General features: G+C 33.1%; 4 protein-coding genes and 1 long non-coding RNA gene across 7 annotated transcripts; 4 read left to right on the top strand and 1 right to left on the bottom strand.

Moving 5' to 3' along the window:
- Positions 1–42922: 42922 nt before the first annotated feature.
- On the top strand, positions 42923–62619 carry LOC143084135 (ectin-like). Its single transcript, XM_076260543.1, has 5 exons — positions 42923–43157; positions 47005–47238; positions 52926–53063; positions 61900–62070; positions 62441–62619. The coding sequence occupies exons 3-5, from the start codon at positions 53042–53044 to the stop codon at positions 62617–62619; spliced, it is 372 nt and encodes a 123-aa protein (XP_076116658.1). The 5' UTR covers positions 42923–43157; positions 47005–47238; positions 52926–53041.
- Positions 62620–63271: 652 nt separating this feature from the next.
- Positions 63272–87253, top strand: LOC143082375 (uncharacterized). Its single transcript, XM_076258022.1, has 12 exons — positions 63272–63438; positions 73118–73288; positions 74114–74210; positions 76518–76573; positions 77399–77490; positions 78179–78286; positions 81812–81887; positions 82655–82692; positions 84613–84864; positions 85305–85435; positions 86088–86229; positions 86985–87253. The coding sequence occupies exons 4-12, from the start codon at positions 76564–76566 to the stop codon at positions 87057–87059; spliced, it is 924 nt and encodes a 307-aa protein (XP_076114137.1). The 5' UTR covers positions 63272–63438; positions 73118–73288; positions 74114–74210; positions 76518–76563; the 3' UTR covers positions 87060–87253.
- Positions 87254–105907: 18654 nt separating this feature from the next.
- LOC143082374 (uncharacterized) lies at positions 105908–107964 on the bottom strand. Its single transcript, XR_012980370.1, has 2 exons — positions 107868–107964; positions 105908–106123 (listed from the first exon to the last, which is right to left on the bottom strand). It is a non-coding gene; the product is annotated as an uncharacterized LOC143082374 (long non-coding RNA).
- A 22229-nt stretch (positions 107965–130193) lies between these two features.
- Positions 130194–250636, top strand: LOC143082373 (receptor-type tyrosine-protein phosphatase alpha-like). Its single transcript, XM_076258021.1, has 26 exons — positions 130194–130240; positions 156517–156756; positions 189153–189386; positions 191052–191189; positions 205869–206039; positions 207621–207791; positions 208277–208447; positions 208706–208873; positions 221997–222099; positions 223694–223779; positions 225517–225746; positions 225936–226023; positions 226638–226714; positions 227130–227166; positions 229026–229123; positions 230798–230926; positions 232331–232479; positions 234136–234271; positions 236739–236888; positions 239551–239650; positions 241190–241263; positions 242689–242817; positions 244569–244691; positions 245348–245484; positions 246518–246653; positions 249549–250636. Exons 2-26 carry the CDS (start codon positions 156612–156614, stop codon positions 249618–249620), a joined length of 3252 nt encoding a protein of 1083 aa, XP_076114136.1. The 5' UTR covers positions 130194–130240; positions 156517–156611; the 3' UTR covers positions 249621–250636.
- Positions 250637–259090: 8454 nt separating this feature from the next.
- LOC143082371 (uncharacterized) lies at positions 259091–287844 on the top strand. 3 transcript variants are annotated; one of them, XM_076258019.1, is made up of 14 exons: positions 259094–260386; positions 265146–265457; positions 266511–266876; positions 267227–267532; positions 268115–268168; positions 269590–269889; positions 270418–270744; positions 273778–274122; positions 275617–275870; positions 279427–279493; positions 280639–280713; positions 282183–282392; positions 284645–284935; positions 287461–287844. In XM_076258019.1, exons 1-14 carry the CDS (start codon positions 259333–259335, stop codon positions 287805–287807), a joined length of 4308 nt encoding a protein of 1435 aa, XP_076114134.1. In that variant the 5' UTR covers positions 259094–259332; the 3' UTR covers positions 287808–287844. The 3 variants fall into 3 exon arrangements, 2 of the variants coding, with proteins under 2 accessions (XP_076114135.1, XP_076114134.1); XM_076258020.1 differs by lacking the exon at positions 266511–266876 and having other exon boundaries at positions 259091–260386; XR_012980369.1 differs by lacking the exons at positions 282183–282392; positions 284645–284935; positions 287461–287844 and adding an exon at positions 276970–277065 and having other exon boundaries at positions 259091–260386; positions 280639–280654.
- The last annotated feature ends 514 nt before the right edge of the window (positions 287845–288358 follow it).

The following is a 288358-nucleotide window of genomic DNA, read 5'->3' as shown; positions in this document are numbered from 1 at the left end:
TCTCCCTGTTGCATTTATTGCTAATTTGTTCCGGAACATTCATGAAATATTTGTCACTGGCAACAAAAAAATCGATAATTTAGAATAGGTTGTTTACATACAAATTACGAAGAAACGTAGGATTCAATTCCCTTGGACAAAGTAGCCCTTATAGATGGATTTTGATATGTTTTAACTTCACTTTGGCCAAACACCTCTTCAATTGTTTCGGTTCTTATTTTTCTTGACTTTCAAATTTCAGTTCAGCGTTCCGTAGGTGAATTCTTTACTTAAAATTCAGCGTTTTACATTGTACTGGTTTTTCGAGAGCAACATTGGTGTACTGTCAAAAATGGAAAAATCCATCATGCAGCTGACAGTGTGGCTTCTCTTTACACGCCCCATTCTGACTGGATGTACATGTGTTCTTTTAGTTTGCTTAAAGTCGATTGTCGTACGATAACTTAAAAATGCTCAAATAACAATATGCAAATACGGAACAATAATATCCCTTAATACAAAAAAATCCCTTTCCTTTTATTTACTATTTAAAAACAGTGGTTGATTTAGGACCCATAATGGAGCTACGTATATGATAACCAGTCCAAACGTTGTCTATAAGGGAGCAACCATTTAACTTTAAAACTGGGGTGTGATTGTTTTGTCGAAGCGCTAACAATTTTATTAAGTTTTACATCGCTATTAATCAACTTGTTCAAAATTTAACACCATAAGGCATGGAGAAAATTTTGATTCAGAATTTTTCTTTTGTCCTCTGCTGCCACAGCGGAATATTATTTTTTCATCAAATTGGGGATCAGAATATCTTAATGTACCATTATCGAAGCCCCTCGTGGTAGTATCAAAGTAAAAAAAAAAGTGACTATCTATATATTGGATTCCTCAAAAGATTACCATTTATCGCTGATATAAACTTTTGAACAGAATTTTCAATTTTCAAAATGCCGACACCTACAAATGGATAGATGGGCGCTTAATGTAGTACAGCGGCAACTATTACATAAATATGAATGCTCGTGAAAATAATGTTTATGATATACGTTTATATATGATATGAAAGGTTTTAACTTTTACAAAACCAGAGCTATAAGTACCAAAAAAATATTAACTAAAATCATTGATACAACTCAATATAATTATGATCGTCATACAACCGATAAAAATGAAAACAAAACGTTAAAAGTTACGACCGAAGCGCTTTTCTTGATCGACCTTCTTAGGGAACGCTCAAAGCTGAATATTTAGGGCCAACAACTTACAAAGAACAGATTAAAACGTTAAAGATGATCGTTCATAATGTACATGAAATGATATTCGTTAGCCAACATGATTGCAGAAAGTAAGAAGTCGTAGAGCAAAACAGAAAAATTTGAAATCAAAAGAGATAATACACCGTGTATTGAGCCTTTTTATTGCTTAGAGATCAGTAGAAAATATATATACATGCTCAACCTAATCATACTATTTGACCTACTGCGATTTGTTCAGTTTTTACTGTTACTCCTGTTTCTCCTAAAATATGGGTGCTAGAAAAATCAGCAAGTAAAATGGCCAATATCAGAGCCGTACGTCTGGTTTTGAAATGAATTCTCTTCTTTTGAGAAATATTTATTTTGTCATCCAATTTTTCACCGCTTACAACTGTCTGTCTGTGGTTTTATTTCATACATAAACTTTTAAGTATCAGTATGTTTTCAATTCATATTGTTTCGTTTCGTTCCGCTTTTATTTCGTTTCGCTTTTTACAGGTACCCCTCTTTTTGTCCCTTTTCTATTTTTGATATTTTAATCAAAAATTTAAAAAATCAAACTTTCAAAAAGTGAAATAATCAAAATTGCACGTAAGGTTTAGTATTTTAAAAGTTTGATCAAATTCCTAAACTATTAAATTTAAAAACGATATTTGAAATTTTAATATTTTAATAATTTGGTTAAAATTTGAAATTTCAAAACTTTTACACAATTTGAAATTTTGATATTTTAAAACTTTGATCAAAATTCCAAAAATCTAAAATTTCAAAACTTTTTAAAACTTGGAATTGATAAGTGTTACACGGACCACAAACACCCTATAAATAATATTCAGGAAGGATCGATGAGTTTCAATGACTGCAAAGAGTAAATATAAGCACTTCTTAACAATTTTACTTACAAATATGTAATTATTATGAATTAATTTTGTATTCAGTACTTTAAGTTAACTATGCATACTGTAAACTGTGAATTTATGCTAGTCATCATATCTAAGGCCCAGGATTCAATCAATCTTCATGAAATATTTATAAAACTTCATATTTGAGTTAATGTCTTTAAAATCTGTGAGATAAAGCAAATTTGGTTAAATTCTGAATGTTCTCTTTATCACCCTATATACAAACAGTTATTCAAATAGAAAACTCTCTAAAATCAGTTTTTCTCACATTTATTACTCATTTACCAGAATTATAGCCTAAAAAAATCACTGTGTATACTCTAAGGTTTTTTTTACTGAACATTTTATATTCCTCCCCTGTTTCAATTTTTAAAAGAATTTAAAAACAAGACTTTAATTATTGCCAGCTTATCCTATTTGCATATTTTCTGATATAAAATGCCTAAACCTGTTTAAAACTGTTTTGATAAGATAGTGAAAGCATATCAGAATTGTATAAATGTTATGTTTAGCAGTCAATCATTACAAAATTTAAGATTATAAAAATGAAGCATTGGCTCACAACGAATAGCAAGCTTTAAAGGACTAAAAACTTAGTTGTGTAAAATCATTCAAACGGGAAAACCAACGGTATCATCAATATAGAAAAAAGAGAAACGAGAAACACATATGAACCACATCAACAAAGGACAACTACAAATGTATAATCGTCTGTCCTTTTTTCGCAAAATAAATGTTTAGTAGACTTAGAATGTAAAATAGCGACGAAAGATACCAGATGGACAGTCAACGTAGCAATACTATGCATATTTAAGTGAAACGTGTGACTGACGTTGTTCTCACTTGGAATCACAAGAAAAATATGAGAGCCAATAGTCGGGACAGCAGAAAAAGAGTCGGATAACAAAAATATTTTGCAACTGAATTTCTTGCGGAACGCATTTTATTCGAATTTCATACCATTTGATGGATATTCACGAATTTGAAATCATTCAAAGTAATAAAAATGCTTTGATATTCTGTTCTAGTTATTGACGACTGATTTAACAGATGATCCCAATCCATTGAATAGTCAGTACGAAATCATAGTCCCTGGAATAAATCATTTCATAAACACAGAATAACAAACATCAAAGTTTAATCAATTTCAATAAACTTTTATAAATCTGTCTTTGAACCACTGGGTTCTATGTTTGCTACAATTCGTCAACATAAGAAATGTATGTACTACTTGGTATTGTGGTATCTATAATGAGGTTATTTACACGAAACATCATGTAGAAAGTGTTAAGTTGAAAAGGGTTTATGTTTCGAAGTTTCAATAACATTATAAAAGTAGTTTCCAGAAATAAGCTACATTTTTACATTTGTACAAATATAGAAAACTGTTACAGTTGTACTGCCTCCGTGTGTCTTATTTGAACATTTTGATCATAAACAATAGTGCCACATGCACGAAGAGTTGTGTCATTGCAATCTTACCACATCTCTATTATAAAACACTTCTAGTTAAGTTGGAATGGATGTACTACTGGTTATATAAAACAATCGTAATATCTGCTTTGTTGGCTAAACATTGATTTATATTCTTTTATATATGTAAAATTACAAATACTTAAAACTTGCAGATGTGAATCAGCTTCATTCAGACAGTTCAACACTTCATGTAAGTGAAAAATTTACTTTATGACTTTTTGTCCAATTCGTTCACCACTATATTCTTTCTTAAACTGTTAGATTATAAAATATAAAAATCGACACCTCAGCGGCCGTAAAGAAAAACCCTTAAATTACACCTATTCTAAAACTTAAATCAAAACACAATAAGGTACAGATTATGTACAAAGATAATAAATTCATATTTCTATAATAATAAACATAAAATATCTCACCTTTTGATAATAATCCAAAAGCGAAAAGATTAACACGTGAAGTATATTATCCCTCAATCACGTCAAGTTACGATTATCTGATCACATTAAGACATCTGCACGATTTTTCTAAACGAGCAATATGTGTCAGGTAGATTGATTCAATAATGAGGATGTTAAAGTAAGGGTCAAATACGGTACAAAATTACGTAATTATAAATGTGAATGATTTGCAATTATATATGCCTATATTGTATTTTTTTTCTATTTGTAATTGACTAACAATCAGTCAGATTATATTATAATTAAAAATGTATGTTTCAAACACAAATTAAACTAACAAATACTAACAAAATTTATTATATACTGCTAACGGTTAACGAGGCCGGGATAAGGTACCGGTATTTGATGTATCAACTAACAAATGTGAAAAACTATCAATAAAACATGAGAACTGTTAAAAAAAAAAAAAAAAAAAAAAAAAAAATATTCTTTCTTCAATTATTTGACCCATTTACCTACATATGTATGACCATGGAAATGTTAATATTTTAATGATATTTTGGTATTAAATTTGTTCGTGTCGACAATATTGTTTTATAATTAAAACTTACCACATGCAATACATTAACCCTGACCTTGACTATATCTATTTGAGTTTAAAATGATGTTTACCAAATTATTAATATAAAATAGCGCATTTCACGAATATTTCTATTTGAAAAAAAACACAGACATTTTAGAGAAAATAAAAAATAATAAAATAAAATGGGCCAAGATTAAAAAAAAAAAATTGCAATCAACATTTGCTCGTTGACCTATTTCATTATAAATGAAAAGCAAGTAGATAAGACATTCATCTCTTTTAATATATACACCTGAAAAAAAGTATTGCAACACTTCAATTGAAAACAATGTAAAATGACATGATTGTAGATAGAATGTGTAGAGTTTGGGTTTTACCAAATTCTTTTAATCCGTTTATGGTTTAAAGTTAGATTTGTGTAATTAATTAACTTACAATTCAAGCAAAATAAAGGTTAGTGAGAGGAATCATTAGAGATGTACTTAAAAAGTATTCAAGCTTTGTTTTGTCTTCTATACCAACATTTTATAAAAAAAAAAAAAAGAAGAAAATTCAGCAAACTAAACATCTGAACCAGAAAATGTGTGTTAAACTAATATAAGCATTTCAAACAGTTCTGAATGAATTTAATGCATAACAAATGTGTATTATTTGCAGAACTAGTGTTGTGGAAAAATGAGTCCTGCAAAAATTACTTTATTATTTTAAAACGCAAAAAACTGACTCCGTCCGTGAAACTGTTATGTCCTATCCATGAGGCATTAATATCACGGTGGGTATGGTTGTCCTGCGAGAGAACGTTCTGTGCTGGTGATTCCGTCCTGACGGGTGCTGGTCATCAATGGAAAAATGTAAACAAAGACGAAAATGATGATTTTTGACGTTTTCACTCATAAAAAATGGAAGAAAACAGTTGAGATTTTTAAATTTTGTTTCTTATGGGTTCATATGTAAACCATTAAAAAGTTGACCCTCTAAACTGTTGCAGTAAGCGTAACACAAAAATGCTTATGTTCAGAAAATCTAGAGCTGAAAAAATAAAACAAAAATGCTCATAGAGTCCGCTTTCTTTACCGCAATCCACACGACAAAACTATTTTGTGAAAAAAACATTGCAATTTATTAAAATTTAGCATTTTCTCAATTTATTCATGTCCTGATACTGTGCTGGTGGGTCCTGTCATTGTGCTGGTGGGTCCTGATATGGTGCTGGTGGGTCCTGATACGGTGCTGGTAATTTTGGATAAGAAGTTGGTCATATTTGAAACAAATGTTACAAAATCAATAAAATTGGGCAGATAATTGTTGTCAATAGGATCTATGACTCCTATTTTAGCTCTTGTGCATCCATTTGGCTGTTTAATATGTGTTTTCAAATGATCGTAACTTGTATTACATGATTACATAAAAGGGCAACATCTTTCGTCCATTATCAGATAACAGTATATAGTATCTAAAATAAGAATAGTTTTATTAAGATATTAAATGCCCCTTACATTGATGCTTCAACAATGATCAAATCCCATGCCGCATAGACATGTTTGTTAGTGCTCCGCATACCCTCCCCACTTCCACCATACTAACCCTCCTCATTTCCTCCTTTATTGTTACAGTGGTGTACCAACACAACAATTTATCACATAAAATAATAACACAAAGACACACATTATTGAACAACGAATGCTCGCAGGTACTGAAAGCTAGTTCAAAGCCGCATTTTAGATAAACCATGTTCTCATATACAGAAATCCTAATCGTGTCGATTAAAAAAGTCTCAAAACTTAAGTTCACATTTTAATGTTTGGTGAAGCAGAACTTTAAAAGTGTGCAGTGAATCTTGTGCTCACAACAGTTATTGTCATAATTATGATTACATAAGACTGATAAAGGAATTCAGAAGGTACCAAGAAATATTTCACAGTTCATTTTAATGATCATGAATGGAAGGAAATGGTACGGAAGTTTACACAGGACAAAAAGAAATTTATAGTATTTTTTGGCGAAAGACTTAAACGCTTCTTTGGATTATATAGTACAGCTCTTTTATAAAAGCATGCAAAAAAAAAAAAACTTTGATTGACTTGCTTGCTATGTTTGCTTGGATGTTTTCAAACAATAGGTAGGCGGAGTTTCAATATATTGTGGGATTTGATTGGACAAATACAAACTGACAGGAATTGAATATAATGTTTATTGTCCAAACAAATTCTAGTATATAGTAAACAGTCTACTTACCTGTCGTTTACAAACATCCAATCAATCATGGCAAGCAATTTATTTGATCAATGGTTTGCTTTGCATATATTTATAGAAGAGCTGTAAATTCTAAAAAAAAAAGTAATCTTGTTGTCGTAGATGGTTAAATCCTCAACAAAATCTCAATAACTTTGTTGGAACGAATAAACGTTTTAAATCAAATGTTCGTGGACTTTTTAGGTTCCACCTTGACGAGGCATGTTAGCTGTTCGTATGCTGTTGCACCTGACACACGGAAACTTTCACATTTCCATCTTCTTTTCTGAAATAATTTACCCATCTCATACTTGACAGGATTGTTATCCTAGTAAAAGGTGTAACCAATGAATTGAACACAAGTTAAAAATTCCACAATACTATATAATTCATTTTATGTGTCAATTTGTTCGAAAAAAGTCGAAAAGAAGAGAGTTTTTTTAATGTCATGATTATCTGTCGCTTTCTAGATCTATGCTTAGCATTTATTTCAGATGACATGGACTCCTCACCCTGGTGACCCTGCTGCCTTTCATAACTTTATACGTTTACATATATTAATAGATAAACAAAAGGCTGCAACTGGCATTTTTGTATTTAAAATGATTCGTTGTACATAACGAGAATATTTGTGGTGAATGGAAACTGTGAGGGTCAAAATCTTAAATTGCTTACATATGTTGTTGGACCCAGTTTCGTTATCTGATCTGAATTTTCTGAAATGTGCAAGGTAGATAGACATTGGCCTTTTGATTTTTTTTACTCGGTAATTTTTATCCTAATTGCTTGAACTTTTGCAATATTAAAGCCGATTTCAATGAGTGTGTAGACAAAGGGAAATCTTTGGTTATCTTGCTTGCTGAACAGAAAAGTCATTGTTAGGTTATGTTAGAAACTACCATACTTTAAGAGTAGACTAGTCCGACAAATGACACATCTTTCTGTCTGTACGACCAGGCTACTTCGAAAGGAGGGTAGTATACCTTACCTAACAATGACTTCACGGTTTAGCTAACAAGCAAGCTAACCAAAGATATTACCTTTGCCTACATACTCAATGGAATCGGCTGTAACTAAAAACTCGAATACATTTTAACAGACAGTGGTCATGTTTGTTGATAAGTATCGTTTTTTTTTCTAGATTCACTTTTGAAAAATCATTTGGTAACATTTGGTCAAGTAATTTCAGAAAAGATCTTTTTCTAATTGCGGACGCCAAGACAATACATGAACCTCACACGACCCCTCGACACAGGTGAGCTTATATATAATCTTATAGCGATTCGGGTTGATAACCAGTTGAAATTAAGCCAGTTTTGTGTGTGTGTAGATATGTATTGTTTTAAACTGTTATGACCTTTTAAAGTTAAATGTAGGTGTTTAATCTAAGAATTTCTTTTTTAAACTTATATGCTTATTTTATACTCAAATGGTAGTATGAAGCTACGAGATATTTTAATTTTTGAAATTGAAGGCACAATTAACAAAGCAAACGGTAGTTTCAAATACTTTTAAATAGATTTTTAAGGATAATGTACCCTTGTGTTGATCCCATGCTAAACATAACAAAAATTTCTGTACAAAGGTCTGTGAATATTCTACAAAAATAGTGATTTTATTTTCACCAAATTCTCGTTTTCTACTAAATACAATAATGAACTATAAATATTAATGCTTTGCAAGAAGTTTCCCCTTGATATATGTACAAAATTATATCTCTATTATTCATTGTCTGTGCTGTTTTGATACTATTGCAGTTTGCACATTTCGTAATTGACATGCCACAGAAGGGGGTCATAAACCATACACGAAAAGATATAATATTGATCTAATTACTTAATTTGCATCTCTGAACCCCCACCCGCGGCTTTTTTTTTTTAGGAGGGTGTCTAAAAATGGTCGATTACAGACAGCCCAGTACGCATTTTACTTTCAAGGCGTGTTTACGTTGATTGTTAAAGTCCTGAAAACGGATAGATGGAAACAAAAATGTTTGATATATCTGGCTTTAGATTCAGTTTTTTTAAATATAAATTAAGGCTACACTTTAATATAATAATACTAAGAATTCACAATATCAAAAAATTCAGAAAAAAAATGAAGTGAAATATCTTAGTAAGGAGTATTACTACAGAGATGGTGTGTTTGACACACAAAACTTAAAAGCTTAGTGATATTACCAATATTAAAATAAAAGTGTATTTTAGTTAGGTATTTTTTCCATCTACTCATTTTCAATTATAATTAAAGAACTTAAAAAAACTTTCACTGTAACTTCGCTCTAACTTATCCCCCATCCCCCCTCCAAAAAAAACCAAACAAACAAACCCGCAATACTATTGCCATTCTTATAGTCAGTACTAAATTGTTCACAAACAAATGCGTTTAAGCTGCTAAAGACATATGATTCAAACGCTCATTAAGTCCTTTGTTCTATATTTTTGCTCTCCATTTTTATGCAAAACCTTTTACATTTTTATTTTATGGGTTATTGTTGAAGGTCGTACGATGACGTATGGTTGTTTACACATACTTCCTTTGGTTTCTTATGGAAATTTGTCCATTAACAACAAACATATCACATCATCTACTTTATATAAGTATTGTATAAATTACAACGTATTTTGGTGATCTTGCAAAATGATCGTAATCCCGAAAATCGTAAACATATTTTCTTATCTTAAAAGGGGGCAAGAAGAGTTACATTAACAGGCCAATAAATAAGATTACAGTTAATTTTAAAAAAATATAAAAAAAATAGGGGTATTTTTTCTCTCATAATAACAGTAAACAGATTCACAACAATGTCAATTTCAAGAAAGCAGACAACAGTTAATTAGTCAATAACAGTACAGCAACAATGATCTTGAATATATGCCACTTTTAACTAAAATATAAAGGCACAGAACCAGGACATAGGAGCACATAACCAGGACCGTTTTTCTTATCACCAGCACAGCGTCAGGACAATTCCGTTTAACGAACTTGCACGACTTTTGCAATATAATATATAAAGTAAAACTTCTTCAAAACTTGTAAAAATGTATAGTTCGGCGTCCGCAAAAAAGAAGCCAACGAAAGTGTTTATCTCTTCTTCACAAATACGTATTTCATTGAATCTCGATATTTATCATGTTTATAATTTTTCTAACAATGACGTTCTACCTCTATAAGCCTGCAAATGTCATGGCGGGTCACATATACTTTGCATGGTACTTATGACGCATCGGAGAAAAATTAAGCAACAAAACAGTCGTTTTATTGCCGTTCTGATACAATGTAAACAAACCCACCAGCACAGAATCAGGACCCACCAGCACCTGACAGGACCAAATCACCAGCACAGAACGTTCTCTCGCAGGACAACCATACCCACCGTGAATATTGGATGAAAAGTTAGTTAATACCATGAATTCAAATTTTAAAACATAAATGGACTTAAAAAAAATAATACCTAAGTTATACACATTCTACAATCCTGTCATTTTACATTCTTTTCAATGGAAGTGTTGCAATACTTTTTCCAGGTGTATATAAAATAGGACAGATTGCAAATTAGGAGAACATTTATAAAGAAAGCACAAAAAATCGACGATAGATGTGTTTCTTTAATTTATCTTAAACCTTCAAATTGCAACTTTCGAATTCGCAGATAATTATGCATACATACTTTATTTCGTTTTTACATAGATATAGGAAGATGTGGTACATTATCGTTTAAATGTAAAACAATAATCCATGAACATGATAAACAATCAAAATGTATCATGAATAATGGGCAATTTTCTAAAAATAAGTAACACCAAAGGTCGATGATCAAATGATTTTATAGTTGCAATTTTATTTGTAAAATTAACTGTAAACATAGTTGTATAATAATAGTTTTTGGTGGGGTTCGTATTGTTTATTCTTTAGTTTTCTATGTTGTGTCATGTGTACTATTGTTTGTCTGTATGCTTTTTTCATTTTTTGCCATGGCGTTATCAATTTATTTCGATTTATGAGTTTGACTGTCCCTTTGGTATCTTTCGTCCCTCTTTTATTTCATTATTTTGTTTCTTTTATAATCGGGTTTTAATATAATATCTTCCATCCACTTTTGTTACCAGTATACCTTCCTGCTTATATGGCAATGTTCAAAATACCACTAGAATGACAAAATTACGTGACAGGAATACAAGACAAATGCAAAACATTCAGGACAGAGAAATACATTAATAAATAATATGCTAGTGCATTTCTACATGTAAACCACTTAACGTTTGTGTGTATTGCTGCGTCCGAAAAACGCTTTCGGTGAAAAAGAATGCTAGAAGACAATAATTGAATATCAGTATATTTCCTCTAGACTTGGATAAAAACGAATTATTCCGCATAAATAAAACTTTAGTAGGTTTTTCTATATGAATGGGATTTTTAATAAATAAGCATAATACACCTGCGGAAAAAGTATATTCACCGCGCCAAACGTCGCGTGATTTAACGTGCATTATTTTGGTAAAAACGTTTTATGTACAATTGGTTTTGGTATATAATTGCCATTGCGTACATATCTCTCGGAATATGGAATAAAACAATTACTATCAATGATACTACATATTTAGCTCTTCAAAGGACAGTAGTTTTATCATATTTATCCTGAATACAAATATATACTAACAATCAATTCCACCTGGTATAACGAAGGATTGTGACATATATAGTATAAACGCATTCCCACAATGACTTATGTGTTTTAGTACTGTCAATATTTACATACTGAAAAAATAATAGTAAACTTTTATCATTAGGAACTTTATACTAACAACGTATCCACACTGTTAGAACCACCACAAAAGGATCTGGCAGAACAATTCTGGACCATAGTTGATAATCAGTGTGTTGAAAATATTATTCTCTTGGCAAAGGGAAGCGAAAAGATATCAGAGTTGTATCCAATGTTAGACGATATATTGATAATCAATACCTTTGATAATATATTTGGATTCTGCCGAGAGGATGAATAAAAACATCATGTTGTTAACATTCAATTTACAGAACAAGGTAATTGTTGGATCAAAATTATTATAGGTATTATTTGTTAATTATAAATTATAAATCTGTTATATTTGGTGTCACGCAATAATTGTTTCTTAACATTTTCAAAGACTACTACAGGGTATCAAATACTACGGTCGTGACCTGTAAAACAGATTATTACACAAATATGGAAGTCACCAATTTAACAAAACAAACAATACTACAAGGGTCATATGAACAATATTTATTTTGTCATATTAAAACTGCTCATGTGTACAATGCATATTTAACATGACAAATACAATTCAAAAACGGCAGAATATTTCCGTTTCTCAGAACGAGACCTACTGAACAAGACTAATATCTGGTCTGAATTGACGAGAACTACACGACGGGAGCCTCATATGGACTAAGATCTGCCTAACTAGATCAAGTAAGATCACACCCGGTTTATTTTAGGGTTAGTGTTGCCCAATCGTTAGTTTTATATGTTTTGAATGAAATTTGTCCTCAAACTGATAAAAATCAGAAAAAGTTTCATGCAACTTCATTCGATAGTTTGAGTCAAAACCAATATGAAATGGACAATGTTTTGTCAAAGTAAGGCTTCTTTAACACATGTTCTAAATTCGAGAGGATGATTTGGTACGGTGACGCAACACCTAAATGAGCAACCAACCGTTTCGCAAAACAAAAGAACGGACTGACACCTTTAAATTGCTAATTTCGAGATTAAAGGTTACACGACATCAGAGTCGTGTATAATATAATTTTAAACTGGCATTACAAAACAAGATACATGTAGTACTATACTAAGATTTTAGTTTTAAATTGCAGACAACACAGTCGATTCGCAAGATTAAAATGTTTAAAACAAATGTTTCCGAATATCCGACTGTCCAAACACTGTGTTTTGTTGTGGATAAAGCAAGTGAAACCAGAGGTGCAGCAGTTCTGATAATTAACAGGTAAGGGAAAATAGAGGAGGGGGTATGGGAGGGGTTGCGGTGATGACGTTTAGAACATCACCATCTTCGGTAGGGATCGTGGTTTTTTTCCTGTTTTATTCTATTTTGTTATATTTATATTATCATATCATATTTATCCTATTTTGTAGATCTGTTTTCCTTTCTGTTATTCGTAAAATGTTCTTGTCAAATAAGATTTAAACTTGTGAGGTTATGATTAAATATCACACTGTTAACTTCACTAGACATGAAACCCTAACAACAAAGGTATGATAAACACTTATTTCATGGAAAAGGACCTAAATACAAATATTTTTTTAAAGCTTTTTTTAATTTGAGACCGGAAGTGAATTTCACAAAACCGACAGTACTTAATATCTACCATATTACAGGCAAAAGTGTATAGAAACCCCCATATAGTTTTGGAATCAGTGGGAATAAAGTTATCATGTGAGACTAGAAGTGACATTTTGTTGTTAACCTGGAGTTCACAGTTCAATTTAATTATTGAATCAGTATGAAGAAACTTATGCTTGAACACGAAAAGTAACTTTGAGTAAACCAAAAGCAGCTTCTTATCAATAGGTTATAAAACTGATGTGAAAAGACCTTCAATTGTTATTTTTTTTTTATATTAGTCTAATTTGTTTTAGTAATTTACACAATTTACTTCCACAGTAAGATAGAGGATTTGTCTATTTGTGGAGTATTGACAGTCTGTCTGAATGCTATCTATGCAATAAAAAATGGAAGTCAGTTCAGTGTTCTGGAAAATGCAACGATGGCGAATAAAAATAGTAACAGTTTCTTCAAAAATTTTGTGAGTTGTTAATAAACGTGTATTACATTTTACAAAGTTGAATATCTTGTCTGTGTTAATGAAGATGATTTAAAGATATTGGAAATTTGTAAGGTTATTCGTTTATAAAGTATTTACCCTAAATTATATTTATAAAGCAACAGTAGTATACCACTGTTTGATCGTCATACATGAAGGAAAACCTAACAACTATAAGAGGGAAATAACAGAAACATTGAAGTGCAACACAAAAAATGCAACTAACACAGAAACGAACTCTAAGATAACAACAGCCATATTCCCTACCTGGTACAGGACATTGAGAACAATAATGCGTCCCCAGTACACGGATGCCCAATCAGCACTATCATTTTCTATGTGAAAATAGGGTACAATCTTTAATTTGGCATTACAATTCGAAAGATCATATCATAGGGAACATGTGTACTAAGTTTCAAGTTGATAGGACTTCAACTTTATAAAAAACTACCTCGACTAAAAACTTTAAGCTAAAGCGGGACCAACGGTCGGACGAACGGACGACCGGACGCACAGACCAGACATCATAATGCCAACAAATGGGGCATACAAAATGGTGGGTTGAACCTGCTTTTGTGGCTAGCAAAACTTCGCGTTTTTTATGGCAATATTAGATATAGCACAAAAATGACTACATTACATGACAGGAACACAGTAAATATATCATAAATTCATTATTCTGCAAAAATGATACAATATCTTCTTTTATAGCATATACGTTCTATTAGATCAGTCTGATGAAGTTAAAACGTTTAAACACATGTGTACGTACACTTATGAAAGTAAACGACCATTATGTATCTCACGCTTGTATTGTTGTTTATGACAATATTTAAACAGATGACACCTTTAATGGATTACCTTTTGAGTATAATTGAACTATTTCTACGCCATCAAACACATGAAATTACCGTAAAAGAACTTGTCAGCATTACATGTAGAATTTCAAATTATATAAAATGTATATAACACCTAATTATTTTTTCAGGATGTCTATGAATTATGTTACGAAGTGCTGGAACACTATTTAGAAGCAGTTCATACATGTGATTTAATTGAATAAAATTACTGTTTTCATTTCATTTTAGACATGGTAATATATAAAAAGAAAACTGTGCAATATACTACATGATATTATAGCATGAATACATATTTCTAAAAAGGAGTGAATGGTTGTTATAATTCTACAGTATTTAGTAAATCATCTCCTTTTCTTCTAAATGATCGTTATGTTCTATTATAAGAAAAATAGCTAACAATAAAGAAATTGTCATCTATTTACTGATATCAAACGGAACCAACACAATGCAGAGTGCTACGTAAATATTTGTCGCTCACCTTGGTATATGTGCATATTAAACAAAGGGTACAGATGAATTCATGACAAAATTGTGTTTTGGTGATGGTGATGTTTGTAGATCTTACTTTACTGAACATTCTTGCTGCTTTCAATGATCTCTATCTATAATAAACTTTGCCTAGTAGTTACAGTTACTAATATCGGATATGTTCTTTATGTCGAAACTACCATCCACTTCCGTTTTCACGAATGTGACGTACTGAATTATACTATTTACCGGCTTTGTAATAACATAAGCAACACGACAGGTGCCACATGTAGAACAGGTTCTGCTTACCGTTACCAAACACCTAAAATCCACCCAATTGTTGTTGTTTCCCTATGTGTGACATTTTGTGCACGTATCGTTGTCAATATAACGGACTTTGATGCGACTGTCGTACAAGTGATCATGAGAGCTCCATTTGACTTATTCGTAGGTCTTACTTTGCTGTAAATGTTTGCTGTTTATCTCTATCTATGATATTATTGGAGATATAAACAAAAGGCTGTAAAATATTTGTATAATTACCAATTCAGGGGTAGCAACCCAGAAACGGGTTGCCTGATTGGTCTGAAAGGCAGATATATCTTGGCCTAATAGACAATTTTATCCTTTCAGATTTGCCTTAAATGCTTTGGTTTGGCGTACTAAATTATAATCCTGGTACCTTTGATAATTATTAATAAGAGATCTGAGTAAAAAACTGCATTTTACCCTATTTACTATTTTTGGCCATGTCGGCCATCTTGGTTATATATATATAATTAGCGGGCGAGGTCATCGGACAATTTTTAAAAACTAGATACCCTTATGATGATTCTAGACAAGTTTAGTTAAATTTGTCTCAGTAGTTTCAGAGGAGGGGGATTTGTAAAAGAATACAAAAATTTGCGAAAAATTGTTAAAAATTGACTATAAAGGGCAAAATCTACTGAAAGGATGAACTGACCATTTTGGTGATGTGAATAAACTCGCCATAGATACCAGGATTAAAATTTTATATTTACGCCAGACGCACGTTTCGTCTACAAAAGACTCATCAGTGACGCTCGGGACTTATTTGTAGATCTTGCTGAGCTGAACATAATAGCTATTTACAGTTTTATCTCTATCTATAATAATATACCAGATAATAACCAAAAACGCCACCCCAAAAAAGGGTTGTCAGATTCATTCGAAAATTTCAGAGCAGATATATCTTAGATATAGGAAGATGTGGTGTGAGTGCAAATTAGAACTCTCCATCCAAATAACAATTTAAAAAAAAACAATATAAATGGCTCTATTTGTTTCCTTATTGTTACCTGATAAACAATGTTATTCATTTCAGATTTGCCCTATATGGTTTTGGTTTCAGAGATATAAGACAAGATCTACATTAACCCTTTGTTCTATTTTTAGCCATGACAGCCATCTTGATTGGTTAGCCGGGTCACCGGATACACTTTTAAAATTGATACCAAAATGTTGATTGTGGCCAAGTTTGGTTGGCATAATAGTTTCAGAGAAGAAGATTTTTATAAAATTAAACGACGAAAGACGCCAAGTAATTAGACAAGCTCACTTGGTTCTTTGGGCCAGGCGAGCTAACAATAATAATTCATGATAGTTTACTGTTATGGAACATTTGCGTAAAAATTCTATGACTACCAATATTTATCACGATCTATTTCCTTTTCGTACATGTATCAATTGTGACATTACCTAAAAACTAGCAGATTTGAATTTGGTTGACAAACATGACAAGTGCTGTACTTTTAGCTTAAACTGTTTGCCCTTCCAAAACACACGTGTTCACCTCCAGTTTCTGCTGGTTCCGTTATGCTTTCTCTTTGATTTTTTATGTAGCGTTTTTCTATTGTTTATGTAATTTCCTTGTTATTATTTGTAGCCATGATAAGTTCTGTTTTATTGGAACTATGGTTCACGAAAAACACAACTAGCGAACGGACAGACCAGACCATTTTACTAAAAGATCTTATTCTGTGACAAATTGCCTTTTTACGAGTATAGACTAAAACACATTGTATCGATATACAAATTTTGCGATGAGTGGATTGAACCTTTTCTATTAACTTTCTGAAGCAGTTTTTGATACAGACTCACATTAGTGTCACGATTCGAAGTCCGTTGGATGTAAACATAACAAGTGGGTCGGAAATCACATCTTAAATTTTTTGCAGTGATTGGTTTATGAATCCTTAATTTTTAATACTACCAGTGCTACTTTATTTATCCTTTTGATACATTCATTCTAAACGGAATTATTTCAACACTATTCAGATATTTGAATATTGTTACGACTGCAGTCGACAATTACATAATGGCATTGAAAAAGTCCATATTTTTTCTCTGAATGTTTATGACGTCTCAACACCAAATTAATTGGATGTTAACTGTTTGGTATGTTAGTGTTAAGATATAAATTAGCTTTCATTAACAGCGAGTACTGTCAGATCGGTACTTTGTGTCTTTTGTCTTTTTTGCTATTTGTTTAGTCTGTTTTTTGTCGATATCATTAACAAATCTTTCTTTAATGTCTTTCATAATTGATTACCCTTCTATCCCAGGTTACGAGGGAATTGTGTGCGTGGCATCATGTTAAATACCGCTACATTTTGTTTGATCCTATCCCAAGTCAGCAGTATCAATTTAGTGATTGTTGTCTGTGGCTGTTTGTTATACAAGTGTGTCATGTTTGGTTTTAGATTATAGTTTTGTACATAAATAATAGTTTCTCGTTTGAAATTGTTTTATTTGCCATATCCTTTGATCGCTAACCATACAACATAGACTTGTCCATTGTTCAGTCTCGTACTTTGGTGTTTTGTTTGATGATATTACATCGTCGTATGCATATACTACATGTAGTAACTTTACTAAATAAAATAATATTAATCAACAGCATCTTAGCTTCGAAAACAGTCAGCATTGTAAAAGTAGTAGAATTGTGTATAACTTGTCTTTAAATGAAATAGACAAATATATTTATTCCGGAAGATTCTGGAACATAAAAAAAACAAAAAAAAAAACATTTAAAAAACAAGAAATATCATAGATCTTCTATGTACTCGTGAAAGTATTCTAGTACAATAAGGAAACAAATAGAGCCATTTATATTGTTCAAAACAGTTTAATGTGTTTCCGTTTTAAACTTTAAACTTCCATAGAAGGCTCATATGTTAACAGATATGGTGTAAATATGTCATTGAGACAACAACCCAACTATATACAATGTAATTACCTAAAAGACATTAAAAGAGCAGCTTATAATTTACAACAATTACTAGATAACTATGCATAACAGGAATGATTGTATATAGTTCATGGAATATAAGAAAACAGAGAAAGTTACTAATAATTTTTAATTAATATCAGCCAAATAATTTAAGAACAATTTACAAAGAAATTAGCACTAGTACTGTAAATATTCAAGAATGGCGAAATGAAACATAAAGACAGTTCTAAAAAGTAGGATTGATAAACGTGTCAACTTGCAGATTGAAAGGTATGTTTGTTTCCTATATTTTAAGTAGGGTTGCAAGTACAGATTAAACGCAAACTTCGTTGTCTGACGTCATAAGAAATAAGACCGACATGAGCAGTATAGGCAACTACGGCCAGTTTGGCTGTTTAGCGATTATGTCTAATACAAATTGAGTTAAATATGAATGCAACTATTAGCATAACCAACCATCTTTACAACCCATGATCACTAAGTCTAAAGAGAAAATATTCAGTATACACACAACAATATAAAGAACGAAAGAAAATTTCCAAGGTTTTTAACTGTACCACTTAACATTTTTTTGGGGGGTCTTGTTTTATAGATAACTTGAATCAGCTTCGAATTACAAGACATTTTATGTTCCGTTTTCCAAATTTAAACAATTTAGAAAATTAACAGTCAAATTATTTTTCAACCAATATTCATTATTGATGTATCAATACTGAGCACACATAAATTATTACCCACAAGTTTCTACTCCATAATATTTACGGTTCTATAAAACTGTTAAGACTCAGTATTTCGTGACAGCTGATCCTTCTATTTCAAGTCCGTTAGTTTGGTTCTTAATCTACTCTTCTTTCGTTTCGGTTCAATTTTGGACCCTTTTTCCTGAGAGTGTCTAGATTTTCCTTGGCAACCTGCCTCGTCCTCCCCAAAAGCCCATACTATTGCATAAGAAAAGTCAGTACAAAGATTAGTTAGTTTCATTCTCTGGAATGACAGGCACTAGAACAAGAGGAAAGCCAAGAACAAAAGCTGACTACAGCTGTCGACGAATTTCATAGATGAATTATACCATAAAGGGTATTGTCATTGATGTCTGTTGGTAAAGTATTTGTAGTCGTAGTATGTGGTTAATAATGATATTCTGAAATAAAATCTTAGGAGTAAGGGTAGGGAATTTGTTAGGAATCGATTCCGTAAAGTCGGGCCTCCATCCTCCTCACTAAGGTTAGCTGCTGATACTGATGATATCAGCCGGGCAGAATGTACTAAGTTGAAGATAGTTTTGTTCGGAAAAATCACAGACGACGACGCTAACTATTTAAGAGAATTCACAGAAGCTGAGGTTTACAGTTTGGTAGGTTTTATTGAGGGCGAAAGTCACTGATAGATAGACGTTACTGAAGCTCAAGGTAACTAATAAGTAGACTTGACTGAAGGTGAAGGTTACTGCTCGGCAGAATTTGAGTTATGTGTAGTATATGTTCCTAGTGATTCAAAAGAAACAAGTAACTCTACTATGTTTTTGTATATGAACAAATCAGGGTCAATAAACCCTTTGTTATCCTTTGTTTTTACAATTCGCGGACTTTAGTAATGTTTTATCGGACATGTAAATTTGGCGTATCTTGATATTATGCTTTCGACGACTTGAACCCTGACAATCGACTACAGATCAATCACATCTGACACATTGCTTTTTGTGTTTTTCTTATCAACGTCTTTTGAACTTTGTTCTGTTTTCAAATGACTTTGCTTCACAATTGAGTCTCCACCGGAAATTGCATTAGTCCGCCCGGTTAATAGAAAAATTCTAGTCATTGTTAGTTTCTGTCTTATTTGTTTCCTTTTTTTCTTCGTTATATTCTAAGATATCCGGATTTTTTCAAGAATTGTCGCGGATCTAGACATTGGGATGTGTATAATATAAGATTATGTTGTATGTATACCAATGTGGTACATATATGTATCCTTCGAGACACCTTCCGCCTTAGACCAAATGACATATTCATAGAAATTAAACTCCTTGCAACTCAAATCCAATACTAATCTATACTAATCTAAACTGATCGTAATTGATGGAATAAGGGAACATAAATGATCAATGTACATAGTCATAGAAGTATATGAACGTCTTTTCTCTGATACAGTATGCACCTCTTGGCATCTGTTTATTTGTTTAGGGTTTTAGGGTCGTTATCTCATTGAAATACATCTCAGATAAATATCGTTGATAATAATCATATACATATTACAGAACTTTTATTAAAATTGTTTCCACTTATGATTGTAACATGTTGGTTTTTTTTTTTTTTTTTGGTGTTTTTTTGTTTTTTTAGAAGAGTATTGATCATGTTGATTGACGACATACACAACTCCTAACTTATTATTACATTTTTAATTAACCGATGACTTAAAATACATTATAAATTGGTCATTTAATACAGTTTACTTGTCTAAGAAGTGGTCGTTAATACATGTCTAATACAATAACATCAGTTAAAACAGATTGTTTGATCAAATACAGGATTCAACTTTCGAATATTTGTTTCAAAAGGCGTCAGAAAATAGGGGCATATATATAGACTCCGTGTTGAAGGCCGTACATTGACATATAATGGTTTACTTTTTTAAATTGTTATTTGGTTGGAGAGTTGTCTCATTTGCACTCACACCATATCTTCCTGTATCTATGTACAGTAAAAGCCTGAACATCCATAAATTTTTATTGTGGAATATAACTGCTATGATAGTGCAGTGTCAAAATGTGGTGCCCTTCAGCAATAACTACATATGTCTGTGTACCCAAATTTCCGTTTAGTCTCGTTTGTATCTACATATTCACTAACTGTCTGCTTAATATTAGGCAGACTGAAAGATCTGGGGGCTCTCACCATTGCCCTTTGCCCTTTGTCCTGAAATTTGACAATTTTTAGCTGAAAAGTGACAATTTAAGCCCTCCGTAGATATCGAATGTGACATTATTCTCGGAAATCCTTTTGATACAACCTTCATATATACAGAGTCTATGAATGTGTCCAGTTTTATGTACATTGAAAAAACATGGGGTCTAGCCGTCATTTAAGCGGTCTCACGTAGGTTTCCACTATATATTTTGAATATCCAACTGGCACTTTGGGCCCTCCGTAAACATAGAAAACAGGAAGTGTACCAAAATTCCTTTTGGACATGTTTGTATCTACATACCATTTCCCTGTGCCCTTTGTCCTAAAATTTTGACAATTTTTAGCTGAAAAGTGACAATCTAAGCCCTCCATAGATATCGAAGATGACATTATTCCGGTAAATCCTATTACAACCTTTATATATACCGTAGTCTTTGATTTACTTGAATTTTATGGACATTGAAAGACCAGGGGGTCTGGCTGTCATTTAAGCGGTCTCAGGTAGGTTTTCACTATATATTTCTCTTTTGGGCTTTCCATAAATATTTCTATTTATATATTTTTATGTTTCTAGAGTTATATTGGGTTTTCTTCTTGTGTTAAGAAATATCATACATAAAAGTTAATCTTCGAAGTAGTTTTATTGTTAAGAATCTATATTACATAAGCTTGAAGAGGTCATTAAACGATTTCCTGGTGAATTCAATGCAAATGTTTTAATGGTTTTTTTTTTATTTTTGTGGATCTCATTTTATGTTTGTATGTGGTGAGACTTTAATAAAATATTGAATCTAAAAATTATTTATTAACTTTACTAAATCTATACTTGACTCAGAAAATTAAAACCAGCAGTGTCAGAATTAGTTGTTTAAGCTGACATTTTTTTTACCCTGAGGCTCAGAGGCATTTAATACCATTGATATAAAACAGCACTAAACGCAATATACATGTACATACATTTTGAGCATCTAATCAGTCTTTTTCCCTATGTTGAACTATGCTAGATCATAATTCTTCGCTTATTTGGCAAATTCATTTTCTACTAAGATATTTGAATTCATTTGAGTTTTGATAAATAACATTACAAATAACATATTTGTCTCAGTTTCTGATGGTCACATGATGAACGTGTGGGTATTCCATTGAGAAAATGCAATATACAAGGTTGTCGGGTAAAAGTGGATTGCGAATTAAGATGTAAGATGTCAAACTTGAATGACAAGCTGAGGCGAATTTAGCACGAATATGTTTTATCTCTTCAAAAGTTATTGTATTCTCTGTTCCTTATTTTCATTTAAACAGACTCGGACTTCTCTTGAACTGAATTTTAAATGTGCGTATTGTTCTGCAATTACTTTTCTACATTGGCTAGAGGTATTAGGGGGGGGTCGAGATCTCATAAACATGTTTAACGCCGCCGCTTTTTTGCGCCTGTCCCAAGTCAGGAGCCTCTGGCCTTTGTTAGTCTTATATTATTTTAATTTTAGTTTCTTGTGTACAATTTGGAAATTAGTATGGCGTTCATTATCACTGAACTAGTATATATTTGTTTAGGGGCCGAAGGACGCCCCCGGGTGCGAGAATTTCTCGCTACCTTGAAGACCTGTCGGTGATCTTCTGCAGTTGTTTTTTCTATGGTCGGGTTGCTGTCTCTTTGACACATTCCCCATTTCCATTCAATTTTAATTAAGTTTTCTGGCAAATTAAATAAAGATAGACATTATATGTTAACCTTCTAGGATTATTTTAAAAGAATGACGGATTATTTTTTACCATGGGGGTATTTTTTGTTTCGTTACTGAGGATATTTTTTTGCCCTTTATAAATCCATATGATAAATTTGACTCCAATAAGGGATACATTTTGTCTCATAGAAAAATCGGTAGTTTTTATCCGATAGATTTTGTTTTACATTTTTATCGGATATAATAGTTATTTTGAAAAATACAAACAGTAATAATAATTGAAGTTTCGTATTTATCTATCAAGATCCAGCAACGTTTGTCTAGTATAAATTTTAAGGATTGCCTTTGTTTTAAAGCTCAAATGGGTATTATTTGCTGTGCTTAACATTGGTTGAATAATACAATGTATGTTTCAGAAATGTACGAAACTTTAATTTCCGCTTTGACTCCCGGGGGTAATGTCGTTAACAGTAAAAGACGAAAATCTTCACATGTACATCCATAAAAATAGAAGATGTGGTATGATTGCTAATGTTCATAATTATATCATAAAAGATATATTGTTCTCACCCTAATGATGAATCTATAATATATGCCGCTGGACGTTAAACGATCAATTAATAATTCATCCATCTTATCCTTTTAGATTTGTGATATTTTTCATATTAAATACATGAAAAATCTGCAGATTTGCACAAAAGTCAAAAGGCCGAAAGTATTGCACATATATAACATTCATTCACATCCTTACTTTTTGATTCCCTCACAAAACAACACTTTATAAATTTCATGCATCGTAACGCTTTTCTGACTTTACTTTCACAAGGAACGCTCAATACTGTAATATTTGAAAGCCAAATAATGTATAAAAAAGATAGAAGTGGAGCTGTAAGGACCTGCACATTCACAACATTATATATATGTTTGTCCAAAGTCAAAGCACGTAGTTCAGTGGTTTTCGTAACATCAATTATGCTATATCTTTGGGTTTTTTTAATGGCAAGGTTGCTATGTTATGAAGAGGGGCGTTAGTTTGCTCCATTGAGTTGCTTCAATTTTTTTTTCATGTCGATACGGGGTCTTTAATAACCGACTTTACGGTTTTTGAGGTTTTCACCGTTTTAACTGAATATTTTTTAAGTTATTGCATTTTCCATTCCCTGCGTTAATGGCTTCTCGTTTGAAGAAAATAATGGCAGGATCTTAAACCAGTGCATCAACGTCCATCCTAAAAGTTGTTAATGCACAGTCTGGCACCGCATCCTTGGGGTTTACTAGTAATTAATGAAATATTAAAACAAAATGATATAGAAACGACTATTATACGGAAGCGTATTAGCGCCACACATTTTTTTTTTTTATTTTTCTTCCTATGTTTGCATTATAACGCAAACCTTTGCGTTAAAACGCAAACCTTTGCGATATAACGCAAACCTTTGCGTTATAATACAAACCTTTGCGTTGTAACGCAAACCTTTGCGTTATAACGCAAACCTTTGTTTTATCTTATTTCTTATTTAAGATTCAAAGGAAACAGTAGTTTTTAATGGAGGAGGCTGGATATAATAAAATTGATCACCTTTGTAGTAATTGCAAAGTAAACTGCTTGAATAATTAGATCATATCAATGAATAATAATGAGCAGAATAATATAAGAAGATGTGGTATGAGTGCCAATAAGAAAACTCTCCATCTAAGTCACTATTCGTAAAAGTAAACCATCATAGGCCGAATTACGGTCTTCAACACGGAGCATTGACTCACACTATACAACAAACTATAAAGGTCCCCAAAAACGATATCCAAGTTACTACTAGTATATATATATTACAAAGAAAATTGAGTAAATTGAGGTTATACCTAAGAAAAAAATCAACTCTGCTAATATAGCTATAACCGAATATAAATATACTTCCAAAGTAAGCTCTCGTTTGAGAACTGTGTAAAGTAGGTTACATTCAAACAAGCTACCCTTTGGCAATAAATGTATAGAATGAAGATGTTTTATTAATAAAATTATGTTCTCTCTATTCAAATTGCTACACAAGCATCTTAAAAATACTTCATTATATTGAAATGAAAATTCAATGACTTTCTATCAAAGAATCTTGATCATATTCTGAGATTTAAAAAAAAATGTTTCCTTATTAATAATTCATTTTAAAGCAGAAAGATCATTTTGTCTATTTGACTTGGAGGTTTCACAATTGTATGACATTATTTTTGATCTTTCAATTTTAATATGACTAAATACTAAACTATATCTATTTTATTGTTAAATTATATACTTTTCTGATGCACAAATCAGTCTTAATTTATGTATAATTGCACTTCAATTATTCCATTATTCCTATGCATATTTATTATAATGATTTGGCCTTGTATGTATGTTTCTTTTTTTATCTACTAGTAAATCACATCCGAAATGAATGACAGACGGACATATATACAAAACTTAAACAATAATTGAAGTAAAGATGTTAGCGTTATAACACAAAGGTTTGCGTTGTACATAACGCAAAGGTTTGCGTTATAACGCAAACATAGGAAGAAAAATTAAAAAAAAAATGTGTGGCGCTAATACGCTTCCGTACAAAACTTAATGAATAATTGAAATAAAGATGTTTGCGTTATAACGCAAAGGTTTGCGTTATATCGCAAAGGTTTGCGTTATAACGCAAAAGGTTTGCGTTATATCGCATAGGTTTGCGTTATATCGCATAGGTTTGCGTTATATCGCAAAGGTTTGCGTTATATCGCAAAGGTTTGCGTAACAACGCAAAGGTTTGCGTTACAACGCAAAGGTTTGCGTTTAACGCAAACATAAGAAGAAAAATTAAAAAAAAATGTGTGGCGCTAATACGCTTCCGTAATTTTCTGTATTTAATAAAGGTCTATTTCCGTTTATTGATTATGCTTCAAACATTTGTCTCTGGACCTGACACAAATTCCACACAAAACCATCACCCTAACCTGGTACAGTGTTATACATTTAACAGTATAACATAAGAACGAACTATAAAAATCAGTTGAAAAAGGCTAAAATTCCAATGGATTTCGTGTAAGGCGCCATAAACAGTAAATGGAAAAATGACCTTGTGCAATGCCAAGGTAGTCTGTTTAGTTTATCTCTATAATTTTTTGCTAAAAACAGGGTATTTACTCCAGAACAGGTGAACCGTTCAAATCCTTCCAATAGCATTTTAACCTTATGTTCTTATTTTATTCATGTCGGTCATGTTGGTTAGCAAATGAGGTCATCGGACAATTTTTTAATTTAACACACTACAGGGAGATAACTCTGTAAAGTCAGCTAAACGTTTTAATTACGTTGAAGTATGGGGTTATGAAAATAATGACATTATTGAGTCTTTGCATTTAGAATTTTGCAAGTATATATTAAAGGTTAAAAAATATACGCCAAACTATATTGTATATGGCGAACTTGGTAGAACACCCATGTCTATATGTATTAAAGCTAGAATGGTTGGTTTTTGGCAGCGAATTTTAAATGGCAAAAAAGAGAAAATATCTCGAACATTGTATGATATGTTGCATAAACTGAATGAAGGTGATGTGTACCATTCTAAATGGTTATTATATATAAAAGATATTTTAATTGAATGTGGTTATGGAATTATTGGTATGACCAATCTGTATTAAGAAATATAAGCCTGTCTAAAAATGTGAAGCAAGTTCTTAATGAAAAATTTGTAGAAGGTTGGAAATTACAAGTATATGACTCACCGAAGTGTATTAATTACCGTATTTATAAATCTGATTTTAACTTTGAGAATTACCTCACTGTACTTCCACCTGACTTGATGTAAAATCTTATTAAATTTAGATGCGGTAGCCATAAATTTCCAGTTGAAGCTGGTAGATTTTTTAGTATCAATAGAGCTGAAAGAATTTGCGATCTTTGTAATAAGCAAGAACTGGGTGATGAATTTCATTATATATTTAATTGTAACTTTTTTTCTCAAGAAAGACTCAAGTTTATACCTGATCATATATATATAAACAAAAATAATGCAAGCCTGTCATATAGTCAAGATAAGTATGTACTTGTTGGGTTGTCAAAATTTTGCAAAATTGTTATGTCTGTATTTAAATGATAATATATGGATATTTTTCTTTCATCTGCATACACCTACTTCATATATATATATATATGTTAGTTCATGCATTACTATTGTTTGTTAAATTTATTGTACTATTTTGCCTCATGTGAGGACTTTAGTGAAATAAAAAATTTCAAAGTTTCAAAGTTTCAAAGTTTCAAAGTTGTGTTGAAATAGAAATATTAAGCTTCTCAATGATCAAAATTGGTGGTTCTCAAGTTGCTATATAACCAGTGTAATTTTTCTCACAAAACGGTTGGTTCAAAAATTTTTATATTTTTATATTTTTGTTAGTGTCAAAGTTTGACAAAATTTTATGAAAATTAAACGAGCCAAATTAATTTTAGTGAAAGTGTTGGGTACCACCTTAATACTCCCAAAATAAGTAGGCCCTATATTGGTTAACAACGACGACGGAAGACAACAATGAGAACAATAAACAAATATGTATGACAATAGATCAACTATCAACCAGACATTTGTAAAGCATTTATATGTCACCTAACAGCTGAAATGATTGCAAAACATATACAGTCTTATCTGGGACGCGTTCAAAATCGTAGCTGCTACGTAGTGCTACGTATATTTTGACTATTGAACGTGTAGCTATAGACTATCTGCTACATAGATATTTATAGCCGCTACGATATTGAACTCAACCCTGCATGACTTTCACGATCAAAATAACGCGTTGTCCGATCTATTTTACTGATCTGACACACAAACGATTTCGTTACAAATCATGATTTTTTTTTAAATTTGACCATAGGAGATTCAAAACGAGTTTTTTTTCCTAGAATGGTTTTCACATATGTTTACCCTTTTTGAGTTTTCTTAAATGAAATGGATTTTTTTTTAATTGCTTTAATGCACAGTGTTATTAAGGAAGTTGAACCATTTGCATATAAAAAGAGAAGATGTGGTATGATTTTCAATGAGACAACTGTCCGCAAGAGACCAAAATGACACAGACATTAACAATTATAGGTCACCTTACGGCCTTCAATAATGAGCTAATCCCATACCGCATAGTCAGCTATAAAAGGCCCCTATAAGACAATGTAAAACAATTCAAACAAGAGAACTAACGGCCTTATTTATATAAAAAAAAAATGAACCAAAAACATAATATATGTAACACATAAACAAACGACAACCACTGAATTACAGGCTCCGGACTTTGGACACGCACATACATATAGAATCTTGCGGGGTTAGACATGTTAGCGGGATCCCAACCCCCCCCCCCCCCTAACCTGGGACAGTGGTATAACAGTACAACATAAGAACGAACTATACAAATCAGTTGAAAAAGGCTAAACTCATCAGATGGACAAAAATACATGTACAAGTTGACGTGGCCGGGTACTTGTACATCCCGACAAAAAAAAGACACAAGGAACAGATCAGAGAGTGCTCGCAGTTATCTGACTACTAGTTCAAAGCAACTAACAACTAATAAAAAAATCATGCATCTAAGACTATACTATCAATCCGCACACATCCAACATTCAATGGATGAAGTGTAAAAGACATCATAAACAGCCAGAGAAAAACATGACCTTGTGCAATGCCAAGTTACAGGTATCGACAGATTGTAGATTCATGAATGTGTATATGTATATGACATTATTATTATTAGAAACAGATAAAACACCCCAGCACCTACATATACAGATGATTAAATGAGCAACAATTGGCTATAATGTTTACAAAAATTAAAGAAATATAAGGGAGAGGGTTATGTATAGCACCGATGTATTTTGCAAACAATTGCAAACAAAAAAAGGCATGAGAAACCAAAGGGCGTTTAACACTTATAAATTAAGACAAGCTGACAACAGCATGGCAAAAACACGAAAACAAAAAGAACATATGCAAATAGAAAATTATTACAAAACCTAGTATTACTTTCTACGTTCTATGGTCACCTGTAGTATAATCCCACCAACCACGTGATGGTCAGAGACCATATGGCAGGGGTTGGGTGTTTTTTTTGTATTTTGTTTTACATAGCTTTCCCCACTAGATAGATTATTACTTTATTTCCCAAGATTTCAAAATTGAGTAGATGTTTTATTTATTGTTTAGAACATATTATGGACTGCTTAATTTTCATTCGATAGCTAACAATGATTCATAAGGTACAAGCAGAAAACGAAATCTTATACATCGTCGTCTTCGTCGTCATCAATGTTTCTAACTGCAATCAGACGAGTATTTACATTTTGACATAAAAAAAAATGTCATTTGCCTGACATGGACATAAATCTGTACATGATAGATTTTGTTCGAAGCAAATGCAACCCTTTGAAAGCACAGATCCCTTACAATACAAACTAAATCTTGCAGAAATTCATTAATAGTTATCCCACAAGGACGCGGTGTGTCAGTGTAAGATCGCCCCGATGGCCGGAGGCCAGAGTGTGATCTAATAATGACACACCAAGTCCAATTGGGATAACTATTTTACATCCCAGCTGTTTTAGATTAGACGAAAATCAATTTACAATTCATAAAATCTAGTTTAGAACGCCACACAACCATTATGATATACTTTATATATTACTATATGGTGTATACCCTTTATGACCCCCAAACACGATGAGTGAAATCAAACAATGTCAAATCGCCCCACTGTTGTTTACCGACTCGCCCCACTTTTGAAAAAGTGTAAAATCAAATTGAACAATCAGTCTGACAACTCACTTATTAACGAAAAAGGTTTAAACCCCACTGGATAATGGTCTGCCAACTCGCCCCACTTATAAACAGATCTTGCTTCCTTCAAGTATGTTTAATTACTGTTACTTCGTATCTAGTCGTCCTGGTGTAGTGGTATGTGTCGTGGCTTGATATGCGAAAGGTCTTGAGTTCGAGTCCAAGCATATACACTGGATTTTTTCTACGTGCATTTTGATAGATAGTCTTTTCCGTATAATTAATTATAAGTTTTATAGTGGATTTGACATTCCCGCCAAAATGTTACAGAACAAAGGAAAGCATGCATAACAAAGAAACTCAAACTGGGGTGATCTGGTAGGGGTGATCCGGCTCAGATCGGCCCTGTTAGAACAAAGGAGCTGGGGTGTAATATGACATCTGACCTTCGAGATAGACAGGAACAAGTCTTTTTTTCATTTTCCATCCGAACTGATGAGGATAATTAATGTTAGGGTAGTTTTTCTACATGGGAAGACATCAAATGTATGTCTGGAGTGAAGCTGTTATTACATTTTGTTTAAAAGTAGATTCACAAGGAGGAAGTTTGACAAGGGAGACATTTTGAATTGTAGCCAATTTTTAGGTCACAACGATCTATAATTGATAGGGTGCCCAGTTTCGAAAAAAGACGAGTTCAAGTTAACGGATAACACACGGCTATATATAGATGCAAACTATTAAATTTTCCAATCATGAATGTCGTCGTAAGCTACCGTTGTTGATTTTTATAACTTTAATTGTTTTTTGGAATTGATAGTTTTGTTATAGTTGTAATAAACAAATCAAATCATTCGGTCACGTTTAAGACCCGGAATATGGCACACATTAACAGTCATGTTAAACTATGCCCATCAAGCCCTAAACCAAGTAGGAATGAAATACATGCGTGTTATATCTCAGGGTTCTTCTACTGAATTGCTTATTAATATTCGAGGAATTAGAACAAAAAAGCTTTATCGAGGCTATGGAAGTATGGAAAGATCATGTATATTTTAGTTTATTGCATGATGCTTCAGACCTAGACCATCTTCGTACCGATGATTACAAAATATTGTACCACCCTTCTTGCTATAAATCTTACACTGGCAGACACACCTGCAGTTATTTTAAAGTTGAATCAAATTTTTGTTCGTCTGTGAAAGTGTTTCAGGTCATATATAGAAGGTCGTCAAATTCCTGACTGGGGAAATTTTCTTTGAGTCAGTGAGAACCAGCAGGCCTTAATCAGATTTCTTGGCGAATCGGTTGTTCAGCATCATGGTAGATCAACAGTTACTATGCTACATGAGGAATGTATTTATCTAGCTAGCACTAGTACTTCCAAGAACCCTAAATCTGCTCAGAAGGATTTTGTATGCCAGATGAAGTAGATACGCAAATGATTGTACATGCTATTCATGTCGACAAAGAGTTCGATGTGAACGGAATTAAGGGTAGGATAATAATAAAGTCACAAGATACAGATGTTATGATCGTATGCGTTAATTACTCCCCCTCCATGCAGCAAACGCTTAAGCTATGGTTTCAAACAAGCACTTTAACTTTCACACAAGATTGCGCCGCTATATACCGATCATTTTACTTAGAAATTGAAGACAAGCTGACAACAGCATGGCGAATTTTTTTTTTAAATATCTTTCCTCACTAAATAGATTATTTACAATATATTTCCCACGATTTCAAAATTCAGTAGATGTTTTATTTATTGTTAAGAAAATGTTATGTACTGCTTAATTTGCATTCGATTGCTAACAATGATATATAAGGTATCAACAGAAAAAAGAAATCTTATACATCGTCATCTTCGTCGTCATCAATTTTTCTAAACGCAACCAGACGAGTATCTATATTTTGACAAATGTCATTTGCCTAACATGGGCATACATCTGTAGATAATAGGTTTTGTTCGCAGGAAATGCAAACCTTTGAAAACACAGATTTCCCCTTACAAGTACAAACTAAATCTTGCAGACATTCATATGACAAAAAATATCTTTAGATCTTACTTGTAATAAATTAAATACAAAATGTTTAAATTTAGAAATTGAAATAGGTCAAGGTTACTGTTATTTAACAGCTGTTTTGAATTTTCAAATGTGCACCCTATATGCAAAAAAGGTAATTTAAAGTAATGTTTGGCGATAAAACTATAAAATAAGTTTTAGACATAGATACAAAAGATATTTTTCTATAAAATTAGTTCTTTTTATTTAATTCCAAACACATATTATGTAGGAGAACATTTTATCTAAATGTGACTTTGCATTTTTCTGGAATTTTTGCTTTGACCTTTGATCTGTGACCCAGATTTAAAAAGAACGTGACCACGGTAGACAACGACAATAACTATATTTCGATGAGGCTTGTTTTCCTTTTTCCAATGATATAGACTATAGCCGTGTGTTATTGCGTTAAGGCAAATCGTTCAAATACAATGATTGAGCACCCTACTAATATCAGAATCACAAGAACAGAATAATATACAAAATGTAGGACACAGACATTATCACTACATTCACACTAAAGTTGTAGTATCGATCGAAGGCAGTATATTTTATGTTGAGTGTTAATTTTTAAGAGATATTATTATAAATATAATTATGTTGACTAAAATATTGGCGTATAAATACAAATGTAACTACAATTCCCGGCTTTCTTTGCTGACTGACAAAAAATATACGAAAAGATATCACGTATTATATCCTATAACAAGACAATAGATTTAGTGGATTGACCAAGCCACCTATTTTTTACCTTTAATGGACCACCCTACCTGCAGGCTAAATTATGTCTTGTTGGAAAGAGAAATGTTTATTATTTAATTTTTGCCTGATTGTTGACTTGAAATAGGGTGTATGTTTTTTAAGATAAGGTCAAAGGTTAGTGATTGAGTTTTTCACTTTGTTAGTCTTGTATGATTTTTAATTTTAGTTTCTTGTGTATAATTCGGAGTTTAGTATGACGTCCATTATCACTGTACTAGTATACATATTTTTAGGGACCAGCTGAAGGACACCTACGGGTGCGGGAATTCTCGCTACATTGAAGACCAATTGGTGGCCTTCGACTGTTGTCTGCTCTATGGTAGGGTTGTTGTCGCTTTGACACATTCGCCATTTCCTTTCTCAATTTTATTTATCAGAATTACAGCTCTAAAGAAATCACTGTGTATACTGTAAGTTTTTTTACTGTACATTTTATACCCCCTCCCCTGTTTCAATTTTTAAAAGAATTTGAAAACAAGACTAATTAGTGCCACCTTTTCTGTTATAAAATGCCTAGAACCTGTTTAAAGGTGTTTTGATAACATATTGAAAGCATATCAGAATACAAAACATGTACCATTAATGCAATTTTTTGCGGTCATTCATTACAACATTCAAGATAATATAAAGTATCCAATCCTGTCTCCAGTCCACATCTTACTGTATGTCTATTTGTCAATCAAAGTTCACATTTTCTGCCTCAATGGTCAATTTAGAATTCGTGTCACAACAGTATAATCTGTAACCATATATCTGACACAATTTAGCTAATTAATATACTAGAAGTGTTCAGACAAAGCCATTTTTGCAATATTTGTATGTATACAGATACCAGTCTGAGATATAAATTTACTTAAAACTTTATAGAGATGACTGCTAACATCTGACTTTTGCATAGATATTGTTTTCTGTATCAAGAACTTTAAAATCATAAAATCATAGTATTTACAAGTTAAATTATTTGTTTTATGACCCAGGGGTAAGCAATTTTCTATGGCCTCAAATTACCTAAACTATACTGCTGTTTCTAGCAATTTGGACTATTTAGTACATATTCAGGATAGAAAACACTATTGTTAGTTTTGTTGAGATATTTTTGCACTTCTAGCTTATATTTTTTATGCCCAACTGACAAAAAAAGCAGATTTATGTGTTACGGCTTACTTTTGGGTTATTGACAGGACACAAACACCCTATATATAATATTCAGGAAGGATCGATGAGTTTCAATGACTGCGAAGAGTAAGTATAAGAACTTCTCAACAATTTAACTTATAGTACGGCGGCTTTGTGAAAAATTGTGCACATCCTGCTACAAGCATGAAATTTGACATAGACCTTCCTCAACTATTTCTCTTTCATTTCAGATAGGAAGGCATTTGAAAAAAATGTCTCACTTCCGGTAAAATCCAAAATGGCGGACATCATACTTAAATTAGCCCTATATCGAAGGCTAGTATGTGAAAAGGTGTTATTAACATGTTACTATCATAATATTTAGTACACACCTTTGTTTTGTACTACTTTTGGATATATGATATAGATAAGATGTCTTCAAAAACCCTACTTCCGGTAAAATCCAACATGGCGGATATAGTACTAGAATAAGCTTATTTTTAGGGAGGGTAATTGAAATGTGTTTTAAAGTATTGCTACTATCATTATATTGTGCAGGAACCTTTATTTGGTGCGTCTCATGGATACAATGTATAAGACATGTGTCTTTAAAACTCTTACCTCCGGTGATATCAAATATGGTGGACATAGAAATATTGATAATTTTTCATTTTCATTTTTTTTTTAATCATTTTTCAAAATGTAAATAAAATGGGTTTTTTTAGCTGGTCATTAAACTTTTGGCTTTACGTCATCCTCAAAACCACTAATTCTATTCAGCTATATATGTTTAAATACAAAATTAACACTTCCGGTAAAAAACCAATATGGTGTAAATTACAAAAATGAGTCCTCAATCCATATCTTCGATGTAGAGTTTTGTATAGATTGATTAAAACAAAATAAAATCACTAAAGTTCTTAAACATCTTTAGAATGACTTATTTATGGCCGTAAATACATGTTTATTCAAAATGGGAGAGCTCATTTTCCAAATTTACAAAGATCGTGGTATTATTTCTTACATCTATAATGTACAAGCTCCTGATAAAATGAAGAGGCCTCACAAAGAGCTGTCCAAAAGGCTTCCCATGGATCATATTTTCCCCTTCGCCATTCATAAGCGATGGACTAGTTAGCGTAGGAACCAATACCAAGCTTTTTACTCATTCGTACCCGCCATGGTATATTGCACGTTTTACTTGCTGAAAAAAACTAGACCGAGTCGTGGGAATAGCCTCAATAAGTATTTCCTCTTCCAAAAACACATTTTTTCTTGCTTCGTTAACCCCATCTGATAAGTTTGTTCGATCTTACAACAAAACCACGTATCGTTCTATCAATGACATTGTCAAATCCATATCTGGTGATGTTGGCTGATCAATCATCGTTCTAAATGATAGAGTCACATCTTTAAACACCATCCATTCACTAACGCAGTTCCTTTACCAGCAAACGTGTAATCTCTCAATGCCTAGTGTATTTGGAAGGTCATGGATAGATATATATCTGAAGATTTTCCCACTTTTAAATGCAAGCCAAAGTTTGTCTGCCCCTATGTCACTGAAAAGCGAAACAGCAATGACAGCAACATCAGTATCGACTGTTCGAGTCATGACTCAGTTAAGTCTGTTTCACTGCATCAGACACATGTATCTTAATTCAAGTGTCAGCCTCTTCATGTGAACATGATGCTAAGCTTGAAACATCACCATGTGGTGGATAACACAGAACATCCTGAGCAATTGTTGATACAACTACCCTTTCCTCAAAATCTATTGAGCAAGCTGTTCCGAATGAAAACTTTAAAGTTCTTTCTTATTGTCGTAATCTTGTTTTGCCTCTGGATTCGTCTGTGTATTCCCTTTTCTCCTAAATGTAGCTCTTGCTCTTATAACAAATGCTCAAGATATTCTATCTTATCTACCTCGAGGTGTATTTCAAGTTTATCACCATGTTCACATTAAGGGGCTGACAATAGAATCATGGTGCATGTGTCTGATGCAATGAAACACGAACTAAAACGAGTCATGATTTGAATAGTCGTTACTGTTTCGCTATTCCTTAACATGTGGTGGACGAACTATGGATTCTGTTTGGGAGGGCAAAAAGCTTTGGATAAATATATATCAATGACCTTTCAAATTCACCTGGCAATGAGTGATTACACATACTTATTGTGATCCATGTCTTTACTAGTTGTGATATGATTCTCTGATTGCTTGAAAAGGAAAAAGACTGCGTGGTAGATATTGGTGGCATTTGAAGATGTGATTTTGACATAAAGAATGATGATTGATCAGCCTAAATCACCGAGGTTTAACTGCAAGATCACACAAACTTATCAGATGGGGTTAACATGATTAGCGAATCAAGAAAAAAAACTATTTGCGCAAAAGGGAAGACTAATTGAGGGTATTCTTTCAACTTGGTCTAGTTTTTTCCAGCATGTAAAACGTGCAATATACTAAGGCAGGTTTTAAGGGGGACGAGCTAGGAATTGACTCGTATGCTACCCAGATAAGGCTCTAATGGATGGCGAAGGGACAAAGAGGATAACTTTTAAATTACTCTTTCTAAGGCCTCGTAATTTTGTCAGAAGCTTGTAAATTGTGGATGTACTGGGGAATGCGGTTCAATGCCAAAAAATGCTACATCCTAAGCATCAGAAAAAAAAAGCCATAAATTCTACAGTTTAAATGGACACATACTACAACAAGTCAAATATAACCCGTACATAGGCCTACAAATGTCGGAAGACCTCAAATGGACCACCCACATATTAATCGTGGCAAAGAAAGCAAATTCAATACTAGGCTTTCAAAGAAGAAACTTGAAATACTGCCCACAAGATTTAAAAAACAGCTTACATCTCGCTCGTTGATCAACGATGGAATATGGATCCATAGTATGGGACCCCTACACGGTAACAAACATAAATAAGCTAGAAAGGATACAACGGCAAGCGGCAAGATTTATCACCATAGATTACAAGTCAAGAGAGGACGGGTGTGTCTTCAATATGCTAGCCCGACTGGAACTAACATACCTCCAGACAATTACAAGACGAACAAGCTAGAAGTTGATATTTATGTACAAAGTGGTTTAGGGGCTAATTCCCGCTATTGAACCAGACAAATTTCTCAAAAAGGACGTCCTATGAGAAACATAACTGCCAAGATGTTCGAAGAATACCACGCAACAAATATTGTGGAAAAGCAAGTAAAGAATCACTCTAAGTGTTTTGATATTTCACTCAGCAAAACACCACAATACTCAAACTCATTCTTTGTAAAGACAGAAATCGCGTCGAATCAGCTAGATGACACTGTATTGCGTGCATGAAGCGTAGAGAACGTCAAATCTGCTCTAACGCCTCGTCAATAAATCGGCGGCGCTCTCTCAAACCGTTATATTAAAGCCAGAATTGGTATTGACAACGTCTGCATACATATACAGATACAGAGGATGTCACGGTCGTTGTTAATGTGGAAAATCGGGTCTCCTTTGCACTGCTGTGTTTGCATGTGGTGGTGACTGTGAATAAACATATTTTTAGCCAAATAGTAGTAATTTGAAAAATGTTTTAGTACTTCAGTAATTTCATTTTGTTTTAACCAATCTATCTAAGACTCATTTTTGAAATTTACACCATATTGGTTTTTTTTACCGGAAGTGTGATTTAAAAATTTACAATAAAATAAAATTAGGAATTTCTGAAGATAACTAAAAACCAATAGTTTAATGACAAGCAAAAAAAAACCCAAAAAAAACATTTTCTTTACATTTTGAAAAAAGTTGAATATTAAAATAGAAAATTGATATGTCTATCCCGCCATTCTGGATATTACCGGAAATGAGGTTTTTAAAGAGATGTCTTATACATTGTATCCATGAGAAGCATAAAAGAATGGTTCCTGTCCAATGTAATGATAGTAGCAATACATTAAAACACATTTCAATTACCCTCCCTAAAAATAAGCTTATTCTAGTACTATATCCGCCATGTTGGATTTTACCGGAAGTAGGGTTTTTGAAGACATCTTATCTATATTATATATCCAACAGTAGTATATAACAAAGGTTGGTACCAAATATTATGTTAGTAGCATGATAATAACACCTTTTCACATACTAGCCTTCGATATAGGGCTGAATTAAGTATGGTGTCCGCCATTTTGGATTTTACCGGAAGTGGGACATTTTTTTCAAATGCCTCCCTATCTGAAATAAAAGAGTAATAGTTGCAGAAGGTCTATGCCAAATTTCATGCTTGTAGCAGGATGTGCACAATTTGTCTGAAATATGCTTGTAGCCGCCGGATTATTACATATATGCAAATATTATTAATTAATTTTGTATTCAGGACTTTGAGTAAACTATGCATACTGTAAACTGTGAAATTATGCAGAGTCATCATTTTTAAGGCCCATGATTCTATCAATCTTCATGAAATATTTATAAAACTTCATATTTGAGTTAATTTCTTTAAAATCTGTGAGATAAAGCTTATTTGGTTAAATTCTGAATGTTCGCTTTTTTCACCCTATATAGAGTGGTTGTATGGGGTATTGTAACACACAAAGGGCATGACAACTTTCGAAAACCTGACATCAGTCATCGTTTTAATCGTTGTCTTCTTCCTATATTACTCGGGGATTTAAATAATTTCTACAACCATCAGAACCTTCACATGAACAAATATTGGTACGCGTATACATGTTGGTTGCATACACAACTTTTTTGCAAGCTGTTTTTCCTTGTCCGTATACGTAGTTCGTTCTTATGTTGTACTGTTATACCACTGTCCCAGATTAGGGAGATGGTTGGGATCCCGCTAACACGTTTAACCCCGCCACATTATGTTTGTATGTGTCTGTCCCAAGTCGGGATCCTGTAATTCAGAGGTTGTCGTTTGTTAGTGTGTTACATATTTGTTTTTTGTTATTTTTTTTATATATAAATAAGGCCGTTAGCATTCTCGTTTGAATTTCTTTATATTTTTATTTCGGGGCCTTTTATATCTGACTATGCAGTATAAGCTTTGCTCATTGTTGAAGACCATACGTATACCTATATTTGTTAATTTCTGTGTCATTTTGGTCTCTTGTGTAGAGTTGTCTCATTGGCTATCATACCACATCTTCTTTTTTATACTTGAAGGAAACCTGCAAATATAGGTCCCTTAAAGAAAACCGAAAGCAAACCTTTCTTAAATGGCTAAGGATGCAATGTTAATGGATCGGTCATATTCAAATGCATATAGCCTATCAAATCAGAGACATTCTTTTTGTCTCGTGTCATTGCCATTGGCTTGTTTTCTTCGTGTTCAATTTCTGCATCTGTGTCTAATCCGATATTGGTCTCATTTCAGAACTAAATGCGAAAGGATATGTCTTGCAAGCATCCATCGAAGTACAGCGGTTTTTCTTTGTCAGTCCTATGGTGCCTGTACAATCTTAAAATTCTTTAACAATAGTTTTCTCTGTAGCCATATCACTCCAGATACTATTCAAGGCTTCATGTTTATGTCTGATTGAAAACTCGCCTGACATAAAGACAGATTTTACCGTTTCAGACAGACTCAACACATCCAATATGTAAGATGGTGTCCACCTAGCATAGTTCGTCCGATTGGTAATAAAAAAGCATCGCATCATTGCAGCTTCCATGTTCAAATGTAAAAGCCACTAGTCATTTTGTTCAGCCCTAATAATCTGTTACAATACCTCAACTGCACGAAGGAGCATATCCAAAAATGCGAAAGTTGGTCATAGTATACAAGAATGTGTTCGGAATTCTTCAAACAATGGTATAATATGTTCTTTAAAATTAGAAAAAAAATCTGTGCAATACATGCAGCCACTGTGACATACATTTGGTTCAATATTAAATAACAACGATTTTCGTCTTAAAACCAATTGAAGAATGCTTTTAAATTAAACAAAAATCATGAGAGCTAGCCTTATGTACCAAAGTTCATCCACGAACACGTCTGGAATACACCATTTCACATTTCGGCAACAGCACACAATTAATTGTCAAATGTTCGCACAGCATATTTTGACCAGCACGTTTTGACAATATCTAAACATTCTTTCATATTTGTAAATACTATTGCTATGTAGAGGCTTGGCATCTATAACCGGACCGTAGGCTACGGACGAAATTTCACATTTAGCCTTTTGTAAGGACCGGTCCAAAATGAAACAATTTGTTCAGTGCGTTCTGCTGAAAATGGAATAGAATCTAAGTTTTGTCTCGAAAGAAGTTGCAAAAATACCAAAGACGAGACTGATATATCTCTGTTTTCGATGAAACAAGACACAATCTTCCCACAAACATTAGAATAACGAGAAGGTCCATACCCTTCTGTTGGCTTGTCGAAAGGTAAACATGCCATAAAATTGGTATTCGAATCAGTCAGCGTCAAAGATCTTTCTAGTCCCCGCTTAATCTTTGTTTCAGCTTTTAAGTCAATATTTTATGCTCCCTCCTGTATAATATAACAACCTTTTCTAAATACAGCAATACCATTAGGCACATGGGACATGTCTTGGATTCTGTCTATTTCCAAATTTGCTAAACTAGTTCGATATCTACGTACTTCAGAATAGGATACACACAACAATGAGAGTTTGAATTTTCAATAAAAATTGAAGAGCCAAACTGAAGGTGTAAATATTATGTCAACAAAGGAAGATTGGGTTGACAGCTTTATGTTTAAAGCAAATATGCATTCTGCTATTGCCAGGACTTGTCGACAAGAAGTTCAGAAACATTACTATAATCTTTCAATGAGCATCAGAATAGCGAGGAGGTCCATATCATATTCATTGTACTATAATGTTAAGTTAAAAATCCTCAGTAAAGTAAATTTATAAGAAATATTGACTTGGAATGACTTTACAATAGGAAGTTTAAAACATTTTAATTCGGAAAATCATGAAATTATCAATATAATCTAAATTTTCAAATTTTGAAACCACTTCCTTAAAATAAAACAGAGTGTGCTTTTCGCCAAACTGAGTGCAAATGGACAAAATTTAGAAAAAAAAATAAAGAATTCTATTTTACATTATGAATAAACAATTAAACTCTGATAAATAGCAAAATCATATGTCAAGAGACCGAAAAAAAAGTAACAAAATTCCATTTTTTTCCCATCTTGAAATTAGAAAAAAAAATCCAAATTTCTTTTTTCTTTCCATCTATAAGAAAACTGCACCGCATGAAATTTCAACAACCGGGCAGAAAAGTAAGCTTAAGTCTTGGCTTTGCGATTCCTTAAAGTCGTAAAATAAATACTTTGTTCTTGATCTGCTAAGAATGTGCATCTAGGTAGTGTAGAAATTTAAATATAAGTAAAGTAACACTATAGAGTAGAAGTTGAACACACCTTTGGAGAATTGAAGAAGAAAACAACTAATGGGAACTTTGTAGCGACATCCAAGACAGTGATTCTGTTACCAGATTAGCTAGATTTGTGTGCAGTCGAAACGACTTATTTATACCATTAACTAAATCATCTAGTAGTTATAATACAATGCAACTCTGTTGGTTTTTTGGTTTTTTGGGATAGTTTCCGCGAAAGTTAAGAAGCATCAAATTTATTAAGAACTTATATAATCAATTTTACGGAAATTTTTGCATATGTAAAAGTTTGGTATCTCTCAAATATAAAATAAAATATAAAATTGTACAGCTTATGTTATTGACTTGCACCAAAACTATTGGAATAAATGTAATTACATTTAATATGTGTTTCAAGAACAATATTTTCAAACAGTGATATTGACTGTTCTGAATAAAACAATCATGAAATAACAGTTTTAATATCAGATTTAATATCGTCACTCGTGTCTCGGCTTTTTGGCTGTTATCATGACAGAGGACTAAATATATATCTGATACGAAAATTATGATGTTATATTATCATACCTCCTACATATTGTGTTAGGAATATGATTAGTTAAAAGCAACCGCGTGAATACCGTGTATATTCCATATTAGGTTAGTAGGCGGGGCTTATTTCAATACACGGTTAGTAGTTATGTTATGTCCCTTTATACAAACTACACGAAGTTGAGGGAAAATCTAACAAGGGTTCAAAAGACGATGAAATTGACATGAACGATTGAAATTCATTCATAAAACACATTTAAGGCTATCAAGCTGTTCATGTTGGTATATGTTTTTGTAAAGCACAATGGAGTAGGTTCCTAATATTGACAGTATTGGAAACTTGATCACTTTTGTATGCCACTAGTCTAAATACCTCATGTTAAGATAGTCGGTAGGATAAAATATTTGCATAGTGTGCTAGTGACCTAATACGATATATATGGGGTCAGCAAATCCATATGGAGTTCAGGTTTCAAGACTCACTCTCATCTAATTTGGACAATACTTACCCGATATATTTATATTAGATCATTAGAATACTGTGTAAGTTATACTTTTGGTCCAAATTTAATATAGACTTAACCTGAAACAAACCTGATAAAGGAATTGTTACGTGATCTTTTTTTATAAAGGTACATGTACATGTATTTTAAAAATACGCAAGTAATTTTCAGACAATGAAAAGCGTATTCAGAGACCAGATACTCATGCGTTCTCAGTGTGTCAGTAAATGGACCACGCTTAACCTATTTATATTTACCTGATGATTGAAGTGTTCCATTTTAAAGTGACAGACAGATATTATTTAATACAAAGCTGTAAACGAAAAGTTAAAATGATGCAATCTTCGAATCTTAAATTTTTCGTAAATGATTACATTACTTTTTCTTAATTTTGTGATATTTTCACATTTCTTGATCTGTGTGAGAAAAATTTCTTCACTAGTAAAATATCTGTTCTCGGCAAAGGATTGGTCGAAATTTCATTGTGACGTCAAATTTCCTTGCGTTCTCTTCAATTTTCCTATTGTGACGTCATGAAAAAAGGCGACCATGTCTTATGACGTCACATAATAAGTATACAAGTTATTTCTAATCGACAAACATCGTGCTTTTAATATATATGAAAATATAACTGTCTAGAGTGGAGAAATATCGTTACACACTTGCTGTAGTGGTGGAATCTATATTTACGTGTTTTCGTAAATTAACTCGTCATCGATACCAGGATTGAAACCTTTAAAATAGTTTAAAGACCAAATAAAGCATTAAGTTAGAGAGCATAAAGGACCCAATATTCCTAAAAGTTATAAATAACCACAAATTATCATCTATCGTATAACTAGTGAAAACAAAACGTAAGTGTTTTTTGGAGCGATTATGCTCAAACAGAATTGGTTTATTATTTCCTTAATATATGTACCTCATGTTAAATATACTTTGTTTTCAGAAAATGTAATAGTTAATTCAAGTAAACAGCTTGTCTGTCAATTTCCAAATGGTAACCGTTGGCAGAAATTCAGTTATGTTTCAACATTTTGGGAAACAATACATAATAATGGTAGATACTCTGGTGCATATTCAAGTATCCTAACAATAACGAACTTTCAAATAGAAGATGCGGGAAATTATAGATGCAAAGCAAATAGCACTGGTACAACTGGTGCTAGCATAGAGCTTAGTCCTGAAGGTGAGTTATTTCAAAAAGTATAAAACAATAATTCCGAATGCATTTTTAGATTTAGTTGATACATACTTATCAATTTTTCATTGCAAACAAAATCTCTGTATAAGTATTTTGCTTATTGATTTATTTTAAAATTGTAATATAAACAATAATTTAATATAGTCAGTGTAGAAAAGAGGCAAAATATACCATAGGGCCATTCAAACTCATAAGTCAAAATTAAATTTATATCGTCATAACTAAAACAGGAAAAGACACAACAGACTTACAGACAAACAACAATACATAAAACAAAATAGAAAACTAAAGAATGCGAAGCAAGGACCTCACCAAAAGCTGTAAGGGGGAGTATAAATGTTTATAATCTATCAATGACTTAATGTTGTTTTTTTTTAATTGTGAAAGAGTTATGTAGTTAAAAACTGTCAATGTGACATCTAGCTTCGAAATAAATAGATTGCTTACTTAATTTCATTTAGTAATGCCAATTTAACTGTTATATTTATTATATACAATGAATTTTTGAGGTTACATACAAAGATTGTATCAAAACTTTATTTTTCCTTTTAAGAAAATAGTGTAAATTTGAACTACAAAAAAATATAAAAAATCTACAGTAATAGTAAATTGGCACACTAAAAATATATAAAATAAATAAAAACGTTGCAATTCCTTTGAAACTTGTATTTCAAAATATAACTGGAAAGTGCTTTGGAATGCGACTGCTATTGGTATTTATTTTAAATTTGTTGAATAAGTGTTTATCAAAAACATTTCATAGACAATTTATAAAAATATTGATAAATATAACCACTTATTTCTTTTTAATCAAACTTAGCATTTTCAAGTTTTTCCAAATTTCTGTCGACAAATTAAAAAAAATGAAAGAGAAAAAAAAAACATTCTCAAATTTTTTATTTGTATTCGTAAATCATTTTGATATGTTACATTTGTATATCGTGGAAATTTGTTTTATTACTTCGAAGTTTGCTAAAACAAATGCTTTTTTTAGCAGTTTGAATAAATGCAAAATCAGCACTTTTCATATGAAATTTAAATTTCAAAATGTATTCAAGATAGATTCTGTTTACTTTATTGTAATATTCAAACACTCAGTTTACGCAGGATAAAGGTTAACATTATAATAGCAAAAACGAAATGGCTAAAACAATAGCTCAACCACTTCCAACGAAACAACTGTCATATACCTGACTTAGAACAGGCATTAACTAATGTAGAAAATGGTGGATTTAATCCAGCCTTATACTATCTAAACCTCTCACAGTCGCATAATATTCCATTATATTGACAACTGTGTGTGAACAAAACGAACAAACATAATAGGTAAAAATGTCAAATTAAGGGTACAGCAGTCAACATTGAGTTATAATATTAATCACTGAAAAACAAACAAATATATAACATAGAAAAACACAAAGCATATCAACAAGAATACAAACAAAAATTAAAGACAAGAATTCAAACATTTACACAGTTATAAAATGACGAGTTTTATAAGTACCGAGCCAAGTCAAATGTATATCACCAAAATACACTAAACGGGAAAGGTAATATTTAAACACTATAACACATTATAAAGATGACAAACAACGTCAATACCCAGAAACTATACTTCCAAGACAATCGTGTATTATTTGTGCAGTAGATACGGAATATTTATCAACAAGGTCTTGTTACCTTCCGATGAACATTTTACGAAAAAAATCGAGATGTTGTGTGATATATCCCCTGGTTCATCAATTTTCTGCTCAGACACTGGTAACATTTTACAAAGTCCCAGTAACAGCTGCGAGCTCTAGAAAACCGATTAAGTTAGGAAATGTATATCCAGGTGTAGCTGGTATATTGCTATTTAGATGAGGAAATTGATATTTTCAAAATTAAAATTTTCTTATTTGCCATAGAGTCTGGTACTAAAATGACCGTGTGTGTCAAATTCGAAGTATTCGTTTAAAAGTGAGACAGAGGAAGCCGTGTCTTGATCTGTTGTTTTTTAATTTCTAGTTCTGTGGGATATATTAATAGAATCCAAATAGAAAAGTTTGGATCGTTAAATGAAAGAAAATCATCGAAATATCTGTATGTGAAATTAATAATCTAGCTTCTTTTAACTTAAAGAATATGTTGGCAAGGAGAGGCGCACAGTTTCAGTCATGGGCATGCCGATAATTATTTTCAAAAGTCTACCTCCAAATTCAACGAATATGTTGTCAATAACAAACTCCAGCATACTGATCACTCTGTGTAACACGTTGTACCTTTTTGTTTATTATTACAAAATATGCCATGTGGAATCCCAATGTAATAAATTTATGGCGTGTGCTACCATTTTATGCTGAAAAGCTTTGTAGATAAATCCTTTCACACGATTTTTCTACTTTACATGGGGAATGGTGGTATACAAGGTTAAACACAGTTTTGATAGAACTAATTTCAGGAAAAAGATGGAGATTAAAAATTATCTAGAAGGGGGTTTACAGTTTTAAAATTCACATATTATCAATACCACAATGCGAGTAAGCAGTTTCATGATATTTCTGAAAACCCTCTTGTACTGCAAACATAATTGTTGTCAATGGAATGAATTCTTTAGTCGAAAATGCCAATGATCCGCCATGTACCTTTGTTTGACCAATAACTGATGAGCTTAGGTATCCAATATAAACAAGTTAAGTCCATTGAATGTTGTTAAATGTAATGTTCTTTGCCTTGAAAGACTTATGATTCTCCTAAATCTAATCATTGACTATTGGTTTTTTTTATGTGGATAACCTGAGTCCTCACTAATTTCAAATTCTTTTACAAGACTCTTGTAGTAGTACTATTTACATACAAAGACAATATTATTGGAGGCTTTGTCCGCCAGAACAACAACATACGTATCTTGAAGAGTCGATAGATATTTCATAGCTGCCTCTTTGAATCTCAAATTGGACTCTCGTATACGTAACTCATTCACACGGTTTTTCAACTTAAGAATGCGTTTTTTATCTGAGACCTGATTGTTTGGACCCATTATGACAAAGTTGAAAGTTCAACTTATTCTCGTAAAGCCCATGTTCTGGCGTAGTTACCAATATTATCCATAGTTATTTTGAAATATTAGGTTCCAGTTGATGTATTTGGGTTCTCTAATCTTAGAGAATGCTATGTTGCAACATTCCTGCAGCGTCTGCATATGAAGAATGTATATTCGAATCAACACAATATTTAAGAACATCACAGATGACGACGGACATATTTTCCAAATGTGTAGCCATAATTTAGTTCACTGGTCCTCGAATGTGACCTACTGAATGGGAATTATTATCGAATTATTTATAACGCGACTAACACGGCAGGTGGCACGTGTAGAATAGGATCTGTCAATCTTTCCGGATCACTTAATATTACTCCCGGTTGTTATGGTGTTCGGGTTGCTTATATTTGAGTTTTCTATTTTGAGTTTTGCACTGATGTTAGTCATGTTCTCACTTTTAGTTTTGTCCATGTTATTGACAGTTTGTTTTGACTAACGCTCCTTTAAACGTGTCAAGGTCTACATGGTGTAGACGTCTTTACTTTTGTATATTTTAAGGGGACCTATCAATGCTCAAAAATTTAAATAACTTAATTCTAAATGGTTGAAAATGTTTGCCATATTGACACTTTCGTTAGCATCTGCTTTTATATCCATATTATTTTTAAACATGTTTCTGCTATGGTTAGAAATTCAAATTAAATTGCAAGCTGTTGTTGTTGGTTGTTTGTTTCTTGATTCACTTAGAGTACGATTTCTATGAATCATTTGATACTCATACGTAATTTAAATACTTGAGCTATATTACAGTTCAAGCACACATTGGTTCCGTAGTCACACTAACATGCACCGTATTAGGAACACCAGTATATTGGTATACAATCGGCATCAACGGTCAGCGAACGCTAACAGACGACGTAAACTACGAAGGCTCATCGACTAAATATTTGAAGATAAAATCTCTGACAACAAATACTGCTGCTGTTTACCACTGTTTACTGCGAGATGGACCGAAAGGTCTAGACATTACAGTATCTATCGCAGGTTGGTGATCTATTTAAATATATACAATTTCTTTTGTTTTAAGAGCTTTTTGCATGTTTTCATAATGTGCAAGCTGATAGTCTGTCAAAACACTTGTCCATTTATCAATTGCAATTAACACTTCACTTCTATGAGGGGGCTGATGGGTTATTTCCGTTCTTCGTGATCGGCGCATTTTCGCTATCGTGATCCGTTTTTCTACAGATTTATTTTTCGTGATTCGTGATGAAACCATTGTTCGTGAATCGTTTTCATTGGAATTTTATGTTCGTTCTTCGTGATTGAGACATATTGTTCGTTCTCGTGATTTTTTTTTTCATTACGGAAATAAAGAGTTCCATTGAGTTGTCTTTCTTGGCTTAAAAAGTTGAAGTGGCGCGATAGTTATAAAAGTGTAATTAGGTCATTTATTAGTGCAAGCTATGGCAGCCCCCATGGCTGAGAGCCACAGCAATAACATTGTCGAGGTTGTGATATTTTATGTAGATCCAACCTGTTTTGGACAGGAAAATAAATTTATTGGAGGAAAAGAGAGAAAGAGGGTCAGTGTTAAAAAAACGGGAGTGAACGTTTTCAGAACTTTTTGTTCAATTTTAAAAGAACAGACCGGACTTGTGGAGGAAGCTCTCCAAAGAGGTTTGGGCAAAGAAGTGGAAGTGAAAATCAGTAGATTGGAGAAGACCAAAGAAGGTGTCAAAACATACGGCATTTCCACGCAGGCGACATGGGAGTTGGAGCTTCCCGAAATAGAAAAAGGGTGTAGTTTAGAAGGTATTAAAAATTGTCACTGCTATAATAATGTATGTATTTATTTATAAGGTCGATTCAGCCCTTAGTCCATCCGCCGGCCCCAGTTGATCCGACCCCACTGTTTATCTGACCCTGCCACATCTATGAATATCTATATTAAATATATAAATATATGTTATATGCCATATATGTTGTTATATGGGAGTGAAATATGGGGATCTTCAATAATAAATAAACTAAATAAAAATGAACATAATCTTTTTAAACTATGAAAGGACATGAAACAAGAAAGTATTCATGTCAAATTCTGTAAATTTTCTTTGGGTTTAGGTAAAAAATCTACAAATATAGCTGTATTGGGTGAAATGGGAAGATATCCCTTATTTCTTGAAGTAATTTTAAATATGTTTAGATATTATAAATATATATTAAAGTCTGATGATATCCTTCTCTCTGAAGCCCTGAATGTCTCTAGATCACTAAATAGTTTAAACAAAAATAGTTGGTATAGTTGTATTGCTATTCTTATGAAATATCTTGATATAGATCTTAAACTTGTTAAAAATTCAAAGATGGATTTAAAATCACTAATTTACCGGAAATTAAAACAGAAATATTCTTGTATCTGGAAATCTGAATTTTACAATGATAGACAAAATAAACAGCATGGAAATAAACTAAGAACTTACAGATTATTTAAAGAAAATATTTATATGGAAAAGTACTTATTAATTTTAAATGAGGATGAAAGGCGACTGCTCACTAAGTTCAGAGTCAGTGCACATAAATTAGAAATTGAAAGAGGCAGATATGTAGGGCTTCGAGTGGAGGATAGAATATGTAAATTATGTAACACTGAAGTTGAGGATGAAATTCATTTTCTTCTTCAGTGTCCTGTTTTAGAAAATAAAAGATCTGAATATATAGATTACTTAAATAAGGTTAACAAAAACTTTAAAAGCCTCCCAAATAAATCAAAATTAATATGGTTAATGTCATCTGAGGATAATGTTATAATTAAAAAAGTAAGTTTATTATTGTGTACTTTATTCAAAGAGAGAAAATTAATTCTAGATACAGTTTAGTCACCGGTAGTTTGTCCATCTATATTATATTGCAAAACTATATATATATATATCTTTTCTGCAGAATTTATTTGGTTGAAAAAGACTTGACTTTGTTTAATTGTTAAATAATCAATGTAATCAATATGTAATCACTTGTATGAAATTGAACTTAATTGTACTGCTCAAATTATTGGGCGTCATAATTGACAATAAAAAACTTTGTATTTGTTGTTGTATTTGTATATATATCCCGGGGGGGGGGGGCTACTTCCTATAATTTTAGTGGTATGAGTGTGCCGCAAAACGGGGTCCCTTTTTCATGACCTGCTGGTTAGAACCAGGTCTGTTTTTTAACATAACAGTCCAGAACAGGTTCACATATTCCTGACACGTATTTTAGCTAGTTAGAAAAGGCACAGGAATCTGAAATTTTATCCCTTAAACGTGAAAAATGGGTGTGAGAATTTTTCAATAAAATTTCAAGATTCCTGTGGAAAAATTCATTATCTGAGCCTGTGTAGAACAGGTTATACATTTTTACTGAGGGGGTCTAGAACAGGGTATACATTTTCTGAGCATGTCTAGAACAGGGTAACTTTTTTCTGTTAGAACAGGGTATAATTTTGCAAGTGCTTTCGGCACAGTTATACCCAAAATGATTGTCAGTACCCCCCTCCCCCCCCGGGATATATATATATATACTCAGTCTGCACGGTTAGCCACTAGTCCGATGCTCCAGACTAGTAAAATTTCTTTCAGACTAGTAAGTTTTTGCAAAACTTTGTTTGGACCAATAAGAAAAATGTCAGAATATTGGTCTTCGGACTAGTAGTTGAAAAAGTTTTTGGTGCAGACTGTATACTTGAGTCATGCTCGTAAACGGCCCTTTCTGAGATTAAAACAAAAATCCTATTTTTGTGTGTGTTGAAACCCAGTTACCACTGGCACAACAAAGTGCACACTCTAGAGATTAAGATATGGTACAATGGGCGTGTGAACTATAATTATATTTTGGACATTTTTTTTTAATATATTGTTTCATTGAAAATTTTGATATTACGATTTTGTAGCACAATGAGAAGGAATTTAGTTTTTTTTTAATGAACATTATACAATTTCTTGTGTTTGAAATACGTGAAGTTGGTCGTTAAAAGTAATTGTATTTTTTTAATCTCCCCAAATAATTTTAAGCCGCCCGTTTCTCGATTAATTGATAATATTTATGTTAACTACACAGACAGACAACTTAATGGGCCAGATGGAACCATATCATCGAAAACTTTGAAGTCCGTAGACATGATCCATAGTGAACTGAGTTATTTGCAAAGTCAAATAACGTCAATTAATTCGTCAATTCCCATTAACATGTTGTCTTGTCTCACTGTATGCGTTGAAAACTTACATGCTCTTGGACATTTCAAATGCCAATTACCAACTATGTTAGAACATGCCCGGAACTTAAGCAATACGGTGTATGAGGGAATAAAAAGGAGTGTCCTGTGGGCTGCCTACTACTTTACGCATCCCTCCTCTTATTACCCGATTCCTGAAAATGACATGCCATTGTCGTCCCTGAGTGCTATGGAGCACTTGAAACCAAAAGCCCTGCTATCAAAGGACCAGGAACGAGAAATGCGTGAGTGGGCCCAGGACTTCGGAAAGTGTGTTCGGCAAAGATCAGTACGACAGCAAACGACAATGTACAACACTGGCACATTACCACTTAATATGTACAAAAATGCAACTTACAGTACCACAAGTGAAAAAATCACATTTCCTTCAATAGCTGAAGAAGGTAACACGGACTATGATCAAGTTTCTGAATATGATTCAGAATCAGATGTGGACTACACTGAAGAAACGGACAATGTTATTGACACCCCAGAATGTCTTAGTTTTCTTCAAGGGACAACCAGCAGGAGTGGGAGAACAATCAGGCTCAGCAGTAAATTTTATTGACAAAATAAATATATATACTTTATAATCTCAAAGTTTAGCCTCAAGATAAAACACAGATGTGGTTCCGTGGTATTTACGCCAGTAAAACATTTCTATGAAATATTATTATTATACAATAAAAGAAGTCAGAATGTGACTGTTTTTAACGATTTAATTTAGAACCTGGGAGAATTCAACATGTAAACAAGTAATGAGCAAGTAATGTATTTGATTGTAGCTTAATTGCACCAAACAACCAGCTTCTGAATCTCTATTATCGAGATTGATTGGTGATACTCTTTTTATATTTTCGTGATCCGTGATCATGGAAATTTATTTTCTGTGACTCGTGATTGACAAAAAAATCAACTCGTGAATCGTGATGAAACCCCCCCCCCCCCCCCCCCCATCAGGCCCCTCTTCTATTACGTTTTATTTGTGAGAATGGTTAATGGCATTAGACCCAAGTTTTGACAAGGTTAAATTTAAGACGACATACTTTAAAAACTGGCAATCAGTACAGTTTCATAGATTTTTAGAAGATCGATTCTTTCTTACTTTTGTAATTTTATGTGTTGATTTTATGAATAATATCAATGCATATCGAATTCAAGTCATTTCATTTAGTATTCATAGTACATGATCAAATGTTTAAATGCTTTGAAGCTGAAAAAAATTGTTTTAATAGTTTAACGCTTTGACGTATTTGGCGAAACCTTTTCAACTTTTGATCTTCAGTGTTGTACAACTTTGTACTTTTTTCACTTTCGATCTTTTATATCTGGGCGTCACTTGTAAGTCTTGTGAGGACAAGGCGCATTTTTGGCGTATTGAATTTTAAACCTGATGCTTTTTGTTATCTATTAATCATGTTTTTCTTTGTCTAATATGTTCTATTAATTTGTATTGTAGTCCTGTAATATTATGTTGTCATTTCAATGTTATATTTAACTTTGCTATTAAAGTGCGAGGTTTGGCATGCCTCAAAACCAGGTTCAACCCATCACTTTTATTCCCCTTTAAAAGTGTCCTGTACCAAGTCAGGAAGATGGTCATTGTTATATTATTCTTCGTTTCTGTGTGTGTTGCATTTTAACGTTGAGTCGTTTATGTTTTCTCTTATTTTTGAGAAATTGAGATAAGACGTGGCACGGTACTTGTCTATCCCAAATTCATGTATTTGGTTTTCATGTTATATTTGTTATTCTCGTGGTGTTTTGTCTGATGCTTGGTCCGTTTCTGTGTGTGTTACGTTTCGGTGTTATGTCGTTGTTCTCCTCTTATATTTAATGCGTTTCCCTCGGTTTTAGTTTGTTACCCCGATTTTGTTTTTTGTCCATGGATTTATGAGTTTTGAACAGCGGTATACTACTGTTGCCTTTATTTGCTATTTAGGAGACTTAAGAATCACAACATACGATAAGAGTTAGGCGTATTATGAACGTATAAATAAAGTGATACATTTGTAAGAAGCAATATACGTATTTTTTTATATCTCATTTGAGAATCTTGTTGATTGTTGTCTTTTAAAAACATGATAAGTCATCTCATTCTTTCTATTTGAAAATATCACATAAGTCTAGTAGGTTGTTTAACAGATGATACATTATGTATCTTAATGTGACTTCAGTGTTGAACTGGCCTGTGGTGAACACCCAGATCTAAACGTACCTTCTAGGTATAGAATTGATTGGGTATACGTATTCACCATAATACTTTTGAAAATGTGTAACTATTAGTTAGCTTTTATTAACACAAACACTTTAAATTCTTATTTGATTTCTTGAAATTGCACATAACGGGGTCAAGTTGTAATAAAGAAATAAGCCTCCAGAGTGTACAAGTATTATGTCATATTTGAAGTCAGTTTCATATTGTTCATATTGCATATAGAAAGTTCTTATTGCCTTAAGATATGTTTCTCTGAAGCAGCAGGTTGGTCATCTTGGAATGCATGGGGTGTCTGTAATGTTGCATGTGGTACTGGTCTGCGTCAAAGATCACGCACGTGTTCGGGGTCATGTTCAGGCAGTGCGAATGAAATCGAGATGTGCACTGTAGACTATGGAGGTAAGTTTTCCTGTCTGTTTCTGTTATTTCATTCCATGATTGAAATAAGCATTCTCAAAACAAGTGTCTTTACTAGCTAATGCGACTGTCAAAATGTCTAACATTGCATCTGCTTTTGTTTATGATTAATTTTCTAATTAAGATATTCTTGCTTTTTTAAGAACAATTGGTTGCCTTTTGGCTATTATTTGATCGACAGTAAGTGAAATATTGTCTCTTTGACACATTCCCCGTTTCCATTCTCAATTCAAGTATACAACATTACTACTACAATATAAACTCCAAGGATAGATCGTGTATCTGAAAGGGAGAAACTATGGCGTGTTGGACAAGCACAGATAATTGTCTTGCGAAATATTTATTGAAACGGGGGAAGTCGACACCGAATATTCGTCCAAATGCTCACCGGACGAGGCAGAGCAATGGCTAGTATACCATGCAAACGAAAATGCAATTTTAGCAAATGTTTCCTGTTGATCTGAAGGTCCAGTGAATAATTTATGTCAATACATTACTCAATCCCTTGTTGTATTTGTAAAGAAACTCATCATATACACCAGGATTAAAATTTTATATTTACGCCAGACGCGCGTTTCCTCTACAAAAGACTCGTCAGTGACGCTCGAATACAAAATGTTTAAAAGATATATAGTACGAGTTTTAAGAGGAAAAAGGAACAAAAATTTCTACAAGTTTTGCCAAAAACAGCCAAGGTTATCTATTCATGAGGTAGAAAATCATTAGTTTTTTCAAAAATAAAAAGTTTTGTTAACAGTTAATTTATAATCATGAACATATCAATGATAACTCAAGTCAACACAGAAGTGCTGACTACAGGGCTTGTGAAACCCTCGGAGAAATCAATCTCCACCAGCAGTGGTATCGACCCAGTGGTTTAAAATAAAGGACTCTTTATTTCATCATTTGAAGTTGCTGAAGTAAGTTGATATGTGTAGTCTGTTTAAAAAATATTTACAATCTGTCTTGACTTATGCCTATATAAAACTGGGAACAGATCCGGATCCTTATATGTCAGTTCAGTGACGAGATGGGAAAAAAGCGGAATTGCGGGGCTAAAAATGTACATGGTAGAACATTTTAGATAAATTTAGGATAGGTCGTCAAAACAATTGTTTTTTGAAAAACTTCACGAAAAAAGTTCACTAAAAATAAAAACCACTGATTGCGATCTCACATAATAGAGAATGGATTCTATAATTAAAGTGGAACTATTGGTGGTATTTATGGTTTGAAGAGCGATTTGTAGTCATAGAAAGTGTTAACAAATTTAAAGACTGGTCAGGATTGCTCCTTTCGTTTGCTATTTATGACCAATATGAATTTGCTAGTATATTTGAAAGTTTTCCGACTGTGTCTTTTATTTTCAATTCAACTGAGTGTGAATTATGAGGGGATGCATGTATAGCAGGTGCGAGATCTTCAGATACATGCAGTATATTTGTAAGTTTTGTAAAGTTATTAAGTGTGTCCTTTTCCAATTTCAACTGAGTGTGAATAAGTAGGACGCTGTCAGTCGACTACTTTAAATATTTATTTACTACTATGCAATTAATATTGTTTTACCTGGATAAGTGAACATTTGACCCTGCATCGTTTCTGTAAAGTACAGAACAGGCACCTTTGTTGTTCTTATTTATAGAAGCTTTTCTTAAACAATTCTATTGTCGTTAAGATAAATAATACATCAACTTCATTTTGGTATATTCAAATCTACAAATGTATCATCTATTATTGTCAATAATGGAAGGTTGAGAATAAAACTTAACGACACACACACACACACACACACACACACACACACACATGTATGGCGAATGTTTTGCTTACGCTTCGAAACGCAGTATTATAGGGATTCGTGTTTATTGGTCTTATGTTTCTATAATGAGTTGTTTATTCTTGCAATTTGTCTTTTGGTGGTGTAAATAACTTTAACGTTGTTTTCATTTGTTTCGTCTTTCAATTATTTTAAATAATCCATATGGTATCTTCCGCCTCGATTTTAACTTAAAGTAAGCATTTTTGTTTTTATCAATCTTTGTGCAAAGCTCAAATAAATGATATAATGTGTGTAGGATATTACAATGGAAGTTGGTCAAACTGGGGTACTTCTGGAACTTGTACAAAGACATGCGGAGATAGTTCACAGCAAAGAACTGTTATATGATGTGTAAATATACTTATATGATATGCATACGTACTAAAATGATGTGCACAAGTACATATATGATGTACAAAGATCATTATAAATAAAATCACCATAGATACCAGGACAAAATTTTGTATATACGCCAGACGCGCGTTTCGTCTACAAAAGACTCATGAGTGACGCTCGAATCCAAAAAAAGTTAAAAGGGCCAAATAAAGTACGAAGTTGAAGAGCATTGAGGACTAAAATCCTAAAAGTTTTGCCAAATACAGCTAAGGTAATCTACGCCTGAGGTAGAAAAGCCTTAGTATTTCTAAAGTTCAAAGTTTTGTAAACGGTTAATTTATAAATATAACCATATCAATGATAATTCATGACAGCACAAGTGCTAACTACTGGGCTGGTGATACCCTCTGGGGCATAAATCTCCACCAGCAGTGGCATCGACCGAGTGGTTGTAAATAAACTCATCATAGATACCAGGACAAAATTTTGTATATACGCCAGACGCGCGTTTCGTCTACAAAAGACTCATCAGTGACGTTTGAATCCAAAAAAAGTTAAAAAGGCAAAATAAAGTACGAAGTTGAAGAGCATTGAGGACCAAAAATCCTAAAAGTTTTGCCAAATACAGCTAAGGTAATCTTTGCCTGAGGTAGAAAAGCCTTAGTATTTCTAAAATTCAAAGTTTTGTTCACAGTTAATTTATAAATATAACCATATCAATGATAATTCATTACAGCACAAGTGCTAACTACTGGGCTGGTGATACCCTCTGGGGCATGAATCTCCACCAGCAGTGGCATCGACCTAGTGGTTGTAAATAAACTCATCATAGATACCAGGACAAAATTTTGTATATACGCCAGACGCGCGCTTCGTCTACAAAAGACTCATCAGTGACGTTCGAATCCAAAAAAGTTAAAAAGGCCAAATAAAGTACGAAGTTGAAGAGCATTTAGGACCAAAATTCCTAAACGTTTTGCCAAATACAACTAAGGTAATCTATGCCTGAGATAGAAAAGCCTTAGTATTTCTAAAATTCAAAATTTTGTAAACAGTTAATTTATAAATATAACCATATCAATGACAATTCATGTCAGCACAATTGTGACTACTGGGCTGGTGATACCCTTGGGGAAATAAATCTCCACCAGCAGTGGCATCGACCCAGTGGTTGTAAATAAACTCATCATAGATACCAGGACAAAATTTTGTATATACGTCAGACGCGCGTTTCGTCGACAAAAGATTCATCAGTGACGCTTGAATCCAAAAAAGTTTAAAAGGCCAAATAAAGTACGAGGTTGAAGAGCATTGAGGACCAAAATTCCTAAAAGTTTTGCCAAATACAGCTAAGGTAATATATGCCTGAGGTAGAAAAGCCTTAGTATTTCTAAAATTCAAAATTTTATAAACAGTTAATTTATAAATATAACCATATCAAACTGAATGATTAATCATGTCAGCACAATTATGACTACCGGGCTGGTGATACCCTGGGGGAAATAAATCTGCACCAGCAGTGGCATCGACCCAGTAGTTGTAAATAAACTCATCATAGATAACAGGACAAAATTTTGTATATACGCCAGACGCGCGTTTCGTCTACAAAAGACTCATCAGTGACGCTCGAATCCAAAAAAAAGTTAAAAAGGCCAAATAAAGTACGAGGTTGAAGAGCATTGAGGACCAAAATTCCTAAACGTTTTGCCAAATACAGCTAAAGTAAGCTACAGTTGAGATCACTTCTAACCTCTCATTAGAACTGTCAGAATATTCTGTCATAGAACTGTTCTAACCTGTCCTAGAACAGTTCTACCTAGAACAGTTCTACCCTAGAACTGTTCTAAGTAGAACTGTCAGAATAAGTTCTAGGTAGAACTGACTAAATCAGTTCTAGGGTAGAACTGTCTAAATCAGTTCTAGGTTGAACTGTCCAAATCACTTCTAACCGTAGAACTGTCAGCAGAACTGACTAAATCAGTCAGGACTGTAGAACAGTTCTAAATGAAGTCACTGCAGTAAGGGCACTTTAGAATTTAGAAGAAATAAATCACTTCAAATTACTTTGCTATATATTAAATAGCAGATTTTCTATATTTTTTACTGATCAAACGACTTTTATTACGTTACATGTACAAATATCGAAGTGAATAGAAGGTTACCCAACTAGTCGGAGAAATATTTTTTATAAGATTGCATACGGAAACATCATTGTTTACGTTTCTTCGTTCCCCGTTTTTAACAGTCTCTTCCTAAATAAAACTCTGCATTTAATTCATGGAATTTTAATCGTAATTTACCTTGTTTGCCTTGGATTTACATTCATTTAATATTCTATTTTGACAATTGTTCAAACGAAAATTGTACAGTGGATGAATTATGGGATATTAATGAAAAAAGTGTATACATTTGCACCATCTCGTCAATTTATCCAGACTTATCCATAACGATTATAAATGATATCTGGGAGTCTGCAACTCAGAAAAATATACTGGATCTGAACATGAATGAAACATTTGCCCGGCTGGACGTTCGGCTACAAACAAAATCATGCATTTTTCTTTGCCTTCTTCAAATTATATTAACAGTATATTATTCCAAGAAGAGAACTTCCCATACATGTACTTTTTATTTTATTTTTAAAATAAAGTATATGAATCAGTCATGTGAGTGTTAAATGATGCCATTAAATAGTTTTGTTTAAAAAAAAAACCATCACAAACTACTGACTTAAACATGTTAAAAAGTCACTTTAGCATGTTTAATGACAGTTCATTATTATGGATACAGAGAGGAATTAACGGCGCGCTAATTTCTTAGATATGGTATAAATACACCTTGTCGCTATTTGTCTGCCATTACTGGATATCACACAGGTTCCCGTAAAATTTTGACGTCATAAAACAAAATATCTGACGCCACAATGGAAAAGTCATTGTTGTATGCTTCAAAGTCCAAGAGGCCGGGTCAGCCAGGATTAGCGATAAGGTGTATTGTGTTTCAAAGTTGGTGTCATTTTTATCATACGATCCGTCCTCACATAGAAATAATATTGGTTTACCATGTTTACAATGAGGCCATATACATGTGTATTTACATGATAAAGTGTAAAAAAGTTAAGTTTTGGTTGATGCGGTCAAATAATTTTGTTAAAACAACTCTCACTCAGTCTGATATATCGAAACCACTGAAATTTGTTTACAATTCAATATTTTGAATAAAAAAAGGACTTGCTGATATTCTAAATTGATGTGGATTTTTTTGTAGCCAATGTGTTCCAATATTCATTGATATTGCTGTCATTTGAATTATACAATCCATCGTAATATGTATTACTATAAGTGATTTAGTATGCGGCTATACATAAATATTAAGATTTACATAACAAAGTGTAATTATGGTCAGTTTTGGTTGATGCTGTCACATATGGTCAGTTTTGGTTGATGCTGTCAAATATGGTCAGTTTTGGTTGATGCGGACAAATAATTTTGTTATATTCATGAATCAGTCTCAGATATCAAAACTACTGAAATTAGTTTACGATTCAAAATTTTGATGAAAAAGAGGACATGCTGGCACTATAAACTGATGTGAGCATAATTTTATTTTCCAATATTGCTTTCATTTATATTAAACAATCCATCTTGATATAAAAATATACGTGATTTACTTTGCGGCTATTAAGATTGACATCATGTACGTAATAAAGTGCAAATATGGTCAGTTTTGGTTGATGCTGACAAATTATTTTGTTATACCAGTCAGTCTGAGGTATGAAAACTACTGATATTTGTTTATGGTGCAATATTTTGAATAAAAAGAGGACATGCTGGCATTCTAAATTGAGGCAAATGAAATCAGGTAGCATTGTGTTCCAATATTTCTATCATTTGTATTTTCATGATTTTACAATCCATCCTTACATAAAAATATTACAGATTTACTATGCGACTATAAGAGTTACATAAAAAGAGCAAATATGGTCAGTTTTGGTTGATGTGGTCAAATATGGTCAGTTCTGGTTGATGCTGTCAAATATGGTCAGTTTTGATTGATGCAGACAAATAATTTTGTTACATGAATACATGTTACTGTCAGTCTGAAGTATGAAAACTACTGATATTTGTTTCTGATGCGATATTTTGAATAAAAATAGGAAATGCTGACACTCTCAATTGATGCGAGAAAAAAATTTGTGGTCATTGATTTCCAATATTGTAGTTATTTATATACTACAGTCCCTCTTGACCTAAAATTATAACTGAACTACTGTGCAGCTATTTAGATTTACATAAAAAAAAAAGCAAATATGGTAAGTTTTGGTTGATGCGGTCAAAAGATTTTATTATACGACTCAGTCTGAAGTATGAAATCTACTGATATTTGTTTATGATTCAATATTTTGAATAAAAATAGGACATGCTCATTGGCAGATCAAGGGGGGGGGGGGGGGGTTCAGGAGTTGGAACCCCCTTTTTTTTTACGATCAATGCATTTGAATGGGAACAGATAGTTGGAACCCCCCTTTTTAAAATGGCATGATCTGCCCCTGAATGCTGGCACTATAAATTGATGCGAACAAAATTGCTTTCCAATATTGCTGTAACTTGTATAGTACAGTCCCTCTTGACCTAAAATTAAAACTGAAGTACTGTGCAGCTATATAGATTTGCAGAAAGAAAGAGCAAAAAATGTCAGTTTAGATTGATGTGGTCAAAAGATTTTTGTTAAACAGGTCCGTCCGAGGTATGAAAACTACTCGTAAACAGATATTACATTTGGTTAAATGAGGTCAGATAATTTGGTTATGTGATAACGAGCCATCCTGACTCCCAGAATAACAAATGTAAAACAATTCAAATAATACCCCCCTAATACTAATTAACGGCCTAATTTATGTACAAAAAAATGAAAGAAAAAACAAATATTTTATGTTACACATCAACAAAAGAAAATCACTGAATTACGGGCTCCTGACTTGGAACATACATGCAGAATATGTCGGGGTTAAACATGTTCTCTTGCCGATTATAAATCTAAAATGAAACCGGCAAAATAGCAAAACTCTATATAATATTAATCGGTATTTTGCCGAAGCCTTTATATTAAGACAAATATTTCTTGAAACTTATAAATCAATTCTAGCCGTAGAATTTATAAATCAATTTTAGCCGTAGAATTTATAAACTAATTCTGGCCGTAGAATTTATAAATCAATTCTAGCCGTAGAATTTGAAATCAATTTTAACCGTAGAACTGTTCTAAAAGTAGAACTGGCCAAAGATTTAAAACTTGTCTAAAACTGTTCTAGGGTAGAACTGTCAGGATCAGTTCTAGCTAGAACTGTCCAAATCAGTTCTAGGTAGAACTGACCAAATCAGTTCTAACCTAGAACTGACTAAAAGGTGTCAGGCTGACAGTTCTACATACTGTTCTAGAACAGTTCTCCTGACAGATTCTGACAGAATTTATGAGAGGTTAGAACTGTATGTCTGAGGTAGAAAAGCCTTAGTATTTCTAAAATTCAAAATTTTGTAAACAGTTAATTCATAAATATAACCATATCAATGATAATTCATGACAGAACAAGTGCTAACTACTGGGCTGGTGATACCCTCTGGGGCATAAATCTCCACCAGCAGTGGCATCGACCCAGTGGTTATAAATAAACTCATCATAGATACCAGAACAACATTTTGTATAAACGCCAGACGCGCATTTCATCTACTAAAGATTTATCAGTGACGCTCGAATCCAAAAAAGTTAAAAAGGCCAAATAAGGTACGAGGTTAAAAGGCATTGAGAACCAAAATTCCTAAACGTTTTGCCAAATACAGCTAAGGTAATCTATGCCTGAGGTAGAAAAGCCTTAGTATTTCTAAAATTCAAAATTGTGTAAACAGTTAATTTATGAATTAACCATATCAATGATAATTCATGTCGGCACAATTATGACTACTGGGCTGGTGATACCCTGGGAGAAATAAAGTTTCCAAATTATATTTCCGATGGGACATTTCCGTACATCATATTTTTTTGAAAATGTATGCAAATTTTAAATGGAGACAGCCATGTTAACCAATACTGAAATATATCACGTCATAGAATGTTCATGCAAAATTTCGAAAGAGTTGCGTGAACATTTCGCGAATTGTACGAGTTTTATGTCCCGAGTTTGTTACATGGGACAACGCTAAGTAAACGTTTTTCGGATAATCTGTGTCTTCCTAAGCCTATGCATATCATATTTGTATTCTTTCTCTATCATAATGTGAAAATGTAAGAATCAATCTTTATTTTCATGTATAATTTGAAATATTTATTTCAGCATTTCTATAAAACTTTTCCGGTCAAATATTTACTTAACGCTATTTTTCGTGGTAGTAGCAATATTTAACGTTGCGTCAGGTTTCGATATTGGTTTTGCTTTTATGGAGACTGCTATTTGTCTTTCGGACGACATTTGTTTATTATAATATATTTGTGGCATGTTTTTGTCTTATATTGATTTTTAATAACCCACATATTGTCTCCGGCCTTGCGTATAACTTAACCTAAGCAGTCTCGGTTTTTATCTCATTCTGTATACAGATCAAATAAATTATAGAATGTTTGTAGGAAGTTACAATATAGTATTTAAGATATAAATTCATATACCTTTAGTTGATGGAAGTTGGTCAACATGGTCTAGTTCTGGACCTTGTACAAGATCATGTGGAGTTGGTTCACATCAAAGGGTTCGTCTTTGCAACAGCCCTCCACAAGCAAATTGTGGTGCATATTGCAATGGAGAAGACAACGATAGAATCTCCTGTTCACTTTCTGCATGTCCTGGTAATTTGATCTTCCTGTATTTATTTCACATTATGATATGTATTAAAAATGTAAAAATTTTAAAGTAAATGAGTAGTTTTATTAATTTATACCATGTTATGCAACATTGTAGAATAATTTTTAACTTACATATATTATGAGGCATAAGAAGTTGTAGCAATTACATGTAGCAATAAAGTCGAGAATTATGTCGCTTGAGTGTTTCTCTCTATTAAGCGTTAGTGCAAACATTGTACGTTGATTTCAAAACTGAAAGAATGTTTTAACAATTGTTATTATAAAAAACAACATCGAATCATTGCGACTTTATTCAAATAAAATTATTTAAAAAGTATAGACTGACTCATTGGAATGCTTCATATTTTTCAAGTTAATGGACAATGGTCTTCGTGGAATTCTTGGGGAGCTTGTACCGTTACATGTGGAACTGGACAACAAAGAAGGATTCGTACCTGTGACAACCCTGTACCGGCAAATAACGGTGCTTACTGTCAAGGACCAGGATCTGAATATACCTCCTGTTTACAATCTGTATGTTCAGGTGACTAATCTTTCCTAATATTTCATGTTTCACATTTACGTATTACATTTAAATATAAACAAATTTATGTTGCATGAGAGTCTAAAATAAAATTAATAGAATTTGTTCATACTTTGCCGAAAAGTAGTATCTTTTGATATATGGTCAAAAATTAAAGAAAAAATGAAAGTCATCGGGGATTTTCTCAAATGACACATTTTTATGGATTATACAGGAAAAAACACTATTTTGTTATTAAAAACTAAACAAAATAATAGAATTGTAATTGTAAAATAAATTAGGAAAAGATAGCGATCAGACAATGCTTTCAGAATATCCATAGAAAAGATGGGGTCACCGTACGTTTCTTCCGGTTAAAATAAAATTAACATGAGATATCTGCATCCTTGCATCAAATTTTTCTAACTTGATAGAAAATCTGGACCTTAGGTTTTCGTTTTTTTTACAATTCAAGATGGCGAAAGATATCCATACCACCTTAATTCCATGAAAAGTCGAAAATTTACGACGACTTCATAAGGAACAAAATACAAATTCTTTAATTTATTTTTTGATATAATTTACTTTAGAATTAAAGAAACACTGCGGATGTTAGAAAACATAATTATTCAATCAAGCACATAATATTCGATCAAACAGAAATATTTTTTTATAAGTTAATGGAGGATGGTCGTCATGGAATTCTTGGGGAGCTTGCAATGTTACATGTGGAACTGGACAACAAAGTAGGAGTCGTATCTGTAACAATCCTGCACCACAAAATAACGGAGCTTATTGTCCAGGAAAAGAATATGCATTCAACTCATGTACACAACCGGCATGTCCAGGTGATAAAATTTTCATATAATTTCATTTTTCATATTTGATTACCATGTTTGAACACAAACAGTTAAAGATTTAAATGTCAGCAAAGCATGTTTGAGATAAACACACAAAAGATACTAAGAAACTCCCGTTTCAGTAAAAACTCTACATGATTGAACCAACTAAAATTAACATCTATTTTTTTTACAGAATAAACAGTAGTTTATAAATAGTAGCTTATAATTTACCACATACTAATTCAACAAAGTTCACAATATATTACACAATTTTGGGAAGAAGACTTTTCAGAAGAAGCTTACCTAATTTTAATTGAACTCTTTCCAGCATGTTGCTTATCCCAAAGCTCCCAAATTTCACAACCGTACAATAAGACCCGTTTCACTACTTTCTATGTATGCCTTTTTGTGGTTTTTTCTTGTAAATTATATATAACCATGATAACATGGCTCTGTATTGATACATCCCGTCACTGTGTTATTGTTCTTTTTTTTTTTCTCCAAGTAAATATCTTTTATTAAATATATGCTGTTTTAACAATTTACTCGGATTACAGCGTTAGCCCGAGTATCCCTGTTATTAGTTACTGAATTTCCAGGAAAAGCTCAGTAAAGTATACTAAATTATTACAGTGTTAATTATATAACATATACATTCTTTTAAATACAGTGTATACATATTAAGAACAAAATTCCATGGTATAAATCACGTGTTTACGGAACATCAATAATGTGTTATTGTTCTATGATAATATTTATTCTTAAATTTCACTTTTGCTAATATGCTTTACGCATATGCCTTTTTTTCTGTGTTTCTTTGTAACATAAGACGTGGCTCTGTACTTACACATCCCGTCATTGTGTTTCTGTGACATGTTATATGTGTGTTTACATATTTTTTTGTTCAGATAGCTATAAATCTAGTTTTAATCCACCTATTTCGACATAATAATGCTTGTAACAAGGAATATGACAGTTGCTGGTCATGTTGCTTGTTTGATCGAGTTAAGTCTGCCAATTGATATTTTATCGTATGTTTTTCTTTGTTGTGATGTTATGCTATTGTTTCAGAAAAAAGGAGAAGGTTTGGATCCATTAAAACGTTTAATCCCGCTGCAAATGTTTGCACCTGTCCTAAGTCAGGAATCTGATGTACAGTAGTTGTCGTTTGTTTATGTAATATATACGTGTTTCTCGTTTCTCGTTTTGTTTATATAGATTAGACCGTTGGTTTTCCCGTTTGAATGGTTTTACACTAGTAATTTTGGGGCCCTTTATAGCTTGTTGTTCGGTGTGAGCCAAGGCTCCGTGTTGAAGGCCGTACTTTAACCTATAATGGTTTACTTTTAAATTGGTATGTGTATGGAGAGTTGTCTCATTGGCACTCACACCACATCTTCCTATATCTATTAGATTGATGGGTTTCAGCTTTTGATTTTGCTATTTGATTAAGAACTCGGTGTTAATTATTTCTGATTTTACTTTTTGTCAAATCAATATAATTGGCAACTAATAGAAAAGCCATGTTTTCTCCTCTTTTTTATCACCTCAAACATTGCCTTTGTAGCCTTTCCTGCTAGGTGTTTTCTACAGTATCTAGTTAGATAGTTAGATTCTTGTACGATATCTATGACAGAGTTATTATAGGTAAAACTTAGATTTTGGGTTGTGTATTACTAGATTTATTTCTCTTGACTGGGCGAAGTTTAAGAAGTTCGCTCATTTAAGATCAGTCCATCTATAGACAAGAGTTTTAGGATAAGCTCATCAATGAAGTGTCCAGTTGTTCGTCTCGTATCATACAATCAGTTGTTTTGTATATGCGTTTGGTGACACTGATTATAGTGATTAGAATTCAATTAGTTTTAAAACAGCAATCATCCTTATCACACACATCTTCAAATAGACTGTCATTATGAAAATTAAAACATAAGCTCCGCCCGATCAGTTGAAAAAACATTGGTAATACCATTACTAGTAACAACATTTTTTTTTCTACGTTCACCTTGATTTTTCTAGCAACAATTGGCCGTATAACATAAATATCCAGCTTTTCTTCGAGAGCATTTTCAATTGATCTAGAGTTCAACACAATCAAGTTGTCGTTGATGAAAAGGAATTCTAAATCATCTTTGAAACGGGAGAACAGAAAAGGAGATATTTTTTCCCCTTGACGTCAACTAATAAACTAATATTTCATGAATAAAAACCTTATGTATCGTCTTTATAAGATAACATGTCTTTATATTATCTTAAATTTTATGAATTATTATATATATGCAATCGACTGTTATATATCCATTTCTAAATCAAATTGAAATTTCATTTATCAAAAAGACTTTATCGGAACAGTTTGTTAATCTATGATATAAGGTCGAAACTAATTGTTTCCGAACACAACTGACAATATGAGAGGTCTTTAGTTTTTCGATCAGATTTCTTTTCCTTAGTCTTATAAAATAGCAGGATCGTAGCATTTACCCAAGATTCTGGTATAATCCCAGTTTTCAAAACTAAGTTAAACAATTTAACATATACATCAATAAAAAATCACTAAAATATTGAACATATTCATTTGAATCATATCGTCGCCACTTGCTATGTTAATGTTTGGTTTCTTAGTACAATTATTAATATCTTTCCTTTTTATTGAACAACTAAGTGTACCATTTAATTCATTACTATATCTTAGTATACAATAGACAAAACTAAAGGACCGGGTGCATGAATTTAGATATATATCTTTTTTAAATTATTTTAATTTGTAACCAGATGAATTAGTATCATCCATATCTTTCGTTTTTTATTTAACAAAGGAAGTAAAGATCAAATTTTCAAATTCTGGATATTGTAGCTAATGTTGTGGGCCACAGCAATGTACATATATCAGATTTATAGCTTTTGTGTCTGTTACACTTCTTTTTTGACAAAGCTACAGGTTCACCATGAGAAGACGCACTTCGGTCTTATATTTATAACTACATGTAACATGAACGTTTACATTTTCTAAAATACAATTAATTTGTTCAAATATTTCATCAGTTTGCATAGTTTCATTACAATTACTGTTACCATCATAAGACCCTTTCAACAACTATCGACACCGACTATTGACACCTACAGTTTACAGAAGAAATAGAGGGGTCGTATCAAAGTTAAAAATCATTTTTGTATACGTGCATGTAACATAAACACAGTACTACTTATACGATTTTTTTTACTAATTATATGTTTAAAAGAAGTATATAGATTTTAACTTTCATAATCTGTAAAATCGTCAATCTATTCACATCCCAAACTATTGAATCTTCTGTAATATGATTATTGATATCTGATAGTATGACTTGTCAAAGGAAGACTACTTCGTTTACCAGTAACCGTCAACTCGTTTTTTGAATGTCATTTTATATGACACTACATTCTATTACCCCCATTGCATAGAATCAAAGGGCAATGTAACGGTAGCACCTTTCTGTCCATAATGTGTCCGAGGTACACTTGTGGACACTGTAGATGTTGCTTCTCAACAATCGTCATTATACTTGCTGTATACATATTGAATTTTATAAGTTGTGTTCGACCCGAATTAAACAGACCTGATCACTTTGTTTTTGAAACATGTTTCCGGGCATAATCATTCATCACGGGAACACGTCTAGTGTGTCATAAGAATCTTGAACTGCTACACCGGTACCTAGCCTGTTGGAGTACTTACGTTAGTCACAGTTTTAAGGAGTCAGTGTTTTCTTATATAACTTAGGTCTTCTATTTGAAAATTGCCCTTTGTTTCTCCTCCCCATATTTTTTTTCAAAATTTTCCTTTTTTGTTGATTTACGATCTGGTTTACTTCTTTTATCTAGTTTTGTTATGCGTCCCAATGTGTTTCTGTATATTTTAACCCGCCGCATGTCATGGCCATTTTTGTACCCAGGAATATGTTGGTCAAAGGTGTATAATTTTCTCGGTAGAATTTTAAGTTTACGATATAATATATATATCTTTGTTCTGTCCGAGCCGTTCAGATTTCGCGGCTTGGGACTGGGTATTGAAGATATCACAACGTACCTCTAAATGTGTTAGTGATTTTTAGCTTCATTCGTGCCATCTTAAAAAAGGCTGCTTAGAGTTAAGTGCATTGTGAATGCATCAGAGGCAAATAACGGACTACATATGTATGTATATATTCCGCAATTGTCAAAAGACATAAAATATTGTCTGTATACAAGTTATATCAAATAATTGGATATAAAAGATTTCCCTTCATTCGTTTGTGAGAGTCTGGATGTATTGGGGTCCCATATTTCTGGATTATCTTATTATTTAGAAATTTCTTCTTTTTTTATTTCACCCATTTTTATCTATTCTTCTTTCATTTTTCCATTGTTCCCTTTTTTGAATTTTATGTTGATCATAATCATGATAATTCTCTACTCTCTGTTCTTTGTCATACTGTAAACCGGGAAATTCGCGCCGTCTTTATTTCGCGTTTTATGAACACGATCTAAATTAGCGTCGTTTTGAATTCGCGATTTTCCTGTGGCCTATGCAAATATTGTCAATAGGGATATATAAAATGAAAAGCTGTACATGCATAATAAATTAAGTGATAAAATCAATCAGTAATCTTTCGTTTTCGGTTTATCAAAGTTTAAAGAGATTACAAGTTGTGTCTTGTCTGCTTTTAAAACTCATGCACAATAAAAGAAAAAAAGACCTAATTAAGAGTGAAATAAAAACTGACTGTCAGGATTAGTGCTAATTAATCTTTAATCTGATTAATCTGTGTTGCAGATTCAACGAGGTAATACTTTTACAACTGATTGACAGGTGTCATTAACATATTTATAATCAGTGATGTTTTTGTAACAATATCGGTAGTGTCCGCTTGTGTGTGATGTCTTCACTGCTAGAATTTTAAGTTTACGATATTATATATATCTTTGTTCTGTCCGAGCCGTTCAGATTTCGCGGCTTGGGACTGGGTATTGAAGATATCACAACGTACCTCTAAATGTGTTAGTGATTTTTAGCTTCATTCGTGCCATCTTAAAAAAGGCTGCTTAGAGTTAAGTGCATTGTGAATGCATCAGAGGCAAATAACGGACTACATATGTATGTATATATTCCGCAATTGTCAAAAGACATAAAATATTGTCTGTATACAAGTTATATCAAATAATTGGATATAAAAGATTTCCCTTCATTCGTTTGTGAGAGTCTGGATGTATTGGGGTCCCATATTTCTGGATTATCTTATTATTTAGAAATTTCTTCTTTTTTTATTTCACCCATTTTTATCTATTCTTCTTTCATTTTTCCATTGTTCCCTTTTTTGAATTTTATGTTGATCATAATCATGATAATTCTCTACTCTCTGTTCTTTGTCATACTGTAAACCGGGAAATTCGCGCCGTCTTTATTTCGCGTTTTATGAACACGATCTAAATTAGCGTCGTTTTGAATTCGCGATTTTCCTGTGGCCTATGCAAATATTGTCAATAGGGATATATAAAATGAAAAGCTGTACATGCATAATAAATTAAGTGATAAAATCAATCAGTAATCTTTCGTTTTCGGTTTATCAAAGTTTAAAGAGATTACAAGTTGTGTCTTGTCTGCTTTTAAAACTCATGCACAATAAAAGAAAAAAAGACCTAATTAAGAGTGAAATAAAAACTGACTGTCAGGATTAGTGCTAATTAATCTTTAATCTGATTAATCTGTGTTGCAGATTCAACGAGGTAATACTTTTACAACTGATTGACAGGTGTCATTAACATATTTATAATCAGTGATGTTTTTGTAACAATATCGGTAGTGTCCGCTTGTGTGTGATGTCTTCACTGCTAGAATTTTAAGTTTACGATATTATATATATCTTTGTTCTGTCCGAGCCGTTCAGATTTCGCGGCTTGGGACTGGGTATTGAAGATATCACAACGTACCTCTAAATGTGTTAGTGATTTTTAGCTTCATTCGTGCCATCTTAAAAAAGGCTGCTTAGAGTTAAGTGCATTGTGAATGCATCAGAGGCAAATAACGGACTACATATGTATGTATATATTCCGCAATTGTCAAAAGACATAAAATATTGTCTGTATACAAGTTATATCAAATAATTGGATATAAAAGATTTCCCTTCATTCGTTTGTGAGAGTCTGGATGTATTGGGGTCCCATATTTCTGGATTATCTTATTATTTAGAAATTTCTTCTTTTTTTATTTCACCCATTTTTATCTATTCTTCTTTCATTTTTCCATTGTTCCCTTTTTTGAATTTTATGTTGATCATAATCATGATAATTCTCTGTTCTCTGTTCTTTGTTATACTGTAAACCGGGAAATTCGCGCCGTCTTTATTTCGCGTTTTATGAACACGATCTAAATTAGCGTCGTTTTGAATTCGCGATTTTCCTGTGGCCTAAGTAAATATTGTCAATAGGGATATATAAAATGAAAAGCTGTACATGCATAATAAATTAAGTGATAAAATCAATCAGTAATCTTTCGTTTTCGGTTTATCAAAGTTTAAAGAGATTACAAGTTGTGTCTTGTCTGCTTTTAAAACTCATGCACAATAAAAGAAAAAAAGACCTAATTAAGAGTGAAATAAAAACTGACTGTCAGGATTAGTGCTAATTAATCTTTAATCTGATTAATCTGTGTTGCAGATTCAACGAGGTAATACTTTTACAACTGATTGACAGGTGTCATTAACATATTTATAATCAGTGATGTTTTTGTAACAATATCGGTAGTGTCCGCTTGTGTGTGATGTCTTCACTGCTAATATGATTAATTTTGAGAGTAAAAAATCATGATTTCTTTAATTGTTTTTTATTTTGAAATACAGTTATTATTTGAGGTTAATAAGAAATACAGTTATTATTTGAGGTTCGAAGAAATACAGTTTCGATCTGTCGTCGGTAAAATAGTGGTCGGTCCCTTACATATCCTATTCATATACGAAATGTATGGTATTCATCTTATGAATAGAGTTTCCTTGAAATTTTCGCTGTCGTTTTATTTTCGCGGTTCAAGTCTTACCGCGAAAATAGCGAAAATTAAACTGCCGCGAATATTTCCCTGTTTACAGTAGTTTAGGACACCAGTATTCTCTATCCTTTTTTTTCTCTATTTTTTGTGCCATTGTCCATTGTCTCTTTCATAACACGATATAGCTTTCGTCTCTATTTCTCAATCTTTTTAGGAATTTATTGTTTAGTGCCGTATTTTGTGTTCTGTAGCCTTTATGCATTATTTAATAATACAAGAAAGGTGCTACTATGCATGGGTATGCCGCCACTTTGATATCGTTCAAACATGTTCGTCAATGCCTAGTTCGTTGCATAGAAAGTTTGTTCTTCATGGAGATGAATTGAAGGTCGAGCACTACATCAGGTAATCAAGCTCCGTATGATAGTCACATTATTGCCGCTGGTCTCTACATTCTCTTACATTGTGAAAAGTTAATAAAAGCAGGCAAATACTTGTTCGTTTGCATTTTTCTTGTTTATGCTCTTTTGTTTTGTAACAGCAAGCTTTAACATCGTCAAATAAGTTTCCTAATACTAGTACCCGGATATTGATTATGAAGTTCTGTTACTTTGGTTTTACGTGTTTGTAGTTCTTGTCGTAAGTAACTACCCTGAAGGTCTAGGATGTCATTATATTTTTAATTTCTACAAACTACTTTATCCCCTTTTCTACAACTAACAATCTTTTATCAATGCTCGATACCAATTTAATAAAAGTGTGCAATAGTAAAGGTACGCTTTGATCGTTTCCATAGCTCTTAATAATTGTCCTACCATCTTCCATTAATTTTCCTGTCTCGCTCAGAGCCGGTTATATGTATTGCGGTTGTGTTTAAATACTTACGGACATAGTGGGATCTTAAAGTCCAAAGTATAACTTCACTGAACTGTGCAGTAGCGATTTCAATTACTTGTATTGTTCAATTTTTATACGCCCGTCAAAATTTTGACGGGACGTATTATGGTATACAAATGTCCGGTGTCCGTCCGTCCGTCCGTCTGTCCGTCTGTCCGGCGTAAACATGTCGCACCGTAACTTGAGAACGACTTATCCAAATTTCATGAAACTTGATATAGTTGTTTCTTATGATGGTCAAATGATCTGTATACTTTTTGGTGAAAATAAGATTTAAACTTTTTGAGTTACGGCACTTTGTAACTAAAACAGGGGTGTGTTTTTTTCACATGTCGCACCGTATCTCAAAAACGTTTCTTGATTATTGCTTAAAACTTTACACACTTCTTAGTTATATTAATCTTAATATCTGTATACTTTTTGGTGATGATTCAAAATTTCATTTTTGAGTTTTTGAATATTTTGTAAAAAAGGGGGAGAGTTTTTTTTACATGTCGCGCCGTATCTCAAAAACGTTTCTTGATTATTGCTTAAAACTTTACACACTTCTTAGTTATATTAATCTTAATATCTGTATACTTTTTGGTGATGATTCAAAATTTCATTTTTGAGTTTTTGAATATTTTGTAAAAAAGGGGGAGAGTTTTTTTACATGTCGCGCCGTATCTCAAAAACGATTTATGATTATTGCTTAAAACTTTACACACTTCTTTGTTATATTAATCTAAAGATCTGTATACTTTTTGGTGATGATTCAAAATTTCATTTTTGAGTTATTGAGTATTTTGTAAAAAAGGGGGAGGGTTTTTTTACATGTCGTGCCGTATCTCAAAAACAATTTATGATTATTGCTTAAAACTTTACACACTTCTTTGTTATATTAATCTAAAGATCTGTATACTTTTTGGTGATGACTCAAAATTTTATTTTTGAGTTATTGAGTATTTTGTAAAAAAGGGGAGGTTTTTTTTTACATGTCACGCCGTATCTCAAAAACAATTTATGATTATTGCTTGAAACTGTACACACTTCTTTGTTATACTAATTTAAAGATCTGTATACTTTTTGGTTTGATTCAAAATTTTATTTTAGTGATATTTGTAAAAAAAAACAGGGTGGGGGGGGGGGGGTTTCACATGTCCCGCCATGTCTCAAAAACAATAAATGGTTATTGCTTAAAACTTCCTCAGAAACTATTTATGATTATTGCATAAAACTTTCACACAAGACGTCGGGTGTATCATGCGCTCATGGCGCAGCTGTTTATTAAGAATATAAAAAAGAAGATGTGCTATGATTGTTAATGAGACACCTCTCCACCAGAGACCAAAATGACACAGAAATTAACAATCACAGGTCGCTTTAACAACGAACAAAGCCAATACCGCATAGCCAGCTATAAATTGCCCCGAAATGACAACTGCAAAACACTGTGAGCTGTATTCCTTATGTGTAGGTGTTATGTTCTTTTTTGTGATGTCTATGAAGAATACAAATGATGTGAAAATTTAAACAAAAAGTGTGACTTTTTTTACTCTCTTCATTCCAAAATAAAGTTCGTTAAATATCGATTCCAATTATATCTTAATATCTCAATAGCATCTCGGATTTCGCTATATTTTAAATATTTTGTATGTAACATTACACATTTGAGAATTTGGTAAAAAAATAAAAATTATCGATCAGATTTTTAACCACTTGAATTGAACTTTGAAAAAAAAAGTAAGCAAACAAAATTGTTAAAGTCAAGCACTTAAACAAATTAATAAAACTGTTGTATGTTTTTTATAGTCAATGGCGGATGGTCCTCCTGGACTTCTGGGGCTTGTAACGCGACTTCCTGTGGCACTGGGCAAAAAAGTAGGAGTCGATATTGTAACAATCCTTTAAAAGCAAACGGTGGTGCGGATTGTCAAGGAGAGAAAGATGAACTTATTGCATGTGTACGTTCGGAATGTGCAGGTGATTACAAATAATGTTCTTTTCAAATTAATTGTAAGTTAACTATATGTACTTTTAACTGAATAGACATCACTACCCTCCTTCCCCAAAAAAAACGAACGAATTGCAAATTTGATTTTTCAATTGTCTGACTATAGAAATAGATTAAATAGATATCGATTTGATGATTATCGACAATAAGAGTTGAAATATGTCACGTATAAATCTCACAATGACAAGAGTTAATAATTATCTATAGTTTATCATGCGAGAATCAAAATTTGCAAACATACATTTTGTTACACATCAATGTAACCTAGTGTTAAGCTTTCAGAGTTTCCAATTGTAATTACTTCCACATTTTTGCACTTCATTCACCCTAACATAAATGCAAGTTAATATGTTTCACTTGTACATATTTCCTACCTAAAAGACACTTCATAAATGTCATTGTACGCGCTCTACCGCAACTCAAATTTTTGTCAGGACTTCGAGCAGGTATATTTAATATTTTGTCTTAATTACCCTTAACAGTATGAGACTGTTTCATTCATCAGTGTGTACCAAATTATTCATGTTTGCCAATAATTCTTGTATCCTGGTTAAATGCAGCTGTCTTCGTCTATAATACCAGCCACGAAAATATCACAAGAAGGTAATAACTCGTACAAAGAATACATCGATGATTTCAGACATGTTGATTTACATGTACCTTTTTTTTAAATACCGAAAATGAACGAAAAAATTTAAAGCAACACCAAACCACTGCGACAACAACAGTGTTCAAAAGTAAATATATAAACACAAAGCTTAAGTTCATTACAAACAATACTCTTCTATTTCCAGAACAACAGTCAGGAAATACGCCAATATTGGTTGGAACAGTCATTGGTATCCTAGTTATTGTTATACTGATACTGATTTTAGTTATATATGCAAAAAGGTATTTTTGGTATTTAATCTTTATATGGCTGTCAGGTTGGAAGGCTTGCTGCTCACAAGGAAACTATTTAACCAAGAGTTCCAAATGATGAAGTTGAAATTATCCCTTCGTACATTTTACGGATGCCATCACGAGTTGGTTGACCGTTATGGAATAACCGTATCAAGTGAAAATAGATATTAAATAATGATACATGCAGATGAAACAATAATTTGGAAATTTGTTTGGGTTTTGTATTCCCTGCATAATAAAAGACATGCAATCACTATCTTCCTTAAGTTTCAAAACGAGAAAAAGTAAACGGTCATCACATATATTCAAATAATATCTGAATATTAAAATTAAAGAACGTCAGTTAACTGTGTATGTAGGCTTTCTGACAGTTTTAGAAAGTGCTGAAAATTCTTTAAAAAAAGGCTAGCATTATCCCTGTATGAAACGAAATGCTACCGTCTCATTCTAAAATGAAATATATAAAATTTAATTAAATTGGATATTACATTTGACCGACCCTATGCTACTGAACAAAAACACAAAATAAATTTTGTGTGTCCGGGGCTCTTAAATTTCTGGGTTCACCTGCATACGAAACGACAAAATCCAAACACTTTAAAGCCAAATGCTAATTGACATAAAACCTTACCACAAAATATTCGAAGATGTCCACTAAAGTCCAATTTCGAATCAATTCAAAAACATCACATGTCCATATAGAAGTTGACAGGACTATTGCAATATTGTCGTTTTGTTTAACAAGCAAGAAGTTAAAAATATAACAATATACATATTTATCTTGCTTCATCAGGAAGCAATTTATTTGTTAAATCTTAAGCCTCGGTCACACCTTAACGGATAGCTCGAACGGATGCCTAACGGATAACTGTTTTTCAATCCGTTCATGTCTGTTAGGCATCCTTTCTTTTCCGTTTGACGTCCGTGCATATCCGTTACATGTCCGTTCAGCGTATGTTTTATCCGTCGATGTCCGTTTTGTCCGGTGGAAAATTTTGAGCATGTTCAAAACTTTGAACTGACGTCCGACGGATGAATTGAAATGTTTGCGTCAGAAATGCAAATTAGATGTCCTAAGGTTCATGAATTCTTATTATTCATAATCAATCTCAGAGTAAGGCACGTCTTCACAATCAAGCAGCTCTTATTGAGGCCAGACACTGCCCTTTGGCGGCATTTTTAAGAACAAACCAAAACCAGTTACACAAAAACATTTTGAATATTTATGCGATTTACATGTATTATTGTTGTCGCCTTTAATTTTTCCGTATATCTTGTTCATCCGTTTTATCCGGTACGCTTTCGTTGGGTGTCCGTTTTATGCGGTACTCGTCCGTTGGATGTACGTTCGTCATCCGTTCTGTCCGGTACGTTTCCGTTTCTCGTACGTTGCATATCCGGTGTGTGTCCGTTATGCATTCTTTACACGTTCGTTTTATTTGGTCACTACATCAACGGACTCCCAACGGATAACAATGTTGTCAACGGACAACTTTTATTTTCATCCGTTAGTCGTCCGATCGTGCTATCCGGTAAGGTGTGACCGAGGCTTAACGTTTTAAAGCAGCGTAGTGAAATCAATCAGAAACGTCATGGAAGGGTTTCATAAATATCAGCACTTATATTGATTAATAGGCATAAAATTGAGAGAACAAGATGACGAATATTAATTTTGACATTGAATTTAAATTTGAATAAACGCATTCAGGTTCTAAATAGCCGATGAGTAAATGATACGATACAGTTAGCTCATCATAGATACCAGACTTGTAACTTTTTGTGTCTAGGACAGAGAAAGTACTAACTTAAAGATAATATACAATCCAACATTTTTAAAACTTTTGTGTAATCAGCTACTTGAAAAGGAAATTCGTCAAATTTCGAGAAAAATTAACGTTTGTACTAAACAATCAATTTATTATAATTATGACCATGTCAATGGTAACTCATGTCATCAAAAGTAACCGAAATCCAAAATAGGTAATCATGGGTTCCATAGCGAGAGGGATTGTACCTCGTTTAATATAAACTCTTAGAGTTCAATTCCAATATAAAAATGAGCAAACCTTTGGTGAGTTTTTATTACTTTTTAAATTTCTTAACGAGATGTTGAATCAATTATTATTGAACTTTTAACAGTTATTAAATCTATTTTACTTACAACATATGGAAACGGCATTTTCTTCTTTTAATAGAATAGTCCATATCTCGTGTATAGTCGCTCACCTCATGTGAGAAATAGATAACTGGACAAAACCATAAAAGAATTATAAATAACTTTCTTTATTTCAAAAGGAGATGGCACAAATCAAAGGAGAAGCCGGCTTATGAAATAACTGACATGACGAAGGGTTAGTTTCTGGAACCTTTAGATGAATAATTTTAGAATAAAACATGCATCAAAACACTTTAGAACATTTATGATTGGTGTACATGTAATTAATGTTTTCACGTTTTCCTTGATATCTACTGTTCCTATTCTACGATAACACGAGAGCGAGTTCGTTGTGTTTGAGCTTTTGATTTTGACATTTGATTGGGACTATAGTATGTGTTGGACAAAATCACACTGAGAAGTGGGTTGGGAACCTTTCAATCCGTTAGTGTATAATGTTATCACCTCAAATTGAGCACGTTGATTGTCTCTAAATGCACGATATGTTTTTGGGAGTTTTTGACAGAATTTTTCGAATTTTCATTCAAGCATATACAAAATTATGCGTAGTAAAGCATATAAAAAAAGGTACAATAACAAAATGTCAAAGTCGAAGGAGAATTCAAAACTATGAGTTCCTTATCAAAGGGAAGATAAAAAGCATATAAACGCATCAAACAGATGGAAACAACTGTCATTTACCTGACTTGGTATTAGCATTTCCTGATGTAGAAAATGGTTAGTTAAACCTGATTTCATATCTAGCTTAACTTTCTACTTGTATACACATGTAATTACAGTCGCATAAGATTTCATTATATTCAAATCATGTGTGAACAATAGAAACAATAGAAACAGACAAAAATAGGTAAAAATGTCAACAATAGGGATACAGCAGTCAACATTGTGTTATAAATTTATAACTTTAAACACAAACAAATATATCAACGAAGAAAAACCTTCAAACACACAGTTTTATTTATAGAAATTGTACATTAAGAATACTTTTATAAATTTTCAGTTAAATCGCATATCTATGGAAAAATACATGTCAATCAAGCTTACCAAAATGAGCAGCAGAGCGCGGAAGTAGAGGTTTCTAATACGGAAAATGTGAGTGAAACATTTGTTGACATTGAGAAATGAAACAACTTTAATGAAAAGAAGATCTTTGACAATACAATCAGATACCTTTGATATGCAGTTATAGAATAAGTATAACAACAATACGGAACTCCTAGGGCAGATACTACGTACACAATCTAAATAAGCTGCCACAGGTGCTTTCTTCAAATTCTGTCAATGACTAATATGTTGATTAGTGATGAATACAAGTATAATCAAGTTCGAGTTTTTGACTTTTCATTTAAAAATAGAAATGAGATTAACTGCTTTAAATTATGCACCTAGTTAGTAAACAAGTCATTTGTTTGAAATGTAGGTGGTTCAGTATGACCACAAATACTTTAAATAGAGACATAGTGAGTTGAAAGTATACATGTTAGTCTAAGTAAACAATTGTACACACGTATCTCTCCTGGCGTGCAGTTTGACAGATTCTGCACAATAAAAACTACAAATAAATTCCGAATTATTCTAACATTAAAGGCAAAACATTTATTATATTATAATTAGATATAGTTCCTTGTCATTAAGTCTTGTTGATTATCCTTTCAGGCAGGGTTACAATACATTCATTGATACTTATCGTGAATATGGATTTTCTACCTTTAGTAAGTAAAATGTATTGTGTAGTCGTCTAATTTTATTAATATCTTAATTCTATTTACTTAACAAACAGCAGTATATCAATGAGGCTCATTTAGTTGAAAGATATGACGTATCAGAACTGACTAAGCGATGTCAAAATAAAGAGTATTTTCTACAAAGTCTAAAAGCTGAATTCAGGGTAGGTGTATGATTTAATTTCCCTATGTTTAGTAGATTTAAAGTGTAACGATGCTGTACTATGCAAACTTAAGTGAAATGTACAACTGACGTTGTACTCACTTGAAAAAAACTGAGCGCCAATAGTTTGAACAGGAGAAGTAAGGTATCATTTGTGATACATAAAAGGCATATAAAAGCAAAGACAAAAAGACAAAAAAAACAAAAAACAGGTAGAATTAATTTTTTCTGTTTTTATTTTGTTAGTTTAAAGTTACTAGATGAATCCTTGGCATGTACTTCATTGTAGGTTCTTGATATCTATATCATTAACGGAAAGGTTAATACTAAAATTTATGAGAAAAGAGATGATTTCCCATTTCCTATCGTTAATTATCCATGTTTAGATGGTGACGATCCCTTGTCACCATCTAACAGTGTTTATATATCGCAACTTGTACAATTCGCTCGTGTATGTAACAATGCTTTAGATTTTAACGAGAGAAATTTATGTATTACTGAAAAAATTTACACCAGGGTTTTCGATATCACAAACTAGTCAAAACATTTACTAAGTTTTATCATCGGTATACGGACTTCATTCGTAAATATAGCTCAACATGCAGACTTCTTATAGGTTCAGGTATCTCACATCCAATATGTTATGGTAATATCCTTTATGAAGCACAACAATGTCAGTATTCACCTCAGAAGCTAACAAAACCTTTAAATAGACTTATTAAGAAGGCATATAGTTACGATACTGTTGTCTGGTCATTAAAGATTGAATATTTTGGCGTTAATATTGATTCACTTATTAGGTCTTTGCATCGGAACTAAACACATTTACTTAAAAACCATGTTGGCATGACACGGGTTATGTTCTTCTCATATATGTTATGATGGTATGATACTAAACACCTCACGGGAAGGATTTTGCCTGATATTCATATGATGATTATGATGAAGATATAATCTTTCAATCAGTTTAAGTGACGTCTGGCATGTCAGTTAACTACTAGTAGTCCGGTGTTACATTTTTATTTATGTATTATTGTCATTTTGACTATTTTCTTTTGGTTACATCTTCTAACATCATACTCGGACTTCTCTTGAACTGAATTTTAATGTGCGTATTGTTATGAGTTTACTTTTCTGCATTGGCTAGAGGTATAGGGGGAGGGTTGAGATCCCATAAACATGTTTAACCCCGCCGCATTTTTGCGACTTTCAGGAGCCTCTGGCCTTTGTTAGTCTTGTATGATTTTAATTTTAGTTTCTTGTGTACAATTTGGAGTTTATTATGGTGTTCATTATCACTGAACTAGTATATATATTTGTTTGGGGGCCAGCTGAGGGACGCCTCCGGCTGCGGGAATTTCTCGCTGCATTGAAGAACTGTTGGTGACCTTCTGCTGTTGTCTTCTCTATGGTCGGGTTGTTTTCTCTTTGACACATTCCCCATTTCCATTCTCAATTTTATTTAGTAACTTAAACTGGTACATGAAATTTGTGCCTGTTTAATCTTGTTATCAGTGTTTGGATTTTGTACCGATGTGCTGAGTACAATCTTTTTCAATTGATTTTTAAAGTTTGTTGTGATTTGTTTTTTGACATCATGTCCATGTCTAACGGTTTTTTTTTTTATAAATTTAAAGGAATGCTATAAAACGTCGCACGATACTGGTGTCACCTAACGTTACACACTCAAAGACGTAAGCCAAAATGAAAACGTTGGAATGCATGTTGTTTTTACAATAAATTTTAAAGGATTGATTGTTTTTCATAAGAAAGGATTAATTGTTTTTTCTTATATAAAAGATGTTAAGCTTTAGTTTTAATAATAAATTAAAAATAAAAAAGTAACTTCAATTGAAACCATTTGTTTTATATGCATTTTGATTATAAAGGCAATCGATTACTTTTTTTATGGATAAATTATGCACTGCAAATGCACTCATCTTTGCACTCCAGAATGTCAAGGCGAAAGGACTACGGCATATCTAGCATGTCAGGTCTGCACAAATATATGCAAGGGAATTATCGGGAACAATTATTATTGCTGTTTTTTTCAATTAATTTGTATTATAACGGATACGACTATTATAGTCCGGAAAACACTTCAGTTCCGCGTGAAAATCTCTCCCAACTAACCCCTTCTCTATGAATCGTTAGAGCTTCAACATAAAATATTAATTTCAAAGGTTTCTTATTAAGCAACAAAATAAAATAGCCGTATTCCAAATCGTCTGTGAAAACCGCAATAATGACAATTAGACGGAACGTTAGAAGTATATTTTATTAAATAACGTCAAAATCGTATGTGGGGACATTGTATCGGACATTTTAGTTTTATCTGATATCTCGTTTATTAGATTTAATTTATGGGAATTTAATATCAAAATAGAGATAATTTTTTGTACTTTTATCCATTATAATTTTGTTTATGTAGCGAATGGCACTGTATTAAATAAACATCATGAAAAAACAGAAAAAGTAACCCTACGTTTAATTTGGTTTGAAAGGGACAAAATGTCGGACATTGCTAATCAACTCGAATAATAAGAATTTATTTTAAAAATTCCTGATTATTGCATGAGGCGAAAGTGTGATCTTTGTACAAAATACTAGTATAAGAATTATTTATTTTCAACATGAGGATTGCTCTGGAATTCCCTTTTTGGGGACAATTTAACAAAAATTACGGCAAACTTTCGTTCATGGGACACATAATTTGTATCCTCTTGATCCCTTTTTTATATTTCCGTCTTTTTCGACATTACATCATCGCCCAATTATAAATTGGTTGTTCAAGACAAACTTTTATATCGTTTGGTAATAAAATTTATATGTTTTTTACGGTATTCAGAATTTCCCAAAACTAAAAGTGTTACGCGAGAAAAGGAAATCATATTTCAAAATAAAGGTTTTATTGAGTTTTAATAAATGAAAATGGTCTGTTACATATACAAAATTGCAATAATCTGAAAGAAGAGTTTAAAAGCTTTAAAATGATATACAACACTTTATGATATCAATTTTTATGTTTAAAAATTAATAAGATGAATGTGTCTTGTCTGTGATTTTACCAAAGTAACACCAGTAGCGTGGGACGTTTCTATACAAATTGAGTGTCGATACACATAGTTGACCCTACCAAACACTTTTGTGTCTAGGTATTGCAGGTAATGACTGCACTTTCTTTTTTGAAGCATTAAAACATTTGGTTATTTTTTCTCTTTTTTTTAATCTAAACTTACATTTTCTCAGTTTGATGTACGTTATATAAAGGCAACAGTAGTATACTGCTCAAAGAATTCCGTATGGTGTGAAGTAACGTGTACTTTCTTAAACGATGTCGTAAAAAAAATTACGTGTTTAATCTATAACGGTATATCAAAATAGTCACTAATGTTAAATATTGTGTTGAAAGTCGGATAAGAAATTTATTGCAACTGAATTGCTTATGAAACACATTTTCTTAATATCATTTCATGGATATCCACGAATTTTAAATTATAACAATTATTTTTTATTCCCGTTTTAGTTATTGAATAATTCAACAGATGATTCCAAGCCATTTAACAGTCAATACGAAATCGTAAACACTGGATTAAGACAAGGTACGGTATAAATGGTTAAAATCGTTGTTGTTTTTATAGAACACATCGTTTTATAAACACAGAATATATATAGCTAATAACAACATTAAATTAAATTTTATTACAAATTAACAATTCTATCTATGAACCAGTGGGTTCTTTGACAGCTACAATACATCAAAATAAGAATGAATGATATGTAACACTTGGTGTCCAGGTACAAATGTATATATGATGAGTTTTTGACGTAATATTTTTATATAGAAAGTGTAAAGCTGAAACGGGATTGTTATATCAAATTTTGAATATCTGCATAAAAGCAATTTCCGAATAAAGCTACATCTTTTAAATTTGTACTATTATAGAAAACTATGACAGCTTTACTACCTCCACGTGTCTTACGTGAGCATTTTGATTATAAACAATAAACATGCAGGTATGATGCATTGAACTTCTACTTATGTTAAAATGAGTATAGTTAGTTTTCTCGTTTGAATTGTTTTACAGTGTCATGTCGGGGCCTTTTATAGCTGACTATGCGGTATGGGCTTTGTTCATTGTTGAAGGCCGTTCGGTGACCCATAGTTGTTAATGTCTGTGTCATTTTGGTCTCTTGTGGACAGTTGTCTCATTGGCAATCATACCACATCATCTTTTTTATATATAATACCTATTAATGAAAAATAAAAATAAACTATACATGCTATAGTCTGTGCAAACGCTTTTTGACTAAAATTTTATTTACATTCTTGTATATGTGTTAAGTTACAAATATTTAAAACTTGCAGATGTAAACCAGCTTCATTTAGACAGTTCAACACTTGATGTAAGTGAAAAGTTAACTATTTGTCCAATTCGTTCACTGCTATATTCTTCCTTCAATTATTTGACCCATTTACCTTCATACGTATGGACATATAAATGTTTATATTTTAATAATATTGTGGTATTGAATTTGTTTGTGTCGACAATATTGTTTTTTAATTAAAAGATACCAAATGCAATACATTAACCCTAATCTTGATTATACATACTAGCGTTTAAAATTATGTTTACAAAATTATTAATATAAAATTCTGCAATTCACGAATATTTCTATTTGAATAAAACACAGACAGTTTTGATAAAATAAAAAATATAACATTAAATGTACAAGATTTAAAACATTCAATTGCAATCAATATTCACTCGTTGAACTATGACATTATAAATAAAAAGCAAGTAGATAGGGCATTCATCTTTCTTAATATATAAAATAGGAACGATTGCAATCTAGGAGAACATTTATATATATTGAAACTATAGAATAGTTTTCAAAGGTACAAGGATTATAATTTAATACGCCAGACGCGCGTTTCGTCTGCATAAGACTCATTGGTGACGCTCAGATCAAAATGTGCTTAAAGCCAAACAAGTATAAAGTTGAAGAGCATTGAAGACCAAAAATACCAAAAAGTTGTGCCAAAAACGGCTAATATAATCTATTCCTGGGATACTAGGCGATAGATATGTTTCTTAAACTTGTCTTAAACCTTCAAGTTGCAAATTCGAATCCATAGATTTTTCTGTATATACTATATGTCGTTTAAACATACACTTCCGTTATAATGATGTAAAACAATAATTCTTTCAAATGGTAAATAGTCAAAATATATCATGGAAATTGGCAATTTTCTAAAAATAATCAAGATGAAAGATCGATGATTAAATGATTTTATAGTTGCGATTTTATTGGTCAATTAACTTTTGCAAAGACAGTTATAACATGATTTATTGTATTATTTTGTTTCTTCCATAATCGTTTGGTAATTTAATATCTTCTATCCACGTTTGTAAATATTTTTTCCTTGCAGTTTTCTCTTCGCACGTGCGTAGAGAGATTGCTGGATTTTTGATAAAGGCAGTTAGTATAGAAGTGTTTATTAGTCACATATCAATTAACTGACACAAATCCGGGTCACAAACAAAATCCGAGAAAAACACATCAATTATAAAAGGAAAACACCGGAACAACAGAAACATTGAAGTGCTACAAAGTAAACGCAAATATGCATGGAAACAGTTTATGTGATAAAAACTGCCATATTCCTGACTTGGCACAGGATATTTTAAGAAAGAAAATGATGAGCTGAACCTTGCTTTATGGCCAGCTTAACTTCCTGCTTGTATGGCAATGTTCAAAATACCGCTCAAATGACAAAATTACGTGACAGGAGTACAAGACAAATGCAAAACATTCAGGACAGAGAAATACATAAATATATAATATGATATAGTACATTTCTACATGTAGACCACGTAAGGTTTCTTATTTGTATTACTGCGTCCGATAAACGCTTTCGGTGAAAAAAAGTTCTAGAAGACAATAATTGATTATCAGTATATTTCCTCTAGATTTGGATAAGTAAAAATATTCCACATTGATAAAATGTTAGTAGGTTTTTCCTTATGAAAGTGATTTTGAATAAATAAACATATTACCGCGTGTTTTTTTGTGACTGCGTAATTTTGGTAAAAACGTTTGATGTACAATTGGCCTTGGTAAATACTTGTCATTGCATACATATCTCTCGGAGTATGGAATAAAACTGAATACAAATGTAAACAATCAATCAATTCCAATTCCACCTGATATTACGACAGATTGTGACATATGTAGTATAAAAGCATTCCCACAATGACGTATGTGTTCTGGTGCAGTCATTATTTACACACTGAAAAAATAATAGTTAACTTTTATCAACAGATACTTTATACTGACAACGTATCAATATTGTTAGAACCACCACAAAAGGATATAGCTGAACAATTCTGGACCATAGTTGATAATCAGTGTGTTGACAATATTATTCTCTTGGCAAAGGGAAACGAAAAGATGTCAGAGTTTTATCCAATGTTAGATGATATAATGAGAATCAATAACTTTGAGATATATTTGGATTCTGCCGAGAGGATGAATAAACACATAATGTTGTTAACATTTAATTTACAGAACAAGGTAATTGTTGGATCAAAATTATTATAGGTATTATTTGTTAATTATAAATTATTAATCTGTTGTATTTAGATATTACGCATTAATTGTTTCTCAACCTTCTTGGCTTAAACTGATAAAGAAAATACATAAATCGGAAAAAGTTCAATGCAATTTCATTCGATAGTTTAAGTCAAAACCAATATGAAATGAACAATGTTGTCAAAATAAAGCTTCTTTAACACATGTTCATAATTCGAGAGGGTGATTTGGTACCGTGACGCAACATCTAAAGAGGCAACCAACCGTTTCGCAAAACAAAATAACGGTATGACACATTTAAGTTGCTAATTTCGAGATAAAAGGTTTGAGACATCAAGGGTCATGTATAATATAATTTTAAACTGGCATTGACAAACAAGATACATGTAGTTCTATACTAAGATTTTACTTTTAAATTGCAGACAACACAGTCGATCCGCCAGATCAGAATGTTTAAAACAAATGTTTCCGAATATCCGACTGTCCAAATACTGTGTTTTGTCATGGATAAAGCAAGTGAAATCAGAGGTGTGCCAGTTCTGATAATTAACAGGTAAGCAAAAATGTTTTTTGGCAGTTGATGAAGTTTAGAACATCACCAATATAAGTCGGGATCATGTTGTGTTTTTTTTGTCCTATTCTATTTTGATCTATTTTATATTCTTTTAACATTCTATCCTATTTTATAGATCTGTTTTCCTTTTTCTTATTTGTTGAATGTTCTTGTTAAATAAGATGTAAACTTGTTAGGTTATGGTTCAATGTCACACTTTTAACTTCACTAGACATGAAAACCTTGCAACAAAGGCATGATATACACTTATTTCAAGGAAAAGGACCTAAATACAAATTATTTTTGTAAAAAGATTTTTTTTATCTGAGACCGGAAGTGAATTTCACGAAACCGACAGTACTTAATATCTACCATATACAGGCAAAAGTGTATAGAAACCATATAGATTTGGAATCAGGAAAATAAAGTTATCATGTGAAACTAGAAGTGACATTTTTTTAAACTGGAGTTCACAGTTCAATTAATTATTGAATCAGTATGAAAAAACTTATGCTTGAACACCAAAAGTAACTTTGAGTAAACCAAAAGCAGCTTCTCTACAATAGGTTATAAAAATGATGTGAAAAGACCTTCAATGGGTTTTTTTTTAGTCTAATTTGTTTTAGTAATTTACACAATTTTGCTTCCACAGTGAGATGGCTGATTTGTCGGTTTGTGGAGTATTGACAGTCTGTTTGAATGCTATGTATGCAATAAAAAATGGAAGTCTGTTCAGTGTTCTTGGAAATGCAACGATGGCGAGTAAAAACAATAGCAGTTTCTTCAAGAATTTTGTGAGTTGTTTATAAACGTATTACATTTTACAAAATTGAATCTCTTTTCTGTGTTAATGAAGATGATGAAAAGATATTGAAAAATTAGTTAGGTTACACGTTTACCCAAACTTATATTTACAAAGGCAACAGTAGTATACCGCTGTTTGAAAGTCATAAATAGATTAGAAACATAAACCCTGGTAACAAATTGAAACCGAGGAAAACCTATCAACTATAAGATGGAAACCACAAAAACATCAAAGTGCAACAACAAAAAAATGCAACTAACACAGAAACGATAGCAATAGCCATATTACCCACTTGATACAGGACATTAAGAAAAAATGGTGGGTTGAACCTGATGTTGTGGCTAGCCAAACCTCGCGTTTTATGGCAATATTAAAAAAAAACACAAAAATTACTACTGAACATGAGAGGAATACAGTAAATATATCATAAATTCATTATTTTGCAAAAATGAAATAATATCTTCTTTATAGCACATACGTTCTATTAGATCAGGCTGAGAGATAACTTTTAAACACATAAGTACTTGAACTTCTGAAAGTAAAACGACCGTTAGGTATCTCACGCTTTTATTGTTGTTTAAGACAATATTTAAACATATTAAACCTTTAATTGATTACCATTTGAATATAGTTGAACTAATTCTACGCCACCAAACACATGCAATTATTGTAAAAGAACATGTCTTTGTTACATGTAGAATTTCAAATTATATAAAATATTTATAACACCTAATTTCTTTTCAGGATGACTATGAATTATGTTACAAAGTACTGGGAAATTATTTAGAAGCAGTTCATACATATGATTTTATTGAATAAAATTACAAATGCATTACCTAATAGACGTAGATAATATATAAACATAAACCTGTGCAATAAACTACATGATATTAAAAAATAAATGCATATTTCTCAAAAGGTGTGAATGCTTGTTATAATTCTACAATAATTATTAAATCATCTCCTTCTATTTAAATGATCGTTACATTCAATAATAAGAAACTAAGAGCTAACAAAGAAATTACCATCTATAATCAGAATCAGAATCAGAATAATTTATTAGAGTGTCACATACTAGTATAAAACACAGTGAATACATAGTTACATAGTATGCAATTAAAAATTAAATATTACAATTAAATATTGATACCCTGCCAAATTACTGTCTTATGAGACACTTTGAAAATATAACACATATTATAAAACAATTAAAACTAAATGTACTAAAATATTACTACACACAATATCTTCTTCGATAAAACATGTGATATAAAGTTTTAGTTAAAAATGGTTGAATTGCACCATTTGGCATTTAAAAATAATTTTGTCCTGTACATCAAGATCGTTAAAAGTATCACAAATATCAACAGATTTCTTCATAAAATCATATCTTAAAGCTGCATAAAAATCGCAAAGAACAAAAACTGTTTTTCATCCTCAACACAAGTATCTGTACAATATATACAAGTACGCACATTTAAATGAATATTTGGCTTGGTGTATACCCCTTTCAACTGCCAGTGGTAAACAGCCACTTCTTAAATTTCACAAAATACGTCCATGCTGCCTGTTACGAACTAATTTTTAATTCTAAAACATGTTTATTTGTTAATTTCTGTGTCATTTTGGTCTCTTGTGGAGAGTTGTCTCATTAGCAATCATACTACATCGTCTTTTTTTATACTCATTATGAATAAGTAATTTTATTACCATTACATTCATTTCTTTCATTAAACAATTTTTCAAGCCGGTAAATTTTATCTTTTTCACAGAGTTTAGATTTTATCTCTTGCAGTTTATCTTTAATAGAAAAAGTATCATTAATAAGTAACAACAGTTTCAATACCTAAAATTTATGCTTTTTTTATACAATGTTATACAATGACCTAGAACAATCCGTGCTAAGTTTATTTTCGATTTATATGTCCCTCTGGTATCGGTAACTTGTACCTTTCTCAAATTTGTATATCCTCATATTCAAGAACCATATTATAGAACAGGCTCAACTACAGAACTATATAGTTTTGTTAACACATCATAAGTCATTCTATCACACGAAATAAATTTACCATATAAGACTGAAAGTGCTCTGCTTGCTAAATAGTTAATTGTTATGAAATATTTGCGTAATAAATATATAACTTCTAATATTTATCACAATATTTTTCCTTTCCGTATCAATTGCGAGATTACCTGAAAGACTATTAGATTTGTATTTGCTTTATATACATGACGAGTTCTGTACTTGGAGCATAAACTGTTTACCCTTCCAGCACACACACGAATTAACCTCCGGTTTCTGCTGGTTTCGTTATGCCTCCTCTTTGATTTTTAAATCGTGTTTTTTATTGTGTTTGTCCTTTCCTTTTTTGTGAAAACATAAAATGTTCTGGTGTATTGGACCTTTGGTTTTGAATATCACAACTAGCTAACATACTCACCAGGCCATTTGACTAAAAGATCTTATTCTGTGAAACATTACCAATTCCGGAGTTAAGACAAATACATCTATAGACCAATCTTGCGATTATTGTATTGAACATTTTTCATAAACTTTGGAGCATTTTTAGCGACCGACCCAAGTTGTTGTAATGAATTCCTGTGAATGTAAACATTACAAACGAGATATCACATCTTCATTTTGTTCGGTGATTGGTTTATAAATCCCTTAGATTTATTACGACCAGCGTTACTTTAAAATTAATCTTTTAGATAAATTTATTATTAACGGCAAAAATTTTCAGACATTTGAAAATTGTTTATATTGTTTTTACAAACATTGATTTTGTTAACAACTATAGATGCCGGCGAAATCGCGGTACAGTTGGACAAGTATTGAAACAAAGAGTGTAGACACAGTGATGATGTAGACATAGTAAACATTTGGACACGGTTAAATCATTCAATTCTATTTCTTTTAAAGAGATGAAAATGAGGAACATAATTCAACAGAACCAATGCATCTCGCGATCGGTTGGAAAATAAAAAATAATTAAATACCATAAAAAAAAATGTGACAAAGTATGATTTTCATTAGCTTTTTCCAATAACCATTGTGTATGAGCTTCGTAAAATGTGTTGTCATTATATATACCGAAAGTGATCAAAATGAGTAATTAATATAACGTAACACAATGTAAAAATCCAATCAAAACGGATTAAAAGAAAATCTAAAACACTTCATCTGGAATCAACCCTTCTTGTATCTCAGAATCTGCTTCTATACTCAACTTGCTGAATCTTATTAGCAATATAAAAACAAACTCCCTTACAATAAGTTGAAAATTACCAATCTGTATATGCAAATATGTGAACAATATCAAAGTTGGCAGTACGACTGAGCATGCGAAAAAGCGTTTCCAAAACGGTCTCAAAGTTTTGATGTTTCCTCAAAAATTGACATTTTCTGAGCGAAAAAAAAAAATGTTTCAAAGAAAAATTGGGGAAGTATATAAACAAGATATGTATACGCCATATTACAAATTTTTCAGAATTTGAATTGTTTCAGAAGAGTTGCAGCTCAATAAAATCGGTCTCACGATTCTAACAATAAAACTCATCATAATATTTACAATAATATTTACGGTTCCATATGTCTGAACAGCTGGTCTTTCCATTTCAAATCCGCTAGTTGCTTCTTAATTTACGGTTTCCAACTTCAAAGTGTCTAGACCTGCTCTTCATTTGTTTCTGTTCTAGTCTTTCATTGGCAACTGCCTCGTCCGTCCCAAAGTGTCCATACTATTGGATAAGAAAATGCAATAAAAAGATTAGTCAGTTTCACTCTTCTGTAAGGCAGGCACCAGAATTGGAGGATAGGCATGACAAGAAGTCAGACTAGAATTGTCGGCGGATTCTATATCGGAATGCTCAAAAGAGGTATTGTTATTGCTATCTATTGATGAAGGTTTTGCAGTAGCAGGATGTGGTCGATTATGATATTCTGAAAGAGAAATCTGGTAGGTATAATTTGTTAAAAACTGATACTGTTAACTCTGCCCCTCATCCTTCTGTTAAGACTACTGAAAGGACACTTACAGACGAGTTGGATGATTTAATTAGCCGGAAACAATTTACGGAAGTTGAGGCTAATTGCGTGGTCGAATTGACAGAAGATGCAGCTGATTGCTGGGGCGATTTCACAGAAGATTAAGTAACTGCTTGCTAGACTTTACTAAAGGTGAAAGTCACTGTTGTGTAGACTTAACTGTAAAAGTCACTATTTGGTAGACTTGGCTGAAGGTATAAAAGCATACTTAGTAATGACAGTAGTTACCGTTCAATATCTCTTCTCTCGGTGATGAGTAAAGTTTTCGAGCGTTGTGTATATCAGCACGTCTTTAAGGGACTGTGCAATATCTATCTGAGGGTGGGGCCGGTGTACAGCAAATATTAAAAAAACCCATTCAATAATACATGTATATCAGAGTTGATATTTCAACTCAAATGCATATAATTCAAAAGAATGAAGATTTTATTTTATTTAAGGAAGTCAACTTGGGAGCGCTGTGATTGAATGTAAGAGTACAGTGTATTTTTGTGTATTTATCTATGAATAATAACTGCAGTGTGTATATTTACAATACAAATTTTGAAACCTATTGAAATATTTTCTAGAGAATTATTTGAAAAGACTTCCAAAATTTCATAAATTTGGTGTAAAATGACAGAGGGCATCAGACTTCAGTTATGTTAGACTATTTTGAAGCTTTTGATTAGTACATTTGATTTTTATCACAAAGAATAAAAAATATTCACTGAGAACAATACTGTGTTGAGAAAAGTGCTGATTCATCATTATAAGTCAAATTGATGGGTACTGATATAAAACTTTATGCTAGGAGTTCAATATTAACTTTATTGTATAAAATACACCAAACTATATTCTTTTGTATTTCTTTGCACCTTTCGCAATATAGAGTTTAATTGGAAACACCAGATTTCAAGTCAAGACGAATGTTTTTAACTGAGATATTTGCCTTCTTTGTTGTGTAATTCCCTAAATGTATCACTTGGGTATTTCTCTAGCTATAATCTATTAAAATGGGAAATGTTCTGGTTAAGTTTGTACTGTTTATGGAATAAGTCAATATTTAGTCATACTAGAAGCATTTTCAGTGTTAAAATTGTCCATCTAAGAAAAAAAAGGCCCACTTGAGGCCAAAGTTAGATAGAATTTATATTCTCCTGTGTAAAGAATTGTTCAAAATTTTTGTTTAATTTACAAAACATTGTTTATAGTTTTCCCGATATTTTATTTATATAGACAATACTTAATAATAATGTACTATAAGCAATTTAATATTTTTTTAAAGTGCCAAACATTTATTTTTCTTATTTTAGTTTCAAAATTTTTTGTACGTACAATGTACATGTATATTTTATACATTCTGTTGATCAGAATTTCATTTTTTAAAATAAATGATTATTAAAAGCATAAACACATAAAAATATATTGAAGCACTGTATTAGGTTATTTTGTTTTAGATTCAATTATGCTTTTTTTTCTATCAAGTTACTTTTTCCTAAAGAAATCACAAATATATGTTTTGATAAGAATATTTAGACCTTTAAACATGTTGCATTCAGATAGTTTTAATCTGTTATACTCTGATTTAATTTTTGTATGCACACACGAAGGTTTTTTTTAAAAAAGTGTGCGCCCCACCAAGTGTTTGTTACAAAAAACTTTGGGCCCCGCTCATTATTTGCATGAAAAAAGTATTTGCCCCGTCCATGTTTGCACCGGCCCCACCCTCAGATAAATATTGCACAGTCCCTAACTTCATACTAGTTTTGATTACCGAGCACCATTATGGTTTCATAACTAACGTTCGACTAAGAAATCAGCTTTTATACATTTGTAACGTTCTTAGCAAAGCCTTAGACGAAGGCAAATATATCAGGTTCTGTGTGGGGCATTAGAGATTGCTCTATAAGTTGCAAATGATGGGATTTGTAACAGTTGTTGACCTTCTCCTGTGGCTTAAAGATTACTTGTCGAACAGAAAATAAAGGGTTGTCATAAACGGAGTAGAATCTTCATGGGCTGATGTAAATGCTGGAGTACCCCAGGGTTCAATTGTTGGGTCCTTGTTGTTTCTCAATTATATTAATGACATTATAAACGAAGTAAGCTGTAAGATTAAACTATTTGCGGACGATACATGCATTTATGCTGTTGTAGATAATCCACTGGTTTCATCGATTTCTTTAAACTACAACTTGCGTAAAATAAATTGCTGGGCGGATAAATGGTTAGTAAATTTTAACCCGTCTAAGACAGAATCCATTGTATTATCACGAAAAAGCGAACCACGTTATCATCCACCTTTGAATATGAATGGCGTCATTATAAAAAGAGTTCAAACCCCTAACGGGAGGGAGTGTGCCTGATATTCCTATGATGAAGACATAATCTTTCAATCAGTTTAATTGAGGTCTGGAGCTGGCATGTCAGTAACTGCTAGTAGTCTGTTGTTATTTTTGTATTATTGTCATTTTGTTTGTTTTCTTTTGTTACCTCTTCTGGCACCAGACTCAAACTTCTCTAGAACTGATTTTTACTGTGCGTATTGTTATGCGTTTACTTTTCTACATTAGCTAGAGGTATAGTGGGAGGGTTGCGATCTCAAAAAAAATGTTGAACCCCGCCGCAGTTTTGCGCCTGTACCAAGTCAGGAGCCACTTGCCTTTGTTAGTTTCGTATGATTTTTAATTTTAGTTTCTTGTGTATAATTTGGATTTAGTATGAAGTCCATTACCACTGAATTAGTATATATAATGTTTTAGGGGCCAGCTGAAGGACTCATCCGGGTGTGGGAGTTTCTCGCTGCATTTAAGACCTATTGATGACCTTCTGCTGTTGTCTGTTCTATGGTCGGGTTGTTGTCTCTTTGACACATTCCCCATTTTCATTCTCAATTTTATTCAAACTCATAAGCACTTAGGATTAACTTTCTCGAGTGATGGAACATGGAATCATCACATCGAAAAAAATATTTCAAAGACATTACCTCGACTAAACTTACTGCGTCGCCTAAAATTTAGGCTTGACAGAAGGGAGGGCATTATCATTCATTTCAATCTGTCGCTAATCATGCCTAATTGTTTAGCTCTTACCAGGCAACCATATTAATATATGAAATCCTTCTGTCCCCCACCCCAACAAAAGGTTTTCCTCTTATTTAACACAAGTTTAAATTGATATATTGTTTGTTGCTAATTTTTAACGCCCAGTGACAAATATGTCATGCTTGTTCAGGAAAACACGAGTTTAGAATTCATTATATAATATAAAAACAAAGAGCGGAGTTCAAATATGAGGTGGATGATAATCTATAACTTATCAATCGTAATAGAAAGAGAGGGAGGAAATCCAAACAATTACCGACCAATTACACACGTTGTTTCAAATTTGACCTTACAATGTATGACGTCGAAGAATTTCCCATAATGCAATTATTGCATATAAATAGAAAAAAAAAACTACTATACCAATTGAATAGAAAATATTGCATTAAAATGACATGTTTTACCAATTGAATAAAAAATATTGCATTAAAATGAAAAAAAATACCATTCAAATAAAAAAATATTGCATTTAAATGAAGAAATATAAATGAAATAAAATTATATATAAATATACTAAATAAATAAATGATTTGGAAAATACTTTGAAGGTATAAAAAGTCATGAGAATTCCGAATGGAATTAGGTTCTATCCGGGCACTCTGGTTCTAAACCTTGGTTCCATCTGGGTTTTTTGGTTCTGAACCTTGGTTCTATCCGGGTTCTTTGGTTCGAAACCATGGTAACTGGTTCAACATCCGGGTTGTTTGGTTATCGCAACCCAACTTCTTGGTTCCATCTGGGTTCTATTCTAGATCATTAAAATGTTCCCATTGAACTCGCAGAAGATAATCGCAAGTATCCGAATAAAAAAGATAAAGTAGGTCAAAGACGCTAAAATTCTTTTATTAAAATACAAATGCAAAAGAAAGTGATGATCAATTTAAGTTTGTAAGCTTATATCGGATATGTTCCTTACGTCGTAACTACAATCCCCTTCCCTTTCCTGAATGTGACCTACCGAATTAGACTTTTTACCGGATTTGTTATCACATAAGCAACACGACGGGTGCCGCATGTGGAGCAGGATCTGCTTACCCTTCCGGAGCACCTGAGATCACCCCTAGTTTTTGGTGGGGTTCGTGTTGTTTATTCTTTAGTTTTCTATGTTGTGTCATGTGTACTATTGTTTTTCTGTTTGTCTTTTTCATTTTTAGCCATGGCGTTGTCAGTTTGTTTTAGATTTATGAGTTTGACTGTCCCTTTGGTATCTTTCGTCCCTCTTTTTTTAATTAGTTGAAAAATAATCCATTAAATATTACAAAAATGTATATGTACAATAAATTTGTCAAATTTGATACTCTGTGTGAAGGGCATGCATATAACCATTCGGCCAAAAATAAAGAAATCAAAATTAAGATTGAATATTTTTATAATAAAATGGTGTGTGTGTTAATGACAGTGCTAGTGGGATGAGTATCACAAGCACAATAGTCAGAACTTCTGTGTTGGCGCCATATTGGAGAGGCATAAAGTGTTACCCTAGTCAATCCGTCCTGAACGTCCCAAACAATGGATTCCGTTCTCCAAACTTTAGTTAACCAAATACAACAAAACTTATACACAATATAAAAAAGAAGATGTGGCATGAGTGCCAATGAGTACTCTCAACAAGAGATCAAATGACACAGAAATTAACAACTGTAGGTCACCATACGGCCTTTAACAATGAGCAAAGTCCATACCGCATAGACAGCATATAAAGGCATCGAAATGACAATGTAAAACAATTCAAACGGGTAAACTAACGGCCTAATTTATGTACAATAAAATGCACGAAAAACAAATATGTAACACTAACAAACGACAATCACTGAGTTACAGGCTCCTGACTTGGGACAGGCACAAACATACAGAACAGGTGGGGTTTAACTTGTTAGCGGAATCCACACCCTCCACCTAATGTGGCATGAGTGCCAATGAGAACTCTCCACAAGAGACCAGATGACATAGAAATTAACAGCTATAGTTCACCATACGGCCTTCAACAATGAACAAAGTCCATACCGCATACATGTAGTCAGCTATAAAGGCAACGAAATAACTATGAAAAACAATTCAAACGAGAATTAAATGAGTAATCATGTCCCTTTTGAAAACATAGAAAATGCTGAATTTTTCGTTTCCGTTCTCTTAAATAAGTTTGACTCAATCAAATGTTCTAAACCTTATATGCAATGCTTACATGTATTACCCCATAACACAGCTCTATCAAGTTCGATATTGGTTGGCGTCACTGTTCATGAGCTATTAGATGTAGGAAGATGTGGTACGAGTACCAATATTGATACAAATGTCAACTCGGGGCCTTAAGATAGGAAAATGCTAAATCTGTTGTTTTCATTCTTTAACTTTAGTTTGCCTCACCAAATGTTTTGAAACTTATACAACATGCTTATGATCACAAGACGGTCAAAATTACGTGAATCCTGCATCTATATGTGGAAGTTTACTCATGTTTTTTTCACAAGCAGGGCATCTGTGGCAAATAGACATATTCTACATTTATTTCAGTGAACAGTTTATGTACGTCCATTGAATTCTACTTCTAATAGAATTAACTTGCTTACTTTTTCTGGATATCGGTGCAGTTTGGTAACAGACAGTGATGTTTCAAGTAATGTGACCAGCACAACAAAGTGTTTCACTAGATTGAACTCTCTGTCTAAGTGTACTTTAAAGGTGCTTTGCACTGAGTTCAGTTTATTGATATGCGTATACCTTCTGTGTGCATGTTTAAGATGTGAAAACAGACTATCCATGCCTACATGTCCATGAAATTAATTCTAAGGTAAAATGATTGAAACATTTTGCATTATCTATCACACTGGCAGCATATGGTGCTACTGAAGCAGTAAATGTTCTCTCTAATTTTTCACGGAAATTAAAGGATTTAGTTTTCATTTGAACAAAACATTCTTCAAAATTGAGAATGGAAATGTGGAATGTGTAAAAGAGACAGAAACATGACAAAAAAGCAGAAAGTAGTCGAAGGCCACCAATGGGTGTTCAACAAAGCGAGAAAATCCCTCGCCGGGAGGCGGGCTTCAGATGGCCCATTGACAAAATGTGTACTAGTTCAAACTCTAGAACATAAAACTTAACATCAATTCTCTGTATGCATCAATCAACAGCTGGCCACATAAAAAAAATAATGTGATAGAAAAACTACCTCTAACATCAAAGTTAGTTGCATTATTTATAAACATAAGTTTAAAATCTTAATCATCCCAGTCCTTCTTGTCGGTTGCTAAGGAACATAAATTTCCTTAGCAACCAAGGAAAAATTTACCTCAAAATGACCAAATTTCAATAATAAACAGCTCATTTGTTATTGCAGATAGCTTTACATAGTTTATCATTAAATGAACAACAGCATATGCTTTATAAAAATATATTTATTAAAGTAAATCATATACGGTGAAATACAGTATAGAATATCAGAGCCAATAGCAATTGTAGGTACTGTGGATCTTAAGCAAAAAGAGTAAAATTCGACCAAATTTGATCCCTAAAACATTTTTTTGCAGAAATATCGACAAAACAAGACTCACTACACTTAAAGATTAGGTATTTAGCTAATCATTAATGAAAAAATATCTCTGGGTAAACATATTTTAAATCAATGGTGGATAATTCAAATTGGGTCATATTAGGAGTGTAAACTGTTCATGTAGGCCAATTTTTCATATGTTTGCTATCATACCAAAACATTTCAACCATATAAACCAACTAACATCTTATATTGATGTTGGTGTTTGTTGAATATGTTTGTTCAAATGACTGACCTATGACATAAAAAAAAAAAAATTAGAAATATTAAGGCACTAATATCAAAGAATTTTAGTATGGATACTTCAAATGATTTTCTTTAAATACAGAGATAAACAAAATGGGTTCATTATTAGGTTCATTATATTTATGGAAAATTTGGGTTTTATGTTAAAATTTGGGGATTTTGAGAATCAATTTATTTTACAGGGTATACTTTGAGTAATTAAGTAAAAACTCTTTTGAATCAAGACTGAACATATAACTTCTTTTTTTGTTGTTGTTATATATATACACAATTGCTAATTGGCTTTATAAATACTTATCGTCTTTGTCCCAACATGATAAGTTCCGCATGTATTCAAGTTATTTTTAATAAATGTGTTAACTTTAAATTGCTTGAACTATTATAAATCATTTTGTATTGAAGGTTTGAGTCAATACCCATTTAGTTTCACATCAATATATGTATCATATACATGATACAGTTGTAAAAATATTTTTTAACAATATATTTTATAAACAAGAATAAGAACTAGAGGCTCTTAAGAGCCTGTGTCGCTCACCTTGTGTACATATCAAACAAAGGACACAGATGGATTCATGACAAAATTGTGTTTTGGTGATGGTGATGTGTTTGTAGATCTTACTTTACTGAACATTCTTGCTACTTACAATTTTCTCTATCTATAATAAAATTGGCCCTTTAGTAACACAGGAAAACATTTTGTAAAAATTTTCAAAAAATTACCAAATTAATGAAAATTGTTAAAAATTGACTATAAAGGGCTTTAACTCCTAAAGGGGTCAACTGACCATTTTGGTCATTTGACTTATTAGTAGATCTTACTCCGCTGAAAATTATGTCTTTTTACAGTTTATCTCTATCTATAATAGTATTCAATATAACCACAAACGGCAATTTTTTTTTTTAAATTACAAATTGGGGGGGGGGGGGCTGCAACCCTACAACCAGTTAACTAATACATCTGAAAATTTCAGGGCAGAAACAAATTGACTTGATAAACAATTAAATTCTGTCAGATTTGCTCTTAATGCTTTGGTTTCAGAGTTATAAGCCCAAATCTAATTTTACCCCTATGTTCTATTTTTAGCCATGGCGGCCATCTTGGTTGGTTGGCTGGGTCACCGCACACATTTTTTAAACTAGATACCCTAATAATGATTGTGGCTAAGATTGGTTAAATTTAGCCCTGTAGTTTCAGAGAAGATGATTTTTGTATAAGATTACAAAAATTTACGAAAAATTGGTAAAAAATGACTATAAAGGGCAATAACTCCCTAAGGGGTCAATTGACCATTTTAGTCATCCAGACTTATTTGTAGATCTTACTTTGCTGAACATTATTGATGTTTATAGATTATCTCTATCTATAATAATATTCAAGATAATAACCAAAAACGGCAAAATTTCCTAAAAATTACCAATTCAGGGGCAGCAACCCAACAACCGATTATCCAATTCATCTGAAAATTTTATGGCAGATAGCTCTTGATATTTCTGTGTAATAAATGTCACAAATTGTGTCCGGAAATTGTTTTAAAAATGAGCAGGCAACATTTATAATTAGTATGTCACTATCTGTGGATTACAGTTTTTTCTATATCTTGAACGAAGATTTTCAAAAAGGGGAAATAACTCATTTTTCAAAATTACATCCAGATTAGTTTGAGCATGAAATTTTTAGTTGCTGGAATATGTAATATGATAAAATTACCCTCAATACATCTAGAAATAAATTTTTTTCATAAGAAAGGACTATTTTATCATGAAAATATTCATATGAAATATTTATTTACAAATAGAGCCCCAAAAAAATTCAGGGTAAATTACAATGACTAGTATTCCTCTTTTAGCAACTTTCTGCAACATTTCCCCAAGATTTTTTTTGCATCATTTTGTTGACAAAACATCCATAATTTTATATTTTATAGTTTTTTATGTGAGGATTTCTGGGTTTTCGGTAAAATCAGGTGTAAAAAATGAAAAAAATCGACAAAAATCATGCTGATTTTTGTGTTAAGTGGTGACCACCTTATGTACCAAAAACTGTTTTTATTCGAAAAATGTGTCAGTTAGCAGTTTAAATGATTGAAATCGTCTCTTATATCAATGAAAATAACAAAAAATGTTATGCTTTATCTCATTTCTACCATAAAATACAATGTTCTCTTTGGCCTTGCTATACTAATATATACTAATATATACATATGACGTCAATCATTCCAAGAGACACACCCAATATGCATAGGTCAAGAGTCAAAAAGTTATAGTTTGGTCAAGAGTTCCTTGTCAAAAAAACAGAAAGCATATTTTGAGGGAAAGGGTCATCGTGGTGCACAATACACACAAGTATATCTGTATATCTTATATAGATATAAGAAGATGTGGTATGAGTGCCAATCAGGCAATTCTCCATTGCATTCAAACAAAATATACAAGTTGTACATTGATGGCAAAGGTCACGTTCACATGAAGTTTTTCGTGCCACTAGACTCACCATCGTATGACTATTCCTCCTACATGCCACATATTCAGAAGCAAGGTCAATTGAATATTATATTTTGAGGTCAAGGTAATATACAAAGGAACACACTGTATCATTATGGCACACCCAACGTGCATATGTAAAGAGTCAAAAAGTCATAGTCTGGTCAAGAGTTCCATGTTAAAAAATACACATAGCAGTCCTGCAAGAAAGTTCATCATGGTGCACGTAACAATGTCTTGTGTCATGATGCACTACACATGCCAAATACAGAACACCTAGGCAAGAGACAGAAACACAAGACATATAACTAAACTCAATTGAACGGTACTTGTACTGCAGATCACTACAGTTGCCTTCAATATAGAACATAAACTCTGGCAACACTTCAAAGTTAAAACTGTCTTTCACAAAAGTTTGAGCAGGATTCTTTGCAACGATTATCTTTTAAAAATGGTAATTGAGAATCGAGTCGTGCGGTTAGGTCAATAAATTAAAACAGTAAGATTAGACATTAAAACACTAAAACTAGGGTTTACCATTAATTTCTAACCTTATCATGTGATAGTACTATGGTAAACTGGTGGAAACACATGATACATTCATGAAATTAAATATTTGAAATAGTACGACTAGAACAATACAAGACAGAGTTGTAAACAAAACATACGAATTTTTAATCACAATGCACAAATAAGGAACCGTATTTATTCATCTAAAATATACTCTTGCGTTAAACAATGGAAATTAACACTGTATATTTATATAAACGATCAATCTTGTTATATATAAATATACTAAATAAATAAATGATTTGGAAAATACGTTGAAGTTATAAAAAGTCGTGAGAATTCCGAATGCAATTATGTTCTATCCGAGCATTCTGGTTCTAAACCTTGGTTTCATCTGGGTTGTGTGGTTCGAAACCATGGTAACTGGTTCAACATCCGGGTTGTTTGGTTATAGCAACCCGTCTTCTTGGTTTTATCTGGGTTCTATTATAGATTATTCCCGTTGAACAGAAGATAACCACAAGTATCCGAATAAAAAGATAAAGTAGGTCAAAGACGCTAAAATTGTTTTATAACATTATACATTTCATGATCGACGGCAAAAGAAGCTGTAATTGAGGTATTTATTTTCTCATTCTAATAATTTTGATAAGGATATTAGATAAAAATAAAGCATCGTATAGATTTTAAAAATAAAACGAAATATACATTATATAGAACATCCTTTTATTTAATTCAGTCGTTCTGTTTTAATTTATTTCCCTTTATTCATTCCTTATTTCCGTAAATATTTCTAGAAGTTTTCAAACAACAAAATTAGGACCTGTTGTTCGTTTGGCCAACGATGTATGCATCTAGCCACTTGACCAGTTGACGACTTGCATATATATATTTGATTGCACATTTAAAGTTCGAATGAATTTTATTAATTAGGTGCTTTGTAATAATGTCAGATTTGATAGAAATACGTGTGAAGTATATGTAACAAATCGTTTTGTTCAAAACGGAATGTTAAAAGATATATTAAAAGAAAGTGATGACCAATTTAAGTTTGTTAGCTTTATTTAATCGTAAAACAAGTTATAAAATATTACAAAAATGTATATGTACAATAAATTTGTCAAATTTGATACTCCTTGGGAAAGGCATGCATATAATCATTAGGCCCAAAATAATCAAATCAAAATTAAGATTGAATATTTGTATAATAAAATTTTGTGTGTGTTAATGACAGTGCTAGTGGGATGAGTAGCACCAGCACAATAGTCAGAACTTCTGTGTCGGTGCCATAGTAAAGGGGCATAAAGAGTTACTCTAGTCCGTCCGTCCCGAACGTCCCACAAAAAGGGTTCAGTTCTCTTAACTTAAGTTGCCTCAACCAAATACTACATAACTTATACACAAAATAAAATAAAAAAACTCATGCCAATTAGAACTCTTCACAAAAGACTAGATGACACAGAAATTAACAGCTATAAGTCACCTTACGGCCTTTAACAATGAGCAAATTCCATACCGCATAGTCGGGTTTAAAAGGCACCGAAATGACAATGTAAAACAATTCAAACGAGAAAGGAAACGGACAAATTTATGAACAAAAAATGAAGAAAAAAAAAACAAATGTGTAACACATAAACAAACGACAATTCATGAATTACAGTCTCCTGACTTGGGACAGGCACATACAAACAGAATGAGGCGGGTTAAACATGCTAGCGGGATCTCAGCCCTCCACCTAATGTGGCATGGATGCCAAAGGGAACTCTCCACATGAGACCAGATGACACCGAAATTAACAACTATATGTCACCATACGGCCTTCAATAATGAGCAAATAGATAAAGGAAGATGTGGTATGAGTGCCAATGAGACAACTCTCAATCCAAATAACAATTTATAAAAGTAAACCATCATAGGTCAATGTACGGCCTTCAACACGGACCATTGGCTCACACCGAACAACAAACTATAAAGGGCCCCAAAATTACTAGAGGTGTAAAACTATTCAAACGGGAAAACCAACGGTCTAATCTATATAAAAAAACACGAGAAACGAGAAACACGTATAAATTACACAAACAAACAACAACTAATGTACAACAGATTCCTGACTTAGGACAGGTGCAAACATTTGCAAAGGGATTGAACGTTTTAATGGTACCAAACCTTCTCCCTCTTTTCTGAAACAACAGCATAACATCACAACATAGAAAAACACACGAGAAAACGAAATTCAAACGAGAAAAGAAACGGGCAAATTTATAGGCTCTTGTCTTGCGACAGGCACATGCATACTGAATAAGACGGGGGTTGAACATGTTAGCGGTGTCTCCACCATCTCCCTAAACTGGGGAAATGCTTATTTCCACATAAAAAAAAATTGATATTTGGTAGCGTCACTTTTACCGTTCATGATGAGTTATCATGTTCCTTTTAAAACATAGAAAATGCTAAATTTTTCGTTTTAGTTCTTTTTAAGTTTGACTCAATCAAATATGTTATAAACCTTATACGTAATGCTTATTACCCCATCACACAGATATATCAATTTCGATATTGGGTGGTGTTACTGTTCATGAGTTATTAGATATAAGAAGTTGGTACGAGTGCTCATGATACAAATATCAACACGGAGCCTTAAGATAGGAAAAATGCTAAATCTGTTGTTTCTGTTCTTTAACTTTAAAATTGAGAAAGGACATGGGGAATAAGTCAAAGCGACAACAACCCGACCATAAAGCAGACAACAGAAGAAGGCCACCAATGGGTCTTCAATGTAGCGAGAACTCCCGAACCCGTAGGCGTCCTTCAACTGGCCCCTTAAAAAATATGTATACTAGTACAGTTGGTTTTTTTTTAGTTTGCCTCAACCAAATATTTTGAAACTTATACACAATGCTTATAGTCATCAAAATAGTAAAAAATACGTGAATCCTGCATCTATATGTGGAAGTTTACTTGTGGTTTTTTTCACAAGGAGGGGCATCTGTGGCTCATAGACATATTGTACATCTATTTCAGTAAATAGTTTATTTACTTCCTTTGGATTCTACTTCTATTAGAATTAACTTGCATATTTTTTTAGGATTGCGGTGCAGTTTGGTAACAGACAGTGACCAGCATAACGAAGTGTTTCACTAGATTGAGCTCTATGTCTAAGTGTACTTTAAAGGTTCTTTGCACTGAGTTCAGTTTATTGATATGCGTATACCTTCTGTGAAACATTTTCTTTGAAACATTTTGAAATATCTATCACAACTGGCAGCACAATTTTTCACGGCAATTAAAAGATTTAGTTTTTATTTGATTAAAACATTCTTTAATTCAAAAATTGAGAATGGAAATGGTGAATTTGTTAAAGAGATAGTAACATGACAAAAGAGCAAAAAGCAGTCGAAGGCCACCAATGGGTTTTTAACAAAGGGAGAAAATTCCTCGTCCGCCGGCGGACTTCAGATGGCCCCTAACAGTGGGAAAGCCAGTGACATTGAAGAGCTACTTCCGGTAGTCCCGCGGGAAAGGGGACATAATCTAAAAATTTTGAGGTGGCGCTGTAACCAGCGTGTAAACAAAAACGTAGCCTGTGCTTCAGACAATAAATCTATTAAAACAACTTATCATCCATCAGTATTTGAGTTTAATTTTTCATTAGAATAGATTTTGTCACACGACTGCCAAATTCGGTATTCAAATAAGTGCTCCGTTATTGAAATATGATAATCCAAAAGACTACCTCCGTTGATTTCCAAAAAACCGCGGGTAATCCCCACGACTACAAACAACTGACACAAATGCATCCTAAAGCTTTTCATTGGTCGAGATATAAATAAATGTGACCTAGAAACATATGGGCACATGACTATGTACAGGATTCCCCGTCACTCTGAGTCTTGTTTACATAATAAATACTTCAACCGGAGGTCAAAATTCAACATTTTTCAGACGTTTTGGGAGTTATTTCGGTGCAAAATCAAGCAAATTATGTCATATTTTACAGATTTTAAGCACAAAATTGATTGAGACAACGAAGGGTGATGATGTTTTCAGGATTTTAAATATATTTTTCTTAAAACGTTGAGTGGTTGAAGGCTTTACAACGTCATTTGTTGATGTTTACGATTTGCTCAAACTCCTCGTATCACATTTTCTGTAGTTATTTAATTATGCTGCTGATGTATAACATATTTATGGGCGAGATTTATGTATTACATTGAAACTGATTTAATCTATGAACGAATTTGTCCATATAAATAACTTCCATTGTCTGGAAGTAGACCTACCCCCCTTTTTTCAAAAAAATAAAATTCAATTAGTCAAAAGTTGTTGTCTGAATAAGCATGCAAAAGTGCAAAGTGTAAGCACTCAGCTAGTCTTTGTTTTAAGCCAATTTTTAGGGTAATGGTTACAGTCATTCTTTGATTCTGTAAATTATTATAAATCTGAAATGTTTCAACTTGTCAATTTTAAAAAGTACATGTACCAATCAACAAGAATTGCCTGCCTAAACACTCACACATGTTTATAAATGTCTGTCCTTATTATGCGTATCAAGCAACCTGATGTACACTGTGACTAACTATTCATGTTTGAGTGTTTCTGGGCCCTGGGGCATATTTAACTCTTGAGAACTTGAGATTAACATTCAATAGGAATGCCCAATGCCTAGTACATCAAATTCTTAATACATGTTAGAGCTACATGTATATGACCATTTAAAGCATTAACAAAATGCTATATCACTTCCAAGGTCTGGTATATGAATGTCTCACTCTGATTTTGGTGATCCTGTTTTGTTGCATTGATATAACTGCTTGACCCATATTTTTATTTTACACCAGTTTACAAGAAAACAAATCTTGGACACAGGATCTATTCTTTATTAAGAATCATACCATTCCTATATCCTTGTGCTGATTTTTCTGCAATAGAATACCTTTTCACATATTTTACTCCATTCTAAAAGCACACAATTGCAATAATTTGCAAAATCATGTGTTTACATATCTAGGAAAAGGGTACATAGACATCTCATTCATAATACTACACAAGGAGCAGGATCTGCTTATTCTTCCAGAGCACATGAGATCAATTATATGTTGTGGGTTCAAGTTGATCAGTTTTCTTTTTTCTAATTTGTATATTAGTTTAAACTTTTCATCAAAAAGTCTGAAAAAAGAGATATGTATCTACTGAAAATGATTTATTTAGGTGCAGGGGTTGCCACACTTTGAAATCTACATGGAAGCAAAACAGTGAAAAGTCATGTCATGATAGGCTACTTGAGAGACCTCACTATGTCTAGGAGAAGTGAACAATTCTAGAAACTTTCCATTTAAGTCATTCAAACCTTATAAAGAATAAAAGACCATCATTTTGACTTTTTATATCTTTTTTTTTCTTATGTATCAAATACTACAGTACATACATGTATATTTCTGATACCAGTGACAGATCCAGAACTTTTTCTTTTATTTTTTTTGGGGGGGGGGGGTAAGGGGTTGCTGCTGCTGACTAACTTAGGAGGGACCCGCTCCAGTGATTCCCGATTTAATCAACCAATTTTTTCCTATGAAAGGGGGGCCCTATGAGAATGCTAGCTTTGCATCAATGAATCTCAGGTTTTTCAATGACATTAAGTAATATTGTATTGCAACAGTATAGTGTCTCATGTACATTTACCCCACGTTATCAATATAAAATGGTGGAGTGTTTCACATTGTATGTATATTTGAAAATATAAAAATGTTTAGAAATAAAAGTTTATTAAATGATGAATAAATACAAAGTCATAAAAATAATGTTAAAATGAAAAATATGTAAAAAGTATTTTAAACATTTAAGGAGAACTATTGTTAAAATTAAAAAGTTTTTTTAAAGTAAAATCAAGTCAAATAGTCCTCTGTCCCATACATGTAAATCCTCAATATAGAAATCCTGCTCTTCTTATTCCTATTGTTATCTGAAAATATATAATTTATGCAGATGATATTATCAAATGAATATAATTGCAAACTTCTCTAGATTTTCTATATGATCGGTAAATTATAATATATTTTAATTGTCTATAGACAAAAACATGATCTTCTGAGGTCCCAATTAAAAAAAAAATGTTGAAAGGAAATACTGGAATCCGAAGGATCAATCTCGAAATCCTGAGCTATAAAATTACCAAATCCAGACGTCCCGAAAAAGGTTCTCTAGAAAAGGTAATACTTATACACACCAACAGATGTTTGGAAAAAATTTCTACTTATAAATTCATTTACTTAGTATTTAAAATTCATCACCCTAATAACATATCAACCTTTTTAAAAGATATAAATAATGTTTTAATAAAGTATAACGTAATATGCAACATTAAATTATCTTACAGGTATCTGTTATTTAAAAGATAACTTTTCATTCAATCATTCATATCTTTAATTCTTCATACCAGTAATTGATAATAAATGTATCCAACGCCAATAAAACCTGGCCACAACACCAAGCCAATACTGAAGGTGGCAATAAAATTCAACAATAAATCACATAATTTTTTTTTTAGCATGGAAGGAGGGACAGAATTTATACTTTCCTACTGGTGAATATTTCATATACCTGAAACCTTTTAAAAGATATTTTACATGCCCATATGCACTATTCAGCAAAAATAATAGTACTGTTGTTCACATAGACAAGGGTCTGGATGGGGTGTTCTGCATTTCTTTATCATTTAATCTTTTAGGTCATTGGTCTCTATTTTTTTTTTATACTTTTTGTCCATAATTTCTTTTTCCTCAATATATAAATTAGCACATCAATACTGTAAATTCAGAAATTATTGCGAGGTTTTTATTATTGCGAAAAATGCGACAGAGTTGTAAACGCAATAATTAAAACTTGCATTTTGTAATATTTTAACTGAATTAAGCATGACTTTTCTCAAAATCGTATAAATTAAAATTGCATTCAAGTTTAAAATGACAAAATCGCAATAATAAGTGCACGCAATAATTTCTGAATTTACAGTAGTTCAAAATGATTATGACCAGACCTAAGGCTTGCTGCTAAGAATATTAAGATTTTTTTCTGGGATGCATAGGAAGTCGTCCCAGAAAAAAAGTAGTCTTGTCAGACTTCATAATAATTTGGACTAGCATGTCATTTGCTCTATTTTTTACTTATTTTATGGTAAATTTTCTCTATTCTTGTTCCTATAGTAATAATTCTCTAATTCTTTATACGTTTTAATAATCATAGTTCCCAGTAACAGATCCAGGGATAGGGTTCCAGGGATTGGAATCTCCCTTTTTGGGGATGATCAATGCATTTGAATGGGGACATATAGTTGGAACCCCCCTTTGTCCTGGGGTAGTTATTTTTTTCATATATTTTTATTTTGTTTGTTTTTTGTGTTTTTTGTCACACTTTTTGGGTTCAAAAATAAAAATATTCACCTTTTTACTATTCGAGACAACCAAACAAATCAGCACATATGCATTACAAAACTGCAAAACTTTAATTAAAATTTAAATGCTAACATTGACCTGCCAAAATTGAAGTTTTATTCAAATTGAAGTCTCACGCTGGAAAAGGGGCGTTTATTTACATGTGGTCTACGGAAATTTACTGGATTTAAGAATCGAAAAGAGGCAAACATGTAGCCATAACCCGATCAGATCAATAAATTATGTTATGGATAGTATTAATATCTTTCTACTAACCATTAAAAGTAATAATACTAGGATTTCGTGAGCTCAGAAACCTTAATCTGTTGAAAAATGGCGTCGATTTGTGTGCTCTCTTTTCGCAGCCTCAGTTACAATTTGACACGAAGTGATGGGTATTTATGCAAATATTTAGGGACTCCTATCATCATAGATACTATTTTTGGTCATTTTATATTTAAATAGCCAATAGGATGCAAATGTGTCAGTTATTTTCAGAAGGGGAAAACACCCGCCATATTTTTATCTCCCAAATTAACAACGTCACTTGCCACTTTCAGATGTTCGTTTCTTGTAAAATAAAATCTTCTAAGAAGAAAAAATAGCATGGTCACCTGTAAAACTTACCTATATAACTTATTGATGATGAAATGACACAAGTTTAATTGTCTTTAATGATAAATTTCTCGAAAAATCACACGTACACGATGTAAACAAATTGCCGCGATGGCGCGATACTGTCGCCCTCTATGAAAAATCGCGATTGTCGCCCTTGATTTTCTGGCCTTTACGTCATATGGAAGCAGGCGCAGAATCGATCCGTGGCTTTCCCACTGTAAACAAAATGTGTACTCGTTAAAACTCCAATACATAAAACCGAACTTACAATTAAAAACATACAAGACTAACATAAACCAGAGATTCCTGACTTTGTCAAGGTAATCATACCAAGATGCACACCCAATATGCGTAGGTCAAGAGTCAAAAAGTCATAGACTGGTCAAAAGTTCCATGATAAAAAGAAACACAAAGCAGATGTTGAGGACAGGGTCATCGTGGTACACAAAACTAACAAATATATCTATATATCTAATATAGATATAAGAATATGTGGTATGAGTGCAATCAGACAATTCTCCATATAATTCAAACAACAAGTTGTACAATTAGGGCAAAGGTCAAGCTCATATGAAGTTTCTCGTGCCACAACACTCACCATCTTATGACAATACATCTTCATGCTACATATTCAGAAGCAAGGTCAATTAAGAATTATACTTTTATGTCAGGGTAATATACCAAGGAACACACTGTATCATGATGACACCCAAAGTGCATAAGTCAAGAGTAGAAAAGTTATAGTCTGGTCAAGAGTTCCATGTCGAAAAATACACAAAGCAGTCCTTCACGAAAGTTCATCACAGTACACGTAACAATGTCTTATGTCATGATGCACTACATATGCCAAATACAGAAAATATGGGCCAGGGACAGCAACAGAAGACATATAACTAAACTTAATGGAACAGTACTTGTATTGCAGGTCACTAAAAATGCCTTCAACATAGAACATAAACTCTCGCAACACTTCAAAGTTAAAACCGTCTTTCACAAAAGTTTGAGCAGGATTCTTTGCAACGATTATCTTACCACTGTTAATTGAAAATCGGGTCGTGCAGTTATGTCAATAAATTAAAACGGTAAGATAAGAAATGAAAACACTTAAAACTAGGGTTTACCATTAATTTCTAACCTTACCATGTGATAGCACTATGTTAAACTGATAGAAACACATGATGCAGTCATGAAATTGAATATTTACAATAGTACGACCAGAACAATACAAGACAGAGTTGGAAACAAATGAAAGTAACTATACATACGAATTTTTAATCACAATGCACAAATAAGGAACCGTAGTTTTCTTTCAATTTATTCATTTAAAATGTACGTTCACGTTAAACAATGGAAATTAACACTGTATGTTTAGAATGAAATTCAAAACAGTGTGATTTTCTCTTTTCAGAAACCAAAAACAGGGGTTATGCCCCTTTACAGAAAGGTCAAATCTCTTCGGTCAAATGTAACAAAGTTGCGCATTAATGACCCAAACATTTTCCACTATACAACACTTCTGAAAGTATTATGGTTGCTGAGATTATCCCCTAACAAGGTGTTAGGTCAAAGGTCAAGGTCAACATACACATTTGACCTTGAGGTATTTTTCAAAGTCACATGAATTGATGATGAATGGTGAAGATCCTTTTTGCATTTAACATATACTGTAGTAACATATTAACCTTTATCGTACTATGCAATCTCAAAACGCGGTCAAAATAAACGAACTGTAGATAAAAAAAATACAGTGAAAAAAAAACATTTCAAGGGCAATGAATCAAATAAGATTGTCAATTTATGAGTGGATCAGTGGATAGAGCTTGTCATTCTGATCACTTTTGCAGATTACAACTTTTTTTTGCAGTTTTTCAAAAGTCAATAAAACCCCATATTTACCGAAACAAAAGACAGTAATTGTTTTATTCCACATTCCGAGAGAAGAAAATGTATTTAATGACAAACATATATCTTCCATTTGTTTTTACATGAAACATTTTACCATAACGTTGCATGTAAAAGCGCGTGACGTTTCCCACAGAAAGTAACCAAAAGTTAGCGTGCAATAAATTCTATTATTCCATATTGGTATTATTTTAGTAGGTTTCTCTATATGAATTGGACTTTGAATAAAAAAGCATATTCACCTGAGAAGTGTTATTCACGGCGCTAAACGTCACGCGCTTTTACATGTTTTCGGTAAATATGGGGTTTTATTGACTTTTGAAAAACTGATATTCACTTCGGCCGTCGGCCTCATTGAATATCATTTTTCAAAAGTCAATAAAACCGCATATTTACCTCATCAAAAGACAGTAATTGTATAATATTACTCCATTTTTCAAGGACGTCATGCTGATCATTTAGAAAATAACACTCTTAACTTAGCTCCTAGAATTTTAGATACAATGGTAAGGAAATGCAATAAAAATTTAAAAAAAAACAACATTTCAATGGCAGTTACTCCAAAATAGGTGGACATATTCTTCCAAGGGTAATTTAACCCTATGTTCTATTTTCAGCCATGTCGGTAATGTTAGTTGGCAAGTGGGGTCAACCGACACATTTTAACACTTTTTCCTAAATTTTTCTCCGAGGTTTAATCTTTTTTTTTATGTTTTCTTAGAAGACATGTATTTTAAATTTGTTTCTTCTTAATGCACAGTGTTATTAAGGAAGTTAAACCATTTGAAAACTTATTTCTTTTTCTGATTATTTTCCGCTGTTTAATAATATTAAGTTTTTTGACCGATTTTGTAGATGAATTGTGTATCTAATTCACGGTCCCATACCAGAATTTTCACGACTGTCTTTAGCTACGTTCACACTGCCGAGCATAACACCTCGATCAATCCTGGACAAGACAGATTAAACAATCGGGAACTGGTCTGACTCAGTCGACAAGAATATTCAGATTGGTCTTAACTACCATGTTCGTCATCGATCTGACTTTCTACCCGAGAGTTTTTGACATGTCAAAACAATTCTAGTAAGGATCGACGAGCTAGTCACTCGAGAAGAGATCGGGAATTCGTCGAGTAGCGATCGATTTGATCGAGAAAGGTCCGTGTAGGGATTGAGTTTGTCGGAATACAAATATTTTGACGATTAGTACTTGATCATGTCGACCTTTGCTCGACTAATATCCGATCGTTTCTCGATCAACGTCATCTTGTTTGATCTGTGTTTCAGATTAACTCGAACAATACCCGATCTCTTCTCGACCAAATTTGACCACTTTTCGATCTTTACTCGGTTATACACGAGTATTCATGCCTGCTACAAGTTTCTATAAAAGGGTGTGTAAATTTAAATTTTTTACTTTAAAATGAATAAATTTTGAAAGATAAAACACCGCAAAAATTCCCCAGTGTACAGTACTTAGCTGTACTTTTACATATTGTAAGAGAGGCAATAGATTCCACAGGAACAATTAAACCCAAAGGTAAAAAAATCCGACACAGCCATGGAGAAAAACGAAAAACGCCGACAAGACAAACAGCAGTCCACATATATGTAATGCATCATAGAAAACTAACACCTGTTCCAGAAAATACACACTGCACCGTCGTATTGCTTAACATAAGTGCCAACCATGTGTAAAGTCTCATTTAGTGGTGTCATTTTCAAGAAAGGAGCTGTAAATCTTATAAATAAGAAAATATAGACATTTCGAATTATTTTTGAAATGCAAAAAAGGGCAATACATGTACGCTTTAGTACAACTTTAAACAAAACAATGCATAAAAACCTTTATTTTAATATTTCAAAACAACCTTGATAATTTTGTAACACATGAGAACAAGATGTCATACTTTAAAAAAAACTACAACAGCGGTTTTACGATAAAACTAACTACAAGTAAAGTAACTGTATAACTGAAGCTCGTATTTACCTTGCACAACCACAACTGCTCTATTTCCACGTAGATATTTTAAATGTATGATTTCACTCAGACTTTCCGTGAACGACTGATGATAACCAAATATATATAGGCAACGCGCATATGGGGCACAGTTATTGCCCCTGCTCGCAAATAACGTTATTTGATCTGTGTTTTATGATACTAGTAATAATTTCATAATTTTTGGTTAATCAAGGCAACCAAAACTTAGAGAACAGAAACAATTATTTTGGACGGACGGGCATACGAATGGATACAGATATCTCTAAATGCCATCTCCGTTTCGGAGGAGCATAACACAATCAGACGTTTTATAATGAGATTGTACATAACCGACCGATTCCCGGCAACCATTCGACCCATATATGACCAAGTTCGAGCATTGTTGATTTGATCTAGCTAATTATATAATTAAAGATGATGTAGTGATTGTGAATTAGTCGGAATAGTCGAATGTGTATTCAATTATTGGTCGGGTTGGATTCGTGAATTGTCAAAAAAGTCCTATACAGTCGAATAGCTGTCGGGTAGAGGTCGTTAACAGGCCCGATCAAGAATTTACTAGTTACACTTTGATGTGGAAATTTGTGCAAACAGGATAATCGAGTTGATCTGATCGGCAGTGTGAACTTAGCTTTTTTTTTATCATCTTTTCATATTCTTTCATGATTATTTTTATCGATTATTTAGGATTTCATATACAGAATAAAAGCCGTGATTTAATGATAGTTTCAAGAAGTGAGCTCGGTTTTCATAAGATCCTTTGAAAAATGAACACTTTTATGGTTGGTTTTACATTGTTGGATTTCAAACGGGTTACTTTGAGTAAAATGTTGTTAATCAGATAGTGTTTTGTCCTTGAAGATGATAAAGCATTTCACTAAAATTATATGTGTTTCTTTTATTGACATGACGAATTGCATTTATCCGGACCGGTGTTTAACGTTTCCGCCTTTTTTGCAATACGTTTCCGCATTAAAATTCCTGTGTTTCCGCATTTTTACAATACCCTTTTTCGCATTGTTTTTACATTGATTTTTATTAAAGGTTATTAACGTTTCATTTTAATTTTTAATATTTGCCCCCTGGTCACCAAAAAAGAGGTGGAAGTATGACTTCGAGCAGGATAAGTCTTTATGATTAAAATGAAACTATCAACTTAAAATAATACATCATACATGGTCATAAATATCAATTAAAAGTCAATGTTCAGCACTATAAATTTACATAAACAGATAAAACAGTATACGTCTATTTAACAGTACATGTAGCACGGTTTGCATATTTGTCATAGCAGAAAACGTGTAGCCAACTAACGTATGAAGTCTAACCTCGTAATCTCTTCCCTACTATACTTGACAAACGTTTCGGATACGAATTCAATTCGTTCGCGGTCATTTTTACGAACTGGTGCTATTGCCTATAAAGACAAAATTTTTATGTAAGTTGTTGTTTGGATCTTCTGCTAAACGTCCATAAAAATAAATATGCTTGTGTGACATGCATACAACTGGGAGTTTAAATGAGAATTAAACAATTCTGGCCCATTTGTGGTACTTTTGGTTTCTTTGTCGGGAGAAAATCCTCACATTTGCGGTTGAAACTTAGAATCAACGACAACGTAGTTTTCTAGGATGTAGTCAGTAAATAAAGTCTTATAAATGGACGTCAAGTTGGTTACTTATTCCCTATTCCCTATTCGTTACCTATTCCTTACCTATTCCCTATTCGTTACCTATTCCTTACCTATTCCCTATTCCCTATTCGTTACCTAATCGTTACTTATTCCCTATTCCCTATTCGTTACCTATTCGTTACCTATTCCCTATTCGTTACCTATTCGTTACCTATTCCCTATTCCCTATTCGTTACCTATTCCCTATTCCCTATTCGTTACCTATTCGTTACATTTGTACTTATTCCCTATTCCCTATGGTTACCTATTCGTTACTTATTCTATTTTTAATATCCTTCCCCCTTTTTAATTGTTTATACTCTTATATCTGGTAATAGTTCTAAATTTGTTGAGGTAAAATGATCTTTTTATGACCTATTTATATTGTGTGTGCTCAACCGATCCTTTTACTTTATGTTCGATACTCATTTGTTCCTTATTTGATTTTTATACGTTCTACCTTTTAACAGCTTTATGTCCGTATGTTTGAAGATGGATCTTGGTTCGAAGGGATGACATCACCGTGTTAGCGCTTGCATAAAAGAAAAGATGTGGTATGATTGTCAATGAGACAACACCCCACAATAGATCAAAATGACACAGAAACTATCAACTATAGGTCAATGTACGGCCTTCAACAATGAGCATAGCCCAAACCGTGTAGTCACCTATAAAAGGCCCAGACATGACAATTTCAAACAATTTAAACAACAAAACTAACGGCCGTATTTCATATACAAAAAAATAAACGGAAAACAAATATGTATCACAAAAACAAACGATAACTACTTAATTTCAGGCTCTTGTCTAGGGACAGGCACATACTAACATAATGTGGTGGGGTTAAACATGTTAGCAGGGTGTACATCGTTTCGGAGCATGCTATTACCTTGTTTAATTCGTTCCATCACTCGCTTATAATTCGCTTATAATACGTGTATCATACGTTGCACCTTTTAAAACATGATTTTCAATTGTTGTGTTTTCTCTGGTGGTAGATTTGGGTTCTTAGAGGTGATATAACTCTATAAGTACATATGTACCCATTCCAGCGCTCGGATAATACCCTGTTAAATATTCGTTACTTATTCGCATTTAATACGTTTGTTGTACGTTGCACCTTTTAAAAAAGGATTTTCAATTGTGTTCATATCTCTGGTGGTAATAATGTGTTCTTATAGATGAAATACCCGTATTAGCGCGTAGGTACTCGTTCCAGCGCTCGGTTAATACCCTGTTAACTATTCGTTACCTATTCGTTACCTATTCACTTACAAATGTACAATACGTTTGTTGTACGTTGCACCTTTAAGAAAAGAATTTTCAATTGTGTCCATGTCTCTGGTGGTAACAATGTGTTCTTAGAGATTAAATTACCCTATTAGCGCGCATGTACCCGTTGTTCCAGCGCTCGGTTAATACCCTGTTACCTATTCGTTACCTATTCGTTACTTATTCGTTTTTAATACGTTTGTTGTACGTTGCAATTTTAGAAAAGGATTTTCAATTGTGTTCATATCCCTGGTGGTAATAATGTGTTCTTATAGATAAAAAATACCCTTATTAACGGGTATGTACCCGTTCCAGCGCTCGGATAATACCCGGTTACTTATTCGTTCCTTATTCGCTTTTAATGCACAGGGTATTCGTTGCACCTTGAAATAAATCACTTTTTTTTATTGTGTTCATGACTCTGGCGGTAACAATGTGTTCTTAGAGATGAAATGACCCTATTAGCGCGCATTTACCCGTTCCAGCGCTCGGTTAATACCCTGTTATCTATTCGTTACCTATTCGTTACCTATTCACTTATAATACGTTTGTTGTACGTTGCACCTTTAGAAAAGGATTTTCAATTGTGCCAAAGTCTCTGCTGGTAACAATGTGTTCTAAGAGATCAAATGACCCTATTAGCGTGCATGTACCCGTTCAAGCGCTCGGTTAATACCCTGTTACCTATTCGTTACCTATTCACTTATAATACGTTTGTTGTACGTTGCACCTTTTAGAAAAGAATTTTCAATTGTGTTCATATCACTTGTGGTAATAATGTGTTCTTATAGATGAAATACTCCTATTAACGCGTATGTACCCGTTCCAGCGCTCGGATAATACCCCGTTACTTATTCGTTCCTTGTTCGCTTTTAATGCGCAGGGTATACGTTGCACTTTGAAATAAATCGGTTTTTTAATTGTGTTCGTGTCTCTGGTGGTAACAATGTGTTCTTAGAGATGAAATGACTCTATTAACGTGCATGTACCCGTTCCAGCGCTCGGTTAATACCCTGTTACTTACTCGTTACTTATTCGCTTTTAATACGTTTGTTGTACGTTGCACCTTTTAGAAAAGGATTTTCAATTGTGTTCATTTCTCTGGTGGTAATAATGTGTTCTTTTAGATGAAATACCCCTATTAGCGCGCATGTACCCGTTCCAGCGCTCGGGTAATACCCGGTTACTTATTCGTTACTTATTCGCTTTTAATGCGCGGGGTAAGTATACGTTGCACCTTGAAATAAATCGTTTTTATCATTGTGTTCATGTCTCTGGTGGTAACAATGTGTTCTTAGAGACGAAATGACCCTATTAGAGCGCATGTACCCGTTTTCAGCGCTCGGTTAATACCCTGTTACAATGTACCTATTCGTTACCTATTCGCTACCTATTCGTTACCTATTCACTTACAATGACTCTTTTAACGTGCATGTACCCGTTCCAGCGCTCGGTTAATACCCTGTTACTTACTCGTTAGCAGGGTGTACATCGTTTCGGAGCATACTATTGCCTTGTTTAATTCGTTCCATCACTCGCTTATAATTCGCTTATAATACGTGTATCATACGTTGCACCTTTTAAAACATGATTTTCAATTGTTGTGTTGTCTCTGGTGGTAGATTTGGGTTCTTAGAGGTGATATAACTCTATAAGTACATATGTACCCATTCCAGCGCTCGGATAATACCCTGTTAAATATTCGTAACTAATTCGCTTTTAATACGTTTGTTGTACGTTGCACCTTTTAGAAAAGGATTTTCAATTGTGTTCATTTCTCTGGTGGTAATAATGTGTTCTTTTAGATGAAATACCCCTATTAGCGCGTATGTACCCGTTCCAGCGCTCGGATAATACTCGGTTACTTATTCGTTACTTATTCGCTTTTAATGCGCGGGGTAAGTATACGTTGCACCTTGAAATAAATCGTTTTTATCATTGTGTTCATGTCTCTGGTGGTAACAATGTGTTCTTAAAGACGAAATGACCCTATTAGAGCGCATGTACCCGTTTCAGCGCTCGGTTAATACCCTGTTACCTATTCGTTACCTATTCGCTACCTATTCGTTACCTATTCACTTACAATACGTTTGTTGTACGTTGCACCTTTAAGAAAAGGATTTTCAATTGTGTCCATGTCTCTAATGGTAACAATATGTTCTAAGAGATTAAATTACCGTATTAGCGCGCATGTACCCGTTCCTGCGCTCGGTTAATACCCTGTTACCTATTCGTTACCTATTCGTTACTTATTCGCTTTTAATACGTTTGTTGTACGTTGCACCGTTTAGAAAAGGATATTCAATTGTGTTCATATCCCTGGTGGTAATAATGTGTTGTTATAGATGAAATACCCATATTAACGCGTATGTACCCGTTCCAGCGCTCGGATAATACCCGGTTATTTATTCGTTCCTTATTCGCTTTTAATCCACAGGGTTTTCGTTGCACCTTGAAATAAATCGTTTTTTAATTGTGTTCATGTCTCTGGTAGTAACAATGTGTTCTTAGAGATGAAATGACCCTATGAGCGTGCATGTACCCGTTCCAGCGCTCGGTTAATACCCTGTTACTTATTCGTTACTTATTCGCCTATAATGCGTTTGTTGTACGTTGCACCTGTTAGAAAAGGATTTTCAATTGTGTTCATGTCTCTGGTGGTAACAATGTGTTCTTAGACATCAAATGACCCTATTAGCGTGCATGTACCCGTTCCAACGCTCGGTTAATACCCTGTTACCTTTTCGTTACCTATTCACTTATAATACGTTTGTTGTTCGTTGCACCTTTTAGAAAAGATTTTCACTTGTGTTCATGTCTCTTGTGGTAACAATGTGTAATTAGACATCAAATGACCCTATTAGCGTGCATGTACCCGTTCCAGCGCTCGGTTTATACCCTGTTACCTATTCGTTACCTATTCACTTATAATACGTTTGTTGTACGTTGCACCTTTTAGAAAAGGATTTTCAATTGTGTTCATGTCTCTGGTGGTAACAATGTGTTCTTAGAGATAAAATGACCCTATTAGCGCGTATGTACCCGTTGTAGCGCTCGGTTAATACCCTGTTACTTATTCGTTACTTATTCGCCTATAATACGTTTGTTGTACGTTGCACCTTTTAGAAATGGATTTTTAATTGTGTTTATATCCCTGGTGGTAAAAATGTGTTCTTATAGATGAAATACCCCTATTAACGCGTATGTACACGTTCCAGCGCTCGGATAATACCCGGTAATTATAACTTATTCGTTCCTTATTCGCTTTTAATCCACAGGGTTTTCGTTGCACCTTGAAATAAATCGTTTTGTAATTGTGTTCACGTCTCTGGTGGTACCAATGTGTTCTTAAAGATGAAATGACCATATTAGCGCGCATGTACCCGTTCCAGCTCTCGGTTAATACCCTGTTACCTTTTCGTTACCTATTCGTTACATATTCACTTATAATACGTTTGTTGTACGTTGCACCTTTAGAAAAGGATTTTCAATTGTGTCAAAGTCTCTGCTGGTAACAATGTGTTCTAAGAGATCAAATGACCCTATTAGCGTGCATGTACCCGTTCCAGCGCTCGGTTAATACCCTGTTACCTATTCGTTACCTATTCACTTATAATACGTTTGTTGTACGTTGCACCTTTTAGAAAAGATTTTCACTTGTGTTCATGTCTCTGGTGGTAACAATGTGTAATTAGAGATGAAATGACCCTATTAGCGTGCATGTACCCGTTCCAGCGCTCGGTTAATACCCTGTTACTTATTCGTTACTTATTCGCCTATAATGCGTTTGTTGTACGTTGCACCTGTTAGAAAAGGATTTTCAATTGTGTTCATGTCTCTGGTGGTAACAATGTGTTCTTAGACATCAAATGACCCTATTAGCGTGCATGTACCCGTTCCAACGCTCGGTTAATACCCTGTTACCTTTTCGTTACCTATTCACTTATAATACGTTTGTTGTTCGTTGCACCTTTTAGAAAAGATTTTCACTTGTGTTCATGTCTCTTGTGGTAACAATGTGTAATTAGACATCAAATGACCCTATTAGCGTGCATGTACCCGTTCCAGCGCTCGGTTTATACCCTGTTACCTATTCGTTACCTATTCACTTATAATACGTTTGTTGTACGTTGCACCTTTTAGAAAAGGATTTTCAATTGTGTTCATGTCTCTGGTGGTAACAATGTGTTCTTAGAGATAAAATGACCCTATTAGCGCGTATGTACCCGTTGTAGCGCTCGGTTAATACCCTGTTACTTATTCGTTACTTATTCGCCTATAATACGTTTGTTGTACGTTGCACCTTTTAGAAATGGATTTTTAATTGTGTTTATATCCCTGGTGGTAAAAATGTGTTCTTATAGATGAAATACCCCTATTAACGCGTATGTACACGTTCCAGCGCTCGGATAATACCCGGTAATTATAACTTATTCGTTCCTTATTCGCTTTTAATCCACAGGGTTTTCGTTGCACCTTGAAATAAATCGTTTTGTAATTGTGTTCACGTCTCTGGTGGTACCAATGTGTTCTTAAAGATGAAATGACCATATTAGCGCGCATGTACCCGTTCCAGCTCTCGGTTAATACCCTGTTACCTTTTCGTTACCTATTCGTTACATATTCACTTATAATACGTTTGTTGTACGTTGCACCTTTAGAAAAGGATTTTCAATTGTGTCAAAGTCTCTGCTGGTAACAATGTGTTCTAAGAGATCAAATGACCCTATTAGCGTGCATGTACCCGTTCCAGCGCTCGGTTAATACCCTGTTACCTATTCGTTACCTATTCACTTATAATACGTTTGTTGTACGTTGCACCTTTTAGAAAAGATTTTCACTTGTGTTCATGTCTCTGGTGGTAACAATGTGTAATTAGAGATGAAATGACCCTATTAGCGTGCATGTACCCGTTCCAGCGCTCGGTTAATACCCTGTTACTTATTCGTTACTTATTCGCCTATAATGCGTTTGTTGTACGTTGCACCTGTTAGAAAAGGATTTTCAATTGTGTTCATGTCTCTGGTGGTAACAATGTGTTCTTAGACATCAAATGACCCTATTAGCGTGCATGTACCCGTTCCAACGCTCGGTTAATACCCTGTTACCTTTTCGTTACCTATTCACTTATAATACGTTTGTTGTTCGTTGCACCTTTTAGAAAAGATTTTCACTTGTGTTCATGTCTCTTGTGGTAACAATGTGTAATTAGAGATGAAGTGACCCTATTAGCGTGCATGTACCCGTTCCAGCGCTCGGTTAATACCCTGTTACCTATTCGTTACCTATTCACTTACAATACGTTTGTTGTACGTTGCACCTTTAAGAAAAGGATTTTCAATTGTGTCCATGTCTCTAATGGTAACAATATGTTCTAAGAGATTAAATTACCGTATTAGCGCGCATGTACCCGTTCCTGCGCTCGGTTAATACCCTGTTACCTATTCGTTACCTATTCGTTACTTATTCGCTTTTACTACGTTTGTTGTACGTTGCACCTTTTAGAAAAGGATATTCAATTGTGTTCATATCCCTGGTGGTAATAATGTGTTGTTATAGATGAAATACCCATATTAACGCGTATGTACCTGTTCCAGCGCTCGGATAATACCCGGTTATTTATTCGTTCCTTATTCGCTTTTAATCCACAGGGTTTTCGTTGCACCTTGAAATAAATCGTTTTTTAATTGTGTTCATGTCTCTGGTAGTAACAATGTGTTCTTAGAGATGAAATGACCCTATGAGCGTGCATGTACCCGTTCCAGCGCTCGGTTAATACCCTGTTACTTATTCGTTACTTATTCGCCTATAATGCGTTTGTTGTACGTTGCACCTGTTAGAAAAGGATTTTCAATTGTGTTCATGTCTCTGGTGGTAACAATGTGTTCTTAGACATCAAATGACCCTATTAGCGTGCATGTACCCGTTCTAACGCTCGGTTAATACCCTGTTACCTTTTCGTTACCTATTCACTTATAATACGTTTGTTGTCGTTGCACCTTTTAGAAAAGATTTTCACTTGTGTTCATGTCTCTTGTGGTAACAATGTGTAATTAGACATCAAATGACCCTATTAGCGTGCATGTACCCGTTCCAGCGCTCGGTTAATACCCTGTTACCTATTCGTTACCTATTCACTTATAATACGTTTGTTGTACGTTGCACCTTTTAGAAAAGGATTTTCAATTGTGTTCATGTCTCTGGTGGTAACAATGTGTTCTTAGAGATAAAATGATCCTATTAGCGCGTATGTACCCGTTGCAGCGCTCGGTTAATACCCTGTTACTTATTCGTTACTTATTCGCCTATAATACGTTTGTTGTACGTTGCACCTTTTAGAAATGGATTTTTAATTGTGTTTATATCCCTGGTGGTAATAATGTGTTCTTATAGATGAAATACCCCTATTAACGCGTATGTACACGTTCCAGCGCTCGGATAATACCCGGTAATTATAACTTATTCGTTCCTTATTCGCTTTTAATCCACAGGGTTTTCGTTGCACCTTGAAATAAATCGTTTTGTAATTGTGTTCACGTCTCTGGTGGTACCAATGTGTTCTTAAAGATGAAATGACCATATTAGCGCGCATGTACCCGTTCCAGCTCTCGGTTAATACCCTGTTACCTTTTCGTTACCTATTCGTTACATATTCACTTATAATACGTTTGTTGTACGTTGTACCTTTAGAAAAGGATTTTCAATTGTGTCAAAGTCTCTGCTGGTAACAATGTGTTCTAAGAGATCAAATGACCCTATTAGCGTGCATGTACCCGTTCCAGCGCTCGGTTAATACCCTGTTACCTATTCGTTACCTATTCACTTATAATACGTTTGTTGTACGTTGCACCTTTTAGAAAAGATTTTCACTTGTGTTCATGTCTCTGGTGGTAACAATGTGTAATTAGAGATGAAATGACCCTATTAGCGTGCATGTACCCGTTCCAGCGCTCGGTTAATACCCTGTTACTTATTCGTTACTTATTCGCCTATTATGCGTTTGTTGTACGTTGCACCTGTTAGAAAAGGATTTTCAATTGTGTTCATGTCTCTGGTGGTAACAATGTGTTCTTAGACATCAAATGACCCTATTAGCGTGCATGTACCCGTTCCAACGCTCGGTTAATACCCTGTTACCTTTTCGTTACCTATTCACTTATAATACGTTTGTTGTTCGTTGCACCTTTTAGAAAAGATTTTCACTTGTGTTCATGTCTCTTGTGGTAACAATGTGTAATTAGAGATGAAGTGACCCTATTAGCGTGCATGTACCCGTTCCAGCGCTCGGTTAATACCCTGTTACATATTCGTTACCTATTCACTTACAATACGTTTGTTGTACGTTGCACCTTTAAGAAAAGGATTTTCAATTGTGTCCATGTCTCTAATGGTAACAATATGTTCTAAGAGATTAAATTACCGTATTAGCGCGCATGTACCCGTTCCTGCGCTCGGTTAATACCCTGTTACCTATTCGTTACCTATTCGTTACTTATTCGCTTTTAATACGTTTGTTGTACGTTGCACCTTTTAGAAAAGGATATTCAATTGTGTTCATATCCCTGGTGGTAATAATGTGTTGTTATAGATGAAATACCCATATTAACGCGTATGTACCCGTTCCAGCGCTCGGATAATACCCGGTTATTTATTCGTTCCTTATTCGCTTTTAATCCACAGGGTTTTCGTTGCACCTTGAAATAAATCGTTTTTTAATTGTGTTCATGTCTCTGGTAGTAACAATGTGTTCTTAGAGATGAAATGACCCTATGAGCGTGCATGTACCCGTTCCAGCGCTCGGTTAATACCCTGTTACTTATTCGTTACTTATTCGCCTATAATGCGTTTGTTGTACGTTGCACCTGTTAGAAAAGGATTTTCAATTGTGTTCATGTCTCTGGTGGTAACAATGTGTTCTTAGACATCAAATGACCCTATTAGCGTGCATGTACCCGTTCCAACGCTCGGTTAATACCCTGTTACCTTTTCGTTACCTATTCACTTATAATACGTTTGTTGTCGTTGCACCTTTTAGAAAAGATTTTCACTTGTGTTCATGTCTCTTGTGGTAACAATGTGTAATTAGACATCAAATGACCCTATTAGCGCGTATGTACCCGTTGCAGCGCTCGGTTAATACCCTGTTACTTATTCGTTACTTATTCGCCTATAATACGTTTGTTGTACGTTGCACCTTTTAGAAATAGATTTTTAATTGTGTTTATATCCCTGGTGGTAATAATGTGTTCTTATAGATGAAATACCCCTATTAACGCGTATGTACACGTTCCAGCGCTCGGATAATACCCGGTAATTATAACTTATTCGTTCCTTATTCGCTTTTAATCCACAGGGTTTTCGTTGCACCTTGAAATAAATCGTTTTGTAATTGTGTTCACGTCTCTGGTGGTAACAATGTGTTCTTAAAGATGAAATGACCATATTAGCGCGCATGTACCCGTTCCAGCTCTCGGTTAATACCCTGTTACCTTTTCGTTACCTATTCGTTACATATTCACTTATAATACGTTTGTTGTACGTTGCACCTTTAGAAAAGGATTTTCAATTGTGTCAAAGTCTCTGCTGGTAACAATGTGTTCTAAGAGATCAAATGACCCTATTAGCGTGCATGTACCCGTTCCAGCGCTCGGTTAATACCCTGTTACCTATTCGTTACCTATTCACTTATAATACGTTTGTTGTACGTTGCACCTTTTAAAAAAGATTTTCACTTGTGTTCATGTCTCTGGTGGTAACAATGTGTAATTAGAGATGAAATGACCCTATTAGCGTGCATGTACCCGTTCCAGCGCTCGGTTAATACCCTGTTACCTATTCGTAACCTATTCACTTATAATACGTTTGTTGTACGTTGCACCTTTTAGAAAAGGATTTTCACCTGTGTCCATGTCTCTGCTGGTAACAATGTGTTCTTAGCGATGAGATGACCCTATAAGCGCGCATGTACCCGTTCTAGCGCTCGGTTTATACCCTGTTACCTAATCGTTACCTATTCGTTACCTATTCACTTATAATACGTTTGCTCTATGTTGCACCTTTTATAAAAGGATTTTCAATTGTGTCCATGTCTCTGGTGGTAACAATGGATTCTTATAGATGAAATGACCCTATTAGCGTGCATGTACCCGTTCCAGCGCTCGGTTAATACCCTATCACCTATTCGTTACCTATTCACTTATAATACGTTTGTTGTCCGTTGCACCTTTTTAGAAAAGGATTTTCACTTGTGTTCATGTCTCAGGTAGTAACAATGTGTAATTAGAGATTAAATTACCCTATTAACTCGCATGTCCCCGTTCCAGCGCTCGGTTAATACCCTGTTACCTATTCGTTGCCTATTCGTTACTTATTCGCTTTTAATACGTTTGTTGTACGTTGTACCATTTAGAAAAGGATTTTCAATTGTGTTAATATCCCTGATGGTAATAATGTGTTCTTATAGATGAAATACCCCTATTAGTGCATATGTACCCGTTCCAGCGCTCGGATAATACCCGGTTACTTATTCGTTACCTATTCGTTACCTATTCACTTATAATACGTTTGTTGTACGTTGCACCTTTTAAAAAAGGATTTTCGATTGTGTCCATGTCTCTGGTGGTAACAATGTCTTCTTAGAGATGAGATGACTCTATTAATGTGCATGTACCCGTTCCAGCGCTCGGATAATACCCTGTTACTTATTCGTTCCTTATTCGCTTTTAATGCGTGGGGTAAGTGTACGTTGCACCTTGAAATAAATCGTTTTTTAATTGTGTTCATGTCTCTGATGGTAATAATGTGTTCTTAGAGATTAAATGACCCTATTAGCGCACATGTACCCGTTCCAGCGCTCGGTTAATACCCTGATACCTATTCGTTACCTATTTACTTATAATACGTTTGTTGTACGTTGCACTTATAAGAAAAGGATTTTCAATTGTGTCCATGTCTCTGGTGGTAACAATGGGTTCTTAGAAATGAAATGACTCTATTAGCGTGCATGTACCCGTTGCAGCGTTCGGATAATACCCTGTTACTTATTCGTTCCTTATTCGCTTTTAATGCGCGGGGTAAGTATACGTTGCATCTTGAAATAAATCGTTGTTTAATTGTGTTCATGTCTCTGGTGGTAACAATGTGTTCTTAGAGATTAAATTACCCTATTAGCGCGCATGTACCCGTTCCAACGCTCGGTTAATACCCTGTTAGCTATTCGGTTTTTTTCGTTACTTATTCGCTTTTAATACGTTTGTTTTACGTTGCACCTTTTAGAAAAGGATTTACAATTGTGTTCCTATCCCTGGTGGTAATAATGTGTTCTTATAGATGAAATACCCTTATTAGCTCGTATGTACCCGTTCCATTGCTCGGATAATACCCTGTTACTTATTCGTTCCTTATTCGCTTTTAATGCACAGGGTATTCGTTGCACCTTAAAATAAATCGTTTTTTAATAGTGTTCATGTCTCTGGTGGTAACAATGTGTTCTTAGAGATGAAATGACCCTATTAGCGCGCATGTACCCGTTCCAGCGCTCGGTTAATACCCTGTTACCTATTCGTTTCCTATTCACTTATAATACGTTTGTTGTACGTTGCACCTTTTAGAAAAGGATTTTCAATTGTGTCCATGTCTCTGGTGGTACAATGTGTTCTAAGAGATGAAATGACCCTATTAGCGCGCATGTACCCGTTCCAGCGCTCGGTTAATACCCTGTTACCTATTCGTTTCCTATTCACTTATAATACGTTTGTTGTACGTTGCACCTTTTAGAAAAGGATTTTCAATTGTGTCCATGTCTCTGGTGGTACAATGTGTTCTTAGAGATGAAATGATTCTATGAGCGTGCATGTACCCGTTCAAGCGCTCGGTTAATACCCTGTTACTTATTTGTTACTTATTCGCCTATAATACGTTTGTTGTACGTTGCACCTGTTAGAAAAGGATTTTCAGTTGTGTTCATGTCTCTGGTGGTAACAGTGTGTTCTTAGAGATGAAATGACCCTATTAGCGCGTATGTACCCGTTGCAGCGCTCGGTTAATACCCTGTTACTTATTCTTTACTTATTCGCCTATAAAACGTTTGTTGTACGTTGCACCTTTTAGAAATGGATTTTCAATTGTGTCCATGTCTCTGGTGATAACAATGTGTTCTTAGAGATGAAATGACTCTATTAGCGTGCATGTACCCGGTCCAGCGCTCGATTAATACCCTGTTACCTACTCGTTACTTATTCGCTTTTAATACGTGTGTTGTACGTTGCACCTTTTAGAAAAGGATTTTCAATTGTGTTCATATCTCTGGTGGTAATAATGTGTTCTTATAGATGAAATACCCCTATTAGCGCGTATGTACCCGTTCCAGCGCTCGGATAATAGCCGGTTACTTATTCGTTACTTATTCGCATTTAATGCGCAGGGTATACGTTGCACCTTGAAATAAATTGTTTTATTAATTGTGTTCATGTATCTGGTGGTAACAATGTGTTCCTAGAGATGAAATGGCCCTATTAGCGTGCATGTACCCGTTGCAGCGCTCGGTGAATACCCTGTTACCTATTCGTTACCTATTCGTTACTTATTCGCTTATAATACGTTTGTTGTACGTTGCACCTTTTAGAAAAAGATTTTCATTTGTGTTCATGTCTCTGGTGGTAACAATGTGTTCTTAGAGATGAAATAACTTTTTTTTAGCGCGTATGTACCCGTTCCAGCGCTCGGCTTATACATTTGTACCTTGTTACTTATTCGTTACTTCTTATTTCAAGGTGCAACGCATAGCACGCGTATTTAAAGCGAATAAGGAACGAATAAGTTACAGTGTATCAGTCGAGCGCTGAAACGGGTACATATGTTCGATTAAGGTTATTTCACCTCTAAGAACCGACAGTTACCACCAGAGACACAAAAAATATTTCTTTTTAAAGTGCAACGTATAACACACGTTTTAAAAGCGAATAAGTAACAGGGTATCAGTGTAGCGGTGAAAAGGGTACATATGCGCTAATAGGGTTTTTTCAACTCAGAGAACACATAATTACCACCAGAGACATGAAAGCAATCGATAATCAATTTATTTCAAGGTGCAACGTATACCACGCGTATTAAAAGCTAATAAGGAACGAATAAGTAACAGGGTATCAGTCGAGAGCTGAAACGGATTCATATGTTCTATTAGGGTTATTTCACCTCTAAGAACACAATGTTACCACCAGAGACATGGACACAATTGAAAATCCTTTTCTAAAAGGTGCAACGTACAACAAACGTATCATTAAGAGCGAATTGGTAACGAATAGGTAACAGGGTATTAACCGAGCGCTAGAACGGATACATGCGCGCTAATAGGGTCATTTCATCTCTAAGAACACATTGTTATCACCAGAGACATGGACACAATTGAAAATCCTTTTTCTAAAAGGTGCAACGTACAGCAAACGTATCATCAGTGAATAGGTAACGAATAGGTAACAGGGTATTAACCGAACGCTGGAACGGGAACATGCGCCCTAATAGGGTCATTTCATCTCTAAGAACACATTGTTACCACCAGAGACATGGACACAATTGAAAATCCTTTTCTAAAAGGTGTCACGTACAACAAACGTATTATAAGTGAATAGGAGACGAATAGATAACGAATAGGTAACAGGGTATTAACCGAGCGCTGGAACGGGTACATGCGCGCTAATAGGGTCATTTCATCTCTAAGAACACATTGTTACCACCAGAGACATAAACACAATTAAAAAACGATTTATTTCAAGGTGCAACGTATACCCCGCGCATTAAGAGCGAATAAGGAACGAATAAGTAACAGGGTATTATCCGAGCGCTGGAACGAGTACATACGCGCTAATAGGGGTATTTCATCTATAAGAACACATTTTTACCACCAGAGATATGAACACAATTGAAAATCTTTTTCTAAAAAGGTGAAACGTACAACAAACGTATTATAAGTGAATAGATAACGAATAGGTAACGAATAGGTAACGAATAGGTAACGAATAGGTAACGATTAGGTAACGAATAGGTAACAGGGCATTAACCGAGCGCTGGAACGGGTTCATGCGCGCTAATAGGGTCATTTCATCTCTAAGAACACATTGTTACCACCAGAGACAAGGACACAATTGAAAATCCTTTTCTAAAAGGTGCAACGTACAGCAAACGTATTATAAGTGAATAGGAAACGAATAGGTAATAGGGTATTAACCGAGCGCTGGAACAGGTACATGCGTGCTAATAGGGTCATTTCATCTCTAAGAACACATTGTTACCACCAGAGACATGAACACAATAAAAAATATTTATTTCAAGGTGCAACGTATACCCTGCGCATTAAAAGCGAATAAGGAACGAATAAGTAACCGGGTATTATCCGAGCGCTGGAACAGGTACATACGCGCTAATAGGGATATTTCATGTATAAGAACACATTTTTACCACCAGAGATATGAACACAATTGAAAATCCTTTTCTAAAAGGTGCAACGTACAACAAACGTATTAAAAGGGAATAAGTAACGAATATTTAACAGGGTATTATCCGAGCCCTAGAACGGGTACATATGTGCTTATAGAGTTATATCATCTCTAAGAACCCAAAATCTACCACCAGAGAAAACAAAACAATTGAAAATCATGTTTTGAAAGGTGCAACGTATGATACACGTATTATAAGCGAATTATAAGCGAGTGATGGAACGAATTAAACAAGGTAATAGCATGCTCCGAAACGATGTACACCCTGCTAATATGTTTAACCCCACCACATTATGTTAGTATGTTCCTGTCCCTAGACAAGAGCCTGAAATTAAGTAGTTATTGTTTGTTTTTGTGTTACATATTTGTTTTCCGTTTATTTTTTTGTATATGAAATACGGCCGTTAGTTTTGTTGTTTGAATTGTTTGAGATTGTCATGTCTGGTCCTTTTATAGGTGACTACACGGTTTGGACTATGCTCATTGTTGAAGGCCGTCCAGTGACCTATAGTTGATAATATCGGTGTCATTTTAGTCTATTGTGGGGTGTTGTCTCATTGACAATCATACTACATCTTTTTTTTATGCAAGCGCTAACACGGTGATTTCATCCCTTCGAACCAAGATCCATCTTCAAACATACGGACATAAAGCAGTTAAAAGGTAGAACGTATAAAAATCAAATAAGGAACAAATGAATATCGAACATAAATAAAGTAAAAGGATCGGTTGAGCACAAACACATATAAATAGGTCATAAACATATCATTTTACCTCAACAAATTTAGAACTATTACCAGATATAAGAGTATAAACAATTAAAAAGGGGGAAAGAAATTAAAAATCGAATAAGTAACGAATAAGGAATAGCTATATAGGGAATAAGTAACAAATAGGTAACGATAGGGAATAGGGAATAAGTAACGAATAGGTAACGAATAGGGAATAGGGAATAGGTAACGAATAGGGAATAGGGAATAGGTAACGAATAGGTAACGAATAGGGAATAGGGAATAGGTAACGAATAGGGAATATGGAATAGGTAACGAATAGGTAACGAATAAGGAATAGGGAATAGGTAACGAATAGGTAACGAATAGGGAATAGGGAATAAGTAACCAACTTGACGTTCATTCATATATAATAATCATTATTACCATAAGAAAGGTAAAAATGCGGAAAGGTGGTGTCTATTTATTTCGGAAAAGTAATGCACGAAAATGCGCATGCGGACACGTGAAACTGATTTTTGCTTAAAATGCTGAGACGTAATACGCCCCTCTGGACGATATCAATGATGGTAGTTTCCATTTACATGTATGTCTTGTGTGTATGGTTATATTTATTTTATCTATTTACGTCGGAAAGATGTTTTCAGAATTAGCTAGTTTGAAAATTGAAGCCTTCACAACAAAAAACCTCCCCCTTCTATCGATAAAGTATAATATTTATTTTCAATGATAAAAAAAAACTTATGTATGAGAGATGTTTTTGATGTGTATTTAAATATGTTTAAATACCGAATACCGGTTCATGTTATTTTACGGTCTAGTTCCCACCAAAGAATATGCATTTGTATTTGTATGAATACAATCCTATTCAAATATTAACTTCCTGGTTGTGTTTTTCGTAATGAAGGGAGAAACTGTAGCCGTCGTATTATTTGTTTTGAAAGTTTATTTATGCAAAGCTGGTATGTAAATCTGTATTTTTTTTGTCAGAACTTGTTTATCGTTGTACATTTTAGTAACGATTGTATTTACCGAGTACTTTACAAATTTATTGTACCATACCTTTAGTATAACATTATAACATATATATTTTTATACTAAGATTTTTATTAGACATTTGCGGAAACTGTCATACACCTACGATTAAGATTACAATTACAATGGCATGTGTGCATGTAGTATTTCAATAGTGGGTCATTTCAAAGTATAGATATTTCTTCAATGACGTTTACTAGTATAGTTTAAGAAAAATAAGTAAAGCACATGCAATAAATGTATGTGAAATGAAAGAATGGACAATAATTTAATACATTTTCCATGAGACATGCGCACTTTGATAAACTATGGAGTATGTTGACAATGTTAAATGTTAAATGTTAATACAAAGTCATACATGTTGCCTTTTATTAATAGAATAATGGTATATACAATGTAGTTTATTAGTTTAATTAGTATGGCTTGTATATATTTGTTTAGGGGCCAGTTGAAGGACGCCTCCGGGTGCGGGAATTTCTCGCTACATTGAAGACCTGTTGGTGACCTTCTGCTGTTGTTTTTTTCTATGGTCGGGTTGTTGTCTCTTTGGCACATTCTCCATTTCCATTCTCAATTTATGTGTGTTAAAAAAAATCATTGTCTATTCATTTCACTTGTCATTTGATTTACTTCTATTATCTTCTATAATTTCTGAATTGTATGTATAAAAAGATATGTTTGCGCTTTTGGTATCGATAGAATAAAATATAAAGTATACGAAAAAAAACAACATATATTTTATGCATTTTATTCGTCATCTGATTCTCACTCTGTACTCCTAGCTAGACAACCGCCATATTGTTCTAACGCAGGGAGAGAAAAATATAACCAGGCAGAAGCTAGCGAACAATAGCTAGCGAACAATAAGCCAGCGAACAATAAGGCGATATATCGAGAAACCAAAAAACAGAATAAGACAACAACGGCCGTTAAATAAAAAAATATTCAAAAAGGCAGAAAATCAGTTAAAACATAGCAATTTCAACTCAATTTTGAAACGGTTTTTATCCAATCCATTGATTTAACAAGTCGCATAACTTTTTAGGCTAATATTCAGTACCACAATAACTCTGCATCTATCAACGGATTATTTGTAGGTGTAGGGCCACCAATGCACCCACTTCAATTAAGAACGTATGTAAAAGTAGTCCTACCCTGTAAAATATAGCACCTTTTATGTCATTGTTTAATCTAGAGCTCAAAATTTGAAAAAAAATGTCAAAAAATTAGGGTCGGCCTATTCCAGGGCTTCTAGAGAAAAATAATAAGGGGTGTAACGGGGAATGACTATATAGGTCTTGTAGAGGAGAAACAGGCGCTTCTTTTGCGCTAGGTATCTAAGGGCGCTATGTTCAAAAATCTGAAACTAGAGCTCAAAATTTGAAAAAAATGTCAAAAAATTAGGGGGGTTGGCCTATTCCAGGGCTTCTAGAGAAAAATAATGAGGGGTGTCACGGGGAATGACTATATAAGTCTTGTAGAGGAGAAACAGGCGCTTCTTTTGCGCTAGGTATCAAAGGGCGCTATGTTCAAAAATCTGAAACTAGAGCTCAAAATTTGAAAAAAATGTCAAACATTTGGGGGGTCGGCCTATTCTAGGACTTCTAGAGAAAAATAATGAGGGGTGTCACGGGGTATGACTATATAGGTCTTGTAGAGGAGAAACAGACGCTTCATTTGCGCTAGGTATCGGAGGGTGCTATGTTCAAAAATCTGAAACTAGAGCTCAAAATTCGAAAAAAATGTCAAAAAAATGGGGGGTAGGGTCGGCCTATTCCAGGAGTTCTAGAGAAAAATAATAGGGGGTGTCACGGGATATGACTATATAGGTCTTGTAGAGGGGAAACAGGTATTTCTTTTGCGCTAGGTATCGAAGGGCGCTATGTTCAAAAATCTGAAACTAGCGCTCAAAATTTGAAAAACAATTGTCAAAAAATTAGGGGGGTTGGCCTATTCCAGGGCTTCTAGAGAAAAATAATGAGGGGTGTCACGGGGTATGACTATATAGGTCTTGTAGAGGAGAAACAGGCGCTTCGCTTCTGTTGCGTTAGGTATCGAAGGGCGCTATGTTCAAAAATCTGAAACTAAAGTTCAAAATTCGAAAAAAATGTCAAAAAAATGGGGGTAGGGTCGGCCTATTCCAGGAGTTCTAGAGAAAAATAATGGGGGGAGTCACGGAATATGACTATAAAGGTCTTGTAGATGAGAAACAGGCGCTTCTTTTGCGCTAGGTATCGAAGGGCGCTATGTTCAAAAATCTGAAACTAGCGCTCAAAATTTGAAAAAAATGTCAAAAAATTAGGGGGGTTGGCCTATTCCAGGAGTTCTAGAAAAAAATAATGAGGAGTGTCACGCGGAATGACTATATAGGTCTTGTAGAGGAGAAACAGGCGCTTCTTTTGCGCTAGGTATCAAAGGGCGCTATGTTCAAAAATCTGAAACTAGAGCTCAAAATTTGAAAAAAATGTCAAAAAATTAGGGGGTCGGCCTATTCTAGGACTTCTAGAGAAAAATAATGAGGGGTGTCACGGGGTATGACTATATAGGTCTTTTAGAAGAGAAACAGGAGCTTCTTTTGCGCTAGGTATCGAAGGGTGCTATGTTCAGAAATCTGAAACTAGAGCTCAAATTCGAAAAAAATGTCAAAAAAATGGGGGTAGGGTCGGCCTATTCCAGGAGTTCTAGAGAAAAATAATGGGGAGTGTCACGGGATATGACTATATAGGTCTTGTAGAGGGGAAACAGGCGCTTCTTTTGCACTAGGTATCGAAGGACGCTATGTTCAAAAATCTGAAACTAGAGCTCAAAATTTGAAAAAAATGTCAAAAAAATGGGGGTAAGGTCGGCCTATTCCAGGAGTTCTAGAGAAAAATAATGGGGGGTGTCACGGAATATGACTATATATGTCTTGTAGAGGAGAAACAGGCGCTTCTTTTGCGCTAGGTATCGAAGGGCGCTATGTTCAAAAATCTGAAACTAGACCTCAAAATTTGAAAAAATGTAAAAAATTTAGGGGGGTCAGCCAGCAGCGGCATAACAAAAAAAAACTCATCATAAATACCAGACGCGCGTTTCGTCTACAAAAGACTCATTAGTGACGCTTGAATCAAAATAATGGTTGAAAGGCCAAAATAAAGGACGAAGTTGAAGATCATTGAGAACCAAACATTCCTAGCAGTTTTGCCAAATACAGGTAAGACAGTGCATTCCTGGTGTAGAAAAACCTTAGTTTTTTTTCAAAAATTCAAAGCGGTGTTAATTTATAAGATTATATTAACGATAAGCCAAGTCAACGCAAGTGCCGACTACTGGGTTGGTGATACCCTCGGGGAAATAAATCTCTACCAGCAGTGGCATCGACTCAGTGGTTGCATTTTAAGTTTTGACTCATCATATATACCAGTATTTTAATTTTATATTTATGCCAAACGCGCGTTATGTCTACAATATATCAGTGAATGTCCTGTGAAGGGAAAACAGGCGCATCGTTTGCGTAAGACTTCAAAAGGTGTTATGTTCAATTTTGTCGAAAGGAACTTAAAAAATTTAACGAAAAACTCAACTGTCAGACAAGAACGCGAAAACCAAAAAAAAAAAATCATATCAGAGTCACTAAAAACTAATTTTCTAAATCTTGTCATATAAAGTCATAATTTCCCCATCCGATTAACATGATAAAAGAGTTTGTAAAATGTGTTATGTAAATATTGATAAAAAGAATGCTGATTACTAGCTGATTTTCTTTTTCAAGGGTATGTCGAAAAGAAAACGACGAAGATGAAAGAACTTTAGTGCGAATGCCAGCTGGTATATAACCTAAAGTTCTATATACACTTACAGACTTAATAGACAGTCTACTTTTTATTTTTTCAACAGTTTTTTTTCATATCAGAGGATTTGTACCATATAACCACAATCAGCAAAGAGTACTGCATTGTTAAAAAAGTATGATAGTAAAACTACATACAGACCAGTGAACTTTATCAATGACAATACAAGCGCCACAACCTTAAAGACGGTATAAGTACCCTCGTCCACGTGCGGGTGTTGTCTGATAAAAATAGATGTATACACATGGAAAAAAGTATTTTGTAAAATGTGTTATGTAAATACTGATAAAAAAATGCTGATTACTTGCTGATTTTCATTTTCAAGGGTATGTCGAAAAGAAAACGACGAAGATGAAAGAACTTTAGTGCGAATACCAGCTGGTATATATAACCAAATTGGAATTGAAATTAAAAAAAAACACTCTTTATTTTTTTCTGATATAATTTGTTAAAATAGAACTAGTTAAAAACACTATTTAAATTTCACCTGAGTTTGATCAATAATTATCGACTCGATAAGTTCTTATCTGCACATGTAGCTCCTGTACCCGTACACAGCAAAACATGTGTTTCATCCTCATTGTTTTCAACACTTTAAATAACCAAGTTTATAAAGTTATGTGATTGACACCTTGAAATAGGTCCTCCACAACTCATTACAGCAGCAAGATGGCAGATTATCAGCATGAGAGAGGCAGGAATGTCGCTGTGTCAATTGCACGTATTGTCGGTCATCACTTTTCCACTATAAGTCGTTTAGAGAATAAAAATTAGGCAATACACGATATATAAGACTATCCGAGATCAAAAAGACCCAATACAATCCTAAAAAGAGAGGGGTGGGCATACAGGAGCCTTTTAACAATAATTGTTCGAGATTGAATCATCCCTTCTAGTTATTGTGCGATAAGACCATTTCATGGACGTTTGCTTACGAACAGACACACAGTTATCCGTATCCAATGTAGTGCAGAGATCGCCAAAATTGGTAATAAGCATCGTGGAGGAAGATCCATTGTTCAAATGGAATTCTGTTTATCTTCCTTGGTCCAATCATTGCACGGATTTGAACCATATCAAGGATGTATGGGACACTATTGGGCGTAATTTGCACAAAAGGACACCCCAGTCCAAACACGTGATGAAATAAACAATGCCCTTCATCAGAAATGGTTGCTGCTACCTAAGCAACAAATTAGTCGATTTATGGCAGAAATCATAAGACGTTAAGTGGCGGCTGACCGTTTAAATGGAGACTGCGCACAAAGTACTATTTCTTTGGCGTATAACGATCAACCATGATGTGAACAATCATCTTAAGATTAATTTCGAAATGTCTGACATTTTAAAATTCGACTACAGTAAAAGTTGTAAAATGCAGTTTTTTGTACAAAAAAACACCTCATTTTGTTTTTTAGAATTGTGGTTAGATAAATTTTTTTTTTCAAACATGTTTTGTTCGTTGAAATGCCAATGTCTTCATAAACTATGTTTCAATACTATTTTACAAATATTTTATCATATTCCATCCAAAATAAAAGGATGATTATTCAAGTTTTAAAAAATCAATATTTTGCAATACTTTTTTCCATGTGTACATATAAAAAGAGAAACATTACTTTGCTTTTTAAGTAAAATATATTTAATATATTAGTTTGTAATATTTTCACGATTAAAACTAATGACCTGAATAATTTATTCATGATCATTTAGTATTTTTGTTTAAAATAGAAGATAACTTTACGCCATTTTCCGATTTCAAACAAATACGCATTTTTTTCAACCATTTACCTTTATAGAGATGGAACTGAGTTGTCCTTTTGATCATTGAATGTATCGAGCACTATTCAATGTCTCTAGAATGACTTTGAAAGGCGCTAAAGACTCGTCCTAGAGATACTGGTACAACATTTTAACGTCCCCGAGGTTGTAACTCACGTGAAACGCAGTTATGTGAAGATTGGCAAATCCGCATTATTCATCTCCGTAATCGATTTGGAGAAACTCATGGAAGAAACAAAAATAGGCTATATGCGCAAACAGTTTGTAACTAACTTCATCTAGGCAGCCTAAGAGCTCGTCGTTCGTTGAAGTGACCTATCCTTACGCAGAATCGAAGGATGTCGCGAGTTGAATGGAGAGGGTACAGATTCGATGACATAGACTAACATGGAGTCAAATCCTTTTTACTGCTGAATCGAAATTCAACTTGACATTTATCGACGGCAGAGACATGGTCTGCCGCAGGTGCAAGGCATGCTTTTTGATGCGTGCGTACAGGAAACAAATTGGCTTTAGGGTGGCGAATTAATGGTATGGGATGGATAACCTACAAGGAACGCCCCGATCTGACAATTAGTGAAGGAAACCTAACTGCAAAAAGGTATAGGAACGAAATTCTGGGTCCACTAGCTATAGTTCTCCCGTTTCTCCGAAGGCATCGTTAAACTACATTTTTAACAGAAAACGCCCGTTGTAAACACATTTTAATTAGTTTTGGAGAATAATCGCATTCGAGTGTTGCCGTGGCCAGTAATGTCTTCAGATTATCGCCAATGGGACATCTTTGGGACGAACTTGGATGACTCACCAAAAAGAGCCCAAATCCATCGGAAACGGTCATCCAACTTGAATAATATTTTTCAGGGAAAATAACAACAGAAAGGGTCGTTGATAAAAAGGGACGATCAAGTGTAGTTTCTTCAGATACTGGAACATGAATGACCACAATATTACCATCCTGAAAGCTCTGAGGGCCATATCGGATGCTGTACTGAAATGTTGGTTCATTCAAAAGCACGTATGAAACGGATATAAAATGGATGCAAAAAGAATATGATGCAGCAATAAAAGAACGTGAGAAAAAATAATGAACAAGCTGGACAAGTATGACCACAAATGCAAACATGCAGAACCATTGATTTGTTAACTTCACGAAAATAAAACGGCAGCTGAGATCCAGGTGATGAATGTTTGGTAAGCAAAACAAGAAGAACAAGAAAGAGAAATTGAATAGATTCACGGAGTGAGATGTGTTGAGACAAACTAGAGTAGATATCGAAACCTTCAAAATTGAGGGTAATACGTTGCATCATACTCATACCTCTCGTAAATACCACACACATGGCGCTTACTATGTGCCGCACTCAATGTAATGTCACGTCACTTTGACATCTTTCTATGATTAATACATCTCTCACATAGTTAAGAAGTTTTTTATTTCTATTTTAAGGAAGGAAAAGTAATACAAAGCTTAAAGCCATTTGTTCCTGAAATGAACGAGCACTTACAAGACTTTAGAAGAATTTTGGATAAATAACTGGATAGTTTCGATATAAAAATAGAGGAATTTTAGATTCATACTCACAAAAAAGTGATATTTATATAGGTCATCATGATAAAATTGCAGAAGATTGCTCGTATAAAAAGGTGGTGGAAGAGATTTAGCAAACAAATCAGTAAATGTTCGTTAAGATTAAGAAATCCGTCAAATTAGATTTTTTTAATTCAATCCTCACAATCATCTAGTTATAACTTACCCGTCAATACTATCGTGTTTTCAAGGTAGCCATGTTACTGCCTCTAATACACAAATACATATCATAAATTCACCTACAGATAATGTGTACCCGCAAGTCACTGCTCTCAATAGCACCGGCACGCCAATTAAATTGATGCACGTCGACATCTCTTGTTTAATAGAATGCAGCATATATTCATAGTAGTTACTCTGATTTATCAGAGAAATCCGCTGAATCATTGGTTACTACCCTTTACATTCTCATAACCTTCACAGTCTTGGAGAATCATCAAGATTATAGACCTTCTAGAGATGTTTAAGCATAGTCATTTTAAGTGTATTTGGAAACAAGTTATTATGAGTTAAATTAATCATACCCCTTTCTACTTTTATTGTGCGAGTGATGCCTTGTAGCGCCATTAGCCTGCTCTTTTTTTGGAAGCTAACAAGTTGTCTTTTACGTGCAAGTGGTATGGCTCTCTTTTAACACGTGATCAGTCGCGTATCCTTCCGACAGACTATCGTTGTTCCAGAAGACAATACTCGCAAATGGTGTATAGGAAGAGCCGAAAATTTGGTCCCTGAAATTGTCTCGTAGAAACGGAGATGAAACCACGAACCTTTGTGTTTGAAAATAGAGGTTGTGACTCCATGTCTTATTGTTTGAACCAAGAAATAAATGACTGAGAATACCTTTCCATTCCTCCAAGAGATCATTTACACCACCCCAATTATACGATTATAGATGCGATACGCGGTATTCAGAAGCTCGGGAACCCTGTTTTGTCTCATTGTTAAAATTCTGGAATTGGTAATCACGCGGAACTGAAACTGCTGTATAGTTAGTATGTCTGCATACAAGTTACACTTCACCTTATCATCTTTTATATTTCTTATAAGTTGCGGCCACATGTCCTAAGTCGATCTCTGTTTGGTGGTGTTTTTGTTGGTTAATGAGATCATCTAAAGTACCAATTACGCAAGTGCGAATCTATTTGGCTTTAAAGTATTTGTTCATCTTCCCCATCATGGTATGATCTCAGTGGTCGAGAAAAACTCGAGTTTCCTCAAATCTTGCGGGATCGATAGAGTAGACATCAACGCAGTGTTTTATACATAGTACTTTGATCTCTTTGTTGTTGAATTCGGTAATCTTTTCCGTCCATAGTTTTATGAAAATGCTTGACTTGAATATGGTATGAAAAGCAACCTGGATCATCACAACTTCTTGGTCTTGGGCGGCACTTAGTCATATTGGCAAGTAAAACATAAATGATGCGAAGAATAAACGTGAATTCTTTATTCTGTTGAAACAGAACTGTAATCCAAGTTTCACTCAAACGAACAACGATCAAGCATCGTTTCTCGAATTTACGTCGAAATATTTTATCCGTTTAACAAACTTTTTATAGAGACACCTAGACCGATTTGTACTTTTGTGAAGATGAGGTTTGTTAAACGGCTGACTAGATGAAGTCGGTTATATAGTGCATAGTTAACAACCCATGTTCTTTAACTCACATAGTTGCGAGTCGTTGTATTCTTATGTTGAGCATCGACTGCTTATTTGCAATAGACGAGTGACTTATTTCAAAAAGACTCGATATGCTCGATATGGTTCAAATCCGGGCTACAATCTGGCCAAGGAAGACGAACCGAATTCCATTTGAACATATTGGATCTTCCTCCACGATGCTAATTTCCAATTTTGGCGAGCTCTGCACTACATTGGATACGGATAACTGTGTGTCTGTTCGTAAGCAAACGTCCCTGAAATGGTCTTATCGCACAATAACCAGTAGAGATGATTCAATCTCGAACAATTATTGTTAAAAGGCTCCTGTATGCCCATCCCTCTCTTTTTAGGATTGTATTGTATGCAATGGGTTTCTTTCTGACTAAGCTTCATCATGCTTGATTTTCCCTAGCAGGTGGCATAGGGGGTCTTTTTGATCTCGGATAGTCTTATATATCGTGTATTGCCTAATTTTTATTCTCTAAACGACTTATAGTGGAAAAATGATGACCGACAATACGTGCAATTGACACAGCGACATTCCTGCCTCTCTCATGCTGATAATCTGCCATCTTGCTGCTGTTATGAGTTGTGGAGGACCTATTTCAAGGTGTCAATCACATAACTTTATAAACTTGGTTATTTAATGTGTTGAAAACAATGAAGATGAAACACATGTTTTGCTGTGTACGGGTACAGGAGCTGCTTGTGCAGATAAGAACTTATCGAGTCGATAATTATTGATCAAACTCAGGTGAAATTTAAATAGTGTTTTTAACTAGTTCTATTTTAACAAATTATATCAGAAAAAAACAAAGATAGTTTTTTTTAATTTCAATTCCAATTTGGTTATATACCAGCTGGCATTCGCACTAAAGTTCTTTCATCTTCGTCGTTTTCTTTTCCACATACCCTTGAAAAAGAAAATCAGCCAGTAATCAGCATTCTTTTTATCAGTATTTACATAACACATTCTACAAACTCTTTTATCATGTCATTCGGATGGGGAAATTATGACTTTATTCGACAAGAAATTGAAAATTAGTCTTTGCTAACTATGATATGTTTGGTTTTTTTTTCGCGTTCTTGTCTGACATTTGAGTTTTTCATTAATTTTTTTTAGTTCCTTTCGACAAAATTGAACATAGCACCTTTTGAAGTCTTACGCAAACGATGCGCCTGTTTTCCCTTCACAGGACATTCACTGATATATTGTAGACGAAATGCGCGACTGGCGTAAATATAAAATTTAAATACTGGTATCTATATATGATGAATTAAAACTTAAAATGCAACCACTGAGTCGATGCCACTGCTGGTAGAGATTTATTTTCCCGAGGGTATCATCAACCCAGTAGTCAGCACTTGTATTGACTTGGCTTACCATTGATATAACCTTATACATTAACACCGCTTTGAATTTTTTCTACACCAGGAATAGACTGCCTTACCTGTATTTGGCAAAACTGCTAGAAATGTTATGTTGTCAATGCTCTTCAACTTCGTCCTTTATTTTGGCCTTTCAACCATTATTTTGATTCGAGCGTCACTGATGAGTCTTTTGTAGATGAAATGCGCGTCTGGTATTTATGATGAGTTTTTTTGTGATGCCGCTGCTGGCTGACCCCCTAATTTTTTGACATTTTTTTCGAATTTTGAGGTCTAGTTTCAGATTTTTGAACAAAGCGCCCTTCGATACCTAGCGCAAAAGAAGCGCCTGTTTCTCCTCTACAAGACCTATATAGTCATTTCCCGTGACACTCCTCATTATTTTTCTCTAGAAGCCCTGGAATAGTCCGACCCCCCTAATTTTTGGACATTTTTTTCAAATTTTGAGCTCTAGCTTCAGATTTTTGAACATAGCGCCCTTCGATACCTAGCGCAAAAGAAGCGCCTGTTTCTCCTCTATAAGACCTATATAGTCATATCCCGTGACACCCCCCATTATTTTTCTCTAGAACTCCTGGAATAGGCCGACCCTACCCCCAATTTTTTTGACATTTTTTTCGAATTTTGAGCTCTAGTTTCAGATTTTTGAACATAGCACCCTTCGATACCTAGCGCAAATGAAGCGCCTGTTTCTCCTCTACAAGGCCTATATAGTCATACCCCGTGACACCCCTCATTATTTTTCTCTAGAAGTCCTAGAATAGGCCGACCCCCCTAATTTTTTGACATTTTTTTCAAATTTTGAGCTCTAGTTTCAGATTTTTGAACATAGCACCCTTCGATACCTAGCGCAAAAGAAGCGCATGTTTCTCCTCGACAAGGCCTATATAGTCATACCCCGTGACACCCCTCATTATTTTTCTCTAGAAGTCCTAGAATAGGCCGACCCCCCTAATTTTTTGACATTTTTTTCAAATTTTGAGCTCTAGTTTCAGATTTTTGAACATAGCGCCCTTCGATACCTAGCGCAAAAAAGCGCATGTTTCTCCTCTACAAGACCTATATAGTCATACCCCGTGACACCCCTCATTATTTTTCTCTAGAAGCCCTGGAATAGGCCAACCCCCCTAATTTTTTGACAATTGTTTTTCAAATTTTGAGCGCTAGTTTCAGATTTTTGAACATAGCGCCCTTCGATACCTAGCGCAAAAGAAGTACCTGTTTCCCCTCTACAAGACCTATATAGTCATATCCCGTGACACTCCCATTATTTTTCTCTAGAACTCCTGGAATAGGCCGACCCTACCCCCAATTTTTTTGACATTTTTTTCGAATTTTGAGCTCTAGTTTCAGATTTTTGAACAAAGCGCCCTTCGATACCTAGCGCAAAAGAAGCGCCTGTTTCTCCTCTACAAGACCTATATAGTCATTTCCCGTGACACTCCTCATTATTTTTCTCTAGAAGCCCTGGAATAGTCCGACCCCCCTAATTTTTGGACATTTTTTTCAAATTTTGAGCTCTAGCTTCAGATTTTTGAACATAGCGCCCTTCGATACCTAGCGCAAAAGAAGCGCCTGTTTCTCCTCTATAAGACCTATATAGTCATATCCCGTGACACCCCCCATTATTTTTCTCTAGAACTCCTGGAATAGGCCGACCCTACCCCCAATTTTTTTGACATTTTTTTCGAATTTTGAGCTCTAGTTTCAGATTTTTGAACATAGCACCCTTCGATACCTAGCGCAAATGAAGCGCCTGTTTCTCCTCTACAAGGCCTATATAGTCATACCCCGTGACACCCCTCATTATTTTTCTCTAGAAGTCCTAGAATAGGCCGACCCCCCTAATTTTTTGACATTTTTTTCAAATTTTGAGCTCTAGTTTCAGATTTTTGAACATAGCACCCTTCGATACCTAGCGCAAAAGAAGCGCATGTTTCTCCTCGACAAGGCCTATATAGTCATACCCCGTGACACCCCTCATTATTTTTCTCTAGAAGTCCTAGAATAGGCCGACCCCCCTAATTTTTTGACATTTTTTTCAAATTTTGAGCTCTAGTTTCAGATTTTTGAACATAGCGCCCTTCGATACCTAGCGCAAAAAAGCGCATGTTTCTCCTCTACAAGACCTATATAGTCATACCCCGTGACACCCCTCATTATTTTTCTCTAGAAGCCCTGGAATAGGCCAACCCCCCTAATTTTTTGACAATTGTTTTTCAAATTTTGAGCGCTAGTTTCAGATTTTTGAACATAGCGCCCTTCGATACCTAGCGCAAAAGAAGTACCTGTTTCCCCTCTACAAGACCTATATAGTCATATCCCGTGACACTCCCATTATTTTTCTCTAGAACTCCTGGAATAGGCCGACCCTACCCCCAATTTTTTTGACATTTTTTTCGAATTTTGAGCTCTAGTTTCAGATTTTTGAACATAGCGCCCTTCGATACCTAGCGCAAAAAAGCGCCTGTTTCTCCTCTACAAGACCTATATAGTCATTCCCCGTGACACCCCTCAATTTTTTTCTCTAGAAGCCCTGGAATAGGCCGACCCCCCTAATGTTTTGACATTTTTTTCAAATTTTGAGCTCTAATTTCAGATTTTTGAACATAGCGCCCTTCGATACCTAACGCAAAAGAAGCGCCTGTTTCTCCTCTACAAGACCTATATAGTCATTCCCCGTCACACCCCTCATTATTTTTCTCTAGAAGCCCTGGAATAGGCCGACCCCTTTAATTTTTTGACATTTTTTTTCAAATTTTGAGCGCTAGTTTCAGATTTTTGAACATAGCGCTCTTCGATACCTAGCGCAAAAGAAGCGCATGTTTCTCCTCTACAAGACCTATATAGTCATATCCCGTGACACTCTCCATTATTTTTCTCTAGAACTCCTGGAATAGGCCGACCCTACCCCCCATTTTTTTGACATTTTTTTTCGAATTTTGAGCTCTAGTTTCAGATTTTTGAACATAGCACCCTTTGATACCTAGCGCAAAAGAAGCGCCTGTTTCTCCTCTACAAGGCCCATATAGTCACTACCCGTGACACCCCTCATTATTTTTCTCTAGAAGTCCTAGAATAGGCCGACCCCCCTAATTTTTTGACATTTTTTTCAAATTTTGAGCTCTAGTTTCAGATTTTTGAACATAGCGCCCTTCGATACCTAGCGCGAAAGAAGCGCCTGTTTCTTCTCTACAAGACCTATATAGTCATTCCCCGTGACATCCCTCATTATTTTTCTCTAGAAGCCCTGGAATAGGCCGACCCCCCTAATTTTTTGACATTTTTTTCAAATTTTGAGCTCTAATTTCAGATTTTTGAACATAGCGCCCTTCGATACCTAGCGCAAAAGAAGCGCCTGTTTCTCCTCTACAAGACCTATATAGTCATTCCCCGTCACACCCCTCATTATGTTTCTTTAGAAGCCCTGGAATAGGCCGACCCTTTAATTTTTTGACATTTTTTTTCAAATTTTGAGCGCTAGTTTCAGATTTTTGAACATAGCGCCCTTCGATACCTAACGCAAAAGAAGTGCCTGTTTCTCCTCTACAAGACCTATATAGTCATATCCCGTGACACCCCCATTATTTTTCTCTAGAACTCCTGGAATAGGCCGACCCTACCCCCCATTTTTTTATCATTTTTTTCGATTTTTGAGCTCTAGTTTCAGATTTTTGAACATAGCGCCCTTCGATACCTAGCGCAAAAAAGCGCCTGTTTCTCCTCTACAAGACCTATATAGTCATTCCCCGTGACACCCCTCAATTTTTTTCTCTAGAAGCCCTGGAATAGGCCGACCCCCCTAATGTTTTGACATTTTTTTCAAATTTTGAGCTCTAATTTCAGATTTTTGAACATAGCGCCCTTCGATACCTAACGCAAAAGAAGCGCCTGTTTCTCCTCTACAAGACCTATATAGTCATTCCCCGTCACACCCCTCATTATTTTTCTCTAGAAGCCCTGGAATAGGCCGACCCCTTTAATTTTTTGACATTTTTTTTCAAATTTTGAGCGCTAGTTTCAGATTTTTGAACATAGCGCTCTTCGATACCTAGCGCAAAAGAAGCGCATGTTTCTCCTCTACAAGACCTATATAGTCATATCCCGTGACACTCTCCATTATTTTTCTCTAGAACTCCTGGAATAGGCCGACCCTACCCCCCATTTTTTTGACATTTTTTTTCGAATTTTGAGCTCTAGTTTCAGATTTTTGAACATAGCACCCTTTGATACCTAGCGCAAAAGAAGCGCCTGTTTCTCCTCTACAAGGCCCATATAGTCACTACCCGTGACACCCCTCATTATTTTTCTCTAGAAGTCCTAGAATAGGCCGACCCCCCTAATTTTTTGACATTTTTTTCAAATTTTGAGCTCTAGTTTCAGATTTTTGAACATAGCGCCCTTCGATACCTAGCGCGAAAGAAGCGCCTGTTTCTTCTCTACAAGACCTATATAGTCATTCCCCGTGACATCCCTCATTATTTTTCTCTAGAAGCCCTGGAATAGGCCGACCCCCCTAATTTTTTGACATTTTTTTCAAATTTTGAGCTCTAATTTCAGATTTTTGAACATAGCGCCCTTCGATACCTAGCGCAAAAGAAGCGCCTGTTTCTCCTCTACAAGACCTATATAGTCATTCCCCGTCACACCCCTCATTATGTTTCTTTAGAAGCCCTGGAATAGGCCGACCCTTTAATTTTTTGACATTTTTTTTCAAATTTTGAGCGCTAGTTTCAGATTTTTGAACATAGCGCCCTTCGATACCTAACGCAAAAGAAGTGCCTGTTTCTCCTCTACAAGACCTATATAGTCATATCCCGTGACACCCCCATTATTTTTCTCTAGAACTCCTGGAATAGGCCGACCCTACCCCCCATTTTTTTATCATTTTTTTCGATTTTTGAGCTCTAGTTTCAGATTTTTGAACATAGCGCCCTTCGATACCTAGCGCAAAAAAGCGCCTGTTTCTCCTCTACAAGACCTATATAGTCATTCCCCGTGACACCCCTCAATTTTTTTCTCTAGAAGCCCTGGAATAGGCCGACCCCCCTAATGTTTTGACATTTTTTTCAAATTTTGAGCTCTAATTTCAGATTTTTGAACATAGCGCCCTTCGATACCTAACGCAAAAGAAGCGCCTGTTTCTCCTCTACAAGACCTATATAGTCATTCCCCGTCACACCCCTCATTATTTTTCTCTAGAAGCCCTGGAATAGGCCGACCCCTTTAATTTTTTGACATTTTTTTTCAAATTTTGAGCGCTAGTTTCAGATTTTTGAACATAGCGCTCTTCGATACCTAGCGCAAAAGAAGCGCCTGTTTCTCCTCTACAAGACCTATATAGTCATATCCCGTGACACTCTCCATTATTTTTCTCTAGAACTCCTGGAAAAGGCCGACCCTACCCCCCATTTTTTTGACATTTTTTTCGAATTTTGAGCTCTAGTTTCAGATTTTTGAACATAGCACCCTTCAATACCTAGCGCAAAAGAAGCGCCTGTTTCTCCTCTACAAGGCCTATATAGTCATTACCCGTGACACCCCTCATTATTTTTCTCTAGAAGTCCTAGAATAGGCCGACCCCCCTAATTTTTTGACATTTTTTCAAATTTTGAGCTCTAGTTTCAGATTTTTGAACATAGCGCCCTTTGATACCTAGCGCAAAAGAAGCGCCCTTTGATACCTAGCGCAAAAGAAGCGCCTGTTTCTCCTCTACAAGACCTATATAGTCATTCCCCGTGACACCCCTCATTATTTTTCTCTAGAAGGCCTGGAATAGGCCGACACCCCTAATTTTTTGACATTTTTTTCAAATTTTGAGCTCTAATTTCAGATTTTTGAACATAGCGCCCTTCGATACCTAGCGCAAAAGAAGCGCCTGTTTCTCCTCTACAAGACCTATATAGTCATTTCCCGTGACACTCCTCATTATTTTTCTCTAGAAGCCCTGGAATAGGCCAACCCCCCTAATTTTTTTACATTTTTTTCAAATTTTAAGCGCTAGTTTCAGATTTTTGAACATAGCGCCCTTCGACACCTAGCGCAAAAGAAGCGCCTGTTTCCCCTCTACAAGACCTATATAGTCATAACCCGTGACACTCCTCATTATTTTTCTCTAGAAGTCCTAGAATAGGCCAACCCCCCTAATTTTTTGACATTTTTTTCAAATTTTGAGCTCTAGTTTCAGATTTTTGAACATAGCGCCCTTCGATACCTAGCGCAAAAGAAGCGCCTGTTTCTCCTCTACAAGACCTCTATAGTCATTCCTCGTGACACCCCTCATTATTGTTCTCTAGAAGCCCTGGAATAGGCCGACACCCCTAATTTTTTGACATTTTTTTCAAATTTTGAGCTCTAATTTCAGATTTTTGAACATAGCGCCCTTCGATACCTAGCGCAAAAGAAGCGCCTGTTTCTCCTGTACAAGACCTATATAGTCATTCCCCGTGACACCCCTCATTATTTTTCTCTAGAAGCCCTGGAATAGGCCGACCCCCCTAATTTTTTTACATTTTTTTCAAATTTTGAGCGCTAGTTTCAGATTTTTGAACATAACGCCCTTCGATACCTAGCGCAAAAGAAGCGCCTGTTTCTCCTCTACAAGGCCTATATAGTCATACCCCGTGACACCCCTCATTATTTTCTCTAGAAGTCCTAGAATAGGCCGACCCCCCTAATTTTTTAACATTTTTTTCAAATTTTGAGCTCTAGTTTCAGATTTTTTAAAATAGCGCCCTTCGATACCGAGCGCAAAAAAGCGCCTGTTTCTCCTCTACAAGAGCTATATAGTCATTCCCCTTGACACCCCTCATTATTTTTCTCTAGAAGCCCTGGAATAGGCCGACCCCCCTAATTTTTTGACATTTTTTTCAAATTTTGAGCTCTAATTTCAGATTTTTGAACATAGCGCCCTTCGATACCTAGCGCAAAAAAGCGCCTGTTTCTCCTCTACAAGAGCTATATAGTCATTCCCCGTGACACCCCTCATTATTTTTCTCTAGAAGTCCTAGAATAGGCCGACCCCCCTAATTTTTTGACATTTTTTTCAAATTTTGAGCTCTAGTTTCAGATTTTTGAACATAGCGCCCTACGATACCTAGCGCAAAAGAAGCGCCTGTTTCTCCTCTACAAGGCCTATATAGTCATACCCCGTGACACCCCTCATTATTTTTCTCTAGAAGCCCTGGAATAGGCCGACCCCCCTAATTTTTTGACATTTTTTTCAAATTTTGAGCTCTAATTTCAGATTTTTGAACATAGCGCCCTTCGATACCTAGCGCAAAAAAAGCGCCTGTTTCTCCTCTACAAGAGCTATATAGTCATTCCCCGTGACACCCCTCATTATTTTTCTCTAGAAGTCCTAGAATAGGCCGACCCCCCTAATTTTTTGACATTTTTTTCAAATTTTGAGCTCTAATTTCAGATTTTTGAACATAGCGCCCTTCGATACCTAGCGTAAAAGAAGCACCTGTTTCTCTTCTACAAGATCTATATAGTCATTTGCCGTGACACCCCTCATTATTTTTCTCTAGAAGCCCTGGAATAGGCCGACCCCCCTAATTTTTTTACATTTCTTTTCAAATTTTGAGCTCTAGATTAAACAATGACATAAAAGGTGCTATATTTTTCAGGGTAGGACTACTTTTACATACGTTCTTAATTGAAGTGGCTGCATTGGTGGCCCTACACCTACAAATAATCCGTTGATAGATGCAGAGTTATTGTGGTACTGAATATTAGCCTAAAAAGTTATGCGACTTGTTAAATCAATGGATTGGATAAAACCATTTCAAAATTGAGTTAAAATTGCTCTATTTTAACTGATTTTCTGCCTTTTTGAATATTTTTTTATTTAACGGCCGTTGTTGTCTTATTCTGTTTTTTGGTTTCTCGATATATTGCCTTATTGTTCGCTGGCTATTGTTCGCTAGCTTCTGCCTGGTAAATATATATTAGGTATTTATGTACACATTCAGTATTAGAGATGCGTTCACGTCTTTCGCAAGCAACCAAGATTGCTTCTTTGAAGTAACAGTTGAAACTCCAAGAACGGCACTTCAAGTTGTAGCCTACAATACCTGGCCAAAAGTGTACGTCACTTGCATTTTGCTGGCTATTTATTTCATATAAATACACATTTTTTTTTTAAATATTTTGAGGGCATTTATGGTTGGATTTTTATCAACAAGGCCTTAAAAGACGTAGAATTGTATAAAGTATATTTGTTTACTTGTTAATAGTTTGTTTCCCGGTGTTTTTGTTTTTTTCTTGATGTGAACACATACAATTAATTCTTCTAATTTAATTTGGTTGAAATATTACGAAATTCTAAATCGAAAATAATATTTGTGTTTATCTTGTGACAAAATGAAAAATGACAAAATGATCCACCAAAAAAATATAACCAAATAAACAAATAAACCTGTGACAATTCTGGTTCTACTGGTACCAATTTGCTTAAAATCAAACCAAATATGACCCCAAAATATTTTGTATATGTTATTGGTCCATTCAGACAGGGAACTGGTCGATCCATACGCCTTTGATTTTAGTCAATTACGTGATTTTTTTTTCTTTTTTGGGGGGGGGGAAAGGGGGTGGAGGGGGATCTTTGTTATTTCAAAAATCTAATTTTCACTAAAAAATTCAAAGATCGATATAAGAACATAAAACTGTGAACCTAAACATGGTCTGTTACAAAATTTGAATGCCTCCGCTGAAACTTGAATACTTAATTTTCATTTCAGAAATTAACTGCTGACTTTTGTATACTTTAATACTCTCAAATATAAAAAAAAATATAAAAACATGTACAGCCTATTTTATTGACGTGCAACAACACTATTTAGATAGTTACATTTAATGTTTGTTTCAAGAAAAAAACAATTTCATTTTGTGATCATGATATAACATTTTAATATCAGGTTTAATATCAGCGCTCGCGTCTTGGCTTTGGGGCAGTTATAATGACGGAGGACTTAATGTAAATCTGAAACGAAAATTGTCATGTTATATTAAATTTATATGTTATCAAACTGAAATCGATTTACAGTGACAAAAGATGAATTTGGTAGTTCATTCTAATGTTTTATTTATATATTCATAATGATAATTAATACAGAAAAACATTCAGCAAAACACTAGAGAGAAATCGAAAGACTGAACAATACAAAACTCGCTAAAAACTAAGGTTGGCCTAGGGTACTGTGGAATGGTAAGCAGATCGTGGTTCACATGGCGTATCTGTCGAGCCACTCTTAACACTTTTTGATAGATATATCAAGTGATTACGAATAATGCAAGAAACGATTGGTACTTAATTTTCACCTCACTCCAAGACCACACCGCTGTCGAATACAGTGGTCATCTAAATATCTTGCCCAAATCGAAACATGTTTTTATGACAAAGAATACAAAAACTTTAAAAACGTGGTATGATCGGCATGCACATAACTCTCCGCCAGAGACCGAATGACATAGAAGTTAACTATTATGAGACATCGTACGGCCCTCAACAACTAGCATCGTTCGTACCGCATACATGTACTAATAGGTCACTAGTCTAGTTTCAATATAGTCAGTACGGTACATTCGTCAAAAAGTGTGCTAGTGGCCTGAAACGATATAGATGTAATGTCACTATATTCCATATGGGGTTCGAGTTGCAAGCTTTGCTCTTGACCCATATGGAATTTACTGACCCCCATATATATCATGTTACATGTTAAAAGATATGAATGCAATTTTTCAAAATTCTCTACAATGAAAAATTGCAGTCATATCTTTTAAGACAATTAACACAACACACTATGCTCAGATATTTAACAATAGAAACATTTGCTACAGGCTTTTCTTTTTATGAAAGTGCCACTAACATTTATCTTAATTATTTAATGTTATATGTTTAAAGATTAACGGAAAATACAATATGTCTTCTCCGATTTTCATAAACTGACAACTATAGTCATATTCATATTGATACAAAATAAGAAAAATAAACAAACACAAACACAATCACTACGCTCATACATTATTAGAATAGTAACAAGAGTTAAATCCTTTTCTATAACAATAAAATGATAAAATCTAAAATTTGTACTAGAGGATGTCAGTTAGACAAACACACACAGATTATTACATATAATTATATATATGCACATCCCAGCACTTCTGTTTCGCTGACATTCTCTGTACTTACAACAAAATCAAACAATGTTATTGTTTTAACCCTTTCCCTTTCATGCATTTTAGACCTTTACTTATCGAAAATACATTATCGAAGTTTAAATGAATACAGAATTCGCATCAATGGTCATACACATGCCATTGTGGGGTCAAATGAAAGATAATTGGTAAAATATTTCAAAAAATTAAATTTGACGATAATTCGTCATTTTTTGGTCACGTGGTATATTTCTAAAAGTCACGTGACTGTTGGAGAAAAAGTGAAAAAATACGAAATCCTTGGGCAAAAAGTCGTGCAGAGACATATTGGTGGACTAATAGGGTCAGGTTTTGATGGAAACACAATGCCTCGAGTCTGTTGAAGCCATATAAGTTATCAAAGTGGTATAAATAGACGCATAACGTGATATAGGCCTTGAAATATCGATGTCCGTAACATTCAAAATAATTGATTTTAGACGCTCTTTTTGTCTGATTTCAAACTTGGACCCTAGTTACTTGTCTAATTCGTTTTCAATCAATCAGCAACCTTAACTTTGTTTTTACAAGGGAAAATTCATTGAATTACCAATGCTAGCTCGAGCTGGGACACCCTTGACCGAGCCCGATGGAGCAAAGAGGGTAAAAAAAGGGGGGGCAATTTTGCACACACATTCTTTAAAAAAAAAATATTCGTAGGTTTCCTTTTTGAAATTGAAAGTAAAGTTAAGTTAAGTTACATTTAATATAGGAAATTGTTTTTTCAACTCCGGCAGTGAGATTTGAAGTTAAGTTAAGTTAAGTTACATTTAATATAGGAAATTGTTTTTTCAACTCCGGCAGTGAGATTTGAACTCTCAATCGTAGCGCCTTGAGATAGATCAGCGTACCCCTGCGCCATTGACATTGTATTGAATTTATCGAAATTTAAGTACTTAAGTCTACTACTACGAAAGAAATGGAAAAAAAATAATAATATAAAGATTTTCACCCAGTTTGTTTTCTTTTTGGAATTATGTGTTCAGATGATAATTTTTTGTTGCCAAATGCATGATTTTTACGAAAATCTAGGAGGAATCCACTCTTTAAACTGTCATTTTTTCATTGAAATATACATGTTTCTTCATTCAAACAAAAGTGTTTTCAACTTTAGTATACCGCAACATTTACGAAACCATGTTTTGTTACATCTATTTTAACTTTGCCAAAAAAATTCAGAATATTTTAGCGGTTTTTGTCTCTTTTCTCATAATATCTTTAAGAAATGACTTCAGATTTTTAGCGTAATTCAAGTTTGTGATTGCGCTGCTACACTAAAAATTACATTTGCAACTAGTGTACAAGTTAGAACTATTAGTTTAATACTATTCTTCAAAAACTCACTGCACAGTTATTGAAAAAAGACATAAATCCTCTTAAAAGAAAAGTTTTCTTTGCACTTCTGTTTGAGAATATACCTCAAAATTCGAAGAAAAATAAATGGTTTTTACAGAAAAATTACACATCAGTAAGGGGCGACTTGTTTATTGACTTATAATGATAGAGGTTTGATGCACATTAAATCGCATTGCTGGTTATCTGAGGATTAATTTGAGCCCTTAACCACATCTGTACGTCAGCAAATGGCGATTAAAACATGTCTAAATGTCCCAAAAAAATCTTGAAATTGGTTTCACCGGTAAGCTGTACCGGTGTGAAAGGGAGAGGGTTAATATTATATTCTAATTCGCCAACTCAAACGAATATAAATTATTTAATAAATAAAACAACACATAAATAGGATAAGTGTGCCTACAGCTGTAGCAGCCTTTAATATTAACTTTACATTCAATATGATTCTCAAACTAAAGTCCTTCACTTTAAATTCAGGCACACTACCAATCCAATCATACAATAACACAGTAATATACAGTAACACAATCAAAAACTATCTACAAAAGAGGAAAAATTCATATTAATATAATGTAATATATGCATATACTCCCATTGACGATAACCATGTCATAAAATGGGAGGGGGGGGGGAAACATAATAACGAATGCTGCTACGTTGAACTATAGGCAAACTTCGAATAACTTAATTTTCTTAAACTAACCCCTTAAGTAATACTCAATCATGCTTTTCACGAAAATCATGAGGGCATATACCCGTAAAACCGGCAATACGGGTATATGCCATCCAATCAAATTGAACGTAAACACACACCATGTGCTTGATATAAACACACACACGTGTTTATAGTAAACAATCACTTGACCGTTACAACGTCATGTGACTTAATACCTTTAATAAATATATATATACTGGTATAATTTTTTTTCATATTTTTCTATTTTTGCTCCATTTATATATATATATATATATATATATATATATATATATATAACTCGTCTTAACATCAACCCAACAATGTTAGATCTGTAAATTTGCTTTCGCAAATTTTTGGTTCTTCCCTCGCCGGGATTCGAACTCATGCTTCTGTGATATCGTGACACCAAATCGCCTGCACTGCAGCCGTCCCGCTAGACCACACGACCACCTGGGCTCTCAAAAAAAAGAGCTTTCGCTGGCCATGTGTTACCTTTTCACGTCAGTTTTAATCTAGCGGCGTACTACAGTACATGATATATAAGGCATGAAGATGTTATTGTTACAGATCAGCTAAATTATCTATAGTAAAGGATCCTACAAATTAATGTAAGATACAGTCACAGAAAATAATTATATTCATAAGTACGCCTGAGTCAGTGACAACTCTACAACAGATGTATCCATCGGATCGCTATCAATGATGGTGATATATATATATTTATACAACTCGTCTAAACATCAACCCAACAATGTTAGATCTGTAAATTTGCTTTGCGAAAGCAAATTTACAGATCTAACATTGTTGGGTTGATGTTTAGACGAGTTGTATATACATTATGTACACAGCCATGTATCACCATCATTGATGGCGATCCGATGGATACATCTGTTGTAGGGTTGTCACTGACTCAGACGTACTTATGAATATAATTATTTTCTGTGACTGTATCTTACATTAATTTGTAGGATCCTTTACTATAGATAATTTAGCTGATCTGTAACAATAACATCTTCATGCCTTTTATATCATGTACTGTAGTACGCCGCTAGATTAAAACTGACGTGGAAAGGTAACACATGGCCAGCGAAAGCTCTTTTTTTGAGAGCCCAGGTGGTCGTGTGGTCTAGCGGGACGGCTGCAGTGCAGGAGATTTGGTGTCACGATATCACAGTAGCATGGGTTCGAATCCCGGCGAGGGAAGAACCAAAAATTTGCGAAAGCAAATTTACAGATCTAACATTGTTGGGTTGATGTTTAGACGAGTTGTATATACATTATGTACACAGCCATGTATCACCATCATTGATGGCGATCCGATGGATACATCTGTTGTAGGGTTGTCACTGACTCAGACGTACTTATGAATATAATTATTTTCTGTGACTGTATCTTACATTAATTTGTAGGATCCTTTACTATAGATAATTTAGCTGATCTGTAACAATAACATCTTCATGCCTTTTATATCATGTACTGTAGTACGCCGCTAGATTAAAACTGACGTGGAAAGGTAACACATGGCCAGCGAAAGCTCTTTTTTTGAGAGCCCAGGTGGTCGTGTGGTCTAGCGGGACGGCTGCAGTGCAGGCGATTTGGTGTCACGATATCACAGTAGCATGGGTTCGAATCCCGGCGATGGAAGAACCAAAAATTTGCGAAAGCAAATTTACAGATCTAACATTGTTGGGTTGATGTTTAGACGAGTTGTATATACATTATGTACACAGCCATGTATCACCATCATTGATGGCGATCCGATGGATACATCTGTTGTAGGGTTGTCACTGACTCAGACGTACTTATGAATATAATTATTTTCTGTGACTGTATCTTACATTAATTTGTAGGATCCTTTACTATAGATAATTTAGCTGATCTGTAACAATAACATCTTCATGCCTTATATATCATGTACTGTAGTACGCCGCTAGATTAAAACTGACGTGGAAAGGTAACACATGGCCAGCGAAAGCTCTTTTTTTGAGAGCCCAGGTGGTCGTGTGGTCTAGCGGGACGGCTGCAGTGCAGGCGATTTGGTGTCACGATATCACAGTAGCATGGGTTCGAATCCCGGCGAGGGAAGAACCAAAAATTTGCGAAAGCAAATTTACAGATCTAACATTGTTGGGTTGATGTTTAGACGAGTTATATATATATATATATATATATATATATATATGTACGTCTGAGTCTGTATATTTTCTGTGACTGTATATTACATTAATTTGTAGGATCCTTTACTATAGATAATTTAGCTGATCTGTAACAATAACATCTTCATGCCTTATATATCATGTACTGCAGTACGCCGCTAGATTAAAACTGACGAGGAAAGGTAACACACGGCCAGCGAAAGCTCTTTTATTGAGAGCCCAGGTGGTCGTGTGGTCTAGCGGGACGGCTGCAGTGCAGGCGATTTGGTGTCACGATATCACAGTAGCATGGGTTCGAATCCCGGCGAGGGAAGAACCTAACATTTGCGAAAGCAAATTTACAGATCTAACATTGTTGGGTTGATGTTTAGACGAGTTGTGTATATATACATATATATATCTAAATAAGCGATTAAGAGTGTAGGTAGGGGTGATTCCTCGTTCAATGACGGAAGTGTTTTTTCTCGTCAGGGAATGAGGAATCACTAAATACCAGTATGTCTTTGGAAATTTATTTGGAATAAATTGACGCAACTTGCCGTTATGGAAAAGGAATAACTACAATCAATCCTTACTTTAAAGATTCTTTATTTGCTACATCAATTGAGGGAGACGTCCTAACATTGGTTGCATTTAACTAGCACATGTCTTGTTACATGTTTCTAAATATACTTTTTTTTATATAAGTATATCACAGACGACACAAAGGTGAATAACCAGATAACATTTCTAAACAATTTTATGATACCTATCAATAAATAAAGCATTTCATTAGGGACTATCATTTGCTTTATTTTTCATTTTCCTATTACAAGCATCTTCTGTTATGTTTTTTTTTTTTTTTTGTTTTTTTTTTGTCTCTCAACATATATATATATTTCTGAGTAATTCAGTCAACCATGTTCGCCAAAGTTTGATATAATAACTCGCCAAAACGTAATACTAAAAATAAATTAAGGACTGAAAGTATATATACATAATACTTATGTTATATGAATTTAAGGCGCAATTACTACATAATTAAGTCGCCTACCAAAACCAATAACAACAACAATGTTACATGTAGCACACTGTGTAACTCATAATGTTTGTCTTAACCCGAAACAAATCTGACAAAGGAATTGTCACGGAAACATTGTTTATTAAGGTATATACATTTTTAAAATATGCAAATTTTAGTCGGACAATGAAAAGCGAATGCAGGACCCAGCTAATAATTTTTCAACGTGTTTCTCTAATTGAACAACGCTTAACCTATTTACATTTACGTGAGTATTGAAGTGTTCATATTTCAAGTGACAGATATTATTTAATACAAAGCAACTGTTGTAAAAGAAAATATTAAAATGTTGCAATCTTTGAATCTTAACTTTTCGTGAATGATTATAATACTTTACGTGTTTACGCAACTATGAATTAGCACTTGTCGTTGAACTAGTGAAAATCAAAAGTAAGTGTTTTCTGGAGCGGTGATGCCCAAACAGAATAGATTTATCTTTTCATAAATATATATACATCATATTAAATATACTTTTCCAGAAAATGTTATTGTTGGTTCAACCAAAAACCTTGTCTGCCAGTTTCCAAATGGTAACCGGTGGGAGAAATTCAGTGATGGAACCACTTTTTGGGAAATGATAAATAATGTTGGTAGATACTCTGGTGCATATTCAAGAACCCTCACAATAACCAACTTTCAAATAGAAGATTCGGGATATTACAAATGTAAAGTATATGGAACTAATTCGATTGGGGCTGACATACTGCTTACGGCTAAAGGTGAGTTTATTTTTCAAATATTAAAAAAAAATAGTACCAAATGAATTTTTATATTTAGTTGATAGACACCATTCATTTCTCTATTGCAAAAATATCATGCAAAGATATGCGTTTGTACAAAATTGTGTATATAGTATTTAACATAGTATTATTCAAACACGCAGTTGATTTATAGATTGAAGGATTTAAAAATATGTGATTTAAAAAAGAAATACGGAGTAATATTTTTCCACCGGTTTTTGGCATCTTACCCTTTCTAGGAATGCTAGCTAGCTATCTTCTATAACAGAGGTTTTGGACGGCCCTGCTTTAACAAAAGTTCTGGGGAGTTCTAGCTCACAGTATAAGTAAATACAACATTAATTCGAATTTAATTTTTTTTTTTTATTTATTCAATTTTGAATTGGCTAAGTTACGGATTTCTGGTCACTAATGAAACTGATTTAAAAATTTAACTTTAATACTAGTAATTTCTATAATGCCTTCATTTGAAATATGTTATGTGTGACTGAAACCTCACGACTACCAATGGGTTTCATTATAAGTATCTATTTCATATGTGTAGATGAACCTTAAAGTTTACATCGGTATAACAGACACACATGACTTGTAAGTTTATATATTATACAAAAAAGGCAATCGTATAGTTTAAGTTGGTAGCTGCGATATTAGCATGGTTAGGATCAATGATTTAAAGGTTTGCACTTATTGGAATACGTTTGAATCCCAGTATTCTCTTTGCTGTCCATATTCTTTAGTTTTACTGTTTTTGTTTTTTTTCTTATTTTGAATGTTATTGTGGGTATTTTTGTAATAATTGCTAGTTAAACCGTTTATTTTTATATTATTATAGCTATTTAATTACATTATTTTTGTGAATAAAAAACTCTTAGAATTTTTCTTTTTTCACTGCCAGTTAATTTGTCTGAAAAAGTTTGATAGATTTTGCACATGACCAAGGATGAATAAACACGTTTTCTCTATAATACCGACTGGTCAGTAAAATTTGTATTGTGGCTCTTTCTTATCCTTTTAAACCAGTTAGATCGGAACCTGTATATGAGGAAAAGAGAAACATTCGTCTTCTTCAGTTTACAAATTAAGGAATTGATGCAATCCACATCAGCAACGTTCTACATCGCAAGGGGGTAACATCTAAAATTCTACTGTATTTTCAAAATCAATCGGTTCTATCCTGTATGTTTGTATCCTACAGTTATAACAAACAATAATTTATTGCACTTTAAGTAAAACTTGAGTTACATTTTACGCTTGAAATATAACCAAAGTGTAGATTATATAAGTATATTGTGTCAAATGTAGAATTGCAATTTTATTTACAAAAATGTATTCCTGTAATTATAGCTCGTAAATGGATAACAAAAAATCTCCTGTCCTCACACAATCTATGTATTTAAACTGGTCGTTTTTATTGAATAAGTAAACATAGTAGAATGTGTATTTGGCCATTCCAGTTAATTTCTGAAAGGTGGATATGGATGGTTTTTTTATACGTATCAGAAAAAACATCATAAAAAACTACCTATCAGATCTAAACATTAAGACCTACAATGTATCAGATGTGGAGTTTCTGTTCATTTCAAAAAATACATACTGCTGTAAGACCATCGAAAATTATTTGCCTTACACACCCTCAGAAAGGACCATTCATCCCCCTGTATCATGCATTAACTGAAATGGTCCATTATGTGTGATATAAATGTAGTAGAGGATGAATTTCATTCTATTCTTCAATGAACAAATTATAGTTATCTACGTATGAACTTTATCAAGAAATATTATTGGACTAGACCGTCAACTTATAAATTAGTTCAATTACTTCCTTTTGAAAACACTAAGGAACGCTTTAATTTAGAAAAGTACTTACTCTATGCATTTAAGTGCAGGAATAATATTTAAGACATATGTATATCATATTTAGTCTGTAAAATATGTGACTAAGATAGGGAAAGTGATAGAGAAACACTCATATCCAAAGGCCTTTCTATCAAAGGTCAGAGCATGACAATATATACCAGAAAACCCCGTTTCACAGAATATGACAAAGAAGACTGTATTAGAGTCAGGATTAAAGATATACCACTATCCGCAGACGACGGAGAAATACTATATGTTTTTGAAAGATATAACATCAAAATACTTTCACACTACAGAGAACGGTTAAGGTACAAAGATCGGAATAAAAACTGTCAAACAGGAGACTGTATAATCATTTGCTTGAAATTTGAAAATCCTCTTCCAAGATTTCTGAAAATAGGAAAATATTCTGCAAATATAATATATTATGGTCAGCCAAGAAGCAACAAGAAAATAATCTGTAGAAAGTGCTTTGAAGAAGGACACATAGCTGGTGAGTGTACAAACGACTGGAAATGTAAAGGATGGGAAAGTCTGGTCACAAACAAGACGCATGCACTGAAGGCATGTTCACATAGGATGAACAAGACAATACAGAAAGCTCAGGATCTCGAAACATCAAAACTACAAACAGGAGATGAAGAAGGAAATGAAACCGATAGTAAATCAACAGAATCCAAAAAAAAAAGCTAAACAATGAAGGAAATCCGAAAGCGACACAAAACCTAAGTGATACAGACAATATAAATTCATCTCAGTCAATTCAACAGGAAGCCCAAAACACCCCACAAGACAATATCAGTAGAAATGACGAAAGACGGAAAAAAAGAAAGCAAAAAAACAGAATCAAACCCAAAGTAATATGTCAGACTATGTACACGTTGTTAAAACATCAAATACAACTAGTGAAACAGTACCAAAAACACCAAAGTCAACAAATGTGAAATGCCTTTTGAACGTACAATGTATTTGAAAAGTCACCAGTTACACCTCCAGAAGAATTACATCAGAGAGAAAATTGTCCAAAAAAGCAGAAAAAGTAACTGCAAGAATAGTAATATGACACAATAACACATTAAATATACAATGTATTTTTTAAATTGTAAATATCTCATTTGTATTAACAATGTTTTATGTTTATACAAAACAAATATACAAAAATATTTAGTTATAGGAAGATGTGGCGTGAGTGCCAATGAGACAACACTCCATCCAAATAACAACATATAAAAGCAAACCATTATAGGTCAATGCACGGCCTTCATTTAGTCTGCATGTGGTTTAATGAAACCAATGCGCCAAAAGGATGTCACATTATTTGTATTGAATGCAAAAATAAGTTGGTAAACAAGTGTATACATTTAAATTTAAAAGTTGCATGCAAGGATGAAAAATATTGTTACAAGATACATACTGGTAATGGTATTTAAACAGGGAAAAAATCAGAACCTATGCAAAACCCTCATTTCAATAAACAAACTTGAATCAACCAATATAGAAAACACATGGTATCTTTATTTACACACGTCACATGATAGCAAAATCACGTGGTATTGTTTATATTTACGCTCATCACGTGACAGTGTCAAAACACACAGGCGATATGATAAAGTCCAACAAACTAGGTCATTTAAATTAAGGATAGAGTTAACAACAAGTATTAGCCTTTCAAAAATAGGCTAGCCGTCTCTTAGCTGATGCAAATGGAAAGTGTTCTCGCTTTGTAGCAAGTAATTCATTTAGAATAAACCACGTGCATATTAATCAACAAATTGTACCACACACGTGAGGTTACACGTTATGAAGTAGTATATATCGTTTACCGTTGTTGTTTACAAACTCCAGAAGATTCGGCTATTTATAGATAAAAGTAACATGTGCAATTGCTAAAATAGAGATAACAAATCCACATACGCAACTATTATCAGCACCCGCAGTGCGCATGCGCTAAATTTGATCGAAGTCGATATCGATAAATTTACAATAAAATATTATTACTTCATACAATCCAAAACCAAAAACGTGGCAAAGGAGTTTCCATAAATGAATACATCTTTCACTATTCTTAGAAATAAGTTCATTGGCATAAATATATGTTCTTTGCTTTATAATCTTTCCAATGGTATATATTTGGTAGTTTAGAAAATTTAATGAATCGGGGCCTTTTTTTCAAAACTGGAGTTGTTGTCATTGTTTGACGATTGCGAGAAAAATTCTAAGTCCATGGAAGTATTAGATTGATATAGTACATGTACTTCCATGGTACTACCAAGTAAATCGCTCACAGGTCACAAAACAATGATAAATCTATTAGTACATAAAATATTTATACATTAAATAAAATGTTTTACATCATGATTTAAAAATTCAGTAAAGTAAAAGAAGTGAAACTTTTAATTTTGAATAATATAAAATCTTTCACTACGACTTTTGGATGTTTTTCGTGAAGAGTAAATAAAAATTTGAAATCCTATCTAAAATGAATATGTTTTTTTTTTAGATAATTAGGCGGCCGTAACTAAACAATTTTGAGACTTAAACATGTTCATCTGATTTACATAGAAGTAATAGATACATATTTTATATATATTATTCTCATGTTCTAAAAAGACCAAATAGTTTTGATGAAACAAGAAACGTGTCATTATCTTAAATTTTCCAGATGCAGTAACACTTTCAGAAGATCTTTTGTAGTAGATGGATTTGGAATGAAATCTTATATGTCAATTTTTTTTCATCAATTTGATACATTTTCACTGCTTTTGATTGGCAATATGAATAGCTGTACTATCTAAAGCTACGTTCACACTGCCGATTAGATCAACTCGATCAAGCCCGATCAAGACAAATTACGTGATCGAGAGACTGGTCTGACTAAATCGACAACAATGTTCGGGATAGTCTACATTGCTCGTCATCGATCTGACTTTCTATCCGAGGGTATCACTAGCCCAGTAGTCAACATTTCGGTGTTGACATGAATATCAATCATGTGGTCATTTTTATAAATTACTTGTTTACAAAACTTTGAATTTTTCGAAAACTAAGGATTTTCTTATTCCAGGCATACATACCCTTAGCCATGTTTGGCACAACTTTTTGGAATTTTGGATCCTCAATGCTCTCCAATTTTGTACTTGTTTGGCTTAATAAATATTTCGAATTGAGCGTCACTGATGAGTCTTATGTAGACGAAACGCGCGTCTGGCGTACTCAATTATAATCCTGGTGCTTTTCATAACTATTTGACATGTCAAAAACATTCGAGTAAGGACCGAGAAGCAAGTCACTCGAGAAGAGATCGAGAATTCGCCGAGTAGCGGTCGAACTGATCGGGAAAGGATCGTGCAGAGATCGAGTTTGGTCTGAATACAAAATTTTTACCAATCAGTACTCGATCATTTCGACCTTTGCTCGACTAATGTCCGATAATTTCCAGATTAACTCGACCAATGCCCGATCTCTTACAGATCACTGCGACTTGTATATTTATATTATCCCAGACCAATTCGACCAATACCCGATCCCTTCGTGACCACATTCGACCACTCTTCGATCTCTACTCGGCCATATACGAGAACACATGAGTGCTACACGATTCTCTAAAAGTGTGTGCAGCTCTGATTAACTCTCATAACTATGCTTCCGCAAAAATATATTAGCAACATTATTTTTGACTGTACAAACATTCCTACATGTACAGTACATGTCTTTACTTTTGCAGGGAAGGGTCACCAAAGGAACAATCAAACTCAGAGGTCGAAAACAAACCGACACAGCCGTTGCGAAAAACGGTAACCGACGAGAAGACAAACAGCAGTCCACATAACATAGAAAACTAAAAACTTAGCAACACGTAACCCAACAAAATGTGGGATGATCTCAGATGTTCCGGAAGGGAAGAAAATCCTGCAATTTTGGCACCGGCAGATTTTAAATATTTAAATATCAAATATAAAAGTGATTGTGCAATAATATTCATTGTTAGACTGCTGATGACTAAGTTATCTTTTATAGTTGGTTTATAAGAACATCAAGATTATATTTTACCTGTTTTATGGGCTATTTTCTGTTTTGTCTCTCCGTATTTTCCGTTTGTCCAGAAGTGTTTGTGGAAATTGATAATGATACAGCTCTTCACAGAACACCAAATGACACAGAAATTATCAATAACAACTATAGGTCACCTTACAGTCAATTTTATTTTCATTCGAACTTTTTGACGTCATTTCACACAAAAATGAGACGAAAGACAAATATTTCTTATTTGATGCGAATTCTTTCTAACAGTAACGATACAAACTGTTCAGCGAGCACAAGTTTTGATCATTTGTTTTTAACATACTTTTGAAAGTTTGCATAAACTTTGACAAACTATATACTCGCTGCAAATGCGTCTACAGTTTGTCGTGTTCAAATGATGCAGTTATTTTTAACTTTAACATTAAATCAATTATCTAAACGTGTTCTTGCTTGTCATGACTCAAAACATTGTCTAAAATTACTCAAAATTTCAATCCCCTTTAACCAAACAATGCATTTGTTTCTACTTCTGTTACGTTTAACAAACTATGACAAACGGCACACAACGTTTACAAAACTTTGGTCAGAAAGAAATGCACTCTTGATCTCTTAATAGATTTCTGTAAAGTTGTAAACTGTTTTAGAAAAGGTATCACTCCAGGGGATTGCAATTCTACTTTGGGTCAAATTTTGAGAAAATATGCGACATCATTCAACTACTGGATATCAAATCTATGAAAAATACGTATTACATGACATATATTTGACATTATTTGTAAGAAAGCAAGGAAATGGGGATGGTAAAGTTTATGTATATTTCTATTTAACATTGGTACTAATCCAGTGACAAATCTCATTTTGTGGTGTCATTTCCGGAACAGAGCAATAAAACATATCAGTGTCCACTATGAGAATAAACTCATCATAGATACCAGGACTAATTTCTTTATATACGCCAGATGCGCGGTTGATCTACAAAAGACTCATCAGTGACGCTCGAATCCAAAAAAGTTTAGAAAAGCCAAATAAAGTACGAAGTTGAAAAGTATTGAGATCCAACATTCCTAAAAGTGTTGCCAAATACAGCTAAGGTAATCTATGCCTGAGGTAGAAAAGCCTTAGTATTTCAAAAAATTTAAAAAATTGTAAACAGTTAATTTACAAATATAACAATATCAATGATAATTCATGTCAGCACAAAAAGTGTTGACCACTAAAGTTTTTATAAGCATTGGGTTCCTCTTTATTGAGTTAGTGCAAGTCTCTCAAACTGCCCACACAGTGGTCGTCGTGTCAGCCACTGCCTCGCCTAGATTTCTCGGCGCCTGTTGATGTCTACACCATCTTCTTCGTCTTCTATGCACTCTACAAGCTCCGTCACAGCTATTAACCTGTCTCTCTGAGCTCTTATCACCTTGCCCACAAATCCAACTGCTTTATTTCTATGTAGATATTTTAAATGTATGATTTTACTCGGACCGTCTACTGAATATAACCAAATAAACAGAGAATGTGTCCATGGGACACCAATAATGCCCCAGCTAGCATATATAACATTATAAAGGGTCATTTTGGGACGTACGTGCGTACGGACGGACAAGGGTAACACTTAATGCCCACTCCGAAGCGGCAGTGAATAAACAAATTGGACGTTTTTATACTAAAAATGTGCATACCCGACCAATTCCCGATTATGCCTACGACCCGTATACGATTAGGTCGATCTTGTTTGATCGAGATCAGACTGAGATCGTGAATAGTTGATTTGGTCTAACTAGTCGAGTAAAGATCGTGTAGAGATCGTGAATTGATCGGAATTGTCGAATAAGTATTCATTTTATTGTCGGGATGGAGTCGTGATGGAGTCATTAAGGAGTTTTGAATGGTCGAGTTAAGGTCGTGTACAGTCGGATGGCGGTCGGGTAGAAGTCGTAAACAGACCCGATCAAGAATTTGGTTGAGCTTGGTCGTGGAAATTTGGACAATCGGGATCATCGAGTTGATCTGATCGGCAGTGTGAACCTAGCTTTACATGTGATATATACTAGTATATTGCTTGTTTGAAGCACATACTCCTTTTATCCACTTAACGTTTAGAAAAAATGGCATAGAACAAAATAAATAGTATGTTTAATTTGTCTCAGTCCTTTCAGAAGTTTCTATCGTGAAATATATTTAATTGTGTACTTGAACATTTATGTAAAACTTGTATTAAAAAGGAAACTTATTTTAATTATTGTTCTGTTAATGTAACGTTTACGGAGAGCTGTCTCATTAGCACTCATACCAAATCTTCTTGCATTTATATTGTACATGTATTTGCAGAATTTTTTATTCTTTTATTTATCGAATGAATGAGAAAATTGGAATCGTTAAATTTGAAATTATACATGAAAACAGATGCCTGCGACCCCTGTTGTTTCGATTAGCATGTTTTCTAAAGATATCCGCGTGAAGTTCACAAATTTCATCATGTATTTGATCACCTGTTGTGAATTTCAGATAACACTGTCAAGTTCAGTCAAATCCGTGTTTAAAACTTTCCTTTACATATCAGTAATATTATTTTCCGGGCAGGGTACTAAGTTTGAGCATGGAAGTAATATTTACAATATTTAAAAATTTCAATATTACTTCCATGGTTTGAGAATATCAGTACATAAATTCATTAGTATGTGCTTCGATTGACTTATATCTATAAAAAAAAACAAGTAATCTAAGACTATATCATTATTGTTAGTGAGAGACCTATCCTTCCATCAACGAACATGTGAAACGTGTATAAATATTATTGAAACTGAGGAACATGTATTGATAGAGTGTCCATTGTAAGATGATCATGACCTGCAAACTGATCTTTTTTAGAAAAACTTTCTCAGAACATCTAAACTTAAAAAAATTTGAGAAATTGTCTACTGTTCTATAGGTAGCCAGTGAATGTTATAGAAGTGCCAAAATCTGCAAGTTTATTTTATATAGATGACGCTGCTTTTCACATCGTTAAAATGTTTGTCCTAACTGAAGACATTTTTAAAGAAATTTGAAAATTTAGCTGTACATTTATACTTATTCTTTATTAATACGACATTTCTCTTTTTTTTCACATAGCAAAATTAAAGCTTTTTAAAGGACAATACGTTTATGTACTGTAGCGTGTTTTTCATTTTGATTTATTAACAAACTGCATCGTCGCAGGCAAAAGCACTATAGAAGCATTTAATGGTGAAGGCCAATTTTGAAATGTCTCTAAGAAATCAGGGCTGAAAAATTAGTTAAAAAAAATACACATACAATTCTTGGAGGTAAAACAGACTGAATTTATTCTTTTAACAAAAAATCATAATGTGGTAATGAGTTTGTGTTTGTGTATGTGTATTCAAATTCTAGGTTGAACTAGGAGATAATGTCTATTCCCTTATAAATAAATATGCACCAAATAAAGCAAACAGTTACGTTGTATTCGGGTTTACGTCGAAATATATATATATGTTTGATAATCATGATCTCATATTTGTCCTTTTTTGACTTTTTATTTTGTATGTATGGTTTGATCCGTGGGTAAAATCGAATTTTATCTTTCGAAAATAAAGTCAGTTTATACAACTCGTATTCATGCGGAACCTAGCATGCTACAATTTCATATATTTATAACATTGTTTACTAACGGTTGTCAAATTATTAACAAGTGGCAACATTGTCTTTACAAACTCAGCATGTTGTCTTGATAAGATATCAAACACACAAAAGACTGATCAGACGGATAAGAAATTAAAATCATGCGCGATAACTCGTACTGGCTTACACTGAGGAAAATAGTTGGCCATGAATACTCTACGGGATTGAAGGACATTTACTAGGTTTGGATTGTCCTAACCAATCAATAAACTTTTGTTATTCACGTCTCGTAATATCTTCCAATCAGGTAGTAAGAAGCATTCACGCACTGACTGTCCATCGTTCAATTCTTATATCGTCTCCGAGGAGACGATAATAAATGAATGGTACGTTATCGGAAAAAATAAAAGAAAAGAAAAGAACAACCACAAAGAAGGATAATAAAAAAAAAAAACTAAGGCCACACCAATTTAATTTCTTGTTCTACGGGTTTTTGGACTCCAAAATTTGGGGCGAGCGAGCGATTAGAAAATTTTAATAAAAAAATATTTAATTTGCAAATTTTTGAGGCGAAGCTTGAAAAGTGAAGGCGAGCGATTATAATTTTTTTTGTAAACATAAAATAGTAGGTTTTGACAATATCAAAGCTTGATTTATCACTTGTACTTTGACATTTCTTTAATTTCTGAAGTATTTTTTCCCTGTTCACCAAGAAATAATTAAATCTGGGTTATGTATGTGTGACTGACAATGAGACAATTCTCCTTCCAAGTCATATCAGTTTGGGGACAACCCCTTAATCTTAAAAAAATCCCCTTTACATGTTTTATGAGGGATCAATATAAGTTATAATATATTTGTTTGTACAAAAGGCTCATATTTTCTCAAAGAACTATATATCTATCTGGTATTAAATGGTCAAAACATGTCCAAGAATATTCCTGGACTTCAACCATGTTAACACATTTACTTTAACAGTTTAATATTATTCAAAACAAGTGGACCCCTCTTTTAGAAAAAGCTGTTTAAAATATGATGTAACTCTCCTCTTTTTGAGTACAAAATTCTAAGTTTTCAAAGGTTTTGTATAGAAGAACTATACAAATCCTTGGTATTTCTATTTTCTCTTCTACATCAGTAAAATGACCCCTTGTCTGAGGGAGGGTTGTTCTCAACCTGATAATAACAAACACAGGTCAAAGTACGGCCTTTTACACAGGGCTTTGATACAGACCAAACATCAGGCTATAAAGGACCCCAAAATCATTAGCGTACACAATTCGAAGAGGAAAACCAACGATCAAATTTATATATCATGTATATCCAAACGGGAAAATACCAATGAACAACATCAACAAACGATAACTGCTGAACGACAGGCCCCTGAATCAATCAGGACAGGTGCATAAACATGCAGCGGCTATGGATAGTTTTATTTCGCCAGCATACAATATAATTGCAGTTGAAGGCAAATCCTTCAGAAGTTCTTTGTACTTTATTCTAAAAACGAACATTTTTTAATAGGGAATATAAGTAAGGGGGAAAGTAACCAATTTTTTGTTGTTTTAATAATATTTACAAAAAAACGGTGCGGGAAATGGACATGATTACAATTCCGGATGCGGGAAGCGGGAATATAAAAAAAATAAAAAAATTCTGTTTTGAAAAAAATAGGTGCGGGCGGGTCCGTCGAACAAGGAATCAAATTGGTGTGGCCTAATGAAGGATAATAAAAAAGTAAACAAACTTACCTTTTCACCCAAATGACTCTTAAACCACTTCACACATGTTCTGTAAACACTCAAGGTTTACTGCAATCTGAAAAAAGACAAAGGTTATTTGAGTGGTGCAAACATCAAAAATGTTAAATTTTAATGATGCAAGAAACACATTTTACCAGAAGTATGAATGCCAATTTAAATAATGACTTACCTGGAGAAATTTTTCATAGTTTGGATAGTAGCGCATCAAGGGGTGTAGCTATTTGGTTTACAAAACAAACAAAATATAATATTATAAATGAATTTAAAGATCAGGAGGGACGTTATCTATTAATTAATGTTGAACTAGGAGATACTGTCTATTCTCTTATAAATATATATGCACCAAATATAGCAAACAAAAGAAATGCCTTCTTTAAAAAAGTAATACACTGGACTCAAGAGCATAGCTTTGACCAAATTATAATGGGAGTAGATTTTAAAGACATTCTAAAAATTAATGATACAAAAAATAAAAAAAAAACAAAAAACAAATTTGACAAACCAGTTCACGGGTTTAAAACGCTCATAAAATATTTCAAATTCATAGATACATGGAGAGATAAAAACCCAACACAAATTCAATATATATACGTGGCGTAGAAAATCAGGACTAGAAGCAACTAGAATCAACTACTTCCTTTTAAGTAAAGATTGTAAATCACAAATAGTCAAAGCAGATATAAGGCCTATTATATTAAAATCAACAGACCATAACAGTTTTTTTTTTTAAATCAGAATTCAAAAAGTAAACAAAGGAAAAGGATACTGGAAATTAAACTCATCAATACTGAATGATATAGACTACAGTACTAATATTACGAAAACAAGAAAAAACGACAGAAAATTTAGGTATACTGTGGGATAACTTTAAATCTGAATTTCGGGACAGCAGTCTAGATTTTTGCAAACGAAAAGCAAAACAAAAAAAAGGTAAAATTCAAACTTATGAAAACGACCTTAATAAGCTAAATATTAAATTAGACCAAAGTGAAAGTACTAATAACTCTGAACTACTTTCGCAGAAAAAAAATATATACGACCAATTAGATAAATTATACCTTGAAAAAACTAAAGGAGCTCAAAAAAGTTCAAGAGCAAAATGGATAGGTGAAAAAAATACTGCTTTTTTCTTGAATTTAGAAAATTCAAGACAAATAAATAAAACTATAATAGAATTGTATGACAATAAAGGCAATATTAAAACAGACCAAACTGAAATTTTAAAAGAGGAAGTAAAATATTATGAAAAACTATATAAATCATCAAATCCAGATAAATTACATACTAAAGAATATATTCAAAATACTAAAATAGAAAGTCGAAAATGGCACATACAAAAATAAAATATCAATGAAATCTCTAATTAGGAAAAACATTTTACCTCAGGGGGTTGTAATAGAGAGGCTGTGAAAAAAATACTAAATAACGTAAATAAAACTCTATCTGAAGCAGAAAAACGTTTATGCGATAGTAAAATTACAAAAGATGAAATTTTCAAAGCAATTAAATTATTGAAAAGGGATAAATCGATAGGGGGAAGATGGCATAGCTGCACAATTTTATCAGGAATATTGGTTTTTGATACAGGATAAGCTTACTCAAATATTAAAAGAAACCTTTTTTAATAAAACACTTTCCGAATCGCAGAGACTTGGCATGATAAGCTTATTATATAAAAGTGGGGAGAGGGAGGATATTAAAAACTGGCGACCTATAACATTATTAAATGTAGACTATAAAATTTGCTCAAAAATTCTGGCTGAACGTTTGAAAATAGTTCTACCATCAATTATAGAAACAGATCAAAAAGGTTTTGTTAAGGGCAGTAATATTTTTGATTCTCAAAGAATGCTGCAAGATATTTCTGATTTTATAGATATGGAAGACGAGGGAGGATCAATCATTTTTCTTGACAAAACAAAAGCTTTTGACTATGCAGAATGGGAATGGTTAGATGCATGTTTTGAAAAATTTCAATTAGGGGAAACTTTTCGTGAATGGGTTAAAATGTTACTAAAAATGCTAAAACTTGTTTAATGACTAACGGTTCAATCAAGATACGTCCCAATTTCTAGATCAATCCGTCAGGGCTGTCCAAAATCGCCGATGCTTTACATTTTACAAGCAGAGCTGATGGCAGCCACAATAAGGGCTAATCCAAAAAATTCAAGGAATAAATTTACCCCACTCTAACACAGAAAATGAAAAGAAAGAGGTTAAGATTAACATGTCTGCAGACGATACACAATTTTTTTTAATAGAACAGAGGAGTCAATCGAGGAAACATTTAAGGTTTTTAGAAATATATGAGAAAGCATCGGGAGCTAAGATAAATTATGAAAAGACTGTAGGGGTATATTTGGGTCGTTGGAAAAATAAACACCAAAATATAAAAAAAGGGGGTCAAGTGAACCAATTAAAGAATTGGGAGTTATCCATGGATACAGTGTTCATATAGAAGCTATATGGTTAGAAAAAATAAAGAATATTAAGGCGTGTCTTGAGGTTTGGAAATCTCGTGACCTAACATTGAAGGGCAGGGTCTTAATATTAAAAGCATTGATTATATCTAAAATAGTGTTCGAAATCGAAATGCGAGGTATACCTGAAAAATATAAAAAAAGAAATAAACAATGTAATGTTGAATTTTATATGGGAGGGGAAAGTAAATTTAATTAAAAGGGAAGTGTGTTGTTTACCAGTAGAGGAAGGGGTATTGGTATTATCAATATAGACTCGTTCATTAAATCCAAACAATTCAAAAGTATGCAAAAGATTTTAAGATCAAAAACCGATAACTGGAACACAATAGCCAAATGATGGCTACAGAAGTTTGATATCCAATATAATTGTGATAATGTTTTAGCAAAGTGTTCGGATTTACGAGGATTACAAATGGAAAATTTTCCAAAATACTATCTTGATTTAATTAAAACGTGGTAAACAAATTTAAGTATACAAAGTCCAATAAATAAAAACGATATCTTAAACCAACAACCTTTTGGAAACATAAAAATTCAATACAACTAAAAACCTATGTTTTTCGCTAACTTCGGAAAAAGTTGAATTCATACAATACAAGATATTTGGGATGAAAATATCAAAAGCGACAACTTTATCTGCAATATTCTTAAAGATAAAATAAACTGGATTTCGGAATGGACAAGGCTGAAATTAGCTATTCCAAAATTGTTCAAGGACAGACTAAAAAACGTCCACGTTGACCCCGAACCTCCCAAAAATGGTTATTACATTGAAAATACATTTTAATTCTACGATAAACAGAATAAAGTAGTAATCCCATGTGAGATATCTTTGAAATTAATCCAATATTCGTTAAATTTAGATATAGTTCCAAACTGTCAAATAAAATGGAATATTCAGTATAATTCTGAATTACCGTGGAAAAAGATCTGGATATTTAAATTTTAAATTTTCATTTTAATAAAAGTATATCCTCTAAGAAAGCAAATCAAATTAGCTGGAAAATTGTTCATAAAATTATCTATACGGAGCAAAAACTATTTAGAATCGGCAAATCAAATAATGGCAAATGTCATTTTTGTAAAACAGAACACGAAACTCTCACACACCTTTTCACAGCTGTAACATTATAATGGTTGTTTGGGAACATATTTTTAATGCGCTTAAAACATGTAGTGTACTTAATAAGTATATATTCCGTTGAGCGAAGAACTTATCGTACTAGGAATGTACGATTACAACAAAAAGTGCAATGTCATAACTAATACGATTATGAATACAGTTAAATGGAGTATTTGGAAATGTATGAATATAATCAAATACCAGTCTAATTTTTTTACTTCCAGTCAATTGATATCATATGCAAAACGGGAACTGGGCAGTTTAATTGAATCAATGGATAAATCATTATCTTCCAAAAAAGAAAATTTTGCAGCTGAAATAAAACTTATAATCAATCTTATACATTAGTAAGTGACTTATTAATTAGGTCTTTCAACTTTTCTGTGGGAAGACCTATTGTTTTTCTTGTTTTTTTTCTTCCGCCTAATTTTGTTAAATATGTCGCTTAGATATTTGGTATATGATATCGAACAGTTTATGCGCCTTTGACATTTTCCCTGGGTAACCGAATACTTTTCTTTGTAGGAGTTATCTCCCAAAACACTGTTTTCCTTGTGGCTACTACTCCTTCGCAACCATAAAAGAAAGCGACAAATTTATTTTATAAAATTGCTTGTTATATCCTTCGCATGATTTGTCCTATGTTGACTGAAGCGATTTGAACACTCCATATGAGAGTTATTTCTCCTTATGCATTTGATATAAGTGATATGTATTTCTATCTTGTAAACCATAAGTGATAGAGACCTAGGGTCTTTTGATTTAAGGTCCTTGGTAAAAAAAAATGAAAATTAGGTCAAGGTCAAAGGTGAAGGTCATATTCTAAATTTTGAATTTGGCTTATTTCCACTCATTTTCAGAAACCGTATAAGATATCGACCTATTATTTTTCCGAAATTGTTAGTTTGCGACATGTCGTAAAATTTTAATTGCAAGGGTACGTTGAACGTAAAAGGGAGTTTTCTCCCCTCTTGTATTTGAAAATACGCATATGGTGATATAACTCATTTACCAAATATAATTAAGACCTATGGTTTTCTGATTTAAGGTACTTGGTTTATGAGCTTGAAATTGATCTCAAGGTGAAAGCTTAATTTGACGTTCTAGATATTGACCTTTGATTTTACCTCAAATGTATACATGATAAAGCCGTTAGACCTTTTGCAATAGGTTTGAAACCATTTAACCATGTAAAAAAACTACCGGTAGTGACCTTGTGTGAACCGTAAGTCGCTATGTTTTGTACTGTATTAATATAAAAGTATATAGAACCATACATTTTAGGAATCAGTGTCAAGTAAATATTCAGATAGTATTGGAAGTAACATTTTTCAAACCGGAAGTAACAAATTATCCCCTTTATTTAAAAAATATTGTATAGAAACCAGATATTTTTGGAATCAGCGTACAACAAGCTATCATTTGATAATTGAAATGACATTTTAAACCTAATTTTACTACTTTCATTTTTAAATTGATGGTTTTTGGTGGAAAGACCTGTATTTGTTCTCTAAACACATTACAATGTAATCCAGGTACGTGTTAAAAGTACAAAAAATTAAATGTCAATTATAAGTAAAGGTCAATTATTGTGTAGATTGTAGTGTGTTTTTTCTGGACTTTTGATGTATTTTATTTACTGTAGAATGTTATAAATATTTTATACGCAAACTCTGTCTGTGTTATTAATATGAATGTTTAACTTATGTATGCCAACAATATAAAATAGATTTTTTTTACAATAGAGTCCACTGTTTATCCCTGGACGATAGATCATTGTTAACACAGGGCTCCTTGTGTATACCTCCTTTGGTTATACTTTGAAGGTAAAATATATTCAGGTGATTTTCAATACATGTATTTGAAGTCTTTAAAAAAAAAATACTAAAATAGGAAAAAACCTCTCAGATAAAGATAGTAATAGTTTAGAAGGGCTAGTGACATCAAAAGAAATTACAGGTTTAGATGGACTTAATGTAGAATTCTATAGAAAATTTTGGCCGCAAATTCAAAAGTTACTAACCAAAGTATATAATGAGTCATATAACAAGTAAATTTGACAAATTCGCAAAAAAGGGGCAATTTCACTGATCTTTAAAAAGAATGATCCAAAATATCTGGATAACTATAGACCAATAACTTTATTAAATGTAGATGTTAAAATTGTTGAACAAAGACTGAAAAAAGTTCTACCCAATATTGTTAATGCCGACCAGAAGGGCTATGATAAAATAAGACACATTGGTTTCAATGTCAGACAAGTACAAGATGTCATTGACTATGTTAAAAAACTTCAATGTAGAAATATCAATTTAATTTCTAGATTTTTCAAAAGCTTTTGATTCAATTGATTGGTTTTTCATGAAACAAACATTAAAAAACAATTGGATTTTAAAAATATTTTATACACAGTCAGGGGTGTGGAAATGCTATGCCCGACTCGTCCGACTCGTACATTTGAACAACCGGACAAGTAATTATTTTTGTCTTGGTTGCACGTGGACAAGTAAAAAAATATACAAGACAAAAGTTCAAATCCAACAAAAAATATAAAATTAATTTCAAAACGTATAAAGTGTACGATGTTTAATTTATGTAAAAGAAACCAATGTTCAGCAAGTAAAAACATCAATGTTCATGACGATAAACATGATACCGGAAATATATCGATTATCAGAATAAATAAAAATAAGTATGCGAACCCGAGTCACGTAACATTGCATTTGCTTTGTCCATTGACCCGGGATCGTCGACTAGGTTTTATCCATCATTTACTGGAAGTGTCATTTCTTTAAATTTCGTATCGAGATTCAGATTGATAAATACCTAATAAAAAGGTGGGCAAGCAAGACAAAAAGAGTCATGAGTCGAGTAGAAAACCTTAAATGCAAATGGAGGACACAGAGTATTAAAAAAAACGGAAGCGAGAAATTCAGACATCGTGGATATCAGATTGCCCCTGGCTATCTATGGAAATTCGGAAAATAAATTAAGTTTTTGTCTTATTTGTAGATGAGGTCTTATTTATAGATGAAAGGTCAACATTATTTGTTGTCAAAGTGGAAAATGAAAGGGACGCTTTAATTGCCCATCAAGACAATAATAAATAATCAAGCAAAAAAACAAGTGTGTTAGTTGAGAGAAACACCACAAAATCAATAGTTTATCTATCATTTATTTTAAATTTCTTCAATCACTGTCCTCAAATTTAGTATATGTAACTACTGGCTACAATTTTATTCAAAAACTGCTGCAAAATTGTCCTTTACATGTCATTTCATTGGTTGCTTTGCTGTAGTGTTCTGTCCCATTGATGTCAACCCATTTTCTACTTTCCTAATTTTTTACACATATAAACAAATAGATTTCATTTGTTTGTGATGCACAACAGTGCTAAGTAAGAATCATAATAAATTATATTAGCCAACAAGAAATACTTCAATATTTCTTGGGATCATCAGGGCAAGTAAAAAAAATTTCCGGACAAGTAAAATTTTATGTTTCACTTGCCCGGGGACAAGACTAGTGCTCATAACAAATATTTCCACACCCCTGGGTCACACTGGTTTAAGACTATATACAATGGTATATCAGGCTAATTGTAAATAATGGGTGGATATCAAACCCCTTTCAGATCTGTCGTGGAATTCGACAAGGATGTCTGTTGTCCGCTTTGATTTTTGTACTAGCGGTGGAGGTACTAGCATGCAGAATGAGATCTGAGAAAAATATCAAAGGGTTTCGAATTAAATCAAATTGAAAAGACTGTAGCATAAAAATATGTCAATTTGCTGACGACACAACCTTATTTTTAAAATCCAAAAAGGAAATATTTTTAGCCAGAAACTTAATAGAAACATTTGGCTCATTCTCAGGATTAAAATTAAATAGAATTTATTGAACGAAAGAACCTATAAAAAGCTTGAACATTTATTTTGGCTAAAATTAAGAAAACTGTAAAAAAAATTAATTGTCAAAAACAAGCTGATAAAATTAAAAAAAAAGCTAAGCATGCTAGAAATAATAAGTGTAGTCAAGTCTATAATACTGCCAAATATAACATATATAGCAAGCAATATGATATTACCAAAAGATTTTATACAAAACATTAAAACTATGATATATAACTATATATGGAATGGGAAAAGAGATATGATTAAAAGAGATACTTTGTTGCAAAATTATACGGAAGGGGGATTAAAAATGATTTGTATAAATACTTATATTTCAACAATTCAACAAAAATGGATAAAACAATTATTGTTTGAAGAAAATGATGAGCAACATTGGAAGATAATTAGGATATAATTTTTTAAAATTTAAGATGAATATAGCCAATATAAATATTATTAAAAAAAACATTATAAATCAAATTTTAGAGTTTTATCTGCAGTTAATAAAGACCTGGATAAAAGCAAAAGAAAAAACTATACGAACGCCTACAATGTTTTGGGAAATAAGAAAACAAATAATATGGGGCAATAAATATATTAACATGAACAACAAATGTTTACTGTTTAACAACTGGATACAAAGCAACATTCTGGTTATAAATGATTTATTAGATAAAGATGGACATATATCCGCAGACAGCATACTAAGTAAACTAAAAAATAAGGAAAACTGGATAGCTGAGCTTACAAAACTGAAGAAAGCTATTCCAAAACAGTGGACCAATATCATCAAAAACTCACCTTCTAAATATACTCAGGTCAATATAAATATAAAAGAAAATCTGAACATCATAAACAAAAAACCTATCCAAACCATAAATAACCATGACATCTATAACTTCTTACTTGAAGCAAAGGAAATGCAAACACCTATTGGCTTTTTAAAATGGAAATCATATTTTACACTAGAAACACTAATCTAGCATATGAAACATTAAAATTCATTTTTACATTTTTAGATGATAATAGATATAAAAAAATTAGATGGAAACTGAGTAAACTTACAATTTATTACTCTTTTATTATGTCTAACTTTAGTAACTGCCCTTTGACTTGGCATTTCTGTGGGGAACAAAATACAAGAAAAACACAAAAAATACAAGAACGAGCGCTTCGATTTATTGATGAGGACCATCAGAGCTCATACAAAAACACTCCTGCAGATTTCAAACCTTCCATCATTAAAAACTCGTAGAATGCGCTCAATTGCCTTGAAGACCTTTAAAATAGTCAATATAAAATGTCCTTTATATATTCATGATTTATTTGTAATAAAAAACAATTCATATTATTCCATGTATGTAAACACTGCTTTCATTATATTGCATGTTTTTTCATTTTTATTTGGTAGTATTTGCATAATGCTGCATGATTTTTTATGTGATAGTCGGTTAAATAGCTCACCAGAGCTCATGTTTTGTCTGTTATTATGTATATAAGTAGGACTCAAATCTATGGCGGGTTCCAAATATATGGCAGATTCCTAATCTATGGTAAGTGTGTCGTAACAAACGCCAAACAACTCAAATCTATGGCATATTTTTTGTTTTAAACAACTCAAATCTTTGGCAGATTTTTGTTTTCTCCAAATCTATGGGCGGATCTGGGGGAGAGAGTAACATATAACGTCACAATTGAATAACGCCATATACATCTTCGCCGCCGCTAACGATGGCGGAACCCATAGATTTGAACACCATTCAAGATGAAGTTATTTTCCTGACAAAAAAATGCCGGTGGTTTAAAGGAAGATGTGACCTACTATTCCGAAGAGGGATGAGATGTGCTGTACCAGTCAATGCCCGCGATGAGTAAGGGCACCGCTATTTTCAGCATCGCATATTATTGACAAGGAGTTTTGGTAGTAGTTTATAAAGTGAAAGATCAAATTACCGGACACAAATTTGATTTAAATCCACATCAAATAAAAAAGACGAATTAACGATATCGCTGAAATAAATATTATTTGAAAATTCAAACTGTTTATTTTTATTTGTTAAAGGACTTATTAGTTGGTTTAATGAATGGGTTAAACAGATACTATGCACAGATTAAAAATGTTTATTTTTTACAGAGCACATCATTTCATCTTAAAGTCATTTTTAAGGTTAATGAATTTATAATTTATGACTTTTTTTGGTTGACCATTATGTATTTTTTTATTTCACAAATGTTTATAGACGTGTTCCCGTTGTCGTATATTTCCTCTTTCTTAAGACAAGTCATGGGTCGAAAATGTACTGCATTGTTTTCCTTTTGCAAAAAAATTGCCATAGATTTGGAAGCAATGAAAATTCGCCTTAGATTAGGAAACTACAAAACTTTCCATAGATTAGGATTGTTAAAAATCTGACATTGATTTGAGAAGGCATGACGTCACATTTACCCTAGATTAGGAATCTGCCATAGATTTGGAACCCACCATAGATTTGAGTCCTACATATATATAACGACTATGAATAAAATTTACTTACTTACTTACTTACTTCATCATATACTTCCATGTAATCAATTATTAAAACAATGGCATATAGTAGAAACAGATACCTGCTGACACTGTAAACAAATAGAGAATTATGAACACTTCTACCTCAAATGTTCATATTTTGAATTATTCAGGGGAAAAGTACAACAAATTCCAAAGACATTGAATATTGGAAAACATGTTATTAATCTGAAAAGTATAGCTTTGGGATATGAAATACATGATAAAGAGTACTGTGAACTAAATTTACTTTTAACTATTATCAGTTACACAATATATAAAGTATACTATATGTCTGACAAATAAATAAAAGTTATACAACCCCTCAAAATATTAAGACAAGAGATCAAAACTTTTATTGAAATAAGAAACATTTTAGGATATAAAATTGACAGACTATTAAAGCAATTTCATAAACTGAATGTCTGACTAGGACATTATGAATGATGACTGGAAAAAATAATACATAGATTATACTGTAATTTACTTCAAACACCGCACATGTATAACTACCTGTTTATGTATATACATGTAAATTATAGTGTTTATCAATTGTGAGTTGAGATTTGACTGTATTTTTATACAACAGTCAACAGTTGTTTTATATTTGTTATGTTTTCATGGTTATTACTTGTACTATATATTATTCGTCTATCTTTGTTGTTTTCCACTAATATTTTTTTACTAGTTTAATGTTATCCAAGATATAAGGATCTAGTATGACATTAGAACACTCAGAAAATGAAATTTACCTTCAACTGAATGAGCTGATAAAATAGCATCCGATTTTACTGTAGTTATATTTTGTAAAACGCATTTGCATTTCGAACGAATATTCACGGAAGAAGAAGATAACGGCATATCAATAATCCTTTCAAAACAAATATTTTGAAAAAAAAAATATTTAATAATGCATCAATGTATATTCCATATCAGTACTACACGTGTTTTCTACCTTCTTTGTAAACAAAGAAACTAGTACAGAAAATCATTCAGGTGAAGACATGAATTATATCCGGATTAATGAAAATTTGTGTACTAACATAATAAACCATAATCGATGTTCTATGCTAATGTTAACGAGGCCAGGATAAGGTACCGGTATTTGATGTATCTATTAACAAATGTAAATATGTTAATAAAACTTAACTTTAATGAAAAAAAAATCATATGTGACTGATATTTCTGACGTTTATTAGGTCTTTTCACTTTTCTGGGGAAAGACCTATTGTTTTTCTTCTGATTATTAGGTCTTTCCATTTTTCTGTGGAAAGACCTATTGTTTTTCTTCTGATTATTTTTTTTTCTTCCGCCTAATTTTGTTCTTGGGATAAATATTCGTTTCGCAATATGTCGCTTAAATAGCTGGTATATGATATCTAACAGTTTATGCGCTTTTGAAATTTACCCTGCGTAACCAAATACTTTTCTTTGTAGGAGTTATCTCCCCAAACACTGTTTTCCTTGTGTCCACTACTTCTTCGCAACCTTAAAAGATTACGCTTAAGTAATATGCATTTCTATCTTGTAAACCATAAGTGATATAGACCTAGGATCTTTTGATGTGAGGTCCTTGATCCAAAAAATGAAAATTAGGTCAAGTTCAAAAGTCAAGGTCATATTCTTATTTTTGAATTTGGCTTATTTTCACTTATTTCCAAAAACCGTATAAGATATCGACAAATTATTTTGACATTGCAATTGATCTCAAGGTCATAGCTTAATTTGACGTTCTAGAATTTGACCTTTGCTTTTATCTCATATGTATAGATGATAAAGCCATGAGACTTTTGGCAATAGGTATCAAACCATTTAATCTTGAAAAAAACAACCGGTAGTGACCTTGTGTAAACCGGAAGTAGCTATTTTTTGTACTTTATTAATATAAAAGTATATAGAACCAGATGTTTTTGGAATCAGTGTCAAGTAAATATTCAAATATTATCGGAAGTAATATTTTTCAAACCGGATTTAACGAATGATAACTCTTATTTAAAAAATATGGTATAGAAACCATATATTTGTTTTAAATCAGCGTACAATAAGCTATCATTTGACGATTGCAATGATATTTTAAACTTAATTTTACTACTTTCATATTAAAATACATTGTTTTTGGTGGAAAGAATTAGTTAGGTCTTTCCACTTTTCTATGGAAAGACTTATTGTATTATTTCTGATTATTAGGTCTTTCCACTTTTCTGTGGAAAGACCTATTGTATTTGTTCTGATTTTTTTTTCCACCAAACTTTGAAATTTTTGTTTTGCTTTATGTCGCTTAGATATTTTTTGTATAGTATCGTACAGTTTATACGCTTTTAAATTTCATCCTGCTAAGACGAACAATTTTCTTTGTAAGAGTTATCTCCCTATTTACTGTTTATCTAAGTGTGCATCTCCTTTGTAACAAAAAAAGATATTGACAAAATTCTTTTAACAAATTGTTCGATACATCCACAGAAATTTTTTGCAAATTTGGATTGAAGCGATTTAATGGAGTTATCAAACTTTACCAATTAAATTTGTCGGTATGTGTTATTAACTTATAAACCGTTACACGTATAACCCTGGAATGTTTATATTTGAGATTCCTAGGTCCTAACTTTCAAAATGAGGTCAAGGTCAAAGGTCAAAATCAAGTTATAAATTTTGACTTTTCCATGTTTTTGCATTTTCTCCAACACTTTAAAAGATATGTATAAAAGAACAAAAGATAAATGATTGCTATATGGTAATAAAGATATGTTACATTTGGTCTGATACCATCTAATGTCATCTGATAGGAGTTAATGCCCCTGAAATGTAATTTATAAGGTTATTTGAATACAACTTCAACTTGGTTCATTATAAAGCCATATGACCTTTAACAAAAAAGATAGGTGACATATGACCTTGAAAAATTTCAACCGGAAGTGACCTTGAGAAAACTTGAAATACATATTTTTGCACTTTTTTCATGTAAAAGTACTCGGAATCCATATATATTGTAATATAGATACATAAACTTATCACTCAAGACTAGAAATAACTTTCGATCAAGCGGAAGTGGTCAATTATCTCCTGATTTTGATGCAAAATGATATAAAACCTATATATTTTTGGAATCAGTGTGCGAGAAGCTATCATATGAGACTGGAAGAAATTTACTTCACAATAAGTAGCAAATTATCTCCCTCATTTCCTTCAAAAGTATATCACAACTACTTATGTATTGCATCAGTATAAAGTAATTAGCTACTTTTCAAAATTCCTTTGATGTGTAAAGACCTGCAATTGTTCTCTGAACAATTGGTTTTTGATTAAGTCATTCCACTTTTCTGTGGAAAGACTTATTGTTTTTGTTCTGATTATTATTATTGTTAAGTGTTTCTCCTTTTCTGTGGAAAGACTTATTGTATTTGTTCTGATTTTTTGGTCTTTCCACAGAAACCTGTTGTTTTTCTTCTTCTGATTTTTTTTTCTTCCGTCTAATTTTGTTCTTGCAATAAATATTTGTTTCGCAATATATGGCTTAGATATTTGGATATGATATCGAACAGTTTATGCGCTTTTGAAATTACCCTGCGTAACCGAATACTTTTCTTTGTAGGAGTTATCTCCCAAACACTGTTTTCCTTGTGTCCACTACTTCTTCGAAACCTTAAAAGATAACGACAATTTTATTTTATAAAATTGCTCGTTATATCCTTTGCATGATTTGTTCTATTTTGACGGAAGCAATATGAACGCTCCAAATGAGAGTTATTTCCCCTTATGCATTTGATATAAGTGATATGCATTTCTATCTTGTAAACCATAACTGATAGAGACCTGGGTCTTCTGATTTTAGGTCCTTGGTCCGAAAAAATGAAAAGTAGGTCAAAGTCAAAGGTCAAGCTCATATTCTAATTTTTGAATTTGGCTTATTTTCACTTATCGCCGAAAACCGTATAAGATATCAACAAATTATTTTTACTAAATTGTTAGTTTCTACATGTTGTAACACTTAAATTTTGATTGCATGGGTACACTGAACGCAAAAGGGAGTTTTCCCACCTCTTGTATTTAAAAATACGCGTATGGTAATATAACTCATTAACCAAATATAATTAGGACCTATGGTCTTTTGATTTGAGGTCCTTGGTTTATGACCTTGAAATTGATCTCAAGGTCATAGTTTAATTCGACGTGCTAGATTTTGACCTTTGCTTTTACCTCATATCTATACATGATAAAGCCATGAGACTTTTGGCAAAAGGTATCAAACCATTTTATCTTGAAAAAAAAAACAACCGGAAGTGACCTTGTGTAAACCGGAAATAGCTATTTTTTGTACTTTATTGATATAAAAGTATAATGAACCAGATATTTTTGGAATCAGTGTCAAGTAAATATATAAATATTATCAGAAGTAACATTTTTCAAACCGGAAGTAATAAATTATCTCCCTTATTTAAATATTGAAAATCGGAGAATCCTATGCTGTAATTAATTAAAGAGACACATGTATCATTTACTATTTTTCATGGAGGAAATATCCTACAAAATCAATCGTTCTACGAGTTATTGACGAAAAAAGTGACATTTAAATTTTGAGATGGTTCTTTTAAAGGCATCCGATAGAGTTTCAAGGGAATTAACTCTTGGCGCGACGTTAAGCGTTTGAATTCCCGCAAAACGTCACTTTTTGCGGGACGTAATGCGTGTATTTTCCGTAATAAGAAACGTAATGTGGATTTTCCCATGCTACAATTTTTATTTCTCCCTCATGCTTACTTCTACAGCATTATATTAGTGCATTTGATTCTAAAAGGATAACAGTCTAATAAAATCATAAGAAATAAAACACATTACTGTTTCTGTGAGATCTTCAACAAATTTAAATATCGTAAAGTTATCAATCTCAAGATGACTGACCCTTTTGATGTTACTAATATAATGCATGTCAATTATAATTTAAATATGAGGAAGGCGCTACCTTAAATTCTAGCTTTATACCAAGACTATGTCCAATAAATTGATTGAATGTTGTTTGCTTAACGTCCAGTGGCAAATATTTCATGCATGTTCAGGATGTATGTCCTACATATAATATAGTTTTTGTCTAAAATAAAATAATAAATTCAGATGGAAAATATTTATGGAACGATCATTGCACTTCAAATTGTAATCATTGACCAGAATAAAAGTTTAATTTTATGAATGAATGTGAAATTCTAAAAAGTGATTAAAACGTGAATAGAAGGATTTAAAGGAGTATTGTAATGAAATATCAGCCAATCAAACAAAACAAAACAAAAACAAAAAAAAAACAACATCTAGAGGTCAACATAAATTAATGCACGAGTGTGTACAGTACATGTAACCTGTATGTCAAGTTTTAAATTGCCGAGTCTTTAATTTTAAAAGCCGTAAAAATTATCAACAGTCCGTAATCACTTTTCTTGTGATGTTTCTCACTTAAACCACAAACAAATAGATGTATTTATGATTCACATGATTTTATTTTCCGAAAACAATATTACCAATTTTTATTTAGCTCGTTACAAGCAATATACACCTAAAAAATGTCGCCGGTAATTTGCAACGATTACGTCGAAAAAGTCTGCCAGCGACGTCGTGCACTTTAGCGCCAACCTTGAGATTACAAGGGGGGACGCAATTTTTAGGATAAAAATCGCGTTTATCATAGAATTCAGCACGGTGACATATATTTTTTTATTTCAGATTTGGAGAAAGCATGACAAAATGCAGTTCATGCAGAAAAAAGATGTATAGTCATTCGTGTAGGGATTTATTTTTTTCCCTAATTGTCACTTATCACAGCTTGAAATTGAACCCGATCTTAATAATTTACGACAAAGAATATTTGCTCCAAAAATTTTATAACATTGTTTAACTTTTTCGCAAAATTGCAAACTCCCCAATTTTCAGCCTCAATTTTCTCGAAAACGAGCACGGTGACCTATGTTTTATTTTGTGTTTTATTTTATAACTCACAAAGGCCTACAACATATTTAAAAATTAAGAAAATGACATTTTATCGAGAAACTGTATCGGATGCCCTTAACAAATCTACAAGTTCAAAATTAGTTATTTTGTCTGTCAACTGGATTGAATGTCGTTTTTGGCGGCATGTACGCTGTCCAAAATTGATATACGTCGTAATAAATGTAAAATCTGCCAATTTAGATTATTTCATGCATGAGGGGATCGATTCGTATTGAGGACATCGTGAATGCGTGAGGGGAAGTGCAAACATATCGAAAATTGCAACAATCACTCCAAAGAAAGGCAAGTAACTTGAATAGTTTTATTGAAGTTCATACTAAATATAAATTGACAAATGAAATGGAAATTGCTACATCGTAAATTTGAGTTGATTGGATTTACTTAAGTATAATGTATTATATATTTTAACTAATCATACAAAAATTCACAGCAGTGTCAAGATTATCCTTCAGCTTCAATATGATAGTTAAATAGACTGAACACGAGGCACTTTATAATACTTTATGTCAAACGATATTTTTTTTTAAATAAAAGCAAACCTTCAATGATTTCAAAAAAATGCTTTTATTGACAATTGAATGGTTATTGCCTGAAATATGATTCTAATTGTACCAGCTGTACATGGAAGTCCAGCCTTTGGCTCTGAGTATATGACTTATCAAACTGCAGGCAACGATGGCGTTTTCTATTCAGTCCGTTTTGAATTTTCCTCGGAGTTCAGTTTTTTTATGATTTTACTTTTTTATATATAGCGCTAAACCTCTCATTTGTATGACAGTCGCTCCAATTTCCATTATTTTTACAACGATGCGTAAACAAAACAGACATAAAAGGTAAAATAGTCAAAATATGGGTACAGCACTCATCACTGTGTCATAATCTCAAAACAAACAAAAATTAAACAAAAAAGCACAAAAAGCATCTACCAAATTTAAAACAACATTCATTGCTTCGCGTGTTTGACGTCAGAAAATGTAAACGTCACATAGAAAGAAATATAAAATAATTTTGTCGTTCAAAGTTTAAATAAAAAAGATAATTTCACAAGGGCAAAGGTGGTATACATGGTTAAAAAAAATCAAAAGTTATTTTTGAACTAATTTCAAAAACAGACCGAGATTTAAAATTCCAGAATAACATAATGACATACATGTATAATAGAACATTAACATGATGACATATAATAGAACAATTACATAATTACATATAATAGAACAATTACATAATTACATATAATAGAACAATTACATAATTACATATAATAGAACAATTACATAATTACATATAATAGAACAATAACATAATGGCGGGATCCTTAAAAGTACAGAGTCACGTCATATATATATATATATATATATATATATATGAACCAAAGAACCGCACAAAAAGTCGTACATGTACATACAAAACATAATAGCAAAAATGAAAGATAATTCAGCACATTGACGGGATGTTTAAGTACCGAGCAACGTCAAGTGGATATCACAGAAAACAGACCAAACAGTCAAAGTAATATTAATTATAAAACAAAGCAAAGACACATACAAGAATAAAATGACACGTTTTAAGATGATAATCAACGTCAGTACGCAGAATTTATACACCAAGACCATCATGTTTTATTTGTGCACTTGAATATTTATCAACAAGGTCTTGGTACCTTCCGATGAAGTTTTTTTTAGAAAAAGGACGAGACGTTCTTTGACATACCCCTGGTTCATCAACTTACAAGTTACTTGCCTTTCTTTGAAGTGATTACTGCATTTTTCGATATAAAAATTAGTTTGCACTTCCCCTCACGCATTCACGATGTTCTCAATCAGAACTGGTCCTCTCAGGCATGAAATAATGAAAATTTTATTAAGGCGTCTATCAACTACGGACAGCGTATTACTCAATTTATTTCACTTGACTGGGCGGAGTTTAATTGGTTCGCTCATCATAGACCAGTCCACCTACAGATGGGAGTTTTGGGATATACTCAACAATAAAGTGTCCAGTAATGGCCATTGATCCGGTTAAAATATGTAAACTGTTCACTAAACACTGTATGTGTATTTGTAAAGTAAATAGTGAGACAAAGCCATTGATTTTCTTGTAGAACGGAGTTTAAAAACATGTTATAGTTGTCACATTTTTGGAAATTATGGATATGAAAGTGTAACTATGGAAATGGCAATTACAAAAAATGCATATGTCGTAATTCTATAACGTTTTGATATAGTTTTTGTCTAATTGTTTAACCGACTGATTTTTGTTTGTTTTTTTTTTTTTGAGTGGGGGGAGGACAGGGGGATAACTTTAAACTAGGGTTTTATGCTATAAGTTTTAAACTATTATATTCGTCCAATACCTTAGTTGCATTTAGTTCTTGTGTATACATATCCATTTGTTGACACTGATAGGTGATTATAAATTAATAATAATTATAACGGCAATCATCCTTATCACACATATTTTCAAATAGACTGTCCATATGCAAATTAAAATGTAAGCTCCTCCCGATCAGTTGAAATAACATTGGTAATACACTCCGCCTAAAACGATATTTAATCCCGTTGACAGAAACGTACTAAATTTAAACTGAAGGCACAGGCACTCGTCTCAGAAAAAAAAATCCTATATACCTTTATAATAAAAGGTATGTAGGACATTTTTTTTCTGAGACGAGTGCCTGTGCTTGAAGACATAAACATGTTCACCATAAGCCGATACCGAAACCGATACCGATACCGAACCCAAAACTAATAGTGAGGAAAACGGAAAATGTTTCTATTTTTGATTAACTCAACGCTTTTAATCCTTTATAGTGTTTGAAATTTGAATACATTATATGAAGCATTACTTCAATTAATAATTCACATGAATCCATAAAAAAGCAAAGTTTCATTCAACCATTATTAAATACACTAATGCAAGTAATATAAAATTTAAGATTTGATACAATTTATTTATCATGTACATTAATCATAAACTTAAGGAGGGTTCGTCGCAGGGAAAGAGCTGCACATAGTTCTACAATAGGTGCAATATCGTTCCAACTATTTTTATAAAGAGTAAAATATAAAATTGAGAATGGAAATGGGGAATGTGTCAAAGAGACAACAACCCGACCAAATAAAAAACAACAGCAGAGGGTCACCAACAGGTCTTCAATGGAGCGAGTAATTCCCGCACCCGGAGGCGTCCTTCAGCTGGCCCCTAAACAAATATATACTAGTCCAGTGATAATGAACGCCATACTAATTTCTAAATTGTACACAAGAAACTAAAATTAAAATAATACAAGACTAACAAAGGCCAGAGGCTCCTGACTTGGGACAGGCGCAAAAATGCGGCGGGGTTAAACATGTTTGTGAGATCTCAACCCTCCCCCTTCACCTCTAACCAATGTAGAAAAGTAAACCTTTTATCTATGAATTTTCCTTATCTTATAGAATGTTCTGAATAAAATCTTCTTGAACGGATCTTTTCATAGACAAATTGCGTTGATCGACGATTATAGCATTTTGATTGCGTAGCTGCCTTACAGTATGTGGTGTTGCAATATGATGTTCAGATGGATATATGGTATCGCCAAGATAGTTACAATCACGATAAAACGGTTATATCTCGCGTGGAACGATTGCATCCATATCAAAATGGATTGGGCTCGAAAGTCTTTTCTACATCCAATGAATTGGGAAACTATTCAAAATAACAACATTTGTCTATTCATTTCAATTTGACCTCTTTTTTTGTTTAAAAATACTATGGTAGTAACGAAATTAAAGAAAGAACTTTTCTTTATTTCCTTTTCGAATGTGATGTGATGTTGTTCTTTTCGTTTGTGGGGCTAACATCATCAAATACAACATTCTTGTCCTCTGAAACCCAAATAAAACCAATATTTATGGTTTTCTTGGTCTCAATATTATTTTGACAATCGAATGTATTATATCAAATAAATATAAGCCTTGTTGTTCATCACATTTAAGATATTTTCGATAAAGCATTTAATGTTATTCAATGGAATATATCCAACACGGAATCAAAAAGATTTTGTTTGGATGCAAAAAGTCAAGCAAAATATATCGAGCGCACCAGGTTGAATTTATATTTCAACACGAATTTTTTAACATGAACAAATCGTTCAAAATGACTTCGAAGGTTAATTATAAATTATTTCCTTCTGAAAATAATCTTAATACTTTCGTAATTTTGATGATTTCATTTTTACTATGTCAATCTTACTTATCTCGTTTTTTGTTTAGTTTCTTTTTTTTTTCTTAATGTTCACTGGCAATTGTAAAATCACACCAGTTATTATAGTCAGAACGATATTGCACCTATTCTAGAACTTTGGTTCTTACTTACGACAAAACTTGTTTCGTGATAAATGCACACCATAAATAAATTTGTATCCACTTTTAATTGTATATTACTTGTATAAGTATATTTAATACTAGTTGAATTATTTTTGTTTGGATAGATTCGTGCAAATTGTCGAATGGAAGTCATACTCCAGCTAGTATATAAATATTCTAATTTCAAACAGTAGAAAGGAGTAAAAGGGTTGAACTAATTAAACATTATATATTTATCATTTATCTCCCTACCATTTTTGGCTTCGGTTTCGGTATTGGCTTCGGTTTCGGTTTCGTATCGGCTTATGGTGAACATGTCTATTAGAACCATCTCAAAATTTAAATGTCACTTTGTTCGGCAATTACTCGTGAAAAGACTGATTTTGTATGAGATTTACTCCATGCACAACAGTAAATGATATATGTGTCTCTTCGTTGAAGTATTCACCACAGCATAGCGTTGTCTGAGTTTTAATATTTAGATCAGTTGCATAAGAAAATTTCGATTTAGAAATGTACATACCTTTAGAAGCGGTGACAATAACTCCAATCAAGCATAACCGAAACTCTTCTCGTGATTGCAGAACCGATTGTTCTGCATGTGTAGATTACCAGCTGTGGTGTAGATGTGAACAATGTTAAACCAGTGTTCATATTTGCATTAAACTAGTTGTAAACATGTTTACTGTACATTTCGTTTAGAGTGAATACGGCCTTACTTTGTGTTATATTACAGTTCAAGCATACATTGGTGCATCAATCATACTAACATGTACCGTATCAGGAGCAGAACTATATTGGTATAAAATTGGCAACTTCGGTCCACAAACGTTAGTAGACAACAACGAATACGAAGACACTAGAACTAGTTCTTTGAAGATAAAATCTTTGACAGCAAATACTGCTGGTATTCACTACTGTCAACTGACAAATGGAGAGAAAGGACAAGACATAACAGTATCTATATCAGGTTGGTGCGGTTTTGTTTTTAATATGCAATTTCTAAAATTGTAAAAGCTTGATATTTGTATGTTCTATCTGTTAGTCTCCAAAAACAAATAAGGTCTATTTAGCTATTGCAATTTGCGTTATAGTTTGTATTTTATTTGTGAGAATGGTTAAATGCATTAGACCAATGTACCAAACAAAATGCATTGACAATGTTAACTATTAAGACATTGCAAACTGGCAATCAGAACAGCACTATAGATGGGTCAATATCTTTAATTGTTTTTATAAAGGCGATATTAATAGTAACGGTTTTTCCTACATAGCTCAGTCAATATCGTGAACATGGATATGTATTTTAGCTCGTTTCGAAGCTGTGACATTTTCACATATGTTGTTAATTTTCGGGGTTCGAAGTGAGGTTACTTTTTCCGAAAAATAGCATATCCCAAACATCCTTTCGTGATGCGGCTCTTTGTGGTAAAAAAAAAGCCTGTTTTAACACAATAAGTTCTTTTAAAAATTTAATAATTTGAACACATTTAATAGTTCCATAGTTTTTACACATTTATTCTATGTTCCTCTACTTTCCTAATCACCATAAATGGTTAAGCTATGTTAGAAACATGTCCAATATTACTACACAGACACTTTTGTTTACACGTGACTTTTGAGTTTCTAATTTCGAGGCGCATTAGGGATATTGTACCAGATATCTAAAAGATTTTTATTTTTGTCATTTCATTTTATGAATTATGTTAATGAATATCGAGTTCAAGCCATATCATTTGGTCTTCATAGTACATAATCAATCCCTTGATCTAAATTTCTGATGTTGAAAACATACTTATATCAGGCTTAGGGCTAACATTATTTCTTTAGCGTTATATATGATTTACTTGACTAACACCGTGAGAAGCATCGTTTTATTTGTTTAACGGTTTGCTATTAAGGAGACTTTTGTATCTCACCAAACGATGGGGGTAGGCGTATTTTTGAACGTTATAATTGTGGTGATCGGTAGTTCAGGTATACTTACATCTTATTTGTGTATCTTGTTGATTGTAGTTTGTTTAAGCATTGTTTTTGTTTGAGAATATAAAAAAAATCTAGTGGGTTGTTAAACGTAGAATATATAACAAATCACTACCTCATTACATTATTTTCTTTTAAGAATACAAAACAAGTTCAATAGTAATGCTATTTAATGGATGAGTAATAGCATGGAACCACTGATATCATAATATGACTTGTTTGGCTTTATAATTATTTTGATATGAGCGTCACTGATGAGTCTTATGTAGACGAAACGCGCGTCTGGCGTACTTAATTATAATCCTGGTACATTTGATAATTATTCAGTGTTGAAATAGGCCTGGGGAAAATTCCAGGGTCCAATATTACCTTCTAGACAGGAAAGTGATAGGGTATATACCATATTATATCTTTTCAAAAAATTGTTACTGATAAATTATAGTTAGTTTTTATTTTTTAAAAATACATTCTCATTCGATTTATTGGAATTTAACATTAACCAGGTAAAGTTTGAATTCATAACAGCCTCCAGATTGTACAAGCCTTGTTTATAATTTGAAAACAAGTTTCATTTAGTCCATATTACATTAAAAATTCTTATTGCTATATGGTTATGTTTAACACCTTCTGAAATGTTTTTCATTATTGACAGTTTGGTCATCTTGGAATGCATGGAGTGCCTGCAATGCTGTATGTGGTGATGGTCAGCGTCAGAGATCACGAACGTGTTCGGGGGAAATTTGTAACGGCAGTGCCTTTGAAAACGAGAAATGTACTGTAGATTACGGAGGTAAGTGTTCTCGTTTGTTTCCGTCATTGTATTTTCAAATACATATGAGCATTCTATATTTCTCATAAGAAATGTTCTTACAAGTTGGTGCGATTGTTAAAATATAGACAAAGTTAACATTTACTTGCAAAAGGCAACCTTCTGACACTAAGATGGTTAGTGACGCGTTTTTAAATGCAGGGAACTAAGCATTGAACTGTCTTTCACATTCTCCCATTCGTGACAGTGTTTTGATGCATCGCTATAATAACTTCTACCCAAAGGGTAATTTTAGCAAATGTTTACTGTCGATGGGGAATGTCAAGTTAATACTATATGTCTTTACACTATTCAACCCTTTGTCTTTGTAAATGGCTTTCTTTTTTGTCCTTTCGGATATCATGCAGACTTAAATTCATACATGTATGTGTTGTTTTTTGTTAAAAAAATCTAGAATTTAGCTATATGATACTTGGATTGATTGACTGATTGATGGTAAGCTCCACTTTTGTGCTCTATTAGTTTTATGTTGGAGGAAGCCAGATAACTTGGATCATCATTTTGTTTTACTGCAGTGCGATGACGGATTCGGAAAAAGTTCAAATCTAAAGTTCAATTTCAATTCACATTTCTCGACTGAAAATGTGCACTGTCCTAAATAAAAGGGTATTTTACATCAATTTAAGGTTGATCGTCAACAAATCGTTTAACGCAGGTTTGTTTTATATATTTAACGAGAATAGTTGACGAAAAATTCAACCATTGATTGGCATTGCATAGTTAACACCAAAACTTTAAGTACACAGTTGATTGTGTGATGTCTTTTAATAATTATGTAGGTTATGGAAATATAAGGGGTATTTTTATCGGTTCTAAACGCGATTTGTAGTCATAGTATGGGGAAATGGTACTACATTTTAAGATAAACAGATATGTTAGGATTTTAGTGGAAAATATTATCAAGCAAAATCGAGAGATTTGTGCAAATGATGATACAAGAATGAACATTAGCACGAAGTATCATTATTTTATACTTTTTAAGAAAAAAACTGCTAGCCATGAAAAAAAATCATTTTTCATAGATGACCACGGCCTTTTTCAAAAATGGGTGGGTTTTTTTCCAGTTCGAAAATACTTTTTTTCTGGAAATCTTTTTCTTTGTCCTTCTTTAAGTGAAAGGTATTATCAGGTTTGGTTGTTACATTCCTCAAATGTGACGTATTTAATAGAACTAAATATTTGACTCGTCAGGGTTTGCGCATGCGCAAAATGTAACAAAATTCACACATAAACATTTAAACTATTTACTATTTACTTGTTAGGGCCCCGCCAAAGGCGGGTCGCCCTATAGTGATCAGTCTGTCCGTCCGTCCGTAACACTTTAACTTTGTATCCGCTCCATTTCTAGAGAACCATTATGATTTCATACTTTTTACTTTATATGTTTATTAACCACCACCAGAGGGCGTGTCATGATGTATGTATAACTTCCTAGGTCAGAGGTCAAGGTAAAAAAACTTTGGTTTCAGTTGACAACCCTGTGTCCTGTGGTGAAGATCGTGTCCGCTCTATATCTTGAGAACCGTTATGATTTCCAAGTTTATACTTGACATGTATATGGACCAACACCAGATGGCGTGTCATGATGTATGTACAACTTCCTAGGTCAGAGGTCAAGGTAAAAAAACTTTGGTTTCAGTTGACAACCCTGTGTCCTGTGGTGAAGATCGTGTCCGCTCTATATCTTGAGAACCGTTATGATTTCCAAGTTTATACTTGACATGTATATGGACCAACACCAGAGGGTGTGTCATAATTTATGAACGACTGCCTAGGTCAAAGGTCAAGGTCAAAAACTTTGGTTTCAGTTGACAACCCCATGTACTATGGTAAAGATCGTGTCCGCTCTATATCTTGAGAACCGTTATCATTTCAAAGTTTATACTTGACATGTATATAAACCAACACCAAAGGGTGTGTCATAATTTATGTGCAACTTCCTAGGTTAAAGGTCAAGGTCAAAAACTTTGGTTTCAGTTGACAACCCCATGTCCTATGGTAAAGATCGTGTCCACTCTATATCTTGAGAACCGTTATCATTTCAAAGTTTATACTTGACATGTTTATAAACCAACACTAAATGATGTGTCATAATTTATTTACAACTTCCTAGGTGAAAGGTCAAGGTCAAAAACCTTGATTCAGTTGACAAACCCATGTCCTATGGTAAAGATACAATTTTTTAATGCACATTATTCACAGCGGGGCCCACAGAGATGGCTCCCATCTCAATGATATCTAGTTGCATTTGGATTTTTAATGATATTATGAATTGATTTGATAACCTTTTCAAGGTAATGAAACAATAGCGTTTATCAATTTTGCGCATGCGCAAACTATTTATAGACATACAGAGTGATTTGCACTCACAACCAGGGCGCGATGATGTTAATCGTACTTCATCTGACAGACGAGGATTTGAATTTTGTAAACATAGATTGGTCGTCATTTACTTCCTCTAAAATTTATGCTCTTCTATTCAAGTAAGTGTAGCTTCTATGATTCCACTGTTGGAAAACACGCCCATTCAGTTGAAATGATCAATCATTCGATGGATAAGGTGAAATAAGTTGTTAACTTTCAAAATCCCGGCCAAAAACAATCATAGCTACAGATCACCCACTTTTGGTATTGACTAAGCAAATTCAGTGAGAATGGCCAGATTTGTACGTAGAAGATAAGTCTATCATTATATTTGATGGATAGTACATTGAAATGGCTTGTTTTAAAAAATTTGGTGATATATTGCATTTGTTCACGATAAGCTTGCTGCTAAAAATGGTTGTTTAAAGTAATTTGAAGTAGTACTGACACAGATTTAGTAGTTTTAGGTATTAAAGCTCTCACAGTATTAGGTATGGACTAATTGTGGATAGGTTTTTGAAGGAATAAAGACTTCATGCATATGCAACTGCTATTCTTCCTTCCATGCATTCTGTGAATGTGACACTGTGTCAGCATTTGGTTGGAAAGTGAAGAGGCCAGCTTGGCAGATATGGGAAGTATTTCCAGATGTAACGAATGTTTTTGCTCGCTTTAATTTTGAATGAGGACACAGACATTGAACTCATAAAATCATTTGCTTGTACCATGTACGGCAACATCAACATTTGCTGTTAACAAGGCACGATTTAAATCATTTGTCAGGAAGCAGCTCCCTAATGATGCTATTCCGCCTACCAGAGGTTCTCTTCAGGAGTACATCAAAAGTGAAGCATATGAAGGTGGACGCAACCGGATTTATGCATTCAACAAGTACACAAACCAAGTCATTAACACTGGGTTTGGGTGAAAGAAAAAAAATAATGACAGTTGGAAACAAAAATGGACTTTTTTGGCTGCCGTTGCACCCTCATATCAGGAACTTTTGAAATGCAGATGCAAAAAATCAAGCGGTGTCGATAACTGTAACCGCTTCCGTTCTGGCCTTCGATGTAAGGGTTTGTGTATTGGCAACTGTCAGGAACTTTTATAAGAAATGCAAACTGTCTTTTCTAACCAAAATGAAATTAAGTCATTTTTTCGTCATGTATGTATTGTTTCATCGTACTTTAGGAACTGTAATTTACGTTTTATCAAAACTTACTTTGAATTATACCTAACACAGCTTTCAAATGGTTTATGAAATGTAGCCATTTTCAACGTTTTTGTCGCCATTTTGGAACCGGAAGTAACTTTTTTCGTCATTTATGTATTGTTTTATCGTACTTAAGGAAATTTACATTTTATCAAAACTTTTTTTGGAATATACCTATAACACAGCTTTCAAAGGATATACGAAATGTAGACTATTGATTAGGTGCCCTTGCAAAATGAGCGGTGGCCATCTTGAAAAAAGGGAAATATTTTATGACCAGCAGCAGATTTGTTTTAAGTATCTTTTAGTCAACCTTCATACCAAGTTTCATGCTTGTATCACGATTTTTTAATGCTTTTTTAAAACAGTTAGATTGATCTCTAAAGTAAACATAATATTTGAGCTTTCATGTAAACATCAGACATTGACAGTTTGCATAAAATAAGTACTACACACTTTGAAAAAGTAAAATCAAAAATACCAAACTTCAAGGTAAATTCAAAATGAAAGTTCATATAATCTTACAAGCGAGACGTTATACAGCAACGTACTGGATAAGATGGACTGTCATTCTCCTGTCTTGTTAAAACCCTTTACCCAGAAAAAAGAGTGATGAAAGCTTGTAACGTACATTAGTGTAATATGGTTTTTGAACACAAAGGTTTCAATGATAACTTTACGACAAAAGAGATGATTTCAGCTTTCCAATTGTGAACTTTCCATTTCTAAGTAGCAACATTCCAGCAGCACCTGCATACGGGGTATATATCTCCCAATTGATACGATATTACCGTGCTTGCATTTCCTATCATGATTTCTTGATAGAGGGTTACTGCTCACAAAGAAGCTATTAAACCAAGAGTTCCAAATGGTGAAGTTGAAATCATCCTTTCGTAAATTTTACGGACGCCATCACGAGTTGGTTGACCGTTATGGAATAACCGTTTCACAAATGATATCGGATATGTTCCTTACGTCGTAACTACAATTCCCTTCCCTTTCATGAATGTGACCTACCGAATTAGACTATTTATCGGATTTGTAATCACATAAGCAACACGACGGGTGCCACCTGTAGAGCAGGATCTGCTTACCCTTCCGGAGCACCTGAGATCACCCCTAGTTTTTTTGGTGGGGTTCGTGTTGTTTATTCTTTAGTTTTCTATGTTGTGTCATGTGTACTATAGTTTTTCTGTTTGTCTTTTTCATTTTTAGCCATGGCGTTTGTTTTAGATTTATGAGTTTGACTGTCCCTTTGGTATCTTTCGTCCTTCTTCTATCTAAACTACATGTTATCAATATGCACAAGAATGTCTAGATGCCCAACGGTGTGATTCTTAGGTAGTTTTGAATTAGCTACAAATTACACAATATACAATAAATAGAGTCAAAAGATTGTCCAGTGATCGTAAAGTGTTGGTCCATAAACGGTACTGTTTATATTAAACGATATGTTCTACATACACATGGTGGAACTAATCTTCTAAATAATAATTTTATACAAAGTCAATCAAGGTTCTGGATTCTTAGTTAATATTTATCAGGGACAATTGGCTTGTATCATCAAGGCTATGTAAATAGTCATCTGGCATTTTGGTTTTGTCTGATAGCGGGGTGATAACATATATATAATATTAAGTGCAACATAGGTATATATGCAATTATGTTGCACTTTTGCGTTCCATTCTAAAGGAATATTTATTGAAATTTAAAATCACTTAAATTGGACTACAAACAAAGATCTTCAATGAGAATATAATCCAACGTTGTTTTTACAGAAACACCAACTATGTGTCACTGGATGGTTAAATCCGTTAATCTTCTTCAAGAACTATTTACCAAATGATTTAAATATATGAAGTTGAACTATCCGAACTCAAAATGAGTTTATCACAGTTGATAAATATATTCATATGCAATTTTAACCAGTCTATCAACACATATTGTTTACATGTTCTATAAACTATAATATATTTTATAAACTGCAGATTTTTGGACCCAATCGGAAAGATACATTACAGCTACAAACAATAAAATGTCAACAAGTAATTACATTTAATCATTAAGGTAAATGTCTCTGGTAACTTGTATGTGCGTTTCTCTTAAGAATCACTTAATGTTCTGCTAGCGGTAGTACTGTTCAAGTCCAACATAGGATATAAGGAACCTACAACGTTAGTTATTGTTTCTTTTACTTCAGTATCCCGTGCGTCAAATATGAAGGGTGTAGAGTTTAGTTTTTGGAGGTATGTCTTTCACATTTGGCTTTTCCATCCGACACCATGCCAAAATCTGGGGTGGCTCTACAAACATTTTTACCTGCTCTCATTTTGGTCAACCAATATATTTCAATTCCTTTCTTTCTTAAGCACTTACAATACATTATAACTATAAATCCCAATAGTTAAATTATTATAGGCCAAAATGAAAAAGTTTGTCCAATCTTATTTTTCTATGTTGACCTCATCTAAATCATTTCATTTTGATATTAAATGGTTCATATGAATATGCTAAATTGATTCCAACTATTCAATTTGTTTTAGTTTTTCAAATTTTGGCAACGCTCTATGAAAAGGTTTCCAAATTTCCAAATGCTATTTTTATAGATGAAAGCACTATTTTTGCCACTCTCGCAAATTTATTTTAAAGACATTGTTAACAAAAATCAGTATTATTATTCGCAACAAAAGATATAATGTTAAAAATTACCCCGGCCAAATCATAAGTACGTTAACCTTAAGAAGCCTTTAAAGTTTACACACTATAGTATTTATCATGCTTTGATAAAGTGACACTAATTGTGTAGTTTCAGATTTACGTTTTATTGTTCTTTTCTTTTTGGGTTTAAGCTTTATTTCGTTAAATGACACATCATTAGCAGTGCTTTGGTCATAATTATCATTTCCTGAATCATAATCAATATCTGTTGTTTGATTAATCATATTTATTTTCGGTATTTAATCTATGTTGTTTTTGTTCAAACTTATTTGAGAGTTCCAATGTTGGAAAATGTAAAATCTAAATTGAACTCCGAGGAAAATTCAAAACGGAAAGTCCCTAAATAAATGGCAAAATCAAAAGTTCAAACACATTAATCTAATGGATAACAACTGTCATATCACTTTCGTTGTCTCTCTCGGCGAAAGCGTTACGCAGTTTGTATTTAAAGAGCTTTATCAGAGTCATTTTCACTGTTTTTTTAGATTCAGTTTAGTCAGTTGTTACTACATATTGTGTTGCTCTTAGCACCCGTTTATTTATGTATTTATTTAATTTTTTTTCGGGGGGGGGGGTCTTCCCATTCATCGCTATTAAGTTACTGGAGGAGGGTTTTTTTCTATAATTCTACAATATGGTCTCCGATTTGCCTGGAGTTTATATATGTGTTTCTTATGGTGTTTAAGATATACTCGATCTTCTCCTTACAATTTGACCTTCTAAGGATTTTTATTTGCATATTTAGCTTGTCGTTTCTTAGCTCTTTTTAAATGTTCATGTACGAGAATGAACGATTCGTGTTGTTCTTGATGAGCAAGTTTATGCTTTTCCTCTCCGTTATATTTTCTTCTTGGTTTTAAAATATTAACAATAGGTAACACTGGATCTCTGTTATGAAGCAGAAAATAATGTAAGAATTTTGTAAACTCGTTTACATTAAACCTAATTGCTGCTAAATCATCATTTAGATATAAATCCCATGTGTGTGCATTATGTTTAATCTATTTAGATAAAACATAATGTAAAATTCGATGGAATCGTTCCAATTTAGCATTGCTTTGAGGATGAAAAAGAAGTAGTAATATGATGAATATTTAATGTTTTAGTGTTTCATGCATAATATTACTAACCTTTTACCTCCGTTATCGGTTGATACTGCCACAGGACAAGACAAGCTAGGAAATATTTTTGTTCAAAAACAGTGTGCTATATTTATTGATTCTTTATTCGGAAAAACAAATACATCTACCCATCTACTAAAAAGACAATTGAAACTGATTATATAACTTTTTTCTTGAAAGAGTTGCCGGATATGGGCCAGATAAATCGAATCCTGTCTTAGAAAATTGATATGGCGGAAAATAAGTTTTTTGAAGCGGAGGTGTTGTTTTCATTGAGCCTCTCAATTGACAAATTAAACAACCTGTAATATATTCATACAAATCTTTATATAAATTTGGCCAAAAACATTTTTGTTTGATACTATTAAACACCTTAATTATACCAATGTGCCCATTTAAATCATGATAACCTTTCATTACAGCATTTTTTGCATGACTCGGAATGTATAACCTTCGTTTCGGATCATCGTCAGAATTTGATATATAGTATAATATTTCCTCAATAAAAAGGTTTTTTTTTTTATTAGCAGTTTGTTTAGGTGTTTCAGATTTTAGCTGATTAACAATTTGTACGAGTGTTTGTAGATAAAATGTTATTGTCTTTTTGTTGTTTATGTAACATGTCAAAATTTTCCAAATTTTTTATTAATTCTTTTGCATCAGTTTAATTTTCCAATAATTTACAACCTGTAAAATGTATAGGATTACATTTATTAGAATTTAATGTAAAATTGAGCATGGAAATGTGGAATGTGTCAAATAGACAACAACTCGACCATATTGCAAACAACAGCAGAATCACCAATGGGTCTTCAATGCAGCGAGAAACTCCCGCACCTAGAGGAGTCCTTCAGCTGGCCCATACACAAATATTTATACCAGTTCAGTGATAATGGCCGTCATTTTAAACTCCGAGTTATACACAAGAAACTAAAATTAAAAATCATACAAGACTAACAAAGGCCAAAGGCTCCTCACTTAAATAAGGCGCAAATATCTAATATCTATTTCAATTTCACTGGTTTCATTATTTTAACCGTCTTTAGAAGCATAACAGTTGATAATATCGCGGGAGTTTCGACTTCGGTTTTTTACCGTGTTGTATCTAGGGTTGACGGCAGTGTGCGACGAAGCCTTAGCAGTTTTGATACATATGAATTAAACGTTAAACTGCATGGTTGTGTTGTTTCTATATACCGTAGAAAAAATTAGTCCCTAAATTTATGGTTCCGTGACCAAAAGGGAAAATGGATACAAAGCTGAAAGCCATTGGTTCCGGGCAAAAATGAGCAATTACAACACTTTGGAAGAAGTTTGGGGACATAAGTTCTTCAGAAATAGAAATTGAGAATGTCACAGCTATTTTAGATTCCGTATTACAGAAAAAGGAAATTCTTAAACATCTTAATGATAAAATTGTGAAAGCAAGCTCGGATGAAATTCAGCAAACAAATGAGTACATGTTCGATTTAGATTCAGAAATCCGTCAAGTTAGAAAACTCATTCAATCCTCGCAATCAACTAGTCATAATTTACCCGGCAATACTACCGTTTTTCACAAGCTGGTAACGTTACTCCTTCTGATATACACATGCATACCTTGATTTCACCTATAGCCAATAGTGCACACGCAAGCGTTTCCTCTCAATTGAACCCACATGCCAATTGTTTCACGTTGACATCTCAATTACAGTCCAATGCAGCGTTTTATAGTAGAAACCCCGCTATATCAAAGACTATTCCTACTACGAAACCGTATATGCACATTCCAAGTTTACATTCGTCTTCTAGCTCAAATAATCAATACCACAAATTACCAAAGTTGAACTTACCTACTTTCAACGGGATTCATATGAGACATCTATTCACACAAATCCAACACTCATCGATGTACAAAAGTTTATCTACGTAATGTCACTCTTACAATAAGAAGCGTTGCAGACCATATCAGGTTTTCTATGACAAACACTAACTACGGCAAAGCTATTTCGTTGTAACAAGAGAGGTATGGACAAATACATACTATAATACAAACATACATGCAAGCGCTCCTCGAGATTTCGCCGCCGATTTATACATTAGTAAGCCTCCGCAATTATTATGACCCAATTGAAACTTACATACGAGGACAGACTATTTACACTTATGGTTCACTACTTGTACCGATTATTCTGAACAACTTACCCGGAGAAATACGCCAAAACTTAGAAAGAGAACATGGATCATCAAGTTGGAATTTGAAAGATTTGTTGTAAATTAATTTATTACACTAACATCAGAATGAAACACAAACCCAACTGATTAATATTTCCTTTAATAATCCATTTGTATCATGTTACATCATTTTATTATCTGTTAACATCTAATCAATATTATCAATGTTCATGTTTATATATAAAATATATCTCCGTTAACTCCGTAACACGATTTTATAATGAGTAAATAACAAAAGAAAAAATACAATTACAGGAGACATTAAACAATTAACGGAGTCAAATTCTATTACTGTGAAAGAACTTTTATTCGTGGGGTACCAATTTTCGTGGTTTTCGTTGATGACTTTATCCACGAATCTAAGTGTCCAACGAAATAAAACAACCATTGTCAAAATCAAGACATAGAAAGATCCCCATCGGACTACTGATATGATCTAGAGAATATATTGAATAACGCCAATCTGAGAATACTTTAATAGCAGTCACAGAACTACAACCGCATGCATGATTATACCCATTTAATTTTTAATAATAACCTAAACTGTACAACTTTTGATCTGTAATTCTCATTAAAATATTTTTGATCGATGAAAGTCAGATTTCCGGTATTAATATGCTAGTATAGTAAAGTGTTCATTTTATATCCTCATAGTTCTCGTATATATAGGAAATGATAATTTCATGCTGGTCTTGATTTTGATAAGAATTTTTTGACAATTTAAGATACGTTTATAGCGTTTGTTTATGCAAGGAGGTCATATCACCTCCTTGGTTAATGTTACTGTTTTCTATACGTGACATGTTTATGGCCTTATTAACACCTTTGATGGTCTTTAATCTGTTGATCACTTTATCATGGCTTAATTAGTGTTATTTCTACGATTTACACGGTCAATGTTTACTTTGCAATTTCCTTCAATCCAGACTATTTGTAACCTACGTTTCTAAAGGCTTTAATTTTTCAATCATTATTTTTTTAAACTCAAATCTACGAATTTAAATTTAGGAAACTTAGGAAATAATTCTCCACAAGGAAACACAACGCACAACGCGAGGAAAAGCCAGCCCCGTTATATTAAAGAGAGACCATGTGCTTTTTGTAAAGACATACATGCGCCAACATACTGTACCAATGTTAGTGATCATAAAGCCCGCATATCTATTCACAAACGAGACAATTTGTGCTTAAATTGTTTAGGGAATCATCATGCTAATGAGTGTAAATCTAAACGAACGTGTAGACACTGTAACAAGAGACATCATTCCAGCTTAAGTAATGTAAGTAACCATGGTAACAGGGAAACTGCTAGCAACCCAGATACACAGAATAATCAAAGTCAGAATCAATCTACATTTTTAAATATCATTAATAATACTTAGTACTGAAAACAAGGACGATGCGAAAATTTTACACTCTTCGACAGAGATGCGAACACATGTGCTATTGAAGACGGCTGTAGCTTCTATATGGTCAGGTAGTATATTTATGGAATTAAATATTTTATTTGGTGAAGGTGCACAAAGGTTTTTTCTAACAGATGATCTAGCGAACAAAAAGAATTTGAAAACTGAAGGAGTAAAAGTTGTACACCTATCAGCAATTGGAAAAGGCAGCACAGGAGAACTACGTAAATCCACCGTTTACATTGAAACATAACATAGGCGTAAAATTATAATTGCAGTTCTAATTGTACCTACAGTATCAGTCCTATTTCAGTATCACATGCGCTACGTTAACCGAGATATGAATTATCTAAAAGGATTGAGACTCGCTTATACAGTTACCAAAGAAGATTCTTTTAAAATTTCTTTACTTATTGGTGCCAACTTTTAGTGGGATTCTATTGAAGACGAGGTTATACGAGGAGATGGACCGCCCGCGGTAAGATACAAGCTTGGATATTTGCTTTCAGGACCCTTACAGTCAGGTATAGCATATTTGTCTACGACAGCTGGCATTTTTAACTTACTAGTTTCGCACACTTCAGAATAATTTGACATTGAATCGTTCTGGAAACTTGTATCGATAAGCATAGATTACACGAAAATCAAGAAAAAGAGACACCTTATTTGATGGACTAGCAGGAGTCATCAATTGAATTTCTGGGAGAAAGGTAATCGGCGAAATTATCATGGAAACAAGATTACGAAGAATTACCGTCAAATTATGAAGCTGCAAAAAGGAAAAGGAGAACGTTATCAGAAAAATAGTCAAAGATTCGCCCATGCTTAAGAAATACGGAGATATGATAAATTAACAGGACCGTCGCGGATTTATTGAAAGGGTTGATGAATCAGAACCGACAACTAACAAAGAACATTTACTTACCATGCCTTGCCGTTCTCAAGAAATATTCCATTACAACACCAATACGCATAGTGTATGACTGTAGTTGTAAGATGTATCAAAATCAACCTAGTCTGTATGATTGCCTAATGAAGACTCCTCCAGAGTTAAACGAATTATCCAAGATCTTGGTAGGATTTAGACTTCGTCGTTATACTATCACTAACGAAATTGAGAAGGCTTTTTACATGCAGGACTTAACAAAGACGACCGAGATGTAACCCTATTTCTATAGTTAAGTAACACTTCGGATGTAACCAGTTCGTTAATGACGTATAGATCCAAAGTCGTATTTTTTTGAGAATCTTGCTCACCATTTATCATGGACGCTAGGATTACTGAGTCCAGTGACAATTACGGCTAAAATTTTGTTGCGAGAAATATAGAAACTTGGATTAAAATGGGACGGTTTAATAGAAGGAGAAAATATGTAACCAATGGATCAGTTTACGCGATATTTTTGAAACCGAATCACAAACGGTATTTCTTCGATATTACTTCACTGAGACTACAGGATCAATAAATCACAGTCTACACATATTTGTCGACGCAAGTACAAAGGCATATGGTGCGGTAGAATATATGTTACGGTTATGAGACAGAACTTGTAATGGAAAAGTCAAGATTAGCATAATTAAAGGAACTAACACAACTTGAGTTAATGGCAGCCATAATCGGAGCACGCTTAGCTAAACACCTTCAACCAACGTTAGAGTGCGAAAATATCACTTTTTGGTCAGATAGTCAGATCGTTTTACACTGGCTTAAAACATTAAAACGTTTCATACAAAATTTGGTGAATTAAATGAACGAATTGACAAAATCATGGAAATTGAAATATTGTCCTACAAGCGATAACCCAGCTGATCTAGTAACACGAGGGATAACGGCCAAGCAATTCACAAACAACAAACTATCGATTAAAGTTCCGCATTGTTTAACAGACAGTTCAACTTACCCAAAATCAACACCGATTGACACGTCTTTATCAGTTTTGTTAACAGAAAATGACAGTACATGTATTCGCCAAATAAAGGACGATACGGTTTGTCAACTTGGAATTAACTTGTCATTGATATTGAACGGTATTCGTCGTACCAGAAACTTTTACGTATCACGTCATATGTACTAAGGTGTATAGAAAACTGTAGAATTGAAAAGGGTTTAAGGATACTAGAACATTTAAAACCAAGTGAACGATCCAAATATGTTGAAGTATGGATTCGAAATCGTCCGGACACGGCTTTTGCGACGAAATATAACGCATTGAAGTATAACAGTAAACAAAAGAACAGTTTACCGAGAATCAGTCAATTAAGATTATTTCTTGACGATTTTTTTCGTATATTTTACCTAACGACCATACATACAATTTCTAAACTTGTATTTGGTGCTCATGAACTAATTTATCATTCCGGAGTAAATGCCACAGTCGTACATTTGAGATAAAGCTTTTGGATACCCGCTTTCCGACATTTTGTTGCTCAAGAAATAATTTGTCATTCCGGAGTAAATGCCACAATCGTACATCTGAGACAAGGTTTTCGGATACCCGCTTTCCGACATTTTATTGCTCATGAAATAATTTGTCATTCCGGAGTAAATGCCACAATCGTACATTTCAGACAAAGCTTTTGAATACCCGCTTTCCGACATTTTGTTGCTCATGAAATAATTTGTCATTCCGGAGTAAATGCCACAATCGTACATTTGACACAAAGATTTTGGATATCCGCTTTCCGACAGTTTGTTCGAAAAACAGTCAGGAAATGTGTTACTTGTAGAAAGGTTGTTAGACAACCATATGCAGCACCGGATCCGCCGCCATTGCTTAAGATTCGTCTACAAGAAGCTTACCCTTTTACAACTACAGGCATAGATTTCAAAGGCGCATTACAAGTAAAAGATAACGAAAATGTCATTAAAAATTCTACATATGTTTATTAATTTGATCCTCTACTAGAGCGATACATCTTGAAGTTTTTACAAATTTGCAAGAAGAAACATTTTCACAAGCTTTTTGATCAAAAGCTATTATGCAGAAGGACATTTTGTAAAAATGTATTGCCAGTTTTTCCGTATGCTTCTTATATATGGACTTAGTCCTTGTGTTGTATTTTATAAATGGTTCTAAATCCAGTTAGATAGGATTAAGAAAAAGATAAATAAACATACTTAGAGTGTGATATAGATATGAAAAACTGTAACAGCCATTTATTTAAATACATTTTGTGTCCATGTAGGTTACATAAAGAAAAAGACAGAGATGGAAGTTTTTAACGACCTTGATTGACTAAACAGCCCTTTCACGGTCGGATAAAGGACATGCTTAACCTTCCTGAACGCCTGTGATAACTACAGGTTTTGTAGGAAATCGTGTTTTAAAGGTCCTATGTTTCTATATTTTTATTTGTTATATGTTATATGTGTTGTCATTCTTTGTTTAATTCTTTTAAATTGTTGACAGTATTTTGTCTAGATCTGAAAAGATTTTTAATATCCCATATGGTATCTTCCGCCTCGGTTTCAACTTAACGTAAGAATTTTTGGTATTTATCATAATTTGTGTAAATATCAAATAGATTTTATTATGTTTGTAGGATATTACAACTTATTTCTAGAGTATTTCAAATTTACATTTATATACTTTTACACTGTTAGAAGATGGAAGTTGGTCATCCTGGTATACTTCTGGTTCTTGTACACGATCATGCGGAAGAGGTTCACAGCAAAGAGTTCGTCTTTGTGACAGTCCGCCACAATCAAATTGTGGTGCATATTGCCTAGGACCAGATAAAGATTCCATCACCTGTTCACCTTCTGCATGCCCTGGTAACTTGATCTTTACATTATTTATTTCATATTATGGTATATTTTGAAAGATAATAGTCATTAAAGACAACAAATGAAATGTTAATTTTGGATCCCTTCCCGTTGATGAATCTCACCTAACGAATAAGACTATTTACCGGATTTGTTATCACATAAGCAACACGACAGGTGCTACATGTGGTGCCTCTGTCGTCTTAATAACCTATCAAATCAGAAGAGGTGAAAGAGAGCCAGAAGATCTTCCAAATGCAAAAATAAAAACAGAAATAGACTTCTTCTAGCTCACTTCCAAAGAACAAAAAAAAAACAAAAACAAACGCGACCCATTAATATGTTTTTAAAAACGCCTTGCCCCTAACTTTTTTTCCAAATCAATGGCATTATCAAATATATAAACAGAAAAAAGATAAGGGGCGGGACAAAACCTATAGATTATATAATAAAGAAATGATAAAATATACAGAATAAGTTGATTGATTTTCGGTTGCCTTATGTCCAGTGGCAAATATGTCATGCATGTTAAGGACAAATATAATAGAGATCAAAGGATAAAGAATATAGTGAAATGGTTAAAACTAAAAGATATAGAATTAAAGAAACGATCTTTCATCTGAAACTCTTCCCTCACACACACCATAACCATTACTGCCAATACGCGCATATATACATCTCTATACAAATATTTAAATTTCGGAGCACCTGAGATCACCCCTAATTTTTTGTGGGGTTCGTGTTGCTTATTCTTTAGTTTTCTATGTTGTGTCATGTGTACTATTGTTTGTTTGTCTTGTTCATTTTTGGCCATGGCGTTGTCAGTTTATTTTCAATTTATGAGTTTGACTGTCCCTTTGGCATCTTTCGTCCCTCTTTTAGAATTCATATCTGACGTTTGTTATGCGTACATGTAAATGTAAGACGTCGTATTATTATCAATAATGTAGAGATTATGTCGCTTGTGTGTTTTACTCTGTTAAGGTGGATCATCGATATATATTTCTTTCGAACTGTTTTTTCTTACATTTTGACAAAATTTCAAAATACAAATTGTGCAAAATTGCCAATTTATGGAAAGATTGTTCACGAAAAAACACTTTTTTTGTGAAAAAAAAATCTAAGCAATAGAATTTTGAAATAAGTTAAAATAAAAAAAAAATGGTTTTATAATATGTTTTAAAAAAATGATAAGAAAATATGGTGTCGCCGAAATGGTTTTCTTGCTACAAATACAATTTGCTGATTTTAAATAACACACAAATATTTGGTAGTTGTGTTTAAATTTTAGAGTTAATCACTTATTTTCTTTATACTAATATACAGCCTTTATCCAAATTGCAAATTTGTATCCTAATTTGTATGTTTAGGCAAAACACTAGATCGATTGAGTACTGCCATTGTACATAGATTGCGTTATACTATGAATCTACCTCAAGTGTATTTCATTAGAACCTACATGAATTTCGAAACTAAAAGATTTGTTGAATGATAATTAATAAAAACAACACCGAATCATCGCGGCTGTATTCAAGTGAAACTATTTAAAAAGAACACACTTGTTATTTGAAATAATTTACATATTTTCAGTTGATGGAGGATGGTCGCTATGGAATTCTTGGGGAGCTTGTACCTTTACATGTGGAATTGGACAACAAAGTAGAGGTCGTACATGTGACAACCCCCCACCAGGAAATAACGGAGCTTATTGTCAAGGCCAAGAAGTCGAATTTAACTCATGTGAATTTCCTGCATGTCCAGGTAATTAAATTTTATAATCGTTTTATTAACCGGATTTTTGTGACAAAAATGTCGGTTATTGATTTTGGGATGTACGGCGGGCGGCCAAGCGGGCGGGCGGCCTCCGGGCGGCAATCAAATGTTGTCCGTGCATTAACTCATGAACCTTTCAAACAAAGCTTTTAAAATATGTTGTTACTGACAACTAAATGAAGGTCAAGTTCAATAATGGCGATTTTGACTTTTACCGTTCAGGAGTTATGGTTCTTTAAAGATTGAAAAATGGAGTTTCCAGTCGTGTCCGTGCATTTACGAATGAACTGTTCTACCAAAGCTTCCCAAATTTTAATATGTTGTTACTGATGACAAAATGGAGGTCAAGTTCAATAATGACGATTTTGAATGTTGCTTTAGTAGTAGAGAAACAGTGCGATTGTTAGCATACATGATTTTTCGAATAACTGTACCAAGCACATGTTAGATAAAACATAATTTCATTTTAATAGTTGATGGAGAATGGTCATCATGGGATTCTTGGGGAGCTTGTAATGTTACATGTGGAAATGGAACACAAAGTAGGATACGTAGCTGTAATAATCCTTCAAAAGCAAATGGTGGAGCAGATTGTCCAGGAGAAGAATATGATTATATCTCATGTACACGACCTGCATGTCCAGGTGACTTAATTTTAATATGATATTTTTCATAATTGAGTTTTTCATGTAAACGCAAATAGTTATTATCATGATAAGTAGAATAACTAAAACCTTACAAATTTAAGTGTTTTGTAAAAACATTCAAATTATCGATTAGATATTTCACAATGTTAATTTAACTTTGAAATTAAATAAATACTACGTCTACGATTGTTAACAAGCCTAATTTATTTACTCAAGCGCACTAAAGGTAAAAAACAAATGTTATTTTTTAAATAGTCAATGGCGGATGGTCTTCCTGGATATCTGGAGCTTGTAACGCGACATGTGGAACTGGGTACCAAAGAAGAAGACGAAATTGTAATAATCCTTTCAAAGCGAACGGTGGCGCGGATTGTCAAGGAGAGGGAGACGACCTCATTATATGTGCACTTTCAGCGTGTGCAGGTGATTACACATGTTCTTCTTTTAACTTCAATTGTAAGGTATAATATGTATTCAAATAAGTAGGCATATAAAATAAAACAACTTTTACAAATAATAACCGAATTAATTGACAAACTGTTTCATTTTGTCGATCAACTATAGAAATGGGTCAAAAAGTAATGGAATTGAAATTGAGCGCCAATTTGAATGGAAATTGAACAAGGTATTCATATAAGTTGCGTCTGTGTTTAATTAAGTGCAGGAAAGGTAAGGTTTTACTCTTCTGAATAACGTAAAATAAAACAAGCAAATGGAAATGATTGTCTTTGTAAATGACTATCAGACATTTATGTATGATTGATTCTATCAATTGTCTCAAGAAATAGCTTGTTTTTAATTCATTTCAATATATGTAGCGGCCTTGGTTGTTACTAGTTCTATCTACTAGTTCTATCTACCACTGTAATTACTAGCCAGTCAACACAGATGTTGTGAGTTCGAACCCCGCTCGTGTGGGTGCACTCGACTCCAACCTTAATTGACTAGGATTCTCAGTTTTCTTATCAAAGGTTGGTAGTTACGCCCGCGCACTCAGTCTTCCACCACCATTAAAAACTAGCCGCTACGATATTGTCCAAATGTGTCGCTTATAATTTGCGTTAAAAAATCTACGATCAATCAATCCATTTATGTACATCTGGTTTACCTTTGATTATATTGGAAAACATCAACGTTCATCTGTGGAAAAGATAACAATCAACCTCATCGCGATGGCGTCTGTGAAACGCCTGAATGCATGCTTTCAATCTAATCACTTTGTATCCTTGACTTCATAGGTTTAGTTTCCTTGTTAGCAGCAGTCTTCTATGAAGGAAATACAAGCCGAAAAATATGATATCAACAGAGACGGCTGTCAAGTTGGTTCAATATTCATTATTCAACATTCAACATTCAATTTTTTTTCTTGTATACTTTTTCAACATTCAATATTCCATTTCAACATTGAACATTCAATTTTTTTTTTATTTTTTTTTTTTGGCATTCATTTTCAACATTCAACATTCGATTTAAACATTCAACATTCGATTTCAACATTCAACTTTCAACATTCGTTTTCAACATTCAACATTCGTTTTCAACATTCGATTTTTAGATTCAACATTCGTGTTCAAGATTCAACATTCGTGTTCAACATTCAACATTCGTTTTCAATATTCGATTTTAAAATTCAATATTCAACATCCGTCTTCAACATTCAACATTCGTTTTCAACATTCAACATTCGATTTTATAACTTTCAACATTCGTTTTTAACATTCAGCATTCGTTTTCAACATTCAACATTCGTTATCAACATTCGATTTGCAGCTTTCAACATTCAACATTCGTTTTCCATATACGATTTTCAACTTTCAACATTCGTTTTCAACAATCAACATTCGTTTTCAATATTCAAAAAAGAATTACTTAGTCTAAAGTATCTGCTATTTTCAGAATAATTGAAAGAAATCATAATCCTGTGACCACGCAAACCCTCATTATGCGTGCGTTTTAATATCATCAAAACTGTAGTAGAAGATAGCTTGACAAACAATGTATCCTTGCCCGGACTGACGACGGACAGACGGGCGGACTGAACGGGGTTAATTTATATGCCCCACGACATTTATAAGGGGGCATATCAAAGAGGGACAATCTATTCTTGCAAACGCAAGTTGTGATGTTTTAGATCTGAAACGTTTTTTATAGAAACGTGTAGTAGGCATGTATACTCGTGAATAACATATAAATAAAAGGTAGAAAAATCGTCTGGGCTCCAATATAATATTAGTCGTTTTGATTGGGAAGCGATCGGATATTTGTCGAGTTAATCTGGATCAATGATTAAACAAGATGGCGGTTATCGGATACCGATCGGATATTAGTCGAGCATAGGTCGAGATGATCGAGTACTGATCGGTAAAATATTTGTATTCCGTCCAAACTTGATCTCTACACCATCCTTTCTCGATCAATTCGACCGATACTCGTCGAATTTCCGATCTTTTTTCGAATTTTCTATACAACCTCAAATAATTATGGTTGTATAAATTGGTAAAACATCGTCGTCGTCGTCCGGACACTTGGTTTCCGGACAATATCTTTAGTTTAAATGAATGGATCTCTTTGAAATTGAAACACAAAAAGGAAGGTTGTTATTGATTTTGGGGGTAAATAGTTCCAAAAGTTTGAGAACTAGGAGCCCGAAAGGGGTCAACATTAGAATTGTTTCTAGTTTCAAGACAACAACTTGTGTTTTATTGAATGGATCTTTCTGAAATTGTACCACAAGGTTTTATATCACAAAGGAAAGGCTGGGATTGAGTTTAAGGGTTATGGCTCTGAAGGTGCAGAAATTAAGGGTAAAAAGGTGCAAAAATCAAGCAATTTTCCAGTTTCCATAATAAGTATATGGATGCTTCTAAAATTGTAATGCAAGGTATCCCAACACAAAGGAAAGACTTGAATTGAATTTTGGGGATAATTGGCCTAAACGTTCAGTAATTAGAGGCCAAAAACAATATATAATTGCTAGTTTCCAGACATTACTTGAGGTCAAGTGTATGGATTTCTCTTAAATTGTAGAAAACAAGGTACCACACCATAATAAAGCTTGGATTAAATTTGTGGATGATGACTGAAACGAAGTTAAAAAAAGAATAGGGGTAGGAGGGTGTGTAATTTTTTTCATATTTTTTTATTTTCTTATGTGTATAATATTGCGCTATAGAACAGTATTGCGTATTAGCAAGAAATCTTTCAACTGCACAGTATTGCGCAATAGCAATTAATCATTAATTTCACAGTATTGTGCAATAGCACAATATTGCACCTAAGTAAACAGTCTTCAATTGAAAATTATTAATACAAATATTTAGTTTAAACAATATTTATTCAGATAAATCAACATTAAACGATATTATACAATTGAAATAATATTAAGGATTCAGAAACAAGCAATTTGCTTTACAAATCTGTCTCCTTTTACAAAATTAATACACTTCTTGAACAATACATAAATATAAATACTGGAATGTTCTGTAATAAATATATAAATATGAAAAAGGTGAAAGAAGAAGAAAGAAAAAAAAGAAGAAAGAAAAAAGAAGAAATTTAATGAGAAAAAAAAAATAATAAACATGACTTGTTGTAATGTATACAGTGTGAAATGCTTGGGTTCCTATTGATTGGTGAAGCATTAACACCAAGGGTTAACACGTTTACTCTTAATAATATATTTCTGCACCAAACTAAATAAAACACTCTTTTGCTCATCTGAGAGTGCCATGGATCCAAAATACAAATTTTTCAACCCATTTCAAATTTTTATTGATAAGATTTTTCACCACATTCATTTTGTGTCAGGAACCTAAAATATGTCCAAAATTGATCACAATCCAAATTCAGACAGTATCAAGCTTGAATATTGTATCCAAACTTGCACCAACTGTTCAGGGTTCGACCACTGCGGTTGTATCAAGCTACGCTCAGCGAAGCATTTTATTTGAAAGGTAAACAAATTTCGGTTAGAAAGTCAAATTGATGATGAGCAAGGTAGACCACCTCGAACATTCTTGTAGAACGAGTCAGACCAGTCTCCCGATCGCTTTCAAGATTTTTATCTTGATCGGGATAATTTGAGTTAGTCTGATCGGCAGTGTGAACCTATCTTAAGCTAGGTTCACACTGCCGATCAGATCAACTCGATGATCCCGATTGTCCAACGACCAAGCTCAAACAAATTCTTGATCGGGCCTGTTAACGACTTCTACTCGACCGCCATCCAACTGTTCACTAACTTTAAGTCGACCATTCACGACTCCTTAATGACTCCAACACGACTCAATTCCGACAATAAAAGGAATATTTATTCGATAATTCCGATCAATTCACGATCTTTACACGATCTTTACTCGACTAGCTAGACCAAATCAACTGTTCACGATCTCAGCCTGATCTCGACCAGACCAGATCGACCAGATCGTATATGGGTCGTAGGGATAATCGGAGTGGCCATTAAGTGTTACCTTCGTCCGTCCGTACGCACGTACGTCCCAACATGACCCTTTATAATGTTATTTATGCTAGCTGGGGCATTATTGGTGTCCCATGGACACATTCTCCGTTTATTTGGTTATATTCAGTAGAAGGTCCAAGTAAAATCATACATTTAAAATATCTGCATAGAAATAAAGCAGTTGGATTTGTGGGCAAGGTGATAAGAGCTCAGAGAGACATGTTAATAGCTGTGACGGAGCTTGTAGGGTGCATAGAAGACGCAGAAGATGGTGTAGACATCAACAGGTGCCGAGAAATCTAGGTGAGGCAGTGGCTGACACGACGACCACTGTGTGGGCAGTTTGAGAGACTTGCACTAACTCAATAAAGATTTATTATAAAAACTTTATTATAGTGAACACTGATATGTAATGGTACTTTTATTGCTCTTTTTGGGAAATGACACCACAAAATGAGATTTGTCACTGGATTAGTACTGGAAATACATTTCCTTGCTTTCTTACAAATAAAAGCGTACTGTTTGTCATATATATGTGCATAAGTATGTAATCAGTATTTTTCATTGATTTGATATCCAGTAGTTGAATGGTTAAAGATATTTATTTTCTTTTTGCTGTAAGGCAACAACCTGTATGTAATAGCCAAAAAATATGTCAAAAAGAGGGCAAAGATGTCACATATTTCCCCAAAATTTGATCCAAAGTAGAATTTCAATACCATGGAGTGATACCTTTTCTAAAACAGTTTACAACTTTACATCTATATCTATCAAGAGATCAAGAGTGTATTTCTTTTTAACCAAAGTTTGGTAAACGTTGTGTGCCGTTTGTCATAGTTTGTTAAACGTAACAGAAGTAGAAACAAACGAATCGTTTGGTTAGAGGGGATTGCAATTTATAGTAGTTTTAGACAATGGTTTGAGTTATAACAAGCAAGAACACGTTTAGATAATTGATCTGGAGTGCATTTTGTTCTAACACAAACGATGCAAACAGCTAAGCACGCACATGTTTTGATCATTTGTTTCTAACATACGTTTGCAAAGTTTACGTAAACTTTGACAAACTATGCACTCGTTAGAAATGCGTCTACTAGTTTAGCGTTCATCGTTTGTTAGTACAAATGCTACATTTGTTTCTAACTTCAACCTGATTAAACGATGTGTTTGTTTCCACGTTTGGAAAAAAGTCTGTTTACCAACAACATGTGCATGTATCATTGAAAGTTCAAACAGGGTCAGTAAACACTGATTAAACGATGTATTTGTTTCTACTTTTGTAGCGTTTAGAAAACAACAACATACGCCACACAACGTTTAAACAAAATGTTGGTTAGAAAGAAATGCACTCTTAATGTTAAAGTTAGAAAGAAATGCATCGTTTGAACTAACACTCGACGAACGACAAACTGTAGACGCATTTGGAGCGAGTGTATAGTTTGTCGAAATTAATGCAAACTTGCAAAAGTATGTAAGAACCAAATGATCAAAACTTCTGCTAGCTGAACAGTTTGTATCGCAACTGTTAGACAGAAATTCGCACCAAATAAAACATATTTGTTTTTCGTATCATTTTTTACGTCAAAATGTTCGAATGAAAAAAAAATGACTGTAAGGTGACCTATAGTTGTTATTGATAATTTCTGTTTCATTTGGTGTTATGTAAAGAGCTGTCTCATTGGCAATTGTACCACATCTTCTTTTTTTATGCTACAAACATTTCTGAACAAACAGAAAATACGGACAGACAAAACAGAAAATAGCCCATAAAACAGGTAAATTATAATCTTGATGTTCTTATAAACCAACTTTGAAAGATAACTTAGTCATCAGAAATCTCTAATAATGCATATTATTGCACAGTTACTTTAATGTTTGAAAAAAAATGCAGGATTTTCTTCCCTTCCGGATCATCTGAGATCATCCCAGGTTTTGTTGGGTTACGTGTTGCTAAGGTTTTAGTTTCCTATATTATGTTGACTGCTGTTTGTCTTCTCGTCGGTTACCGTTTTCGCTATGGCTGTGTCGGTTTGTTTCCGATCTCTGAGTTTGATTGTTCCTTTGGCGTATTTTGTCTCTCTTTTAAAATGTTACCTCTCCTTACAAAAGTAAAGACACGTACTGTACATGGGGAAATTTTTGTACAGTTAAAAATAATGTTGCCAATATATTTTTTGATGAAACAGAGTTATGAGAGTTAATCAGATCTGCAAACACTTTTAGAGAAGCGTGTAGCAGTCATGAATTCTCGTGTATGGCCGAGTAGAGATCGAAGAGTGGTCGAATGTGGTCGCAAAGGTATCGGGTATTGGTCGAGTTGGTCTGGGATAATATAGATATACAAGTCGCAGTGATCTGGAAGCGATCGGGCATTGGTCGAGTTAATCTGGAAATGATCGGACATTAGTCGAGCAAAGGTCGACATGATCGAGTACTGATTGGTAAAATTTAGTATTCCAACCAAACTCATGTCAAAAACTCTCGTGTAGAAAGTCAGATCGATGAGGAGCAAGGTAGACCATCCCGAACATTCTTGTCGATTGAGTCAGACCAGTCTCCCGATCACGTAATTTGTCTTGATCGCCAATGTGAACCTAGCTTTAAAATAGTTTTACTTGCTGAAGACCCAAATTTCTTTTTGAAACCATCTGCCGCACCTGTTAACCTTTGAGAATATTCGTTCAAGTTGCTGTTATATAAAAGGAGTTTGCTCTACTACACACTCTTGTAGTGTCTTTGTCCGTCTAATACAGATATGCAAGCATGATCGGGAAAGGTTGGTTCATAAGAATGTATATATCTTTTATACTAATTTTCCTATATGTTATGTTTAAAAGCGCAAATACCCTTTTTTAAATGCAAATGTATTATATCCTAAGTGCACATAACCACTAAAAAAGTGCAAGTCAAAAAGCGTAAACGTCCCAAGACGGACGAAACTTTATAGTTAGAAAACAATATTTCTTTAAACAATTGATATACTTGCAACTAGCTGAAGTATGTTTACAGCGGACATTAACGCTTTCATTTTGTTTTTCAAATCTATTTATATAACTTCACATGATTCCAACTATAAATAAATATGCTTAAACTAAAAAAAAGTACTGTAAATTCAGAAATTATTGCTTGCATTTATTATTGCGATTTTGTCATTTTAGACTAAAATGCGATTTTAATTTTTGGGATATTGAGAAAAATCCTGTTTAATTCATATTCAAATTTCAAAATTCGAGTTAAATTATTTCGATTATAACCCTGTCGCATTTCTCCCAATAAAACAGTACCTAGTTTACAGTAGAGTAACCTTTTGGAAGTAAAAGTATATATGTATCAGTAATGCTTAATGCATCCCTCCTGGATATATATGCATGTGTACGCATTTGTTTTTAACTTCGAAACAGAAACCTGTCGATTGTTTCTGTGTTACATAAAATTGAGAATTGAAATGGGGAATGTGTCCAAGAGACAACAATCCGACCAAAGAACAGACAACAGCCGAAGGCCACCAATGGGTCTTCACCGCAGCAAGAAACTCTCTCACCCGGAAGCGTTCTTCGACTGGCCTTTATAAAAAAAATGTATACTAGTTCAGTGATAATAGACGTCATTCTTAACTCCGAAATATACACAAGAAACTAAAATTAAAAAATCGTACAAGACTTTATACAAAGGCCGTAGACTCCTGACTTGGGACAGCCGCAAAAATGTGGAGGGGCAAAACATGTTTTTTTTTTAAATCTAAACCCTCTACCTTAACATCTAGCCAATGTAGAAAAACTAACACATAACAATACATGTTTGCTTTTCGTTTATTATTTTCTACATAAATTCATAGGGTTAGTTTTCTCACTTGGATCGTTTAACATTTGTCATTTTGGGATCTTTTATAGCTGACTATGCGGTATGGACTTTCCTCATTGTTGAAGGCCATACCCTGACGTATAGTTGTTGATTTCAGTTTCATTTGTTCTCCTGTGAAGAATTGTCTCAATTAAAAATCATACGACATTTTTTAATAATAAAAGGGTTGCTACCTTCAGTTTAAAGAAGCGTCGTTCGTGTGTATATCGTATATTAAACAATGTTGGGCTTATTCGTGACTGTGCTGACATACACTAAAGTGTACCAAGATGACGTTATTTTACTCGATTGTTCGATCACTTCAGTCTGTTAAGGGAGTTCGCTTCTCAGTATCAAAATAATAAGCTTTTTAAAACACAAATATACACTGATAGATGATTAATAAAGAAATCAAAAGAACAAAAAATATATATATATGGTCAATGTGCTTGTTTTCGAGATGTTAACCATTGAAATTTTGACGGGAAACTGTTCTCTCTTTTCATAGCTTAATCATTGACAAGTTTAAGTTCTCAAAAACTATAAAAAAAAATAATATGTTCAAAGACTTTTACAGATGGCTTATTATTATACATGTAAAAGATTAATATAAGTTGCAAAACTTGTTTGCCAATACACTATAAAAAAAACTAGATAAAACAAGAGGATTCCGAAAATTTTACAAAAATTCCAAACGGAGTGGCTATTTGTCCGGCTAACTGGGCGAATAGTGCTGGGACTATTTGTCCGGCCATTGAAATGCGCATGCCACATGATGCGCGGGCGGAAGAGCGTGTAGTATTTTCTTCAGCCGCACCTTGAGGTCGCTGGTAATCCGATCTCAGAGTGATTAGAATTGTGGACAATTTTGTTTTATTAAAAATCACACGAAAGGACAATTGTTACTGCCAGACGCATCCCAGCTAAACAGATGTGCTAAATCGTTAGTGACTAACAAATCAAATTCAATACTGTGAGATAATAAAATTGAGAATGAAAACGGGGAATGAATCAAAGAGACAAAAACCCGACCATAAAATAGACAACAGCAGAAGGTCACCTACAGGTCTTCAATGAAGCTAGAAATTTCCGCATATAAACAACGCAACACTAAGGAATTTTAAGACAGTTGACTAAGTATCATGGCTTAAAGAAAGTATACATTAGCTTGTATTTGGAAGGAGAGATTTTGAAGGGTTTTTTTTGTCACAAGTTTTGAATAATTCTATATATATTTTATAACTTTATAATTAAAAATGGGAAGAAAGGTTTACATTTAGTCTGCCATATGAGTATAAAATGGTGACAGATCATGAAACTGGAAATATTTTCTTACATTTTAATCTAACAATTCAAGTTCAACTACATGTACCAAGATTGGGGACTAACAATTCAAAATTGCTTCAATATGCTTTTTAAATGTCCTCGTATATAATATGCTGTCCCCTGGTGCTAATGTAAATAATATTACACGCACACACACGTACACTTTAAGCATTGTATTGGCCGGACAAATAGTCCTGGTACTATTCGTCCGGCTAGCCGAACAAATAGCAACTGCCAATTCCAAAACATAACAAACGAACATCCTCAAAACTTAGCTATTATATCTCATTGTATCAACTTAAGAAGGCTCGGGGGAACAAAAGTTTCATCAAAAATTTAAAAAAAAAATTTTCATTACAAATTTTATTTACTACGCTATTACTAGTTACTGTATGATAAGGTGCAAAAATCAAACAAAATTGAGACGTTTTGGCCCCAGATGACTTTTAAATATTTATATCATTGAAAAAGCTCCAAACTAGCTGCATTTGGTGTTGAAATTGAAGTAACTCATTGGGTACCTAGTATTTAATTTAAAAAAATCAAATAAGCTGTAAAAACTTAACATTAATGTAAAATTTTAATAATTTAGTTCTTTTTTATTTCAATATTACCTCTATTTCTCCTATTAGTTCAACAGAAAAAAGTACCTTAACAAATATGCATGCTTCCAAGGAAGATTGTGAGCTTCAATGAACGGTGACCCCATTTTTTTATTTATTTTTCTATTAAGTATAGTTATGATAAATTACCAATCTGATACAGTACCTCGAGATCGTATTCTCATGATGTCCAGTTCGAACTGTAATTTAGCCGATTAGATTGGATTCTCAATAATAAATCAAAACTTACGAAGGACGGACAAACAGACTAATATTGCTATAAAAGCATCTAGTCGTTGTGGTACTATAAGATAATCAGATATAATGGATTAAATGAACGATTATAGACATATTCACCAAAAAAAGGGAACCTATATCGGTCATTTAACTTAGAATTAAATTTATCATATGCTTAGATAATGAGTTAAACGTTTTCGTAGCATCAGATCTTTCACCATCATTTTCACGATCTTCAAAAAGTGGTTCGCAATCTTTAAAAGTGAAAAAAATAATATTTTAAAAAAGAGTTCTTTAGTCATTCAAATCGTTAAAAATAATCTTGTATGTTTACATATTTTATGTAATAGAAATGCAGCAGTCTGCCTTTTGTAAAAAAAAAAAAGGTTTACTTTTAAACCTTGATTTTTCTTGATTTTTTTATCATAAAGTTTAACCGTACGGCAGACAGTTTTTTGGGGTAAATTTTGTCCGTATATTTCATTCAAATATATTAGTTATTGACCTAACAAATGTCTGTCAGATACGATTTCCTTCAATATCATATACCAGAGCTTTCACGATACATGACCACCGTTACTATGTATAAAAAAAGAAGATGTGGTATGCATGCCATTGAGATAAATCTCCACAAGAGACCAAATGACACAGGAATTAACAGTTATAAGTCAACTATAAAAGGCCCCGAAATGACAAATTAAAAAAAAAATTAAACGAGAAAACTAACGGCCTAATTAATGTATAAAAAGAACGAAAAAATAGGTTGTACACCAACAACTGACACCCTAATCTGGAACTCTGTTGTAACAGCACACAATAAGAACGAACTTCGAAAACAAGTCTAAAGGCTAACTCGTCAGATAAATACAAAAAAAATACATATATCAGGAACACGGATGTTGAATGTTGAAAACGAATGTTGAATGTTTGAAAACGAATGTTGAATGTTGAAAACGAATGTTGAAATTTGAAAATCAAATGTTGAAAACGAATGTTGAATGTTGAAAACGAATGTTAAAATCGAATGTTGAATATTGAAATCGAATGTTGAATGTTGAAAATGAATGCAAAAAATAAAAAAATAAAAAATGTTGAATGTTGAAATCGAATGTTAAAAACGAATTTTGAATGTTGAAAACGAATGTTGAATGTTAAAAACGAATGTTGAAAATTGAAAATCGAATGTGGAAAACGAATGTTGAATGATGAAAACGAATGTTGAAAGTTGAAATCGAATGCTGCAATCGAATGCTGAAAACGAATTTTGAATGCTGAAAACGAATTTTGAATGTTGAAAATCGAATGTTGAAAACGAATGTTGGATGTTGAAAATGAATATTGAGTGTTAAAATCGAATGTTACATGTTGAAAAAACGAATGTTGAATGTTGAAAACGAATGTTGAATGTTGAAATCGAAAGTTGAATGTTGTAAACGAATGTTGAATGTTGAAAACGAATGTTGAAAGTTTAAAATCGAATGTTAAAAACGAATGTTGAATGTTGAAAACGAATGTTGAATGTTAAAATCAAATGTTGAATGTTGAAATCGAATGTCGAATGTTGAAATCGAATGTTGAATGTTGAAAACGAATGTTGAATGTTGAAAGTTGAAAATCGTATGTTGAAACGAATGTTAAATGTTGAAAACGAATGTTGAATGTTGAAATCGAATAATGAATGTTAAAAATAAATGCAAGAAAAAAACAAAAAAAATTTAAAATTTAAAAAAAATGAATGTTTAATGTTGAATGTTGAAATGGAATGTTGAATGTTGAAATGGAATGTTGAATGTTGAAATGTAATATTGAATGTCGAAAATGAATACAAGAAAAACAAAAAAATAAGAAACAAAAAAATTGAAAGTTTAATGTTGAATGTTGAAATGGAATGTTAAATGTTGAAATGGATTATTGAATGTTTATAATAAGTGCAAGAAAAAAAAAATTGAATGTTGAATGTTGAATGTTGGATATTAAACCAACTTGACATCCGTTCAACAGAGAGAGTTAAATACAAGCGCTGATTGAATGCTGCTTCGCATGGAAACTCATTTTGGAAAATAATGTAGAATAGCAAAAAAATAGTTATAACAAAACTTGCCGCTCAAAATTCAACATATTGGGTTATTGTTGTATAACGATCAGAAGTAAAAAAATTAATATATAAATTTGCCGAAATCGTTATTATTCTTTTTATATGATTGGTTGCATTTAAATTATATATCTTTTAAGATTTTTGCGTGTTTATGGTAAACATTTAAGAGATTAGAGAAAATGTTCAACCAGACAAAAAATCGATATGTAATCTTAACAAAAAAGTTGTGTTTGTCACGAATTCAATGTGGGTAAAATTGTTTGAAAATACCACAAAAATATCCAAATCCAAAGAAAATTCAAATAAATACGTAAGGCAAATATGCGTTTACAATTGTAAATTTAAAGATACTGTTGAATACCCTGTTCGTCAGTGTCAGTATTCAATAAAATGAACTAGACGAACCTCTGAAAATTCATATAGTTATTAATGTTACGATCCAACAACTGTTATATCTCCCTTAATATGTAGGTTTATCAGATTTTAATAGGTGAAATTTATGAAGTGTTTGATTCTTTAAATTGAAAAAAAGATCATATTAGAAGTATCATCCAGTGTGCTATGAAGTTGTAAGACAGTTATTTTGTCCTTTCCTTTTTGGTTTTGACAGACAGTCATAAACCAAAATCAATCAATTATATCTTAAATTATAAATTTGATTTTATCCTAAGTGATAGATTTTTTTTCCGGCGACATCAACGGCAAAAACATTAAAACGGTTAATGCTTTTTGTTGCGGTTTGTTATATTAGATTTTCGTGTAATTGAAATTTAAATTTTTCATTAATTTTTCTTTGGAATAGTTACACGTTTTTCGGCTTGGATATTTTCTTTCTTATCCTATTCGGTTTAATTCTTGTTTGTATGTCGTAAACTGAACTCACATGGTTGATGTACATATTCTGTTTATCATTTACGATCATACAGTAATCATACAATTCAACCTCTTCCTGTGTATATTTTTTTTAATATCATAATACTTTTTTAGAATCCAGTGCAGCAACAGGACCAGTAGCTCCGATAGCCGGTGGAATTGGCGGAGGCATCGTTCTAATTGTTATTGTTGTGATCGTTTTAATATATATGAAAAGGTAATTGTGTTCTTTGGTTTTCAATAATTTACATGTTTTGTAGTGACAGTTATGACACAATTTTATTCGTATAGACATCACTTGAAATATACGTTGAATAATATATAAATAGGACTCGGATGTGCAAAGGGGACGCTGACGGCGATGTACACGCTGAACTGCGATGGTCTATTGGACGTGTGATGGCTAGTTAATATCTAAAACTAAGCAGTCATTATGAGATGCAGATATTTTTGATAGTTAGTTAATACAGTTAACATTGTACATTCGACGAAAACATTATATATTTGATTTGTTCCTCTTATTGGTTCCTCGTATACTTTAACATAATACTATTGAGATCGTTTCTCCGGACCCGTATGTAATAAGAGAATGACAAGCTTACATATGGAGTTAACAACAAAGTTATTCTTATTAACCTGTGTATAATATGACATTACTTTTTTCTAAGTTGATTTTTTTCTGAAGTCGTCTAATTTTTCACAGTGAATTAATACTTTTACTTAAACTATTCATCCCTTATTTTATCAACTTTGTATTAACATTGTATCATGTATCAAATTTATTCATTCATTGTGTGCTTATTTGGGTTACTACGTTTTTTGTTTGAGCTTAGTCATTCAAACAGATTGTTTTAGTGTGTCTTTATTGTGTGTCTTTCTATGTTGTGATGTTGCATATTGTTTAAGATAACGGGGGAGGTTAGATACCATTAAAAAGTTCTTTCCCGCTGCAGTTCTACAACTGTTCTTAGTCAGGAATCTGGTTTTCAGCAATTGTCGTTTGTTTATGTGGTTCATAATTGATTCTCGTTTTACGTGTTTTATATAGATTAGACCGTTGGTTTTCCCGTTTGAATGATTTTACACTAGACATTTTTTTGGGCCCTTTATAGCTTGCTGGTCGGTGTGAGCCAAGGCTCCATGTTGAAGACAGTACCTCGACCTATAATGATTTAAATTAGAATTTTGACTTAAATGGAGAGTTGTCTTATTGGCACTCATACCACATCTTCCTATATCTTATCAATCGTATGTAAAGGGATATTGTTGTATTCAAAAAACAAAACACTACAGAAGGTAATATTTCCCCTATACTAATCCTCCCAGTTTCTCGTAGAACTAAAGGTTTATAAATAAAAAGCCTGGAAAACTGCTCATATCATACACATTGACTGCTTCTTCATCGACATTGAAAATGTAGCTTGTGTAGACCATTGCACTTTAACATCACTACCATTACACTTTGGTGTAGCTATCAATAAGATAGCGTCACAACGCCATCATGGTACTTCAGTGTGACCACAAACATATTTCAGCGTCTCACCATCGGACCTCAGCATGACGATCGCGGTTCGGATTACCATCGCAGTTCAGAGTCTTACATACATGTATATGCTAAAGTCATATTCAAACTTATACCTCGGAGTTCAGTATTTTTGTGATTTTACTTTCTACCTTGTGTATCGTGTTTGTTAAAATTTTGAATAACGCAATATTTGTTATTTATTTAAATTAAACTTATCATAGATATCAGGATTGAAATAAATATAGTAACTGTTTGCCTCACTCTGTTCATCTTTGTATCAAAATAGAAGAAGACGTAAGCCTCTGGATGATAGAGTTTCTGGAGAAAACCAAGCACTTCAGATTGTAGATAGAAATGTATCATTACGACAAGGTATGTGCATTTATTAATTGCTGTTAACACTATTATCATGTGATTACACATATTAAATTTAAAAAATCCTGTACATGTGCAGCATATTTCAAAAGGGTTGTGTACATGATTGTACAGATTCCTTATCTCCAACATTAAAAGAACGATGTATACGGGAAAATTTAAAGCCTAAATAATTCATTAAAATCTTGTATTTGTGTACTCGGTCTGTTTATATTGTACCAACCTTTTTTTTTATTTTTCTTATTTGGTGTGCTGAAAAAAAGTTTCTGCATCAATTTCATGTTTTACACATTTACACATCTTTGCGTATATATGATCTTTGATGTAAAGCATTTATACATGTATTAATATAATACAGATTTTCTCAACAGAATGTGGTTCTGACAAAAAAACAATAACAGAGTTATAAGGATAATCGACACTTCAAAACATTTACGGTCATGATCAAAAATAAGTTCACCAGAACGGTGTGTCATTGTTTCAGTTAATGACATGTATTCTCTTTCGTATGTCTTTAAACACACAAAATATCGTCTGATCTGTTAGTGTGCTTAATATCATAATTTCGATTGTGAATGTTGACCACCAAGTGTGTATTCACATGGCGATTGGTGTATGCCTCTTATTCTGTTGAACCACCCGATCATGTTTATTTTGGAGTTGATGGAGTTCATATAGATTCTGTGTTCTAAAATGATTTGCATTTTCCTTTTTATAATCAAGATAGTATCAACATGTTTACAATTTAAAATATACGAAGTTTGAAAAGTGTATCAAATGATGGTATCACATACATGTTCAAGAAAAACGTTTTTACTTATTTCATAAATCATTATTAAACTTCGTACTTGATATACTGCAATTTCAAATTTCAATGTATTTAGGGCTTTGGGAGTCTTGAGAAATAAGGCAATGTTATTTTTCGTGTTGACTTATGATATTGGACGTGTGGGTTTATTACAAAAAAACATTTCCTGCAATCTGGCTTGACCATAAGTTATACTAGTTGATTATATTTTCCTAAAATATAGGCATAAATAACACTGATTGGCATGCCATAAATGTGGTTTAAGTTTTTTAAATTTTCAATTTCGTACAAAAGGGTTAATGATTAGATTCTCAGCGTTCCGATTTCAAATGAAAACTTCAAAAGAACAAACAAAAAGCCAAAGACAACTAGATACTGCGCTGTATGATCTTCACAAAATAGGAGGTGAACTACATAGGCTATACGGAGAGGGTTGAGATTCCACAAAAGATATTTAACCCCGCTGCATTTGCGTCTGTCCCAAGTGAGAAGCCTCTGACTTATTTAGGATATTAAGACATTTCAGAGTTAGTATGACGTCCATTATCACTCAGCTAGTACATTTTCTAGGGACCAGTTTAAGCACACCTCCGGGTGCGGGATTGCGAATTGGTGGCCTTCGGCTGTTTTCTGCTCTTTGGTCGGGTTGTTATCTCTTTGACACATTTCCCGTTTCCATTCTCAATTTTATCAGTTTCACCGATTGGATATATTATTCCTTTTTCGCATGTGGCTTCTTCATGATCCTCTTACAAGTGCAAAAACTCGTTATTTGCAATTTAACAGTAACTGCTGACATCCATTTCATATAACTTTGTATCCAATACTTTTATTCTTTGTCGTTCGAAAATTTATAAACTCTTACCCGTTACTGTCTGTGAATTACATCCACGAAAGACAATTAAATGTAGAATAAATGTTTTAAGGTGGAGAGCGCCAAGAGGGGATGTATATCAATATTGCTAGAGCAAGTCGTCAGTCGTCCTCTGACACAGATGATGTAATTCCTCCTCGATTATCAACAAAAGACCCCGGTAAAGATGACAGCAACACATATTGCAACAGTTTCGAAATATTGACCACAGTTAAAATTGAAGAATTAAAGGACTACATTAAACGGAAACAAGTAAACGAAGGCCTTCATTCCGAGTACAAGGTAATATTTAATTAAAGATAATGTGAACACTTACAAAAATATAAGAAAGCTTCTTTGGGTCAATGGATATCTTCAAATTGACTGAATAGTGAGCAGCTTTTCAGCAAATTTCACCTTTAATTGGCAAAATTATCAATTAAAAATCATGGGATTTATTTTGAACTTGATACATTTTCTATCTCTTTGCAGACTATCCCTTACGGTCCACAACACCCGACCACTATTGCACAAAAGAAAGAGAACATGCCAAAGAACAGATATAAAACAACGTTTCCCTGTATGTTAAGTACTAGTGTTATAAGTTTACTCATAACTGTATAAAACATGTTTTAATATACTTGCAAGGAATGTACCCCAGAAAAACATTACGTTGTTAAATTGCTTTCAATTATACAGGGTTGTCGAATGCAGACGATCTATTTGTCTTTAAAATCTCATTTGATCTCGAGATTCAACAATATATATTAGTTGAAAGAAATGTTGTTAAGACAATGATGAATTTTAGTTAGTTTCTTTTTTTTCATATGAAACAATTACTTTTAATTGGTGTACTAGTACTGGACTCCTTAGTATGATATTAAGTGGAGATTGATTAAGATATTTTTCAAATATGAATTTCCGCAAATGTTTGTGTTTTTCATAAGATTCGTTTTGCATGTGACAAGGATATATCTCATTGAATGGACATTCATGTTAATACACTTTTAAAGGTTCATACAGATTAAAAACTCTCCATATGATGACTTCGTTTTGATATATGTAACTATATTCCTTATACTGCATCCTCATTATACAAAGGTTTATGTTGAAAATTATTTGACAAGGCTATTTGTTGTAGTATAATTTAACTCGAGTGAAATAAAATAAAGCATTTTATTTTTTCTGTTTTAGATGACCATACGCGGGTTGTTTTGCAACCTACACCTGGATCACCGCATACGGATTACATCAATGCAAACTTATTTGACGTAAGTCCTGTGTAGAATACGGTTTCATCAACCCATTAATAAAGGCTTCTATTTAAATTTCCCGTAAGGTTTCCAAGGACATCACGAAAGTGATTATTTAAAGTGTAACCTTAATGAAGTTTTATATTTCTGATTATAAATGCAATACGAACGTGGGAATTTTAATCATTTCAGCTAGTAGGAGAAAAAATCCGTTCAGTAGACTTATCTTATCATTGTTATTTTTTGTATTATTCCTGAAAAAAAATGGTGCATTATTTAAGCGATACGACCTTAGTTTTTTTTCCGCAGTAAAAGATGAAGTCCTAGTTCAATGTAAATATTTTTGATTTCGAGAATTTTTTTTGCCGTATTTCTTTAATAGCTGTTAAAACTTTTCAACTATCCTCTGAGCGTTTTTACTATATACTTACAGGGATTTGAGAAAGAAAGCTGTTATATAGCATCACAAGGTAATATAAAGTATATGTGTGTGTCTGTGTGTGGCAATAGGGAAATAGAAACTATGTTGTACTGTTTCAAATCATTATCAATCTTTTAAAGATACATTGGATAATAGACTAACAACATGGAACTTTTCTATAGAGTGTCTTAATGCCATTTTTGTTTTTCATTGCAATTGTTGACCTAGTCGTTTGTTTTTATAGTAGTTGAGATTATATAACAAGTTGATTGCTGTACTCCAATTTTTGACATTTTTACTTACATGTATCAAATCTTTTTGTATTACTCACAGATTATTGTCAACGTAACATAATTATTTGCGACTGTCAAAAACAAATGAGAGGTTTAGGTTTCTATAATGCGGGGTTCACACATTGCCGATTATTGCTCCCGTTTAAGATCAGACAGCGATACGACACGAAAAGTGAAAAAGTCGGATTAGTATCCTCAATTATCTGGAATGTCCTATTATTGTCTGAACGCAGTCGTTTTAGTTCGTAACAGATTCCTACTGGTCGGGAAGGATCCGAATAGTTCGGCAAAGCACCCCGACAGTTAGGTGCGTCCCGTAACATTCGGGAAAACTCAGCCGATTTTGTCTAGTCGGATCACAATCGTGCCTATGTCGTGACAGATTCTGCTGTATCGGATAGAATTCCTAACAATGTTCTGTGTATTCGGGACGGTGTCCTGTGGAACGGGAATGATCTGGAGAAGTCCCGACAATAACAGAATACAATACGACTGAGACCAGACAAAGCCGTTTGCAATGCGATAGAGCGGACCGTGATAGGATTACGTTCCGACAGTACCTGATCATCCCGATAATGCCGACAGTTTTCAAACGGATAACTTCCGTCAGCGTCGGTTCACTGTCTTGTCACTATCTGATCTCTGTCGGATTACATTCGGTAGAATCGGGACGCAGTCGTGACAGACTCGGTCGAATTTTACCTGGCGAAAGATACAAATCGAATTTCCATCCACGATTCACAGGATCTTGATCAGACTTTTGACAAATTTTAATCGGGAATGGTCCTGTCAAGGACGGCAATAAAAATCGTGAATGTGTGACCCCAGCTTAAAACCAGGTTAAATACAACATCTTCTACGTAAGTAAATACATGTAACAAGTCAGAAATATGACACTTGTTTGTTTATCGTTTTGTGTGTTTGTCAATGTTTGTGCGTTTGATTTTGCCATTCGATATTTCTGTTTTTATTTTTCCTGGGCGTTTAGTATTTCTGTAATTTCATATTTTACGGATGCATTTGCTATAGAGTCATAGTATTTTTAGTATGATTAATAATATAAACACACTTAACTATAAAGACCAGTCTTCGTCCGAGCTCCTTATGCTACTACTATATGGTGGAAGACTTACAAAGTTTTTTTCAAGATTTTATAGCAAATGCGCTATACAGTGTTATACTTGACGAAACAGTCATACATGATATCATAATTGCTTTCCTTTCCGATCGTCAAATTCTCAATCACGATGTCATATAGTTTCGTCTGGAGGTTCAAATTTTCTCGCCATGCCAAATAAAGATAAGTTCAACACTTTGTTCGTCCGATAATATATATTTTCTTTCTCTAATGAAACATGACAAACGCGTTTTATAAATATTTATAGATTATCGTTGATCATCTCATCGAACGAAATGTGTTGTGGTTTCGAGTAACAAGACTCGATAACGAAATACCAGCCAATATATGTTTAAGTAGGCACGTATAACTGCATGTTGGATTTCTCGAGTCTATAAGAAAAGCAGACGGATAAATATTTAAAAACCTGTCCCAAAAAAAGAAACAGAAATAAATTACAACAAATTTATTTTATTTTATGGATATTGCATATTTTAGGACCATTAAAGCATACATTCACTGATTTCTGGGCAATGATCTGGCAGAACAACACCAGGAAGATCATTATGCTGACAAACTTGATGGAAGTTGCAAAGGTGATCTTATGTTTTATTATATTATGTGTAAAGAGAAGTCGAAGTACAAAATTAATCAAAATAATAAGTACAACATTTACGATGATTTAAGGAAACTATGTCATAACATAGAGGCATAAGAGTAGGTGAAATAAATCGTTGAACTGTAAATCAAACATGTATATGATAATTAACTGTATTTTATTATGGATTGTGCATGAATCTATTTTACATTATACTGGCTGTAAATATTCTATATCTGATAATTTTTGTATTATTGTCTTTCATTTTCGCTTATTTGCCTTGTCTATATGCCTGTTCTTTATTTCTTTGATGCAGATGACGTAGCTCTGTTCTTAAACGACCCTCATTGTGTTATCGTCATATGATAATTTTGTATTCTTGTCTTTCATTTTTGCTAATGGGCTTAGTTAATATGACTTTTTGTGTTTCTTTGATAAAATTGAGAAAGGAAATTGGGAATTTCTCAAAGCGACAACCACCCGACCATAGAGCAGACAACAGCAGAGGGTCACCAATGGGTCTTCAATGTAGCGAGAAACTCCCGCAGCCGTAGGTGTCTTTCAGCTGGCCACTTAAACATATGTATACTAGTACAGTGATAATGGACGTCATACTAAACTCCGAATTATGCACAAGAAACTAAAATTAAAAAGCATACAAGACTAACAAAGGTCAGAGGTTCCAGACTTGGGACAGGCGCAAAATTGCGGCGGGGTTAAACATGTTTATGACAATATTAACAATACGCACATTAAAATTCAGTTCAAGAGAATGATACATATGACTTGGGTCTGTACTTATACACGTACAACCCGTCATTATGTTTTTGTGCTATTGTAAATTTTGTATGATTGTCCTTCATTTTTGCTAATGTGTTCGTCTACATGCCTTTTTGAGCTTCTCTGTTACATATTTGTTTTTTTCTATAGTGATTAGGATTATAAAACAATGTAGACTTTTGTACCCCTATTTTTGACATTTTTACCTTATTATACATGTATATCTGGGTTTTTTTTGTTCACACACCGTTTTAAATATATTAAATTGTGTGCGACTTTCATACAGTTGAGAGGTTTAGCTAGCCCTAACACCAGGTTTAATCCACAACTTTTTACATAAGAAAATGCTGGTAGCAAGTCAGGAATATGACAGCTGTTATCCATTCGTTTGATGTGTTTGAGCTTTTGATATTGTCATTTGATCAGGGACTTTCCTTTTTTAATTTTCCACGGAGTTCAGTATAGCGGATTTAACTTTTAACGCCTTAGCTTACTAAGAAATACTTCAAAGGAATATGCATAGCCATACTCCAACACATCATTCTACATCCGAGTTGACCAGTCTTAAATTTGTCTCTGTTCTTAGATGATGCGTGTTTGTCTGGAAACCAGCACCTAACAGATCTAAAACATTTATCTGTCATGGTTGTGTAATCCGAAGAGTTTGCCTTTCTGGAAGACAAAATTAAAATAATTGTCATTTTCTTTTACTAAAATCCAAACGATAAAAGCCAAACGATAATACATTTCTTGATCCCCAACAGTGGTGTTTTACTAAATATTTATATAAATCTTTGGACGTGGAACGTGGTCGGAAAATTATGTTGGAAAATAGGACTCAACGATTATGATATATTATAAGAGTAATAAAAACATTATATGTGCATTACAGGTTAAATGTGATAAATATTGGCCTGAAGGAGGAAAGCCAATGGTACTAGGAAATATAATTATTACTCTACAGACAGAAAACGAAAGAGCAGCCTATGTAACCAGAGAAATATCTGTTGAGGATAAGAAGGTGAGTGTTTGTTTTAAAACGCATACATAAAATTTCTAAGGGACGATTGAATATTAAATGGCTGATATTCTCTCAACACTTAAAAATAAATTTCTCTCAACACTTGAACAAAATATCCAAGAAAAATGCATTTTCCTTACTTGAATGCGTTATATATTTTTACCACAGTAACTTTTATGGTTGAGAAGTAAACTGTAAAGTCAACTGTAGTGTACCGATGTTCAAATGTCATAAATCGATTAAGAGAAAAACAATATCCTGGTTACAAACTAAAACCGAGTGAAACACATCAACTATAAGAGGAAAACAAACAAACACTAGGAACACTGAAGTGAATATAAAACAAAATCATCTACCAAACATATTAACGAACTATTTGATACCAACTGTCATTTTCCTGAATTGCATTAGTACAGGTCATTTCAAGAATAAATGATCAGTCGAACCTGGTTCAATGGCTAGCTATTGTTAGATCAAGTAGTTGTATTAATAATTTAGCCAATTCCAATTAGTTTCCTTTCAAGGTTTTTACAAAAACAAATTTAAGCCACTTCGTCTTACGATAGTAGTTGACACTATAAGACAGAAGATTTACTACTTAAGAGGCTGTCCTGGTAAATAACAGGAAAATCCTATGGTATGGGTGGCACAACATAATTTTTTTCACACTGAATTTCTGGTTCCAATGCAATGTTTATTTCATACAAAGGATATATATGTCAAAGATATTTTTGAATTAACAGTGGATGGCTCAGAAAATTATTTTAAAGTTCTTTAACAATGCAACAAAATTTTGTACAAAATGAAGAGTTACCTCCCCTGTTCAATGAATTTTCAGTGCTTTCTATGTATTTTTTTTCTTTTTATTTGTTGCAGTTAATAAAAAAAAACAAAATTTAATTTTGAGAAAGAATGAATTTGTGATATGAAATAGATGAAAAACAAAATATGTCATGTGCCACCCACTGCCTGGTTTTTCCATGGACACCCTCTTAATTCTTTGGTCCCAAAAAGGATAAGTAAAGTCCATAGAGAATTAACCATCGATATCGTCATACTTAAATTTTACTTACCCTCTATGGATCTGCAAGGGATCCGTTTCGAACCGTATTATAAATTTATATTTGACTTTTCCTGCTAAGTTTAAAAAAAAATAATAAAAAAACAATAACTATTATAGAAGATGGAACGTCATGATACCCCTATGAAATCTACTGACTCTCGCGAATCAATAGGGATTGGCATGTGACAATTGAATCAAATTACGTAACAATTCAAAGAATGATAATGTTAGGTTTATTAGTCAGCGGCTCACATTGCATATCAATAACAAGTTGAGAAATATGTGTAATACTTTCTCTATTTAAAGCGAAAATCTAGTATAACTGTCTTTAATATATTTAGACCAAGGAGAAACGAAATATTATCCAGTACCATTTCACAGCCTGGCCTGATCATGGAACTCCTGATCCTCTGTACCTTGTGCTTTTTCATAAGCATGTCATATCAGATCACTCTGATGTCGAAAGTGGAAAACTTCTCGTTCACTGCAGGTAATATGAGTCAGTTTTGAGCATTTCATTCATACATGAGCGTTCATGATCTATACTTATAATCAAAATGGTGAATATTTTTCTTGATTGTTTGTATGTTATTCTACAACCCTCTATATTTCATATATGTAGTTTTCGAAATTTCTTTCCAAACTTAACTGAAAAAGAAATTCCAGTTATGTGGGCAATGAAATCAGAGTGACACGTTCATTTTCAATTCTATCAACTCAAAATTTGATCTTATTAAATAATAATTCCTCAGTGTCATTTGATAACTCTTAACCAGGCCCACTACAGCAATTGTGTCGTATTCAAGCAGGAATTAGTAAGTCCTGTAGTTCATGTTTACACAATCATAACGTCACGCTAAGCATGTAGCATTTAATTTAGAAGAATTCTGAACATTTCAGACGACATCACTTTTTAAAACATATGCCAATAACCACCCTTCTGTTCCTCCGTAATTGTTGTCATGTTTAAAGGAAGGAATGACCCAACAGGATCTAATTCTGACTTTGCATGATTTCTAATAAAAGTTTTAACTTTACGACCAGGAGAAATATGTGGGAACGTAAAACTGATTTAACTTATATCATATGTTATATTAAGTCCCGCAATCTGGATCATGTGGTGGTTTTTTTTTGTTTTTTTTTTGTATGGTTTATTGCCTCTGGTTTGTACAGTCAGTCGTTCTGTTCAAAATATTTGTGGCTTTCAGCTGGATGTCTTGCTGGATGTCTTGCTGGATGTCTTGCTGTTTGTATGCTTTGTGTTATATTCATTTAAACATTGCAGTTAAAATTCATTTATATTGGGTTCTACTATGAAAATTGTATTTATTTTTAGAATTTAACAAGCATATATTTATCTAGTGGCACATTATTTAGCACGTGAAATCAATAGCCATATATTTTTTTTTATTTTACATATTTAACAAGTATAACAATTTCATAACAATAATAAAGATAATAATAATGCAGGCACATATATACATCAAGTATCCAATATATTCATGAATAAGTATTTAATCATTTACCCTCATCAGAAATTTGAAAGCAGGTTGTATTCTTACACATTCATATTTTTAAAACGGTGGCTTTTCAAAAACCGAGTGTAAGCAAATATATATTCATAAGGTTTTCTTTTTTTTTTTTTTTGTTACTCATATTTCACCTATTGAATAAAAGCTGTTAAACAAAATGCTCTTAAAAACAATGTAGACTTTATATTCCTATAACATTAAAGGCCAAATATTATTTTCGATGTCATACATTCTTTGTTTGGATCCTCCACTATATCGGATAACTGTACTCTTAAATTTTATCTAGACGTAATATTTACTTATACATGATTTCAAAGTTAAAACATCAAAAATATCGAACTCAAAGGAAAATTTGAAACTGAAAGTTGCATACAAAATGGTACAATCGGAAGCTCAAAATCACCAAATGAATAGAAACCAACTGTCATTCTCCTGTCTTGGTACAAACTTTTCAAGTCATTAACACTTTGACTCTGAATCAACCCTACAATTTGTAAAAACTGATCCCCACAAACTATAAAATATCGTTATATTTTCAAGAACATATTTTCATTAATTTGCGCAAAATAAAATGTAAGATTATCTAAACAATTCATTACAATTTTTGTTTTCAGTGCTGGCATTGGAAGAACAGGGACATATATTGGATTAGATGCTCTGTATGAGGAGGGACGTGTCACAGATTGTGTCGACATTGTCAAGTTTGTAAAGAAAATGAGATACAGTCGAATGAATATGGTGCAGACTCCAGTAAGTCATAAGGGACTGTTCAATATTTACCAGATGGATGGGCCGGTGCATTCTTAATATTGTTTCATTAAAAAAGTTAATGCCCACCCTTTTAAATTCTGAAAAAAAGTCCTTGCCCATCTAAAAAAATCTATAAAAAAAGTCCTTGCCCCTCTAAAACTTTAGGACAATCAAAAATGATTTAGGTTCTTTTTCTATTTTAAAGTTTTTAAATTTGTATGTCTTGAAATCAAAGAATAGACATGTTTAATGTGTTAATACAAAATTTAAAATGTGCTCGTTAATTCCTATATGCATATATTTATGTGTGTATCAGAACCATATATTTTATTGTTTTTTTAAAACCAGTATGAATATACATGTACAGATTTGATTTTATATGTGCAGCCTCAAATACAATATTGATTTAAAATTAAGGAAATAATATAAATTAAGGGAAAATAGTTCTTGGACTAGTAAACTTATCATATGTTGAATTACAAATTATTGTCCTAATAACTGAGCATGTTTATAGTTCAAAAACAAATGTCCTTTGATCTATTCTACTTTTCAAAAGAAAAAAAATGGTCTGTTTAAGCAAATATAGGTAGACATGTTTTTGACTATGATGCAGCCTTTTTCGCCTATTAATTAATTCCCTAGATTTGACAGCTAAACACCAAACAATCAAAAAACAACCAAACAACCTGGCATTCTGTAAGGTCAATATATAAATGAGATAGCTGTAGAGTTTTATGAAAATCTAAGTTGATTTGAAAAAGTTAGAATTTTTTTTAAAGGTGACCATATGAATTTAGTCTAAGCTTAAAATTGTAGCTTTTTTTTAACCTATTAACTAAATCCATAAAAATGACAGCAAAAACCAAAAGTCCTAAACAGCCTGCCATTCAGTAAGATCAATATAAAAATGATACAACAGTAAAATTTTATGAAAATGCAAGTTGATTTGAAAAAGTTATGAAAAAATTTAAAGATGACTATCTTGAATTAGCCAAAACTGAAAATTTGAGCTTTTTTTAAACCTTTTTATTAAATCCATAAGAATGACAGCAATACACCAAACTACCAAACAACTTATATAAATAAAATAGCTGTAATGTTTTATGAAAATCCATGTTGATTTGAAAAAAGTTATAACAAAATTTAAAGATGACTATCTGGATTTAGCCTTAACGGAAAATTTGAGTTTTTTTTTTACCTATTTATAAAATTCATAAAAATGACAGCAATACACCAAAGTACCAAACAAACTGTCTTTCTGTAAGATCAATATATAATTGAGATAGCTGTAGAGTTTTATGAAAATCCAAGTTGATTTGAAAAAGTTTTAAAAAAATTTAAAGGCGACTATCTGAATTTAGCCTAAAATGAAAATTTGACCTTTTTTTTTCTTACCTTACCTATTAATCAAATTCATAAATTTAACAGCAATACACCAAACTATTAAACAACTTGGTATTCTATAAGGTCAAAATAATTAAAAAGATAGTCCGAGCAGAAAATTCTAGCTTTTTTATTCCTTAATTAAATCCTTAAAATTAACAGAAATGAACCAAGCTACCAGCTTGTTGAGACATGTTTTGAGTGCCCGCTAAAGAAATTTCCTACACACCAATAAAATTGATAGCAAAATTTTTTCCTATAAAATATGTTCTGGCCCATCCACTAAATATTTTAAAAAAAGTTCTCGCTAAGCCATATATTTCCACAAAAAAAGTGCTTGCCCCGCCCCATTTTGCACAGGCCCATCCATCTGATAAATATTGAACGGTCCCTAACTTGTATATGCCCGTTGACCGTTTACTCTGATATCAAACCGTTATCTGTCTGTCTGTCCGTTCTTCTTTCTGTTCGTCAAGCCATCTGGCCAGGCCAATAACTCAAGAGTTTTTTTTACCAATTTTCAAGAAACTTTGATCAATTGTTTATATCTATTGACGTACGCGTCCTCATGATTTTTACATATTTCCGATTCATGAGATTTTATTCATAACAAAGGGGCGTCTTTCAAATTTTCGGACTATAACTGAAAATATATTGAAACTTTATTTTGTAACATTTGGATAAGTCTTGTTTGCTCAATTAAAGCTGGTTCTGATATAACTGTAAATAAAGGAGATGTAGAACATTCAATTTGTATGATTTTCAATGAGACGACCATTTTATGGAGATCAATGCACACAAATTAAAAAAATACTAAATATATATCGACGCACAGCATTCAACAATGAGCAAATCCCAAACCATATACTACGACGTTAAATAAGACCCATAATAGGTTGTATGTGAATCGTTCAAGTAATTAAAAAAATATTGCCCAAATATTTACTAAAATAATAAACGAAAATAACATGAAAAGAAAACAAAATAAATGAAATGATAATTATTTCATGTTTAAACCACGGAAATGTATCAACCAGACCGAGAAATTGTTTGTGTTCATGTCAAAAGATATATATAATTTCAGGATCAGTATGTGTGTTTACACTATGCCTTGTTGGAAGCTTTTACCATGACAGATACAAAGATCGGAAAAGATGAATTTGGAACAATTTGGCGGGAAATACATATTGATAAACAACCAATCAATCATCAAAAACTGTACAAAGAATTTAAGGTATTTGTAGTTGTAGTCTGGAAGATTTCAAGTAAGGAGTATCAGACACGTCTTTAAATAAATGTGATTGTGTAAAATCTTTATCGTAATCCTTTTGACAAATTAGTAATTAAGTCGTAAATATTAAAGCAATTTTGTTTGTTTCAAAAATAGGTATGTCATCATGGTGAAATATTTATATGGTGCGTCATAATAAGTTTTATTTTAATATATGATTCACGAATCAAAATATATATCATGGATAGTATACTTCGAATAAAAAATATTCGTTAATGATGCTGAAAGCTTAATGGACAGGCTCTTTTACATAAAACAGAGCTTTTCTCTATAAAAATGGGAATCGTAGATACAAATTTCTTGTTTTGGGTTACAATAATTCATATTTTGTGAAGAATCACACTGAATCTTCCAGAAAATATACTGAATATGATATTATCAAAATGCTGGACTTTTTGATCGACAATATATTTGTTGAGTTTGGAGGATTTATATTTCAACAACCAGTCGGTATTCCAATGGGTACTAATTGTGCACCCCTGCTGGCTGATTTGTTTTTGTACTCGTATGAAGCAGAATTCATTCAAAACCTTCTAAAAGACAAAAAGAAAAAGCACCTTGCGAAATTCTCTAATTTTACTTTCCGATATATTGATGATGTTCTATCATTGAATAACCCATATTTCAGCCAATACCTACATCTCATATATCCCAGTGAACTTGAAATTAAGGATACTACTGATACTAGAAGGACTGCTTCATACCTTGATCTTTTCCTCAATATTGACGTTGATGGACGACTTCACACTAAAATCTATGATAAACGGGACGATTTCAACTTCCCAATTATCAATTTCCCATTTCTCACCAGTAACATACCCTCTGCCCTTTCGTATGGTGTTTACATATCACAATTGATATGTTATTCTCGTGCTTGTTCACACTATACGGACTTCATATACAGGAGTGTGCTCCTTACGCAGAAACTGCTCCAACAAAGTTATGAGGAGGACAGATTAAAATTGACACTCCGTAAATTTTATGGACACCATCACGAATTGGTGGATCCATACGATGTATCTTTGACCAAACTAGCTAAGGACATTTTTACCACATGGTAGATTGTTGTTTGTCATTATGTCGTCTAATCTTTTAATTACCAAACGTGACTTATTCCCGATTGTGACTGTTTTGCTGAGTGTGAATTCGCATTACTATAAGACGTGTTACAGTACTTGTCTATCCCAAATTCATGTAGTTAGTTTAAATGTTTAATGTTATATTTGTAATACTCATCGGATTTTGTCAAATGTGTTGATGTCTTTTCTATTATATTTATGTGTTATGGTAAATAATATTAATCACCGCATTCATTTATTAGATTTCATTTTGTTCAACGTAATCAGTACGATATTTTACGTTTGAAGTCAGATTCAAAACAAACCGGACATAGCTTTATAATATAGTTAATTGCTACCTTAGTTTGCTAATAATAAATATTAAAATGTGCATTGTTATTAAATGCAATATCAGTATTTAGTTCAAATATAATCTTAAATCCATCCTAATTCTATCTTATTCATTCAAATGACGTCATTTTTCATTTTTTGATGATCTGTTTTACAAATTCAAATGACGTCATCATTTATTTTTTTTTTGTCATTTTTTACAATTTCAAATATGACGTCACTTGGCGTTGGGGTTTGGGCTTGTTCGGATGTGTCTACATTTTGTGTTGCAAATGTCTGGTTATGTAATGTATTTCAGTTGTTTCCTGTAATTAGTTAATATTTCAGTTCTATCATGTACAGCTTCTGTTTATAATTTTATAAATTTACTGTTTGCAAAAGTATAAATTATTCTAAATAATAAGGATGTTCTGGTAACTAACAGAAAACCCTGGCCGTTTTTGGCACAACTTTTTTGATCTTTTGGTCCTCGATGCTGTTCGACTTTGTGCTTGTTTCGGCTTTCAAACTTTTGTATCTGGGCGTCACTGGTGGATCTTGTGTGGATAAAACGCACTTCTGACGTATTAAAATTTTCAACATGTTGCCCTTTGTTGGCTGATGTTCGTGTGTTTTTTTGTCAATAGTATTCTCCAATTTATTTATATTGTAGTCCTGTGGTGTTGAGTTGTCATTTTAATGTTATATTTCACATGGCTATGAAAGAGGAGGTTTGGCATGCCACAAAACCAGGTTCAACCCGCCTTTTTTTTTCTTCAAAATGTCCTGTACCAAGTCAGGAATATGGCCATTGTTATATTATAGTTCGTTTCTGTGTGTGTTACATTTTAACGTTGCGTCGTATGTTTTCTCTTAATTTTGAGTGTAAATTCACATTGCGATAAGACGTGTCACGGTACTTGTCTATCCTAAATTCATGTATTTTGTTTTTGATGTTATATTTGTTTTTCTCGTGGGATTTTGTCTGATGCTTGGTCCGCTTCTGTGTGTGTTATATTGTAGTGTTGTGTCGTTGTTCTCCTCTTATATTTAATGCGTTTCCCTCAGTTTTAGTTTGTAACCCCGATTTTGTTTTTTGTCCATGGATTTATGAGTTTGAACAGCGGTATACTACTGTTGCCTTTATTTACCATTGATATGTGATGGGTAACTATCTTAACACGCTAAAAGGACAAATGTGTCTTAATTTTTTATAGATGCTAGAAGCTAAGAAATCCGAGCATGGAAAGTCTGAGTATACCGCTGCCGTAAGTCCAGAAAATATAGAGAAAAACAGAAACAAATCAGTCATCCCATGTAAGTTAGTTACACCTATGACAAACTACCAGTTTTCTTGAAGCACACTTAATACAAGTACATTGTACCATATACCGTTTGATAGTTACATTGTATGTACTGTTCATATTGATGGTTGTCATACAGCACATAGCATATTCCGTAATATCAATTTCCATTTTCAAAGAATACATATGTAACAATGCCTTATTTGGAGTACAAATAGAAATAACACCTGCAGTGTATGCGTACAGGATGTGATGGAAACTAAATACTTTATAATAAATAAAATTAAGAAAAGAAATACTGTATAATTCAAAATCATGCTATTGTACTGGTAAATGAGCTTCGTGTTATATGGTAATGTTTATATTTATTCTCATCACTGAAACGCCTTAACACATTGTAATGGACTGTTAGCGAAATGTTTGAACAGTACCGAATTTGTCGCGGATGGATAAATCATACTATTGATTGAAAGGCTGAAATAGATTATTAACATGCATCGAGTGGACATCGAGGTTTTCAAGGAATTTGGTTACTTTTCATTCTCATTTAAGAACATTGTTAAAGGACTCTAACACATAAAAAACACCTATTTTTCTACCAGAACGTGGTTAAAGTCCTTTAACAAACATGTGTTGGATGAAAAACCATATATAACATACTCTAATGAACTTTGCCTTGTTGTAGCTTTCTTAGGTTGAAAATTTGTTTCCAAACGTATGATTTGTGTAGTGCCCTATACATTTAGATGTGTAAACTGATTTTTATGCCCCACCTACGATAGTAGAGGGGCATTATGTTTTCTGGTCTGTGCGTCCGTTCGTTCGTCCGTCCGTCCGTCCGTCTGTCCCGCTTCAGGTTAAAGTTTTTGGTCGAGGTAGTTTTTGATGAAGTTAAAGTCCAATCGACTTCAAACTTGGTACACATGTTCCCTATGATATGATCTTTCTAATTTTAATGCCAAATTAGAGATTTTACTCCAATTTCACGGTCCACTGAACATAGAAAATGATAGTGCGAGTGGGGCATTCGTGTACTGAGGACACATTCTTGTTTTACGATACATTTATTTTCTAACATTGATTTTTAAATTCAATTTTCGAGAACTGCATTCGTTGATTGTAACTACTGTTTGTTAACTTTGCGGGTATGCGAATTGTTATCTTTGGTTTGCATCTTTCGGCGTGCGGCGTCTGTTGTCTAGCATCCGACGTGCGGCGTCTGGTGTCCGGCGTCTTGCATCTGGCGTCTGGCGTTCGGCGTTCGGTGTCTGGCCCGTCATCGTAATTTTTTATAAAAATCCTCTCCTCTAAAATTATGTGGCCAAATTAAACCAAACTTGGCCACAATTATCATTAGGGTATCTAGTTTTAAGATGTGTCCGATGACACGGTCTATCAAACCAACATTGCCACAATGGCTTAAAAAAAGACATCATGTAAACTCCATCAACAGGAAACTCTAAGAAAAATATAGTCATTCTCTGTTGGAAGTATTTGAAATAATATTTTGAACATAATGATACCTTATTAATATTTTCTTTACACGTTACAGCTGACAACAACCGGCTGTTTCTCACAACATATGACAAAGGAAGAACTGATTATATCAATGCGGTTCAAGCTCCTGTATGTATAGATCAATACGAACAATCCAACTGTTATTTCTTCGTTTCCTTAATTTTTTGTCTTTAGTCTTCCCTCAGATCATATTTTTAAATTTCTTTTTTTTGTCGTCCTTTCCTTTGTATTGTTTGTTCGTTTGTTTTTGTTTTGCCAGCGCATCGTTGGTTTCCAAGACTGAAGTGTTGAATGTCCTTCTTGAATCTGCCACTTTATTAGGAATTATTCAAATTGTATAGGGTTTATTGAATATTATAATGAGAATAAAATTTAGAAGGGAAATGGGTGATATACCAAAGGGTCAACAATCCCAATAAAAAGCTGATAACAGCCGAAGGCCACCAATGGATTTTCAACGTAGTGAGGAAATCCGTCACCGGGTGATGGGCCTCAGCTTGACGATAATATTGCACAAGCAATTTGCTCTCGCACTGTTTAAACGTTAAACATTACAACACAAAATTAGATAAATAGTTGGAAAAACTATGTCTAGATTACACCTTTAACTTATCATTGGATATAAATAAAGGCAACAGTAATACATATTCTCAGGTAAAGAATAATAATCAACGTAAAAATGTTGTAAAAATCATTAAAAAGAGAGACAACCTTTTCACGTTTCAATTATTATTCCTATTAAAGATATATATATATTTATATATGTAATAGCATGTCTTTCTATATTTTGAACAAGTTAGTGGGAAAAAAATCTTACATAATTGATTTTTCATAATCCCTTAGATCGATGTTAACAGTGTTTTTTTCTGAAAAAGGCCCAAAACAATCATGTGGAAAATTATGCTCACTTGGTGTCAGCGTATATTTGTACAGAAGGTCTCAAGGAAACTTTGTTATGAACGATTCATAAAATCTGTTTCCTTTTGGAACAAATACATACCTTTCTTTGCGTTGGGAACAAATACTGTAATATTTCTCCCAAATGGGAATGATGTTACAGAATATTTATTCCATTCGAGACACACTTTATTTAAACTTTATGCCAATCTTATAAATCTTATCAATATGAATGTGATATTTGTAAAATGCCATTTTAGGCACTATCGTGCTTTTTCGTAGCGATCAGTTTTTATTGGTTGTGGTATACAGAGTGCCAAAAAAGAACCACGGCCAATCCACTGACAGAATTCTAACTCACAATCTCAGTGTTGACGATTTAATTACTGTCCTCAATTGAAGTAGTTTTCATACATGTGCTATACTTATACATGTTATACTGTAAAGTTGATAAACAACTCCCTCGATTAGGTATCTCAAAAATTTGCATCAACTCAAAATATTCATATGTTTATTAAAATTTCAAGAGTAGTTTTATACCGTTAATAATTTGGGGAAAGTCCACAGGAATGTATTGATTCAACAGTAAACATATTGTGCCTATTCTAATATTCATGACCCGTTGATATATTTCAGTCATACACAAAGTTTGTGGGTTATCTGACGACACAGCTTCCATTGCCAGACACAAAAATGGACTTCTGGACAATGATTAGGGACCATAACTCATCTACTGTAGTCATGTTTATAAATGAACAAACAGAGGTATTGTATCTGTTATCTATAATACTAAAATTACGAGGTCCAATTTGTCAGCCGTCATCACGTAAAAACGACGAATCACAGAATTCAACTTTATATATAACTAATATAGTGCAAAGGTGTAGATTAAAAATTACACCACTCCAGGCCCTTTTGTTTTCCACGTAATTAATATTGCCAATAATTAAGAAGTTCCGGGTCGAGTCCGCTACAGATACCAATAGTATATTCACCTGTTACCTATTACCTTATCTGTACGTTCCGCATCTGACAGGCGCACCACCAAACATTGTATTCAGGACTAATATGCTATATACACGGGTCATAACCACAGGGTTGACACTACTAAATTGTCAAATTGTTACCTATTGTAGTATTTTAATCAGTAAGACTTTCTAAGATAACAATACGAATACTAAAAATCTGGACTAAAAATAAGGCGTATAGGTACAGTTTTCAATTTGTTAGTGGGCATGACGTAAAACAGCAAAGCAAAGAATTCAACTTTATTTATAACTTATATAGGACAATGCTGTTGATTAAAAAATACTCCATTCCAGGACCTTTTGTTTTCAAAATAATTGATATTACCAATAACTGATAAGTTCCAGTTCAACGGGTTCAAACAGAAAGACTTGAAAGCATAGAAAAACTGTGTATCTTATAATCGACATGACTTTATCAGATGACAATACTAATACTAAAATAAGGCTTACGCATAGTTGTATACTTTAATTCAGTCACGGACCCGTGATATCACGGGTGTGTTCTAGTCTTTCTAAAAAGTCATTTAGTAAAGAAATAATATGTTTATCATACAAATTGTTTTGATTCCTGTAGGTTTGTTATGGTGTATAATCTGTATTGTATTTCAACTTATGTATATGCATGCTAACCAATTTAGGGGAAAATATAAAACAACACGTTTAATAATTTATTGCGTCCGAAGCGCTTTTCTGGATTTACCTTCATCAGGAACGATCAAAGCCAAACATTTGAAATCCGAAGATGTATAAGTACCGAAAATCGTTGAAGAGCTATATGTTAAAAATACCTAAAATAAATAGCCAAATTCATCTAAAGCCAACTTTGCCTGAGGGAGTTGAAACCTTAGTTTCATAATAATTTCAAAATTTATAAACGGACAATTTTAGTAAAGTTTGTTTAATCATGTCAGTACCGAAGCACTGACTACTGAGCTGATGATACCCTCGGGGACTGATAGTCCACCAGCAGAGGTATCGACCCAGTGATGTAAAAATATAAAACAACACGTTTAATAATTTATTGCGTCCGAAGCGCTTTTCTGGAAGCTGATTACCAAGTTCATTCTTAAGTGTTTCAGTGGGTTGAATGATTTTCACATATAGATATAATGGTAATAAATTTATATGAAACGAATTTCTTGAAATATTAATGATCATGAAATTATCGAGCCGATGAATGCTAATATTATAAACTATTTGCTCTTTGGAAATTTGTAACATTTTGTAAGAATTTATATAATATCATAGACAACAAAATTCTCATTAATTGATTGGTGGTGGGTTTTTTTTATTTCCATTCGTTTCTCATTTGTTTTTTGACTTTGATAGAATAGTAATTAAATGGTTTAATGTATCTAATCTGTTTTTTATGAATCTATATTTGCTATTACTCTTATTGTGTAGATGTGTTTCCTTTCTTTGATTGGAATCACACAAAACTCAATTACTTGCATTGTATATTTTGGAATCTGTTTTTTCTACATTAAGGCTGAATTTGTATATGCAACATCAGAAGACACATTTTCATGTGGTTCATTCACCATGAAGATAACGAAACGAGAAAAGGTGGAATTTGATATATTATCCTGTACAGTTGTTTTGTCAAGAAAGGTAACGTTGTTCACAAGATATATGTTAACTTTTCAAAGAGGTTAAAATCAACTAGACAAAAGATAAAAAAAAAAAAAAACTCTGCAAAAGGGGACAATGGCAGGAAAGTACTTAACAAACGAAATATAACATCAAAACAAAAACAAAGCCAAAACACTGTTAGCAAAATGAAAACGGATATTGAAGATACAGAAACACAATACCGTGTCATAATCTAGTGTTTGTCAATGTCGTTTTGTCAACATAACTTTAAAATTCTTAGGCTGCATTTTCTAATCATGATTTCTGTGATAAATAGTTACTACTTAAATAAATAGTTACTACTTACAAGGTTACTAAACTTAAAAGGTTCCAACAACAATTCTTACTTACGTATATATACGTAAGGTTTACAGACATACTCATCTTTAGGTTGACGGTTGACATTTTCACTCAGGCATCTTTGAAGAACTATTTATTGACGAAATTTGCATTTGATGCAGTTATAAACAATAAACTATTAGTGGTTGTATCTGTTCTGCACATGACAAGAACACAGATATATTTTACTTGTCGTTTTCATAATTCCTTGTTCGTTTCCTCCATTGACATACACAAATGAGATATACTTACAATTCCTCGGATGAAGAGAACTCAGTATCATATTCTCGTTTTAGGATGAAAAATCAAGGGAGATCGTAATATACTGTGCTGTTTGTAGTGGTTACCCTAAACCAAGTGTGTTGTGTAAACTTGTAAATATGATATCAACACGTGTCAGTATGTCACATGATGCAGTTACTGTTGTCAGCGGGTATGTATAAAACGTGTGTACATATATGCATAATTGAAATAAAATTGAGAAAGGAAATGGGGAATGTGTCAAAGCGACAACAACCCGACCATAGAGCAGACAACAGCCGAAGGCCACCAATGGGTCTTCAATGTAGCGAGAATTCCCGCACCAGTAGGTGTCCTTCAGCTGGCCCCTAAAATATGTATACTAGTACAGTGATAATGGACGTCATACTAAACTCCGAATTATACACAAGAAACTAAAATTAAAAATCAAATAAAAAGCTACTATACTCAATGAAACATGTGAAAATTAAATAATTGTCATAAGTACAATACTCTTTGATTTGAATTATCCAAGTTGTTGAAATGCAGTTTATAAATGATATTTATCATTATTTGATATATATTCATGAAGTTGATATAACAAATTAAAGATACATGGTGCAATCCAATAATATTTCAAGATATTTCGAAATTTCAACATTTCTCTAAAATATAAAGACATGTATTCATACTGGTAGAAGATAGTGTCTATTTTATCTGGCGTTTGATGCATGGTATGTTTCTTTTCGATACGCATATAAGTTTTATTTCGCCCAAAATTTGATAATTTACTGGGGATTTCAATTTGGCTCGAGAGTGCTCTGGAATTTAACTATAACGTTGTTGTAGTGATATAAAATGTGTAATTGGTAGGTGATAACTTAATTCATTATGACTAAACATGTTGGTATTTGTTTGCACTGCCATGAGCAATACGATGAATGTTATAAGTAGAGGAGTTACGCAACATTTGATCATGAGTTCTCGCTTTTTTTATGTGCGCTTTGTGTTAGTTAAATATTACTTTTCAGTAGTGTTTTGCGGTTTTACGTTAATACTGATGGCGTTGTCAATTGTTTTTCTATGTATTGGTTGTAAGGAGATATTAAAAAAATTCAAATTCTTTCGTTATCCCTGTAACATTGTTATTATTGTAATTCTATTGTATAAACAGCTGAGAGTTTTTTTTAACATTTACGCCTTCTTTATTTTTTTATTTACAATAGTGATGGTGCTAAAAACTGTGGTCTGTTTTGTACATTTGCAAACGCGGTCTCCAGTATGACAATAGATGACAATGCTGACATATTCCAGCTAGCTCGGCTACTGCAGTTAAGGAGACCAGAGTTTTTTGCTGATTTCGTAAGTTTAAAAAAACTCTAATATTGCAGTATCAACCATACATGAAACGTACACTAATTGAAATTCTATGAGCAAATTTCGTATTATTGTCAATGATACAACTAACCCACACAGCATAGTCAGCTATTAAAATGTGAACAACTAAATGACAAAACCTCTAAAATGCAATTTATGACAAAACAATGTTCGACCACAAATACGACAGTCATGATACAACTTTATATGTTAAGGATGTTGGCTACTCTGTTTCAAAATAACAATCTTTTCAAATAACTGTTATAAATCGAAAGTATCTAGATAAAGAAACCAAACAAGCAGAAACAAATGATTTCTTTTGAGATATATGCCATAGAAAATATGGCGAGACATAATTTTCTCTTGATATGTCACTCATTCAACAATTGCACCATTTAATTTTTCCAAAACAATATAAAAATAAGAAAGATTTTAAATCATTTTAAATATTGCTTTTTAACTTAAAATGTAATGAAATTGTTAAAAGAAATGTTGGATCAAGCGGGAATTTTTGTTTAAAGGCACTACATGGATAACACCAGAAAATTCCGAATATCTGTCAAAAATTCAAAACACTAGGAACGAACATTCTCAACAATTAAAATCTGTGAATTACTTTATATGAAATGATGAAAGTACCATCGAATATATAAATCAACTCATCATAGATACCAAAATTGAATTTTGTATTTATGCCAGACTCTCGTTTCGTCTACAAAAGACTCATCAGTGACGCTCGAATCAAAAAAGGTAAAAAAGTAAAGCACAAAGTCAAAACACTTGTACTTGTAGAATTAAATTTTGCATCATACAATATGTTTTGACCATAACGCTTCCTTTGATAAGTTATCTTTACCATTAAAAATAGTTTTGGATTTGAAATAAAGGTCTTATCTATGTAGGTTTACAAAATTAAAATTAAAAATATAAATGCCCCAAAATACAAAGTTTTTGATTTTGTTGTATTGCTCAGTCATTTATTAGTAACTTTTGCAGTATTTTGTAGAATGTGGTCTGTTGTTTGTTTTTTTTTCAACCGTAGTATTGAAAGTTTGTCTTCAAATTATGATTCTTATATATCCCCGAGTAAACTTTAGCACTATTTACTTATTTGATTCCATGTTCAAAAACCTGCCATATTAAATACTCAAGGTATTCATTTAAACCTATTTCAATATTAACCCTTTCCCTTTCATGCATTTAGACCTTTACTTATCGAAAATACATTATCGAAGTTTAAATGGATACAGAATTCGCATCAATGGTCATACACATGCCATGTTGGGCTCAAATGAAAGATAATTGGAAAAATATTTCAAAACATTACGTTTGAAGATAATTCGTCATTTTTTGGTCACGTGGTTTATTTCCAAAAGTCACGTGACTGTTGGAGAAAAAGTGAAAAAATACGAAATCCTTGGGCAAAAAGTCGTGCAGAGACATATTGGTGGGCTAATAGGGTCAGGTTTTGATGGAAACACAATGCCTCGACTCTGTGGAAGCCATATAAGTTATCATAGTGGTATAAATAGACGCATAACATGCTATAGGCCTTGAAATATCGAAGTCCGTAACATTCAAAATAATTGATTTTAGACGCTCTTTCTGTCCGATTTCAAACTTGGACCCTAATTATTTGTCTAATTCGTTTTCAATCAATCAGCAACCTAAACTTTGTTTTTACAAGGGAAAATTCATTGAATTACCAATGCTAGCTCGATCTGGGTCACCCTTGACCGAGCCCGATGAAGCAAAGGGGGTAAAAAAGGCGGGGGGGGGGCAATTTTGCACACACATTCTTTAAAAAAAAAAGATCGTAGGTTTCCTTTTTGAAATTGAAAGTAAAGTTAAGTGAAGTTACATTTAATATAGGAAATTATTTTTCCAACTCCGGCAGTGAGATTCGAACTCTCAATCTTAGCGCCTTTGGATAGATCAGCGTACCCCTGCGCCACTGGCATTGTAGTGAATTTATCGAAATTTAAGTACTTAAGTCTACTGCTACGAAAGAAATGAAAAAAAAAATAATACAAAGATTCTCACCCAGTTTGTTTTCTTTTTGGAATTCTGTGTTCAGATGATAATTTTTTGTTGCCAAATGCATGATTTTTACGCAAATCTAGGAGGAATCCACTCTTTAAACTGTCATTTTTTCATTGAAATATACATGTTTCTTTATTCAAACAAAAGTGTTTTCAACTTTAGTATACCGCAACACTTACGAAACCATGTTTTGTTACATCTATTTCAACTTTGCCAAAAAAAATCAGAATATTTTAGCGGTTTTTTTCTCTTTTCTCATAATATCTTTAAGAAATGACTTCAGATTTTTAGCGTAATTCAAGTTTGTGATTGCGCTGCTACACTACAAATTACATTTGCAACTAGTGTACAAGTTAGAACTATTAGTTTAATACTATTCTTCAAAAACTCACTGCACAGTTATTGAAAAAAGACATAAATCCTCTTAAAAGAGCAGTTTTCTTTGCACTTCTTTTTGAGAATATCCCTCAAAATACGAAGAAAAATAAATGGTTTTTACAGAAAATTTACAGATCAGTAAGGGGCGACTTGTTTATTAACTAATAATGATAGAGGTTTGATGCACATTAAATCGCATTGCTGGTTATCTGAGGATTAATTTGAGCCCTTAACCACATCTGTACGTCAGCAAATGGCGATTAAACATGTCTACATGTCCCAAAAAAATCTCGAAATTGGTTTCACCGGTAAGCTGTACCGGTGTGAAAGGGAGAGGGTTAAGAACCTCAGTAAAGATTTACGACGTTTTGAAAATAGTGCTGATGTGCTCTGATATTACAGATATAATATATATTATATAAGTGATAATAATAATTTTGAAATTTTGTATATTCGCAGGATGAGTACCGTCTGTGTTATGAGGCTTTGAACTTTTATTTAGAGTCAACAAACGTGTATGCAAACTTTTGATTTCCTAGGGAATAATAGTCTCCAAAATTATATATTTCTTGTGTTACAATGATATTATACTATATTGTGCATAAATAACAAAGGACGCTTCACATATGTATTTATTTATTTATATATTATATCATTTTTAAGATTCAATTTGCATGATTGAACTGTTTTTTATGCCGTACTGGAATAACTCATGCAGCGGTTTTCAAAGAGATATGCTTCTTTTAAAACATATCCAAGACAGGCGAAAGTCTTATAATGGAACAATATAACACGACGCGTATTGTTATTATTCGAATACGATTTTTATCACTGTTATAGATGGAATGTAACCGCTTTAATGAAATGTAAATCACTTAATCTGCACTTGTATGATCAGTTTTTTCTTCTATTCATTGATATCATTTGTTTTAGAAACCCGGTTGAACCAAGTGCTTCACAGTCGTGTTGCTTAATTACAAGTACATTTTATTGAAAATTACATCATCTTCAATGTCAATAAATGTCTTTATGTTCTGCTCTTATATAATGAATAATTATAACTAGAAATGTGTTTTTTCACGAAAGTTCCCACATTGTTTTTTGGGGGCCTCTTGTAAAAGTTTAGACTTATTTGAACAATAGTCAAGATCAAAAACATTGTTTTTATTTATTATCTAATTCATAGTTAGATATTGTATTAAAATGTTTGTTCTTTGTGCATTCCTCTACATATGTGTTTTCATCCATGATTCAAGGCCAGTAATGTAGGATTCTTGTAGCCAACATTTTAAAATTGATAAACATCTGTGTACTCATGTTAACCACAATGCATTCAGACACATGCAGCTTAGTATGATTAATATTTCTCATTGGTATTGATATTTAGTGATTAGCAGTTTAAGTTTGGATATATTTGTTAAACAATTTGTTAGATTTTTTATTTATTATTTAAGTTAAATGTTCCACTGGTAACACGCTAAACTAAGTTTAACATTTTATATTAGCAGATTATATTATTATGACAATAAAAGCTGATAAAAAATCAATGTTTGTTATCTTTTTTAATCTTCGGATTTTTTAACGAAACTTCAGTCTCGAAACGAACAGTGAAATTAAACTGTAATTATCATCCATCACATATTCACCATTGCAGCAGAGAATAATCATGTCTAAAATCGGAACAATACAACCTTTCTTTTAATGTATATTATCATATTTTGCTATTAAGCAAAGTAGTTCTATTTTGTCTGATTGGTCCCTATAAAAGTTAATAAGCGAGAAACCAAAACAACAGTTTACATGTCAGGAATATGACATTTGCTACCCATTTGTTAAATGTTTTTGTGTTTTTTATTTTCCTTTTTCACTTTTTGTTTTGAATTTTCCTTATAATTTGGTATTTTTGTTATTTTACTTTTACTTCTCTTAGAACAATGCGAGAAAGTTTGAATGCATGGAAGCAATTTTTAATAGATAGATCAAAGAGAACTAATAAGCGTTTTGTGATGGTAACATAATAAACACCAATTGAAGATATAGACCATAATAAATGTATATTTACTCTACCAGCTTACAACCGCAATGAATTGGTGTCAATTAACATTTCTTTTGTTCTGTTTACATGATTTGGTCAGCCAAATAGTACCTACTTTATCAATAATTGTCAAAAACCTTTATGTGTGGTTGATTTCTGTATCATTATACAACGACAAAGATTTATCATCTTGTGTTTTTGTGCCAAGAACACATTTTGAAAAATTAAAATAAATGTAATTAAAACGTACCGCATGTTCAGCTTTTAAACACCATTGAGAAAGGAATGACATTTCTAGGTAGAAATCCAGTTACCAAACATTAACTTAACACTATGTGTGAGTACAAATGGCCTAGAGTATAATAACACAAGTAGGAATAAAAGAAACCAAACAAAATACATCTAGAAGTCAATGAACGGTTTCCGAATATAGGCAGATGTTTATTCAATATTCCAATCCTACACAGCTACTTTTGCATAGGTACCTTTTCTGTACTAAAAATTTGCAGTACTGGAAATTTACTTTTAATATTCAGTACTATTGTGTTACTACAAAAGTATGGTAATATTTAGGTACCTGTATTTTACAGTACTGTATTTGTACTTAAAATTTAGGTACTGCAGATTTTTGGTTACTACCGTTACATTTTCAGCATTTTGTAAGATTTTTCTATTTCAAATCTCTCAAAGTTATGATTTTCAAACATGAAATGTTGTATTATTTCTGTACAAAAATATTTAGTGCAAATCAAGTACTGTAAAATACAAGTACCTATATATTACCATAATTTTAAAGTAAAGAAATAGTACTACATATTACAAGTAAATTTCCAGTACTGCTTATTTTTAGTACAGAAATAGTACCTATGCAAAAGTAGCTGTGTAATTCCCGTTCCTACTGATACGTAAAAGGTTGACACATTTAACCGTGACACTCAAATATCTACCATCGACATCAAATTGATTATTAGTTATATGCATGATGTTTAAATAGTAATCTTTAAATATGTCACTATGTCGTATGATATGGCCATTTGACCAATTAAAATCACTGTCTGTGGTTGGTTTTTTTCACATTTTACTAGAATTTCTAAATGATTGATGTGATTGGCAAATTTTAGATTTTTTAAGGGTCTTTTGAATTGGTATAAACCCATGTGTGTTCGTTTAAAATATTCCTATTCAACATATTGAATAGCATATTGTTACGTGGGTAAATCAGCAACTACGGAATAACCAACAAAACATGGCATTTACGGCTCTCTCTCTCTCCAAACCTTCTTCTGGCAAATAATAAAAATGATGTATGAAAGTAATGTAACTAATCTCCTCATTGATGAAGGCTGAAAGCGAAAATTAATGTAATAAACATATTCCCTTTTTCAAACATTACTGTGCAATCAGATCAACTGTCAATTGTTTGCGTAAAATAGGATGTATCTATAAGAGACTGTTACAAACGGGGAACGAAGAAACGTAAACAATGATGTTACATATGCAATCTTATAAAAATATTTCTCCGATGAGTTGGAGAACCTTCTATCCACTTCGATATTTGTACATGTAACGTTTGATAAGTACAAAATATAGAAAATGTGCTATCATATAGCAAAGTAATTGGAAGTGATTGTTTTCTTCTAAATTCTAAAGTGCCCTTACTAGCTACAGTGATGTCATTTAGAAATGTTCTACAGTTCTGACTGATTTAGTCAGTTCTGCTGACAGTTCTACGGGTAGAACTGATTTGGACAGTTCTACCTAGAACAGTTTTAGACAGTTCTACCCTAGAACTGATCCTGACAGTTCTACCTTGAACTGATGTAGACAGTTCTACCCTAGAACTGATCCTGACAGTTCTACCGAGAACTGATCCTGACAGTTCTACTTAGAACAGTTATTTGGTAGAACTGTTCTAGGTAAGAACAGTTCTATGACAGATTATTCGGACAGTTCTAATAAGAGGTTAGAAGTGATCTCCACTGTAGTTATCCTATTACTTATAATAAGAGGGAATTTAACATTACAAAAAGTCTTAACTTTTTTTCAAGTAGTCACTGAACGGAAACTTTGTAACATGCGGCTTCTATATACAAGTATGAAGCATCCAGGTCTTCTGCCTTCTAAAATATAGTTTTGAAGAAGTGAGCTAATTCCGCCGCAGTAACCGCTGCCGGTGTATCAGTATTCCTATGTAGAGCTTTCTGCGATAAAAGTCGAAACTCGACAAAAACCAAGGACAGGTGAATAGAAGAATGTTGCTATTTTTTTAGATAAAGTTGTTTTAAATTATGTAAGCCTTTTACAGCCGATCGCGAAGTTAGTCGATATTGATGTCATTGATGATCGACATTCGATTTAGCGTGAATGTAGAAACAGAAACAACGAATTTCAGTTTAAAAGGGGCTATAATTTGTGTAATGAGAACAAACGGTGCCCCTCTTCTTGTTGCTTTTTTCCTCAATTTTTATGAGGCTGCCTTCATCCAGGAACTTCTTAGGAAAAAAGAATAAAAGTTGGCCGTATTCTTTAATTTGACTTTATTCAATATAGACATAAATATAATAAGAAAAAAATAATAAATCATGTTTAAAATTTGTTGAATATGACTGAATGACTCTCTGGTAGTATCTTTGCTTCTATTTTGTTTAAAGTTTCGCTGTCAACATGACTAATACAGTGTATATCGGCAAATGTCTTATCAATAACGTACGCAAGTCAAAACTATTTTACTCATTTACACATTCATATTCTTATTATACCATTGAAATAATATTGGAATTTTGCAGCCTAATCTAACACACTACTTTGCTAGTCTAATATTTTTTAATATGGAGGGGTATCAGGAACGCGATTACAGTTTTAATAAAAACTAAGGCAGAAAAAGGGAGAAGGTTTGGTACCATTAAAACGTTTAATCCCGCGGTAAATGTTTGCACCTCTCCTAAGTCGGGAATCTGTTGTACAGTAGTTGTCGTTTGTTTATGTAATTTGTACGTGTTTCTCGTTTTTTATATAGACTAAACCGTTGGTTTTCCCGTTTGAACGGTTTTACAAGTAATTTTGGGTTCCTTTATAGCTTGTTTTTCGGTGTGAGCCTAGGCTCCGTGTTGAAGGCCGTACATTGACCTATAATGGTTTACTTTTATAAATTGTTATTTGGATGGAGAGTTGTCTCATTGGCACTGACACCAAATCTTCCTCTATCTATAAAGAATCATAAAAATGTCTCCATCGAACTGTTAACGTTTACAAATATTGATCATTGAACCTTATAATTACTTTTTAGTTTCAGTGACTTATTGTTATTTATTGCAACAAACAAGATAAGATTGTTTTCAAAAACTACTCAATCGTTGAAATGTACCTGTAATTTTTTTTAATTCAAACCATACACTTTCTTATTATAATTCATTAATTTCTAAAAATTGCGATTTGTGTGGCTATATAAATATCTTGTATATTCTGTGGGTTTATTTCTCTTCGTGGAATTTGGAGTTCATGCGATTTTATTTTAGATTTAGTGTGGTTTTTTTGTTTGTTTTTTTTTTTGTTTCGTTGGGAATTCTGCTTATATTAAATTCGTATGTTATTGTACATTCCAATTGGCGGTTTATCTTTACCCATGAAAACTAAATATTGGTATCATAAGAATATCACGAAAAATGTTGAATCCACAGTAGATCGTCTACCATATGTTCAGAGGACGTGTTTTTCAACAGACTATCATCATTCCAATGGGAACGAATTGTACCCTCTTCTTGCCGTCTTGTCTCTTTATTTTTATGAGGCTGGCTTCATACCGGAACTTCTTAGGAAGTCAGCAATATCCTTTAAATCCACTTTCCGCTATATAGATGATGTTCTTTCACTAAACAAATCAAAATTTGTTGACTATGTCGAATGCATTGAACTGGAGATAAATGATACAACAGATACAGTTAAGTCGGCCTCATATCTTGACTTACATCTAGAAATTGACAATGAGGGTCGATTGAAAACAAAACTTTACGACAAAAGAGATGATTTTAGCTTTCCAATAGTGAACTTTACATTCCTAAGTAGCAATATTCCAGCATCACCTGCATATAGTGTATATATCTCCCAATTGATACGATATTCCCGTGCTTGCATTTTCTATCATGTTTTTCTTGATAGAGGGTTGTTGCTCACAAGGAAGCTATCTATTCAAGAGTTCAAAATGTTGAAGTTGAAATCATCTCTTCGTAAATTTTACGGACGCCATCACGAGTTGGTTGACCGTTACGGAATAACCGTTTCCTAAATGATATTGGATATGTTTCTTACACCGTAACTACAATACCCTTCCCTTTCATGAATGTGACCTACCACATTAGACTATTTACCGGATTTGTTATCTCATAAACAACACGACGGGTGCCAAATGTGGAGCAGGATCTGCTTACCATTCCGAAGCACCTGAGATCACTCCTAGTTTTTTGTTGGTTTCATGTTGTTTATTCTTTAGTTTCTATGTTGTGTCATGTGTACTATTGTTTGTCTGTTTGTCCTTTTCATTTTTAGCCATGGCGTTGTCAGTTTATTTTCGATTTATGAGTTTGACTGTCCCTCTGGTATCTTTCGTCCCTCTTTTATGTCTTGTTGAAAAATAGTCCATTTTAGCTTTCGAAATCGTCAAAGATCAAAGTTTCATTGTGGATGTGCTCATACAAGAATAACTGCGTACGAGAAGATATATTTTTTATTTTTTTTAAAAAGTATCGGTTAGAAAAAAAATAAAACAACACGGTATCAATTGCGTTTGAATCGCTCTTTTGTGTTCTCTTTCACAAAGAACATTTAAATTCAAATAGTTGGAGGCTAAGGATGGCTTAAAACGAAACTATTAAACAGTGTTCAACCAAACTAAAGCCAAATCCACTAGGGTCGCATTTGCGTGAAATCGACTGACGTTTTCTTTAATGTGTCGTTATTGTTAGACGTCCCATCATATTCTTTTACCCAAATGTGATTGGAATGAGTCCTGCGTTAAAACTGCCCTATAAACCCTTACATACAAGGCATATTTGATTCAACTTGGAAATCAGTTTTGACTCGAATGTATATTAACCTCTATTGAAGTCGATTACACTTTCAAGGGACATTTTTTGCAACTTAATTAATTATACATAGTTCAGCTTCAAAGTTTGCATATTTTCCACAGGTTAAATAAGATTGAGAATGGAAATGGGGAATGTGTCAAAGAGACAACAACCCGACCAAATAAAAAACAACAGCAGAGGGTCACCAAAAGGTCTTCAATGTAGCGAGAAATTCCCGCACCCGGAGGCGTCCTTCAGCTGGCCCCTAAACAAATATATACTATTCCAGTGATAATGAACGCCATACTAATTTCCAAATTGTACACAAGAAACTAAAATTAAAATAATACAAGACTAACAAAGGCCAGAGGCTCCTGACTTGGGACAGGCGCAAAAATGCGGCGGGGTTAAACATGTTTGTGAGATCTCAACCCTCCCCCTATACCTCTAACCAATGTAGAAAAGTAAACTCATAACAATACGCACATTAAAATTCAGTTCAAGAGAAGTCCGAGTCTGATGTCAGAAGATGTAACCAAAGAAAATAAACAAAATGACAATAATACATAAATAACAACAGACTACTAGCAGTTAACTATCTAAAAACGGATAATTAACGATAGGAAATGAAAAATCATCCCTTTTATCATAAATTTTAGTATTCAGCTTTCCATTAGTGATATAGATATCAAGATCGAGAAAAGGGCAGTGGGCATTGTTAGTATTAGCTTTATTTAAAGTAAGTTCAACAGGATAAATTTCATTAATATACATACCATACAAAACCATACTGGTTTACAAAGTTACTTTTACGAAGCCATGACCAAACTATATAGATATATAATAAGACAGAAAATACCAATATTCCTTTTTTTCAGAATATAGATAGTCAGTGCTGTGGTGTAGAGAGGGCAAACTGTAATTCACATACTATCTTTAAAGAATAAAACACACATAATATAATATCTACATACATTTAAAACACAGAAAGCAAAAACACAATCATTCAAATGTTGTTAACCATATAATAAGAACAAAATATACAGTTCTTATTATAAATTAAAAGCGTTGATTACTTTATACTTCTTTAACATTTAAGTGCTGGTAATAAGAATATAAAACTTTGATGAAACAGGAGACAGAAAAAATCGGAGACTGGTGATTGTATTTTCTGTTAAGTTAAAGGTACTGAGACTAGTGCAGTTAAGATTTGAATAATTAAGCATTATTAAAATAAAACAATGAAACACAAAAGGTACCTGTACTTATGGATAGGTAATCATTGAGAGTATTAGCAGTCCAGTAGCAAATACAGGTATCTTAACGTTTATGTTATTTATCTTTTATCTCAATATTTCACATAGTAAAATGTATTGTCTTCTTTATTGACAATGAGTGATTTGTTGAAAGTCTTTGCGATAACGCTATGATTACAAATACATTTATTACATAAACGTAACATTATATCATTTATAACATAAACGTAACATTATAACATTTATAACATAAACGTAACATTATAACATTTATAACATAAACGTAACATTATAACATTTATAACATAAATATTATTGAACAAACAGGTACAACATCAAGGTAAATTTGCCTCCTAAAGTATCTGACAAAAGGACATTCACTGATAAAAACTATAAAAAATTGTCAATGAACAATAAACAAGAATGTGTCCCAAGTACACGGATGCTCCCTCCCCTTGTCGTTTAATATGTTCAGTGGACCGTGAAAATGGGATAAAACCACTAATTTGGCATTACAATTAGAAAGATCATGTCATAGGGAACATGTTTACTGATTTTCAAGTCGATTGGACTTCAACTTCATCAAAAACTACTTCGATTAAAAATTTTAACCTAAAGCGGGACGAACGGACGGACAGACGGACGGACGTACGAACAAACAAACGGACGAACAGACCAGAAAACATAATGCCCATAAATTGGGCATAAAAATAGAAACAAAGACAGCTGACATATGCCAGTTGGTTACATCAGATCACTGTTCATCTGTATAGCATATATAGATTAACCAGCTGAATACAAAGAGGCTTACACCGAAAAAGCATTCATATTATGTTATTAATCTGAGAAAACTTTTGGATCCATCAACTCCACACTTTAGAACCTGATGGTCTTAACGTAAAAGACGAGAAAAGATACAGGAAAGATAAAGAATATTTAAATACACAGCATCGTCTTTTTTATCCTGTAATATTGGCCAATGGACGTTGCTAACGTCAACTACCATTTTTGTAAAAATCTTGAGTTTATCCAAATTATGTATTATTTTCAAGGCAGCTAAATTCAAGTGCAACACATACATTGAGCTGCAAAAGTTTCTTATCATCTACATCCGATTTCACCTGGATAGATCCACGCTTGATAAAGCTAGTTAGTTTGGCGAAATATTGCGTTTATTTTCATCATTATGTTAAATATTTTAAACATTCTTATATTTACATACTAAATAGTGTGTTAAAATTACATTGTTAGGCAATCTACATATTTTAACACTTTTCATAAATAAGACGAGTTGTCCGACATTGTTCAATTGAATTTTACCGTTTTTCATAAGTGGTGCGTGCTTGTGAACAAGAGTGGGGCGATTTAGTGTGGGCCGATTTGCAAGTGGGACGAGTTGACATGGTTTCATATATAAACATCGTAATCGGGGGTCATAAAGGGTATATATCATATAGAAAAACTAGTATATATCATAATGGTTGTGTGGCGTTTTTAACTAAATGAATTGTAAATAATTTTTAGTCTTATCTAAAACAGCTGGGATGTAAAATAGTTATCCCAATCGGACTTGGTGTGTCAGTGTAAGATCACCCCGATGGCCCTGACACACCAAGTCCGAATCTTACACTGACACATCAAGTCCGAATCTTACACTGACACATCAAGTCGAAATGGGATAGCTATTACATATATTTTCAATGACGTCAGATCTGTTTACATTTAAAGGTCTCTTTCATATTAAGGTCAACCCTATACATTTTATATACTCATTCAAGCATATTTCCAACTAAATATGTATTTTTACTTTCGATTTCAAATTTCTGAAATACTAGTGAATAGCTGTCTTCTTTCGACAATTATTCCGGTTAAGCTGTGAGATATTTTATAAGATGATACGACATTTTGATTTATCTTCAACAAGAGCCGTGATGGACTCGAACGTTCAGAGTAAAATAGAAATTCAAAGTGCAGTGAACTCTCAAAATGTTGAGGAGCTTCTTCAGTTGTGTACAAATCCTGCACACAAAGAAGCAGTTTTAAAATATGAGGACTCCAATGGGAGGAAATTAATTCATTATGCGGCTACTTTCGGTTCCCTAGGATTATTGAAATCTTTAGTTGGATTGGGTGCAGATCTAAAATCTACAACCAACCACTTTGATGGTGGTCAAAATATATTACATATAGCCTGTGAAAACGGCAAGTTGGACATTGTAGATTACGTACTCCAGACCGTGCGAGACATTTCATTCAAAAACACTTTAACAAAGGACTACTCCGGAAAAAATTGTAAGAGTGCATTCTATTATGCAGCAAAATCAGGATGTGAAGACATAGTACGACGTTTAAAATCTGCTGGATTGGACATAAATGAACAATTCCCTAATAAGAAAACAGCACTATATACCCTGATAATAGAAGATAGATATACAGGAGCTGAGATTTTGTGTCGATGCGGAGCCAATCCAAGAATCGGGATCGTGGGCAGAGGTTTGCAATCTATCCATTATTTGGCCGAACGAAAGGAGGGCAAGAAATTTCTGCCATTACTTCTGAAATACGGAGCAAACGTTAACGAACCATGGGGTAGAAAACCGTACGGTCAACAGCCTCTTTTCATTGCATTGAAACAAGGAATGGAAGGAAATGCAAAAATACTTTTAGAGGCTGGAGCCAATGTGTCGTTTCGTGGAAAACCATCTGACAAAGCAATTGGATGGATAGGCTGCTTTTGTTTTGCAGCTATGAAATGTCCATCCCTAATTCAAGATTTTTTGAAGTACAGAGCAGACCCAAACGAAGTACACGAACAAAGCGGTAAATCTGTACTGCTTATTGCTATGGACCATAAGGCCAGTAAGGATGACGTAATAGCTTTGATCAAGGCTGGAGCTAGTAAAGGAAGACTCGGTAAAACGGCCATACAATGCTGTAAATCATACGGTAAGTAATAGTGATTTATAAACACAGGAAGTTAAAGTATTGACATTCTTTTGAACCAATTTGGTTTTTTTTAATCCTAATCATTATAAACATGATAAAAGAGTAATTGCAAAGACGACATAACATTCATTATTCGTCTCTTATTTCTTTGATTTTGTATTTACATTGTATCATAGATCAATTGTATGCGTTCAGTGTATCTTGTCTTGTTAATATCTCTTTTGATGGAGTAAAGCAATTTTAATTAATATTCTATAGTGTGTCTTTTTATGTTGGAGGGCCTATGTTGTGATGATATATTTTTGTTTCAGATAAGGGTGAATGTTAAGTACAATTAAAGCATGCAATTTGATGCACTTAATGTCCTAAGTCAGGAATCTGATGTTCAGTAGTTGTAGTTTGTGATGTGATTCATAAATATTTCTCGTTTCTCGTTTTTTATATAGATTAGACCCATCTTTTCCCCGTTTTAATGGTTAAACACTAGTTATTTTGGGGGGCCTTTTATAGCTTGCTGGGCGATGTGAACCAAGACTCCGTATTGAAGACAGTACTTTGACCTATAATGGTTTACTTTTATAAATTGTGACTTGGATGGAGACTTGTCTCATTGACACTCATACGACATATTTTTAAATCTATTGTGTTTAATATTGAGTGTAGTGCGAATGAACTAACATAGTCACAAACACGGAGACAAGAGTGATAAAAAATAAAACATTTCATTTTTTTTTTTAATAAAATTAATTGCTTTCTATCCTTACGATAAATATTTTATGTACATGTGTGGATATTTGTCCATTTGTTAATCCTACTATATGATAGCTTTGTATTATATATCAACAGTAACGTCTAAAATATGTACTTTATATATGTAGTTTTAAGTGGATGTTATATAAAATAAACACTTTGTTAAATTAAAAGCAGGTTTTTTTTAATTTTTAAAATTGACCCCTGAAATCAACTCGAAAATAAAAAATCATTACAAAAGAGAGGCGAAAGATACCAGAGGAACGATCAAACTCGAAAAGTGAACTGACAACACCATTGCAAAAAAAAAAAGACAAACAGACAAACAACAGTACACATGGTACACAGGACACAACATAGAAAATTAAAAACCAAGTAACACGAACCCCACCAAAAACTGGGGATGATCTCAGGTGCTCTGGAAGGGTAAATAGATCCTGCTCCACATACGAGTGTCTGGGTGGGGTTTACGCCACAAAGAATTTATTCTGAAAAAAACCCACATTATGAATAAAGATTGTTAAGCGAAAATTTAGCGAAGAATGGGTTACTTGTAAACGAAAAAACAATACAACACTAACAAAAAGAAATGACACTATTTTTCCATTTACCGGGATTCATAATAATCATAGCCTTCATTATTAAGTTACTTATATAATATGAATAATTACCATTTTTTATTTCTCCTCTTTTGCAAGTGGTCTTCTTTGCAGAAAGCAATTCACTGAATTGACAAAAAAAAATCCATCCTGTTTGATTTTGAATGTTTGAAAACAATTTCAACTGGAGTTTATTTTATAGCTTTGTCATTAAGTGGTATAGTTTGTGTAAGTTTTGGAGTACTGTTATCTAACATATATACTAAAGATCGTGTAAGTTTTGGAGGACTGTTATCTAACATCTATAATACTAAAATTGCGAGGTCCAATTTGTCAGCCGTCATCACGTAAAAACGACGAATCAAAGAATACAACTTTATATATAACTAATATAGTACAAAGGTGTAGATTAAAAATTACACCACTCCAGGCCCTTTTGTTTTCCACGTAATTAATATTGCCAATAATTAAGAAGTTCCGGGTTGAGTCCGATACCGATACCAATAGTATATTCACCTGTTAACTACTACCTTATATGTACGTTCCGCATCAGACAAGCGCACCACCAAACGGTGTATTTAGGATTATGCTATATACACGGGTCATAATCACAGGGTTGACACTACTAAATTCGATCATTGTCAAATTGTTACCTTTTGTAGTATTTTAATCAGTAAGACTTTCTAAGATAACAATACGAATACTAAAAATCTGGACTAAAAATAAGGCGTATAGGTATAGTTTTCAATTTGTTAGCGGGCATGACGTAAAACAGAGAATCAAAGTATTCAACTTTATTTATAACTAATATAGGACAATGCTGTTGATTAAAAAATACTCCATTCCAGGACCTTTTGTTTTCCAAATAATTAATATTACCAATAATTGATAAGTTCCAGTTCGACGGGTTCAAACAGAAAGATTTAAAAGCAGAGAAAACTGTGTATCTTATAATCGGTATGACTTTATCAGATGAAAATACTAATACTAAAATAAGGCTTGCGCATAGTTATATACTTTAATTCAATCACGGACCTGCGATATCACGGGTGGGTTCTAGTATATACTAAAGATCGTGTAAGTTTTGGAGGACTGTTATCTAACATATATACTAAAGATTGATGCATCGCTGCCTGACATTTTTAGACGGTTAACATAATTGCGTTCTTTTATATTCATATTAATTAGTAATCGATACTAATATGCTGCATTTTGTTTATCTATAGCTGAATAAAGTCAGCTACAAATACAATGTACATCTTCCATTGGTGTGCTACCGACTTAAGCTACATATACAATGTACATCTTCCATTGGTGTGCTACCGACTTAAGCTACATATACAATGTACATCTTTCATTGGTGTGCTACCGACTTAAGCTACATATACAATGTACATCTTTCATTGGTGTGCTACCGACTTAAGCTACATAAACAATGTACATCTTCCATTGGTGTGCTACCGACATAAGCTACATATACAACGTACTTCTTCCATTGGTGAGCTACCAACTTAAGCTACATATACAATGTACATCTTCCATTTGTGTGCTACCGACTTAAGCTACATATACAATGTACATCTTCCATTTGTTTGTACCGACTTAAGCTACATATACAATGTACATCTTTCATTTGTACATCTTCCATTGGTGTGCTACCGACTTAAGCTACATATACAATGTACATCTTCCATTGGTGTGCTACCGACTTTATGTACATCTTCCATTTGTGTGCTACCGACTTAAGCTACATATACAATGTACATCTTCCATTGGTGTGCTACCGACTTAAGCTACATATACAATGTACATCTTCCATTGGTGTGCTACCGACTTAAGCTACATATACAATGTACATCTTTCATTGGTGTGCTACCGACTTAAGCTACATATACAATGTACATCTTTCATTGGTGTGCTACCGACTTAAGCTACATAAACAATGTACATCTTCCATTGGTGTGCTACCGACTTAAGCTACATATATATATATACAATGTACATCTTCCATTGGTGAGCTACCGACTTAAGCTACATATACAATGTACATCTTCCATTTGTGTGCTACCGACTTAAGCTACATATACAATGTACATCTTCCATTTGTTTGTACCGCCTTAAGCTACATATACAATGTACATCTTTCATTTGTACATCTTCCATTGGTGTGCTACCGACTTAAGCTACATATACAATGTACATCTTCCATTGGTGTGCTACCGAATTTATGTACATCTTCCATTTGTGTGCTACCGACTTAAGCTACATATACAATGTACATCTTCCATTTGTGTGCTACCGACTTAAGCTACATATACAATGTACATCTTCCATTTGTTTGTACCGCCTTAAGCTACATATACAATGTACATCTTTCATTTGTACATCTTCCATTGGTGTGCTACCGACTTAAGCTACATATACAATGTACATCTTCCATTGGTGTGCTACCGACTTTATGTACATCTTCCATTTGTGTGCTACCGACTTAAACTACATATACAATGTACATCTTCCATTGGTGTGCTACCGACTTAAGCTACATATACAATGTACATCTTCCATTGGTGTGCTACCGACTTAAGCTACATATACAATGTACATCTTCCATTTGTGTGCTACCGACTTAAGCTACATATACAATGTACATCTTCCATTGGTGTGATACCGACTGAAGCTACATATACAATGTACATCTTCCATTGGTGTGCTACCGACTGAAGCTACATATACAATGTACATCTTCCATTGGTGTGCTACCGACTTAAGCTACATATACAATGTACATCTTTCATTTGTGTGCTACCGACTTAAGCTACATATACAATGTACATATTTCATTTGTGTGCTACCGACTTAAGCTACATATACAATGTACATCTTTCATTTGTGTGCTACCGACTTAAGCTACATATACAATGTACATCTTTCATTTGTGTGCTACCGACTTAAGCTACATATACAATGTACATCTTCCATTGGTGTGCTACCGACTTAAGCTACATATACAATGTACATCTTCCATTTGTGTGCTACCGACTTAAGCTACATATACAATGTACATCTTCCATTGGTGTGATACTGACTGAAGCTACATATACAATGTACATCTTCCATTGGTGTGCTACCGACTTAAGCTACATATACAATGTACATCTTCCATTGGTGTGCTACCGACTTAAGCTACATATACAATGTACATCTTCCATTGGTGTGCTACCGACTTAAGCTACATATACAATGTACATATTTCATTTGTGTGCTACCGACTTAAGCTACATATACAATGTACATCTTTCATTTGTGTGCTACCGACTTAAGCTACATATACAATGTACATCTTTCATTTGTGTGCTACCGACTTAACTAACATAATTCAACAGATATGAAACTGATGATGATTATTTCAGGTCAGCTGTGCTTATTCCGTAAATCAGGTATTTCTATAAATACAATCGAAGTACAACACAAGGTGTCAACTCTAGGACTGCTGCTAAACAATACGACAAATGCCACTTCTTCAAAATTATCACAGATTGTTACAGAATTATTATCAGAAGGAGCCAATCCGAACATGATACCGCAGGGAGAAGATTCACCTCTGATTATATCTGTAAGGAAAAAAATGTCGGATGTTGTAGATATGCTGATAAAGCACAAAGCCAACGTAAACCACCTTGGGAAAAACGGATACACTGCTATCCATGTTTGTTGTGAAAATGGTAAGTTAGTCAATGTCTAATTAAGTGTATTTAGGGTCGTGTATATTCTTTTTTTACCAAAATCGGTGGTTAATTTCATGCGTGTGTGACATTATATGTTAAATTGATATACTGTTCTTTTAGTTGAAAATATTATCAATTGACAACAGTATCAGTTTACTCAGTTGATTCAAAATACTAAATCTTATTATGCCAGTGAATTCTATGATCAGACAAAGTACAATTAAAAAACAATATATCCATACTTATTTGCAACACATTCATTAAAGTTTGTCAATAGATGAAAGATATCAATAAACTCATCATAGATACAAGGATTGAAATTTCATATTTGCGCTAGACGAGTGTTTAGTCTACAAAGACTCAACAGTGACGCTCGAATGAAAAAATTGTTAAAAAAAAGTCCAAATAAATTTAAATACGAAGTTGAAGAGCATTGAGGACCAAACATTTTTAAAAGTTTTTCCAAAAGCTTGAAACTGCAGAATAATAAGAGAAACTTTTCAACCCTAACATATTTGTTAGGTTCTTTTGCAATAATTGCATATAACTTGATGAACTACTTTTTGTTAAAAACCATGAGTTTATTAGATCTTCTCAATGTAGATGAACCTCACAAATTAATATGAAAGATTTTTAGATCCTTTAAAGATCCTGTAAAAAGAATCTATATATCAAAAACTGTTGACATGTCATGAATCGAGAACAAAACGAACAATCAGAGAGCCAGCAGAAGTATTTGATGGCGATCAGCTGTTATATGCTCTTTGGTCTGGTTGTTGTCTTTTTGATATATTCCCCATTTCCATTTTCAATTTTACTACATTTACTCGTACAAAATAAATAAGATTACAAGGGTATCAAACTTGTCACAATGAATTATTACATACATACTTACGTATGGCGTTGGCGTTGTTATTTTATTTTCGATTTATGAGTTTGACTGTCCCTCTGGTATCGTTCGTCCCTCTTTTACGTAACCTTACCCTAGACGTTTTATATATTATGTTTAGACTATATAAAGGTAATGTTAAACAGTAAGATTTTTTTCAGTGCTTGATGCCACTTCCAGGGAAATAAGTGACATACTGATTGAGGCTGGATCTGATTTGAATAAGCCTAATGACGAAAATGTCTATCCGTTAGAGTCCTTACTAAAGTGTCGACCTTTTGCTAATAGTTACTATTCAGGAAGCAGTTTGCTGTCTGATGGTTCAAGTGCTACTATTGAAAGTTTTTTGTCGAAAATGTTGGAAAATGGCGTAGACCCTAACTGTATCAGAAATAGCAAGTCATCTCCTCTTGTGATTGCCATAGAAAAAGGATTGGGAAACGTTGTAAATCTTTTAATTGATAAAGGAACGAATGTCTTGTATACAGATGGTAAAGGTGAAACGCCTTTCATCACCTGCTTAAAATGTAAGATATCAGAAGCTGTTTTCACTACAAGAATCTTTAGAATGTCAAAAGTACTTTGTCGTGATATGTTTAATAAGATATTTTAAGAAAAACTTATTCAACGAGTTAAGCAAAGCCTATTAAATTGTTACAATATATGGGTCACATTTTATTGCACTCTAATGACTAAAACCCCCTTTATTTTTCCTTCATCAAACTGTGATCTTTGATAATAGTCCAAAACACGTTACAAAAAAAGTTTTGGTATTGAACATTAAGAATTATCCTTTCCTATATCACGGTGGTATGCCTTTCCAAACAAGTTATTAATCTTTTTATTTGTCTTAAAATAATCCTTATTTACATTACAGTGACATCTACAAATAGAGATGATATTATGAAAGCATTAATAGATAAAGAAATTCCTTTAAATGATGTATGCAGTGACGGAGGGTATCCACTGACTCATGTCCTAGAAAGAAAGTTTGACAACAGTGTTGTAGAAATGATGCTTAAAAAAGGGGCCAATTCAAATCTGGTTACACCTGGAAAATCTTCTGCATTGATGCTAGCTATAGCAGACGACCGTTTCAATGTGTCATGTGATCTTATTGAAGCCGGTGCTGACGTAAACTATACAAATGATACCGGAGAAACAGTATTTGGCCTTTTTGCATGTATGTTAATATTTGTTTAAAAAGTACACGAATTTTAAATTTCACATTTGCTTAAACAAGTAGTAAACATTTTCAATTGTATGAAAACTATTTCTGTTACAATTACCAATCTAATGAAAATTGTCGGTAAACAAAATAAGAAGATGTGGTAGGATTGCCAATGAGGCAACTATCCGCCAAAATTCAACAAATAAAACAAACCATACCGTATAGTCGGTTATACAAGGCCCCGTCGATCCAATTAGAAGACTAACAGAGACACTATTAACAATACAATGTACGAAAAACAAATATGACAGACATGAGTTGTTTCAGATATTTTTGCACAGTTTTCTGGAGAGTTGACCGCATACTTAAATGGTTATTTAGATGTAGATAAGTAACGTATTATAAACACCATAATTGCAATTAAGAAATGCAGGCAACACTACCTTTCATTCTATTGTTTTCATTCTTGTTTCAAATACAAATAAGCAGTACAAAATAATAAATAGAATATCACCATTACAATGTGACCATGATAATTATTCAAATTTATAGCTTACGATTGTAATAATCTTTATTCTTTTACTAATCTTTCAGTGAAAGTAAAGGAAAAGCTGGGAAAACAACATGTAGATAAATATCGAAGTACTGGTGAGTTATTAAGAGATGATAGAGAAAGCGTTTCAATTGATATAGAAACGTTGTTATCGCTTTAAAAATAAAATACATGCATATTTTACAATAGTTTGCCTCTATGAAGTTCAACATTTATTTACAAATACTTTGTTTTCCAAATTGAATCATTTTTTGTAAGCTGGTGTCTACATATCGCCATGTGAATCTTATAATGACGTATTGTGGACGTAATTTGAATTGGTTAAAGTGGTAAACATTTAAATCAAACTCTTTTAAGCGTAATATCTTAAATATTTGACTATGACATAAAGCATAAAAATGTTATCTAGGAAATACATGTACGTACATGAAGAGTATTGAAATTGTATATGCTTTGCCTTGAATCTAATTAGTTATGTTTGGAAATATTCTTTCCATTTATAAGAAGTGAGTTTTTTGTTAAAACTATATTTTTTCTTGAACTTTCTTCATTTAACATTTTAAACCATTCTTTTTGGATTGTGTTTCTTAATTTTGAGAATTCAGCCAATTAATTTGATTTTAAAAAAGAACCCCCTTTTCATCAATAATATTATTTATTTGAGTGCTTTCAGTCTTGGAAAAGAAAGGCAAATATGCTTAATCATAATAGATAAATCTTTTAAAACAAAAAAATCATCTCTTCAACATGAAGCATATCATATGTCACATCTGTTAGAAATGTATCATTGAATATGAAGTTAAAGCTAGGTTCACACTGCCGATCAGATCAACTCGATCAAGCCGAATCAAGACAAATTACGTGACCGGGAGACTTGTCGGACTCAATCGACAAGGATGTTCGGGATAGTCTACCATACTCGTCATCGATCTGACCAGCTACCCGAGAGTTTTTGACATGTCAAAAACAATCGAGTAAGGACCGAGAAGCAAGTCACTCGAGAAAAGATCGGGAATTCGTCGAGTAGCGGTCGAATTGATCGGGAAAGGATCGTGTAGAGCTCGAGATTGGTCAGAATACAACAAAATTTCAGATCAGTACTCGATCATTTCGATCTTTGCTCGACTAATGTCTAATCGTTTTAAAGTGTTCGAATGATGTCGCAAAGGGATCGGGTATTGGTCGAGTTGGTCTGTGGTAACATAAATATAGAAATCGCAGTGATCTGGAAGCGAACGGACATTGGTCGAGTTAATCTGGAAATGATCAGACATTAGTCGGGCAAAGGTCGAAATGATCGAGTACTGATCAGAATTTGTGTTGTATTCCGACCAATCTATTAAAAGCATAGTTTATTTACAAAATAACGTTTCCTGATCTGGTACAATTTGTAGGTAAGCTTTAGAACTGGTTATAATATTCAAAGTGCATTAAACGATTTTATCTCGATGAACATATGTTGTATGTTTATATTTGCCACTATGTATACTAATTATTAATTGCATTTTCCTCCCAGAAATTACAAACAACAGGTCAAGAACTATAGTATTTAAAAGCTTTCTAGAGTTTGGTGTTGAGATAGACAAACCAACGAAATCTAAAATTCATCCTCTGTTGGTAGCAGTATGGCTTTGTAATGAGGAAATAGTAAACACGATATTAGAGAGAGGTACAACTGTTGATGATGATCGGTTTGTTGCAATCTTAGCAGCAGCTATAAGACGTGATCAGACTGAGATAGTAAAACTAATGCTCAAATCAAGGCCTTGTGTGAACCACAAAATAGCACTCAAAAGAAAAAAAGCAATTGTTGATGGTATGATATTTGATTGCATAAACTATATTTTTTTTCGTAGATTTTGTTTCGAATTTATATTTGTTTAAATCTTTGTAGTACACTTACTGAGTGATATATCATCTTTATAACAAATTCCCATAATAGTTTTCATTAAACTTTTATATCGTGGATTTCACGCCAAGGTGTAACCCCTTACTTTTGTTGCAAAAGTGTTTAATTTACCTATAGTAAGGACAAAGCCTGATAATTAACACTTAAACAATAGGCAACATATACCAAAAGGATATTCAATCTCAGAACTCGATGACAAACTGACGACGCATTGACAAAAATTGAAATACAACTAAAATATCACATTTAATTTTGATATCAGTGAATGAAGTTTCATTCGTTTGATGACATTAATTTGAAAATTAATTGTTTAACAATACATAACGTTTAAATCGAATTAACATAAATTAATAAATTTTAAAAGCATTCAAATTACACTATTTTAATTGAAAATGTTACGAACAGCGTCTCAATTTTTTTATGTTCATAACGTAGGAGGTTCTAGTGAAAAATACAGGAAGATTTCTTCATCGTCATCTGTTGTATCGGAAAGTCCTACTTGTTCCACAAATGATACAGTTTTAGAAATGGTATTAAGAGATATGCCGGAATTGTCCATCGATCAGAAAGAGCAATTTGTTAATCTTCTTCTTGAATACAAAGCCGATCCAAATCTGGTGGAAGATGGTAGACATTCGCCTCTGTTGCAAGCGGTTCTCCTTGGAGCGCCAAAATTAGTAAAGGCTCTATTGGATGCAAAAGCCAATGTAAATCATAAAGGGATAGAAAACTACACACCACTGCATGCACATTTCAGAAATGGTAAGTATTTTTTATGTAATATCTTTGAAAACATATCTAACAATTAACGATAATTATTGTATTTTTAGAGTCTAAAATCTTGTAACAACTTTAAGATAAATATATATGGTTTATAGATTTGTATATGAGGTTGTTGTCTCTTCAACACGTTTTCAATTTCTATTTCCATTTTATATTCAAAGGATAAGGAAATATGTCAAACATTGGTCAAAGAATTTAAAGGGCACATTCTATAGGTCAGCATAGATGAAATTATATGTGTTCTCCTCATAGGAGTCTGTTCTTTAATGACGTTTTTTTTTATCTTGTTTGTATTGGCCAAAAACTAAAGGAGATAAAGAGATTTGGAACAAAAGAAAATTGTTATATCAAGAAAAAGACAATTAGTCGTTAATCATGTTCTAGCTTACAGAAGTAGAGTGTGTCCATAATGGCGTTGACAAAGATAAGCATAGAACTTGGTGGACGACATAAGCTCTTTGTAGCCTCTAGTTTAACATCGAACCAATACATATTTCAAAACGATTAATGTAACCTTAACTAGACCATGGATCAAAATTAGGCAACAGTAGTTTACATTTATGTTTAAATCTCATAAATCGACAAAAAGATCAACCAAAGTACAAACAATCGTATAAAAAGAAACAATATTCGGGGTGTCAACATATTCAAGGGATACCGCCATATATGAATCGCAGTTATTGTGCTTTAATCCTCCATCACCATGTTACACAATATCATCAAAGATACAATCGGGATTTGGATACAATCGGAATATTACAGATTAGAAGACTACATAAATATGGTATGACTGCCTATGAGACAGCTGCTTCCCAGAATTCAAATGACACTTTAAATACGAATTACCGTACAGTCTCCTACAATGGGAAAACAACTCATACATGAAAATATTTTGGTTTCTTAAATGTTAGACTTTAAAAAATGGATTAAGAGTATAGAAAACATACATATCACATCAATCAATCAACTCTAGACGGTGTCGCAAAATTTATTAAGTCTTATTTGCAGCTGGTCGTCGACATAACTTTGTTGGAAAAGATTAAGAGTAATGGGTACATCCCGGTAATGTACTGTGTAAAGAGTAAGCCTTTAAGGGCGTGACGAATCAATTTAGATATAAACGCTATACAATAAGACAGAGAGAAAGTTACTGATAAGAAATGAAAAGTTGACATTTGATTCTAGCGTGTCAATATTGTGTTCTGCGATTTCCATTTCTGTATTCGATCTTTAAATTAAGCATAGTTAATAATATTGTAACGACTGAATTATCAAGAATATGATGTAGAGGTTATTCAGAAGTCTTAGTTTTGTTATAAATAAGTCACAGATAACATATAAAGATTTGCATACAAAATCAGTGTTGTGTATTTGGTTGTTAGTTTGAACAACAATATATTTGTTTAGAAAGGATAATAAAAGTACATCCACAACCAAGGGTTATTGAGTGCATGTCTTGCGTCTTAGCTTTTGAAAGCGATTCTGACTGCATGACTGATTGAACAACTTTGATCTATTCAGATAAAGTTATAGTTTTGGATTGACCGGGTAACCACTTTTTTTCCATTAGTAAAATGAAGTTCTTGGTATGAAATAGTGTTCCTTTGACCAGAAAATCGGAAAGTTGTACATTGTTTACGATCATGTAGATTTAATAGTGGAACTACACTTGTATTGGGATAATGATAATATAGCAATGGAAGTGTCAAATTACTTCATTGCGCGTTAAGATCTCTTATACCTGCCTACGCATAGAATACTTCGATGTAGATGTATGTGTCATGAAGGGTTTTGTTTTTAGTCTTTGAGTAATCAGGAATGTTTTGATGGTAAAACAAATGAAGGATACAATGTTTATCGTTCAAACTCTTTTGCCAAATGTAAATTAAAACAAACTGTTATTTCCCGTCCTTAGAAGTAATTTTCATTAATTTATCAAACCTGCAATAAACAATGTCTACAATTATTTGCAACAAATCCATACCTAACGAAATTTGAATCATTAACGGCAATGTGTCTGGCATCTTGGAAATGGTAATAGAGTTATGATGTTGGTATGGAATGTTTAGTTCCAATACAGGGAAGGTTTCTTGAACAGAAGATCCAAAACCACCGACAGACAGGTTCTGAATTGCAGATCTTATAAAAAATGACACAGAAATTAATAACTATAGGTAACAGTACGGCCTGCAGCAAAGCACATACCGCATAGTCAGTTATAAAAGGCCCCGAAATGACAATGTAAAACATTTCAAACGAGAAAACTAACGGCCTTATTCATTTGAAAAAAATAACGAAAAACAAATATGTAACACATAAACAACAGAAAACCACTGAATTACAGGCTCCTGACTTGGAACAGGCACATACATAATGTACATACATACATAAATGTATACTTTTGATGCATTTGCCTCATATTGTGTCGAATACACATGCGAAATATTAATTATATTTAACAGCTCCTTTGCAAGGGGATAAAAGAAGGGAGTAATGCTTATCTTAGAAAAAAGGTAAAAATGGTGGTTTACTAATAGTTATCAAAGGTACCAGGATTATAATTTAGTACGCCAGACGCGCGTTTCGTCTTAATAAGACTCATCAGTGACGTCCATACCAAAATATGTATAAAGCCAAACAAGTACAAAGTTGAAGAGCATTGAGGATCCAAAATTCCGAAAAGGTTGTGCCAAATTCGGCTAAGATTATCTATGCCTGGGATAAAAAAAATCCTTAGTTTTTCAAAAAAATCTAACAGTTCTAAAAAATAAATCTGTCTTAAAAAAACTGTTATCAAATTGTCGTGACTATTATTTTAAGCAGTTTTATTTGGTCTAAATTCACAAAACGTTTTTGTATGGTTTCTGGAGTATATTCCTTTTTTGATCAAATTGATGAAAAACTTTGAAATCTGTTCAAAACAGTCAGATATAAGTCGTAATCAAATTTATATGTATAACTTTCAATTTTCGATTTCAAGTAATTATATATTAAACCTTAACCATTTTACAGATAGGAAAGCCACTCTCATAGCAAGCAATACCAATGACCAACATTTAATCCTAGACATGCTGCTGCAGGCCGGAGCCTCACTGAAATCGAAGACGATATACGAAGAAATGCCACTACACATAGCACTAAGATGCAGAATCAGAAACAACCAGAAATATCTTGACAATATTCGTGCCCTATTAAAGTACAGCACAGAGGTAAACATCCCAGATAAACAGAAAACGTACCCACTGAATGTTGCTGCCAAATGCTGTACATGTGATATTATTATAAAAATGATGTCACTCGGGGCTGACATATCATCAAAAGACAGCGATGGCAATACTGCTCTACACTGTCACATGGGTGTGTATTATGTATTCTGTACGCATGAAACAGGATTTGATAACTCCAACTATTATTTAAAAATCTACTCAATCTCCGAAAACAATACACGGACGTTGACAAAACTTTTGACCTTAGCATATCATAGAAAGTTATTCGAAATCATATAAAGCGTTTATCGAAATCAATACCATGCGAATCTACTTCAGGTGGTACCCAACACTTTCACTAAAACTAATTTGGCTCGATTAATTTTCGTAAAATTTTGTTAAAGTATTTACAAAAATATAAAAATTTAAAATTTTTTGAACCAACCGTTTTGTCAGAAAAATTACACTGATTATATAGCAATTTGACAACCACCAATTTTGATCATTGAGAAGCTTAATATTCCTTTTACAACACAACGTAATTTAAACGTTTAGCTGACTTTACAGAGTTATCTCCCTGTAGTGTTAGGTACCACCTTAAAGTTTAGTAGAAGTTACATTGAATGAAATGATTTTAATCATACCAAAATTAATTTAGATTGACTTTAACCAGTTTTATTGCCTAAGTTATATCTACTTTGGCATTAACGACTTTTCAAAACATGTGTGAAATGGTGCACAGCCATTCAATACGATTACGCCTATAGTAACAGAAAAACTGAATATGTACTTCTCGTAATATAAAAGAATATTTTGTCATATCTTGAACTCCAGTCTACACATTATATTTTTTTATCCAATGCATAAAAAGAAAAAAACGTGAAAAAGGATGTTATATGTTATAGATCGCTGGAGTGTTACTTCATGGTTGCAAACTAGCCTTGTATTCATATCAAACAGAGACAAAAAACCTTTGGAAACAAAAGCAGGGTTCACATTAAAAGTAATATACAAAAACGGAATTACCATCTAGGCAAAATTGACAATGAACATGGGGAATGTGCCAAAGAAACAACAACCCGACCATAGAACAGACATATTTTTAGTCTTTTGATCCAAAGAATGGAACTTTTAATACTGTACTACATTACATGATGTTAAATATTCTTGAAGAAATAATACATTTTCGATTAATTGAAAAAGGTTCATATCATATGAAAACATCTTTGACCAATTATACTCTAGAATATTAGAAACATCAGTATGCTGAATCATTTGTGCAAATTTGTTAGACTGATTAATAAACAGCTGGACTCTTAGGGGAAACATTGTTTAATAACTTTTATATAATATTGTATGCATGCACATGATGGTAATGTGTTTTTATATTACATGCAGCTGGAAATATTTTTCCAGTTGTAGATTATCAATTGTATTAATTCTGACTATATGTTATATTATAAATGTTTATAATATCTTCGACCATGGATTTTGGTTTATGAGAATAAAAATATATACTCTTCTCCTTTATTATACTTCGATACTGTTTTGTACCGTTTACAATTATTTCTATTGTTTATAGTATTTGAACAGTATGGAAAATTCCCTATATCTTAATGTATGGTATTATTGTTGCATATTTAAGATGCTACATCATTTGATAAAGACGTAGTGTCAGCATTGCTGAATTCGGGCGCTGAAATAAATGCAGTCAATAATATTGGAGAAACGGTGTTGATGCGTCACATAAGGAAATCAAATCGACAATCAACTCCCAACACGTTAAAGTTTTTGCTAGATCATGGGGCTGATCCAAATATTTGTGATACAGAGGGCAATTCAACGTTAATGGAAGCAATTAATCACGATTTCTATTCAGCTGTTAGCATTTTGGTACAGGTACGAGTTAGAAAAAGCATACTAAAACACCCGGCTTATACTTTTATACACTGTTTCGTCTGCATGAGTGGACTTATTTAAAACCAAAAGAATTAAAATGCCAGATGAATACTAAAATTTAAAAAAAAACACCATTGGAAACAAAATATGTTAAAAAAAAGATGTGTACAATTTGGCAGAAACAATTCTTCTTTGATATAGAAAGCAGTCACTGCTTTGATGCTTTAGCGTTTTTGTTTACAGAAATAATAGTATCATTAATTTTAACTATCAGCCCATTAGAATAACATTCTGATCATGGGAAGCTGAAACAATAGTGGACTGAAAATCAACAAGCAGTCGCGCAAATCCAGTTGTTTAGAAAATAAAAATAATGTTAGAGCATTATTTAGTATGTCGGCAGATCATTAAAACATTGTTAATAGTTGTTTAAAGTATGGCTAAGACAGTCTACACTATTTCATTTTGATTATCTTCCAAAACATGTTGTTCTTATAAGCACAAGATATATTGACACACGAGCACAATCTTACTGTGTACATTCTCTTTAAATACATTTTGATCCCTATGAAGTATACATTTTAGCTATTGGTATAATTTGTATCAAACAATTATACATATATTTACTCTGCTTTAAATTAAGTAAGTATGCGAATATAATGTACATACTCAACGGGGATGAAACAGGAATAGCCACTTATTTCTAAGATATTTTTAACGCTTCGACCTTAGAAAGATTTTGTTTTCCTATTATATTCGAAATAATTCATTCATGTCATGCTCTATGCTTATTTTGACGTGTAAAGTTTCGATAAATATAATGCTTACCCATGTTCAAAATGAGCATAGAGCATAATATAAAGGATTCTTTCTCAAGTAAAGGGCAAATTATTTTTTTCAAGTGTAAGATCCTTTTGATATTCCCGTCTGTTCATCAATAGTTCTTACTTCAGCATATTGTGTTTGAACCTGCTATAATCAAACTGCATAACAATTTTGCTCTTGTCCTTTTGTTGTGACATAACATTTACCAAAAATCATAACTTTTAAGATCAGCGAGTCACTTGATTCTGTGTATATGTTATGATTATTTTTTCAGTTATACACTTTTGTTAATACGGCGATCATGATAATAATTATCTATGTCTGGGTTTTTTCGTGACTGAAACATTATTTTAAAAGCTGGCTTGAAAAGGTATAAATGAGTTTGGGTTCAACTCTATGATGTCCGGTTAAAAATTAAATTGACACTTAAAAATGTGTATGCTTTCGAAGAGCTTTTCTGTTTTACCTTCATTGGTAACTATAAAAAAAAGTATGTGAAAGCTATAAAAAAAACTATATAAAAACACAACTCCCTTAATGCTTACATCCACTTTATATGCACTAATCTAGTGGAAACTTGTCTGATTGGAATTCCTACCACACTTCTTATGTTGTTGAACATAAGGTGGAAAGTTTGACCTTTAAAGAATGCTTACAGCAGCGATTGCAAAACTACATGCTTTGTTAATATACATAGGAACTAGAACACACCCGCGAAATCGCGGGCATTTAGAGCGTAGTTTAAAGTATGTAAATTGTTGTTGGAAGAATTTTGTAAAATATTGAATGACTGGAGAATTTCAGCAAAAGTATCATAAGTCATATATAGGTTATTTGGGACAGGAAAATGCTTTTTTTTTATCCCTCCTCCTTTATTTCCAAAATTCCCAATTTTTGGTTTTCTATCAATTTCAATATGAACATAGTTTTCATTTAGTATGTTATGAGCATTTAAGTAAGGAGCCTGTAATTCAGTGGTTGTCGTTTGTTTATGTGTTACATATTTGTTTTTCGTTCACTTTTTTGTTCATAAATAAGGCCGCTAGTTTTCTGGACAGGTTTGAATTGTTTTACATTGTCAGTTTGGGGTTACTATATAAATATAGTGTATTTACTTTCAATTCTAAGTTTACTAATCGATCCATGGTGGTCATTGATAAAGTATACAGACCCTCTCTATTCAATAAAGTCTGTGACCGCCGTGGATAGTAAACTTGAAAATGATAGCAGATAGAATTCTGAAAATACACTTTATTCTTTGTATATGTATGTTCAAAGTATACAGAAAAACGCAAACTGGAAGTGAAATCTGACTGAAAAAAATTTCCGATGACGGGACAATATCCGGATGCCTTTTTTCTCGTTTTACTCCCAAAATAACTCAATCTGAATAATCATATGAATGGATGACAAATGCGACTATGCACTGTACCTACAGGACAGAGAGGCGTGTTGATTAATTTATTGTGGAAAGGAGAGAAGCGGCACCAAAAATGGTCTTATCGTTTAATAGTATAGATGTGACCGCCGTGGATAGTAAACTTGAAAATGATAGCAGATAGAATTCTGAAAATACACTTTATTCTTTGTATATGTATGTTCAAAGTATACAGAAAAACGCAAACCGGAAGTCTAATCTGACTTTAAATTTTGTCCGATGACGGGACAATATCCGGTTGCCTTTTTTCTCGGTGTTCTCCCAAAATAACTCAATCTGAATAATCATAGGAATGGATGACAAATGCGACTATGCACTGTACCTATAGGACACAGAGGCGTGTTGATTAATTTATTGTGGAAAGGAGAGAAGCGACACCAAAAATGAGGTCTTCTCGTTTAATAGTATAGATGATAAAACGTTATCAAAGTTAGTTATACTTGGGATGTTTAGTGTAAGTTGCAATTTCTAATTCTGTAGGTTGGACAACTATCACAAATGTCAAAATTTTTGCTAGATGGCAATGGTTGACTACCTTTAGCTAAGATAATATCATTTGAATAACAACATATCATCGAAACTCATCAAACAAAGACACTGACTTAGATAGAACGTGGCTGAGTTTCGGCTTAATTCCTCATCCTTAACAAGCACTGATCTGAGAGTTTAAAAGCTATTCACAACTATTAACATCTTATATAACATATCATGTATCTAAGACTTAATTTCGATTAGTTCACACCCAACATCCGATGGATTGAGTTTGGAGATATCATTAGAAGTTAGAAAAAATAAACGAAAACAAAAACATGATCTTCGGTTATCAGCCAAATTTAAAAACCAAATCCTTGCATCTCTGGGAGATTAAGTAAAGGTAATGTTATTTGTTATTATGAAATCCCTGACATCAATATTGAATTCACTAGTACATGTGATACAATAGGTGATAGATTCGTATATTACGCTCATTGAAATTCAAAACGTCACAACAGTCACGGTTAGGTGATATTCTGCAATATCAAAAACAGAAGACAATTTCTGTTTAGAAAATTATGAAAGGACAAGGACACGTTCTTATAGATTATTTCCATGTATATATGATTTGTGTTTTAGTAGTTGCTAATTGCATATTTGTTCGAAACTTGTCTTACTAGCGATACTGTTATGAGAGTAACAATATATGTGTTTCTCTTAAGGTAAATTATTGCAAGGGCTGTGATCTTATCCTACACAACCATTTAACAATGCAGAATCTAGAATATTTTAACATTCTTTTACATGTATATTTGTTAGCACAACGCAAACATTAACCATGTTGGAAAAGACGGAAACACAGCTCTACATTTATGTTTATTGAAAGGTATTTTATGATTGTAGACTACAAAAACAAATTAAATTTGTTCTTAAGACAGGACAAGAAAAAATTATACAATAAAATTAATGGTACCAATTTTCTTGCATCAGATGCGCATTTTTTTACACGTATGGTGCTACAAGAGTGTATCTAAATGAAGATACCTGAAAAAAAAGGAAACATTTTGACCTTTATAATCATCATCGCTATAAACTCTAGATTTAAAACCTGCACACAAACTTTTACTTTTATGATAGATCATAAGGACTGAAAATATCTAAAATATCTAAATGATCTACACAGTACTTTTTTGTTTATACAAACATCATTTTTATTATGTTTTACAATAAAAAGTAAAATAACAAAAACAATAAAATTCTAAGGGAACACTGTTTTGCAGTTAAACCACACTTATACAATTAACCACATTTATGAAACTCGAAAAGTGGATCCCAATTCGAATCAGCTCATTGGTAATTAGAGAAAAGAAATTATTTTAAGTGTTAACACTAAGTTTGTGCTATATTCTATGCATGTCTTTCGTAATAATGATACACCTATAGCTAACATGCACGGATCTTCTTCTATTCGACGTTAAGGCACTCATTTGACATTGCACGTTCTTAGTTAAACCTTAATAGCAGACCAATAATATACAAATATTACAAAAAAATAACTGAGTTAACACACGAGAATTGCTGAACCGTCTAAAATACACGAAGACAAATATAAGGCAAAATCAAATTATTATTGACAGGAAGAATAAAAAGAAAGATAAATTATTCAAGGCATTCATGGAATTATGGTATTAGATGCCTTCAATAATCTGTATCTTAATATATGTATGTATACACATTCATTGAGAATATGTATTTACATGTAATCTATTGAAACGGATAATTTATCAAATATCTTCACTATGCTATCAAACAGCCGTATTAATCCGTTTTGTATTTGTTTTTTATAGCTACTAAACGGTATAAAATTGATGTGTTATGAAGACAATATAGTGATTGATGGTTGATTGCGTTCTCTTCTTGTTGTGTCAAATGGATGGGTATATCAATAACTATCATACCACATCCCATTATTTTTGTTATTCGAATTATAAAATCAAATTGTAATCATGTTTGTGTATTTACATTTTGTAGGACCTTTGCAGAATGACAGTGCAAAAGATTTTAAATTAAATCAATTTAAAGAACTTCGTGAAGAATTGTTTGAAGGTAAGATAGAGAGAGAAATGGAAGATTCAAAATGAATAACCAATCTCTTAAGCCTAAACAGTAACACAAATCGACACGTCAAATACCCTACAACTAGCAAAATACAAACAACAGTCAACATAACATTGCATAGAAACCAAGGACTAAGCAACATGAACATTGTGAAAAACCTGGACTCAACGGATTAAGAAGTACAAGAGTTTTATCGTTTTTCAGAAATTTTGTATTGTTATGAGTTACAATGTATGACTAAATCAGCAAAGATCAATCGAAACAATATCGCATACAGATATTTAATATAACTGCTAGGTATTTGGGTGATATATTAGCAATGATGACGATTTCAGTATGTACATTTTTTTATGCTGAACTCACTTAAAATAGAGCTATAACTTACAATAAAATATGTCCTCTCTTGATCTTGATATCTATATATATATTTAACGGGAACCTTAATACAAAAGATAAAGACTTTCAGCTCTTTGGTCGAGGTGTGGTCTCTTTGAAACATTTTCCGTTTCCATTTTCCAATTTATTTCCCCCTTATTGATATCCTTTAAGTGTGAACATACATGAACGCAAACTAAAAATTGAAATTTTAACGAAACACCTACATGTATCACCAAAAGGAATGTTTTGATTAGAAAGTAAAACTAACGATTTGACGATTGTTCTTCAAACTCTAGTGCTTAATCGTCCATCTGTTTCATATTATTGAAAAAATCAAGCAGACCTTCCTGTTTTGGTAGCATCATGAATTTCAAGTTCACGCGCATGTTGTCTAGTCAAAGCTGTTTGGTTTGCTGAATAATGTTAAATCAATACTTTCAAAGACGTTTCGAGGAGTATTTGTGACACATAAACAATTAAATGTTACCAGAAAACTTGTGTAATTTGTGTATTCAATTCATTGAATAAAGAAAAAATTCTCTATCTTTTTTCAAGTTCAAAGATTATTAAAAGTTATCTATGACTTCCATATGGTGGTTGCACAGCATACGATGTTCGTCCGTCTGTTTGTTTGACAATGCATATTTTTGAAACAAAGGTTTCCTGAAATCATTCCAATAGATATACAGGAAAGAATCAAGTCTTTGCATTATGGAGTCAGTGCTCTATTGGTCAAAGTCGATGTTACTAAAAATACAGTTTTTAAACAATTGGTATCTGGATAAACTTAAATGTCACTTGTGTTATCAAAATGTAGTCAAAAGCTGTATAGCTTTATCTATACCGATAACTTTCCCAAATTCTAAACAAAAGAATTATTCTCAGAAAATAGAACTATCAGTTTTCATTTTCAGCTTACTACCTTATGCGTAGCCTGAGTTAGTGGCTTAGTTGATTTTTTTTTTAAGACGGTGCTTAAAGTTTTTACAGTGTACACGAACCATTGATATAAAATTTATAACTTTCGCATGCTATTATCCAACCAATATATGCTCATAAGAGTATTCTATATATTTTAGAATCAGGCTCGGCAGACAAAAAACGAAAAAGAAACTACTTAATGGATAATTCAAACAAACTTGCCAAAATGTCGGACTTTTCAGGAGTTCAAAATCGTAGAATTGTGCATTCTTATGAACTGAACGCGCTACCAATGAAAGCATCAGAGCAATCATCGTCTGCTGAAACAAATGAACACGACAGAAATGATTACGTTAATCAAAACAAAGGTATAATTATTAAGTAGATGAATGATAAAATGTTTTAATGATAAGGAAGATGTTTTCATTTACAATAGTCGAATACGCATATTGTTAGAAATCAACATGACAACAAGTAAGATTTCCTGTTCGAGTCAACCACTTCGTCCTGGTATGAAGCCTACTTTGGGAGTATTTACTCATCTTTAATTCTGTCAGATTTTTACGCATGCATATTATCTTATAGATATACGAATGATTTGTTTAAAAATTAAGGAATATTAGTGATCGACATAAACACGAACAAATATTATTCCATTATTTTAACATGCAATTAAAAAGAATGTTTTTTTTATATCAACTCCACCTGTCTGCTGTTATCCAGCTTAGTCAGTAATATTTTTGGTATATCATTGTGTTCGAGTTAGAAATTTTCATTGCACATATTATTTTTCTTTTCATTAAATGTTACGATTTAGGGATGTTTTTCCTATTGTAACCCTTAAAAAGAACTTTTAGGAATCTGTTTGGGGCTTGTATTTCAGGGGTAGTCGATTTTTGCTGTTTTACATATTTGATTTTCGTTTTATTATTTTGTACATTAATTATGCCGTTAATTTTCTGGTTTGAATTGAGTATTTTTTTCATTTTGGAACATTTTATAGCTGACCAAATAGTATGGGATTTTCACATTGTTAAAGGCTCTACGATGACCTACAGCTGTTAATATCAGATTATTACATGGCATTTTTCATATCGCATGTATTATCAGCCCTAGGTTCAATATCAGCCCTAGAGCCGCATGGCTCGATGGCTGATATTGACCGAGGGCTGATAATACATGCGATATGAAAAATGACATGTTATGATCTTTTTATCATATGCTTCAACAGTACAGAAAAATAACAGATTCATATATTGATCCTTTTACGTGGTTCCTGAATTTTACGGCCGTCGGGCCCAAAATTTGATACATTCGATATGAAATCTTTCTATCATATGCCTCAACAGAGAGAGAAAAAAAAACATTTTAATATAGACGAATCAACAAAAAAATAATTCAACAACATACATAATGATCATTGTCTAGAAATGTCAACTTTTTAAAGAAACTTTCTAAATTATGTTTCAGAAAAACTTATAAAATGCATTTATTGGCTATTTTCTTTTTTTTTTATTTTACTTATATTTTTTTTTATATTTTAAACAATATACTTTCCAGTATTCAAATAATTGTTTTGTGCACTACTTTGTAATGTTTTTCACTGTAAACGTAGCATTGAGGTGTATTTTCCGGAATTGGCCGAGTATTACCGGAATGCCATGTGATAACGTTACGGAAAGGCATGTGATAACAATCGAAGCATGTGATAAACTTTTCATATCAGCCCGCTTAGCACCAATTCGAAAAATATGGAATTTACGTCAATTTAATGCTATTATCATACGGTAAAATTTATATGTTATTTAGTCTAAGTATATGATAATGTCTATTATTTTGTCTCCTGTTGGCAATAATACCACATCTTTTTTAAATTTGCAAAGCATGGACTCGATAATATGTTTTTACATTTCTTTTGTATTTTTGTGAAGATGTCATCTAATCAACCATCGAGATGACCTCCGAAGACCACCTACTGCAATTTAACACGATATAAGCATAAATATAAATTTAAATAGATATTGCCACGTAGAATTGGATTTGTATTAGTTTGATTGATCTCTACTGTAAATTAAAAGCATTTTTATTTTGATGTGAGCGTCACTGATGAGTCTTATGTAGACGAAACGTGCGTCCGGCATATTAAATTAGAATCCTGTTACCTTTGATAATTATTGTCATCTTTGGTACCAATATTAAATTCTTTATTGCGGATAGTATTAATCAACCCAATTTCATTCTTCTTTTACTTTCAATGTTGAAATTGTTTTTCATTAAATAACTGATTACATGCGTAGCTACGAGGTTACATTGAAGGTCACATGCATGAGTACGGATTCAATTAGTCACTTGTAAGTGAATAGTTCATTGGCGATGATCTAGCTTATTGATACACAATTGAACAAAGTTGTCTACTAAAATCGAATTATGTTTTCACTATTTCACTTTCATAAATGATTAAACATACAAAACATTTTTGATATTTTTAACAGTTTGCAGCTCATGACCCTTGCACATATTATGCATTCATTTTGATTTGCTAACCGTGCTCCTTAATTCATAAATGGTTCTTATTAAAAATGTTTAAAACAAACCCAATATTTATGAATTTAATCTACAGAAACTGATGACGGATATTGGGAACTCATGAAGATTATAGACTTTTTAATCTCGCATAAAGCAAACGTAAACCACAACAATGAAGGTGATGACTCTCCCTTGATATTAGCCGTACGCACGGAGAACTCTGAAGTTGTACAAAGAATTCTAAAAGCAAATCCAAATATGTTCTACCGCGGAAAAGACCACTTGAATGCCATTGATATTTGCTTGACAGTTGCAGATGATTTGCGTGTCACGACAATTGGACCTGCTTTTTTGAAAGACGGAGTCTTGGGCAGGTTAGCAAACAGTAAGTGTTTTTAGCTCACCCAGGTCATCTGGCCCAAAGAGCAAAGTGAGCTTTTCTCATCACTTATTGTCCGCCGTCCGTAAACTTTTCCTCTGAAACTACTGGGCAAAATTTAACCAAACTTGGCCCCAATCATCATTAGGGTATCTAGTTTTAAAAATGTGTCCGGTGATCTGGCCAACTAGCCAAAATGGCCACCATGGGTAAAAATAGAACACAGGGGTAATAACATTAACGGTACCAATTTTTCTGCACCAGATGTAGATTTTGGGTTATATCTCTGAAACCAAAGCATTTAGAGCACATATGCCGGGGGTAAAAATGTTTTTCAGGAGTTAAAATGTTTTTAAGAAGTAAAAAATTTTATCAGGTCAAGATCTATCTGCTCTGAAATTTTCGGATGAATCGGACAACCCGTTGTTAGGTTGCTGCCCCTGAATTAGTAATTTTAAGGAAATTTTGCCGTATTTGGTTATTATCTTGAATATTATTATAGATTGAGATACACTGTAAAGAGCAAAAATGTTCAGCAAAGTAAGTTCTACGTCAACAGTATCAAAATGGTTAGTTGACCCCTTAAGGAGTTATTGCCCTTTTATTGTCAATTTTTAACAATTTTTTGGTAAATTTTTGTTATCTTTTAAAAAAATCTTCTCCTTTGAAACTATTTAGATTAATTTAACCAAAGTTGTAAACAATCAACATTACGGTATGTAGTTTTAAAATTGTGTCGGATGACCCCTCCCGCGAACCAAGATGGCCGACATGGCTAATAATAGTACATAGGGTAAAATGCAGTTTTTGGCTCATATATCTTAACCAAAAGCATTTCCAGCAAATCTTTCAGAAAACAAATTGTTCTGTAGGGCAGGATCTATCTGCCCTTAAATTTTCAGAACATTCAGGCAACCCATTGTTGGGTTGCTACCCCTGAATTGGTAATTTAAAGAAAAAAAATCAGCTTTTGGTCATTATCTTGAATATCATTACAGATAGAGATAAACTGCAAAAGCAATAATGTACAGCAAAGTGAGACCTACAAATAAGTTAGCATAACCAAAATGGTCAATTAACCCCTAAAGATGTTATAGCCCTTTATAATCAATTTTTAATAATTTTTGATAATTTTGTAAATTTTTACAAAATAATTTCCACTGAAACAACTTGGCCAAGTTCATTATAGATAGAGATAAGTGTTAGCATCAAGAATGTTCAGTAAAGTCAGATTTACAAACACATCACCATCACCAAAACACAATTTTGTCATGAATTCGTCTGTGCCCTTTGTTTAATATACGCATAGACCAAGATGAGCGACACAGGCTCTTGTTTAAATTTTCTAATACTTTCATATATTCCCATTAATAGTGTCGACATACACATTATATTGAAAAGTCTAAGAGAAGAAAAACACAGACTATCAAAGACGGTCTAAAACCATCATTGATCAAGAAAAAGGATTTTTCCCTTTATATTTTCCATTCAATTTAATGCCCCTGTATTTACACGCAGTTGTTGTAACATCTTAACTGACGTCAAATTCAAGATTCCTACAGTTTAATAATCAGAATAGATTGATCTGATTTATTTTACATCGTGCTCATAATAAAGAATATATCTGTTATCCGAAATATTTAACATTAATTTTGTTCATTTTATTGTTATTTTATGGTGATGCTGTTCCCTTTTAGACCTGTTATATATTATATTTTGTAGTGCACTGTATCAAAATTATATGATCCATCGACCCGAATTAATTATAGTTGGCTATTCTTCAGTCATTTGTATATATTTATAGTCTTAATTGACTTTCCTTTTTAATCTGAGCGTCACTGATGAGTCTTATGTTGACGAAACGCGCGTCTGGCGTATTAATTATAATCCTGGTATATTTGATAACTATTTAATTGAAAACAACGTTCAAACCTAGTATGAGTGTGCTGGATAAAAAACACATTTTGATATATATATAAATGCATTGTATAATCATTAATCATACAGTACCAAATCTATAAGAAGATGGTGAAATGTTGTAGTAGGTAATTTGTCCTTCAGTTAAAAACAAAGATCTTTGAAACTTCACACTGTTATGACACACATATTGAGATCACACCATTTGTGTTGAGTTTGTGTTGCCCAATCTCTTTTTTTATGTTTTGGTTTGTATATACTTTGTGGGTGGTTTGTTCATTATTGATTATTGCCATTGCATTGCATATTTGTCTTCGAGTTTGATGATCTCTTTGGTATCGTTTCATCTTCCTATTATAATGGCGTACGTAGTGTACCCACTTTTATATAATTGTTTGAGGAATTGACCCGTTTCCATGTGTTATAAAAAGTAATAATACAAATATACCGAACGCATACTACGGTTTGTATCTAGCTCCTTTAAACGTCACGGTAAGTTTGCAGAAATGTTCAATACGCGTTCTTCTTCTTATGTTACTGTTTTCAGAAATGTTATGAATTCGTTTTACAAGAAACTTTCAAACATTCCATTCAATTATGACGTTATGTTTCAGGGAGACTGGAATGCCTGAACGAATTAGTTAAACATGCAGATTTGGGGAAAAGAAAGGAACATATATTTTACCAATTATTCAAATTTTTACGTCGCTTTATTACGTTTGATGAAATATTAATTACTAGTATTTGTTCACGACTATTTGACTCTGAAAATACGATCAATGTTAACTTTGCGAAAGATGAAGAGGATTCGCCTCTCATTTTCTTTTGCAAAAGAAGAGTTGTAGCTGTTGTTGAAAAGCTGCTTGGTTGCAATGCTGATGTGAATTACGCTGGAATAGGAGGATCGACTGTTTTACACCATGTTATTGATATTCATGGTAATTATGAACTGAAATTGTAATCAGAAAATATTAGAAGCATTCTTAGAAGCAGTTAAAATCACAAGACATTAAAATTACAAATCGACGCTCTTTTGATAAATTTTAAAATATCCCGTATATTTTATAAATAATTGACGAACACAAACTGCTTTTATAATTCATATTTCTGATAATTATCATGGCCGTCATGGCTAAAAATAGAACACAGGGTAAAATGCAGTTTTTGGCTTATATCTCAAAAACTCCAGCATTTAGAGCAAATAAGACAAGAAGTTAAAGTATTTATTAGGTCAAGGTCTACCTGTCCTGAAATTTTCAGCCGAATTGGGTAACTGGTTTTTCATGTATAATGCCCCTGCATTGATGATTTTAAAGAAATTTTGCAGTTTTTGGTTATTTTCTTGAATATTATTATAGATACAGGTAAACTGTTAATAGCAAAAAAGATAAGCAAAGTAAGATCTACAAATAAGTCAATTTGACCAAAATTGTCAATTGACCCCTTAAGGAGTTATTGCCCTTTAAAGACGTTTTTCACAATTTGTTCATCATGTTGACTTACTTTAAAAAA

Source organism: Mytilus galloprovincialis, chromosome 7, assembly GCF_965363235.1.
Source record: "Mytilus galloprovincialis chromosome 7, xbMytGall1.hap1.1, whole genome shotgun sequence".
Taxonomy (NCBI): Eukaryota; Metazoa; Mollusca; class Bivalvia; order Mytilida; family Mytilidae; genus Mytilus; species Mytilus galloprovincialis.
This window is presented reverse-complemented; position numbering and strand designations above follow the sequence as displayed.

Excerpts from the sequence above, each read along its gene's own strand:
- LOC143084135 (XM_076260543.1), top strand. The coding sequence starts at position 53,042 with ATGTGCACTGTAGACTATGGAG. Across the intron at positions 53,064-61,899 it reads GTGCACTGTAGACTATGGAG|TTGATGGAAGTTGGTCAACA; the intron begins GTAAGTTTTCCT and ends ATATACCTTTAG. Across the intron at positions 62,071-62,440 it reads TTCACTTTCTGCATGTCCTG|TTAATGGACAATGGTCTTCG; the intron begins GTAATTTGATCT and ends ATATTTTTCAAG.
- LOC143082375 (XM_076258022.1), top strand. Across the intron at positions 81,888-82,654 it reads AAACACTGGATTAAGACAAG|ATGTAAACCAGCTTCATTTA; the intron begins GTACGGTATAAA and ends TAAAACTTGCAG. Across the intron at positions 82,693-84,612 it reads TAGACAGTTCAACACTTGAT|ATACTTTATACTGACAACGT; the intron begins GTAAGTGAAAAG and ends TTTTATCAACAG.
- LOC143082373 (XM_076258021.1), top strand. The coding sequence starts at position 156,612 with ATGATAAATAATGTTGGTAGATACTCTGGTGCATATTCAAGAACCCTC. Across the intron at positions 227,167-229,025 it reads CTGTTATATAGCATCACAAG|GACCATTAAAGCATACATTC; the intron begins GTAATATAAAGT and ends TGCATATTTTAG. Across the intron at positions 232,480-234,135 it reads AAACTTCTCGTTCACTGCAG|TGCTGGCATTGGAAGAACAG; the intron begins GTAATATGAGTC and ends TTTTGTTTTCAG.
- LOC143082371 (XM_076258019.1), top strand. The coding sequence starts at position 259,333 with ATGATACGACATTTTGATTTATCTTCAACAAGAGCCGTGATGGACTCG. Across the intron at positions 274,123-275,616 it reads TGCTCTACACTGTCACATGG|ATGCTACATCATTTGATAAA; the intron begins GTGTGTATTATG and ends TGCATATTTAAG. Across the intron at positions 275,871-279,426 it reads CTGTTAGCATTTTGGTACAG|CACAACGCAAACATTAACCA; the intron begins GTACGAGTTAGA and ends TATATTTGTTAG.